This window comes from Microtus pennsylvanicus, chromosome 13, assembly GCF_037038515.1.
Source record: "Microtus pennsylvanicus isolate mMicPen1 chromosome 13, mMicPen1.hap1, whole genome shotgun sequence".
Taxonomy (NCBI): Eukaryota; Metazoa; Chordata; class Mammalia; order Rodentia; family Cricetidae; genus Microtus; species Microtus pennsylvanicus.
Window position 1 is genome coordinate 56,590,287 of NC_134591.1, and position 280,944 is coordinate 56,871,230.

General features: G+C 49.0%; 9 protein-coding genes and 1 long non-coding RNA gene across 19 annotated transcripts; 6 read left to right on the forward strand and 4 right to left on the reverse strand.

Annotated features, from left to right (window-relative positions):
* The first annotated feature begins 1,381 nt into the window (after positions 1-1,381).
* On the forward strand, positions 1,382-67,835 carry Inpp5b (inositol polyphosphate-5-phosphatase B). Of its 3 annotated transcripts, none has more exons than XM_075946833.1 (24): positions 1,382-1,476; positions 2,010-2,136; positions 2,471-2,565; positions 5,752-5,849; positions 5,995-6,024; positions 7,174-7,284; positions 12,265-12,642; positions 37,740-37,842; positions 41,492-41,659; positions 43,149-43,250; positions 45,106-45,220; positions 45,547-45,663; positions 46,911-47,098; positions 48,636-48,747; positions 49,506-49,615; positions 51,689-51,824; positions 56,909-57,019; positions 57,619-57,781; positions 59,687-59,922; positions 62,070-62,183; positions 64,045-64,129; positions 64,450-64,577; positions 65,968-66,079; positions 67,020-67,835. In XM_075946833.1, the coding sequence occupies exons 2-24, from the start codon at positions 2,080-2,082 to the stop codon at positions 67,133-67,135; spliced, it is 2,985 nt and encodes a 994-aa protein (XP_075802948.1). In that variant the 5' UTR covers positions 1,382-1,476; positions 2,010-2,079; the 3' UTR covers positions 67,136-67,835. The 3 variants fall into 3 exon arrangements, with proteins under 3 accessions (XP_075802948.1, XP_075802949.1, XP_075802950.1); XM_075946834.1 differs by having other exon boundaries at positions 12,265-12,405; XM_075946835.1 differs by lacking the exons at positions 1,382-1,476; positions 2,010-2,136; positions 2,471-2,565; ... (1 more) ...; positions 5,995-6,024; positions 7,174-7,284 and having other exon boundaries at positions 12,390-12,409.
* A 669-nt stretch (positions 67,836-68,504) lies between these two features.
* Mtf1 (metal regulatory transcription factor 1) lies at positions 68,505-116,778 on the forward strand. 2 transcript variants are annotated; one of them, XM_075945310.1, is made up of 11 exons: positions 68,505-69,018; positions 71,042-71,497; positions 88,702-88,940; positions 89,702-89,833; positions 92,391-92,464; positions 93,034-93,170; positions 99,272-99,349; positions 105,532-105,634; positions 106,038-106,633; positions 109,962-110,025; positions 111,882-116,778. In XM_075945310.1, the coding sequence occupies exons 2-11, from the start codon at positions 71,093-71,095 to the stop codon at positions 112,076-112,078; spliced, it is 2,025 nt and encodes a 674-aa protein (XP_075801425.1). In that variant the 5' UTR covers positions 68,505-69,018; positions 71,042-71,092; the 3' UTR covers positions 112,079-116,778. The 2 variants fall into 2 exon arrangements, with proteins under 2 accessions (XP_075801425.1, XP_075801427.1); XM_075945312.1 differs by having other exon boundaries at positions 68,916-69,018; positions 109,965-110,025.
* LOC142833669 (uncharacterized) lies at positions 104,964-111,943 on the reverse strand. Its single transcript, XR_012907430.1, has 3 exons — positions 111,871-111,943; positions 111,296-111,473; positions 104,964-105,253 (listed from the first exon to the last, which is right to left on the reverse strand). It is a non-coding gene; the product is annotated as an uncharacterized LOC142833669 (long non-coding RNA).
* A 108-nt stretch (positions 116,779-116,886) lies between the features above and the next one.
* C13H1orf122 (chromosome 13 C1orf122 homolog) lies at positions 116,887-118,024 on the reverse strand. The gene is made up of 3 exons (XM_075945315.1): positions 117,906-118,024; positions 117,617-117,818; positions 116,887-117,365 (listed from the first exon to the last, which is right to left on the reverse strand). Exons 1-3 carry the CDS (start codon positions 117,938-117,940, stop codon positions 117,270-117,272), a joined length of 333 nt encoding a protein of 110 aa, XP_075801430.1. The 5' UTR covers positions 117,941-118,024; the 3' UTR covers positions 116,887-117,269.
* Positions 118,025-118,045: 21 nt separating this feature from the next.
* On the forward strand, positions 118,046-122,544 carry Yrdc (yrdC N6-threonylcarbamoyltransferase domain containing). The gene is made up of 5 exons (XM_075945314.1): positions 118,046-118,547; positions 119,088-119,202; positions 119,291-119,410; positions 121,703-121,845; positions 122,114-122,544. Exons 1-5 carry the CDS (start codon positions 118,156-118,158, stop codon positions 122,184-122,186), a joined length of 843 nt encoding a protein of 280 aa, XP_075801429.1. The 5' UTR covers positions 118,046-118,155; the 3' UTR covers positions 122,187-122,544.
* A 300-nt stretch (positions 122,545-122,844) lies between these two features.
* Positions 122,845-130,474, reverse strand: Maneal (mannosidase endo-alpha like). The gene is made up of 4 exons (XM_075945313.1): positions 129,506-130,474; positions 128,207-128,316; positions 127,209-127,285; positions 122,845-125,040 (listed from the first exon to the last, which is right to left on the reverse strand). The coding sequence occupies exons 1-4, from the start codon at positions 130,044-130,046 to the stop codon at positions 124,404-124,406; spliced, it is 1,365 nt and encodes a 454-aa protein (XP_075801428.1). The 5' UTR covers positions 130,047-130,474; the 3' UTR covers positions 122,845-124,403.
* Positions 130,475-147,768: 17,294 nt separating this feature from the next.
* Epha10 (EPH receptor A10) lies at positions 147,769-184,959 on the forward strand. 5 transcript variants are annotated; one of them, XM_075945401.1, is made up of 17 exons: positions 147,769-148,464; positions 150,373-150,437; positions 152,459-153,137; positions 161,091-161,246; positions 161,659-162,009; positions 165,844-166,028; positions 169,725-169,896; positions 172,593-172,701; positions 178,885-178,943; positions 179,057-179,182; positions 180,029-180,214; positions 180,797-180,858; positions 181,068-181,271; positions 181,507-181,656; positions 181,814-182,007; positions 182,386-182,541; positions 182,732-184,959. In XM_075945401.1, the coding sequence occupies exons 1-17, from the start codon at positions 148,359-148,361 to the stop codon at positions 182,844-182,846; spliced, it is 3,075 nt and encodes a 1,024-aa protein (XP_075801516.1). In that variant the 5' UTR covers positions 147,769-148,358; the 3' UTR covers positions 182,847-184,959. The 5 variants fall into 5 exon arrangements, with proteins under 5 accessions (XP_075801516.1, XP_075801517.1, XP_075801518.1 ...); XM_075945402.1 differs by having other exon boundaries at positions 165,895-166,028; XM_075945403.1 differs by lacking the exons at positions 180,797-180,858; positions 181,068-181,271; positions 181,507-181,656; ... (1 more) ...; positions 182,386-182,541; positions 182,732-184,959 and adding an exon at positions 180,403-180,606.
* A 4,287-nt stretch (positions 184,960-189,246) lies between these two features.
* Positions 189,247-202,632, reverse strand: Cdca8 (cell division cycle associated 8). Its single transcript, XM_075946704.1, has 10 exons — positions 202,334-202,632; positions 202,094-202,222; positions 199,607-199,647; positions 195,862-195,934; positions 194,712-194,791; positions 193,159-193,223; positions 192,378-192,470; positions 191,215-191,341; positions 190,481-190,567; positions 189,247-189,794 (listed from the first exon to the last, which is right to left on the reverse strand). The coding sequence occupies exons 1-10, from the start codon at positions 202,425-202,427 to the stop codon at positions 189,750-189,752; spliced, it is 834 nt and encodes a 277-aa protein (XP_075802819.1). The 5' UTR covers positions 202,428-202,632; the 3' UTR covers positions 189,247-189,749.
* Positions 202,633-202,818: 186 nt separating this feature from the next.
* Airim (AFG2 interacting ribosome maturation factor) lies at positions 202,819-212,672 on the forward strand. 3 transcript variants are annotated; one of them, XM_075946709.1, is made up of 5 exons: positions 202,819-203,116; positions 204,180-204,457; positions 206,495-206,684; positions 208,402-208,510; positions 208,641-212,672. In XM_075946709.1, the coding sequence occupies exons 2-3, from the start codon at positions 204,183-204,185 to the stop codon at positions 206,682-206,684; spliced, it is 465 nt and encodes a 154-aa protein (XP_075802824.1). In that variant the 5' UTR covers positions 202,819-203,116; positions 204,180-204,182; the 3' UTR covers positions 208,402-208,510; positions 208,641-212,672. The 3 variants fall into 3 exon arrangements, with proteins under 3 accessions (XP_075802824.1, XP_075802823.1, XP_075802826.1); XM_075946708.1 differs by having other exon boundaries at positions 202,819-203,082; XM_075946711.1 differs by having other exon boundaries at positions 202,819-203,082; positions 204,183-204,457; positions 208,641-212,671.
* A 40,616-nt stretch (positions 212,673-253,288) lies between these two features.
* Positions 253,289-275,134, forward strand: Rspo1 (R-spondin 1). Its single transcript, XM_075945005.1, has 6 exons — positions 253,289-253,493; positions 257,717-258,070; positions 270,614-270,805; positions 273,161-273,310; positions 273,609-273,797; positions 274,435-275,134. The coding sequence occupies exons 2-6, from the start codon at positions 257,977-257,979 to the stop codon at positions 274,596-274,598; spliced, it is 789 nt and encodes a 262-aa protein (XP_075801120.1). The 5' UTR covers positions 253,289-253,493; positions 257,717-257,976; the 3' UTR covers positions 274,599-275,134.
* Positions 275,135-280,944: the final 5,810 nt, after the last annotated feature.

The following is a 280,944-nucleotide window of genomic DNA, read 5'->3' on the forward strand; positions in this document are numbered from 1 at the left end:
CAGCCTGGTCCCCAGAGAGCATCCAGCTTACTGAAGTAGCCAATAGTTGAGAGAGAACTATTCTAGAATCTTCCATTTGAGCTAGTTTTTTTTTTTGTCTTCTGTCTTGAACCATGTTCTTGTTTTTTAGTTTGTTTTGTTTTGTTGAGACAGGGTTTCTCTATGTACCTTTGGCTGTTCCTGAACTTGCTCTGTAGACCAGGCTGGCCTCAAACTCACAGAGGTCCACCTGCCTGGGATTAAAGGGGTATGCCACCACTGCCTGGCATTGAGTTACATTCTTAACCTAGGTGGGAACTATGAAGCCTGGAGGGAAATAGTCCCATAAATGGCCAATAGAATGTGGGGAAAGAGCTTGAAAACAAAACCTACCTAGGGCTGTCTAGAAGACCTGGGCAGGAGGGAGTGGGGGTGAGTTAGTGAGATGGCTCTGTAGTTAAGGACACCTAGTGCTCATTCTGAGGACCCTGGTACAATTCTCTACACACCTATCAGGCGGATCACAACCTCCTGTAACCAGCTGTAAGCTTCTGATGATCTCTGTCCTTGTTGGGTACCTGCATATACACGCGGTGCACAGAAACTCATGTAAGCACACACACATACACACAAATTTAAAAAACAACTGAACAGGGTTGGAGAGATGGCTCAGAGGTTAAGAGCACTGATTGCTCTTCCGGAGGTCCTGAGTTCAATTCCTAGCAACCACATGATGGCTCACACCCATCTGTAATGAGATCCGGTGCCCAGAACACTGTATATGTGATAAATTAATTAAAAAAAAATAACGTAACAAATCTTTAAAAAAATAAATAAAAGAGCCAAGAGGGCCACATCTTCCTTCATTCTAAGAATGGTATCCTCCATACACTTCATGTCCCATTGGCAGACAGGAAGAACTAGCTAGCTAGGCCTGAAGAACACTCGGCAGTTCCTAGCTGGGAAAAATGACCTAGGAATTGGAGTCAGGTTTTTCTCTGAGTTCCAGCACTTGCCGGCTGCAGCCTTTGTCAAACGGCTTTACTTCTCTGTCCGGTTGCTTCTCCACCTGGAAAATAGAAACGGTGGCTCGGAGTACGTCAGGGCGGGACAGTTATTTGGAAGAGTTTCAGGAGACTATAAAATATGTGAAAAGCTGAGGATGGGATTAACTCGAAAATAAAAGTTAATATTCTTTCCGTTAGGGTAACGCGACCATCTTCCTTCCGCCTTTGACTTGGTGGGCTGAGAAAGGCGTTCCTCAGACAGCCCGTCCAGAGCTGGGACGCCAGCGTGTGCTAGGATCCCATACCAGGCTCTAGATGGTAGATCCTCATTGGAGCGGGAGACCCACCCACTTGCTAATGATTGACTCGGGCATGCTGGGACTTGCAGGCAGGCTGACCATCCTGTGACGCCAGGGCCGTTGGGAAATGTAGTCCTTTGCCTGGTTCGGGACATCGGCGTCCCACCGGCTCAGCGGTGACAGCTCGGGAGGTAGGCGGCAATGACAAGGGTCTGAAATAGGTGCAGAGTGGGAGGGAGCTTGCAAGCTGGCTGTTGGGGCCTCTGTCCTGTGGGTACCAGAATGGACACCCCGGCCTGCAGCTGATGCAACGGGGCCTGCTGGGTGCGGTGGGGGCAAGGAGCACCGGGACACTTTTCTATGCTCCAAGGAAAAAGGAGCGGGACTGGGTTTTTCTCCTTTATAAGACTCTCCTAGCGGAGAATAAGTCTTGTCTCCTATGCCTATTTGGACACGTTACCAATCTTCCCCAGAGATGCGCCAGATGGACCACAACCGCTCCTTGCAGAGTGAGTCACAGCTATGCCCAGAAGCCAGGGGACCAGCAAGTATACTGGACCCCATTGGGAGCATCTGGTTGCCCTCCCAAAGGGAGATCCAGTCAGGGTCAAAGGAAAGAAAAGTCATTCCCTTGAAACGTAGGGGAAAAGTGTAGGAAAGAGAGAGAGGCCCCAGACTCTGCAAAGGAGACCCTCTGCAAAGGTCTCTCCTTCCACCCCCACAGCCCCCTGAAGCAGCTCTGTTGCAGCATGGGAGGGTCCCACCTGCCCTACACCGGAGTTTGACGGCTCAGCATGGACCAGTCTGTGGCGATCCAGGAGACGCTGGCTGAGGGGGAGTACTGCACCATCATATCCTTGGCCTTGGGAAGTGGGAGGGAAAGTGTGGAAATATCTGCCCGCTTTCTCTCAAAGCCATATGGAAATAGTTAAACCAGTATTTACTAAGCATTCACATGGCTCTGATTTCTCTACTAGGTGCTTTAAATGTGCAGATATCCTCCCAACAAGCTGTGAAGTTGGGGACTATTATACCCATTTACAGATGAGGAAAGCTCAGAAAAGTGAAGTAATTGGCCGAGGTCGCACAGTTAGCGGGAGGGAGAAACGTGGCAGTGGTGGGTGGAGTGGGCGGGATGGGGAGGCTTGTTCTTGGCTTTCAGTTTCCCTTCACCCAGAGCAGCAGGCTGTACAAGGTGTGCTATGTAAGGGAGACAGCAGGCAGAGCCGCCTGCTGGGGCTGGTGAGGTGCCGGCTGGAAAATGATGCCCAGGAGCATGCGTAAGTAGGGTCAGCTCGCCCGTGCAGGCTGAGGGTTGTTCTTTACTGTCCTCCAACTTGACTTCAGTCATCCCGTCTGAGCCTCTCAGAGTAATTAACATAATGATAGTATTCTTGGAACACCGTGTTCTAAGCCCTTTGTAATCAGCAAGAAGTAACGTGGAGGCTTCTAGAGAAGAGGCAGTTATCACACCTGGCTAGATTCTGAGCTGGCGGGAGTGCCTGAGTTCAGATCCAGACGCTGTGATCTTCATAGTGCGTTTACTCCTTTACTCCGAGCAAAGATCAGAAGGCTGAACTGGAAATGGGAGCTCTCGCCAGTAATCCCAGAAAGCTGAGGCAGGACTGTCACAAGTTCCAGACCATCCTGGGCTACATAGTGAGACTAAGCTAGCGTAGGCTAACAGAGTGAGAGCCTATCTCAGTAATTGCTCAGTGGTTAGAACATGTACTGCTCTCGCAGAGGATCTGAATTTGGTTCCTAGCACCCCCACACACATCCAGTGGCTCATAACCCCTGTGATTCTAATTTCAGGGGGATCTAAACCCTCTTCTGGACTCTGCGGGCACATTGTGCACTCACACGAGTGAGTTAAAAAAAATTAAATAAATATTTAAAGAGAGAGAGGGAGAGCTGGAGATGGTTCAGCTAGTGAAGTGCCGGCCACACAAGAATGAGGACTCAAGTTTGGATCTCCAGGACCCATGGAACAAGCTGGGGTGTGGGGTGTAGTGAGATGGCTAAATGGTTAAGAACACTTGTTTCGGGCTGGAGAGATGGCTCAGCGGTTAAGAGCATTGCCTGCTCTTACAAAGGTCCTGAGTTCAATTCCCAGCAACCACATGGTGGCTCACAACCACCTGTAATGAGGTCTGGTGCTCTCTTCGGGCCTGCAGATATACACAGACAGAATATCGTGTACATAATAAATAAATAAATAAATAAATATTTTTTAAAAAAAAGAACACTTGTTTCTGCAGAGGACCTAATTTGGTTTCCAGGCTCACAGCTACCTGTAACTCCAGCTCCATGGGTGCAGATGCCCTCTTCTGGTCTCTGTGGGCATCTGCACACTTGAGACATACAAACACACAAAACTAAATATAAATCCTAAAGAAGTTAGGGGAGGTAGAGAGACAGGTGGATCCCTGAAGCTCATTGGCTAGCTAGTCTAGCTGAATCAAGGTGTTTCAGGTTCCCTGAAACTGACTCTGTCTCAAAACATAGAAATGTAGGGCTTGGAGAGATGGCTTAGAGGTTAAGAGCACTTGTTGGTCTCTCAGAGAACCTGGGTTCGATTCCCTAGCACCTACATGGTGACTCACAACCATCAATCACTCCAGTTCCAGGGAGTCTGACACCTTCTTCTGATCTCTGCCAACAGCAGGCAGGCACACATATGGTACCAATACACATGGAAGCAAAATATCCATACACGTAACATTAAATGAATTAATCTAAAAAAAATTTTAAAAAGAGGAGAGTGGTTGAGGAAAGATACCTGAGGGTCACAAATGCCACACACAATAAAACTTTAAGTATTAAAAAAGAGATTAATGGCTGAGAGTGGTGGCACAGGCCTTTGATCCCAACACTTGGGAGGCAGAGGCTGACAGGCACCTGCGAATTCGAGGTCAGCCTCGTTGACATAATGAGTTCCAAGACAGCCACAGCTACGGAGAGAGCCTGTCTTGAAAAAGTGTTCATTCAGTGTTGCCTAGCAACACTGCAAATTCCACGGGAGCAGAGGGAGTAAATAAAACCTGTGAAGGTCTTATAGCTTGTAAGTGAACCGCAGGGTCTCAGAGCCAGGAGGAAGAGAGCTTTCGACATTTTCTGATCTGCCGCTCCAACTTGATAGGTGGGGAAACTGAAGTACAGGGAGCCGAATTGGCTTTGTAAGTCTACACTGTCCCTGTCACTGACGTGCTAGATGGCACCAAATCGGATTTTCTTCCAGCTGTGAGGAGTTATGCTTTAATGACCTCATCCACAAACTACAGCTTTTGTGGGCACCGTGGATGGAGAAGGCCTGAGGCACAAGTACGGCTAGGGCACTGCCAGCCACACACTACGGACCTACAGGTTATCACTAAAGGAGTATTGGCACAAGACACCCCTAGACCAAGTTCTCAGCACAAAGGAGACTTATTTGTCCCAGAGGGCCAAAGGGCAGGGAAAAAGAAACAAAGACAAAAGATAGAGGGTAGGGAAAAGGCAAAAGGCAAAGGAGAGGGGAAGGGATATTTTCCCAGAGGGATAAAGGATTGCATCTGGAGAGGCGACAGATGTGGCCCATAGGCAAACAGCAGTTTATAAGGGCAAAACGGGAAACCCCATATTAGGATGAGGTGTTTAATTTTGGTTGGGTATGTTAATTAGGAAGTCAAAAGGGGGCTTTTGTTTGCTAGACTTCAATACTTTGATAGCTGGACATTGGTGGTCAGCCTTGGGGAAAGGAAGCACCAGTAAGAGATTGGTGGCTTCAGGTTTAGCAAGTAGAGGGGATGGGGGAAGAGCAAGGCCTGCCAGAGTCATGCTTGCCAGGCCCAGGCCTTCTAGAGCCCTTCAACTACACGCACTGCAATGCTGCAGGCCTTTCTTTGGACTGCCAGCTCCCGGATAATGACACAGAGACTTCTGATTAAGTAGGAAAGCTTGACCTTAGCTTAGGCTGGTTACCAACTTGCTCTTAAAACTTAAATTAGGTTGGGCGGTGTGGCGCGCATCTTAAATCCCAGCACTCAGGAGGCAGAGGCAGGCGGATCTTTGTGAATTCAAGGCCAGCCTGATTTACTGAACTAGTTCCAGGACAGCCAGGGCTACACAGGGAAAACCTTTCTCGGAAAAACTAAAAACCAAAACCAAACAAGCAAACAAACAAAAAACCTTAAACTAACCCATTTATATTAAACCTACATTCTGCCACGTGGCTCATTGCTTCTCTTCAGCACCTCACACCCAACTTACTCCGAATCTGGCTGGTGAATCTGCCAATTTGCCATCTCATATTCTTTCCCAGAGTTCCTATCTCTGCCCAAAAGCCCTATCTGCCTAGCTATTGGCCATTCAGCTCTTTATTAAGCCAACCAGAAGGTAGCTTAGGCCAGTGAGGAAGGACATTTTTAATAGGAAAAGATTATCCCAAGACTTCAAAATGTACCTCTTCTGCTTCGTGCCCTCAGTCTCTTCCTGTATACACACCGGAGGATGGCCATCACAGGAGACGATGTATCTCTGGACCAGATAGTGCCGCTCTCAAGAGATTTTACGCTGGAAGAAGGTGCTAGTCGGGCTGGGTGGTATGAATGACTCCCCCCCCCCCATCTCCATCATCTCTGCCCTTACTGTAGGGGCGGGTAGGGATGGAGGAGGATGTGAGACAGGGGTGTTGAGTTGCTAAAGGCATTCTCATTTCCCTCCCTCAGTGTCCCCAGATGGTGAAGTCTACATCCTTGGTAAGTAGTCTTTTCAATCTGGGTTCCTGTTGGGGCACTGGGACAGGGTCTTAAGGCAGAGAGAAGGGTGGAAATGAGAACATTCCTCGGTGGGTGTGATGCTACGTGCCAGGAATCCTAGCATGTAGAAGGTTGAGGTAGGGGGATTGCCTTGCCTGGATGATGTAGTGAGTGTTAGGAATATTTCCTAACAGAGCCACTCCACCGATGCAAAATAATCCCAATCAAACCAAATCAGACCAATAAAAGATATCCAAGTTTAATTGACACCTGCGCTTCTGGGTGGCCCCAAGGGGAAACGGGAAGCAGCCAACACGACCACCGGAGAGGAAGAGGGAAAACCACGTGTTTATTTTCTGGGCAGTGGTTTAAATAGCCTGTGGGAGTGGTCTTGGCCTTTCCTGGGGAAGGGTCAGGGTTCAAGGGGCAGAGGGGAGGGGCCTCCAAAGACTGAGGCCTAGGCTGGGATTACAGTGAGTTCTAGACCAGCCAGAGCTATAGACTGAGACTCTGTTTCAAAATCCAACGACAAAAAAGAAAATGCTTGGTTTGGTGGGATGACTTAGTGGAGAAAGATGCCTGCTGCTAAGCAACTACCTGAGTTTGAGCCCCAGAATCCACATGGTAGGCCGAGAGAACTAGTTCCTGAAAGTTGTACTCTACTCTAGCTGTGTCACACGTGTGAGCACAAGCACGTGCATGCATACACACACACACAAATAAATGAATAAATGTAATAAAAAGGAGACTTTCCTGATACCCATACGGTGGTAACTGAGACCCTGAGTCAGACCGTGCCCCCACTGCCAGCTGTTTTCCATCCCTCACTCCCTTGTCATTGCATTTAAGTCCTCCCCGGTGCTTTCCATCACCTCAGACATCCCCGCTTGTCACCACAGAGCTCGCTCTTCCTTCTCTTCTTCTTCATTTTTGTTTTTCAAGACAGGGTTTCTCTGTGTAGCTCTGGCTGTCCTGGAACTCGCTCTGTAGACCAGGCTGGCCTTGAACTCACAGAGATCTGCCTGTCTCTGCCTCCTGAGTGCTGGGATTAAAGGTGTGCACCACCACTGCCCGGCTGAGATTCCACTCTTTAAAGTACATTTTAGTCCTTAGCTCCTGGTGGCCTCATTTCTTACCTCTTCTCTACAGGCTCTGATGTGACGGTACAACTGGACACAGCTGAGCTAAGGCTTGTATTCCAGCTACCCTTTGGCTCACACACCAGAATGTTCCTCCAGGAAGTTGCCAGAGCCTGTCCAGGTAGGGAAGAGCCAGATTTCCAGGGAAGACGGTGTTGGTTGGAGACACTACAGGCGTGTGTCACCACACCTGGCCAGCCTTTGTTTCACCGTTTTGGGTTCCTGAACCTGAGTGGTAACTGGGCCATGACTCTGAGGATATGGGACTTCTTCCAAGCTAGCTGGTAGTCCCAAATTCTCTATATCCATAGCTACAACTAAGAAAAGTCTGTCAAATGGTCTCTGCCCTTAAACTCTACTCTGTTCCCCACTGCAGCTGAAGAAAAAAAAAGTCTAGCTTTGTCCCAGCAGAGAGAAGCTAGTGGCCATTTGACAGAATTTGTTTAGTTGGGAGGTCAGCCAGGCAAGCGGAGGAGTGTTTGTATATAGAGCAGAGGACCAGGGTTACTATGCAAATTCATTCATATGCTAGGTGCTGGGGCTCAGGTGCTCACCCAGCGCCATTGCGGAGGAGTTCCATTAAAGCTAACATCTTGTCTCTGCAGGAATGTACGGAGGGTTTGTCTCCTATTGTAACTGCCCATATTACATTTTGGCTCCAAGCATCTCACGAGATGTGTGACTGGCTTTGGAGACAAATTGGCTTTGGGGGTGAAAGGAAATCAGGTCAAGAATGATAGAGCCTTGAATGGTTAAGGAGTTTAAGTGTTATCCTATAAGCAGGGGAACTTTACCTCTAAATCATAAAATAATAAAGATAATTAATTTATGATTGTTAGTAACGGTTGTAGGTAAGGATAATAATAATTCAGGTTGGGTAACCCTAACGTGGAAATATAAACTGGAAATCCTCCAAAATTCAACCTTAATTTTTGGTTTTGTTTTATTTTTTTGAGACAGGCTTTCTCTGTGTAGCCCTGTCTTTTCCAAAACTTGTTCTGTAGACCAGGCTGGTCTCGAACTCACATCTACCTGCCTCTGCCTTTGAGTGCTAGGACTAAAGGTGTGTGCCACTATAACTGGCTCAAACTTTTTTTTTTTTTGCCCAGGGCTGCCTCAAGCCTGCTAGATAGCTGAGAATGACATGGAATCCCTGATCTTCCTGCCTGCACCTCTCAAATGCTGGAAGTACAGGTCCAAATGTACTTTCTTAGTTTTCTTTAGGCAGGGTCTCCTATAGACCAGCTTTGAACTCCTGATCCTCGTGGCTCTATTTCTCCAGTGCTAGGGTTACAGGTGTGGGTCCTCATGACTAGGTTTTTATAGTGCTGGGATCAAAGCAGGCCTAATGCAGGCTAGAGCACTACCCTACTGAAATACAGTTCCATCCCTTTCATTCTTACTTCCTTGTTTTTCCAGACAGGGTTTCTCTGTGTAATATCCCTGACTGTCTTAGAACTCCTTCTGCAGACCAGGCTGGCCTTGAACTCACAGAGATCTGCCTACCTCTGTCTCCTGAATGCTGGGATTACAGGTGTGTGCCACCACCACACGGTTTAGACTCTTTCCCATACCATAACCTTACAAGGTAGGTATTAACAGCATCTCAGGCTTAGTGAGGGCAAGTGCCCTGCCTGCCTATATGACTAGCAAGCTAGTAAACAGCGGGTACATCCTAGGTGAGCCAGGACTTTCTAGATGTCCTCTGGATCCTGAGGCTTTTGCTCCAGGGCTTCCCTGGCTGGTGTCTTTCCATATAAACTGTTGAGAGACAGCTTCCTGAAGGAGGTGATGTTGAAGCCCAGACTATAAGGAAGAGCAAGCATTTTTTTCCCCCAGTCAGGCAAAAGGAGAGGAAAGGGCAGTGGGGCTTAGGGGAGGAGCAATTGGTGGGCCTGAACTTGGACAGGTGTGGAGAGAGCTGAGCCAGGAGAAGCTAGCAAAGGCAGCCCATGAAGAGTAACAAAGTACAGAGGGGCTTGGACTCTGCCCTGTAGCTTGTGCAGAGAGAGGCCTTACAAGAGTTTCCAAATGTTTCCAATTAGCTTTCCAAGTTTGAGAAGCTCTTCTGGCAACAAGTATGAGGGCAGTGAGAACCTGGAGCAGGGAAAGCAGTAGATAAGAAGGTATGTGCCATCATGGGTCAGGCATAAAGAATGAGGCTTAGGGGGCTGGAGAGGTGGCTCAGCAGTTAAGAGCACCGGTTGCTCTTGCAGAGGCCCTGTTGTGATTCCCAGTGCCTACATGGCAGCTCATAACTATCTGGACTTCTTAGGTAATGAGATTTTCAAGGTACACATGTATAGATGCTGGCAAAACATTCATTCACATAAAATAAATTGGTTTTTTAAAAATGAGGCTTAGACCAGGAATATGGCCGTGGGGCTGGGGAAGAAGGGTTAGAGAGATAGTGAGGAAATCATTCTGATGGGGTCAAAGGTACCATGAGTTTGGGTGGACAGCTTTATCCCAACTGATCAGAGCAGTGCCTGTACATACTAGCCATGAGATAAATACTTGCTGAGTGGATGAACAGAATGCAGTGTTGTTACCTGTGGTCAGGGTCTGGGCTTGGTGTTTCCAGGTTCTTGGCTTCTTGTCCAAAGAACTGAAAGAAGAGCTCACATGATTTGCAAAAGAAGCAAGCTAATTTCAGCAAAGCAAAGGTAGTGAAAGCTGTAGAGGGAGACATTGTAGAGACTGACAATAGGCTGCCTGAGTGGGGGCACTCAAGGGCCCTGTGCTACAGCCTAGTGTTACAAGGAAGTTGTTACTAAGGGGTGTAGTTTGGGCAGTTTTCTATTTGGATTGGTAGGTTTATATTCATTTATTCATATATTCATTTTTTCCTACTGTGCATACTCCTTCCCATAATGCCTCTTGATTTTAATCATACGTACTTCCAACTGTGCACAGGCATGAGATGGTAAGTAGAGACCTTTCTCTAAAGGATTGTAGACGACACGATGTCACCTTACTGCCAATGCACTCACACTAGTTCAGGCTTGGTCAGGCCTTCTATCCTTCACGTGTAGACAGACTGGGGGTAGGACTGAATAGAAAACTGTCTAAACGTGATTGATATCAGAGGGAAACTAACACTATTGTTCAGAGGTGGGAGCATGTGTAGCCCATCCAGGTAGGAGGCTGAGGTGGTTGTGAGGTTGCTAGGTGCACTGTACAGAGAGGGGTGTGTGTGTGCACAGTATGTGCAAGTGAAGGAATTAGGAAGCCAAATGAATTATTACAAGAGGTGTGTGTGTGTGTGTGGTGTGTGTGTGTGTGTATGAGAGAGCCAGGCAGAGACATAGAGAGTGAGAGATCGATTGATTAAGGATATGTTACTTTTTGGCTTAAGGGTCTGTCTTCCAGATCTCTTCCTCTCTTCCTTGTTCTTTCCTTGGGGGTCCACACCCTGCCTGGGGTAAGCAGGAGGGAAGGTATGTACTAACTCTTATTTCTCTGGCTATTACGACAAGGAATCTGGGTGGCAGGGACAGATCTTTGTCTATCCATCAGTCAACACTTATACTTTTCATGTGAAGGGATTAGGGTCCAGGATGAGGCTCCAGGTGAAGGAACAATCCTCTCTGAGTGCCTTGGCCAAGAAACAACACGTAAAGAAAGGAATGAGCTCACGTTAATGAGTACCTACTGTATACTAGACATTTTTCCTAGCTATCTAGGCAATGCAAAACAAACCATGGGGCTGGAGAGATGGCTCAGTGGTTAAGAGCATTGCCTGCTCTTCCAAAGGTTCTGAGTTCAATTCCCAGCAACCACATGGTGGCTCACAACTATCTGTAATGGGGTCTGGTGCCCTCTTCTGGCCTGCAGACAACAGACATACATACATACAAACAAAGTAAAATAAATCTTAAAAATATTTTTTTAAAAAGGAGAGGGGCTTTAAAGTGTTGTGTATAAGCTGACACAGAAAATGTAAGACATGTAACCCGAGACCATTCAGGAGCTGAAGTAACAAGATAGGTTTTGACACTAAAGCCCACAGAATGCAACCGTTTCAGCTGAGACCCCAGCTCAGCCACTTCCTGTATAAGAACATGGTGGTTCTTTTACTTTTTCAGGCCTTCATTTTATGATCTGTTTGATGGAAAAAAGGGAGAGATAAAGTTGCCTTACCTAATAATCTAGGGGTGTTGTGACAGTGGTTGAGGCTGGCTAGGAGTTGGTGGTACTAAGGAACACTGAAAACAATTTGAAAGCAGTGTCCAGTCATGCCACAGCCCAAGACTTGAGCTTTGGTCTCCTCAGTATGATGTCCTTACAAATCCAATTCAGTTGGGTCTGGTTCATGCAGTTCTACAAGCTGAGCAGGCAGGACAACAAGAAGGGTTTAGCAAGAAGGGTTAATGCCAGGGCTTGGGAGTCAGAGGCAAAGGTTGCTCAGAACTTCTGGAGAGGAGAGGTGCCAATCAAGTTAGGCATACCTATCCTGGAAACTAGCTGTTATAGACCAGGCTGGCCAACTTCTGATCCTCCCAATTCTACGTCCTGAGTTCTGGAATTACAGGTGTGTCCCCACCACCACCACCACACCACCACCACCACCGCCGCCACCAGTTTTATGTGGTACTGGGTATCGAACCCACAGCTTAGTGCATGCTAGGCAAGCTCTCTATCTATCTACATCCCGAGGTCCCCAGAGAGCTTGTCTTAATAGTATATTTCATTACATATGAAATATAGCTTATTTCTGGGTTATGTGGAGTGGCCAGGAAGTTGCAGGTGGAGGTTGGCCGTAGTTAGATCCCCCAAGCCCATTCTTCAGTGCCCCCATCCGTTTAAATCTCCTACTTATCACCCATTTTGTGACCTTGCATTTAGCTCTTCTGAACTTAGTTGCCTTCTCTATAAAATTAAGATGATAGTTCCCTACCTAATAAAAATTCGCTGGATAATGACGCAGTCCTGTTTTGGCAGAGCACTTTCATCTTCATTTCTGTTAAATGCACTTCCGATCCACGCTGAGCAAGAAGAAAGCGGGCTCGAAGAGTCTCCACCACACACAGTCTTACAGAAGTGCAGCCGGCTTTTCAAACCCATGGCTCAGTCTGTGCTCCATTGTCCCTGCCCACAGGTTTTGATCCAGAGACGCGGGATCCCGAGTTCCTGTGGTTGTCTAGATACAGGTGCGCAGAGCCAGAAGCCCAGTCGCTGAAACCGCGCGAGTGGAACTCGGACCCGGGTACCCCGAGCGGGTTCACGCCTATTGGAGGAGGCAGGTATCAGTCTCGAAATGCACGGCGAGGATTGGAGGATATCTTGCTTCAGGAGCTGCATTCTGCTAGGGGGGGCGGAACCACGGAGGAGTCTGGATTTCTATTGGCAGAGGAGGCGCACGGGGGCGGGCCCGTGGGAGGACGGAGAGCGCGCGGCGGGCGGCGGGATGAAGTGCTTGAGGAAGCAGACTGGGAAATGTCGGCGGGCGGCGGCTCTCGGGAGCGCGACTGTGCAGGTCGGGCGGTCGCTGCGGAGCGGGGCTGCGGTGTCGGGCTTTCGGGAGGACTGGCGGGTCGGCCGATGGCCTTGTGGGACGAAGGTCGAGCTCTTGGCCACGGGCGAGGCGGGGGATGCTGAGGCTCAAGTTCTGCCGGGAAGTTCCTCTCCGCCGGGCGTGAGGGCGACAGGCCGGTGGTCCGCGGGAATCCTGAGGCAGAGGGTTTAGGGAAGTCGCGTTGGTGGCCGAGTGCGTGACCTCGGGCTGCTTGGTACGCCTTTCGGTTTCCAGCCGAGGTAGTTCCTCCGCCCTGGCCTTGGCAAGGGTGGCGAGTGTCTGGGGGGGTGTGCGCGACGGTGACAAGAGTCGTCTTCGCAGGAGGTGCGGTGTGTGCTGGCGCTCCCTGTGCGCCACAGCCGCTGGGACAGAGTGGCTGGTCCGCGCACGTAGCCGGGGGAGCCCTGGCGACCGTGGGATCCTCAGGGGTGGCCCTCGGGGATGAGGTGACAGGTGAACCCAACTACGTTTTTTGCCACTTGTCCATTGATTGGATAATGTGCAGCACAGAGGCTGATTGTTGGACCCGATATTGTCCTTTGCAGAGGGAGAGAGAGGCTCGGGGCTGAAATTTGGGTCAGCCCTATGGTTTAGGGCTCGCTCGCTGGTGGTTGTTTTTCCCCAAGGTGTTGTCCACGAAGCATCAGGCTCCTGAGGGCTCTGGCGCAATCCCGAATCCCCATTTCTGCCACTCCTGTCCTCTGCTGGCGACGAAAGCCTGTCAAGTAGCCTTGTCAAGTATGGTATTATGGGCCAGGACGTTTGCAATGACAAGACTTGGAAAGTATGAGGATTGGGGCGAGGTGACACGTTGGGCAAGTGTTTGTAAAAAACGAGAGGAAGCTAGCTAGGTAGCGCCGAGGACTTCCTCGAAACTACCGCGATGGCACTGAAGCTCCCCCTCCACTCCCCCCCACCCACCCCGACACCCATGGCACAGATAGTGCGCCTCACAGGCTTATCTCAAGGCCCACTGCGCGCCTCTTGCTTCAGTTTCCATGACCCGCTGGCTTGTGGTACTGGCACTGGTGAGTGTTTAAGATGAACATCCTCTTCTTGTCCTTCACGCTGCCAGAAATGCCGTTCAGTGGCGAACAGGCCCAGCGGCAGCCCCAAGAGGTGGGTCCTGGCTTCTGCCCACATCCGGGAGCTGGGCTTTGGGGAGTTCTTGGGCTTCTGGTAGAGAGAGATAAACCATGAGAAATCAGGCCAGCCAGCTCTGGAAAGGGTTATCTGCCCCAGGGTGAGAAATGTGCCCTGGTCGCAGAAGCATTCATTTCGCTTCACAAAGGAAAAACTGGCCACATGGTGGATTTTGCTTTGATTTTTAATTCAAAAGATTCATCCCCATCATAATACCCAACAGTGTGTGAGATTACATGAGTAGCTGCTAGGTTGCTGCTGTTGAGATTGGAAAGAATGGTACCCAACCAAGGCCCTGTTTTGTTTGGGTCAGAGTTGCTCTGGCATCCACAGAGAGTTGCTTCCTCTGTAAGAGATGGAAGGAACCCTTTGGGCCACCTCTGGATGCACCAGTAGATTCAGCTTCAGTGGAAACAAATAGTGGATTTTGATTCTTGCCACGTGTAGACTGGCAAAATACCCACTTCCCCAAAACCTGGGGAACTAACCCGAGGCAGAATGCTGCCTCTCAGTGCTTTTGGTAGCCAGGTGTGGTAGCAGACGCGAAGAATCCAAGCACTTGGAAGGCGGAAGCAGCAGGACTGGGAATTTAGATTTATCTTTAGGCATACCTGTGAGCTCAAGGCCATTGGTCAGTTGGGCTACAGGAAATGAGACACCATCTTACTAAAACAACAACAAAACCCAAAACAGGCCAGGCCGAGGTGCACACTCCTTTAATCCCAGCACTTAGGGAGGCAGAGGCGGGTGGATCTCTGTGAGTTTGAGGCCAGCCTGGTCTAAAGAATGAGTTCCAGGACAGCCAGAGCTACACAGAGAAACCCTGTCTTAAAAAACAAACAAACAAAAGCCCCAAACAAGCTAAACTAACCACAGGTAAAGCTGCTGTTCTTCAGGAGCTGACATCCTGATGCAGAAAGGCCTCCTGTGTAAGTAGGGGTGAGGAGGCAAAGCTCCATCTAGCAGCAGGGTGGTCCTTGTAGGGTAAACAAGGGCGTCTGGAAGGTCTAGGTGTTTGGGGGGCAAGGTGAATCTAGTTTTCACTGCATCCTTTTTCCTTGTTGGAGGAAGATCTCACTTCAGTCTTTCTTTCTCCCAAGCTCCTTTCTTTGGTTTGTGTCAGCTGAATTCAAGAGGCGGGGGAGATGGCTTAATGAGTAAAGTGTTCACCTCGCATGTATGAGGACCTGAGTTCGTATCCCGGGATCCCGGGTAGAGCCAGGTGTAGAACCAGGTACCATCATGGCCTCTGTAATGGCAGGGTCCCTGTGGTGAGATGGGGAGGTGGCGTCTAGTGAACTCCAGAAGCTCGAAGGCCACCTACCCTGCTCTATTCGGGAATGAACAAGAGACTTTGTCTCAAACAAGGTGGGAGGTGAGGACTTCATAGATACATGCAGATTCATCAGGCCAAGATCTAAGTAAGAGAGCTCCAGAGTGACTTGATGTTGATGGGACTGTAGTGGGGAAAGAGACGGAGCTAGTTCTTTTTTTTTTTCTTTGTTTGTTTTGATTATTTTGGTACAGGGTTTCTCTGTAGCTTTGGAGCCTGTCCTGGAACTCGCTTTGTAGGCCAGGCTGGTCTCGAACTCACAGAGATCCAACAGTCTCTACCTCCCATGTGCTGGGATTAAAGGTATGTGCCGCCACCGCCCGGCACGGAGCTAGTTCCTAAGTCTGTGTCTTCAGTGTCACGGGTGTCTAGGTGTTGGGCCGTGGTGTGGAACCACAGTGGCTGCTGCTCTTGGTTTCTGGGGAACCATGGTCTTGTTTGGGCTTTGGGCAGGTCACTGTTTCAGACAGTAGCTGATCTGCTTCATTACTTTATCGTTCTTAACTTTGGGACGCTCTTTCCTTCCTTAATAAGAACAGAGTGTGGCTTGGGAGGAATGTCTCATTATTGTTCACTAGCAACCAAAGGGCCTCTTAACTCATTCAGCCCCACTGGGGACGCTGCATGGGGCTCAATGCCATCCGAGTCATTTTGTAAAAAGTTCGCTAGCATTTCCGTCTGGGTTCACGGCAGAGACCTGGAGTTGTGTTCCAGAGGATTCTGAGCAATACACGGGAAAGGAAACAGCAGAAGTCCCGTGGGGGTAATCTAACCAAGTGGCAGTAACAAGAGCAGGAGCTGGGGTCCTGTAAAATGCCTCGTTGGGTAAAGGCACTTGCCACCAAGCCTGATGGCCTGAGTTTGACCCCTGGCACTTACATGGTAGAAGGAGAGAACCGACACCTACAGATTGCCCTCTGACTGCCACACCCGCACCGTGGCATGCCTGTGCCCACTCACATCACGCACCTGTACTCACACACAGATTCATAACAAATAAAGGAATAAATGGAATTTTAAAAATCAACAATGTGGTAACAACCAATTTTGGTGTTTTGAAGCAAGTTCTTTTTCTTCTAGCTGATTCGAAGTTAGGCAGCTTTGTAATAGTGCGTGCGTGCATGCGTGCGTGCATGCGTGCGTGCGTGTGTTTGGAGGCTATAGGTCACCCCAGGTGTTGTTCCCCAAGAGCCATCCATCTTGTTTTTGGAGACAGGGTCTCTCATTGGTCTGGAGTTCTGATTAGTCTAGGCTGATTGGCTATAGATTTCTTTCTCTGCCTCCCCTGCCCTGGGATTACAGGTGAGAGCCATCTCATCTGGTGTTTTACGTGGCTGCTGGGGGTTGAACTCAGGTCCTTAGGCTTCTGCAGCAGACACCTTACTGCCTGAGCACTTGATCCAGCCCTGTATCCAAATTCTCATTGACGTATGTTATGAATATTTTCCCCCTGGGCCCAGGAAGCAAAGCATTAAACTCTGCCTGGCCTGTGAAAGGAAGTGACTGCTATTTATATCTCAGGGTAGCATAAAGGGCAACCTAGATTACCAGAGTCACAGAGAATGTTTAAAAAAATAGCCTGTGGCTGCTTTTCTGTTTCTTTCATCTGGCTTGGTCTGTATTAATAAGTAAAACCTGTGTGACTGATATATTCTTTCATTGTGGAGCAGATGAATTTGCCTTTTGTTTATCTCTGAGGTGGAAATACCGCCCATCATGTCCCTCGCTGTAGGAAGTTCTTCAGGCCCCTAAACAAATGGATTTATTTTGAGCCACTTGTTTCTTTAAACAAAACGGTACTAACTTTTCTTCCTTTTGTTGTTTCTGTCTCCATTTTTCTTCCTTGTCCCATTCAACCTCTTGTTTCTACAACGGGCACACATCCTTAATTGTTTTCTTGAGAAAACAGTTGGTTTTGGAATTCTACAATGCCTTTTCTGGAACAAGAGCCATGACCCACTCAATTAGGAGTGGGGCTTTATACAGAAACCCTCAGGGCCTGGCAGTTCAGGAAGAGGGAAGCATCAATATTTACTAGAGGAAGGACAGTATCGGGGCATAGAAACTGGTGTGTGTGTGTGTGTGTGTTTTGTTGCCTCAAATACACCGTAATAAAAACACGGACAACAACAACAAAATAGCCTGGTAGTTGCAGCATCAATGCACGCCTTTAATCCCAGCACTCAGGAGGCAGAGGCAGGTGGGTCTCTGGGAGTTCAAGGCCAGCCTGGTTTATAGGGTGAGTTTCAGGACAGAGAAACCCTGTCTTGATAAAAACCAAAAAAAATAAAAATAAAAATAAATAAATTAAAAAATAAAAAATTCCAATAAAAACAAAAAAGCTGGGTATGGTAGCACATGCGTGTAATCCCATTACTAGGGAGGCTATGTAGCTTGCTAGTATGTACAGGGTTCTGAGTCCCCAGCACTAGAAAAAGAGTGAAAAAGTACTTTTCATAATTTTGTGGACTTTACAGATGATCCATATATGAACTGAATCTAGTATATGTAAAGAGAAGAGATTTTCCTTCTTGGCATTCTGATAAGGTTTGGGCAAAGTATGTATCTAAATGGACTGGGTATTTCAAAAATGAAAAACCGTTGTTCTTGGTACGACATTCGTGACATCTTAACTGTCTTTTCTTACTTTCTTTTTCCTTGGTGTGTGTATGTGGTGTATGCCTGTGTGTATACGTGTTGGGGGGCATACAGATGCCTTTGTAGGTGTTGAGGCTGGAAGAGGGTGTAAGGTGTCCCCCTCCATTACTTCCTGCCTCATTTTGAGATAAGGGTTCTTTCTCATTGGACCTGAATCTTCACTGTTTTTTTGGTAGGCTGGTGATTATTGAGTTCCAGCAATTTTCTTGTGTCCTGGCTCCCTTCTAGTCAGTGCTGAACTTACAACCTACAGAGCCATGCCTGTCTTTTTCTGTGGGTGTGGGGATCTAAACTCTGGTCCTCATGTTTGTCCTCATGTGTGTACAGTAAGTGCTCTGCCCTACTGAGCCGTTTCCTCCCTAGCCTCTTGACTGCCATTCTTGCAGTTGTAAAATGGGAGTAAATGTTTGCTTTCTGAAAGGAGGAATGTGTACTTAGGAGTACTTTTGTTTGGGAAACAGAGGTTGTCTATGCCTACCCAGAAGAGCTTAGACTTCGGAGATGTCCTGAACCTATCCAGGAATGGTTTCACAGCGAGAACTGCAGATCCTTTCTGCCATAGTCTTCAAATCCTGGGATTACAAATGATGCAGTGTACTGCAGAAACCTCACATTATAACCCAGGCTGAGCATAGGCAGGCTTTGAACTCATGGTAAATCTGCCTCAGCTGCCAGCATGCTGGGATTAAAGGCATGTGCTACTGTGTCCCATAGCCTGTGTTCATCCTTGATTCATCTCACACCCGGTAAACAATTTTATTATTTTTATTATTATTATTATCATCATCATCATCATTATTATTATTGCAGGATTTCCAGTACTAGTACAAGATCATTCCTTTTCTTTTTCTTTTTTTGAGACAAGATTTCTCAGTGTAGTCAGTCTTGACTGTTCTGGAATTCCCTCCATAGACCAGGATGGCCTCCAACTCAGAGATCCGCCTGCCTCTGCTTCCCGAGTGTTGGGATTAAAGGCATGAGCCACACTGCCCACTGTTTGAGTTCATTCTTACCTAAACAATTGCAGTGGCCCCTTGGTAGTCTTCCCCCTAGCTCTTCTTCCCCACGCTCCAGTTCTGGGCATCAAACCTAGCACCTTGCTCATCTAGATGGTTGTTCTCCCACCAGCCTTTCTCTCTCCCTCTGGGGTCTCTTTAAAGCACACCTTGTATCACACACCACTCGTAGTGTCTGGCAGTGACTGTTGATCCACACCCCAGTGCCTTTGGAGTAAAGTTCAGGTCCCTTGGTGTGGCATTCAGGTCCCTTAGTGTGGCATTCAGGTCCTACATGGCTTCACCACAGCTGGCATCTCTAGTCTCATCCATACCACGACTCAACCTTTATTCACTTCAAATGTTCTTTTTTGTTCTTTTTTGGTTTTTTAAGACAGGGTTTCTCTGTAGCTTTGGAGCCTGTCCTGGAACTAGCTCTTGTAGACCAGGCTGACCTCGAACTCACGGAGATCCGCCTGCCTCTGCCTCCCGAGTGCTGGGATTAAAGGCGTGCGCCATCACTGCCTGGTGCTAGGCTGTGTTTTTGAAAAATTTATTTGCTTGTGTTTGTACATGCATGGAGCACGTGTGGAGGTCAGAGGACATTTGATTCTCTCCTTCCACCATATGGATCCTGGGGATTAGACTGTCAGCAACAAGAGTCATCTCTTCAGCCTTGGCTCCATTTTTATAAACTTGAACTTGTTGTTCTTGACATTTTGCATCAGTAGGTGCTCAAGGAAAGGTCTGTCTACGCCAGCCAGATGTGCGCATGTCTGTAATTGTAGCACATGGGAAGTGGGGCAGGAAGATCAGGAGTTTGAGGTCTGGGCTACTTGAGGCCCACTCTTAAAGGGGGGAAAAGTCTGCCTTTGGTTGAGCTGAGGAAACTACACATTGTAGTCTTCACAGGCAGCATGCCCTGCCCGCTCTGTGAACCACTCTGCACCCCGTTCCCCGCCTCCTGGCTTGTTCTTCCCACCTGTCTTTCAGCTTTATCACCAGACCACAGACAGTTCACAGAAAGCCTGCTGCAGAGAACCCGGGGGAACAGTCAGGTCACCTGTAATAGCACATCACCCCTGACCTGACGTTGGCTGGTGATTGCGCCGGAGTCTCTCTTTGAAAGCGTGGATGGTTGTTTTTAGTCCTTGTTTGCCTAATTAAATTTGTTCAGGGTACAAACCAGATTTTGAATTCAAGATTCAGAGTGCAAAATGTAGTTTTTAGACTTAAGTCCCTATTTCCCTGTCCCTGACTCCTTCAACATTTTAATCTTGATTTCCCTGTGTCCATCTCCCAAGTGCTGAGATTACAGGCATGTACCACCAGGCTTGGTTTTGTGGTCCTTTTTTTTTTTTTTTGGACACAAGATAATGGTAAATGTTAACAGAATAGACAAAACCAAATAATTAGAATATAGTTACTTGACTTAGGAGAGCACAGGAGAATTTGCAGGAAGGCTAATTGAAGACCCAGACACCTATCCCTGCCTAAGGAGAGCTGGAACACCTAAACCGCTCGTGGTGGCTCACACTTTTAATCCCAGCACTTGGGAGGCACAGGAAGGCTGATCTCTGTGAGTTCGAGACCAGTCTGATCTACACATGGAGTTCCAGGACCGCCAGGAGATCCATAGATCCTATCTCAAAAAGAGACCAAAAACCAAAACCAAGCAAACAAACCAAACCCATAACTATTTGGATTGGTGGGCAGGCTCAAAGGGTAGCAAAGGGTTCTTTTCATTCTTTTTAATGCTAGGTGCCCTATGTTATATAAAGTTCACTCAAGAACTCTTTACCTTGGGCTGGAGAGATGGCTCAGAGGTTGGGAGCATTGCCTGCTCTTCCGGGGGTCCTGAGTTCAGTTCCCAGCGACCACGTGGTGGCTCACAGCCATCTGTAATGGGGTCTGGTACCCTCTCTGGCCTGCAGGCATACACACAGACAGAATATTGTATACATAATAAATAAATAAATAAATATTTTTTAAAAAAAGAACTCTTTACCTTGTGTATTGGGTTCTATGTAAACACTTGACTTTCTTTTGTGTAAGAATAAGACTCAAAACCTAGCATGGTGGCAGAAGAATTGGGAGTTCAAGGCCAACCTGGAACTAGATATAATCACATTAAGAGGAAAGTATGCTGTTCTCAGGACAACAAATACTGGGGGCTGGGGCATAGCTTAGTACTTAAAGAGCTTGCTGCATAGGCACAAGTTTGATCTCTGGCACCCACATAGTCTGGGTTGGCGGTATGCCTCTGTAATCCCAGTCCTGGGGAAGCGGAGGCAGAAGGATCCCTGGGGCTCATTGGCCAATCCGGCCTAATCCACAAGCCCCAGGTCATTGAGAGGCCCTATCTCAAAAAGCACACACATGAGCATAAAACACACACGAAGTATTACATGTTCTTTCTCATTTGTACTTCCTAGATTTATATGAATTTATAAACTCATGTGTATAGGATATGCAAGTAAACGTGAAACCATCTTGGGGAGGGAAGGGGACAAATGGGAAGGGAAGGGGAAGGAATAGGAGGGGAGTGGGTATTGGGGTGCGTATGCTCAAAGTGTATCATATATTTTCATGGAGATGGCCTTATGTAACCAAGAATAATATAATAAAATAATTAATTAAAAATGTGTTCTTATCCTCTAAAGAAGAACAAAAAAGGGAAGTCCAAGGTTTATGTGAAGTTCAAAGTCTTAGCATTTGGCTCAATATGTCACAATTATTGTATGCAATTGTGATTTATTAAGCAAGTACTGTGATCTATGGACCCTAATACTGTGCTGTAAAAGTTCTAGGAGCCAGGTGTGGTGGTGCATACCTGTAAGGTGGAGGCTGGAGGATCAGGAAGTCAAGGCCATCCGCATCTACATAGTAAGTTCATGAGTTTGAGGCCAGTGTCCTGTCCACCATGAGACCCTATCTCAAACAAGAAGAAGAGTTCTGGAAGGGAATCTTCATTTTTCACTTTGGGAATATGTTAAGTCTTGTTTTTGTTTCTTTTTAATTAACATGACAGAATCTTAGAGAAAAATAATTTAAAGTGTGGTGGGAGATGGCTCAGTGGCTAAGAGCACTTGAGTCCAGTTTCCAGCACTAATGTTGGGCGGTTCACAACCACCCGTAACTCCAGTTCCAGGGAACTCAATTCCTTCTTCTGGCCACTAAGGATTCTCATACCTACACACACACACACACACACACACACACACACACACACACACACACACACACGGATTCATTTTGGCTTGGTTTCAGAGATTTCAGTTCACAGTAATCTATCTCCATTGCATTTTTTTTTAAAAAATATTTATTTATTTATTTATTATGTATACAATATTCTTTCTACATGTATGCCTGCAGGCCAGAAGAGGGCACCAGACCTCATTACAGATGGTTGTGAGCCACCATGTGGTTGCTGGGAATTGAACTCAGGACCTTTGGAAGAGCAGGCAATGCTCTTAACCGCTGAGCCATCTCTCCAGCCCCTGCATTTTTTTTAAAAAGATTTGTTTATCGTATGTAGGTGATTTGTCTGCATGTTTGCCTGCACACCAGAAAGGGTTCCTGTTATATTGTGAGCTACCATGTGGGTGCTTGGAATTGAACCCAGGACCCCTGGAAGAACAGTCAGTGCTCCAGCCCCCACCTTTTCTCCTCTCTGTTCTTTTTTTCATATTTCTATTTGCTTTAGTCTTCTGGTAAAGCAAAAGCACCCTACTGGAAGAACATGGTAAAAGAAGGCTGCTCACTCCTTGGCATCCAGGGAGCAGCGAGGGGGTGAGGAGAGAGGGAAAGGACCTGGGACAGGATGCACCCTTATGCCAGAGGAGGGTGTCTGATCTCTTGGAGCTAGCTAGAGTTGTAGGTGGTTGTGAGCTGCATCTTTACCTTGATTCTCTACAAGAGCCTGATGTAGGTACTGGTAGGTAAACTCAGGTTCTCTGCAAGAGCAAGGACTCTTAACCCATGAGCCGCCGTCTCCAGCCTATAAGGCATATTGTTATCAGATGTTTCACTTCCGCCCACCCACCATTTCCTGAATAACCACTCAGAGGCTTAATATTAATTATAATTGTTTGGCCGATGGCTCAGACTTATTACTAGCTAGCTCTTACATACAGATTAACCTATTTCCATTAATCTGTGTATTGCCACATGACCCATGGTTTACCAGTAGTGATGGTAATGATCTGGCATCTTACTCCTCCAGTGACTGCTGATATCTCCCTTGATTCTGCATTCTTCCTTCCTGTATCTCTGCTTGGATTTCCCACCTAGCTATATTCTGCCTTGCCATAGGCCAGAGCAGCTTTATTCATCAACCAATAGAAGCAACACATATTTGCAGCATACTGAAGGATATCCCACATCAACATATAACCCAATACTTCACCATGAAAGGACACTCCATCAAACAGTGTGGGGTTTAATAGTAACGAAGAAGGAGGAAAAGAGCAGAGCAAAATTTCTGAGTGTCTGCTGTATATCAGACGTTGTGCTCTTTCTTTTGAGACAGGGTCTTACTCTATAGCCTGTTCTGGTGTAGGACACGCTGTGACTCCAGGGCTGGCTTTGAAGAGTCCTGCCTCAGCCTCCTGTGTGCTGGAGTTACAAGTATGAGCCACCATGGCTGTGCATTTGCTGATCATCCGGTTTCTTTGTAAATATGACTGCTGTAGTACCATTTTACAAATGAGGAAACAAGTCTTTTGTTTGAGGTTTCATATGGTGTATTAGATGGAGTCAGGAAAATATACAGCTTTATTCATTACAAAACCTGAGGTTTTTCCTGAAGTCCTCTACCTCTTAAAGGTCCTCTGAATTCAGAGACACCCACTGAAGACTTGTGGGGTGAGTAGGACCTTGTGAAAGGCGAGGCAGGAGTTGAGGCTGGGTTCTACAGGCTGGGTTCTATGGGTGAGGTGGCCAGAAAGTAGGAGGAGCTTCACGGTAGGAGTAGGACTGAGGGTGACCTGTCCTCTTAGATCGAGATGTCTGGGTGGTGAATTAATGAGGGAGGATGAAGACAATATGCAAAGGGCCTTGGGTGCCAGTTGGACCAGTTTTGGCCTTAACCTGCAGGCATCTTCTAAGTTTTGGAGCAGAAAGATGAAATCAGTTTCATGTGGCCAAGACCAGAGACTACATTAGGCAAGGAGACGTGGGAGGACCTTTTAAGGTCTTGTGACAGCAAAGGAGGAGGCGATAGCTTGGGAATGAAGAGACACTTGGTTGACTCCCTCTGGAGGCCCCTATGAAGGGCGAGTGGACGGTAGGATGGCAGAGCTGAGGTCAGAATGATGGGGCTGCTGCTGACCACATTGCGAGCACAGAGTGGGACCAGTTTTACCGGGGACCCACCCAAGTAAAATACATCCTGTGGAGACTCTTAGGAGACAGAGGAGGGCTGAGCTGGATGGCTCCTGCTTACAGTGACCCGTGATGTCTGCCCATCTCCAGAGAAGGGACCAGGCCCAAATCTGCACTGGTACTTATGATAGCTACTAGCTGTCTGTGCTGTTAGCTTATATAAAGTGAAATTAAGAATTGAGTTTCTCAGTGGATAGTGGTGGCACACGCCTTTAATCCCAGCACTCGGGAGGCAGAGATAGGTGGATCTCTGTGAGTTTGAAGCCAGCCTGGTCTATAAGAGTTAGTTCCAGGACAGGCTCCAACCCCCCCTCCCCCAAGTTTCTCTTTTGCCGTAGTCACATTTTAGGTGTTAGTGTAGTTAATGGTCACACTATTGCATAAGGCACCTATAGAATATTCTGTCCTCAATTTTTTTTTCTCCATGAGACAGGATCTTATTGTATAATCCTGGCTGGCCTAGAGCTCACTATGTAAACCAGGCTAGCCTTAAAATCAGAGATCTACCTGCCTTTGCTTCCCAAGGGCTAGGATTAAAGGTATGTCTCAGCATGCTCGATTTGTTTCCTTTTTTTTTTTTTTTTTTTTGCTTTTTCGAGACAGGGTTTCTCTGTGGCTTTGTCCTGGAACTAGCTCTTGTAGACCAGGCTGGTCTCGAACTCACAGAGATCCGCCTGCCTCTGCCTCCCGAGTGCTGGGATTAAAGGCGTGCGCCACCACTGCCCGGCTGTTTCCTTTTTTTAATTTGTGTGTGTGTGTGTGTGTGTGTGTGTGTGTGTGTGTGTGTGTGTAGGGTGTGCCAGTGCTCCTGTGGAGGCCAGAGGAGAATGTTGTAGAGTCGCTTCTCTCCTACTAGTGTGTGGGTTCCAGGGATTGGGCTCAGGTCGTCACTCTTGCGTGGCTGGTACTTTATCCACTTGAGCCATCTTACAAGCGCAGAAATAGGATACCTTTATTTGAACTGAACTTTGCAGTTTTACTTTCTTTTTTTTTTTTAAAGATTTATTTATTTATGTATACAGTACCCTGCCTGCAGGCCAGAAGGGGGTACCAGATCTCATTACAGAGAGGTTATGAGCCACCATGTGGTTGCTGGGAATTGAACTCAGGACCTCTGGAAGAGCAGTCAGTGCTCTTAACCGCTGAGCCATCTCTCCAACACCATGCAGTTTTACTTTCAAGTGAAAGTCCAGACTCCACATGAGACATAGGCCTGGCATCAAGGACCTGAAACTGAGGCCAGAGACCTTGTCTACTGTCTTCATTTTGTAGTTCTGGGGCTTCTCTGGGCCTCATTTGACTTCTAGAGCACCTTGGCTACTGGGTGAAGGATGGCTTCAAGTTAACCGTGGAAAAAGACAGCAACTGTAGGAGGAAGATGCGGTTGATCTTCAGTCGAGGAAGCAGGGGCTTTAGGTTAGATAGCTTGTTCTAGGTCACGCTTGTAAGAGGCAACGGAACCTAAGTTCCTAACTCCAAAGCCTATGTCTTTTATGTAATAACGAAAACCACAGATTAGGGCTGGGGATGTGGCTCAATCGGTAGAGTGCTTGCCTCATGTGCACAAGGCCGGAGGTTTGACCCTTGGCCCTATAGTGACTGACTGGCCATGGGGCATAGCTGTAGTCACAGCTCTCAGTAGGCGAAGGCGGGGTGTCCGAAGTTCACAGTCATTCCCTTCTAGGTATTGAGTTTATGACTAGCCTAGACTACATGAGATCCACCTCAAAAATAAAACCAAAGCAAAATGAAAAAGAAAGCAAAAATAAGCAAAAAGAGAAACATCACCACAGTGAAATGACCATTATTAAATATTTGCTGTGTACCCTTGCAGATTTTCTTTATTTCTTAAAATTAATTTATTAATTATTTTATCTATTTATTTAATGTACATTGGTGTTTTGCCTGTATAAGGGTGTTGGGTCCCCTGGAACTGGAGTTGCAGACAGTTGTGAGCTATGTGGTTGCTGGGAATTGAACCCAGGCTTTCTGGAAGTGTTCTTCCAGTCAGTGCTCTTTACCATTGAGCCATCTCCCCAGCCCCTTCCTTTTTTTTAATTATTTTTTATTTATTTATTTATTTATTTTTAAAAAATATTTATTTATTTATTTATTATGTATACAGTATTGTCAGTATTCTGTTTGCATGTGTGCCTGCAGGCCAGAAGAGGGCACCAGATCTCCTTACGGATGATTGTGAGCCACCATGTGGTTGCTGGGAATTGAACTCAGGACCTTTGGAAGAGCAGTCAGTGCTCTTAACCTCTGAGCCATCTCTCCAGCCCCTATTTATTTTTTATGTACATTGGGGTTTGGCCTGTATTTATGCTTGTATGAGGATGTCAGATTGCCTGGAACTGGTGTGACAGACAGTTGCGAACTGCCATGTGGGTGCTGGGGATTGAATCTTGGTTCTTTGGAAGAATGGCCAACCGCTGAACCATCTTAATCACTGAGCCATCTCTCCATCCCCAGATTTTCTCTGTGTTTATAGATCTTTATTTTCTGACACTTTGAAAAAGTTCCTGGATGGCTGTGATGATGTACCTCTTTAATCCCAGCAGCACTCAGGAGGGAGAAGCAGGGAGATCTGTGAGTTTGAAAGAAGGAGAAGGGGAGGTCATGTGGGAGGGTTTGGAGGGAGAAAAGGGATAGGGGAAATGGTATAATTACAATTTTTTAATTAAAATTATTTTTTAGAAGATGTTTCTTTAGCTTACAGTTTTGGAGGCCAAAGGTCCAAGTTTGAGCAGCCCCATCTATTCACAGTGTGTGGCAGTGTGTGTAGAAGAGGCCACACTGTGAAGCCAGAAGGATTTATGGGCCAGTGCTGCTCTCTGAGACAGGGTTTCTCTGTGCAGCCCTGACTGTCCTGGAACTCTCTTTGTAGATCAGGATACCTTGAACTCACAGATATCCTCCTGCCACTGTGCGCCCCCCCACCCAATTGCTGGACGTGTGTCACCACTGCCCAGAGGGTTGTTCTTTCTGTTAGGACTTGCTGTTGAGGGGACTAACTAGTGTTCACCAGAAACATCCTTAATCCCTTCTGAGACTAGCATCACCAGTTGACCGGATCACCTCAGAGCCTCGGCTTTTGGAGTTTTACTACCACTTGCCCTTGCTAAATGAAGGTTAATCTTCCAGAGAAGCCTGTGGACAAGCTGCATCCAAGCCATGGCTCTATGTATGTGTTGTGTGTAGATGGGTGTTAGTTTATACCTCATATGTGGGCTTAGATTCCTAGTCCTTCTGAGCTCATGGCGATGTCGCTGGCTACAGTCATCACCACCGTCTTTAGTGTTTCATCGGCAGTTCTGAACTCCCAAAAGCTTTGAGGGCTCAAAAGGAGTTTTGTTTGGCTCAAGCTAGATTTGGCAGTGAATATTCCTTTTACTGATATGAGTCTATTTATAGACTTTATTTATCCAAGTATTGCTATTCGTAAGTTGTACTGCGTCTCAGCTTCTACTGGGATTTTTTTTACCACAAGGGTGTAGGTCTTATCATTTTAGAGTTACCAAATTTTGCGTTCCAATATACACTGGTCTTGGAGGTTTTGAAGCCAGGTTCTGTGAGTCTGTGTTTAGCAGTACTGCTATTCGGGCTAAGAAGAAGCCTTAAAAGGCAACATTATTTGTTAGGCAAGGTTCGTGTGGGTAGATTGTTGACTTTCTTTTTTTTTTAAGATGTGTATGCAGAGTCAGAATTAAAAAAAAAAAAAGAAATAAACATTCCATACTTTTCCACACCCAGATCAAGTGCATGCAGTTGTTAGGACTGACCGACTAGGTAGACTGTCAATGGGAAATGACTCCAAGTGTAGGCGTGACAGGTAGTCATCAGGAATGCATGCAGAGATCACCCCTGAGAAATGACCCCAGTGAGCAGAAAACTGAGACTGTTTTGTTCAGTATTCTTTACCGACTGCCAAGTATGCAGCACTTGTTATGGCTAGCCAAGGGCTGCAGGGAAAAGAATCCCGTGTCCTCTCCTGAGAAGCATGTGGTCCAGCTAAAGAGGTGAGACATCTAAGACCCCTGAGCCGGTTAGGACTCTGCTGTGTAAGCCCCTGCACAGATGGAAGCACCATGAGCTGGGTCTGCTGCAATCCCAAAAACTGGAAGGTAGAGGAGGCAGCAGGTTTATTCAGTAAGGGTGAGGCTAGCCTGGGCTGTACAGCAAAGTCCCTGTCTTAGAAGACACAAGGGTGCTGGAGAGGTAGCCAAGTTCAGTTCCTGGCATCCACAAGACAGCTCACTACCACCTATAACTCTGGCTCTAGGGGATCGATGCCCTTTTTCCGACCCCTCTGGTGCCTGCACTCACATGTATATATTCTCTCCCTCCCTCCTTCCCTCCCTCCCTCCCTCCCTCCCTCCCTCCCTCCCTCCCTCCCTCCCTCTCCCCCTCCCCCTCCCCCTCCCTCTCTCTCTCTCTCTCTCTCTCTCTCTCTCTCTCTCTCTCTCTCACACACACACACACACACACAATTAAAAATAAAATAAATCTTGGGGCTAGACAGATGGCTCAGTCATTAAGAGAACTGGGTGCTCTTGCAGAAGACCTGGCTTCATTTCCCAGCAACCACATGATGTCTTTCAGCCATTTGTACCCCAGTTCTAGGGGATCTGACACCGCTTTTGGCCTTTGTAGGCACCAGGCAAACACCCATATACATAAAATAAAATAATTTTTAAAAAGTAAAGAAGTAAATCTGGGTGTGGTGGCACATGCCTTTAATCTCAGCACTTGGGAGGTAGAGGCATATATATATCCCTCAAAGGGTTGGAGAGATGGCTTAGGGATTAAGAGCATTGGCTGTTCTTCCAGAGGTCCTGAGTTCAATTCCCAGCAACCACATGGTGGCTCACAACCATCTCTAATGAGATCTGTCGCCCTCTTCTGGTGTGCAGGCATACATGCAAGCAGAACACTGTATACATAATAAATATATCTTTTAAAGAAAATCCCTCAAAGTTGGACTGTAGAAATTGTAACTAGAGGTTTTTCTCCTGCCTATCAGTTCCTGAGGCTTCATATTAATTATAAATGTTTGGCCAATGGCTCAGGCTTACTACTAGCTAGCTCATACATTAAAATTAACCCATTTCTATTAATCTGTGTGGTGACCATGCCATTCCCTGTGTGCTGGCATGTTGTTCTTTAGGCAACGGGGTAGCATCTCCCAGACTCCACCCTTCACCTGCATCTCTGCTTGGATTTGCTGCCTGACCATCCTGCTTGCCATAGACAAAAGCAGCTTTATCAACCAATGAGAACAACACATATTCACAGCATACAGGATCCCACAACAAGAGATGGCTCAGCAGATAAAGGCACTTGCTGCCATGCCTGACAACCCGAGTTCAATTGCTGAGACCCAAGTGACAGAAGGCGAGAACCAGTTCCCACAAAGTTATCTTCTGAGGCCCCCCCCCCCAGACTTAAAGAACTGATTAAAGAGGGCTGACAAGCTGGCTCAGCAGATAAAGCACTCATTGTGCAAGCCCAGGAACCCACATAAAGGTGGGAGGAAAGAACCAACTTCACAGAGTTGTCCTGACTTCCTCCCAGTAATAAAGGGGAGGGAGAAAGACGTACGTACAGAAGGGATGTGTGGAGGAGAAGTAAGCAGAGTAAGAGGGTAGAAGGAGAGGACCAGAAGTAGCAATTCTGAGTTGGAGTTGAAGGGAGTGTGGCTTACCAGATGCTGATGCAATTGTCAGGTGGGCTGAGATACACACAGGGTCGGGGGTATGGCAAAAAGGTAAATAGTTTTGGTGTGAGTGGCTTGAGGGCTCAGAGCAGTGGGGGTGACGGTGGGAAGTGCGGCTGGAGAGTCAGCCTGGGTTATTTATAGAGGACTTTGTATGTTAAATACACAGATGCTCAGGTTTTATTGTTATTGAGGGACTTTATACATACATGACCAGAGAATGGTGCTTTCTTCTGACTGTTGGTTCAGTGGGTTGAAGGTGGTGAATACAAGCCCAGGCTTTGCAGAAATCAAGGTAAGGCATGGCCATGGGATAGAGAAGAGGGTTAAAATAAAAATATTTAAGAGAGCCTGATGTGATGTGGCACACGCCTTTAATCCTAGCACTCCAGAGGCAAAGGCTGGTGGAGCTCTGAGTTTGAGGCCAACCTGGTCTACATATGAAGTTCTAGGACAGCCAGGATTGCATAGTAAACTGCTATCTCTTAAACAAATAGGTCAATAAGGACAATATTCCTAGACCTGGTAACTTAACACAAGAAGGAAGGAAAAATCTTGTCACCCCTTGGACTGGGTGACAGGGTTGGAGGGCTGAGGCTGGAGAGGGGCAGAGAGGAACTAGGGAAGCTGTGGCAAGAGGGAATAGTGGTGCCATGGAGCTGGAAATGCAGTTGACAGCCAGCTTCCATGCCAGGTCCTAGGGAGAAAAGGTTCCGAGAACTGCTCATGGCTGGAAATCCCCCAAATGGTGCTTCATAGTCACGAATGAAGATGGTCTGTCCCACGGAGAGGACAGGCAAGATGGAGCGGTACACGGCAGCTTCCACAGCGTATGTATTACTCTCACCCGTGGGCCACACCCTCCGTAGATCACGCTAAGAGGCCTTTTTCATCACATAGTCATTGTCACAGCTCCTTAGGCTCTTACAGAGCTCCATCCGCACATTTCCCAGCTGGCGATGTTAATGTCCCTATGTTAAAAATAAGAAAGGAAGACCCAAATGAGGAAGTGACTTGCCATTTACACAGGAAGACGGTGGTAGAGTAGGCTATCTTCAGTTTCACTCTGAGACCATGGTGCAGGCCTCCTGTACCTTTTTACATTTGGGAGTAGCCCAGAGGGAGCCAGCCCTTCCTCCCCAGACTTACCTGTTAGTGGGATTGGCAGCCAGTGTGAGTGATTACGCGTCTTTCGTTGTGTTTATGAGTTGGAGTCTCCTTGTAGCATAGACTGACCTTGAACTTCTGATCCTACCCCCCCTCCACCCCCGCTAAGTGCTAGATTATAAGTGTGCACCACCACCAATTTTGTGCAGTGCTGGGGTGGGACCCAGAGCCCAGGCTCTCAACTGGGCTACATATCAGGCTTGATCATAAATACCGTCTGAGTAAAATTGACTTGATATCAAATGATGATAGCAATAATAGGCAAACCTTTTTATTTTTAAGTTTATGCACACACACATGCATATGGAAGTGCTGAGAATATAGGTAAGTCCCATGATGCTAGTTGGAGCCCTAAATTCTTTTGTTTTCTTATTTTGTACTATAGAAAAGCTTTTCCTATAACCTAGGCTGCTCTCAAACTTGAGGCAATTCTTCTGCCCTGGCCTCCTGAGTGCTGGGATTACAGGCATGTGCCACTATGCTCAGTGAGTATGAGGTTTATATTCTGCCCAGCTGGTTGAGTGCCGGTGCCATTTACTGGAATGCAAAGGATGAAGCCAGGGTGTGGGTGTAGGAACTGGAATCAGGTGGAAATGCAAATCTGAGAATTTGCTTAGTTTTTGGTTTATTTGAATGCCATGAGGCAAGTTTTATTTTCATTAATCATGCAGTTTTCCATAGTGTCCCAGGGTAAACTGGAGCAGCCTGACTGGGGGCTTCCTGAGGCCCAGAGGTCAGTGGCTTCATGCAGAGTACCTGGGTTCACAGTGAAGTTTATTATTCACAGATTTTCCTCCAAGGCTTTCAGACAATGTAGATGGAGATTCTTTTTTTTTTTTTTTTTTTTGCACATGGCAGAAGCCACTTTATTACAAAGGCAAACTTCAAAAAGTGTTTTTTTTTCATTTTTTTTATTGAGAAAAGGAAAAAAAAAACAAGTTTCTGCCTCCTCCCAGCCTCCCATTTCCCTCCCCCTCCTCCCACCCTTCTCCTCCTCCCACCCTTCTCCCCCACCCCCTACTCCTCTCCTCCTCCCTCTCCAGTCCAAAGAGCAGTCAGGGTTCCCTGCCCTGTGGTAAGTCCAACGTCCTCCCCGCTCTGTCCATATCTAGGAAGGTGAACATCCAAACTGGCTAGGCTCCCACAAAGCCAGCACATTAAGAAGGATCAAAACCCCATGCCATTGTCCTTGGCTTCTCATCAGCCCTCATTGTTCGCCATGTTCAGAGAGTCTGGTTTTATCCCATGCTTTTTCAGTCACAGTCCAGCTGACCTTGGTGAGCTCACAATAGATCAGCTCCACTGTCTCAGTGGGTGGGTGCACCCCTCGTGGTCCCGACTTCTTTGCTCATGTTCTCCCTCCTTCTGCTCCTCATTGGGACCTTGGGAGCTCAGTTCAGTGCTCCAGTGTGGGTCTCTGTCTCTATCTCCATCCATCACCAGGTAGATGGAGATTCTTAAGGGGTCTAGAAAATTCACTCTGCTTTTCCTGTTCAATAGTCTCCTTGATGGGCGGGGCATTCTCCCAAATCTTGGAGCACTTGGGAGATCACTGCTGTTCAAGGACAGCCTGAGCTTCTTAGAGAGAACTGACCTAATGCAAGCAAGCAAACACACCAAGGCCTTATCCTGAACTCTTCCTTTTCCACACTCACACATACATTCAATTCATTGGCAAGTGAAGCGAGTTCTGCCTTCAAACCAAGTCCAGGAGTGCTCGTCAAGACCACAGCAGCAGCTTCCTGTCCGTGCACCTCCTTACATAAGGCCTATTGTTAGTTTGCCCCAGCCAGCCACAGCAAACCTTAAAGTACACAAGTGTATTAGATGAGGTCATTTCTCTGCTTCAAATATTCAAATAACTTCCCTCTTTTATTTTTCTTCTTTATGGGTCTCTTACATAGTCATAACTCTGTCCTGGAACTCACTCTGTAGACCAGGCTGGTCTGGAACTCAGAGATCTGCCTGCCTCTGCCTCCAGTGCTGGGGTTAAAGGCATGTGCCACCACCACCTGCTTGGTGACAGGTTCTCTGTTTCTATCACTTGGGAGGCAGAGGCAAGTGGATCTTTATGAGTTCGAGGCCATTTGGAGGTCAGAGAATTGTTAGGGGGAGGTAGTTCACCACATGGGTCCCGGGGATTAAACTCAGATTGCCACGCTTGGTGTTAAGCGCCTTTGCCTACTGAGCCTTCTCACTGCATGGTGTATCTCCATTTTCCTTAGTGAGCTCTTAGCAAAGTTGACAGTCCCCCATGGTCAGCTTGTCTGCCATTTTCTCTAAGTGGTCAATGGAGCCCCACTCCTAACCTGCTCTCCTTGTGTTTGTTTGCATTTATGTAGCAAGAGACCCATGTGGAGGTGCTAGGGAGAAGACCTAGAGGTTAAGAGCACTGGCTGCTCTTGCAGAGCGCCCAGGTTCAGTTTCCAGCACCTGCATGGTGGCTCACGGTCATCTGTAACTGTTCCAGGAGATTCTATGCTGTCTTTTAACCTCCTTGGGCATCAGGCACATACATACATGTAGGCAAGACATTCACATGCATAAGATGAAAAAAATCTGAGAGAGAGAGAGCAAGCCATGTTCATAGTTTTTTAAATCCTGAAATTGGCTGGGGAGATGTCTCCGTGGGAAAAAAGTGTTAAAAATTTCCAGCACTACCATCAAAAACAAATGAAAAATTAAACCTCTAGTCCAAATGAGGTTAAAGTCCGAGGGCAAAGGTGCCTCGCTTAGGATCTTGCTAGGGTATGGGTAGAAAAGGGAGGAACCCCCAAGGACTAGTTCCCAAAGAAAGCAGTGACATCCATGAGGACTTACTTCAAAGGGGTGAACGTGGACAGAGCCACAGACTGGTGGACTGGTGGACTGGTGGGTCTAGCCACATGCTTATCACTTGCTGTAAACAGCAGGTAATGGGAGGGCTGAGACGAGGCTGGGCTACAGAGGTCGAGAAGACAGGAGAAGATGGCTCGTAGGAGCCCAGGCCTGTAGCAGGAGGGAACAGTGTATGTGTCAAGGGTATAGGTTATCAGCATGACTCGTCACAGGTGAGCCTGACCACTTGGCACATTTCTGCCTCACAAAGCTTTGATTTTCTTCCTTTGTATGCTTCATCATTTGGAAGGGAGTCTCTCTGCACACCCTAAGGATATGTATGGAGTTAGCTTCTTCTCTGAAGGAAGCCGCCATATGAGTGAGCTTCTTGGAATTCTGGGGAGAGTTATGTCTTCTCACTTGTTTTATTATCTCGGTGATTATTTGGTGTTTATTTACATATTTTTAGCGCTTTCCTACTTTCTAGTGTTGTTGGGTTTCAGGCCCACTTTGTGTGTTTCCTTCTCAGTCCCCAAATAACCATACTTCTCAGGGGCCCAGTGTTGGAAAATAGTATTAGAAGCTAAGGGCTCTCATCAAGTGTGCTAATTGCTCTTGGTATGTTCTTGCTTCTCAGATTGTCGGCAGAGGCTGCTAGTTAGTACCTGGCCGCTTAGCCCCAAAATAATCACACAGAAACTATATTATTTAAATCACTGCTTGGCCCATTTGCTCAAACTTCTTATTGGCTAACTCTTATATCTTAATTTAACCCATTTCTATTAGTCTGTGTATTGCCACGTGGCTGTGGTTTACCAGCTAAAGTTCCCTCTGCCTCTGGTGGGGCTACATGGCTTCTCTCTGACTCTGCCCTTCTTTCTCCCAGCATTCAGCTTAGTTTCCCTGCCTGACTAAGTTTTGCCCTGCTATAGGTCCGGAGCACTTTCTTTATTCATTAGTGGTAATCACAGCATACAGAGGGAAATCCCACATCATCAGATGACAGCAAAAGAATTGTGTTTGTGGAGGAGGTCACAGGTTTTTTTTTTTCATTTTCTTTGAGAAAGGATCTCATGAATCCTAGACTCAAATTCACTGTGTAGTTGAAGGTGATTTTGAACTTCTGACTTCCAGTCTCCACCTAGGATTGCTATAAATTCTGGAACTTGTTCTGTACACTAAGCTGGCCTTGAATTTACAGAGCTCCTCCTGTGTCTGCCTCCCAAATGCTGGGTTTGAGGGCGTGTACCACTGCTGCATGGCAAGATTTATTTATTAAATGAATTTTTTATGAGTATATGTGCCTTGCCTATATGTATGTATGTGCACCAGATGCATGCACCACATGCATGTCTGGTGGCTGCAGAGATAAGAAAAGGGCATTGGATCCCTGCGATTGGAGTTACAGGGGATTGTGAGCTGCCATGTGCATGCCTAGAATCTAACCTGGGTCTTCTGCAAGAACAAGAAGTACTCTTAACCACTCAGCCAGCTCTCCAGCCCCCTCCCTTTTTCTTGGTGTCTTTATAATCCATAGTGCATTCCTTGTTTGTTTGGGTCAAGGTTTCACATTGTAGCCCAGGCTGGCCTGGAACTTGTGGTAATCCTGTCTTAGTCTACCAAGGGCGAAGATTACTGTATGTATCATTGTACTTGTCTTGCATTCCTTTTGTGTGTATATGTGTAGTTCATGCATGTCTTAGCCAGAGTTTCATTGCTATGAAGAGATGTCGTGACCATAACTACTCTTAGAAAGGAAAGTATTTAATTGGTGCTGTATACAGTTTCAGAGGTTTAGTCCATTGTCACCATGGTGGGAAGCATGGCAGTGTGCAGACAGACATGGTGCTGGAGAGGCAACTGAGAGTTCTGCATCTGGATTGGCAGGCCGCAGAAAGAGAAAGTGAGCCACTGGGCCTTGCTTGAGCTTCTGAAACCTCAAAGTTCACCTACAGTGACACACTTCCACTAAACAAGGCCACACCTCCTAATCCCTGCCAAGTGGTGCCCCTCCATAATGACCAAGCACCCAAGTATATGAGCCTATGGGGGCCATTCTTATTCAAGCCACCACATGTTGAGTGTGCAGGTGTGCATGCTGTGCCAGGTGAACGTAGAGGATGGAGTGAGATGTTGAGTGTCTTCTGCTGTCACTGTCTGCCTCTTTGCCTTGAGTGAACCAGAAGAAAGCTCAACATTTCAGCTAGGCTGGCTGGCCAGTAAGTTCTTAGAATCCATCCACTTGTCTTCCCCTTACAATGCTGGAGTCACAGGCACGTGTTTGACTTTTTAAATGGGTTCTAGGGGTTTGAGCTGTTTTTCATGCTTGTAGAGCAAGTGTTGTGTAGCTGGTCTTTCTTTGGACCGCCAGTACCCGAATAATGACACAGAGACTTTTCATTAGTGATAAAAGCTTGGCCTTAGCTTAGGCTTGTTCCCAACTAGCTCTTAAAACTTAAATTAATCCATTTATATTAATCTATGTTCTGCCATGTGGCTTGTTACCTCTCCTTCATGTTGTATGTTTGACTTCCTTTGAGTCTCACTGGTGAATCCCTGCCTCTCTGATTCTTCCCTCTAGTTCCTCTCTCTTCCTGGAAGTCCTGCCTGTCCTCTCCTACCCAGCTATTGGCCATTCAGCTCTTTATTAAACCAACCAGAAGGTGCCTTGGCAGAGACATCTTCACAGCATACAAAAGGATTATCCTGGGCTGGAGAGATGGCTTAGAGGTTAAGAGAACTGACTGCTGTTCTGGAGGTCCTGAGTTCAATTCCCAGCAACCACATGAAGGCTCACACCCATTATAATGAGATCTGAGGTCTGGTGCCCAGAACACCATATACATAATAAATAAATTAAAAAAAAGATTATCCCACAACGGGTGTTGTTACCCACTGAGTCACCTTCCCAGTTCCTCCACCTTGTTTTTGGTTTATTTCCTTGTTTGTTTGAGATAAGTTTTGAGATAGATCTCACTACACACACACACACACACACACACACACACACACGTATGTATATATATTTGTTAGACCTAGAATTCTCTAAATACACTAGGCTGGCCTTGAACTCACAGAGATCCACCTGCCTCTGCATTCTGAATGCTGGGATTAAAGTTGTGCACTACTATGCCCAGCCAATTTTCTTTCTTTTTAAAGATTTGTCTTTAGTATTTTTAATTATGCATATTTGTGTGTGTTGAGGTTGGGGTAGTTGGTATGGATATGTGCAGGTGAGTGAGTGCCCTTGCCCTCTGAGGCTAGAGACATAGAATTCCCAGAGTGGGAGTTACAGTTACAGCTGGGATTTTGAGCCACCTATATGGGTGCTGGGAACCCAAGTCTGGCCCTGTGGTAGAGCAATATGTACTTTTAACTGCTGAGCCATCGCTTCAACCCCTAATTTTCTTTTCTCTTTTCTTTTCTTTCTTTTTCTTCTTTTGGTTTGGTTTGGTTGGTTGGTTTTTTTTTCTGTTTGTTTGTTTTTTGTTTTTTGAGACAGGGTTTCTCTGGGTAGCCCAGGCTGTCCTGGAAATCACTCTGTAGAGCAGGCTGACCTCAAGCTCAGAGATATACCCATCTCTGCCTCTCGAGTGCTGGGATTAAAGGTGTATGCCATCACCACCTGGCTAATTTTTCTTTCTACATTTATCTTGCTTTTAACAAATTTCTTCCAAACTGGGCAGTGGTGGCACATACTATCTGAGGGCCAGTGTGGGCTTTGCAGGGTTTCCAAGCAGGATGCAGACTGCTAGTGGTTCCTTGGCGAGCGTCTAGAAGCTGTGGTCTGTGTGTATACTTTATACTATCACACTAGTATACTTTAATTTCTTCTCCTCAGGTGGCTCCAACTTGGACAGCTCAAGGACAAATGGGAGAGGCCTGCTTATGGACCAAAGCTCCGGGGCCAGGTGTTCAGATAAGCCGGAAAACTGCCCCACAAGGTAACTCAACCTTCACTTCATTTGTATCTCTTAGGAGTGAGACTGTATTCATCAGAGAATCTCACAACTGTGTATAACATAAATTGTTCCAAGTGGCTGAAGCCTAAGAAATGTCCCTGATGTGTGTGACACAGCTCTCTTACTGTGTAAGCTGCATCCACTTACAGGGACTGTTGTTTACGTCAGAGTTCTGTACTTTACTGTTTTAGAGCTGAGGAGATTCAGGTGACGAAGTGATAAGTGGGTGGAGAGATGGCTCGGTAGTTAAGAGCACTGGTGCTTTTATGGGAGAACTCAGGTTTGATTCCCGGCAACCACATGGCTCCAGGGGTCTGATACTCTCTTCTGGGAATTGTGCTCACGTGTACATATCCTTAGGGAGACACGCACATACTTAAAAATAATAAAATAGATCTTAGAAAAAAAAAAGAGGAGCGAGATGCCAAGCAGTAGTGGCACATATCGTTAATCCCAGTACTTAGGAGACAGAAGCAGGAATAGCTCTGTGAGTTTGAGGCCAGCCTGGTCTACAAAGTGAGTTCCAAGACAGCCAGGGCAACACAGAGAAACCCTGTCTCAAAAAAAAAAAAAAATTAAAAGAAAGAAAGAAAGAAAGAATAGAGACTACACAGGTTGGCTAGAGGGGATGACTCAGTAGACAAAGCATTGTCTCACTAATCTGAGTTCAGATTCCCAGAACCTGTGTTAATTTTTTTTTTTTTTTGGTTTTTCGAGACAGGGTTTCTCTGTGGCTTTGGAGCCTATCCTGGAACTAGCTCTTGTAGACCAGGCTGGTCTCGAACTCACAGAGATCCGCCTGCCTCTGCCTCCCTAGTGCTGGGATTAAAGGCGTGCGCCACCATCGCCCGGCCTTTTTTTTTTTTTTTAAATAAGGCACTCGAACTTGAACTTGTAAGCACTCTAACACTCTTGCAGAGATTTAGAAAGTGTTTTGGAGAGATAGTTTGGCAGTGTAGAGCACTTACTGTGCTATTGTGAGAGCCAGAGTCCAGATCTCAAGACCTGAGTAACCAACCAGCTATTCAGTGAACACGTTTTTTTCTGAGACAGGGTTTCTCTGTAGCTTTGCTGCCTGTCCTGGAACTAGCTCTTGTAGACCAGGGTGGCCTCAAACTCACAGCAGTGAAAACATTTGTAATCCAGGTCCCAGGACAGGAGGATGGGGCACGGAAACAGGAGGATTACTGGAACTTGCTGTCTTCCACTCCAGCTTAGCAAACAGGAGCCGTAGGTTCAGGGAGAAAGCTATTCCAGCCTGCCTGAGGGCCTAGAGATGGAGAGGAAGAACAGTGCCCTCTTCTGGCCATGTGTGCATACAAACAGATAATTAAAAAAAATTTAAACCTGGCAAAGGTGGCTCACTCCTTTAATCCTGGGGTGGGCAGAGGCAGGTAGAGCTTTGTGAATTCAAGGCCAGCCTGGTCTATGCATGATTTACAGGCCACTCCTCCATACAGCAAAATTCTGTTTTAAAAAAACAAGAAAAAATATAAGAAACTGAAAATGTTTTATTCCCCCCTCACGTTCTTTTTACACTTTCCTGACTTGGAAAACACTTATTTTTTTCTTTACCTCTCTCCCATCATGTACATTGTATTTAGTGTGTTTTCTAAGTGCCTCCCACTGATGGTAGAATCATATTGTCAAGATAAAATACATTTTGGTCAGTATTTTAGTTACACCTTAAGCAACAATGAGAAACCCCCAAATTTGAATGTATTCAGAAATCCACCATTCTCAAAACATTTTGGTATCTATGTTATATATTCTTAAATTTTTTTTTGAGACACTGTTTCTCTATGTATCCCTGACTGACATTGAACTCACTCTGTGGACCAGGCTGGCCTTGAACTCACAGAGATCCACCTGCCTCTGCCTCCCAAGTGCTGGGATTAAAAGTGTGCACATCCATGCCCCACTTTAAGACTTTTTTTTTAAGGGTTTATTTTATGTGAATGAGTGTTTTGTCTGTGTATCTGTGTGTACGTGCCATACATGTATCTGATGCCCTCAGGTTAGAAGACAGCACCAATATCTGGAACTGGAGTTACAGACAGTTGTGAGCCATCAACTGAACTTGGTTTCTCTACAAGAGCAACAGGTGTTCTTAACCACTGAGCCATCTCCCCAGTCACACCCCCGTCCTTATTTTTCTTGAGACAGGGTCTCTATGTAGCCCTGGCTATTCTAGACTATCCTAGATGGCCTTGAACTCAGAGGTCTGCCTGCCTCTGGCTTCCCAGTGCTGAGATTAACATGTACCAACCACCATGTGCTGTATATATAACCGTAGTTGATATATAAATAACGGTGGTGCTATACTCATGTGTTATCTTAGTCAGTGTTCTGTTGTGAAGAGACACCGTGACCAAAGCAATTGTTAGAGAGGAAAGCATTTAATTGGGGCTTGCTTACAGTTTCAAAGGTTTAGTTCTCCATCATCATGGTGGGGAGCATGATGGCATGCAGGCTGGAGCAGTAGCTGAGACTTACATCCTGATCCATAGGCAGCAGGAAGAGAGCTTGGGCCTGGTGTGGGCTTTTGAAACCTCAAAGCCCACATCTAGTGTTATACTCCTCCATCAAGGCCACACCCACCCCAACAAAGCCACACCTCCTCCAACAAAGCCACACCTTCTAATCCTTCTAATCCTTTCACATAGTGCCATTCCCTGGTAAGTAATTAAACATTCAAATATACAAGCCTGTGGGGGCTGTTCTCATTCAAACTGCCACACTTGTCATTTAGTTAGTGCCGGGAATGGCTTCTAGAGCCTTGTATACTTTAGTTCATTAAGACATCTTCAACGAGTTTCTTTGGTTATAACATAGGATCCTGGTATATGAATATGTCTTGTTTTTCTTATGTTAACTCTTGAATTACATATATATATCTCCTGACTATAAATACTATATAATAGTGCAGTCTAAATTTTCATTGCCTTTTTTTAAGTGATGGTCTTATTTATACTTTTTTAAAAAGATTTATTTATTTATTTATTATGTATATAGTATTCTGCCTGCATGTGTCCTTGCAGGCCAGAAGAGGGCACCAGATTTCATTACATGTGATTGTGAGCCACCATGTGGTTGCTGAGAATTGAACTCAGGACCTCTGGAAGAACAGTTAGTGCCCTTAAACTGCTGAGCCATCTCTCCACCCTTCCATTGCCTTTTTATTTTGGCTTATTCCACGGGGTGCAGAGGACCTTACATTCTTGCTCTCTGAGGCACAAAGGTGCAGAAAGATTGCTGTCACATCTGAGTTCCAGTCCCTCCAACAGGAATTCTACGTTTGTAGTGCTAGGGCTTGAACTCAGGGCCTTGTGCATACAAGTTGAGTGCTCTGCCTACTGAGCTTTGTCCCTAGTCTTCCTTCATTCTTCATTTAAGGTCCCTTTGTGACCTAGGATTCTATGAATATATTATCAGAAAAAAATCTCTAGACCAATATACTGTGTAATTGACATATCAGTTTACTTAATCTCCCACTTGTTATTAACAATAAGTTTAACTTGAACTCCTTTATTCTTCTGTGATACAGGCACTAAAGTGTGGGAACATCTCGCTTTATATTTCTTTTCCATGCCAGACTCAAAATGTGATTAAAATGCTTTTATTTTTCCAGACAGAATAAATCTAAGTCTGAAATTACTGACATGGTTCGCTCCTCCACAATCACGGTATCAGACAAGGCTCACATTTTATCCATGCAGAAGTTTGGACTGCGAGACACAATCGTGAAATCACATCTGGTGCAGAAGGAAGAGGATTATACTTACATCCAGAACTTCAGGTAGCTAACTAGGTTCTCACAGTTTTCTTTGGAGACTGGTGTCACTGTATAGTCCTGACTGGCCTGGGACTTGTCCTGTAGACCAGGCTGGCTCCAAACTCACAGAAAGCCCCCTGCCTCTGTTTATAAAATGTTGAGGTTTTAAGATGTACATCAATGGTTTTTCAAGGCAAAATGACCATTCTGCTCTCTGGAATTTAAGCATCTGCCTCACAAACCTTAGATTTGGAAGGAAATTATTCTGTTTGATGTTTTTCCTTTTCAAAAAGTATCATTGCATTCCCTTTTTGAGGGGGAATCGGGGAGGGTATGTCTCCCTATGTTATCCAGCTTGCTTTAGAACTTAAAGAGTCAAGTCATCCTCCTGTTTCAGCTGTACAAATGCAGGGTTAGAGATACATGCCACTGTGCCCATTCTGGTTGCTCTTCATGGGCAGGTGTCTGAACATGCCGTGTCTCCTCTGGGCAGGCTCCGTGGTTGATGGGTTGAGTGGCACAGCTCTTGGTGGCTGCAGAGATATTTACAGGGATAAATGAGTCCAGAACAAAGAGCGGTACCCGAGTCTCGAGTACCTGCCTGAGGCTTTCTATTCCCGTGGTCACTCCAGGCCTTTGAAGAAAGCCATTGAAAATGAAACTTGTTGACGTTCAGTAATCCCATTAGCTGGGCTCTCTGAACACTAAATGAGGGAAGCTTTTAGAGTTCTGCTGGAGCTTTAAAAATCATTGCCCTGGGACCATTGTTTCTAGGTGAAGACACGACCTCTGGCCGCTCCTGCCACTTTCTTGTCATCTTACCATCTTTTTCCTTTCAGTGGCTCCCACAGAACCAAGCCATTTTATGGCTTATGAGTCCTCAATGGCTATTTAAGGAAAGGAGGGATGTTCAGAGAAGGCTGGACTGCGTGCTTATTTGTTTGTGTGTTTGAGATAGTGTCTCACCATGTAGCCATGACTGCCGTAAACTCAGTTTGTAGCCATGACTGCCGTAAACTCAGTTTGTAGCCATGACTGCCGTAAACTCAGTTTGTAGCCATGACTGCCGTAAACTCAGTTTGCAGCCCAGGCTGGTCTTGAACTCAAAGTTGTCTTCCTTCCTTGCTGTCTCAAGTGCTGGAATTACAAGCATGTGCCACCACACCTGGCTCGGAGAAGACCTATACTGTTTTCAGTTATCACAGAGGCAGACTGTTAGTCACCCATTGGTGCCATAATTATTGGAGATTAAATAGGACATTTCTTTATGTGTTTTCTTGTTTGTTTTTTTGAGACAAGGTTTCTCTGTATAGCCTTGGCCGTCCTCTAGCTCTGTACACCAGGCTGCCCTGACACTCACAGAGATCCGCCTTCATCTGCCTCACAAGCGCTGTGACTAAAGGTGTGTGCCACCACTGCCAGACCATCTCTTATGTCTTAAGATGCCATTTCACAGAGACTGAACCCCAGACTTACTGTTTCTAGATCACTGATTGAGTCTCTTTGGTGACAGGTTTTTTGTGGGTACATACAATGTGAACGGACAGTCTCCCAAAGAATGCCTCCGGCCCTGGCTGAGCCACAGCGCCCAGGCCCCAGATGTGTACTGTGTGGGGTGAGTGCTCCTCCTCTGTTGTTCCCAGTTCTTAAGAATAGAGAGGCACGCTGACGGAGCGGGGGCGTGAACTGAGCTGAGTGTTCATAGCAGGTGAAGGGATGGAAATGATGAGCTCAGCTCAGGGACAGCTGCTTCTCAGTTTGCTCTTCTTCCTGATAAACAGAGGTCTGGCTGTGTACTGTGCTTGGTATTTAAATGCTAATATTAATTTAGTATAACCTTCTGTTAAAAACTGGTGTGTCATTACTTGACATTCAACACATTTTTGGTCACAAAGCAAAAAATAATTTTGCCAGAAAAGGAAGATTCCCTGAAGTCTTATCAGTTAGTCAGTTTTGTGTATGTGTGTGCATGTGTGTGTGTGTGTGTGCATTTGTATGGGAGCCAGAGGACAATCTGTTATTCCTTAGCACGTGTGCACGCGCGTGCGTGTGTATGTATGTGTGCGTGTGTGTGTGTGTGTACACATATATGACAGACAGATAGACAAGGGTTCTCTCTAGTCTGGAGCATTAGGGCTAGACTGACTGACCAGCAAGCCCCACGAGTCTGCCTGCCCATTTCTGCCTCTCAGCCCTGGGTGTGGATCACCATGCCCTTCATTTTGTTTTTGTTTTTATTTTATTATTTTTTTTTTTTTGGTTTTTCGAGACAGGGTTTCTCTGCGGCTTTGGAGCCTGTCCTGGAACTAGCTCTGTAGACCAGGCTGGCCTCGAACTCACAGAGATCCACCTGCCTCTGCCTCCCGAGTGCTGGGATTAAAGGCGTGCGCCACCAACGCCCGGCTTTTTGTTTTTAATTTTTGAGATAGGGTTTCTCCGTAGTTTTTGGTTTCTGTCCTGGAACTAGCTCTTGTAAACCAGGCTGGCCTCGAACTCACAGAGATCCGCCTGCCTCTGCCTCCCGAGTACTGGTATTAAAGGCGTCTGCCACTACCGCCCGGCTGTTTGTTTTTCTTTTTGAGGCAGAATCTTATTCTGTAGCTTTGGCTGGCTGGAAGTTTCTCTGTAGATCAGGTTGGCCTAGATTTCACAGAGATCTGCATGCCACTGCCTTTGGAGTATTGGTAGTAATGGCATGAGCTACCATAGCTGACCCTATATTTGGCATTTTTTTTTAACATGAATTCTGGGGATCAAGTGCAGGCCCTGTGCTTTGTAGGGCAAACACTTTACTGACCGAGTCATCTCCCCAGCCCCTGGTTTTATAGTTTTGAGAAAAGGTTTTACTATGTAGACTGTTTTGAGCCTGCTGTGTGGACCAGGCTATCCTCAGACTTGTAGCACCTTTCCTGCCTTTGCTATTCACGTGCTGGCTTTACAGGTACGCACCATCATGCTTGGGTTGGTTTACGATGCAGTGGGTTGAATGCAGGGCACTAAAAGGTGTGAGGCAAGTGCTCTCTGACTGAGCCCCACACCCAGCTTAAGCGTTAATTTCCTCACTATCCTCTCATCGCAGTTCAGGGTACAGCTAGAGAGAGTGGGGCAGCTAGAGAAACCCGAAAGATGTATTGGAAAGAGCTAGAACTTGGGATTTCTATAGACCAAACAAAACCAAACCAAATGATAGATCTTAATTTGAGCTCCAATTTGCCACTTAATCCTTATTGACCTAATGATTCTGGATGTAAAACTGGGGGGCGGGTGCTTCCAACTATTTCAGTGGCTAGGTCATAGGGAGGAAGTGAGCTCATGTTCAGAGACGCACCTGGGAAATCCCACGACATTCCGTTCTCTGGATCTGTTTGTTTTTAGCCCCTCTGGAGGGTCTCCCCCAGTTCAGCTAGAAAGCTGAGCACCTGAGCAGACTTGGGGTGTGTTCTCTGGTTCAGTGTTGCCTCTCTGCATAGGTTCCAGGAGCTAGATCTGAGTAAAGAAGCCTTCTTCTTTCATGATACCCCAAAGGAGGAAGAGTGGTTTAAGGCTGTGTCAGAGAGCCTTCACCCAGGTGCCAAATACGCAAAGGTAAGGGGCAGCTGGGGACTTCGTCACTTTCCACATCCTCCAAGGGAAGCCTGACACAAACGCTCAGCTTTTTGGTGAACTTTCAGTGGGGACTGTTCCTAGTCAGCCTCATTTCCCCAGAGGGCCTGTCTGAGTAGAAAGACGCAGGGTCCTGGCATTTGTAAGTAGTTTAGGGATCGTGTAGCTTGCTCACCTTGTCTCCTGGCCTGGAGGAGGAGGTATGCTAGTGTTTCAGCCAGCTCCCACACCACATTTCCCTCGGGGTATTCTGGTTTCCAGCTTCTGTCTGCGGCGCCATCACTTGAGAATTGGGCTCTGTGTTCCAGGTGAAGCTTATCCGACTGGTTGGGATTATGCTGCTGTTGTACGTCAAACAGGAACACGCAGCATATATCTCAGAAGTGGAAGCCGAGACTGTGGGGACAGGAATCATGGGGAGAATGGTGAGTTGTAGCACGAGATTAATTGCTCTTAATAATAAAAATCCAGAGTTAGCCATCAGGGCTAAAGCTCAAGGATCAGAGAAGCAGAGCAGCCAGCCACTAGAGTTTTTACCTCTACCAATGCTCAGACTGAAGGGGCGATCCTGTCCTCAAACAGCACTGCTTTCCTGTCTCCCTCGCCTTATATTCCTCTCTCCCCGCCCAGCCATATCACTCCGGTCTCCACCTCTAGGATTAAAGGTGTGTGATCCCAAATGCCAAATCACCTTTGTGTGAACTGTTTCTCTTTTAAACTGGATTAATTTTGTGTAGCCCAGGGTGGCCTTGAACTAACAGAGCTCCATTCGCCCTACTCCCTAGTCCGGGGGTTAAAGGTGTGTGCCACCACTGCCTGCCCTCTAGTGGTTTAGCTCTGCACTCTGATCTTCAGGCAAGCTTTATTTGTTAAAATACAAACAAGATAGCACCACAGTGAGTCCTTGGTATGTATGTTTTTCACATTGAGGACCTTGACTCCTAATGCTTTGACTCAGCCTCTCAGGATGAGGAACAATACAAACCCACCTGAGATGCTGCTGCTGCAGAACAAGCTGTACACACGAACAGGACTGGACTGAGCAGACAGCTTAGAAATCCAGCTGATGCGGGCTGGAGAGATGGCTCAGAGGTTAAGAGCACTGCCTGTTCTTCCAAAGGTCCTGAGTTCAATTCCCAGCAACCACATGGTGGCTCACAACCATCTGTAATGAGGTCTGGTGCCCTCTTCTGGCCTGCAGGCATACACACAGAATAATGTATACTAACTAACTAACTAACTAACTAACTAAATATTAAAAAAAAAAAAAAAAGAAATCCAGCTGATGCATTTCTCTATCCTGGTAGTTACTCAGTGCCGGAGCCCCTGGTTGATCCGCCTATAGTGTTGTATGGTACAGAAACTGTTTTGGCCACCTAGGAAAACAGGGTCCTGTTCTTCTTGAGGCTCCTAGAGTCCTGCCCTAAGATCTCTCTGCAGAAGCTGAGCTGGACATTTGGCTGGCTCACTAGTGATACAGAGAAAAGAATAGAAGGTTGAGGGAGACAGACTCAGGCCTGAGCTTTCTGTAACGTCTAGTCATTTTGCTTGGGGAATTTGTATTCTTATCTGTAAGATATAGATAGTAACCCCATAAGGCCATTAGGAAAACAAAGACGAAATATGTGAAAGTCAGAAGGTTTAAATGACCGAGGAGGGGTCTTTCTTCTAGGGTAACAAAGGAGGAGTGGCAATCCGGTTCCAGCTGCACAACACGAGCATCTGCGTTGTAAATTCCCACTTGGCCGCCCACGTAGAAGAGTACGAGAGGAGGAACCAGGACTACAAAGATATTTGTTCTCGAATGCAGTTCTCTCAAGTGGACCCAAGCCTCCCCCCTCTTACCATTAGCAAGCATGAGTGAGTTCGAGTTTTTTCCTTCCTCAGTTTCCTTGTGACTGCTAGGCTCTGGGTTCTCCACCACGCTAGAGGTGAATACTAGAGACTGGGTATCTGCCAGCTCTTATTTGTCTCTTGGAAATTCTTGGCTTTCTAACTCACCATCTGGAAGACCCGTAAAAGCACTGTCAAGCATTCCCTGTCCCTGGAGGGACATGGGGTTTACTTGTCAGAAAGCTTGCATCTTGCACACAGCTTGGAGTACTGCTTGAAGTTTCCACGTCTGTTCTTCCAGAGCCAGTGCAGTTGAGAGTCTGGCCTGTGCTTGTTGCCTGCACTTGCTCATTCCTTCTTGATTCTACTTGTCAAAAGCATAGTTGCAGCTGCTCAGAGCATATTGTGCCAGTTTTTGTTCATTCTCTGAATTTCATTAATCTCCAAAACTTGCTATTTTGTTTGATTTCAAAGCCTTGGAATTTCAGACTTTGTGGTCACAATTGAAATTTATGAATCTTATTTATAAAGAAGAGGAAGCCACTGGGGTCCTGTCCAAATCTGTGGAACTGTCTCTGGCTGACTGGAGGCCGTTCTTCTCCAGGGTCCCTCGTAGGGAGCATGTCTCCTCCTTTGTGAGGCTGCAGCTGGAATGGCTTTTTGTCTGCTTTTAGCCTGAGGATGCATTTGTTGGGGGAGGGGGCACGCTGCTAGGCAGATTATATAGTGACATGGTTGTTGGCTTCAGGTAGAGCAGTACTTGACTTCATGGCATGTCTGAGACCATCAGGGAGCAGCAGCAGGTGTAATGAACCACGTGACACAGCTCTTCCCAGGAGTGCAGAGTAAGCCAGTGATGTGGTGGGCATTCCTGGCCTTGCTATTAAATGTGAGCTTCGCTTCAGGCAATTCTCCCTTGGAAAATGCCAAGAGTGTTTGTGGGCTGGAATGTAACAAGGGGTGCCTAAGTGACTGACTGGTGGGATTTATACTTCTTCTTGATCTTTTTAAAACTACTTCTTGCTATTCAATAAACAACTATCTTTCTTTTAGATTTTTTTGTTTTGTTTGTTTGAGTATTTTGTCCACTATATAACCAAACTAGTTTTTTTTTTTTTTTTCAAGACTATGGCTTTGGAGCCTGTCCTGGAACTAGCTCTGTAGACTAGGCTGGTCTCGAACTCACAGAGATCCGCCTACCTCTGCCTGGGATTAAAGGCGTGTGCCACCATCGCCCGGTTAACCAAACTAGTTTTTGACTGGCTATACTCCTGTATCAGCCTCCTGAGTGCTAGGATTACAGGCATGTGTCATGACACCAGCAAACAGGCTTATGAGTCTGTCTTTTCAATTGTACCTGAATAAAACAGTCGAGAACTCCAGGCCGTTTATGATGAGCGTGGACCTAGACAATAGAATCAGCAGTGCGTTAGACATGTTAGACATGGGCGGGAAGGAAAATTCTGCCGCAGCTAAGTTTTTGTCTCGCCCTGGGTCTTGTGTCTGATGCATTCTGGATAGGGAGGGGTAAGCCTCTCCTAAACCCTGTGCTCTGTCCTTACAGTGTGATCTTGTGGCTGGGGGATCTCAACTACAGAATAGAAGAGCTGGATGTGGAAAAGGTGAAAGCGCTCATTGAAGAGAAGGCATTTCAAACCCTGTATGCATATGATCAGGTACAGACGCTGCGCTGTGTCTTCCTCGGGCAGCTGCTCCACCACTGTGAGAGCGGCGAGCCCAGTTTCTCCTTCCCTAGCCTGGAGGCTTCCCTAAGGGCCCGATGTCCTCTGTTGCCTGCATTCCATCTGCATTCCTTTCTCTTGGCTTTGTCCGGGAAGCACTTTGTGTCCCTTAGAGTAAGAACACACTTTCCCATCCACTCAAGAGACCAGGAATTGGGGTCAAAGGGGCTTTATGTTATTGGTTTTGTTTCTTCCTTCAGTAAAGAAACTAGTTGGTATACGTCTGGTGGTTTACTAATTCTCTTTAGAATGAGTTCGCTGCCCCTGCCTCCTCCTTGTTACCAGTTTTCTCCAGTGGGCGCGAACTTGCTCGGCTCTTCTCTGTTTCCCACCGCCGCTCATGGTCCTGTCGTTGTAGGACGCCTTCCGGAGAGCAACAGCCACTTCACAGGCTGCTCCCCTCGGTAGACTTGTCCAGGGTGCTGGAGCCCTCTTTCTTTTCCACCTGAGCTCTGGGTCTGAATCCTTCAATTGTTCCCTTTCCCTGCACAGAATAGTGGAAGGAGAAGAATCTTAACTTAGCTGTTTCTCATCATGGAATCATTTCTTTGACTTGTGGAATAGAAATAGTTTTCTCATGGGTCCTTTCCCTTTGAGGTAGGGCTTGGGAAGTAGATTAATTTCATGGTTTCCACCAATCCCAGTTTTGACCTTTTATTCTGAGGGCTTTTCTCCCCTGTTCTTTTGCATAGCTGAAAATCCAGGTGGCTGCTAAGACCGTCTTTGAAGGTTTCACAGAGGGCGAGCTCACCTTCCAGCCTACTTATAAGTATGATACTGGCTCTGACGACTGGGATACCAGGTGAGTCAGAGGTCACTTCCGGGGGCTAAGGAGATAGAAACCCAGGAATTCTGGAAAGCACTGGCCCTTGTGGACCTGAAGAGGATAAGGTCCTTGTGACTCCATGGCCAAGCATTTCTTCTCGGTATCTGCTCTCTGTCCACATTATTTCTTCTGACCCAGGCATCATTCCACCATGCGTCTTGATACTGATTGACTTTCCTTTTCTCCCTGCCTTTTTTTTTTTTTTTTTTTTTTTGGTCTTTTTGAGACAGGGTTTCTCTGAGTAGCCTGGGCTGCCTATTGACCAGGCTGGCCTCAAACTCACAGAGATCTTCCTGCCTCTACCTCCTGAGTGCTGGGATTAAAGATGTGTACCACCACTGTCCAGCTTTTTTTTTTCCTTTTAAAAAGGTGTATTTATTTTTATTTTACATGTATGAGTGTTTTTGTCTGTATATATGTATGTACGCTGCATGCTGACCTGGTGCCTGCAGAAGCCAGAAGAGGAGGCCAGATATCATGGAACTGGAGTTATAACTCCAGCTGGTTGTAAACCACTATGGAGTCTTCTGCAAGAGCAGCAAGTGCTCTTAGCTGCTTAGTCATCTCTGCACCCACCAATTGACTTTGAGCTTTGTTTAAGATAATGTGATGATTCTAGCCAAAGTGCTTGCTTGGTCTTAACATACTAGTTAATACTTCTTAACAGTGCTTACAGTATGCCAAATACTCCTGGATAGATTGGATTTGTATATCTCACTTTAACCTGTTAAGAACCTGTTGAGGAGGCTGGAGAGATGGCTCAATGGTTAAGAGCACTGGCTGCTCTTCCTGAGGACCCAGTAATTCCTAGCACCCACATGGTAGCTCACACCTGTCTATAACTACAGTTTCGGGGGACCTAACACCCAGTGCTCATAAAAAATAAAAATATATGTTAAAAAAGAACATATTAAGGTAGATATGGTTTATTATGAGACTGGGAGAGTTCAAGAGCCTCCCAAACATGCAAGTGGTAGAAACAGAATTTGAACTCAGGCAGAGTTCCAATTCCCTTAACCTGTTCCCTTAACCACTTTCTTCTTTTTTTTTTAATTTTTTAAAATTTATTAGATTTTTAAAAAATAGCAATCCAACTTCCCACTCTCCTCCTCCCATTACCTCCACACACCCTTCCACCCCACTCCCAACCAATCCTCAGAGAGGGTAAGGCACATTGCTTTGTGGAAGGTCATAAGGCCCTCCCTACTATATCTAGGCTAATATATATATGATATATATATATGTATATATCATATCTATATATATATCCTATCTATCTATCTATCTATCTATCTATCTATCTATCTATCTATCTATCTATCTATCTATCTATCTATCTATCTATCGAGAATAGGTTCCCAAAAAGCCGGTACATGCAGTAGGGATAAATTCTGGTGCCACTGCCAGTGGCCCCTCAGTCTGCCCCAGCCTTTCAACTATTAACTGTCCCACACATTCAGAGGGACTAGTTTGGTCCTATGCTTGTTCCTTTCCAGTCCAGCTGGAGTTGGTGAGCTCCCATTAGCTCAGGTAGACTGTTTCAGTGGGTGTACCCATCATGTTCTTGACCTCCTTGCTCACACGCTCATTCCTCCCTCTCTTTAACTGAACTTTGGGAGCTCAGTTCAGTGCTCTGATGTGGGTCTCTGCCTCTGTTTCCATCAGTTGCTGGATGAAGGTTCTATGATGGTATTTAAGATATTCATTAGTCTGACTACAGGGCAAGTCAAGATCAGGCCATCCACTTTCTTTCAAGGACCATAAATTGTCTATTCTCCTGTTGCTGTTTCAGTTTTCTCTCCATCCCCACACAATGACATAGGGCAGGGACTCACTCTGGACAGTTTGCTGTTGGAGCTTTCATAGTTGCTGTGGATGATACCCACAGGGATACCTTGTTCCTCCATGGCCTGATCATCCGCCATCTTAGATCTTTTGGCTGCAGGGATACAGGGGTTCTGCCTCATCTTTCCCACCTGAGCCATGGCACACACTAAGCAGGGGGTCTGCTGTTTCTGTGAGCCTACCAGGGTGGACTTTGTATTTCAGTGAGAAGTGTCGTGCTCCTGCCTGGTGTGACCGAATCCTCTGGAAAGGAAAGAACATCTCTCAGCTGAGTTACCAGAGCCACATGGCCTTGAAGACCAGTGACCACAAGCCCGTCAGCTCGGTGTTTGACATTGGGGTAGGTGGGCAGCTTGTTTTTATATATATATACCAGGGCTGCTTTTTGTCTCTCTGACTCTCTGATCTTTTCCTCTTAGCCTTGAGGTGAGGAAGCTCTTTTTAAAATGTGTTTAAGGTCCTGGAGAGATGGCTCAGATATTAAAAGTCCTTGCAGCTCTTACAGAAGATTCAAGTTTGGTTCTTAGCACTCATATTGGGTTGCTAGGACCACCTGAGCAGGTGGATCCAGTTCCAGGGGGATCCAGTTGCCTCTGCAGGCATCATGTGAATATGGTACACAGACATACATACATACAGGCAAAACACCGTCTTATCAGGGTTACTCTTGCTGTGTGGAAAAAACAGGACCAAAGCAACTTGGGGAGCAACAAGGATTCATTTGGCTTATGTTCTTCACTAAAGGAAGTCAAGACAGTAACTCCAACAGGGCAGAGCTGATGCAGAGGCCATGGAGGGTGCTGCTTGCTGGTTTGCTTCTCATAACTTGCTCAGCCTGCTTTCTAGCAGCCTAGAGGTGTCCTAGCCCTATTGGGCTGGGTCTTCCCCCGTCAATCACTAGTTAAGAAAACATTCTACAGGCTTGCCTAGAGCTCCACAGTTTTTTTTTTTTGATCTTCCAACAAGCTTTATTTATTATAGTATACACAAAATAATACATTTCCCTTTTTTTGTCTAAAATATAAAAGGTTGTAATTAATGTAAGAAAAGCTATATACAATAAGTACAATAACTATACACAATATATATAGGCAGTAAGTACATCAACCCTGCCTACTTCATTAGCATTTGACAAATTCAGAGAAAATACACCATTATCTATCCTATCTTGGTGAGTTCAAAGTGTTGTACCTAATTCATATTCTATTCTAACATGTATTACTATACAAAACTATTTTTTGATATCTCTCAAACTTATATACTTTACATATCTTTACTGAGCTTCTTTTCGGCATCTACTAAACAAGGAAAACCATGACTATCTTGTCTACAACTCGCTCAGAGAACCAAGAAGGAAATAATGTTAACTGAGTAAGCAGGAAGTAGAAGCAAGTGACTTCCATAAAATATGAGAAAATACAGAAACCGCTGGCTGCCTGGACATCATCCAATTGTTCTTTGCAACATTGGAGCGTCTATCTTCAGCCTACAGGACTATAATACCTGATAGACTTCTGTGAAGCAGGGTATTCTGAAGGGCTATCCTGCCTAGTTTTGGCAAATGTTGGCAGTTTTTTCTTTTGTGTCCTGCTTGTCCAATTTGGACTCAGTAGCTGAGTCAAGGGCAGTGAGCAGTGACTTCTTATCTTGCCCAGTGGTTTACTTTTGCCACAAAGAAACTAAAGTCCATGTGGAGTTTCTTTGATGCCCATCATCTTCTCTGACATAGATTGGTGCTGCCAAGAGCAGACATGTCTCAACGTCATTTAAAAAAAAAACACACACAAAAACTATGCTATTAAAACATCTTAAATGCCACATTCTGTGGATCTATGACGTGTTTAAAGATGATCTGTCAATCTAAAATATCTGTTTGACCTTGAAAACATACCTAATATGACTACAAGTTTGCTTGCAATAGGTAAATAACTACTAACCTACATTTCTTCATTATCCTAAATAGTTTAATACCAATTTTCAAGGACTATAAATTTGCATTACATTGTTAAATGAGTTGTATAGGTATAATACCTTGAATAAGATTAAAATGTATATACAATATGTCCTAACAAAAGTAAACTAAAATTTGTATCAATATACACAACTTCCAAGCCAATGTAAAATATTTAAAACTAGTAGTTGCTTTTTTAGGCTTAAAAGCAGATTCAATAATTATCTTTTTATCCTATTTCTATATCACCCTTATTTCTCTTCAGAGTAGTTTCAATAATCTGCTCTTTTATACTATCATGTCTGTATTCCCATTTATCCTTTGAAAACAAGAACTCTGAATTTAATCACTATTTAGCTTTTTTCCTGACCATTAGCAATACCAACTTGTAACCAATCCTACAGCTCCATGTTATGGAGGAATTTTTTTAATGGAGGTTCCCTCCTCTTAGATGACATTGGCTTGTGTCAAGTTGACATAAAACTAGCCAGTACGCACTCATATACATAAAATAAAAATAAATACATTTTTAAAAAGTACAATAAGATTTATGTGTAAAGTTAATTACTACTGCATTTATATACATCTGAATACTTCCACATACAGGGCTGTTCCCTTTTGCCTCTTGGACTTTGTTTATGCATTTGCAGTTGAATGTGTCAGTATTCTGCATACAGCACACAGATATTCCCCCCTCCTTTTTTTTTCTTAAAAGAGCTCACATTATACACATTCTGTGATCATCTTTTGACTTCATTGAAAATGTTTTGGGGCAGGAGAATGTAGCTCATTTGGTGCAAAGCTTGCGTGGTGTGCATGAGCTGCTGTATTCGGTTCCCAGAACTACACAAACCGGATGTGGCGACACATTTTTGTGACCCAGCACACAGAAGGCGGAGATCGGAAGATCTGGGGTTCGGGGTCATCCTTGCTTACACCTGGTGCAGTAGAGACTATCCTTCATGGGCATTTTTTATTGTTCTTTTTTGTTTGTTTCTTTTTGTTTTTTGAGACAGTGTCTCTGTATAGCCCCGACTCCTGGTACTCACTCTGTAGACCAGGCTGGCTTAAACTCATAGAGTTCCGCCTGTCCTCTGCCTCCTAAATGCTAGGATTAAAGGCGTGTGCCACCACCGCCTGGCTCATGTGCATTTTTTTTATGTCTGTATTTGAGTATTTCTGTAGACTGAAATTCATTCTCTTTCTAGTTTTCTCTTTGTTTCTTTGTTGATACAGGGTTTCTCCTTGTAACCCTAACCCTGGCTGTCATGGAACTCCCTCTGTAGACCATGCTGGCCTCAAACTCACAGATCCACCGGCCTCTGCTTCCCCAGTGTGGGATTAGAGGTGTGCTCTACTACTGCCTGCCTTAGACTGAAGTTCTCAGTGGTGACATCAGTAGTTCAAGGAGAATTCTATTTTAGCAGGCAATAGTTTGAGCTATTCAGAGAGCTATAACAGGATTGCTGGAGCCCAGGGTTTTGAGACCAGTTTGGCAAACATAGCAAGACTCTCTCTATGTGTGTGTGTGTATGTACATGTTTTTTTTTTAATGTATTAGTTTATAAGAGGGGGTGCAGTAATGTATGTGAAGGGACACAGTAAAGAAACCCCCTACAGGACTGCTCCATTATTTTAATGTGAATAAGAGAGAGAAAATATCTAAAGGCATCTGGAGGAGTCCAGAGCAGAGGGAAAGAAGACAGCACTGCCTGGCCTAGGAAGTGGGAGAGAATAGTGGAGATAGACTGGAAGGGAGAGAGAGTAGAGCACAGCAGTCAAGAGGCTAGCACGAGCTAGAGACAGTGGGGGGGGGGAGAGAGAGAATAGTAGAGAAGAGTGGGTTATACTGGAAGGATGAGTAGCTGGGGAGGGAAAGACCAACAGACTGTTGTGGACTTTGCAAACCTAACTATACTTGTGACACTGAAGGAGCCTGGAGGTCAGTGTGGGTTTTGATCTGCTGATAGGTCCACAGATAGTCTTTGCACGCCCCTTCTGCCAGAGGCAAGGGAAATGGCTAATTTTGGTAGATGGGAACTGGTTTCATTAGTTCCTGAAGAATGCTTTTATCTAACAACTGGAATTCCTCTATGGTCCAGCTTGAGCTCATTTCTAGATACATGGACTGCCTAAGACCTACTAGTCAGTGCCCGCTCATTTATTAGTGTCTACTCCCAACAGCTTTTACCATTTCAAAAGGCATATTTATTTATTACTGCCTACATGCTTGGTGCTCCTAGAGACTACGAGAAGGCACATGTTTTGTCTGCATACATGTATATGTATGGCCTACATGCTTGGTGCTTCCAGAGGCCAGGACAAGGCAGGAACCCAGCCCCCTGGAACTAGAGTTACAGATGGTTGTGAGCCACTATACTAGTGTGGAAAATTGGGTCTTCTCTAAGAGCAGTCTGTGCTCTGAACCGCTGAGCCATTTTTCCAGTTCCAGTTCGTATTGTTTTATACTTCCACCAGCTACAGATGAGCTTACTTTCCCGTAACTTAGGCAATATATTTTTAATTTATTTTATGTACATTGGCGTTCTGCCTGCATGCATGTCTATCTGTGTGAGGTTGTCGGATTCCCTGGAATTGGAGTTACAGACAGTTGTGAGCTGCCATGTGGGTGCTGAGAACTGAACCTGGGTCTTCTGCAAGAGTAGCCAGTGCTCTTAACCGCTGAGCCATCTCTCCAGCCCCGCCAATAATATTTAAAAATCGTTTTAGTTAATACAATGAGGAGAGAGAGAGAGCATTGTTTTAGGTCACAGCTCCCTGACCCTACTGAAGTTAGACCTTCCAGTACTCATTATTTATTTGCATTTTGTCTCCAGAGGCTTCTGTGTTGCTTTGTGCTGCCTGTTCTTGCAGGTGTAGTAGAGTAGATACAGCTCAGAATCTGAAACTGGAGACCAGCCTAAGTCTGGGTGTGGTGACTCTGGCCTTTAAGCTGTGAGTTGGAGGCCACCCTATTCAGAGACACTCTCTGAGAAGGGGGGCACTAAGTAATATTGCAATTAATATTTTATTGTTGAAAAGTGAAAAAAAAAGTGTTTATAATTAAAATACAGACGGGAGAGCCTGACATACTTTTCCTTGCCAGTGAGTTTGGGTTAAAAAAGCAGAGAAGTACATCTTTCTATCAAAACCATAGAAAAAATAACCCATTGCTGGCCTTTGGGTGGCAGCAAGGAGGACAGAGATAGAAAGCGTCTTTTGGTCAAGACCTGATACCCAAGGAGGATCAGCTGGGGCATTCCAGTGTCCTCCTGCTGATCAAGAAGCAGGCAGCCTTTTAGTAGCTTGGGGATCCTTCTGTGAGTCTGTTGTTAATTAGGTTATTTGTTAATGTACTAAATCAGTATACTTAGCTGTTAGCTGCTGTTTCCTGATACCCCAAGCACTCTCAACACCAAGAAAGAAGAATGGGCTGAAGGTGTCACACTCAGTTTCTAATGTTTTCCTCCCAGGTGAGGGTTGTGAATGAAGAACTCTACCGGAAGACGCTGGAGGAAATTGTCCGCTCCCTGGATAAGATGGAAAATGCCAACATTCCTTCTGTATCACTCTCCAAGCGGGAGGTAGGAAAGACCCAGACTTTTTAAAAATATTAGCATCAGGGTTTGGGGAATTGGCACAGTTGGTAGGACCTGAATTCAAGCCCCAGAACCCATGTTGGGGTGGTGGTGGGCGTTGGACATTGTGTTGGGTGTTGTGACATGACCTTTATTCCCAGAATTTGGGAGGCAGAGGAAGGTGGATCTCTGAATTCAGGCTAGCCTGGTCTATAGCAAGTTCCAGGAATTCCAGGTCAACCAGGGCTACCTAGTAAGACTGTCTGAAAAAACAAGCAGAGTTCAAGGAAAGATAAGATACTTTATGCTGCAGCTGTCCAGCCCCTTGGCAGAGTGAGCTTGACCTTCAGGCTCGGGTCAACTAGAGCATGGTATTTTGAAAATGGTTTTGGATGTAGCAGATGGAAGCCTACGTATAGAAACAACTTGGGCTTTGGCTTGCGTAGGCCACTAGTCTTCAGCGGCAACTGTGCCATCCCAGCTAAATACATTTCAGAGAGATGGTCCTTTGTTTTCTTCCCTAGACAAATACTTTTCCCAGTCAGGGTGGGGGCACAACTTGAAAAGAGAACACTGGTTCTGACTGATCCCTTGTCTATTCCAAGTTCTGTTTTGAGAATGTGAAGTACATGCAGTTGCAAACACAATCCTTCACGATTCACAATGGCCAAGTACCCTGTCAGTTTGAGTTCATCAACAAGCCTGATGAAGAGTCTTACTGTAAGCAGTGGCTGACTGCCAAACCCAGCAGAGGCTTCCTCCTGCCAGGTAACAAGTTTCTTCCTCGGCTCTGGTTTTTGCATGTCCTGTCTGTCCTTTTCATTTTTCTACATAAGCTTTTTGCTTCTGAATAGCCAGAACTTTTCTTGTTTTGCTTTGTCTTGTTTTGTTTTTTGAGATAGAGTCTCTCCATTATATAGCCCTGGCTATCCTGGCGCTCACTATGTAGACCAGGGTGGAAATCTGCCTGCCTATGCTGGCTCTGCAACATTTTCTCCCAATCTCTATAGCTGAACTCAGCCATATAAAAATGGAAAGTGCTGAGGGGCATGCATTCAGTTTCAAGAACATTTTAGTCGCTTGTGTGCACCGTATTCTCACAGATTATGGGAAATGCTACTACTTTAGGGGTCACCTCCACTGCCTCAAGGTGTCTCGATGAAGAACATAAAGAAATAAAAAGGAGGTCTAGAAGAGCTAGTTCTAGGACAGGAACCAAAAGGCTATGGAGAAACCCTGTCTCAAAAAATCAAAAAAAAAAAAAAAAGAAATAAAAAGGAAAGGAGAGGACATGGCTACTCCTTGTTATGGTGGAGGAGAAAGTTTATTATAAATAAAAGGAAGAGCATAGGTGATGTAATGGTCTGTTCTGTCCCTTTAAGAGACAAGCCCCCCACCATGGCCTGATCTTCCTTCTGCTTCCAGTTTGAGCCCTCCCTTTCTCTCTCTCTCTCTCTCTCTCTCTCTCTCTCTCTCTCTCTCCCTCCCTTCCTCCCTCCCTCCCTCCATTTCTCTCTCTCTCTCTCTCTCTCTCTCTCTCTCTCTCTCTCTCTCTCCCCTCCTTCCCTGCCTTCCCCCCCCTCAGAGGCAGCTTCTGTCTTTCCCTTCTCCTCTTCCCCCTCCCTCCCTCCTTTCCTCTCTCTCTCTGCTCTTCCCCTTCTCCCCTTCCCTTCCATAACCCACTAAATAAATATCCAACTTAACTCTGCATGGTGTGCCTATCTGTCTTAGTCTCTCACCCGCCACACAGCTTCCTGCCTGAGACCCAGCTGCCTTTACGACCTGTCATGGTCTCGGGACCCACTGCCCACTGTAGCCACTTGGGGACCTGCAGCATTTTATTTAAACCATAACAGGTAGAGGTAGAGCTATCTGGGAGAGTCCAGAGTGGGCATGACCAACCTGAGCTCTGCCATGTGGGGAGAGAGGGAAGGGAAAAGGGAGAGAGGGGAATCAGGTACAGCAGCCACGAGGCCAAAGTTGCAAAAGCAGGTGGGTAATGTCTGAATTATATAGGGAAGAGCCTCTGGGGAAGGACAGCCCCAGCCCCTGGGCTAGAGAGTTCAGGGTAGAGAGTGGGGTATACATGCCATACCCTGTAACAAGTAGGGACTGAGGGATGTTGAGAGAATCTGGTGGTCAGGTCCACTTTGATTTGTTAAATAGGCACTTTAGCCATTTGTCCCAGGGTTTGAGACTTAATAGTATCCACTCAGGTGGAGAGAGACAATGGGTAGTAATCCAGAAATGTTAACAGCACCCCCAGAATGTAATATTCTTATTTTGCAAACTGGAGAATTAAGGGTGTTTCCTGGCTACTTCCCAGGTAATAACTCCCCTTGATCTGTGAAGGGGGTGTGTGTTTTCATCTTACCTGGTCCAGGGCTGGTCCTTTGATCCAGGCCTTCTTACTGGATCATTCTCCTGGTTTAAACTGTGCAGCTCAGTACTTGAGTTTCTGAGCATTTGTTTCCAGTTTGCATGTGCTGTCTTCACGTTTCCAGGCTGGGCTGTGCACATTTTGTGCTTCCCCAGGGCAAGCACACGGGTCCTTGCCAATCGCTGCCTTCTCTTTCCTTTCTTAAACCTTTCTGCCTTACTCCCTTCCCTCCTGCCTCTTCCTCCTCCTGCTGACTGCTCCCTAGCTCATGTGACTTTTAAACTTTTCTGCAGATTCTCACGTTGAGATTGAATTGGAGCTCTTTGTAAATAAGGCTACTGCCACAAAACTCAACTCAGGCAAAGACAAAATCGAAGACATTCTGGTTTTGCACTTGATCCGAGGAAAGGATTACTTTTTGTCTGTGTCTGGGAACTACCTGCCCAGCTGTTTCGGGTCTCCCATTCATTCACTGTGCTACATGAGGGAACCAATCTTAGACCTACCACTGGAAACCGTTAGCAGGCTGGTGAGTAACAGACTCGGAGAAAGCATCCAGTAGTGGGCAGCTTGGGCCAACACTGTCTTTCTCTATCAACCTTCCTGGGTGTAAGCTTCTTGTAGCCTCCTAGAGCTTGTTTAGGATCAGTATAACAAGCTACCCCCTCCTCACCAGGCAGCTTTTTCCTGCTGGTCCAGCCGAGGCTCATTTGTGCTAATGTAATCAAGCAGCAGCCGTGTTGGCCACCGTGTTGAAGGTGGCCTGGCCTCTCTTGCCTGCCTCAGTGGTGGTTGCCCTCTGGCTTCTGCACATGGGCCCTCAGTGTGCAAGAAATGAGCTCAAGCTTCTGCAGGTAGAGGCAAGAACAAGAGAAAAGCTAAGGCCTTACGTGGCATGGCTGACGAAGCCCACACAATATCACTTCTGCTTTGCTGTGTGGTTTGGAGCAAGTTGTGAAGCCATCCCTATTCCAGCGTAGAGAGTCTCCGCCTCCTCCTGTGCACAGCTGTGGAAGATGGTCACACTTTCTCGTCTTTCTTTTATACCCCTGCACGTGTTAGAGCAGCAGGCGACAGTAACAAAGCTCCATGGACTGGCACTTCACAGTTTGAGAGGCTGACGTATATGACAAAGATCCCTGATGACTTGTTTGATGACGGCCCACTTTCCTCAGTGTCCTCCTATGTCAGGAGTGGGAGACTCTTGGTTTTCTTACTGCACACCAGTCCCGTTTGTGACTACATAGCCCTTATGACCAAGCACCCCCAAAGGCCCCGTTTCCAGATACCATCACATTGGTGACTAAGATTCATTATGGTAATCCAGGCGGGATGGAGGAGACACATAGCATAACCATTCAGTGTCCAGCGAGCAGTGCAGTAGGGAAATTTAGCCACGATCCTAACTTCCTAGTGAAAGTTTTCTATTTTAAAAAAACTGTCATCTGGGGGACTGAGAGATAGCTCATTTGATAAAGTGTTTGCCATGCAAGCATTAGGACTTGAGTTCAGTTCCCCAGAACCCACACAAAAGGTACATGTCTGCCCGGTGGTAGTGGCGCACGCCTTTAATCACAGCTCTTGGGTGGCAGAGGCAAGCAGATCTCTGAGTTTGAGGCCAGCCTGGTCTACAGAGCGAGTTCCAAGATAGCCAAGGTTACACAGAGAAACCCAGTCTTGGAAAAAAAAAAAAAAGGAAAAAAAAGGTGCATGTCTGTGATTCCCAGCTCTGGGAGATGGGGACAGGTGCCATGGAACCCATTGTCTAGGCATTCTCGACAAATGGGAAAGCTCCAGGCTCAGTGAGAGACCCTGTCTCAAAGTAGAAACCAACTAAAGAAGACACTCAGTCTTGACCTCTGGTTACCACATGCATATGTACACGTACACACACACACACACACACAAAATGAATAGACAAATACATAATGATGATCTGGCAGGTTATCTTAAAACAAGTTTGCTAAGAACCACAAGGCTCCTATGGTGACCACCCTAGCACAAGGGGACAAATTTGGCACAGATTTGGGTAATTTGTACACCTTTTTCCCTAGAACTCTTATTTTCAATTAGGAACTCTTGAACTATTCACTTTTTTTCCTTTTTTTTCATTTTGATTTTCTGAGACAGGGTTTCTCTGTGTCATAGCCCTGACTGTCTTAGAATTCGCTCTGTAGACCAGACCAGCCTTGAACTCACAGAGATCTGCCTGCCCTGCCTCGAGTACTTGAATTAAAGGTGTGCACCACCACCGCCTGGGTTAACTGTTCTCTCTGTTATTTAATGTAGATGAAAACAAAGCCAGTCAAGGAGAGCCATTTGTCACAGGTCATGTGGTGAGTGGCAGTGGACCTGGAGTTTGAGTTCACAAGTGTGTGCTCTTTTCATGCACCGTCTCTGGTTCTAGCCGTGGGATGCTAGAGGAGCTTTCCTCTGTGGAGTTAGGCACATACTACCCCATTCACTGGAACTGCTTGCCACAGCTCTCCCCGTCCTTCAGAGTCGCCGTTTGTCACCCAGTCGTATCGCCTGGCCTCCTTTTTTATTTTTAATTTTTGGCCTCTGGAATGTTTGGTTTAGTGGCATTGAAAAGCTTCCCTTTGCTGTTTGCTGTCCCTGTATTGTGCATTCTCCTGAAGCTCCACCTTGTCATGACTTGTTTTTCTTTCTTTGGAGACTTTGATGCCAGTGCAGACTGCGGATGACAGGAGCCAGCTGGAGAACCCCCTGGAAATCCCCAAAGAACTCTGGATGATGGTTGATTACCTGTATAGAAATGCTATCCAGCAGGTAGGCTGGGACTAAGGCAGTCAGACTGCAGCCAGGCTGCCTTTGAAGACCAAGAACTTTTGTATGGAAGCTTTTGTCCCGAGGAATCTGTGGAGAATTGTGCCCCCAGGGAGTAGAGTGACTATTTCATACTTGACCCTGATTCCCCATAGGGAAGCAAAGCAGACTTCCCAGCTAAGTGTTTCTTCCCCAGGCCTCTTAGTCTCTCCAGAGAAGGACTTCTGAGTGGCTCCTGTGAGCTCATTTTGATGTCTTCTGCAGGAACTCTCACCTGCTTCCCAGAATGAGGACAGATGGAACCCCCAGGCCATGAGTCTGGACTGCTGATTTCTGGAGAGATACAGGCAGGCTTCCTGAGATTAGTGGTCAGTTTGACTGACTTGACCATAGACTTATGAGGTCCAGGCTCCGAAGCCAGGGATGGAAGAGGTCACAGGAGGCTGGCGGGTTAAGGAGAGTGTGAGGAATCACAGACTATTAAGAGATATTTTATCCAGCAGCACAGGCCACCAGTCAGGCTGACACTGACAGGCACCCAGACACAGGGCATCACACAGGCTGTGTAGAGGTAGACACAGGGGCAGGCTGCTAAAGACCAAGGTTCTTGCCTCTGATCTCAAAGCTACATTTATAGACATTTTAATATTGTAGCAAAATATATTCATATTCTTTTTCCCTCTCTCCATCCCTCTCCCATTACTCTTACCTCCTCCCTCTCTTCTCCCCCCTCTTACTGTCCCTTCATTCTCTCTCCCGACCCTCCCCCCAGTCACTGTCCTACACCTCCAGTGCTGGGGACTACACTTAGGCCTCCTGCATGTTAGGCAGCACAACTGAGCTGCATTCCCAGCTGTTTATTTTTTGAGTTAGTATCTCACTATGTAGCCCAGGCTAACGCCAAACTCCCTAGTCCTAGACTAGTTTTGAACTCATGATCCTTTTGCTTGAGCCTCCTATATGCTGGGACTGGGGCTCCACCATGCCTGGCTTTTCCTCATTTTTCCCTACTCACACTGGTGTTGCAGTATGCCAAATTGTGTTCATTTAATGCTCATAACAACTTTTGGAGGAAACATGCCCTGAAAGGTGAATAACTTACTCTCAAGCTGATGAACATACAATAGTGGCCTTTGTTTTTAAAAATTTTTTAAATTGAATTTTTAAATATACATGTCTTATGTATATGTATTATACTTATTATCTTGTTGTTCTTATAATTTTGGTCATGCTATTGTTAGAACCCTGGGCCTTAGCTTTCTACCACTGAGCTACACTCCTAGGCCCCAGAATTCACTTTTATGAGCGGTCCATCTTCTCTGTAGATCTTTCAAATGTACCTTGTGAGTAACATATGTAATATTTATTGATAGTTATAGTATGTTGAGTTGCTTTATGAAACAAATGAATCCAAAATACCTTGAGACTAATAGAATGATGTTTACTTCCATATTCTTATTTGCATAAGGTCAGAGGAGTCTTTCTGCCCCTTACCACTATTTCCTTTTTGTTGTTGTTTGTTTGTTTTGGGTAAGGATCACAGTAGCTTTCAGTCTTACACATGGCACGTCTCTCATAACACTGTAGGATGCGTGCTCTGTGTGGCTTTTCTCGTACCCTGGGTCCTGTTTTGTGTAGCATGGCCTCCCCACAGCTTTATAATGCACGCTTAATGACGTATGGTAAAGCCATGCGAGGCCTGAAGATGAGTCAGTCACAGCAGCCTGAGTCTCATTGACACTGCGGTGATTCAGAGGTCTCAGTACACGGCTGACGTTTGGACTCTGGTGATGTGGGTAAGTCAGAGAATCACTGCCAGTCCTCTGAGAAAATAATTGTTGTGTGGGTTTCTTCCCTCTTGCAGGAAGATCTGTTTCAGCAGCCAGGCCTGAGGCCAGAATTTGAACATATAAGAGACTGCTTGGATACCGGAATGATTGATAACCTCTGTATCCTTCAGAAATTTGTGTGTGCATGTGAGAATATGAGAGCTTTTAAAAGAGAGAGAAGCATATCTCAAAGCCTGGCGTCCGATAGTGTGACCTTGGCTAACAGGCTCTACTTACTCAGAACCTTTTCAGAGAGGACATTACGGCTTCACGCAGGCAGCGTGGCACCTGACAAACAGCATGGTGCCTTTGAGATGTGGACTGGCATCCTAGCACTGAGTAGAGCCTGACTGAGCAGGCAGCCCTTCTGGCACATGCTTGTCCCTGGGCCTTCTATCCCTGGGCATCACCGTCACCCGTTCCTTAACTGTGGGCCAAAGGTGCCAACAACCATTCCGTAGCTGAAGCCTTGCTGCTTTTCCTAGAGAGCCTGCCAGAGCCTGTCGTCTGTTACAGCGCCTACCATAAATGCCTGGAGTTTTCTGGCAACTGCGTAGCCAGCAAGCAGGTGAGGGGAGCACCGAGCATTAGCATGCGTAGTAGCTAGCCCTGGTCATGTGAAGCCTGGCACAGCCAAACAGAACAGGCCCTCAATCGCAGTGGCTTGGAAAATTAATATCTTACCTTCTCCTGCAGTGGCTTGGAAGATGAACTTCTTTCTTTCTCATGCCCGCTCTTCCTTTCATGTCCCCTTTGCTTTTAATAGCATCGCCCTTAATTCCAGTGACTCAGCCCTGAAACCTGAGTCATTTCTGATTCCTCCCTCTCCTCACCGCCCACGCACCCAGTCCCATTGATCCATCACTTTTCCACTCTCTCCCGTCGTCACTGTTTACGTGGTGCAGGGCTCTGTGTTACTGCGCTCCCTCTCTTCTTCATTCTGCGTGCTCCAATTAGATCGTGAACTTAAAGGTGCCATCCTATTAGACAAAACCATACTTACCTCTTTTTTAAAAAATTTATTTATTTTTTATGTACATTGGTGTTTTGACATGGGTGTCAAGTTCCCTGGAACTGGAGTTACAGACAGTTGTGAGCTGCCATGTGGTTCCTGGGAATTGGACTCATGTCCTCTGGAAGAGCAGTCAGTGTTCTTAACCCCTGAGCCATATTTCCAGTTCCATACTTACCTCTTTGTTCGCTGTTTTTAATGATACTTCTCATTTCTTTCTCTTTCTTTTCTTTTCCTTCCTTTCTTTTTTATTTTTATTTTTGTTTGTTTGGTTTTTTTGAAGCAGGTTCTTTCTGTGTGACTCTGGCCTAGAATTCAGTGTGGCCCAGGCTGACCTCAATTCATTATCCTTCCACCTCAGCTTTCCAAGTGCTGGGATCACAAGTGTGCATCACCACACCCCACTCGGTGATTGATATAATAATGAACAACAGTTGCCAACAGTACGTGTTCCAGAACCTTCGCTCGTATCCATTGAGTCTGGGTGTCTTCTGGAACCTGCCTTTTCCCAGCTCCCTAGCTGATTCTTCTGTGCAGATACGTGGGCTATTCACTGGATTCCAGCCTGGATTACCCTTCCAGGCTTAGTGCCTGTGCAGCCAGTGTATTCCTGCCAACACTGATATTTCCTGTTCTCACTGCTTATTAGTTTGCTTTCTCTTGCCTTCTATGCCCCCCCCCAGTACCTAATCCTTACTGTTACAAGTATAATTTTATCTTATATTCAAGACCCAACTAAAATGTCTTAATTCCCTCAAGTTGTCTGAGAACATGGAAGTTCTCAGAATTAGAAGTCTGACCTCTAAATCATGCAGTATTTGACCTTTATGTGTGTCTGATACTTATGCCAAGTGGTGCGTGATTATCTGTGTGCATTCTTACATTTGTAAGTTATAATCACAGTTCCTGATTGAGCGAAGCTGCAAACCCCACCTCTCTCTTTCAGGTCATTTCCACTCTCCCCACATTCCACAAAAATGTCTTCAACTACTTGATGGCGTTTTTGCAAGAACTGCTGAAAAATTCAGCAAAAAATCATTTGGATGAAAATATTCTAGGTAAGTAGCCAAGTGTCTAGGGCAAGCATCTCTACCGAGTCACTGAGGAAGGAAGCGGAATTAAAATGTGTTTTCTTTTCTACATTCACCTCCCCTTTTCCTAGCCTTTACTTCCTTTTCCCCCAAAGCTCAGAGGAAAGTATTTGCTTTTGCTTTTTTTTTTTTAAACTTTTGTTTGTTTTGTTTTGTTTTGTTTTATTTTGAGACAGGGTTTCTCTGTGTCTGCCCTGGCAATCTTGGAACTGCTTTGCAGACTAGGCTGGCCTTGACCTCAGAAGAGATCTGACTGCCTCTGCTTCCTGAGGCTTTTTTTTCTTTTAACTTTTTAAGAGATAGGGTCAAGTTATGTCTGTTGCCAAAGCTGGCCTCAAACTCATTGTGTACCCCATGCTGGCCTTGGTCCCCTGAATGCTGCAAATGTGCCGCTATGCCCTGTTCTGAATGAAGTTTATATGTAGATTGTTTGAGGCTGGAAGGATGGCTTAGTGGTAGAACGTTTGGCTCACGTGTGCAAAGCCCTGGAGCTGCCTGTTTCGGCTGGACTAGCTGGCTGGCCTGTCTGCAGGATCCACCTCTCCACCTGCACACCGCTGGGGTTTCAGGTGTGAGCCAGTGTGCCTGGCTCAGGGGTGGGTGCTGGGTCTGCACTCAGGTCCTCTCACTCCCTGAGCCATCTCCACAGCCCACTGTATAGCTCAGACTGGGCTGGAGCACATGTACCACCACACCCAACTATGGTTTTTCAAGGAGAAAATACCTGGGCATAGTGCACATCTTTAATCCCAGGACTCAGGAGGTAGAGGCAGGTGGGTCTCCTGAGTTTGAGGCAGCCAGGGTCTGCTTTTCCTTTAAAATTTTGCTTTTGGATAGTCCTTCCTCTCTCCTAGTCACCCTAGTAGTCTGGTTGCTAAATGGTGTTTTCTGTTTCTGTCATGCACAGCTAGTATATTTGGCAGCTTACTGCTCCGAAACCCAGCTCGTCCCCAAAAACTTGACATGATGGAGAAGAAGAAGGCCCAAGAGTTTATTCATCAATTCCTCAGCAGTCCAGTCTGAGCCTCAGTACTTCTCTCCTGTCTTACCCAAGCAGCCACAATGGTCAACCCCGCCTGTTTCAGCTCAAGAGCTGCCCTAAAGTACTCTGAGGCCAGCTGGAAGCAAGAACGGCAGCTACCTGTTTCTTGAGCCTACACCTGCTCCTTACCCATGTCATTGGCTAGTACACCCATCTTGACTTGTGAAAACATGGCGGAAATCCACAATTATAGAACTGACATTCAATGTTCACCTTTAGTTATTTAACACAAATAGAGGTCTATTTGTTTATTTTATTTTATTTTTTAAAGAAAGTTAAGTAACTGTATTTTGCCTTACTCAAACTGCCTCTGGGACATACAGTCAGTGAGTTCCTTGTATCCCTGACTGAGCATCTCATAATTAGGTATTTGGGCTAGCTGAAGTCCTTGAAGAACAAGTTGGACAGCAGGAATTTGGTTAGATGTTCCTGGATAAACAAATTTTAGCCATTCCAGATGCTCCCACTGTCCAATCTGAGGACCTGTATATACGCAGGGCAACACTGCCCCCTTTCTACTCAGCTCCAAGGCCTCTCAGTGGCTCCTAAAAGCACAGAAGAAAAGGGGGCTCTGGTGAAGCAAGTGAGCTTTTGTAGGTCAGACAGTCCTCCCAGCTGTATATAATGTATCCCCTCTCATATGTGTAATATATTTTGATGATAAATGTATTTTTAACAGTCGTGATTGTCTTTTTCTTTTTTTAAGTTACGTGTGTGTGTGTCTGTGTGTGGCGGTGGTGGTGATATTTGCATGTGTGAATGCTGGTGCCAAGAGAGGCGAGAGATTCTTGTGAAGCTGGAATTACAGCTGGTTGTGAGCCACCCAATGTGGGTTCTGTGAATCGAACTCAGGTCAAGCGCAGTAGATGGACTTAACCACTGAGTCTTCTCCCCTCATTCCCCCCTTTCAAAATATGGTAGTTCTTAGCAGATGGGTCTTTGTGGCTTAAGCACAGAAGCAGCTGGTCAGGGGCCAAAGAGACATGCGTGGCAGTCTAGCGTGTGAGAGTCACTATTCGGTATAACCCAAGCAGAGGGAATGGCACAGCAGTTTGGGGCTGAATCCTGATCTAGCCTATAAGGGCATTGCTCCAACCTAAACGTTCCAGAGAAGTCGCTCTTGGGGAAAATAAACAGTAGTTTATGTGAGGGTCTAGTAATTATATTTACTGGACTATAGTAGAAGTACGCGCAAAATCGCTTCTTTGGCTTTGGATACTGCTACCAGGTAGTGGTTTCAAGGGTCTGTAGGCTGAGTGTTAACAGCTGAAGAGGGGATCGGCCAGTAGGTGGCGCTGACCCTCCCGAGAACGAAAACCCTCCCTAGGACGGGAAAGTTGGGACTGCCACCTCTGGCAGGCGTCGGAACGGGAAGCGACTGAAACAGTCCGCTCTGCTTTCGGGTCCTAGGACCTCAGCCAGGAGAACTACGCTGCGTGACAAGGGCGCAGTGGAGGAAGAAGAGGGATGCCGAGGGCTGGCCTACGAGCCTGGAAAGCGGCGGCTCACTGCGCCCTTCCCGCTGCAGCTATGGGCGCAGCCCGGGCTGAGGACACCTCGGGCTCGTGGCTGGTGTCGCGTGGTCTCCAGAACCCGACACCCGCCGCTCCCTACGGTCGGCTTCCCCAGCCGCCCAGGAGCTCCTGACGCCGCTCACCCCGCCCACAGCCCGCCGGCTGGAGGCGCGGTCCCAACCCTGGACGGCAGAAGCCAATCAGAAGCAGCAGTGGTTGAAGGAACCCGCCGGCCTCTTCTTCCTCCGGAAAGAGGAAGCGGAAGTGACGCTAGGGACAGGTGGGGGCAATCATGGTGCCGCTGGGGAGGGGAGAAGCTGCTGCTGCCGCCGTTGCCGGGAGCCGCGGAGGTAAAAGCAGAAGCTGGACTGGCTGGGGCTGGGACTCCCCGGGGGGCGCGGGACATGGGCTCCCTGCCGAAGCCGTCCCGGGTAGAGACTTCATTCCACTCACCAGAGGGACCCCACCCCTCCTCCGTTTCCATGGGGATGGGTATCCAGCCCCCCTTCTCTGTTTCCATGGAGACCCGGACCCTGCCCCTCTTCGCCCAGCTCGTAGCCCCCAGCCTGCCTCGGGGTTTTTCTGTGTAGTCCTGGACTAGGGGTGCTTTTCCCGGTCAGGTTCCTCCTGCCAGTCTCTCAGGGGTGCTCGGTTCACACTCCTCGGCCACACTCGCACCTCCTGGTCTTGTTTGTTACGGAAAGTTGGTCTCTGCGTTGCCGCCGAAGGTGCCGGGGCAGCCCACCGGGAGCTCTCGGTATTCTTATCTCTCGTCTCAGAGACAGAGAAACGTGCCTTTCTAGGGTTGCGTAAGCAAAGGTTCGGGCTGGTTCCTCTCTGATTAGATCCCTTGACCTGTGTCTGGTAACTACCTCGCCTTCTTGTCGCTCTGGCTCGTGAAGAAGGCTCACTTGCTAACCCCCGAGCAGGAGAGAAAATGCAGAAGCAGGCTGAAAACCAAGTGATGTGCTGATTATTTTAAATTCTCCTTTTGTGTCTGCCGAACCCACATTTGTAGAACCTGTGTGTTTTCGGGTGCAGGAAGAATCACCATTCCAGACCATGAAAGCTTCAAATTTGGTAATTTCCTCAAGAGACTGTGTCTTCGAAAAGAGACGTTATCTGCTCATCTGTCATTCATTTTGTTGCTATTTCCTGCGTGCCTCGTGTCAGTACGGTGTGCGAGGGACAGCCTTTTGGGGCAGAAAGCCTAGTCACGCTGTTACAGGCATACTTTCTGGCCCATGTCATGTTTTAGGATACAAATAATTAAAATGATTTGCATTGACTATGATTTATTAGGGGTTAACCCCTCCACCCCACGTGTTCTAGCAACGACGGAAGGAGTCTATCCTCTTTCTACTGTTTGACAGGACTGTGTTTTACCTGCCATTTCTCTTTCACTCCTTATGAGACGGGGACTGTGAGTCCCACTGTAGAAAGACAAGGCACCGTTTGGCCAAGCAGTCAGGGGCAAACCAGGATTTGTAGGTGATTGTTTGTGTTCAAAGTGTTGTTTCTGCACCATCAACAACACGAGGCTGTGTACTGCCTCACGGTGTGACTGAGGGGGAGGGTGTTCGGATGGGAGTGCCTCACTTGAGGTTTATAGCTGCTGGTCCTTGAACTGCGTGCAGTTTGCTCTTTTCTCCTCACTAGGTGCATACCCATCTTTAAGGTGTGTGACAGTAAATCACAGTTAGGTCTTCTGAACTGCTAACTTTAAATTTTTTTTTTTTTTTTTTTTTTTTTTTTTTTTTTTTTTTTTGGTTTTTTCGAGACAAGGTTTCTCTGTGGTTTTTTTGGAGCCTGTCCTGGAACTAGCTCTTGAGGACCAGGCTGGTCTCGAACTCACAGAGATCCGCCTGCCTCTGCCTCCCGAGTGCTGGGATTACAGGCGTGCGCCACCACTGCCCGGCTAACTTTAAATTTTTGAAAAAGAAAAAAAGATATACTACTTTCCCTTAACAGTGACTGATTTTGCCAAATTTTAAATATTTCTAAGGAAGGTTTTTGTTTTTTTTTTTTGAGATTCTCACTGTGTATCCCTGGTTTACCTGGAATTTACAGAGATCTGCCTTCCTCTACCTGCCAGGTGCTGGGATTAAAGGCATGCACCACTATGCCTAGGCCTGAATTGCTGTCTTTTTTGATTGAGACAGGATCTTATTATCTAACTTTGGTTGACCTGGAGCTCACTATGAAGGCCAGACTGACCTTGAACTCCCAGAGGTCTGCCCGCCTCTGCCTCCCTCCCAAAGTCTGGGATTAAAGCCTTGGTTTGCTCTTTAAAGCGAGGGAGAATGATCCCTAAGGTGTTTAGGAGGTGGTTGAGTCTTGTGCCTGGCTCTAACTCTGTGTTGTCTGTTGCAGAAAGGCCATTACCGTTCTGTTTCTCACAACTGGGCTGAGCACAACTGAACCATGGGGGAGCACAGTCCAGACGACAACATCATCTTCTTTAAGGGAGAGGAAGATGACCTAACCCCGGATGACAAGATGCTCAGGTTTGTGGATGACAGCGGACTGGTGCCGTCCTCATCTGGAACTGTTTATGATAGGACCACTGTTCTCATAGAGCAGGACCCTGGCACTTTGGAGGATGACGACGACGACGGACAGTGCGGAGAACACTTGCCTTTTCTAGTGGAAGGTGAAGAGGGCTTCCTAATAGATCAGGAAGCAATGTCCCAGGGTTATGTACAACACATTATCTCACCCGATCAGATTCATTTGACTATAAACCCTGGTTCCACGCCCATGCCAAGAAACATCGAAGGTGCAACCCTTACTCTGCAGTCGGAATGTCCAGAAACGAAACGCAAAGAAGTAAGTAAAGCAGTGGATGCGGGCCCAGTGTGGCTGTGGGTCAGCTCCTTGTGCAGCGTGCTGGCAGTCTTAACTGGGGCTAAAGGAGCCCCCGGGCTTAGAGCCCGCAGTAGTCTTGCCTGTCAACAACACATCTGCTTCCTGTTTTGTTGTGACTGCTTTCTAGAACTGTTGGATTGTATGGCCACTTTGTATTAAGAAATACCACGCTGTAATATTATCAGATTTCCCTCATCACATTATAAATAAAGTAGAAATGTCACCGAAGTGAATGCATGATTACGCTGCGAAAGTCACAGTGTGGTTCCTCTGCTAGCTGAGTGACCAGGTTTGTGTCTGATAGCTAGAACTGGCTGTAAATGCTTTGTTTGGGAGATGCCTGCGGAAATGAGCTTTATTAATTTAGTGACTGTTTAATGGATAGTGACGGGTAGTTTTTATACTTCAGGCCAGAGACCACAAATGAGACCAGGTTAGCGGAAAGTTGCCACATTTGTGTTCAGATAATGTGGATAAAATAATGCCTTTCGGGATATCCTGGAAACTGTAAAGCATTTTTCAAATTATAGTGCTGAATTTGAATGAAATCAAGGATACGGCTTAAACGTTATTCAGGAACTAGTGCAAGTTCATTTGAAGAGAGGTCCCTGGCAGTTACTGTGTTGAGGACTCAATGTCAGGTACTACCGAGCAGAAATAGACCTCGTTTCTTTAGGAAATGTTTTTCCTTTTCTGATTTAGTGAAGGTCTGAAATTACATGCAACTTGTAGAAATGACTTATTCATGACATTTGGCTTTTCCTTTATAACCTTAGACTCTTTAGTTAGGGGTAGAATGCCTGCCTAACATACTTGAAGGCTTGACCTCTAGTTCTGCAAATAAATAAATAAATATTGTAGAGCTGTAAATGATTTTGAGAGACCCAGTAATCTTTGCAGCACCTCAGACGTCTGTTCTATGGTCTGTGCTTGAACTTTCCAGAATGGGAAGAGCACAGGTTCTTGGAGCTCAGTCCAGTCCAGTCCAGTCGGTCCAGTTCGTTTGTTGGTCCGCTCTGATTGCTAGGAAGCTTTTGCTTGTATAGGACCAAGGTCTGTCCTCATGTAGTGCTGCTCCCTGCCTCCAGGGCTGTCTTCCTGAGAACCCTTCTCCCATGGGGCAGCCGGCACATTTTTAAAGGTGCCGCCATGTCCTTTGGTACAAGCTAGCCACCTACACTCAGATATTTTTCTGATGGCATTGTCCCCAGTCTCTCCTCAATCTGGTTGCCTTGAACTGAAGGAATTGCAGTTTTCCGATGTCCTTTTAGAATCCAGAGTTGAGCATGGTCTCCCCAGAGTGAGTCAGCAGTGCCAGTTGTGTGGCTCGCATCCGTCTCCTCATCTGGACACTGTCCTACAGTCACTGTGTCATCTGTGTTTATTACCTGCATCTCACTGTTGGCTTGTGCTTGGAAACCTCTGGAATAGTGGTTCTTGGCCAGGGCATTTTTGCCCCCCAGGAGACAGTTGGTTGTCATACTGGGGATGGGCTCACTGGAATTGTGTAGGTAGGTGCTGATGATGCTGTTAGATGTTTTATAATGTACAGGCTAGCCTCCGACGGCGAGTACTTACCCTAGGTGTCTTCAGGACTGGGCTGGAAGAGCCTTGTTCTGCATTCTCGTAGGTGCAGCTGTCAGGTTCCGTGCTGGTGAAGGTAGACACTCTGGCAAGCCTCAGGAATTTTCTTGTTGGTCGGCCTATTGTGGGAGCTTGTACAGGGGTCCATCTGCCTTCAGCAGACCCAATTACTCGTTGCTGTGTTGTTGTTGAGATGGCTCCCGTAACCCAAGCTGGCCTCCAGCTTGCTGTGTAGTTAAGGTTGACCTTGAACTTTAGACGTCCTGCCTTCCCTTCCCAATGCTAGGGTGACAGGCATGTCCCTGGCCTCACAAACATTTCAAGCAAGGTGCTGTGATTGCAGATGGTTCTCTGCAACATGGAGGTAGAAATACCTGATGGCAGAGATGTGAGCACCAGGGAAAGAGGTAGCAGTGAAGGGAACCAGTGCTGTATTTGGGAACACAAGGAACTCAGCTGTGTGCTTAGGCGAGCCTTCAGGGTGGTCTTAAATATGTCTTCAGTTTATGAGAAATGTTTCTGAGAGATGGGGACAATGTGAACAGAGAGAGGCAGAAAACAAAGGCCCCTTCCCCTCTTTAGGGAGTGGCCAGCTATCCCCCTAAAACAAGGGTTCTTTCTTTTGTGTGTGTATGTGTGTTTTTCTTTTTTGAAACAGGCTCTAAGGGGAGGGGGACTCGAGACAGAGTTTCTCTGTGTAGCCCTGGCTGTCCTGAAACCGCTCTGTAGCCCAGACTGGCCTTACACTCTCAGAGATCCGCCTGCCTCTGCCTTCCAAGTGCTGGGCTTAAAGGCATGCGCCACTGTGTGCAGCCCAAGCTTTTCTCAAAGTGATCATCATCCTGCCTCCCTAGTGCTGGGATTACAGGCACATTGACCTCCACACATGTGCCTTGGCACATGCCTCCCCCCGACATGCATGTACGCACACACATGCACACAGAATTGGCTTGTGGTATTCAGTTGTAACAACAAAAATGAAACTATTCCTGTTCCTATTTAATTGGCTAAAACAAATCAAATAGCTGTTCCCACCTTGAGATCTACCAAGGAAGAGGGGATGAGACACTTAGTAAACATAGTAAAGCGAACTAAAGTCAGGGGTGCTACAAGCCACTTGGGGCTTCTGTGGGGCTACTTGCAGGCTGTGGACCCTACAGGATGCTTGTGTCTATTCACATACTTTACACTTCTGCGATACTTTTTGGCTGTCTCTTTTTAGTTTAACTACTTGTGGCCAGTGCATTTTTCTGTAAAGGGCTAGATAGTAAATGTTCTTGTCCTTACAGACTCTGTGGTCTCTGTTACAACCAGTCAACTCTTCGATTGTAACACAAAATCAGTCATAGACAATGTGCGGTGGGCTGAGGTGGAGCTCCGTCTGGATCACATACCACAAAGCCGTGGGTTCTATTCCTGGCACTGCAGTAAAGCAGAAAGAAATATGTAAATGAGCATGCTGGTCAGAACTGATTTACTAGTTGTAGTGATTGTGTCGACTGGACTAGAATCCAGGGAGTAGCAGGAGACAGGGATGGGAAGAGCAAAGATCCAAATCTAGGAAGCAGCGATTGCTTGCTGAGGTTGTTTTAGAAGCAGTGGGAGACTTTGGGATTTGGGAGCAGGAGTAATGTGACCAGAGGGTCATTTCAGAGCTAGCTACAGAGGCGCACACCTTTGATCCCAGCACTTAGGAGGCAGAGGCAGGCGGATCTCTGCGAGTTCGAGGCCAGTCTGGGCTACAGAGCGGGTTTCAGGACAGCCAGGGCTGCACCGAGAAACTCTGTGTCGGATCCCCCTCCCCCCAGAGAAAAGAAAGTAAAGATTCATCTAGGTCTGGACATGGTGGAGCACACCTTTAGTGTCAGCACTCAGGAGGCAGAGGCAAGCGGATCTCTTGAGTTCAAGGCCAGCTAGGGCTCCACAGTAAGATCCTTTCTCAAAGCAAAAGATATTTTTTTTTTCTCACTGTGTTGAGTTGCTGCTGGTTGATGAGTGGGTAAAGATTTTAGTAGCTGAGAGTCTGTCATGATGGGTAATTCAGTCATGTTCAGGCTGTGTGCTGAAGACAAAGTGTCTAGCTCTGCCTTCTACCCCGTGCCTTGCCACTCTAAATGGTGAGTCTGTTAACAAGAACTGGGGCAGCAGAAAAGTTTGGTGGGGAAATGAGCAAATCTGGTTGGTGTGGACTGAATGTATAGTCCTTGGAATAAGGAGCACAGGTTGAAACCCACTGGAAATGTCACGGAGATGACACGGATCCTAGGTCCCTTTGGGGTGGCAGTATGAACAAGGAAGAAGGTAGGGACTGGAGAGGGAAGGGGGAGCCAGGGAAGAAGCCAGTAGTCGGGAGAGGGTGGAATGTGCTCTTCTGAACTCTGAGTCAGGAAGGCTGACCTCCTGTGTGACCTGGAAGAGGGACCGAGGAGCTGCAGAAAACACTAGTTCTGTCTCTTGGTCAGCTGCTCCTCACATTTTGAAAAGGCCTTCAGCTGAGCCCGGGGCACAGAGCCTGCGTGAGGTAGAAGCTGGGATGACAGAACAGGAAGCAGGAAGTGTAAAGTTTTGTTTTGTTTTTAAAGTTTGGTACTTGGAAGAGAAAATCATTGAGTAGTGGCTCAGGGGCCTTGAAACTTTGAAGTTTAGGAAGTTTGAGCTGAGCACAGCACAGGGGAAGCAGAGGCAGATGGATTTCCAGACAGCTAGGGCTACGTAGTGAGACCCTGTTTCTAAATTAATTAGGGCCTCAAAAGTCTTGACATAGTTCGGGATCCAGCTTTAGGCCCCCGTCAGGTAATGATTACTCTCTAAGGGCTCAGAAGCAAACGTTTGAGAAGTGTGAGGTAAAACCAAACTCCTTCAGAACCTACCGGGCAGGACCTTTGGCTTGCTAATAGCTAACAAAGAAAATCAGAATCTTCTGAATGCTATAAGCTTATGCTATAAACCATTTTTCAAGGATTAGTAGGGCACATTTTGGTAAATGCTGACCTAGGCAGAAGAGAAGATGGGAGAGAGGAGGAGGGGAGGAGGAAGGGAGGAGGAGGGGAGGGGAGGGAGGGGCTATGCAATCTGGTGGTAGCTGTCACTTTCCTGTTTGTGCTCCTTAGCAATTAGTTGCTTCTGTTTGCAAGCCTGACTTGCCCCGTTGGTTTCTTCAGGCCATTTAACAGTGAACAGGACAGGATCAAGGATGCTGTGAGCTCTTTGTCCAGTGTACTATGGCTTTATCTCATTGTAGGGTCCTCCTTCCTATGCATAGTTTGTCCCTCCTATATATAGGCTCTATGTTGAAGATTCTATAAGCTAGACTTTTTTTTATTAGGTTTTAGCTGCAGCCCAGGCTGGCCTCAAGAGTCGCAGCAGTCTTTTGAGGTCCGAGATTAGAAACGGGAGCCACAGCCCTGGTCTCTCGAGGCCAGACATTCAGGAGGCTTGTCCTCCAGAAGCACACTCTTACCTCAGTCGTTGATTGACAGGGATTTTATTTTGGCTTCCAAACCCACTTAGAGGCCCGTGTTTACGGATGGTACCCGCTGCATGCTCTGTGACCACCCTTGTCCCCGGAACCTGTTTTAAGCATTGCTTTTTTTTTTTTTTTTCCTGCATGGCATTCACAGGTTCTGCTCTTGAGAAATGGAATCCTTTGATAACTACTCGGTCTTCTTGGCTTCCTAAGCTGCTTAGTTTCTGAGTCATATGTTAGCCTGATTTTCCTGTTTCCTCCCGATTGTACCTTTGTTTCCTTCAATGTGCAGTTGGCTTACTGGTTGCTTTATTAGAATTGTTTTCTTCATCATGCTTGTCTTACGCAAAAACAAGCCAACCAGAACCTTGCCACGCACGCGATCTCACCTTGCCACACTTTAATTCGCATTTCAGGTTCTCATCCTGGTTACTGCTTTCTCCCTGCAGATTGGTGGCCTTGAGAGCTCTGTCAAAACACCATCCCTCAGCATCCTTATACTCAAAGGCTTTCCCCTCCAGGGTGCTGAACAGCTGTTCCTCTGGTGGGTTCGTGTGGCCCATGGTTCCCCAAACTTTATTGCATCTATTCTTGCAGAGAACCTGCCAGGGAATGCTTACCTCCTGTGGTGGCACCACAATAATGCATCCTACCAGCCTGCCCACTGTTGTGCTAAATAGTTGGCAGATAGGAAGAAACCCGGGGCCTAAAAGCCAAAGATACTGTTCACGATGCCCTGCATATTCCGAGCATTGATGGCGAAGAGTGGCCTTTCTTGCACGAAGCAGGTGCAGTGTTCTCTGAGTCCTGGTCCTAGTGTGTTGCGCAGTAATTGGATTATTCTCAGTGGCATTCTAAAAGGAGGGGAGGAGTTCTTTCTCTTTCCTATTCCTCCTCCTCTTTTTCTTTCAGATTTAAAAAAAAAAATTCTTTTTCACTTTTTTGAGACAGGCTCTCTGTGTAGTCTTGGCTGTCCTGGAGCTTGCTCTGTACCCCAGGTTGGCCTCAAACTCCCAGAGATCCTCCTGCCTCTGTCTCCCTGTGCTATGATTAAAGGCATGTGCCACCACACCTGGCTGAGTATTGAGCCTGACAGATTTTAAGAATAAAGGGGTTAGAAGTGGGTCGGCTTGTGCCTATAGTGCCAGCAGCTCGGGAGGCTAAAACAGAAGCTTGCTGTGAGCCTGAGGCCACATGGTCCCTCCCAGGCCAGCCCGGGTTCCAGTGAGAAATCCCGTCTCCAGGAGACAAAAGAAAGAAACCACAAGTAAGGGGGTTTGACTCCGGTGTTGAGATCCTTCCTACAGTTTGTCCTCTATTTTAGGAAGACGGATTCTAGTCTTGTTCCTCAGCGGGAATCCTCAGTGCGCAGAGCCGTGCGCTCAGACACACGGGGTGTTTAGCCACCCACCTTGCACTCTGCACACCGCCATTGCATTCCTTCACAGATCACTGTGCAGCCCCCACGGGATTGCCATTCAGAGCGGCGACAGATGAGCCTGTCACTGCTCGCAAGTGTAGTGGTAAAGTTCCGCTCCTGCCCCTCCAGTGTCTGACTTAGTGTCCTTTGGTCAGATGTCACTTCTAAGAACCCTCTGGCGCTTGGAGAACATCAGGGCAAGCTGGTGGTTCTGAGCAGCTCTGCTGGAGGCCAGGGCAGAGCGCTTTCCCTGTGCCGCCAGGTGAAGCCGGTTAGTCAGTGTGTCTCCTCCATGACGGCACGTGGGCATGTGTGGTACTTGTGCCTGCCTCATTGCTGAGGTCCTCTGGCCTGGCAGAGGGACCGGCCTGGTTTTATGCACACACTGGTTTTTAAAGTTGGTACTGTAGGAGCTCTGGGTCTTGAGTTGATATTTCTTTGGACTGCATTAGGTTCTGCTGACATTTTGTTCTTTTAAGAGTGGGAGGGCTGGGGATATGGCTCAGTGGTTAAGAGCACTGACTGCTCCTCCAGAAGACCCGGGTTCAATTCCCAGCACCCACATGGCAGCTCACAACTGTCTGAAGATCCAGTTTCAGGGGATCTGACACCTTCACACCAATGCACATAAAATAAAGTTAAATAAGCCATAAAAATAAAAAAAAAAGAATGAAGAAAGTACTTGAATTTTAGTGTTCTCCCCTTATTTAAATCCAGCTTATTCCAAAAACTGTCTCTTCTTCGAAAGATGATTTTAACCTTGATCTCATCTTTTTGTTCTAGTGTGTACTAACTATGCGGCCCTGGCAAGCTGCTCTCGGTCCTCTTTTGTAAAATGGAAATAAAAATACCCCACTGCGTTGTGTGCAGATCCAGTCAGATTTATGTAATGGATGGTGTCCATCAGTGTGTGTCTCAGATACCGAGTCCCGCGTGTGATGGGCGGTGTCCATCAGTGTGTGTCTCAGATACTGAACACCGTGTGTGATGGGCGGTGTCCATCAGTGTGTGTCTCAGATACTGAACACCGTGTGTGATGGGCGGTGTCCATCAGTGTGTGTCTCAGATACCGAGCCCCATGTGTGATGGGCGGTGTCCATCAGTGTGTGTCTCAGATACCGAACACCGTGTGTGATGGGCGGTGTCCATCAGTGTGTGTCTCAGATACCGAACACCGTGTGTGATGGGCGGTGTCCATCAGTGTGTGTCTCAGATACCGAACACCGTGTGTGATGGGCGGTGTCCATCAGTGTGTGTCTCAGATACCGAACACCGTGTGTGATGGGCGGTGTCCATCAGTGTGTGTCTCAGATACCGAGTCCCGCATGTGATGGGCGGTGTCCATCAGTGTGTGTCTCAGATACCGAGCACCGTGTGTGATGGGCGGTGTCCATCAGTGTGTGTCTCAGATACCGAACACCGTGTGTGATGGGCGGTGTCCATCAGTGTGTGTCTCAGATACTGAGTCCCGTGTGTGATGGGCGGTGTCCATCAGTGTGTGTCTCAGATACCGAACACCGTGTGTGATGGGCGGTGTCCATCAGTGTGTGTCTCAGATACTGAGTCCCGTGTGTGATGGGCGGTGTCCATCAGTGTGTGTCTCAGATACTGAGTCCCGTGTGTGATGGGCGGTGTCCATCAGTGTGTGTCTCAGATACCGAACACCGTGTGTGATGGGCGGTGTCCATCAGTGTGTGTCTCAGATACCGAGCACCGTGTGTGATGGGCGGTGTCCATCAGTGTGTGTCTCAGATACCGAGCCCTGTGGCTGGCGCATCACTTGCTCAGTCACATGTCCTCTTACTGCCCCTTCCTCACAGAGGTCATCGCTAGCTTTTTTTTTTTTTTTGGTTTTTCGAGACAGGGTTTCTCTGTGGCTTTGGAACCTGTCCTGGAACTAGCTGTGTAGACCAGGCTGGTCTCGAACTCACAGAGATCCGCCTGCCTCTGCCTCCCGAGTGCTGGGATTAAAGGCGTGCGCCACCACCGCCCGGCCATCGCTAGCTTTAGAAAGGTTAAAATGTCAAGACTTCTTTGTTAGGAAGTGGTTTGGAAAACAAGGTCTCCTTGAGCCAGACTATAAGTTGAGGTTAGATGCAGAGTGTTAGTGCTTGCTGGGGAGGCTGAGGCAGGTGGCTCTATAAATTTCAAGGCCAGTCTGGTCTACGTAGTTCAAGGCCAGTTTGAGATTCAAGGTCTTAAAAAGGTGGGGAAATGTGGGTTGGAGAGGTGGCTTGGCAATTAAGAGCACTAGCTGCTCTTCAGAGGACCCACGTGGCAGCTCACGACTATCTGTAACTCCGGTTCCAGGGGATGTGACACCCTCACACCAATGTAAATTAAATAAACTTTTTAAAAAGTTAGGGAAATGTGATTGGGTTCCAAGAGACCCCACAGAAGTCTTGGTCTCAACCTCCTTAGCCGAACTTTCCTTGATGTCACTGTAACTGGGACTGGTGGTTGTGTATTGCTGGTTTGGTTTTGTTTTGGGGGGTCTGGGTAATTGAGCCTAGGGCCAGATGATGCTAGGCCAGGCCTCTACCACTGAGCTTTATCTCCTGTCATCTTGATTTTGAACTTATTAATATGTCTGAATAGTTTGCCTGCCTGTATGTCTGTGCCTGGCACCTGTGGAGGCAGGAGACACCTGATTCCTGCAGCAGGTACAGCCTGTTGAAAACCACTGTGTAGGTGCTGGGAATTGAACCTGGGGCCTCTGGAAGAGCAGTCAGTCCTCCTAGCCAATGAGCCATCTTTCTAGCTCCTCTTTAAAACAAAACAAAACCTTTTTATTTTGAAATAGGTTCTCCCTAAGTTGTTCAGGGTGGCTTTGAACTCAGTCTGTAGTGTAGGGAGCATTGTCCTGGAATTCCCTTTCCATATCTTCCTGAGTAGCTGAGATCATAGGCCTGAGCCATCAGACTACACTTTTTTTTTTTAAACATTTATTTGTTTATTATGTATACAGTGTTCTGTCTGTCTGTATGCTTTGCTGGCCAGAAGAGGGCACCAGATCTCATTCCAGATGGTTGTGAGCCACCATGTGGTTGCTGGGAATTGAACTCAAGACCTCTGGAAGAGCAGTCAGTGCTCTCAACCTCTGAGCCATCTCTCCAGCCCCAGACTACACTTTTAAGTGTATTACAAAAAGAAGACATTTGTGGTCCCCAAGCAGAGGTTGGTGAACACCAGTCCTTGCCACAGGTAATCCTTTGCCCTCATTCTTGGCGTTTGTAATTTCCCTGGTACCAGACCACTGAAAGTTACTTCCATGGTGAACATATGGGACACTAATATCCTATAGCTAAAAGTGAGATTTTAATATAATTTTGTATTTTACCTTTTTAACAATCATAAAATAGATACTGTTAGCCCCCATTTTACAGATGAGGAAAATTAAAGCGTAGGAACATCTAGCTGCTAAAATCCCATGCCAGGAGGCAGAGGTAGGAGGAGTCTAAGGGTTCTCTGGCTGTAGAATAATCTGAGAGCTCCAGATTCAGAGAGAGACCCTGTTTCAGAGAATAATGTGGGTGCCTGGTGTGGCGGCCCATGCCTTTAGTCCTAGCACCTGGGAGACAGAAATAAGGTAGAGCCAGAAAGAAGACAATATCCAGTGTCAGCCTCTGCCTTCTGCGTGCTCACACACAAGTGCACACACACATACCCTATGAGCATATGCCTGCAAATAGGAACATCCAGTTCTCAAGTGGAGAAATTGAGACTGGAACTGAGGATTGTCTGGATGCCAAAGTCAATGCTTTTATGATAGCGTACCAGTTTACAAAGGTTGTAGTCATGACACAGGCCTGTTGGCTGCTAACAGGACTGAGAAATGAAAGGGCAAGTGTGTGTCCTTAGTTCTGAATGTGTAGAGGGATGAGGTGTGCACACAGTGCTGGAGAGCGGTAGATTCCGCTCTGCCGGGCATTGGAGAAGTGGGACCAGTTCAGAGCGCTTAGATTTGTGACTCAAGAGTTTTGATTGTCCATTTGCAACAGAGTATGTATGCTAGAGTACAGTTTTGGTGTTGAGGAAAGGGACAGGAAGTCACTAGTGATGGGGAAGAAAGGGCAGAGTTCAGTTCTTCCCCCTAGGGTTTTTTGTTGTTGTTTGGTTTTCATTTTTTGAGACAATCTATGAAGAGCCGTTACTGCCCTGGAACTTGCTATCTAGATCAGTCTGGCTTCAAAATTGGGGCAATCCTCCTGGTTCTGCCTTCTGAGTGCTGGGATTAAAGACTGGGATGAAACCAGCACACACAGTTTGGAAAGTGGGTTCTATGGCTGCGACCACAGCCAATCATTTATTTATGATTATTCGCTCTGGGCTCAGCACCAGGGACTCCCAGTCTTTCCTGCAGTGTGTAGAGTTGAGTTCTCTCCATCTCCCTCTCCTTCCAGAAGAAGCTCAGGCATTTGTTTTTCTAACTTTTAAGAATTTGTCTCCTGAAGTTCCACTACTTCCTTTTCTGCTCAAGCTTATCTCCTGCACCTGTTCTCCGCTGCTGCCGCCTGAGTGTTGTGATCACCGTTGAGAACATTCTGGAAACCTTCTGGACATTCACAGCGTCACACTCCATGCTCCTTGAACTCACCCAGGTGTCTTGGGGCTCTTTAGCGGAGTCCCCTCCACTGTCACATGCCACGTGGGAAAATTAAAGTCAGGCTTAGACATCTTAAGGTTTCTTGAAAAACAAGTTTTCTACATGTCCAGTGGAGTCTCCAGTGACTTTATGTATCTATTACAGATACTGCCACATTTTGACAGGCAGGCTATGTATGTGTGACCCTTCACTGAAGTTTTTGGGTTCATCTGGTATCTCTACTCGGTAGCCCAAGTCTTAAGCCCTATTTCTGAATATTGCCCTAGTGTGCATTCTAGTGCAGCTTCTTAGACAGTGTTCTTGCCCGTCCTGTCTAATTCTCCTTTCTGTTTTGAACTTCTTGAGAGCAAGGAGAGTTGTTGTTCTTGGCACTGAGCACAGTATAATTCTAGAACACAATTCTTCAAATCCATAAATGCTAAATTTTAGTCTTATTTAAAGGTACGTGATGTTGTAATATCTCTTTGTGGCATGACACACTACATTTTTTTCAGCTTCCTGTTCTGATCCTGTTTGAGGCAGTTTAGGTTTCCCTTTCTTGTGAAATTTGTTGCTATTTTAAAATAATTCTGAAAGATACTCGACAATTATTTCCACTTACCGTCTCCAGATAAAATGAGTCGATCGTTTCTTCAGTTTATTGTTGGGAGAGAAGGCACCTAGTACTCGACACCACTTTTATTTCACTTTTTATCCCCCCCCCCGCCCCTTGAGACAGGGTTTCTCTGCATAACAACCCTTGTTGTCTCTGTTTGTAGACCAGGCTGGCCTCAACTCACAGAGATCCGCCTGCCTCTGCGTCCCCAGTGCTGGGTTTAAAGGCGTGCGCCCCCACTAGCTGGGATAGGATCTTTATTACGACTGTGTAGCCCAGCCTGACTTCAGTCCTGAATGCCTCCATAACCGACTTCTGTCCTACCTTTCCGTCCCTTTCCTGATCTCAGTGCTTCCCCACTTTTCTGTTCTCGTGGCCAAGAGGCTTTTATGTGGGTTCTAATCATTAAGTCTTGCTGGGTCTGTTTCATTTATTCAAAATATAAATGGAGTGAGTACCACTTCTGCACAAGTCTGGTCTCTGAAGTTGTTGTTAGTGAGCAAGATAGCTCTAGTCCCTGCTCTCCTGCAGATTACAGTGGAGATGAGGAGCAGCTGTTCATGCATTTAATTCAGTAAATACTTACTGAGTGCCTGTTTTCCGGGTCCTGCTTGCCTAGCAACTAAAGGGAATAATGGAAATTGTTTAATTATATTATTGTTTACTCCTAATCTTGAGCTTTAAGGAAAAGGTGGTATCTCTCCACTGGGGGTTATTTCCGGAAGCACTACTTCTTCTCAAGCACATATGGATACTTCTTGTAGAAAAGGGATCGCATTGCCTGCAGGCAGCCCGTGTACAGTCTCCTGTCTGTTTAAATAGTTAAAGCATTTATTTGTGGGCAGGCGCATGTGGAGGTCAGAGGACGACTTTGGGGAGTTTGTTCTCCATCCACCTTCACTTGTGTCCCAAGGACTGGTCTTGACAGCAAGCACCTCGCCGCTGGTGGCCTCTCCTGTGTACTTTAGCTTACGTATGACACACTTTATACAGTGTAGGTGTTTAGGGAATCATGGTGGTTCTGTATATGTTCAGCACAAGTACATTTTTTTTCTGAGCATTTTCAGTTCATAATTGGCTGAATCTATGACTGCAGATCCCTCAGATTCCAAGGGTGGTGACCCCAGAAGCTGTGAGAGGCTAGAGTAATTGTGCTGTCACACTCAGAACCGGGGCGAACGCCAGTCAGGGAGACACCTTGAGGAAGAACCATCCAATAGTGGAGTGAGTTGGCCAAGTACAAGAATTCAGATGGAACAGGGCAGGGAGAGAGAGGGCTTGCTCACTGCAGTCACTTACAAAGTTGTTGGCTGCTATGGCAACTCAGGGATGAGATTCTGTTCTGATCTCTCACTCAGTGATGGACCTGGACCTTATGATGGAGACTGTGCAGTGCTTCCCCTTCAGCGTTAGTTTTGAAGTTTCCATTTGTAAAGTTAGCACGTGTACATGAGAGGACAGTTACCCATGTAAATGAAGTGTCGGATGAGTGGTGAACTCACAGAATTCTGGCCTTTAGAGGAGGTCACTGTTGGGATGAGTGTAGAGGATTGTGGAGGACCTTGGAGGGAGTGAGACTTGAATTAAAGAAGAGAGAGGCTCGGGAGAGCAAAGAACGGAACTAGACATTTCCAGTAAAGGGAGAAAAAGGCACAGGAAAGGGGCAGGAACTGGAGCCACTGAGGCTGAGCGTGCTGTGCCTGTGGGCCTCGGCTGGCCCTCCTGCTTGCCTGGGCACTGACTGGGGCTTTCCAGTGAGGGGCCTCACAGAGCACCAAGGTGCACGTCTGAGTGACTAGTTCAGGGGATACAGAGCACAGCCTGTGTGGCAATGGCGGCGGGGGGGAGGGGGATTATCCATGATGTGAGTGAGCACTTGTGCGAGGCCCTCTTAGAAGTTGGAGAGAAGAAAGCTGGGGAGCGTCAGTGCCCCTCCCTTCCCTATCTAGTAAACTAGCTGACAGGCCAGACCCCTTCTAAACCTTCTTATTTGTTTTGTGTAGCTCTAGAGTATTGGTTCTCAACATACGGGTCGAAAACCCCTTCAAAGGGGTCGCATAAGACCATTGGAAAACACAGATATTTATGTTATGATCATAACAGCAAAATTACAGTTATGAAGTAGCAATAAAAATAGTTTTATGGTTGGGGATCACTGAACATGAGGAAATGTGTTAAAGGGTCGCAGCGTTAGGAAGGCTGAGATCACTGATCTAGAGCTAAGTAGGAATGCGGGGTTTTTGCTTTGCTTTGTTTTTTAGTTTTTATGTGCATGTGGAGGGCAGAGACTTGAGAGTCTGTGAGTGTTAGAACTGAGCTCAGGTTCTCTGCAGGAGCAGTGTGTACTCTCAAGCGCGGAGCAGCTCCTCACAGTGGTTCTCATTTGTTTTCTGTGTGTGGATTGAGCCCAGAACCTCAGGCGTGGTAGACAAACACTGACTGAGCCACAATTGTGGCCTCATTTTTTGTTTGTTTATTTATTTTTTCTTTTTCTTTTTTCCTTTTTTTTCTTAGTAAAGCTCTCAAGTAGCCCAGACTGGCCTCAGGTTTTATGTATAGCTAAGAGTGACTGAATGACCTCGAATTTATTATTTTATATTTGAGGCAGAATTTCACTGTATAGCCCTGACTGTCCTGGAACTCTCTATGTAAATAAATGTAAACCAGACCGATACCAGACTTAGAGAAACTGAACTGCCTCTGCCTCCCAAGCCCTGAGATCAAGGCTCAAGGCCACCACCCCTGGGTCAACCTTGAATTTTTGATCCAGGCATTAAGATTACTGGCACACCGGTTCTTATCCTTTTGGGAATAGAAACCAGGGCTTCATGCCTGCTGGGAAAACCCTACCCACTGAGCTGTGTGTTCCCTGTTCCAGTTCTTAGGCTTTTAATTGATCTTTTTCAAATCAAAATATTTCATAATGCATGAAAATAAGGTGAAATTTAAACTTGAGTGTCCATAAATGTTTTTGGAAAATGGCAGTGTTCAGTTATTTGTCTGTGGCTACTTTGAACGTGCAGGGCAAGGGTTGTGTAGTAACAGAGACCTTAAAGTCCAAAATATGTTCTCTTTGACTCTTGACAGAAAACTGTCCATCCTTGACTTACACCCATCCGTGGCTCAACCAATCTCCTTTTCTGAAACAGAATGGCTGCTGTCTCCTCTCTGAGCTCGGTCCTTCTACCCAGGCTTTATTTTGTAATCTTTGTGCCAAGATCCAACCAGGGTTCCCACCATGTCTTCTGTCTTTTTTTTTTTTCCAAACTAGTACAGGACTCTGTGTAGTCCTAGCTGTCCCAGAACTTGCTTTGTAGACTGTTCAAGACTGGCCTACCTTTGCTTTTCAAATGCTGGGATTAAAGTTTTGTGTACTGTAGATAGCTCCCACCATGTTTTAAGCAAACACTCTATCACTAAACTGCCCCCCCCCCGAATTCGATGGGGCTTTTCAATACTGTCTGTCTCTTCCGGGTGCTCCTTTTTAATACTGTCTCTCTCTTCCGTGTGCTCCTTTTGAGGCCTTCGTTTACTTTCCTCCAGGAAGTTTTCTTTTGTTGGGTGCTAGGCGTGTAATAGCTCAGACACTGAGATGGAATCTTGTAATACAGCCTTGGCTAGCCTCAAACTCACAGAATTCCTTCTGCTTCAGCCTCTTGGGCGCTAGAATTACAGGTGCGCATCACCCCCTAGCTCTCCTGGGACTGTTTCCCTCTAAAAGTAAGCCCTCAGCTCAGTCCAGAAGTACTGGTCCTGGCTCTGCCCACTCTGCTTCTCCTTTCATTTCACCACCACCCAGACACCAGCCCCAGCACTGCAGGGTCTCGCTGAATCATCAGAGAATTAGAGAATCCGTGTGTGTGTGTGCGTGTGTGTGTGTGTGTGTGGTGTGTGTGTGTGTGTGTCCAGCACTGCAGGGTCTCGCTGAATCATCAGAGAATCCGTGTGTGTGTCCGTGTGTCCGTGTGTGTGTGTGTGTGTCCAGCACTGCAGGGTCTCTCTGAATCATTAGAGAATCCGTGTGTGTGTGTGTGTGTGTGTGTGTGTGTGTGTGTGTGTGTGTGGTGTGTATGTGTGTCCAGCAATGCAGGGTCTCGCTGAATCATCAGAGAATCTGTGTATGTGTGTCCAGCAATGCAGGGTCTCGCTGAATCATCAGAGAATCTGTGTGTGTGTCCGTCCAGCACTGCAGGGTCTCTCGGAATCATTAGAGAATCCGTGTATGTGTGTGTGTGTGGTGTGTGTGTGTGTGTCCAGCACTGCAGGGTCTCTCTGAATCATTAGAGAATCCGTGTGTGTGTGTGTGGTGTGTGTGTGTGTGGTGTGTGTGTGTGGTGTGTGTGTGTGTCCAGCACTGCAGGGTCTCTCTGAATCATTAGAGAATCCGTGTGTGTGTGTGTGTGTGTGTGTGTGTGTGTGTGTGTGTGTGTGTATGGGGGGGAGGGGGGATGACAGTGGTTTTTCCCTGGCTTTTACTTTGTTTACTCTGACCTTTGTTGTTTGATTGTTTTGCTTTTCATGAGACCTTTTTTTCTTTTAGCTGCTGTGACTTTCTTTGCTCTAGCTCTTTCCCGCACTGGCCTACCAAGTCTTACTAGTTAGTGCTTTAGATGCTGCTTGCTCTTTTTGTCTCTCCTTTGTCCTGGGAGCTATTTTATAGGATACTTTATGTATCAGTTGCTGTATTAAAATACTTTACACAAATTATTCTTAATCCTTTTTTTTGTTGTTTTGCTTTTGTTTTTTCAAGACAGGGTTTCCTCTATAGATCAGGCTTTCCTTGAACTTAGAGAGATCTGCCTCCTAGGTTCTAAAGTCAAAGGTGTGTGCCCCCCCTCCAGCAAATTTTTCTTAAACAGCTTTTATTTTATATATTTTTAAAAGTTCATGCCAGGTGGTGGTGGTGCAATCCTTTAATCCCAGCATTGGAAGGCAAAGGTAGGCAGATCTCTGTGAGTTTGGGGACAGACAGGGCTACTCACAGAGAAACCCTATCTTGAACAAAAATATGTATGTATGTATGTATAGGTATATATAATTTTTAGCTACACATGTGTTTATGACTGTGTGAGGATATTTGCAGGGGAAGTGCAGGTGCCCATGGAGGCCATCGATGACAGAACCTCCCGTGAGCTGCCTGATGTGGATTCAGAGAGAGCTCAGGTCCTCTGTGAAGCAGTGCATGCTCTTAACTGCTAGGCCATCTCTCCAGCTGCCAACAGCAGCTTTTCAAAAGATAGACTCGGGGTAGCTCAGTTGGTCAAGCGCTTGCCGTCCTACACAAAACCCAAGGTTTGCTCCTCAGCATGGCATACAAACCTAGGTGTAGTGATACATACATGTATGTATTCAGAAGGCAGAAACGGGAGGATCAAAAGTTTAAGGGCTACAAGTTTACAGTCAGCTTATGCTTCATGAGCTCCTGTCCCAGGGTGGAGAGGTGAGATCTGGACAGCTGTTTCCCCACTGATAAGGTATCCATGTCCTCCATCAGGTCAAGCGGTACCAGTGCACCTTTGAGGGATGCCCCCGCACCTACAGCACAGCAGGCAACCTGCGCACCCACCAGAAGACTCACCGCGGAGAGTACACCTTCGTCTGTAACCAGGAGGGCTGCGGCAAGGCCTTCCTCACCTCCTACAGCCTCAGGATCCACGTGCGAGTGCACACAAAGGAGAAGCCATTTGAGTGTGACGTGCAGGGCTGTGAGAAGGCATTCAACACACTGTACAGGTCAGCCAGCGTCCTGACGCTGAGCTTGGGACTACAGAACACCTTTTCCATGCATATGAAAGAAAGCTTTTGGGACTGAAAAGCATAGCTGTGCTTACCTATTTAAAATGCATTATCAAAACCTGCTACTTACAAATAGGTGTGCCACGGGCTGGGTGGAAATGTTGGCACATCTGCGTATAAGCTTGCATCGCAGGGAGCGACATCGTGCCCTTGGGATTTTAGTAGTTGGCTTAGAGTAGTCCTCCCATTGGCACAAAGCCTTTGAGATAACTTTCTTCTATCCTGAGAGATGGAGTTGCCACTTGATCTCTATTTCTTTTTCCATGTTTGTGTCAGGAGACTTACACCAATCTTCAGTATTAGGCATAAAATAACAGACATACCATTCTGAAAGTGCCTGATCTTGTTTGATCCCAGAAGCCAAGCAGGGTTGGGCCTGGTTAATATTAGGTGGGAGAAATAATAATGGCTAACGCTGATGTGTGCAAGGCACAGTTCTACGTGCTGGTCCCCAGAACAGCTGCTAAGTGAAAAGAAGTAGAGAGGAGTTGTGTAGGGTCAGGGCCAGGACTTGAACCCAAAGGAGTCTGTCTCTAATTAATGCTCACGGCCACTCTGCCATCCTCTCTGGGTAGTTTCAGGTGCTAATGTGCACTGGTACAGCGTTCTGGTGCACTTGGTCCTACGGTGCAGTAGGCTGGTACTGGGAGGCTTTGTGCTACATTCAGCATGGGACATTACTCTGGGATATTTTGCAGGTTGAAAGCACATCAGAGGCTTCACACAGGGAAAACGTTTAACTGTGAATCTCAAGGCTGCAGCAAGTACTTCACCACACTCAGTGATCTGCGGAAGCACATTCGAACCCACACAGGAGAAAAGCCATTTCGGTAGGTCCTGCTTTCTTCTGTTTGTCACTGACCAGGTCTCAGCTGGGATTCTTGGTAGACTCTAGGAAGTTTCAAACTAGGAAGAAAATCCCTGACCCATTTCCTTACTTGGTAGTGCTAGCTTTCCACAGGGTATCAGTGACCACCTACTGCGGGTTGGAGGCATGCCAGAGGACTCAAAAGCATCTCTCCCTGGGTGATGGCTGCCCATTCTGCCTCATTTTTTCCCTGTATTCTTAAAAAGGTGTTTGTTGAAGTTGACTTATATGGCAGACTCTTTTCTTTGTACTAAGGAAGTACTGAGATCCTTAGTCAAGGGCTGGGGTTTGTAGCCTGGGCTGCAGAGTAAGACCCAGTATCAACACCCCTTCCCCTTAGACAACACAGAACATCCTTAGTTGAGTGGGACAGAGCCACAAAGTTGTAGACAGTGTCTGATGCTATCAGCCTAAGTGGCTGGAGCGTGGAGAGGGGAGACCTCTCTAAGAAAGGGGACTTCAGTTGTTTCTGAGCGTGTTCACAAGGGACGGTGAGGGAGGAAGCTCAGGGCCCTGCATGCTCTACTCCATTACCTATTTGCTCTTGCTTTTAATATCTCATGTTTGTGTACATATAGAACCACTTTTGTGTAAATTTTAAATGTTATTTCTTTATATTTCATGTCTGAGTGCTTTGCATGTATGCCTTGCTTGCCAGAAGAGGGCGTCAGATCCTATTACAGATGGTTGTGAGTCACCATATGGGTGCTGGGGACTGAGCTCTTGAAGAACAGCCAGTGCTCTTAATCGCCAAGCTATCTCTCTAGTCCCCAAAATCCATATTTATAAGTATGTATCTGTGTGAGTACATGTTATATGTGTGCTGACACTCATAGAGGCCAGAAGAGAGTATCAGCTCCCCTGGAGCTGGAACTAAATTTGCCTCCTTGATGAGGGCAGTAAATGCTCTTGACTCCTGAGCCATCTCCCCAACCACATCCTCCACGGTAGATAAGTCTGTACCATCCTCTTTTTCCTCTCATTGCATGTAACATGTGGCATGGTTCCAGGCCTACAGTAAGTGTTGAGAAGCAGCCTCAGATGATTATATGACATTTTCATAAGGTAATCATTTTGAAAGGATCCCCATAACTGTGTTTTAAGTATTGCTGAAGATTTCCCATAAACAGTGTCCTTGACTCCTGATAAGGGACACTGCTTAAAGTTATAGCATAAATATGCTACCCTTCCATTTTCAAGTTACTTGTCCTCCTTAGCACACATGGAGACAGTTGAAAAGTCTCCAGGGGCAGCTAGCTCTTAGACACCAATGAAATGAAATTGAGGTTTCAGTACCATTTAATACCATACTCAGATACATTTTGAGTCTCAGCTCCTTTAAGAACAGGAGGTTACAGTCCAGTTGGTCACTCTCTGCAGATGCTTATTTACCCCCACCAGATTGCTAGGGGGACTCTTACTTCTATACAAATGCGCGCATTTATTTTTGTGATGATTAAAACAGTTTTGTCTTGAATATTAGAGGAGACCTAGATAGATACAGTGATGATTATTTGTGATTAAAAATCAAAAGGCTTTAAAGAAATGTTCTATTTAAATAAATAAGATGTTTAGATATAAGAAAATCTATTTGGTCATGTATGTAAGTGTTAAGTTCTTGCTATGCAACAGCTAAAGAACTACCCAGACCCTGCCCTTGAGAAAGCAGATAAAAATCTGCACACATCTGGCATGGTGGTACACACCTTTAATCTCTGTGGATGCAGAGGCAGGCAGACCTCTGTGAGGTCCAAACTAACCAGAGCTACGTAGTGACACCGTCTCAGATCAACACCCTCGTCCCAGATGCACACAGAGATGAAGGAATATTGGAAATGAGAGGTGCCTTAAAGGAAGCATGTGATAAATGCATTAGTAGTCCTGAGGAGGTGGAGATTATTCCTGACTTCGATTATCAAGGAAGCATCCGGGTGCTAAGAGTGCAGCTCACCCAGCATTCTGGATTCCCTGGTATTGCATTTTAGTACTCTGTGAGCCAGGAATAATGGTGCATGTCTGTAATCCTAGCTACAGAGTGAGTTCAAAGCCAGCCTGAGATGGGGAGGGGTCAGCTAAGTACCGAGAATTATGGCTGCTTCTTAATTACAGCCATATCAGTGCTTTGTGGTTTTTTGCTGTTTTTCCAGTTCCATACATACCATTTTTTTTCTTGTTTTGAGACAAGGTTAACTCTAGCCCAGCTATCCATGAATTTGTGAGCCTCCTCTTGCCTCAGCCTCTTGGGCACTAGGATTACAGATAAGTATCTATAGTCAGAGGACAACTTGATAGAATTGTTTTTCTCATCTTGTGGGTTCCAGGGATCCAAGCTGGTCTACCTGGCCTAGCCATCTTGCCAACCCACCCCCATGTTTTTGTTTCCCTGTCTCTAAGACCTCTATGACTGATCTGATCTTAGCGTTCCAAACATTTGCTCTAGTGTACACGCACAAGGTCTTCAGGATAAAGCTCTCCTATTGAATGACTTTTGTTTGTCTTTACCTAAACAACTTACTTAGGTGTGATCACGATGGCTGTGGAAAAGCCTTTGCAGCAAGCCACCATCTTAAGACTCACGTCCGTACGCACACTGGTAAGTGAAGGCTGAGTTCCGGTTTCCTTTCCTTTTCTTTCTTGTTTTGCTTTTCAAGCCAAGGCTCTGTATAGCCCGGCTGCCCTGGAACTATCTCAGTAGAATGGGTTAGCCTAGAACTGGAGAGATGGACCTGCCGCTCCCTCCTCAGCGCTGAGATTAAAGGTGTGTGCCACCCTGCCTGCCATAGTTTCTGCTTTCCCTTCAGACCTCCACCTGACCTCTCCAGGTTTCTCTTGAGACCTGTAAGGCTAGGAAGAAGGCGAGCACAGTCGGCCTGGCCTTCACCTACAGTGCCTGCGTTTCTTTCATGAAGGATCTAAGGACTAATCCACCCTGAAGCCATGAAGCCAGGCAACCTTTCGGGAGAGCTGTGAGGCAGCGGCAGCCCTGTCCTCAGGCCTCCAGGCCCAGGCCACGGCTGCTGCGTTCCTCAGCACTGGGATCTCAGACTGAGGAAGCCTGTGCTAGTTGGTTCATTTGTGAACAGCTCGTGCTCAGACCTTCCCTGGGTTAGAAGGGAGAGCTTGCCTGCTGAGGAAACTAACATGGCTTCTTCCCTCCTGCAGGTGAAAGACCCTTCTTCTGCCCCAGTAACGGCTGTGAGAAGACCTTTAGCACTCAGTACAGCCTCAAAAGTCACATGAAAGGTCACGATAACAAAGGAACCGTGTACAGTGCACTTCCACAACACAATGGATCAGAGGTGCGTTCTGGTCTCCTGTCCCGATCTGGGCACTGCAGGGCAGCCGTTTGCAGCTGTTGAGTCCTCTGTTACCTGGTGAGGGAGAAAATGGGTCAGGACCTGTGTGCCTCTGCCATGGGAGGGTGGAAGCCAAGAACGTCACCAGCATGGGGAAGAAGGTGCCACTGACTGGCTTTTCAAGGCCTAGGCCTAGTCCCCATGTCATCCCCGCCCCCGCTTCCATGTGTGTTCACGTATGTAAGAATACATATTGGGCAGTACGCTCTCGTGTGTACCGGCTTGAGCTCAGAGGAATACCTCAAGTGCTGCCTCTCGGCTGCTGCCTGTCCCTCTCCTTTTATTCTTTCGAGACAGTCTCTCACATTGGCCTCCCCAGTGTATAGATCACGAGTGTGCACCGTACTCCCAGCTTTAAAAAAAAAAGAAAGCATAAGTTTAGGGATTTGAAATCTATGGACTGAGTTGTCATCCCCCCTCCTCCCAAGTCTGGCGGTTTGGAGTTTTGTTCTGAGAGAAAAATCTCATCCCATGGTAATTGTCCTACCTCAGTCTCTCACGTGCTGGTATTGTGGGCATGAAACCTCATGCCTGGCTTGGAACTCTTAGGTTAATGCCACTTTCCCATTCATGACTGCAGTAGGGATAAGTCTAAACCACATTTGGAATGAAAACCAAAGTTGCCTCGCACCTCTGTCAACACCGGAGAGCCAGGCTTAGTCTGGAGGGTTCCCTGCCCCCTGGTTGTCTGAAGAATAAAAGGTTTGAGAGGGCCTGCCTCGCTCACTGAGCACAGAGGAGGCCCCTGTAAGCTCTAGGAGAGTTGCTTTTTTTTTTTTTTAAAGATATTTTTATTTTATGTAGATGGGTGTTTACCTCCATGAACTTGTGTCTATATACCACCTGTGTGCCTGGTTCTCTTGTAAGTCAGAAGAGGGCATTAGAGTCCCTGCAACTGGAGGTACAGCTGATTGAGAGCCACTGTGTGGGTGCTGGGAACTGAACCTGGGTCCTCTGCAAGAACAGTCAGTGCTCTTAACCACTGAGCCATTTTTCTAGCCCCAGGCTGGCCTGGAACTGCAGGCCGAGGGAGGGACCTGAGGCTGGAGGAATATCTTGAGTGCTTTTAGTCCTGCAGCCTGGATTTCTCCCCAGCTCCAGGCTAACTTATTCATTGGTCCCCTTTGCAATAATGAAATTCAGAAACTATGAAATAAGATTTCTATTTTTGGCGAGACAACATACTCAGAAGCCTGTGGTTCCTAGTTTTTAAACAAGCATCCTTTTAAAGCACTCTCAGTGCTGGGTAGAAGGCTCAGTGGGTAATGGTGCTTGCCCATGGCCTGAGCTTGATTCCCTGAACCATGGTGGAGAGAACCAACTCATGCAAGTTGTTCTCTGGCCTTCACGTGTGTGCTGTGGCAGCCCCCCACCAAACACACATAGTAAATAATGGGGAACTCATATCTGTTGAATGGTAAATACGTGCAAAATCTGTTGTAGGTGCTGCCTCACTCACAGCTCTGTGCCGTCACCATTCCCACGTTACTGATTAAGAGCCTTGGAGCAAGGAGAAATTAAATAGCTTGCCAAGGTCTGCATAGCTTGTCATGAGTGTGACTTAGGCAGGCAGTGTGACTCCAGAGCCAACCTCTTAAGGTTTGCCTTGTTAGAGACAAGGTGATGTTAGTTGTGAAGAGGGTGGCCTCTGGTGCTCACCAGCCCCAGTTGAAACCATTCTTCTGTCACTAACCACATGGCCTTTGGCAGATTGCTTCTGGACACCTCAGTTTCTTCATCTGAGAAAACCAGGCAAGAACTGCTCTCCTTAGGTCAGAATCAGTTTCTTGTTTTGTAGCAGCGCATGGAGACTTGAACTGCAAACCCTTTGTGTATTGGCCAGGGTTCTGTAGAGAATAACAGAACTTACAGAGTGAATCTCAATCTCTCTCTCTCTCTCTCTCTCTCTCTCTCTCTCTCTCTCTCTCTCTCTCTCTCTCTCTCTCTCTCTCCCCCTTCCACACACACACACACACACACACTCTCTCACATATACCTTGGAAAGTGCGAGACACCAATAAGTGTTCAGTCCACGAGGCTGGATGTCTCAGCTGGTCTTAGTATACACAAGAATCCTAAAGAAGTAGGCTCTAATACCAGCGAAGAAATGGACTTGGTAGCTGTTGTGGGAGGAAGCAGGCAAAGGAGAGCTTCCATCTTCCATGTCCTTTATATAGGCTTCCAACAGCAGGGGTGGCCCAGCTTAGAGGTGCATCTTCCTACCTCAAAAGATCAGTGGTTCTCAATCTTCCTAACGTTGTGACCCTTTAATACAATTCCTCCTCATGTTGTGGTGATCCCCCAACCATAAAGTTATTTTTGTTGCTACTTCATAACTATAATTTTGCTACTGTTAAGAATTGTAATGTAAGTTATCTGTGTTTTTCAATGGTCCATATGGAAGGTTTGGTTGACCCTACAAGGGGGCTGAGCGCCACTATTCTAGATTAAAGGTGTGTCTTTCCACCAAGAAGACCTCACTAGAAGTGGATCTTCCCACTTCAAATGATCCAGTTATATAAAAAAAAATCCCTCACAGCTGTGTCCAACCTTTTTTTTTCTTTTGGTTTTAATTAATTCCAGGTGTGGTCAGTTTACAACCAAGAATAGCTATCACACTGAGCCTTGGGTGTACCAGTGTTCAGTCTTGTAAGGGCAAATCTCTGCATCTCCGTTCAGCAGGGGGATGACTCCTGGCCTGAGGCTTAGGGACCATCTGCAGTGCCCTGAGTTTAATTGACAGTGCCAGCCTAGGCCCGTCCAGCCTCCCACTGACATCGTTATCAGATAATAATCATCTTCCACAACCTGACTGTCCGGACCTGCTTCTCTTGCAGCATTCATGTAGTTCACAGGCAGTTAGGCTTCCTGAGTGGTGGGGCTCCAAGTCTTGGTGACCTGTTCCTTATCATCTTACATAGCCACTAAGACCACCTGTCATCTCTACCAGAATATGTCCAAGTCTAGCTGAGTGTGTCGGCTGTGCCTGTAATCCTAACGCTTTATGGCTGTAAAAGCAGGAGGATCAAGAGCTCAAGGCCTAACTGGGCTCTGAGAGACAACGAAACAGACAAAAGCCCTGTCTAGAATCCAGTCATTTTCCTGGTATCTTCGGTCAGCCTGCTTGTGTGTGCCTGGATTGCCTGGCTTGTGGTATTCTCTGCGTAGTCCCACTGTGTCGGCCCAGGTTTCCACAGGCTGTCCTGCCTACATCAACCAGAGACCTTTCTGTCTGAACCACATTGCAGATAAGTTCTGTTCTCATGGCTGCTTGGCAGCTTCCTGTGTCATCTAGAGTAAAGGTCACAATCCTGTCAGTAACCGTCAAGGCCCTGGTGACTTATCTGACATCATCCACGTCTTGTCCTCCCCCTTCCATCATGTCACCCTCTTTGTAAGCCAGGAGACACCCGCTCTTCCCTCAGGTGTTTTACCTCGCTGCAGGCTCTGCCAGACACTTGCTCCAATGCCTACTTTCGTTTCTACTCAGACACCTTCTATATGAAAAGTTTTCCCTAACCATCCAAACTCCTGTGTTGGTGAGATAGCTCAGTGGGTACAGGTGATTGCTGCCAAACCTGTTATCCCGAGTTCAACTCCCGGAGCCCCACATGATGGAAATAGAGAACCAGTTTCTGAAAGTTGCACTGCAGATGGCCCCTGAAGCTGAGACTAGGAAGCAAGAAAATAAACACTCTTACTTTTTGACCCCAGAGCACTCCTCTCCTGCGCTGTCATTAGTGGCCGTCACTAGAATGGAAGCCTGCTAAGTACAGAGGTTTGTTTCTTACTGTGTTCCTGGCCTGGATCAGTACCTGATACTCAGGCACTATGGCACTCTTGTGCTTTGGAGCCATTGTTAAAGACAATAAATGTTGCTAAGGATTGAGTTGTGGCTCAGCAGGTAAGAACACTTGCTCCCTTTGCAGAGGACCCAGGTTAGAGTCCCTGCACCTGAATGGCAGCTCACAATACTAGTTCCAAGGGATCTGACACTCTTCTGGCTTCTGAATGCAACCAGGACTTACATACATACAACAAAATACTCAGAAACATAAAAGTAAATCTTTTTTGAAGAGAAAAAGAAGGATTTCTTGAACATAAGCCTACAACACTCAGACAAGTGATCTGATTCCCTGGACAGCTCTGAGTGCCTGGTGTGGGAAGGGGCTGTAGCTTAAAGGGAGATAGGGGGTAGGCGGCCCAAGATTGCATCAGACGCCTCATTGGTATGCAGTTGGAAGCCCAGGGGTGGTTTAGTCTGGTTTAGTTTTGACTCATCGTTTACTAGGGATTGCTGGAACTGAAAAGCAGGCTTGTATGTGTTGAATGTATACATGGTGGGAGAGTCTTTCCCACTTGGATAGAAGCAGGAACCCACAAAGGGCCAGGACTGTGCTACATGTTCGGGAATCCAGAGTTCAGAGTTGCCTAAGCAGCAGGATTTGAATAGTTAACCCTCACCACCATTCCGAGGAGGAACCTGGGGAGCCCATATGGAGAGACACTACTGGAAGGAGAATTGACTGTTCAGCCAGGACATTTGTCGTCTGTTAACTAGCTGTGTATCTGTGCAGCACTCCCTTGTCATAACATAGATTTTTCTCCTAATTTAAATGAGAGTATTAGATAATATTTCTCCAGTTTACTTGACTAGCAAATTAGTAATATGAAATCACTTAATAAAAGATGAAAGAAATTAGACAAATATTAGTAATTTCATGCTGTGTTTTTTGGCAGCTTGATTCATAAGGTAATTTAAAAATAATTTAGCCACTGTCTAGAGAGATGGCTCAGAGGTTTAGAGCATTGGCTGCTCTTCCAGAGGACCTGGGTTTGGTTCCCAGCACCCTTATGGAAGTTCACTGCAGTCAGTAGCTCAAGTCGCAAGTGATCCAAAGCTCTTTTTTTCCTTGACCACCAAACACACACATAGTATGCAGATATACATGCAGGCAAAACACACATAAAGTTAAATTAAACTTGAAATGACAACTACTAGTCACTTTAAGAAACAATTGATCATGCTGTCTCATACCTGCAATCCCAGCACTTGGGAGGTGGAGGCAGGATGGTCATAAATTCAAGGGCATGGCTGCCTAGAGAATTGGAAGCCATGCTGGGTTATGTGACATCCTACCTCAGAAGAACTGGGGATGGAGTGGAGGTATTCTAGTAAGAATACGGAGGTGGGCTGGAGAGGTGGCCGAGGTTAAGAGCACCAGCTGTTCTTCCAGAGGTCCTTATTTCGGTTCCAAGCAACCTCGTGGTGGCTCACACCCAGCTATGATGAGATCTGTTGCTCACAACCAGCTGTGATGAGATCTGGTGCCCACAACCAGCTATGATGAGATCTGGTGCCCACAACCAGCTATGATGAGATCTGGTGCCCACAACCAGCTATGATGAGATCTGGTGCCCACAACCAGCTATGATGAGATCTGGTGCCCACAACCAGCTATGATGAGATCTGTTGCTCACAACCACTGTGATGAGATCTGGTGCTCACAATCAGCTATTATGAGAGCTGTTTGTTACTCTCAACCAGCTGTGATGAGATCTGTTGCCCTCTTCTGGTGTGCGGTCACACATGTATCCATAATAAATAAATAAATCTTTTTAAAAAAGAATACCAAGGGGGTTTTCTCTGTAAGTTTGTTTTTGTTTTCTTTTTAATGAATTATCTACTTAGCCCCCGCTTTGGATGTGTCTGACCTTTTTTTTTTTTAATTTTTAGTTATTATGTATACAACATTCTGCCTCCATATATGCCCGCACACCAGAGGAGGGTGCCAGATCTCACTACAGATGGTTGTGAGCCACCATGTGGTTGCTGGGAATTGAACTCAGGACCTCTGGAAGAGCAGCCAGTGCTCTTAACCACTGAACCATCTCTCCAGCCCCGTGTCTGACCTTTCTTAAGTGACATGTACATTTAGAACCTTAAGGACTTGGAAATCAAGTATTTTATTGTGTATTGTGCTGCTATAATTTTTACTTATTTTATATATTTTTTTACATTATGGTTTTTTTTTCTTTCACAGGATACAAATCACTCACTTTATCTGAGTGAGCTGGGCCTTCTGTCCACGGATTCTGAACTGCAAGAAAATTCCAGTGCAGTAAGTAGGAGGGGCGCTAGAGGAATTCCTGTGAAAATGGGGAAGGCTACGCTGAAGGTTCCTAGATTTGGTCGTGTTCTATTGCTACTCTGGAAATGCCTTTGGCGTAGATCATTCCTTTGATGGCCTTTTGATCCGAGAAGATTTCTTATTTTAATAACTTAGGCAAATATTCACTGAATAATGTTCCGGCAGCCACTGTGCAGCCTCTGGCACAATTAGGAAGGTGTGATTTGGCCTCAAGGAACTTGAGGTCTAGTTAGAAGAGTCAGAATCGGAGTTCCTGGACTTGTGTCCACCACATGTCAACCCCGCGCGTCTCACCTGCCTTAGGCCGCTTCCTTCTTCGAGCTCACCTTAGTGGGCTTGCTGTACAGGTCTCCACTCGGGGACAAGCCCACTCATCTTTGTCACTGTGGTTCCACAGTGTGCTAGCAGACCATTACGTGGGGCCTGAGCATGTTCAATCCAGCTGATACTATGTTTCTCTACACTAATTTTGAGGTTTATGCTCAGACTAGATTTTCTTCAGCCATCCAGATACGGGACCACTGGGGTGAGCCAGCATGCTGAACTAGAATAACCTTATCTTACTGTGTGGGAGTTGATACTGTAAGTGGTAGCCCCTGTAAGAACATAGGTTCTTATCTTGGTGTCACGGTGCACCTGGAGTGCCATGGGGGTGACTGAGGCAGGAGATCACTGGAGCCTAGCAGTTGGAGACCATTCTGAGAGCAGTGAGACCTGTCTCTAAACAAGAAATATCATTAAAGTGTATGTGCTCTCCGTACAACCACACAGTCAGCATAGCTACAGTGATATTAAAAAGTGTACTTGGAGATTTAGGCAAGTGCAGTGCCCTGAGTTCTACCTCACTTGGGGTGTGTGTGTGTGTGTGTGTGTGTGTGTGTGTGTGTGTGTGTGTTGTGCTGGGAACTTTCATGTAGGGCCTCAATGCTTGCTAGGCAAGTATTCTACCCCTGATCTAAATCCTCATCCCAGATAGAAAATTTTCATAGCTAGCATTTGCTCATGGACATAAATGAATATGTTTATGCAAATAGGAAATCTTGGTGGAGAAGTAGAAACTATATAAAAATCAAACCAGGTATGGAGGAGTACATGTTTCTAATCCTAGTGCTTTGGAAGCTGAGCCAGTAATTTGTGGTCGACCTATACTAAGTAAGTGAACCTCCCAATAAATAAAATAATCCAAGTCAAGCTTGATATATGGGCATTAAAGTGATTATCTGTAATCCTAACGTGTGAGGTACAGGCAGCAAGATTGTAGATTCAAGGAGCTATGCTATTTAAAAAAAAGTTCATTTAGAACTGAAAATTAAGTCAGGTAATTCAAAACCAGGGGCTGTCAAGATAGTTCAGTGGAGAAAGTGCTTGCCACTCGAGCCTGGTGAGCTGAGTTCAGTTTCTGGAATCTCCAGGCAATAGAGAATTGGCCTCACAGGGTTGTCCTCCGCTCTCCATAGTATACCGTGCTCCTGTGCATGTGTGCACTTGAACACAAACCACATGGAAAGATTCGTAGGTCAGACGTAACAGCGAAGAAACAGAAGGGAATCATTGTTAAGTTGGAGATAGCTTAGTCTGGAGTAACAAAGGTGAAAAACATTGACTATTCCATATGATTGTCATTCATATTACAGAACAGTTTTCTAAAGTTTATACTCTAGATGTCTTAGGATGCCCTCTGAGTTACCTAACCTAAGACTTCTGGGTAGAGTATCCTTTTAACATTTTTTTTAGTCCATGTGTGTGTACTAATATTGACTTGTGTGTACAAATACATACCACAGTACACACACAGAGGGTAGAAGACAACTTTTGGGTCCTGGGGATTGAACTAAGGACATCAGACTGGCGAGGGCAGTCTCCTTTACCAATAGAGACATCTGGAAGCTCAGCATTTAACTGTATTACATACCTGAGAAGTCCGTGCTGGCCAGAACTATGACAAAAGACTTGCAAGCTTTGGGGAACTCTGAGGCCACTGGGGAAGACGCCTGACAAATGGGAACCATTAAGACGCTTGTGAAAAGTGAAGCCATCTCCAGCATAGTTACCTGTGTCGAGAGGAATCCTATCCCCTAGTCTAACTATTATGCTCCTGGTACCCTGTGTGTAGCCCAGATTTGGAAAGAGTTTTTTCAGTCTTTCAAACCAAGGTCACAGTTCCTTAAAACAGTCAGACTAATGTGATCTTAATAATTGGGGCGTGGTGTGATCAAATGGTAAATTGTACGGCGTTATCATCTTGAGAGTGTCTGTGTGCATGTGTCCTAGAAAGGAACTTGTTTGCTCAGCCTTCTGAGAAGGGGCTGGATGGAGCAGGGTGTGGCCTCTGGGCCTTTTGGTTGCTGAGCTCTGAGGTCATCTGGACCTGGACAGCTCCTGCTGTTTTTCCTGCTCTGAGCCAGAGCTCAGCCTGTCCTCACCTCTCTCTGCTTTGGAGAGTCATTCCCACTAATTCTCCAGCCAGGGGTTTTGCTTTGAAGCCTGGTGGGGGCTTCAGCACCTACCCTTCCTCCCTCTCCTTGGCTCTTTCTCTCCCTGCCTCCCTCTTCTTGTTCTGTGATTTAGAACCTTCATTGAGGAGCATTGTACATGCTCAGAGGGACACAACCATGCATAAGCTGCCTGATGAGTCATTGCACCATGGCACCAGCACAGATAGATGACGTTCTCATGGCTTGGTCTTTATGCTTGCTTCTGTTTGTCTTTTCTCTCAAAACACTCAGCTTAAGAAATTAATTGTAGCTGAGCAGTGGTGGTGGCACACGCCTTTAATCCCAACACTTGGGAGGCAGAGGCAAGCAGATCTCTGTGAGTTCCTGGACAGCCAGAGCTATTATATACAACTCTGACTCGAAAAGCCAAAGAGAGAGAGAAGAAAAGAAATTAAAAGAATTAATTGTAGCCCTGTGTGGTGTTGCACACCTGTAATCCTAGCTCTTGGGAGGTAGAGGCAGGAGAATTGCTATAAGTTGATTTATATAATGGCCAGCTGGAGCTGCGCAGTGAAGGCCTCTCTAGAAATAAGTATAGAAAAAAATTATAACATTAGGTTTCATAACCAATATTTCTATTCCTTCCTGTTTTTGTATGTGTGATGTGTGCATATCTGTATACAGATGAGGTCAAAGGGCAATGTCAGGCATCTTGTTCTGGAACTAGGGCTGACGGGATTCTTTTGTCTTGGCCTCCGTCAACACTAGGATTGTATGTGCTCAGGCAGCAATGCCATCCTTTTCCCTCCCTCCCTCCCTCCCTCTCTCCCTCCCTCCCTCCCTCCCTCCCTTCCTTTTTCTTTTTTTGGTGTATGTGCGAGCTCGTGTGCGCATGTATGCGCGTGTACTGGGAACTTCTACTCAAGTCCTCATGCTTGAATAGCAATGGCACCTTCTCCCCAGCTCATCAGCAACGTTTCTAAGACATCAGCAGAATAGAAGATGGGGTGCTAGGGAGATGGCATAGTGAGTGAAGTGGATGTCCAGACTCGTGTTTGGATCTCCATCGCCTACATAAAAGTCATACATGGCAGTGCACACCTGTAAGCCCCAGTCTGGGCAAATGGGCAAGCTCTGTCTGGTGAACTGTCTGAAAAATGAATAAAAGTAGAGCATAGTAAAGTTCAGTCAACTTCAGCCTCTGCTGTCTACACACACTCATGCTGAGGACACTGTCGGTCGACATCCAAAAGTGTTCCGTAGACTTGTGTCTGCCACACATCTAGATATACACGCGAAGTGTATATGTGCATATGTGATAGATAGAATTGTTCTTTCTTTCTCTCTCTCTCTCCGTGTGTGTGTGTGTGTGTGTGTGTGTGTGTGTGTGTGTGTTTGGTTGTTCAAGTCACAGTGCAGAATCTGAAAGTCACAGCAGCCTTGGCCTGAGTCCTAACTCAGCTGGGCAGGGCACTAGAGTTGCTGCACAGGTTGCTGCCATTCTCCCCATACTGCCAAGTCAGTGACTGTACTCTCCCCCCTCCGCCCTTATTCTTTTTGGTTGTCTGGTTGACTTTGCTTTGGCTTTGAACTCACAGAGACTCTCCTGTCTCTGCTTCCCGACGCTGGCAGGGATTAAAGGCCTGTAGCACCACACCCGACCCCCAACTGGTTCTTGCAGCAGAGGGAATCAGAGTAAAATAATAGAATAGTAGTAATAATAGTAGAATAATCAGAGTAGAATAACTGCCTTGGAGCAGTTCTGAACTAAGGACTTTCTTGCTGGGGGACAGCCCCAGGCGCCACGGCTGTGAGCAGCAAGGCAGCCCTTGAGCTCTCTGTCCAGGAGGGAGGGAGGGAGGAGGAGGGAAGGAAGAGACCTTGCAGAATGCATGGAAGACTGGAAGATAAGCTGGCAGCTGGGACAAAGCCCCCCCCCCCCAAAGACAGGCTTTACTTTGATTTATAATATAGTGTCTTCTTTTGAAATAGGATCTGACTGTATAGTGGGTCCATGCTGTCCTCAAACTCACAGCAGTCCTCCTGTCTCTGAGTGCTGGAATTAGATGCATGAGCCATGAGACCCTTCTTACACAGTGCACCCCCCCCATGTGTTGTTGAGAACATGCAAGGGCCACTGTGCACAAGTCAGAGAAGAGCCTCAGGTGTTGGTTCTTGCCTACCCTGTTGTTTTGAGGCTGCAGAGTTTGTAGTTTTCCCATCAGGCTCACTGGATTCTGACCTGGGGATTCTGTCTCCTGCTTCTCTGGCTGTCGAATGCTGGATTGCACAGGCTCATGATGCTCTGTCTAGCTTTTTTTGTGTCTTTTGGGGATTCAAACTCAGGTCTTCACACTTGTGTGGCAAGCACTTTTACCCTTTATCCCCTGACCCATCCCAAGTTCCCTCTTTGTCTTTCTCCTTCCCACCCCCACCCCCCATCCCCCCGCTTTTTCCTCATTTTAAAATTTGTTCTTTTGAGATAGTACCTCACCCTGGGGCCCAGACCTGCTTATCTTCAGCCACCAGGACTCTGGTTATAGGCAAGAGCCACCATGCCCGGGTATATTGCTTTCAGTTACTTTTATTTGCAGTGCACATAAAATCCGTGTTTTAAACTTAAACTGTGGCCGGGCAGTGGTGGCGCACGCCTTTAATCCCAGCACTCGGGAGGCAGAGGCAGGCGGATCTCTGTGAGTTCGAGACCAGCCTGGTCTACAGAGCTAGTTCCAGGACAGGCTCCAAAGCCACAGAGAAACCCTGTCTCGAAAAACCAAAAAAAAATAAAAAATAAAAAAATAAACTTAAACTGTGGAGGTCCCTGGCTTGCTCTCCCTAAGCTTTATGGGGATTAAGCCCTAGCATGAGTTTCTTTCTCTTTTTAAAGATGGAATCATTTTGGTTCAATTAACATGAGTTTCCATGTGGCAAATTATGCAGTAATAGTCAGATAACAATCTCATTTGTATGCAGAATTTGGTCTTTTAAAATAGGGTTTATAAGATTTAGGTTTATTTTTATGTACATGAGTGTTTTGCTTGTACACTGCATGACTATTGCCCGTGGAAGCCAGAAAAGGGTGTTGAAACCCCTTGAACTAGAGTTATAGATGATTGTTAGCACCGTGTGGGTCCAGGTTCACCCCCAGGCCCTGGCCCATCCCCAAGCCCCCCCCCCATAAACATGGTAGAGTAAATATTGCAGGCTTTGCAGCGCCCGTAGTCTCTGTCACAGCTACTTCCTGTGCTGATGCATGATGCAGACAGCATCCCTGAACGTGTGCCTGCATTCTGGTGAATCTTTATACGAGAAGAACTGGTCGTTGACTTGCAAGCCAGAGCTGCTGATTCCTCATGGCTCAGTTTCAGGGAAATACATGTCCATTTGCAGGAGATGGAGATGCTGCTGCCCATGATGGTTTACACCTGTGATCCCAGTCCTATAAGACAAAGACAGGAGGATCAGTTCAGGACCAGCTTGAACAATTTAATGAGACTCGGTCTCAAAGTAAAAAAAAAAAAAATTGAGTACTGGGGATGAAGCTTGGGAGTGGGATGCTTGCCCGAGGTGTGCAGGGCCCCGGGTTCAGTCTCCAGTACCTACAGAAGGGAGAAAGGAAGAGGAATCCTATCAGGGGGTTGTCCCCCCTGCTTTTTGTGGATGCTTGTCAAGGGGAGACTTCCTCAGGATGATGCATCTCACCTTTATCCCTTTCAGACACAGGACCAGGACCTCAGCACAATTTCACCAGCAATCATCTTTGAATCAATGTTCCAGAACTCAGATGACCCTGCGGTTCAGGATGACCCTCTGCAGACAGGTGTGCTTTCACCTTCGCCCTTGACCAACTCCCCGGGTGCACGGGGAAGGTCTCCTTTTCAGTCTCTTGTTGGATTTCTGTGGACATTTTTCCTTCTAGTGTACTGCTCTGTTCATGAGTGGGTGGGATCCGCAAATCTGACGTGTAGGTAACACCGCTGGAATGGAATGTCTGTACAATACAGCTCTCCAGGACCAGATGTCTTCTGACTAATCATGCCAGAAAGCTTGCCTCTTCTCTTTGCAGAAGAACCACAGGGTACTTTTGTTCTGGTTACATTTACTTAGTCTTTATAAAGTGTGCTTGATCAGGAAGCCAGGCCAGCTAGCCCATAAAGACTGTGTTTGTGGTGCCTATGAAGCTTGGGGCGTGGATACATGTTTCTTCTTCTTTTCCTTGCCAGCTGCCTTGATCGAGAGTTTTAATGGTGATGCAGAGTCAGTCAGTGACGTCCCACCGCCTGCAGGAAACTCGGCGTCTTTATCTCTTCCGCTTGTCCTGCAGCCTGGCATCTCTGAGCCACCCCAGCCTTTGCTGCCAGCCTCAGCTCCGTCCGCTCCCCCACCTGCTCCCTCCCTAGGACCTGGTTCCCAGCCGGCTGCGTTTGGCAGCCCCCCTGCTCTCTTGCAACCTCCAGAAGTGCCTGTTCCCCACAGCACACAGTTTGCTGCTAATCATCAAGAGTTTCTTCCGCACCCCCAGGCGCCACCCCAGACCATCGTACCAGGACTTTCTGTTGTTGCCGGGGCTCCTGCATCAGCAGCAGTGGCATCAGCTGTGGCAGCACCAGCCCCACCACAAAGTACTACTGAGCCCTTGCCTGCTATGGTCCGGACTCTGCCCCTGGGTGCCAACTCTGTCCTAACTAACAATCCTACCATAACCATCACCCCAACTCCCAACACGGCAATCCTGCAGTCCAGCCTAGTCATGGGAGAGCAGAACTTACAGTGGATATTGAATGGTGCCACCAGTTCACCACAAAACCAAGAACAAATTGTAAGTATCACCCATAAGCACACCCAGTGGGATGAAGTGTGTGTAGCAGACACAGCCCTTCCCTCCTTTCTTTTCTCTAGTAGTAATGGGGATTGAACCTTCACATGCGCAAGGCAAGTGCTCTACCATTGAGAGATCCTCAGCCTTCAGTCTTTTATTTCAAAGGGGAAATGGCTAGCTTGTCTGTCTTGAAACATGTATCCATGTAGCTATTCCCCCCAGTAAAGTGTTGCAGATCCCGGGGAATGGATCAGTATGTAAGATAAAGATGAAGGGGCTGGAGAGATGGCTCAGAGGTTAAGAGCAGTAGCTGTTCTCCCAGAGGTCCTGAGTTCAATTCCCAGCAACCACATGGTGGCTCACAACCATCTGTAATGGGGTCTGGTGCCCTCTTCTGGCCTGCAGGCATACACACAGACAGAATATTGTATACATAATAATAAATATTTAAAAAAAAAGATAAAGATGAAGAAAAATAATTTCAAAGTTGACCTAGTGAAGACATCTGAATAAATATTCCCTCTAAAGCTAATCACATCATCTGTGCCATCAGGCACGCCCAGCCTGTGGCCTGTGGGCTGCTTGTGTCCCAGGATAGCAGTGAGTTTGGCTCAGCATTAGCGACCACATCATTACCCTGTAATGACCCCAAAGGCCCAGGAAGTGTCCAGGCAGCAGATCTGTTTATTTCCTTCTTTTCTTTTTGCAATACAAGGGATCAGACTCATTGCCATACACATGCTGGGCTAATGCCCACCACCAAGCACACCCCAGGTCCCAGGGTACTTTTCTAAGAATGCATTTGTCTTGACTCTGGAAGTCACTTGACCATCATGTCAGTGTGCTGTGAGAGCCTAGTATTTGCCAGATTCTGTGCAGGAGGATACAGAGAAATGAAAGGCGTGCTTTATTTAAGATGTACATTCAAGTAAAGAGACTAAAATATTAATATTACCAACAGGCAAAGAGCCCAATAATACCAGCAGTGAAGCAAAACAAAACAAAGCCCTTTCGCTGAGCTCTTACTGTATGTGAAAGGAGTGACCATACACTCTGATAGGGTCTTTGTTTCTTGTTGAGAGGGGCACGTGTGTGCCATGGCACATGTGGAGCTCAGAGGACAACTTATGGGAGATATTTCTTGGTAGCAGATGTTTCTACCTACTAAGGTTTTTTGTTTATTTGTTTTTAGATAGGGTCTCTCTACAGAGCCCTGGCTGTCCAGGAACTCACTCTGTAGACCAGGCTGGTGTTGAACCTACAGAGCTCTGCCTGCCTCTGCCTCCTGAGTGCTGGGATTAAAGGTATGGGCCACCACACCAGGGTCCACTAAACTCTCTTACCAGCCCTCTTTTAGTCTTTTCCAGTTTCATTTTTAGTTTTTGTGTATGAATGTGTTGTCTGTATGTCTGTCCACCTCGTGCTAGCCTGGTGCCCTCAGAAGCCATAATAGAGTGACTAGCCCATACAAGGCAAGGTGGAGCCTGTCCCCAGAGCTGTGCTACCTCTGGAGCGTTCAGACACTCAGAGGCTGGCATGGTCACACAGGTCAAGTGGGCCTTGAGCCATGGCTAGGAATTGGGTGGGAAGTGGGAGGAACTAGAGAGGGAAATTTGTGCGTGGGTTTAAACAAACTGAAGAGTAAGTTTAGAAATGGCGTGGCGACACCCGTGGATGAGATGATCAGGGTCACTGGAATGGCTTTCCAGTGTTCTCTCCCATCTGCCGGCTTAGAGTCTGCACTGTTTTTCTGGATCTGCCCTTGGGAGCTGTTAAAGCAAATGTCATTCTTTGCCCATGTGAATCGTTTACATATATTTCACTATGGGCCTCATACCTATAATCCCTTTGCTCAGGAGGTATAGGCAAGAGAACTAAGTTTAAGGCCAACCTGGGCTATAAAGCCAGATCCTATGTCTGCACCCTCCCCAACTAAAAAGTAAAGAAAAAAGGGGTGGTGGGGGAGGACCGGACACTTGTGTCTCCCATCTCTTCTTTTTTGCCCCCTGTGCTGGGTCTAGACTGTGCCCGTGCCCTGCTACTGGGCCGCCTTCCTCTGCCATCCATCATTCTGTCTCATGGTTCTGTTTACATCTTAGCTAGAAGTCAGGTTCTTCCCAGACTCTTAGTGGAGCACGGATGGTGTGTCTTAAAGTAGGATTAAAACAAAGCCCCTTTAAGACAAGAATACAAAAATACTTTTGAAAATTGTTTTTATGTGTGGGGGTATTTTGCTTGCATGTATGTGTGTGTACCACCTGTGTGCAGTGCCTGTGGAGGCCAGAAGAGGGCACCTGGAACTAGAAATAGAGACTGCCATGTGCTGGATATTGAACTCTGGTCTCTAGAAGAGCAACCAATGCTCTCAAATGCTGAGCTCCAACCCCCAGCAACCCTTAATATATTAGGAAGTAAAATGAGATTCTAGTACAAGATTTTTTTGTTTGTTTCACTTTTTGAGATGAGGAATATTACATTAGGTCTGGTCTCAAACTGACTATGAACCAAGGCTGGCCTTGAACTCCTGAGTTCTGTGTACCTCTGCACAGTTTGTGGTCTTTATAGGAACACCACAAAAGCTGATGTGTACTGTCTGCTCCAAGCTGCGTGTTCTCATTCATCTTCAGCAGCCTTTGAGACTCTTCAGTTAGCTTCCCAGCCTTTATAGGAAACCGGGGCTCTAATGACTCAAGTCATGTGGCTGCAGTCCCAGCATGGGAGGTAGAGGCAGGTGGATTGCAGATTTGTGGCAGCCCGGGCTACACAGTGAGAGCTTGTTCCATAAGACAAAACAAAAACAAATGAAAAAGTCCATTCATTTGCCTGGACATGAATCTGGTTTAGCCAAGTCCAAGACCCACAGCGGAACTCTCCTGAGCCTTCGGAGTCCTGTGTGTTTATTATAGACAGCCTTAACCTGCCCTGGGTGGTCAGCCTAGACCCCGAGGGGTCAAAAGGAACTTTCCAACTTTCACAACAGAATTGGGATGGGCAAAGCTAGCCCAGAACTCCCTCTAAGAAGGCCATCACTCGAGAAAAGCAACCTCGGAGGAGTCTTTGGACAAATACAATCCACTGGACTAGGCAGCTGGGAGACAGCCAAGTAATGGGGACAAAGCTGGCCTATAATGCCAGCATGGAATGTCAAACAGTACAGTGACCTCATCTCAGTGCACAAACAAAACACCCTTCAGTACAGAAATGCCTCAACACTGAGGGTTTTATATCTTCCTGGGGGACCACTGCATCTGGGGAGGCTTGGGAGCCTTGGGTGGCCGCCATATTGGAGTGGCCATAGTGTGATTTTGTTGTATTGTGTTTTCCTCAGCAGCAAGCATCGAAAGTCGAGCAGGTGTATTTCACCACTGCAGTGCCAGTAGCCAGTAGCACAGGTATGTCATGCCACAGCGTTAAAGCCACGATCTACGGACTCTTTGTCCTTGCTTCAGTTTTTAAGGGTTTTTAAATCGTGAAACAGCCTTAAGTTGACATTACTTTGTTTACTGAGTAAACATGTTCTCATGGTGACCAGAAGCCAGTGTGCTGCTGGTGAGAATGTGGGCTCCGTTCCATTTCCCCAGTCCAAGTGCGTTCCCTGTGATGGAGCTTGAGCTTGTAAGTGGAACCATGGGAAAACGGCTAAATCACAGCTAATGCTAAAGAGGGCAGTTGTTAATTCACGGGGCTCTTTTTTAATTACAGTAAGCAGCAGCAGCAGCAGCATCTGGGTCAGGGACTTAGCAGAGCTGAAAGGTCTTTCATTTGAGTACAGTTTCCTTTTTCTCTTTTGCTGGTACTGGGGCCTGAACCCAGCAGCTTATGCCTGCCCGTCAAACTTTCTACTGCTGAGCTGTATCCCTCGGCTAGATCTTTCATTTGGAACTTTTTCATGTATTAAACCCAGAACCAGGCATGGTGGTGCATGCCTGTCCTGCCAGCACTGTGGGGCTAAGGCAGGAGGATTGAGAGAATTCAGCTCCAGGGTAGCCTGAGCCGTGTAGTGAATTCTAGTCCACTCTGGTAAAAACCTGCTGTGGCAGGTACACTGACATAATTAAGGGGGTAAAATAAAGGTAAAAGGAAGGAAAGATAAAAATTGGTACCTAACCAGGCCTTGGTGGCACACATCTTTAATCCCAGCACTCAGGAGGCAGAGGCAGGCGGATCTCTGTGAGTTCGAGGCCAGCCAGGGCTACAAAGAGAAACGGTTTCAAAAACAAAAACGTTGGGGCCCAAAGAGATTCATTGACTCTCCCAGGATTGTAAGTGAACTTACAAGAGAGATCTCTGAGCACCTTGTTCCCACCCTATGTCTTCTTAATAGCCTTCAGCTCTGTTGTACACAGAACCTGGCTAAATACAGAGCCTATGTGTGCATAGTACACATGAAAGTGAATTGAGAATGGATATAGAGCACATGTGTGCACAGTTCACATGAGCCAGGCGGTGGTAGCACACGCCTTTAATCCCAGCACTCGGGAAACAGAGACAGGAGAGGATCTCTGAGTTCCAGGACAGGCTCCAAAGCTACAGAGAAACCCTGTCTCGAAAAACCAAAACAAACAAAAAATACACGACCGTGAAATGAGAATGGATACAGAGCACATGTGTGCGTCATACACATGAACGTGAACCGAGAACAGATGGGAATGTTGCACATACCAGGCTGGCTGTGGAAGAAAGCAGTTGACACCTCCCGTATGTCAGCCATGGTCCTAAGGAGCTGAGCAGGTCCTGTTCAGTGTGGAGAGGGTGCAGAAGGCAAGCAGCAATGCCGTGCGTTTGCCTGGCGCTCAGCACTGGCTGTCGCTGATCTGTCACAGCCTTCAGGGAACACCACCTGGGGCAGGAAGAAAGCAGAGAGTCAGCTGGACCTTGAAAGATGAGAATAATTCTTCCAAAGAACAGCACTGTCTGCCCCGCCAGTTTAGGCAAAGGGACGAGCTCAGAGTATGCCAACAAGAAGAGACGCATTTGCTATGGCCTACACAGATGGGCACCAGAGAGGGACAGGGTGCATCCTAGATTGTGTGGGTGGCTCTTCTAAGAAAGGAGCATCATAAAGGGATGGGGGAGCACCTGACAGGCTTTTTCCCTGAGGAAGAACCTGATCCAATTTAAAGCATAGCAAAACCCAAAGTATGGCATCTTGCCTGTCTATCCTGCCTGGTCTCGGTAGCATTCAGTTCTTCCCAGTCCATACTCCCCCTCCCATCTTGCCTCTGCTCCTCTCTCACCTCTCCCACAGGGAGCTCTGTCCAGCAGATCGGCCTCAGTGTTCCTGTGATCATCATCAAGCAAGAGGAGGCCTGTCAGTGTCAGTGTGCCTGCAGGGACTCTGCCAAGGAGCGGGCAGCCGGCCGGAGAAAGGGCTGTTCTTCCCCACCCCCTCCAGAGCTGAGCCCCCAGACTCCTGATGGGCCCAACCTGCAGCTGCCACCCTAGACTTCCTCCCTCACCCTTGCTCCCCTCATCCTCCTCCACTGGACCCTCTTCCTGTGAGCAAAGCAGACAGGCTGAGGCTCCTCAGACCCTCCGAAGTGTTAAGTGCCATGGACGTGTCAGAGTTCCTGTCCCTCACAGCCTGGACGCCCCGTCCAATCCGTTCCGAGCGAAGCACTACTGCAGGGTAGAGGAGACGGCCTGACCAGCAGCTGCTCGGGGGACGGGCCTGTGCGCGCCCCTTCAGGAACAGGGTGAGCAGGAAGTAGCGGGTGTGATGCTGCCATCATGGGGTCAGAAATTGGAAGGATGAAGAAATCTGCCATCTGAAAGCCTCACCTTTCAGACATATTTTCTTTACTCATATCCCAGGAACATCCATTTTAAGGAACTGATCTTTGGAGGAAAACAAAAACAAAAAGAAAAAAAGAAAAAAAAAGCTAAGTTATAAGTGGACTGTCTGGCTGCACTGTGTGTCACTTTTGCTTATTGTTCTGTGAACTTGGAAACTAAGGTTACGTGTGCATAAAAGTTGTAAATGAACGGGTGTGGTTTCCATCAATTTGGTGCTGCCCATCACTGCACTGGGGTCCTTGTGGATGGGCAGGAAGTGCAGTGTGCTGCGTGTTGCTCCTCCCTCTCTGTCTTTTTGAATCTGAGGTGACATCTCTCTGGAGGGCCAGACCACTGTTCTGTGGAAGCGGTCAGTGGCAAGGGCAGGTGAGAGTTGTGAGCTAGACAGGGTGAGATTGTTGTGTTGTTGGCGCTTTGTTTCTGTGGAGCTTGGAGGAGATGCAGAGGGACCTGTCCTGTATCCTGCTCAGTCCAAGCGAGCAGCATCAGGCCCCTGGCCATGGTGATGTGGTGGTTCTGCAGGGCCCTGAGGCAATTTGACAGCTCTGTTGATCCTGGCTAGAGCTGGCTCTAGCAAAGCCAAGTCCTTGCCTTCTGGGCTCTTCCCATTTCTCCATGCTTGTCAGGGCTAGAAGTTTGGACTGCATCGCTCCTAAGGAAGCGCCCGATTTTATCCATAGTGAACGCAGGGCTGATGGCCAGTGGCTGTCAGGGTCTGCCGCCTCAGAGCAGGAGGGCCGCTTCTCCCGAGAAGGTACAGAGCAAAGGGGGTTGGATGAAGTAGTAGGTGGTACCCAGGTCTAGCCAGGCTTTTGTTTATCCCCTCCCATCTCCATCCTCACATCTCTAGATTTTGCATACAGCCTCACACAGTGCAAACAAGGATGTGATTTCTAAACAAAAAGGGATAAAAACAAAAACGATGATCTTCTACTCAGGGTAAAACAAAAATTCCCCTTCCACCAAAAAGCCTGAAGCTTGCAGTCAGTTACCTCATTTGGAATGTTTCATTAAGTTGTGTTCTAGGATTTTTTTATTAGTGTATAGAATTGTGTCCATCTACCTGCCTTTGGCTCCAGGTTCCTGCCTCTTCAAATATAGTACAATCCATAGGAAAACGGGAGCATCTGTCCTTCAGCTTGGAAAGCTCAGTGGCTGGGCTGGGGTCTGGAGGTCTCGGCCTCCTTCTCGGAGCAAGGTCCAGAGCTCAGACAAGATGAGAGCTGTGTAGCTTGCCCTCCTGCAGCCCGTCAGGATGGTGTCCTTTCAGAAGGCCCTTGTCTAGAGGCAAGATATTTCAGGACAACTGACCAAGGGAGTCACGGCAGCGGTAAGGGGAAGACGGGTGCAGCCAACCAGGAAGCTTTGCGTCAGGCCCTTGATGTTTCTGACTTCTTAGGAGAGCAGTGAGAGGGAAGCCATGGGGTTCTGGTTCGCTGGGAGCTGACATAGGAAAGGAGCCCAGGGAGGATGTGTGGAAGGTTGTAATGGTTTAAATATGGCTTCTTGGTTAGCTCAGGCTGTACTCTTAATGATCCCTTCCTGGGTCACTGGCTTTTCGCTCTCCACAGTTGCGGGTATGGAAGAAGCAGTGTTAAGGCTGACATGTTTCCAGCTGCAAGAGTTAAGTATTTGTCTTTGTGGGTGGCTGTAGAACATAAGAGACCCTCAGCTCCAAATAGCTTTTGGAAATTGAGGAATGTGCTTAAAAACCAGTAGTTGTGCAGGGCCAGGTGTATTCTGCGGGCTAGCCAGCCTTCCCTGCCAGGCCGTGCCAGCTCTCCTCCCATAAGCCCAGCTTCTAATGCCAAGAACCCTGGCTAGACTAGAGCCAGAAAGCCCCTTCCTGGAGAGTGGTTTCTCAGGGGAATGAACTTAGGGTAAGGCCAAACAGAGTGGATTCTGGCAGGTGGAGGTAAGCCTTTTTTTCCCTCTCATGGCAGCCTTCACCATTCTCACCCTACAGAGCACACCTGGGCTACCACTAGCATCTCCAGTTTACCCCTTCCAAGACACTAGTCCACAAGGGTGGAGAGTGGACCTGGTGGATTTAAGAGGTAGTCAGGTAATCTTGGTCCCGCCAAACTGCCTTATAAATGTGGTCCTTCCCAGACAGGAGGGCAAGGCTGAGCGAAGGTGGCTCAGTCTCCTTGACAGGGTCTGGCCAACCTCCTGGGGCAGCACTAGTTTGGTGACTGAAGTTGTGCCATTTATTGGCTTACTCCAGTTTAGAAGATCATTGGTACAGCGCTAAGGAGAGGCCTTGAGATGTGGGGACCTCTCTAGGTAGAAGGCAAGGGGGCTTCCCTTCGCTTCCAGAGAGTCAATACACGGGAAAAGGTGGTTTTCTAAGTCAGGGCAGTGGACTGATGGGGTAATGGAGGTAGATGAGGTTTTCCTGAGGCTTTGTATGATGCTGAATGTGTCCAGAGGGACAAATTTGCAGAACCTCATATTGGTATATTAAAGAAATAATAAAATAAAAAGCACTTTAGGTTACTTTATCTTTAACCCAATTGCTGCAATTTCTGTTGTGTATGTATATATATATACATATATATACTTCCCACAAAGTTTTATTTTTTGCTCATAATAAAAAGTTGAGGTGTGAAAAGAAAAGCACTTACTTCGGTGCAATATATGCGTAGCTTGAGAGTTGTTATCCCATGTGGCCCTGGCCCAGCCTGTTTTTCCGTCAGCCCTGTGCTGAAGCTGTCCATAGGGAAACACTTCTGCATCTCAGCAGCTGCTCAATCTATGCAAGCCTATGTGAGTCCCGGGCGCCCCCCTCAGGCCCTCCGCGGAACTGCTGCATCTGTTTTCTTCTGACTGTTGAGCCCCCTTTCTACCACTTCTTGGTCCCCCTGCTGTCTTTCCCCTCTTCACCATGACAAAATGATTCCTGAAAGGGACAGGTTGTTCCCAGATAAAGACCCGGCACCTTCTAGACTTTCATATCTGTAATCACATCCATTGAAGGTAACGGCTTCTCCAGTGTCACTGAAACTATTGATTGTGGAACTGCATCGCTATTGCTCGTTTACAGCTTCTTTTTCTACACCCCCAATCAGAAATATGTTGGAAGAAAGGAATGGGCAATACAAGCCACTACCTGAGTTGGCTCAAAGCAGACTGCGGGCTTCCTCAAATTCCGTCATAAGGCCGCTGCTAGTCTCCCTCACGGGTCCCACCTCATCTTAAATCCCAGCTGAAGATGAGAGGCATTTTAAAACCCTTCAGCCAGAGCAAGATTTCCCTGCAGTCAGCAAGCGGGTCTGCTGTGACATAGCTGGGAAATCGTCCGTCTCCTATTTGGGGTGGAAGGCGTTCAATCATAAAGCCAGATAATACATATTTCTGATTGGTCAATCTGTTTGGCCTGTTTCTGGAATATTCTTGGGGCAAAGATAAAAGGGTCTTGTTTCTTATGCCCCTGCTCTTGGGAGGTTGATGATAAGCCTGGGCATTTCTCACTGTTACTCCTGGTGGCGAGAGGGCTTCTCGGTCTGCACTGAAAACATGAGTTATTGCATCTGTCAAGGGATATTATAGTACAAGTGGGGTTTAAAAACCATGCATTGTTCCTTTGGTGGTGGCCTACTGGGCCAAAAATAAGTGATAATGTCACGTCGCTTTCTCAACAATGCAGTTTCTACTTTTTTTACAGGAAATTTTTTCGTAAAACTTTTTTCCACCAAAACCTAGGGTGTTTTTGCAATATCCGTATTGCCCTCGTGGTGCCAAGTCAGAGGCTTGTCTGTCCTGGCCTCGTGTGTTCTCAGGCCTCCCAAGGGCTGTTAGATTCAACAGTCCATCTTTTGTTGTGCTTTGGAGAAAATGTCACTGAGGTTGGAGTTGCAGGCAACTATTCCCTGTTCCTGTGAACTCACCCTAGTTCCAGTTCGGGGAGGGTGGCTGGAAACAGGCTTTTCTGGCTCAGACCTAGCCCGAAAAGGCCACAAATTCTCTTTTCTAACACACACTAAATCATTGGCCAGTGGTCTTGGTGACAAGTTTTTAAGTCCCAAATAGTTTTATTTGGATTATGTAAAAGTATCAAATTTATTTTAAATGTAAAACATGGGAACAATGGACTTCCACTGAGCGATATGAAAACGTTACAGGTTCAGTACTTCCAAAGGAAGAAACTTCCAAACCCAAAAAAGAAATACGAATTTGTATTTTTGAAGAATGTGAAATAATGGTGTTTGCTTAATTGCTCATTTTGTATAAACTTAATATTGTACTTTAAAATATCTGCTATGAAGTGAAAATTTAACTTTTTGGAATTGAAAAAGCAATATTAAATACTAATGAAATCTTAATTAAATGCTTATTTAAATCTGGTAGTACCTGTGGCATTACTTTCCATCCCTGTCCCTGGGTGACATTCTCAACCTCACTTCCCACTGCCCAGCCATCAAGTCTTGGAGGGGGACAGAAAGGAAAGGCCGGTCACCAGGAGTCTGCAGGTTTCCTTTTAATCAATACTCTGCTGAAGTGTTTTATGGGGCCGGGAGCCCCCAAAGCATGAAATGAACATGTAATACCACCTGGAACCCCCAAAGCAGGCCAGACCACTCTGGCCAGCACTGCTGGCCTGCCGGAGTCCGAGTACTCCAGACTGGATATTCGCTGGCTACATTTCAAAACACAGTCCTGCCTTCAGCCAGGACGACAAGGAGTGAACCCAGCTGCTAGTAGAGTTGCCATCCCAGGCTGAGGGCCAAGTACCAGCAACTGCCAGTTAAGACTGACCCTTTTAGTGAAGGGAGTTTGTCAGAGTCCAGCCACCGGCCCTGGAAAGGGACAGAAGTCAGGGTGCCCGGCTAGGAAATGGTCAAGGCTCCGCAGCTCCATCGCCAGCATCCTTTGGAAGGCCACCTCTGGCGGATACAGCTGACTGGGGCGACGCTCCGGACTTGGCTGAACCGTTCTAGTTGAGACAGAAAAGGGGGGAAATGAGCCTGGGAGGAAAGGCCTTAGGTTAGGCCCCGCAAGGATAAGGCCACTTGGCATCTCGACAATACCGTACTTTTTCAAAACCTCACCCAGATCAAAGGAGGTTAAGTGTGGAGCGGTGGGGATGCGCTTCCACCCTCCTCCTCTGGGACGGGGACGAGCTTGGCCGGTGTAGTCAGTGAGGAGACCCCACCTCCCCAGGCCCAGCCCGGAATGAGCACTGACCCCGCCACCAGCCGGCTCCGGACGCCGGCGGCCCAGCTGCCGCAGCATCTCCTCGCAGGCGGCGATGGTGTCCAGGAGCTGCCGCTGCCGCTGCTCCACGGCGTCCAGCAGCTGCTGGGCGCGCTCATCCCGGGGCGGCTGCGGGGGTGGCCTCCCGCCGAGCCCCAGCCCCGCCTTCCCGCGGTCCACGCCGGCAGCCTCCCTGCCCGGGAGAGAGACGGCGTCAGGGCCGGCGCAGGGCGGCGCGAGGTCGCGGCCCCAGCCCCCCGCCCCGCGGGCCCGCTCTCACCCCCGTGACCAGCCTGCGCCCGGGCCCCACTCCATCGCAGCCCGACCACCCCCCCGCCTGCCGACCGCCCCCGCCCCGGCGCCGCGCGAGGGCTCAGCTAAGCTGCGCCCCGCCCCGTCCCCACCGGTCTCCTTCAAGTCGTCTGGGGGTCGCGGTCCCTTTAAGCTGCCCGGCGCGAAGGCGGGGCCGAGCCTCGGGGGCCGGAAGTTGGGCGCGTGCGTCACTTCCTCCCGGAAGCGGGTCTGGGCGGATGTCTACTGCGCGTCCGTGTGCGGGGCTGAGGGCCGCGGTGGCGGCCGGCATGGGGCTGAGCGACGGGCCAGCAGGCTCTGGCCGCAGCTGCCGCCTTCTACGCCCGCCCGCGCCGGCTCCGGCGGTGCCGGGGGCCCGGCTGTTGCGGCTTCCGGAGAGCGGGGCCGTGCAGGCCGCAAGCCCCGAGCGCTCCGGTTGGACCGAGGCGCTGCGGGCCGCCGTGGCCGAGCTGCGCGCCGGCGCCGTGGTGGCGGTCCCAACTGACACGCTGTATGGTCTGGCCTGCTCGGCGAGCTGCTCGGCGGCCCTGGGCTGCGTCTATCGCCTCAAGGGCCGCAGCGAGGCCAAGCCGCTGGCCGTGTGCCTGGGCCGCGTGGCCGACGTCTACAGGTGAGGCCGCCCCGACCCGGCCCCACTGGAGGCGGCACCGCGGGAGGGGTTTCCGGTGACAGGCTTGGGAGACTGAGGCGCCGAGCGCGGGAGGGGCTTGTCCTGGCTCACCGAGGAATCCGGAACTGGAAATGTGTTGGGAGCGCTTAACGCGTGCCAGGCTCCGCAGTCGACAGCGCGCTAATCGCGGCGCTGAACTGGGCGAGCATGGCACTGTTCCCTCTGTGCCCTTGTGATGTACGGAGGGGGAGTCCCGCGGGAAGAAGGAATCGCCGCCACAGTTTGTGATAATGACGATAAAATAGTTCGAGGTTCTGTTCATGGTGTCACGGCGCTGTGGGCATTGTCGCCGAGACAGGCGTGTGGACTTCAAGCCGGGGATACTTCTCTGGCGTTCTGCCTTGTGCCAGAGCTCTAAGGAAGTAGGGGGGCAGGCAGATCTCATTGTACACCCCCAGGAGCCCTTTCCCGCATCTGCCTTCAGTCCAGGAGAGGTCCATCCGGGTGATCTGGAGTGGGTTTGTGCTCTTTTGCCTCCAGGTACTGCCAGGTGAGGGTACCCAAGGAGCTCCTGGAGGACCTGTTGCCAGGACCAGTGACCCTGGTGATGCAGCGCTCCGGGGAGCTCAACAAAGACCTGAACCCCTTTACTCCTGTGAGTCACAGTCGCTTTTCCTGTGATCTGACTCAGATGCGTGCAGGCCCCTGAAGCCTTCCTCATGCTCCCTTCTCTTGCTTCACAGCTGGTTGGCATCCGGATCCCTAACCACGCCTTCATGCAGGACTTGGCCCAAATGTTTGGGGGACCAATTGCACTCACCAGTGCCAACCTCAGCTCCCACGCCAGTTCTCTGAGTGTTGAGGTGAGAATTGGCCCCAGTGGGCTAAACTGCTGTTTCCTCAGAACCAGTAAGACTGCACTCGGATTGCATGGCCGAAATTGGGCCTTTGGTGCAACAGTAAGAAGGCTACCCATGTGGTATGGTTTAGGGAGGACATCCAGATGAAAGAATATTGGAAGGGCCAGGTGGTGCATACTTGTAGTGCCAGCACTAAGGCCAAGGCAAGAAAATCTTTTTGTTTTTGTTGTGTTTCATGATAGGAGCTGTCCTTGAACCCGAGCTCTGCCTGCTTCTGCTGGTATTACAGGCATGCACCACCACTACCTGTGTAGATGAAGACTACTTTTGTTTCATGACCACCCAGACCCGGATAATCACACAGAAACTATATTAATTATAACACTGTTCGGCCAACGGCTCAGGTGTAATCCTAGTTAGCTCTTGCATCGTAAAATTAACCTTGTATTACCACGTGGCTGTGATGTTACCTCATTTTCTACGTCTTGTTTCCCCCGGGACTAGTCGGCATCTCCCTGACTCAGCCTTCTTTCTCCCTGCATTCAGTTTAGTTTTTCTACCCAGCTATATTATGCCCTGCCATAGGCCAAAGCAGCTTCTTTATTAATCATTGGTAATAAAACACATTCACAGCATACAGAGGGGAATCCCATGTCACTTTTTGAATTTTTAATGATTTCTTTTATATGCATTGGTGTTTTGCCTGCATGTATGTCTGTGTGAAGATGTCAGATTGGAACTGGAGTTACAGACAGTTGTGAACTGCCTTGTGGGTGCTGGGAAGTGAACCGTGGTCCTCTGGAAGAACAGCCAGTGCTCTTAACTGCTGAGCCATCTCCAGCCCCCCAAAACCTTTTGTTTTTTTAAAGGCATTGAAACATTTTATCTTGAGAGGCCAGGGAAGAACAGATGTACTCCTGTATCTATAATAATAAAAAAGATGCTGGGGGGTGGTAACTCACACCTTTAATCCCAGCACTTGGGAGACAGAGGCAGGTAGGTGGATTTCTTTGAGTTCAAGCCCAACCTGGTCTACAGAGCAAGTTCTAGAACTTCATAGAGAAACCCTGTCTCAAAAAACAAAAGTAAAAAAGGTTATAGGAAGTAAAGACAGCCTTGTGAGGGGAGGAGTTGTCAGACACTCGACAGCAGTGCTGAGGGCTCTGCAACATTTGTTCTCTGTCACAGCCATTAAATGACAGTCTTTTTGCCAGTTCTTTTCAGAGTGGGACAGTGTTTTTAAGACAGGGTCTTACTATGTAGCCCTTGAACTCCTTATATAGAACCGCTGGCTTTGAACTGCCTTTGCTTCCCAAGTGTTGGAATTAAAGGCTTAGGGCAGGGTCTTACGACTGTGGCTCGTGCTGCCATTGAACTCAGGACCCTTAGGCCTCCTCATTTTGGAATCTATGCCAGCACACCTGGACTCACCTAATACCTACAGTCCTATCTCTACTTGCCAGGTAGGCCTAAGATAAGATCATCTTAATCCTGTCTTGGCTATGTGGTTTAGAACAAATGAGCATAAAGAAACTTTGCTCTGTTTTTACAGCCTCTAAGTTAGGTGCAGTTAAGTGATGGGGGACTTGGAAATGCAGTTCTACTTTATTTGCTCTTGGTATCTGTACAGTTAGGGAGCCAGATGGGGATGCTTCCAGAGGAGAGGGTGGTTCTTACCTTTCACCAACCCTGGGCTAGCACAGTCATTGTTTATTTATAACTGGTATTTATGATTGCCCTATCATCAAGACCCAGGCCTAACTGCAGTAGAGACTCTTCACTGGGGGCAGAAAGACTCCAGCTCATTTAATAGCACGGCCCAAGAACTGAGTGCTGGTGACATGGGTTTGCAGAGTCCACCCTGTTTTCTTCTTCATGCTCTGAGCTGATTGACTTCTGTTGAGGTCCAGGATCTGGCTGCTAGAGCTGGAAAGACCGTTGATAGTCACCTCGGCTGGCTCTCACTTTAGGAATCTAATGAAATGATTTCATGTATCATACAGATATGATGGAAAGTCCAAGGTTAAAGCCTACATCTCTAGGCTCAAACCCAGCATACCACTTATTGGACCTAAGCCTCTATAGCCTCTGTAGTACTGGGATTTCCTTTTGGTACATTAAGATTCTTTTTATGTAAGGTGTAACTTATAAGGGGGTTGCAGACTGGATGCTAATTGTGCCCTTGACATAGCTAAGCATAATTAAGAGCTTTCTCCTCTGATTAGAGAAAGATGCCTGAATTTAAATGTGAGCCATGTGTGCAGGATGACAATATGGCCATGCCCTTCTTTTCAGGAGTTCCAAGACCTCTGGCCTCATTTGTCCCTGGTCATTGATGGGGGACCAATTGGAGATAGTCAGAGCCCTGAGTGCCGCCTCGGCTCTACTGTGGTTGACTTATCTGTGCCTGGAAAGTTTACCATTATTCGCCCGGGCTGGTAAGGCTCTTTCCTGTGCCACGGGGGTTTGTGAAGGAAGTTGGAGAAAGAGGAGCTTTAATGTACCGAGTTGATTCCCAGCTTGCATTGTTTGAGGGCGGGGAGGCAATGAGTAGGCTGGGACTAAATTTGCTGCTATGGCGGGCTTTTTAGGGTTCAAGTTTGATGAACAGGGCATAGGACAGAAATCTTTATTGGCTACTCTTCAGACTGGTGGGCTCAATGCCGTGAGAAGTCAGACTGTAACTGCCTTCTGTGTCTTCCTCAGTGCTCTGGAAAACACTACAACCATCCTCCAACAGAAATATGGGCTGCTCCCTTCACAGGGGTCCTGCTCATGAAGATTGGGAAGATCCGAGGATCATGCTGGATACTATGTGTCTGCTAACTGGTTAGCAAGGCCTCATTGGCAGAGGCTCCTGGAGCTACACATGTAGCCTGGCTATTTAGGGAACATCTCTCTCTCTGAACACTGTAGGCCAGAAGCTGCAGGTTGAGCCTTATAGGTTCTTATATCAACCAAAAATTGAACAAAGGTAAGAACATTCTTAGAAGCCTGGCAGTGGTGGCACATGCCTTTAATCCCAGCACTTGGGAGGCAGAGGCAGGCGGATCTCTGTGAGTTCGAGGCCAGCCTAGTCTACAAGAGCTAGTTCCAGGACAGGCTCCAAAGGTACAGAGAAACCCTGTCTCCGGGGGGGGGGGGGGGGGGGGGGAGAAGAACATTCTTAGATCGGCCTTACTATTTTGAGACCTTTAAAAGTCAAAAGTAAATTGAGTACAGAATTAGAATGTATTAAGAGCTTGTTTCTGGTGACAGTGGCACTTCATGTCGAGCCAGCTAGAAGCACTAGTGTGTTCTAGAAGTCTCAGGACCAATATAGAAAAGTCCAAGAGCCCAAGACAGCTTTCCTGGGTACCAGGGAGATCATTTTAGGGAAACTATCTTGGGGGGGTCCCAAGTGAAATAATACTGGAAAATAAAATCTTGACTGTTCAGCCAGTGACTTTCTTATTTATTGATAAAATAAGTTATATAGTTCTGTGTATAATTTATTTAACTTCATTTTTACTCAGAAGTTTTATCTTTGTTCACATATGTGCCAAGTATTCTGCATACATAATTATTTTTGAGTATTTAAGCTGTATTTTTCTTTATTAAAAAATGCTGCTACAAACAGTTGTAAATGGTTTATTTTTCTTTTGAGCTATTTCCTTTGGGGTAGGATTTCTAGGTCAAGGTGTATGTGCATTATGGCTGTTGATGTAGATTAGCCTTCAGAAGATCTGTGTCAACTTTCATTGAAGATGCCTGCCCCTTCCTGCTGGCCTTACTGTGTCCAAGCTGTGTATGTATGAAATGAAATTAGCACTGGTAAAAATCCAGCCCTCTCAACTAAGCTACAGTCCAGGTGACCAGCCCTGCTCATCTCTCAGTAAATGGACTGGTTGTCCTTGAAGTGACCTGTATTCTACTTCATATCCTCTGCTGCTTCCTCTTCCCAGAGTCACGGCTCAGCCTTAGCCTCTAAACCAGTACAGTAGTTTCCAGTGAACACCTCAAGTGTATTTGAGAACCTTCCTGAAAAATATTCCATTGGATGTACTTTAACAAGGATCCTTGCAATTAACATTAGTTTGTTTATAAATAAGTACTGGCTTGCTAACTTCCTTCTAGAAATCATGAACTAGTCATTTAAGCAAGCCCATCTCCATTGTGCTAAAACTAGCCAGCCCAGACATACACTAATTTGTCACAGTCTGACCTAGAGGGCAGCAAGAGGAACGTGGACTGGCAAACACTACTTCGTGTTTAATACAAATCGTAGTAGCACTGAGTGGCACTAATGTGTGGCCTCCCCAGCCTAGATAGCCAGAGGGAGGGACTGACCTAGTCCTCTGCAGCTTTATGTTCATCAGGAGAGGCTCTGAAGCAGAACTATTTTCTTGGAGGAAAATGGTTGAACTTCCAGGCCTGGGTGTAGCTGCAAAGAAGAGCAAAACAGCCAAGGTGCTAGCTGCATAGCTACACCAAAAGCGAGCTCCTGGAAGCTCCAGAAGGGAGCGCTGACCAAATTTCCCAGCACCTGACCATAAGATGCTTAGTAATGAGTGGGTGCTCAGTGTTTCCTGGTAAAGGGGCACAGAAATGAACTGGAAAGACCTTAAACAAAGTCCCTTTCTGAAGTCAAATACCGTTCCCTGTATTTAGCAGAAAAAGGAAGGTGCCTGAGGAGGTGTAGGCTGTCCAAAGGAAGCAGGGGCATGCTAGCTCAGAACCCTGAGACCCTTTTAAGCACAGTGGCTGGCAACTACACTACAACCTGCCACAGCCGAAATGACGTGGAGCTGCCCTGAGCCATGTGCGGCTTCCTGCCAGCCTCCTTCATCAAGCCTTGTTTCCCTTTGCCCCAGCACCACCAGTCCAAGGGCCGGGCTTTGTTCTACATGAGCTAGCTGGCCCATCCACAAGCACCCACTGGCTACTTGGGACTAGCATGTGCCTATTTCTCATCTGAACCAGCTTAGTGACCTAATGAGGTTTGAGTAGTAGCCCCTCACATCAGCCACTGCTCCTTTTCCTTGATGAAGTGCTCTGCCCAGCGGCGGGTCAGCTCCAGGTACAGGCTGGGCTGGTGGGGCAGGTAGTCCAAATACAGACGAGTTGGCGTCTTCTTGGGAACAGCCTTCTCGATCTGTGTGCCCTCGTGCCACTCATTGAAAGAGGTGATGGAGACAATCTCGGGCCTCACTGTCAGGGCCGCCTGCAGGGCTGTCTCGTAGTACTTGCCATTGACCCTATTGCGAGTATTGTGGTTGTTCCAGGGCCGGATGCTGGTGTCGATGTACCCAGGCCCCACGCTAGGAATGAACATCAGGTTGTTGGTATCACAGAAGTTCTTCACAGCTTTCCAGTTCTGATGGGAGGAGCCGAAGGAGAAGCCATTGGAGGCAAAGTAGGTGTACATCCCATCAAATCCCGCGGCAAGGATGTCATGGGTGTGGCCCTCCTCCACCAGCAGCGCTATAAAGACCCCATCATAGGGGGTGTTGCGGATCGAGTGGGGCCCGTTTTGTGTCAGGAGGTGGGCCCAGGCCTCAGGGGATGTCAGGTAGGAGTCGTAGATATAAAAGAGTGGGAGGCTCTTGCCCATACTGGTCTTGTAACGGTAAAATGCACCATGGGAGCCATACCTGAGGAGCAGGAGGGAGAGGCTTGAGTTGGTGGTGAGAAGCCAGCACAGCTGAGAGATCAGCCACAGGGTTGATCTCTTCTGTGCTCACAGCAGTCTAGGATTCAGGTTACACATTCAGCATATGCCTCCAAGGATTAACCTGCTTCTCTTCCTGCCCTCCCTGCCTGTCATCCCTCAGCCTCTTCTTCCAAGCCAGGCCTCCACATCTTCATCTGGGTGTGGCAGCAATGGTTTCTAGACTTCCATTCCTGCCCCCCCTATAGGATCTGATCTGATCTGATCGCTCCTTCCTGTACCTGTAAGGATTCCCCTGTGTGATCTGAACTTGCCTATTTTCAGACTTCACTCCCTAACTGGCCTTTCTATCATCAATCTTTATGTGACCTTGTCCCATCTTAGAACGTTCCATCTGTGTTGTAGGAGGCCACTTGTTCATCCTAGCTGCCCAGACTCAAAATAACCACACAGAAACTATTAATTAAATCACTGCTTGGCCCATTAACTCTAGCTTTTTATTGACTAACTCTTACATCTTAATTTAACCCATTTCTAGTAATCTGTGTATTGCCACATGGCTGTGGCTTACCAGGTAAAGTTCCCTCTGGCGTCTATTTCTCCAGTGGGGCTACATGGCTTCTCCCTGACTCTTGACTTCTTTCTCCCAGCATTCAGTTTAGTTTTCCCCACCTACCTAAGTTCTGCCTTGTGCAGGCCTAAGACAGTTCCTTTATTAACGAATGGTATTCACAGCATGCAGAGGGAATCCCACATCACATCTGCCAGTTCTCGCTCTGCCTTGACTCTTCCCCTTTCTCCAGATTTTTGCAGAGCTACTTACTATTATTCTTCTATTATTTGAGACAGGGTCTCACTATATGGCCTGAAGCTCAGTAAGTAGACCAGGTTAGCCTTGAATTAAAGGTATGCACCAGCATGTCCAGCCAGAGCTGACTTACTTTAAAAAACATTGTGTAGGCAGGGATTGGTGATGGGTCTGAGAAGAGTTAGGAAGAGGAGTAGGAACAGTGAATATGATTTTTTAAATACACTTTTTTAAAAGAATGATTTGCTGGAGAGATGGCTCAGACGTTAAAAGCAATTGCTGTTCTTCCAGAGGACCTGAGTTCTGTTCCTAGCACCTACATTAGGCAACTTACAACATGCCTGTAACTCCAGCTTCCTCTTCTGGCCTCTGGGCACACACAGACACACACATACATATAAATAAACAAAATCTTTAAAAAAAAAAAACTTGTCTTGAACCCAGGGTCTCAGGCATAATGGTGCACGTGTGTAGTCCCAGCACTTGAGAGACTAAGGTCACCAGACTAGGAGTTCAGGTTCACGCTCAGTTACTTTTAAAGAGCTCAAGGAGCCTAAACTATATGAGAACCTGTCATAAAAACAACAGAATTCTAAGCTCACTCATTCCTTTTAGCTTAACAACTGTATTTATGGCTCAGTTCTGGAGGCTGCAGAGTCCATGCTCAAAGTGCCTATCAAGTTTGGTTCTCAGTGAGAGCTCTCTGGGTTCACAGATGGCCACTAACTTGCTGTGCTCACAGGGAAAGTGAGAGTCAGCCTCTTCGGTGTCAGCACCCAGGCCAAGTCCTCTCAGAGAAGCACCTTTCACCACCCCTTCTAGAGTAAATTCCTTGAGGGCTGGGACGTAACATACACTCATGCTCATGCTTAGCATGCAAAGGACCCTGGGTTTCATCTCCAGAACCATAAAAGGAGGAGGAAAAACAAAACAGAAACAAACAAAAAACAACTTCTTGGGCACATTCTTAACACAAAACTCTGCTTAGCTTTTTATTGTTTTTTTTTCATACTACAGATTGCTGTGGTTTCCCACTTCTTGGTTGAGGAGCTCTGCTGCACCCCCAGCCGCTAGACTATAAGTGTCAAGTCAAAAACTTTGCTAAAGATAATAGCTGTATGTGAGGGCACTAAACAGTTTTTCAGTGAATACATATAAGCATGTCTGAAGCACCTCTGTACTAAAACAGGACTCAATTAGGGCTCCAGAGCTGAACCTGAAACTCAGTTGCCTGACTCCAAGCCCAGCACCCGGAATAACTGCTAGGAACACATGCACTCCACCCTTGCATTGCCTGACCTCCAGCCCTTCTAGCCCTGCTTCTGTCTCGATTCCCATCTTACGTGTCAATGATGTACTTGATGTTGTCATGAACAGTGACGTCGTCCCGGCCCTTGTAGGGTTGGATATGGAAGGCCACCTGCCACAAATGGAGTTTCAGATCAGGTGAATAGTCAGGAGCACTACACATACAGACATACAGATTAACATACCCCCCCCCCCGTCATGGCTTATAGGGAGGGGCTGAATTCAGGAAAGCTTGGCAAGGATGGGCACAATGAAGGCTGCCACTGCCCATCAGGTCAGAATAAAGGATGTGAGTTTTGTCCATGTCCCACATCAGGACATCTAGGAATCATTCTGAGGTCACTGCAGGATGGCACTCAGGTTTCTACCACTGTCAGCTCCAAACATGAGCACCAGGCGACATGTGCCTGCTCTCTGCCAGCAGAAAATGTGCCACGATCTGTTCAACCTTCCAGCGGTGACCTCAGGAAGGCAAGGGGGCTTCTCTGACATTTTTTCTTCCTTCATTGCAGATGTAGGACCTGACTTCCTCTACTGATGTGTAGAAGGGGAAGCTGCTTATGGAGGTCCAGCACTGTCCTCCACTGTGGAGTGGAGTGGAGAATTCTGTCTGCAGATCGCTTGGGCTCTGGCCTGCCCGGTATCCAGGATCAAGGGTCTTCCACTTAACCTATATGATTTAATAAAAGTGAAGGGACTGGAGTTATGGCTCTCTTCCGAAGGACCTGGGTAGCCAGCACCGTGTCAAGTTACCCACAACGAGTCCACGGAGATCCAATGCCTCTGGCCTCTGCAGGCATCCAAACACATAAACACACACACAAAATTTTAAAAATATGAATAAATATATTTATAGTCTTCCATTTGTCCCCTATTTTCTCAAAATTAAAAATGGTAACAGCTGACATGGTGCAGCCTGCTATACCCTCTCCCAGTACCATACTTACATTTCTGTCGTCATCAGCCATCCAGCACTAACTCTGGCAGCAAAGGGGCATTCTCCATGACAGTGTGTGAAACCTTCTGAACTCACCTGGATGTTGTACTGATGGGCAGTGTCCAGAATGGCAGGTACCAGATCATCTGAGGGCTCTCCGTTATCATCAGCCATGCCAGGTGGATACCAGGAAAGAACCAAGACTCCTAAACAATACAAAAGCCCCTTCAATGGTCCACAGTGTGCCCACCCACCCCGCCCCCAGCAGCAGAAAGCATCTCTAACTACACGGTTCCTGAAAACCTCAAATCTGGAGCTAGGATCCTGCTAGGTTCCTGGGGCAGACCTGGGGCCCAGAGCTTAGCAGGTCTAGGAGCTGTCCATGCCAGCAGTGCTGAAGTCCTGCAGCCAAGGGAGCCGGCTGAGGAGAGCATCATCAAGTAGGAGGAAGGGGAAAGGGTGGCAATGCCACACTCACCTGGAAACCACAACCGTACCTCTGGTAGCCTACCTAAAGAAAATCCCTGTGAAGAAATCCTATTCTCCTGCTTCCCATGGGAGAGAGCACTTGCCTTGAGTGACTGCCCATCTAGAAAGCAAGCAAGCCTAGACAGAATAGCCCACATCCCCACATCTTTGTGTATCCCCTTCTCATTCATTCATTCATTGATTCATTATTTTTAAGATACTGCCCCACTATGTAACCCTGACTGACTTCAAACTGGGAGGCCTTTTGTCTGGTCTTCTCAAGTGCAAGGCTTGCACCAGCTACTAAGCCTGGATCCAAACCTTGTAGCTCTCCCTCAACCTGTCTCGAGGTATAACCAAATGTATCATTAAAAGCTAGTGGTAAATTCAGTGGCAAAATCTAACCAAGGTGCGTCTCCCCACCCCAACGTAATGCAGAAGGTTCTCCAGGACCTCTGGCTGGGTGCTTGATGAAACCTGTGGTTGTCATGTGTTGTGCCCTCCCTCAGCCCTGATAGATCAACCATCTAGCTGCTGGACTCCCCTAAACCTGCTGTGAAAGCAGACCCTCCCCAAACTCTCCTTTCCAGACTTGAGGGGCCAGGATCCCCACTTTCCTGAAACCTGGAGGTGCAACAATACTTAGGACTGTTCTTACTGTCCCTACTCAGGATAGCTCTAACACAGACGCACACACACCAACTCACCTACGGAAGGCCCCTGGGGTTGTTGAGGGTAGAAAGGCCCAGAAGGTACGGCAGAAATTAGAGGAAGGGGCGGTGGTGTGTAGTAGGCCCGGGATAAAAATGAGAGGAAAAGGCTACGAGGTCAGGTTGGCGGGAGAATGGGCCCTGCGGCCGGGCAGCAAAAGCTGAGGTGCAGGAAGGAAGGGCGAGGCTGGGGGGCAGACTGGCTAGGGGGACTCACCGATGGCGGCTTCTTTGAGCTGGGTCATGTGCTCTCGTAGCACATCGGGGTCCCGTGAGCTGTAGGGCCCCAACTCTGGGTAGAAGCTGGAACCCAAGTCTTCTGGAGGGCTGTGGCGGCCACGCGGGTAGCTGGCCGAGATCTTGGGGTCCCAGTGCGGCACCATGACATGGTCCCAGTGAATGTAGTGGCCCTCGCGCCGCGGACTCCCGTACCACGAGTAATAGAAGGCGTGCAGATCGGAGTAAACGCGCAGGCTCTGCCGGGGCGCGGGATCGGCCTCGGCGGGGCCCAGCGAGGCTCGGGGGGCGGCGGAGCGCGGCGGCGGCGGCGGGGGCGGCGGAGCGGCGGGGGCGGCCGGGGCGCGGGCGGGCGCGGGATTCCCCTCCGGACGCCGCTCGAAGGGCGCTAGCTCCGGGCCCGGGCCCAGCGCGGGCAGCCCGTCCGGGGCCTTGAGCGTGCGCAGCCCCATGAGCGTGCCGAAGGCGAAAAGCAGCACCAGGAAGAGGGCGATGCAGGCGCGGCGCCGCCGCCGGGCCATGTCTTTGCCGCGGTGCGGGCCGCCGCGCTACCGGCCCCGGAGCCGCGCCATCTCTCCCGCCTGCCCGCCCGCCCGCCCGCGCGTCCCAGGCCGCGGCCCGCAAGCGCCGCACGCCCAGGGCGGCTCCGCGCCTGTTCCCCGCAGTGCGGGCGGGCCCGGCATACACAGGATGCAGTGGCACCGACCAAATGAGAGCGAGTGGAGGGGGGACCAGGCAGAGGAACCCGAATTCAGCCCGGCGCCGGCGCAGAGTCCCGGGACGGGTGGACCTGGGGTGCGGGTGGGGTGCAGGACCGGATCTTCCCGGTAGAAGGCTGGGGCCGAGAGTGGGAAGCCAGGGTCTCTCAGCCTCCTTCTCGAGCCTTCCTTCCACTGAACTCTGTCACCATCACCGCATTTGGCTCCAGATCCCCGGTACTAGAAGAGGGACGTTGGGCCACCTTGCAAACTCTGGCTGGAGCCAGAAGCCTAAGCGGGGGCCGCCGCTTGCATTGGGGCCTATCTCCTGGGCCAGGCCTGGCTTTCCTGGGCTTCCTGCGCAATAGTACCGTCTATAGTCTGGGCCATCTGTGCACGGTCCCCTATTCTTCCTCAACTCTGCTTTCCAGTAGGCAGGCAGCGCCTCTTCCCTCCCGCACTGAGATTGAAGCCAGGGCCTTACACCCATGCTGGGCAAGAATCCCACAGCAGTGAGTTCAGTCCTCTTTGCGGTCCTGTGTTTTGAGACTAAGTTGCCCAGGCTGACCTTGAACTCAGTCCACAGTCCAAGCAGACCTTGAGTTTGAACCATTGATCCTTCTACCTCAGCTTCCCAGTACTGAGGTGACAAGTGTGAGCCTGTCTTGTATTGTTTATTTTTTTCTGAGACAATGTAGCTGATGATGGCCTGAAATTTTCCGTATGGCCTTGGCTAGTCTTGAACTCAGGATATTTTTGTCTCCAGACTGCTGGTATTAGAGGCCTGAATCACCACGCCTGGCTTTTCCATGGCCATAAAATAAACATCCGGAAGCTTTCTGTACACTTCCTACCACTTCTCATTGGCATAAGTTGTATCATGTTTATGTTGAAGTCAATCCATTGCTAAGGCCAGTCATAAATGTGAACAAAAGCCAAAGGCCTCGAGAATATAACCTTGAGCGTATCTGTGGTATCTCCTTCTTGCCTTTGCAGAGCTGGGGTTCGTAAGAACCCCAGCAGAGCAGGTGGATTTACTGTGGAGAAAGAAGGAACAAGTCAACAGCAGAGGCAGGGGTGGCCTACTTACTGTGCTGACATACTATAAATATACATATATAATCAGCCACAAGTCCGGGTCTAGGTCACCCTAGAGAGCTGGTGGTCAGAGGTTTACCTTCCAGGTCCAAAGAAGTCCAAATGACTCCCAGGAAGGAGAAAAGGTTTATACAGGGCTAGAGAGATAGCTTAGTGGTTAAGAGCACTGACTGCTTTTTTTTTTCAAAGATTTATTTATTTGTTATGTATACAACATTCTGCCTTGATGTATGCCCACATGCCAGAGGAGGACACCAGATCTCCGTACAGGTGATTGTAAGCCACCATGTGGTTGCTGGGAATTGAACTCAGGACCTTTGGAAGAACAGCCAGTGCTCTTAGCCTCTGAGCCATCTCCCCAGCCCCCCCCCCCCCCCCCCGACTGCTTTTTTTAGAGGACCTGGGTTCAATTCCCAGAACCCACATGGCAGCTCACAACTGTCTATAACTCCCATTCCAGGGAACCCGACACCCATGGAAAAACATCAATGCATATAAAATAAAAAAAGGCTTGTACGTTCTGACATCACATTGAGGTCCTTGGAGGAAGCCCGTGTTTCCTGCAAGTCTGCTCCCTCCGCCGGAAAACAGGAGTTATCAAAGCAGTCCTTGACTTTCAGATAATCAGGTGAAAGTGAAAACAGCAAGACCGGGCAATTGAGATGCTTCAGTGGGTAGTGGTGTTTCCTGCCAAAGCCTGATGATCTGAGTTTGAACTCGGGGATGCACAAGGTAGAGGAAGAGAGCCGATTCTACAAGTTACCCTTTACTCCACAGTCATGTGTCTGTCCCTGCACACACTACCCCTACCCCTGCCACACACATAAGTAGACAAATATATTTTTTTTTAAATTCAGCAAACAAGAGGCTGGAGAGATGGCTCAGAGGTTAAGAGCACTGACTGCTCTTCCAGAGGTCCTGAACTCTGGAAGTTCAGGTCCCAGCAACCATATGGTGGCTCACAACCATCTGTAGTGGGATCTGGTGCCCGCTTCTGGAATGCAGAAAGAACATTGTATTCATAATAAATAAATAAAATTTTTAAAAATTCAGCAAACCAAAGAGAGTAGCTAAAAGGACATGGAAACACTGTAGCCACTTACAGATAAAATGCTGGTTAGACATGGTAGTATGCAGCACACAGGAGGCTGAGACCGGAAGTTTAAGTTTGAGGCCAGCTAGGTTTTATTGTTTGGTTTGGTTTTTTGTTTTTGTTTTTGTTTTTTTTTTGCTTTTTTTGTTTATTGAGACAAGGTTTCTCTGTATAACAGCCCTAGCTGTCCTGGAACTAGCTCTTGTAGACCAGGCTGGCCTCAAACTCACATAGATCCACCAGCCTCTGCCTCCCCAGTGCTGGGCTTCCGGCACCGCCACTGCCTGGCTGAAAGAGCTAGTTTTAAAGATCAAAACAAAACAAACAATCAAATGTTACTGTCTGCACAGTGGTTCTCAACCCTTTGAGGACTGCCTAGCAGACATTTACAATACAATTCATAACAGTAGCAAAATTACAGTGAAGTAGTAATGAAATAATTTTTGTTTGGGGGGGGGGGTCACCACAACACGAGGAACTGTATTAAAGAATCACAGCATTAGGAAGGCTGAGAACCACTGGACGACAGGCTGGAGAGAAGGCCAGTTAGGAGCACTGGTTGCTCTTCCAGAGGACCTGGGTTTACATGACAGCTCACAGTGTCTGTATTTCCAGTTCTAAGAGATCTAACTTCCTCTTCTGGTCTTCTCAGACACCAAGCATGTATGTTGTGCACAGACACACATGCAGTCAAAACACCTCTATGCATGAATGTTTTTGAAAATGTTGTCTAATGCCCCAAAGGTTTTATATTTTTAAAACAAGAACAGGTGACTATATAAGTGAGGGGAAATGTTTATAGACTGTATGAAATGGCTCTTGGAAAATAAAAACAAGAAAACCCAATTTAAAGATTTATTTATTTTATATGTGTTTTGCTTCCATTTTATGTGTGTGCAATGCTCAATAAGCCCAGAAGAGGGCGTTGGATCCCCTGGAACTGGAGTTGGATTTTTTTCTATATTATGTTACAGTATCAATTGCATAATGTTGAAAATTACAGATCAGAGCTTGTAAGATAGTAAAACTCTTGCTGCCAATTCTAAAGACATGAATTCAATCCCTAGAACCCATTGAGGACAGAAAGAAAGAACACTCAAAGCTGTTCTCTTACCTCCATATACAAGTGCGTGCTTGTGGCACACACACACCCAACACACACACACAACACACATACACACACACAACACACATACACACACACCCAACACACATACACACACAATACACACACAACACACATACACACACAACACACATACACACACCCAACACACACACACACAAACCCAACACACACATACACACAGCACACACACAACACACACATACACACATTTTTTTGGATTTACTTATTTAACATAATTTCTTTATCAATTCTTTGAGAATTTCACATCATGCACCCCAATTCCATTCATCTCCCAATTCCCCCATATCTGTCCCTCACCCTCTGCAGAGTCCTCCCAAAAGAAAAATTTTTACAAAGTTAAAAAAAAAATTCAAACCGCCGGGCAGTGGTGGCGCACGCCTTTAATCCCAGCACTCGGGAGACAAAGGCAGGTGGATCTCTGTAAATTTGAGGCCAGACTAGTCTACAGAGTGAGTTCTAGGACAGGATCCAGAACTACAGAGAAACCCTGTCTTGAAAATCCAAAAACAAACAAACAAATAAATAAATAAAACCAAACTCTTTGCTCCTCCATCTTTTCCACCTCTCTCGCCCTCGTGGCGTTGGGAGCGCCGTGTGTCCAATCAGTTTTACTGGCGGATGCTCATTGCAATGAGTCATGGGTCTGGTTCAAGGCCTCGGGCTTCTGGTCCACCATCATCACTGGGTCCTCACTGAAACTCCTCTCAAATATTCCCTTCAGCTGCCCCAGTCCTGGAGATCCTGTAGGTGTTGTTCCACAGGACCAGTCCCTGCATGAGCTCCAGCTGGTCCTATATGGGGTCAATATTAGGATGGGCCAATCCAAGGTCTGGCTGTGAGCCTAGGTGAGCTGAGCTGGTCAGTCCTGGCTATTGGGACCACCCCCTCAGGCAAGAGGCAGAGCCAGCTTTTCTACAGCTCTCCCTTGAGAGTCAGGGCCAGGACCCTTGCTGCACTGTCCAGTGGCGGACAAGGCCAGCTTTCAGAGGGCTGGCTTGGCATGGCCCTCTGATTTCACCACACCTGGTCCCTGTGGCCCCCAGCCAACACACACATCTTAAAATAAAAGTTTAAAAAAGAAGTTACAGGGCCAGAAGAGATGGCTCAACAGTTAGATCACTTCCTGCTCCTGCACAGTACCTGAGTTGGGTCCCCAGCATCCCCGGGATGCCTCGTGCCCATCCATTGCTAATTTCAGTGTCAATGGATCCAACACCCTCTTTTGCACGCCATGGGCAACAGGCACAAATGTGGTGTACATACGTCAATGCAGACAAAACACTCATAAATATAAATAAATCTAAAAGAACTTACTTTTTCATTTGCAGAACACCAGGACTGAAAGATTGTAGAGACCACCTGTAACCTTGTGCTGGTCTTATTGGGGTCACATTCTGTTATATTCCCCCGAGGCTTCTCAGCTGGGTTTGCAGAACACCAAACAAAACCTGGTTACAATAGGCACTTCCCATCCTCTAACCCTGTCCCGCCTTCTGTGCAACTCCCAAGGGCTGACCCACTGCTGTCTGCTCGGGGTATTCTTTCTTTCACTGCTGACCCAACATCTCCACCTAAAACAAACCTAGAGAGGGAGATGTAACCCTGTGGTTAGAGAGCGTGCCTCATGCATGCGTGCACACACAGAGGCCCTGAGTTCCATCCCCGGTACGGAGAAAACCAGACATGGGTAGCACTTGCATGTAATCTCACTATTATCCCAGGGCTGGAGTGGAGGATCAGGAGTTCTGGGTACAGTGGAGGATCAGGAGTCCTCTGCTACATATCAAGTCTGAAGTCGACCTGGACACAAGACAAAAAAAATAAATATTATTATCATTTATAATAATAATAATAAAGAAAAAAAGGATATTTATAATTATTTATAATAATAATAATAAAGATAAAAAGAAAGGCTAAAAAGATGGCTTGGTAGTCGAGAGCACATACTGCTCTTGCAGGGAAAGTTTAATTCTCAGTACCCACAACACTGGAAACACCAGTTTTAGGGGACCCAAAGCCATCTTCTGGACTATGTACATGTCTGTGTTCACACATGTACAAGACTATAGCCAGAGATACATATGTACACATAATTTAAAATCAAGTACATTTTTTTTAGATAGGGTCTCACTTTGTAGCCCTAGCTGACCTGGAACTCACTGTGTAGATCAGGCTGACCTTGAACTCAAAGAGATGCACCTGCCTAAGTCTCCTGAGTGGTGGACCTAAAGGCTTGCACCACCATACTGGTATTAAAATAAATATTTGTTTATTTGTAAGGTGTGCACTTTTATTAAACTAGTCTCACGTTTAAGGCAAGCTTCCAGGCAGATCAAAGCTTACATACATCAAGTTGAGGGGGAAAATAAAAGGAGGCCAATGATGGCTGGCCATTCAAAAATAAAATAAAATAAAACAAATTTTAAAAAAGTATTAAAGTATCAAGGTGGAAGATTTTGTTTGTTTGTTTTTATTTCTTGGTTGTTTTTTTTTTTTTTGAGACAAGACAGGGTTTCTCTATGTGACAGTTCTGGTTGTCCTACAACTCACTTTGTAGACCAGGCTGGCCTCGAACTCAAAGAGATTTGCCTGCCTGTCCCTCACCGCCTGGCTCTTTAATTGTTTCTTAAATATACTGTGCTGATTCTACCTTTAAATCTATGCTTCTTGCTCACATTTTGTCCTGGTTCAAACCATCTTCCCTTCACGGCCTCTGTTTGAATCTCACCTCCAAGGATGCCTGCTTGCCGACACCTTAACCTCTTCTTCGCATCCCTCTGCTACCATTTTATAGAGGACATAGCAAAGACGTGGACCTTTGGGAAGAGGCTTAGCTGAACTGGAGCCACATCTGCCCCGACTTTTCCCACAAGTGTCTCCCGTCTCTAGACATAGCCCATGAAAACCCCAACTGAGCTGCTCTTGACTGGCTTCGGATGTGGACGATCTGGTCCGCTCCTACCCTGAGGTTTACAGAGCAGTGTTGGAACAGAAAGGGCTCCTCTTAAGAAGCGTTAGTTCTGTCCAGATTCAGAATCATACTCAGAAAGTGTGAACAGACACGGAAGAGGCAACCCAGAGCGGGTGGCCCTAGGGATTGAAATTCGGGGATGGAAGAGGACGATGGGGGATTACATCTTTATTACAGGACTTGCAGTACAGTTTGACTTTCAATGCAATGTACAATATTTGATGAACAAGGAGAGTGAATTTAAACAAACTGAACAGTGAATCTTCTAAGATTGAGATTGTCTCACAGGCTTGTCATAAGGATTGCGCAGAATAAGGCTGTTCATACACGTTTACATTGGACGAGACTCAAGAATTATTTTTACATTCATTTGTGTGTGTGCGCGCATGTGTGTGTGTGCGCACGCGCACGTGTACACATCTGTACATATAGTACATGGAGAAGTCAGAGGACCACTGTGAGAGTCAAGTCTCACCTTTCACCGTGTGGGACTTGGGGACTGAACTCAGGCTTAGTGGCAAGCATCTTTACCTGCTTAGCTTTCTCTCAAAGTTATAACTTTGGCTTTTGGGAGCATGGTCTCACTATGTAGTCCAAGCTGGCCTTGAACTCACAACCCTCCTGCCTCAACCTCCTGAATTCCACTGATGGATGCATATCACCACACACACAGCTGGTGTTAGGAAGAAATTGGATTATTGAAGTCCCGCTCCTGAAGTCAGTTAACACGTGTGTATTTATTTACACTGCAGGGATTGAAGCCAGAACCTCGCTCATGCGGGGCAAGTGCCCTTTCTTTAAGTTACACCTTCATCTGAGACACGTATTGAGCATGGTACATTGGAGCTGGTTCTAGCTGCCACTGACACAGTAGTGAACTATGTTGTGGAATATTATTTTAACTGGGCAAAGATGTGTTACGTTTATTTATGCTGTGGACTATAACTGTGTAAGCATGTGTTACGTTTGTTTATGCTGTGGACTATTACTTTAACTGTGTAAGGATGTGTTAAATTTGTTTATGTTGTGAACTATTACTTTAACTGTGTAAGCATGTGTTACATTTGTTTATGTTGTGAACTATTACTTTAACTGTGTAAGCATGTGTTAAATTTGTTTATGTTGTGGACTATTACTTTAACTGTGTAAGCATGTGTTACATTTGTTTATGTTGTGGACTATTACTTTAACTGTGTAAGCATGTGTTACATTTGTTTATGTTGTGGACTATTACTTTAACTGTGTAAGCATGTGTTAAATTTGTTTATGTTGTGGACTATTACTTTAACTGTGTAAGCATGTGTTAAATTTGTTTATGTTGTGGACTATTACTTTAACTGTGTAAGGGTGTGTTACATTTGTTTATGTTGTGGACTATTACTTTAACTGTGTAAGGGTGTGTTACATTTGTTTATGTTGTGGACTATTACTTTAACTGTGTAAGCATGTGTTACATTTGTTTATGTTGTGGACTATTACTTTAACTGTGTAAGGGTGTGTTACATTTGTTTATGTTGTGGACTATTACTTTAACTGTGTAAGGGTGTGTTACATTTGTTTATGTTGTGGACTATTACTTTAACTGTGTAAGGGTGTGTTACATTTGTTTATGTTGTGGACTATTACTTTAACTGTGTAAGCATGTGTTACATTTGTTTATGTTGTGGACTATTACTTTAACTGTGTAAGCATGTGTTACATTTGTTTATGTTGTGGACTATTACTTTAACTGTGTAAGCATGTGTTACATTTGTTTATGTTGTGGACTATTACTTTAACTGTGTAAGCATGTGTTACATTTGTTTATGTTGTGGACTATTACTTTAACTGTGTAAGGGTGTGTTACATTTGTTTATGTTGTGGACTATTACTTTAACTGTGTAAGGGTGTGTTACATTTGTTTATGTTGTGGACTATTACTTTAACTGTGTAAGGGTGTGTTACATTTGTTTATGTTGTGGACTATTACTTTAACTGTGTAAGGGTGTGTTACATTTGTTTATGTTGTGGACTATCACTTTAACTGTGTAAGGGTGTGTTACATTTGTTTATGTTGTGGACTATTACTTTAACTGTGTAAGGGTGTGTTACATTTGTTTATGTTGTGGACTATTTAACTGTGTAAGCATGTGTTACATTTGTTTCTGTTGCATTTGTTTTATTATGAAAAGATGTATTACTGTTTCACCTTGCATGCCTAAGGCACCTGATTGGTCTAATAAAATGCTGAACAGCCAATAGCTAGGGAGGGGAGGGATAAATGGGGCTAGTGGGCAGAAAGAATAAGTAGGAGGAGACATCTAGGAGAGAGGAGGAGGAGGAGAGAAGAACAGAGACAGAGGGACATGATCAGGGTCAGGCAGTCACCAGACAGACAGACATGAAGGAAGCAAGAAAAGTAGGACGTACAGAAAGAAAGGTAAAAGACCTTGAGGCAAAAGGTAGATAAAGAGAAACAGGTTAATTTAACTTAGAAGAGCTAGCCAGAAATGCACCTAAATTAGGCCAAGCATTCAAAACTAACGTCTCAGCCAGGCGGTGCTGGCACACGCCTTTAATCCCAGCATTCGGGAGGCAGAGGCGGGCGAATCTTTGTGAGTTCGAGGCCAGCCTGGTCTACAAGAGCTAGTTCCAGGACAGGCTCCAAAGCTACAGAGAAACCCTGTCTTGAAAAACCAAAAAAACCCCTAATGTCTCCCTTTCATGGTTTGGGAGCTGGTTGGCTGCCGAGAAGAAAATGCCTGGTGTAGAACTAAATAAGCATGCTTCAGATGTCCATGGAGATCACATATGATTTCACAGGATAGTGCAGCTTCTTGGACAGACTAAGGTCTCTGAACAAGGCCAGCCATTCCCTTTGTAGCTGCCCTGTGTGATACACTGGAACAAAGGAGAGGATGTGGTTGGGCACTAACTGGCTAGTGCCCATGCTTGTACCAAGTGACATGTCTTGGCTACTAATCCCAGGTAGCCTGCCTAAAAATTAGGGGCTGGAGATGTAAACTGTGCTTAGCACACATGAGACCCTAGGAGCCATAGGTTTCACCCCAGGATGGGGTTGGGGGAGAGGAAGAGAGAATATCTCACTATGTTCAGCAACTTCCAGACCACTTTCAAACCATCTTTGCCTAATGAGCTATCCAGTTCCTTCTTTTAAAATATTTTATTTTTATTTCAGGGTGTGGCAGCACCCACATTTAATCCCAGCACTTGGGAAGCAGAGGCAGGCAGATCTCTGTGAGCTACAGGCTGGCCTGGACTACACAGTGAGTTCCAGTACAGTCAGGGTTACATGGAAAGACACTGGTTTGGATATTTCTGTTTGTGGTAAACAGACCTGAGTGATCCCCACGGTTCCCATTCCCTGACATTCCTGACAGTCTACAGTCCTCTTCCTTGAGCATGGGCGGGATCTGGGACAAGCTTCTAGCCAGTAGAGTCTGGCTGTGATGAGGATGTTGGAGACATAATTAGGTTCTTAAATCAGGTCAGTCCAAGTTAATTAAGATAGAGATGGTCCTGACTTAATAAAAAAAAATCCTGAAAAGAGACTAGGAAAGAGAGTCTACAATGGGCTTGATGAAATAAGCATTCTCAACTGGGCACAGTGGAATGTTCCTGAAAGTCCAGCATTTCGGAGCTGGAGGTGGAGGACCGGAGCTCAAGGTCATCCTTGGTGACAGAATGAGATTCAGGGAAAGAAAAGAAGGCAAGTAGGCAGGCAGGAAAAAAGGAAGGGAGGAAGGAAGAATGGGTGGATGGATGGAAGGAAGGAAGGATGGAAGAAGGGATGGATGGATGGAAGAAAAGATGGATGATGGAAAGAAGGAAGGAGCAGCCTTGTTGGGATGCTAGCTGGCAGGGACTTGCAGGTATCTGTGCGCAGTCTGAAGGAGCATGGAAGCAAGTTAAGTTCTGAAAGTGAGTTTCCAGTCAAGAATGCAGCCTAGGGGGTTGGAGAGATGGCCGTGGTTAAGAGCACATATTATTCTTGCAGAAGATCAGTTCTATTCCCAGTGTCCACATCAAGCAGCTCACAACTGCCTGTACCTCTAGTACTCCAGGAGATCTAACACCCCTTTTTTTCTCCACACTCATATGCAGATATATACACAAACACAACAATAATAACAACAATAATAAATAGAATGCTACTTTGATGCGTCAGAGTAGAGTATGGCAGTAAAATACTGGCTCAGCATGTACAGGGCCTTACTGAGATGAAAAAGAGGAGAGGCAAAAAGGAGAAAGAAAGGAAGAGAGAGGAAGACAGAGGAAAAGGAGAAAGGAAGGAGAGAGAAAGAATACGTATGACACAGGTATATTCTCTCCTCATTCAAGAGGCTGACAGGAGGATCCTGCATTCAAGTCTATTCTAAGAAGAACAAATGGGGAAAGGGGCTGGAAATGTAAATAGCTCTGTTGGTAGGAATTGAACTTAGGACCCCTTCAGGTGTGTTTTTTTAAAGGAAGGTCTCGTTAACTGCTACAAGTTGACCTTGAACTCCTAATCCTGCTGTTTCAGTGTCTCACGCACTGGAGTTACAGGTATTTCTCCCCACTCCTGACTGTGCATCTCATTTCACATGGGAACTTTTCTTGGACCCTTAATTCAGAAGGTCAGGGATGTAGCACGTGCCAGGATGAAAACGATTAGCCAATCATAATCCTTATTGATCTTGGAAATTGCAGAGAAGTCATTTTCTCTAAGCAGAGGATTTAGAGGAAGAACAACCAAATAAGCCCGGGGCTGCATCAGCACCACGTGCTAGTGGAGGTGAGGTGAGGGAGGGAGGGCGACAGATGGGTGTTGTCACTTGAATAAAAGTTTTGAGACAAAGGTTCACATAGTCGAGGTGACCTCAGCTCACTGCGTCGCTAAGAATGACTTGAACTACCGATGCTCACACCTCCATCTCTGAGCCCTGCCATTATAAGTGTACATCACTACAGTTGGTTTATGAGGGGCTAGGAATCGAATCTAGGGCTTTATGCATGTTAGGCAAGCACTCTACCAATGGAGCTACATCCCCAGCCCTGACTGAACATTCATTATTCATTCATTCATTCATGCATTCATTTTCTTATCTACAACATAACAGAGAAACGTTATTTAGAGAGGAGCAGTAGTAGAGATTAGACAGGAATACACTGTTGTGATCGACAGGAACACAGAGGAGAGTCACTCAAGGCCTTAAACTGTTTTTGGTATATATTTGTGTGTGTGTGTGTGTGTGTGTGTGTGGTGGTTTGAATGAGAATGGCCTCCATAGTCTCATATAGAGTGACACTAGTAGGTGGTGTGGCCTTGTTGGAGTGGGTGTGGCCTTGGAGTGGGTGTGGCCTTGTTGGAGTGGGTGTGGCCTTGTTGGAGTGGGTGTGTCAATGGGGACAGGTTTTAAGGTTTCAGATGCTCATGCCTGGCCCAGTGTCACTCTCTCTTCCTGCTGCCTGAGGATATAGATGTAGAACTCTAGGCTCCTTCTCCCATACCATGTCTGTCTGCATGCCACCGTGCGTCCCACCCAGTGATGGACTGAACCTCTGAAGTGTAAGCCAGCCCCAATCAGATGTTTCCTTATAAGAGTTGCTGTGGCCGTAGTGTCTTATCACAGCCAGAGAAACTCCAGCTAAGACAGTGTGTGTGCATGTATGATGTATGGATATATGTGTGAGAGGTGGCACAGGCATGTCATGGTTTATGTGTGGAGGCCAGAGGACGTCTAATGGGAGTTGGTTCTCTCCTTCTACTATGTGGGTTCCTGAGATCAGAATCAGGTCATCGGGATCAACATCAAGGGCCTTAACTGTTTGAGCCACCTTGTTGGTCCAGGGATTACAATTTTTATTAATTGATATTACTTTGGGTTTTTGTTTGTTTGCTTGCTTTGTTTGATTGGTTGGTTGTTTGTTGTTTGTTTTTTGTTTTGACTTGAGTCAGGGTTTCTCTGTGTATTTCTGGCTGTCCTGTAACTCATTTTATAGACCAGGATGACATTGAACTCAGAGATCTGCCTGCCTTTGCCTCCCAAGTGCTAGGATTGAAGGTATACATCACCACACCCAGAAATATTACTTTATTAATTTAACTCTGTTTAAAAGGGGCACTGTAGAAAAGAGTTTGAATTAAAACAAACAGGGACTAGAGAGTTGGCTCAGTGGTTAAGAACACTGACTGTAGCCAGGCAGTGGTGGTGCACGCCTTTGATCCCAGCACTCAGGAGGCAGAGGCAGGCAGATCTCTACAAGTTTGAGGTAAGCCTGGTCAACAAGAACTAGTTCCAGGACAGCTAGGACTGTTACACAGAGAAACCCTATCTCGAAAAACAAAAACCAAAGCAAAACAACAACAAAAAAAGAGCTCTGCTCTTCCAGAGGACCCAGGTTCAATTCCCAGGACCCACAGGGCAGCTCACAACTGTGTAATTCCAGTTCCAGGGGATCTGGCAACGTCACACATACATGCAGGCAAAACACAAATGAATATAAAATAAAAAGATAATGTTTTAAACAGACAAACAAACACAACTATTCCAAGGAGCAGACATTGTTGCATCCTATTCATTGTACTAGGGGCCAGCCAAGGAATCTGGAGCTTGAGGCTCTCAGGATCAAATGTCGTCCAATCCTGGAGGCCTCCAGCCCCTTCCTCATATTCACACAGCTGCTTCTACCTAGAGCAGTTCCCTGTGCACTTCTTCCTCTAGGACAGCACGTGACAGGCTTACGATTACACAGCTCTGACCCCTTGGCAGTTTCATTCCTCACCAAAAATTAATGTACAGGATAGATGCTGATCGAGTGTGGCTGTCACCCAGCTTCCCAGCGCACAGATTCCTTCTTAATGCTGTGGTATCAAGTTTATAAGCCTGGACCATGATGAATTCACGAAGGTAAATGTCACTTCTGATACCACTTGGCAGCTGGCCAGGTATCGAGTCCCGATGACACTTCCGCCTCTTCAAGCCATTTCTTTCTTTCAGACTTCTTTGCTTTCCAGACACTCCTCTCAGCCAGCTGTGGCTTTGTCCCCCCAAGTCCTCTACAAACCTTACCTAATTCTGTCCTTCTTCCTTTCTGACCACTCAATCTTCCTTTGTCCTTTCTTTCCTCCCCTATTTTGACTTTAATTAACGATGGTGTTGAGTAGCTGTGTTGAACCATCTACTAACCTTAGACCCTAAAGCTGAGAGTGATCGCACACATATGTGCTCTGTACCTGGGAGATAGAAACAGGGCTATCCGGAGCTTAGGGTTGTCCTCAGCTACATAGGGAACTGGGCTAGCCTGGTCTAAACGAGACCCTGTCTTAAGTTTCCTTTTGTTTACAACTCCATTTCATTTTTACTTGTGGGTCAATTACCTCAGAAAAGAACCATCTTGGGGGGCTGGAGAGATGGCTAAGAGGTTAAGAGCATTGCCTGCTCTTCCAAAGGTCCTGAGTTCAATTCCCAGCAACCACATGGTGGCTCACAACCATTTGTAGTGGGGTCTGGTGCCCTCTTCTGGCCTGCAGGCATACACACAGACAGAATATTGTATACATAATGAATAAATAAATATTAAAAAAAGAACCATCTTGGGAATGCGAATCTCTTTGTTATGCTAGTAAAGGAGATCTGGGGTGGGCAAGGAAAGAAGCGAATGAAGATGTCCCTTTGTGGACTAAAGCTCCTTGCTGCTCTGCACCCCACATCCTTCCTGAGAGCAGGGCTTGGTTCTGAGTCTGCGTGTGCTGTGTTAGTGTTCTCTGTGGAGGCGATGACCTTCTCTGTCCAGTGAGCTATGCCCACATCTGTGACGCCAGAATTTTCACACTTGGAAATTCGTTCAGTAGTGTGGAGATGGAAGTTATGGCAATGTTTGGATCCGCAGCCCTGAAGAGATGGCTCAGCAGTTAAGAGCGCTGGCTGCTCCTGCAGAGGGGGCTCAGGCTCAATTCCCAGTACCTACGTGGCAGCTCACAACTGTTTGTAACTCCAGCCCCAGGGAATCCAACATCCTCTTGTTACCTCCAAGGGCACCAGGGATACACATGATGCACAGACATATAAACAGCAAAAACACTCATGCACATTAAAAAAGTAATAATAAAATAATTCAAAATAAATAAACTGAGGTCCTAATACTGACTTTTTTTTTTTTGGACAGTGTTTTTCTGTAGCTTTGGAGACTGCCCTGGAAATCACTCTGTAGACCATGGTCTTGAGCTCTGCCTCCTGAGTGCTGTGATTAAAGATGTGCACCACCACTGCCTGGCCATAATACTGACCTCTTAAGAAAAAAAAGTTTGGGCCTGGTGGTGATGGTGCACGCTTTTAATCCCAGCACTTGGGAGGCAGAGACAGGTGGATCTCTGTGAGTTCTGAGGCTAGCCTGGTTTACAAGAGCTAGTTCCAGGATAGGCTCCAAAGCTACAGAGAAACCCTGTCTCAAAAAAAAGCTAAAACAAACAAACGTTTGGATCTGCATCCTGGAAGACCACTTGAAATCGTTGTTGGACTTGAGTTGGGTCTCACAGTCCATACAGATTTAGTACTGCTCTGGTCTTAGAGGAGAGTGAAATAATGGAAGCCTCCCTCCCTTCCTTCGCCTTTTAAGGAGCCTGAGAAAATGAAAAAGGAAACAGTTGTTTCCAGGTGAGTCCTGGGCCCCTCATTTCTTATCCTAGGAAATGAAGGCTGCTTGGCTCCTGAAGACACCTGTCACAGAGTCTTGACTCCAAAGACACCTGCCACAGAGTCTTGCTTAGACAGAAGGGGTAGAACATGACTTCCGACCTGAGTATGAATATGCAGCCACAGAGAAGTCCCAGGGCAGGTAAAGTTGAAGGGTGCCGACTGAGTGGGTTCAGAACCATGGACAGAAATACCCCCCCCCCCCCCCCCCCCCCCGCTGAGAAGAACCGGCCTCTCCTTCCCTTTTTGAGCCCCTCTCACCTTTCAGGGCTATTTCAGAGAAGCACCTAACCTTGGCTGTAGGTTGACTGGCTCCTAACACCTGAGAACTATGATAAACAATGACTTGGTTAATAGGAATCTCATCCTGAAGTATGAATTGGGGGAGAGGCCTTCCTCCAAGGCCACAGCACGAAACCTTGACGGACTGTGAGACCCGACTCAACACCGAAAATAATTCCGAGTGGTCGTCCAGATGCAGATCCACCTTTAGTATAACTTCCATCTCCACATTACTGAACAAATTTCCAAATGTGGAAATTCTGGTTTCACAAATGCAGGGAGTATCTCACTGGACAGAGAAGGTTGTCTGCTCCATGGAGAACACTAACACAGCGCAAGGAAACTCAGGACCAAGCCCTGCTCTCAGGGAGGACATGGGGTGCAGAGTGATAGGGAACTCTGCAGAACCTCCTCGCCAGAGGTTACCTGCTCCGCAACCTCCTGGAAAAGTGGGGTCTACCTTGGAGCAAGTGCTATTAAGATCTGGCTGATTTGCATAAATCTGCAAACACAAGGGTTTCTCTGCTCTGATTGCATTGTATATAAAAATTGCTCACAGGAAGAATGAGAAGGATTAATTCGCTCTCCTTACTCCCCACCCACCCCCATGCCTAAGATCTCTGTCTGGCAACTTCTCCCATGTGCGAGCAACGGAGTCTCCCAATAGCCACGGTGTCTTGTGGGCATCCTATGTAGCTTTATCTAGCTAATCCCTTCCATCTGTTTGACTCCTGAAAGATTCCTGTGTGGCTCAGAGGGAGTAGTGTTTCATTTTTGTATCCAGGGTCAAAAGTCTCTGGAGCTGCGGCAAGAAGCCATGCCTGACGCCTTACTGACTGCCAAGGGGACAGGACCTGACTTTGAAGGGGGGTGGGTTGAGAGTGGTGGAGTGAGGGACTCATTCTGAAATGAAAGGAGTCCTGGGTCTCTAAGCAGCTTCTAAAAATACCATCTCCCAGCACTGGGGGAGGGGGAGGGGCAACTGAGCGTGAGGAGAATGAAGAGAGGAGGGGAGGTGGGGGGGGGATACAAGAGCCTTTCTTCAGGAAGGTCTGATTTCAGGGATTCCACCTACCTCTTGGAACTAGACAGAGGCCACACCTCCTCTTGCTTCCACAGAGGGCTTCAGTTTCCCACAGTGTCTCAGCCCAGCCCTTCCCGATAATCTTTCTTCCCAGAAGCAAAAGAAACCAACCCTCCACCCACTTCTCCATTACTACTGTCCAGCAACTGTGTTTGTAGTGAGCAAGTTCTTTTGCACACACACACACACACACACACACACACACACACACACACGAGAGGCGACAGAGGGAGGCAGGGAAGGAGAAAGGAAGGAAAGGAGGGAAAGAAATAGAATATGAGAATAGCTTTTGAATGAATGACCAGTAATCTATGATGCCATGGATTCCTATCCATTCAGTGCCCAGGGGTATGGGATATGGCAGAGATGAGTTCCTCCGCACAGAGTATGGTGCCCAGGAAGGGTTAGCTGGAGAGGTGAGGAGTATGTGTCTAAGCAAAATGTACAGGTGCTCGGACCCCCCCAGTCAAGTGCATAGGAGGATCGCACTCACACTTCAGGCTTCTCTGGCTGTTGTAGCACTTAAAGAGAGAGGGGCTCTGGCCTCCCCTGAAAAGCCCCAAGGTGGATGGCGCTTCATCCCCTCAAGTTCATTTCAAATGGTGACACTCAATATCTGCTTCCTCCATTCTATGGGCCCCCAGCCCTCCCCTTCCCCCCCCAAAATGGTTAAACCTTCAGCTAGCACAAAAGTGACCTTCATTAAATAGAGGTCGTGTCCCACGTTTCCTTGCGGCTTCTTCAGCTCCGGCTGAACTCTTCCGGGACTGCTCCGCCTCTTTCTCAGGGATTCCCGGGGCTGCATTTCTCCTCATTCTCCTGGGGTGGGAGGAGTGGGGTGCTCATAGGGGACCCACACCTTGAACAGACTGTGGGATAGAGGTTGTGGGTGTGCTGCTATGTGTATCAACAGCAGAAGCAAGAACCCGGAAAGCGGATTGTTCGTGCAAAATCTGCCACTGTCCCCATCTCAGCGTCCACATGGTTTCCCAGCCTCGGAAGCGGTGCGGGTAGGGTGGGACTCTGTCTCTGGCTTGACTCTCTTTTTCCAAGCAGCTCCTAGGATCGGGATCCGTCTCTCTCTCTCTCTCTCTCTCTCTCTCTCTCTCTCTCTCTCTCTCTCTCTGTGTGTGTGTGTGTGTGTGTGTGTGTGTGTGTGTGTGTGTGTGTGATGAGGGCGGGAGAAAAAAGAGGAAGGATTGAACCATGAAACACTGGGAGCCGCAGACCCAGGAAGAGGCCAAGGACTGGGAGACACCAGAGCTCCCTAGAGCTTCAGGTCAGGCTATCAGACTCGGAAACCCCCTGCAAGTCCTGGGAACAAGGGTGCTCCCAAGAATAGCTAAGAGACTGCAAGTGTCGCTGCTTCCCCCGCGGACCGCCTCTCTATAAACCACGCCCACAGAGCCTACTTCTCAGGATTCAGAGAGCTAAGGTTTAAGGGTCGCTGGTCCACCGACGCCAGCTTGTCTCGCTCTTCAGCATCCCCGCTAGCTCTCAGGGCTGCCCTACCCCCACGGTTTGGAGATCTGCGGGACCCCTTGGTTTCCCCCTCCAGCTGGGCGATCCGCCCCTGGCCTATGAAACTCCACCTCCTCATTCTCTGCTGGCCGGGATTGGTGGTCCTCCCGCGGCGAGGCCTAGCGATTGGTCCCCATGGATGATGGTGACCAGCGAGACTCCGCCCCCAGCCGGCCTTGGGGTCTGGGGGCGCTGCTCAGCGGTGCTGGGCTGGCAAGGCTTGAGCCGCCGCCGCACTGACAGCTCCGTCTGTGGACCATGGAGACTGGCGCCGGTCCACACCCGCTACGCCTGTTCGTCTGCCTGATGCCACTCTGCCTCGCTCTGCTTCTGGGACCCGGGCGGCCCGGGACCGCCGAGGAAGGTAAGGTGGGTTGTGCCTGGGAGCCTGCGATGCCAAAAAAAAAAAGAAAAGAAAAAAAAATAGGGAGTTGGGGGGCTAGGTAACTGGAGGAAGGAGTGAGTGGTTGGAGAGACTACTCTGTTTGGGGGCTTGAAGCAAGCAAACAGCAGGGCGGGAAAGAACTGGAGAAAGAGGGGAGGCTGGTTCAGCGATAGAGAAGAGAGGGGTATTGAGGAGCTTAGGTCTGGAGGGAGACCTAGAAGGTTGGGGAAGAAAGACTGGGGACCACAGGAGCCCAAGGCAGTTCAGGGGCCGTTGAGACGGACAGGCAGAATGATTGGAGGTGGGAGGTGTAAGGGCGGGGAGATGAAGGGAGCAGGGAAACCGAGGGGATGCGGCAAGACCCGAGCATGAGGCGGGATGAAGACAAATAGAGGGGGCCTAGGGGACCGTGGTGTGAACAGCTGGAGTCTGGCTGCTAGTCATCCGTGCCGAGTCCGGGCGCTGCCCGAAGTGCTGATTGTGGAGCTGTCCGCAGTGCTGAATTGGGATCGAGTCCACCACGCGCGGTCCGCGTTGCGGAGGATTTGGGGCTGTCATTAGCGCCGGAGTCTTGCCTCTGCTCCCACATCTCTGGGGGCTGTACGCTCAGTTGACTCCAGAGGCGTCACAACCAGGTGCAGAACCCTGAGATGCTGGAGCAGACTCTGCCCGCAGGGTCTGTCCTGGCGCGGGATGGCAGATGCCTGCCACCAGTACGCAATTCCTAAGCACTATTGGTGATGGAAACCCAGCGCCCTGTCGGCGGCCCTGCCCACCGTCGCGACTACCCCTAGAACCAGTCCCTTTTGGAGGACCCCACATTGGAAACCCACTCCCTTTCTTAGCAATCTAGGGAAGTAATTTTTCTGAGGTTTGGGGATGGCCTGGCTTCCTGTGTTTAAGCAGAGGGTTCTGCTATCCAGACCTGGGTTTCTCTGAGCCCAACCCATGAAAGGATGCAGGCTGCCAACCTGTCACATCCTGAGGGAATAAAGTGACTCCAAGCTTTTCTGGTGAGGAGGGGGTAGAGAGGGCCATGGACGATATGTGAAAGGACCCATGACGTTCTTTCAAACGCTGTAGAGGTGGCAGCCCCTGGGGAACGGTTTGGGTAGAGAAGCAAAGATTTCGAATGTTTCCTCTTGCTAAGTGGTCTCTCCACTTCATTTTCACCCGAGGCCCCGGAAGGCAAATGAAAAAGATTTTGGTCTCTTCCATGACTGGTGAACTGACCTTGGATCTGAGTGGATTTGGGGTGCACCCAAGAAATCCAAGACCCACAGCTAGTTGACAGCTTCCTCCTGCTGGTTAACAGTTAAATATAATTTGGGGGGAACTTGGGGAGGGTGAAGAGGGTCACTGACTTCTGTTCCTAATGTAAAAGCTGACCTTAGAGTATTTGCCATGGACTCTGTGGAAGGCTGAGAATGACACTCACTCCAACAACAACAACAAAAGGCCAGGCCCTAATCCCCAGAACTTGTTAATGTCACTTTAAGTGGTTAAAAAAAAAAAAGACTGGCGATGGGAGTGGGAATTTTGACATGAAGAGATCACAATGGCCCTCATATGAGCACAACGAGACTTGGAGCCAGAGGAGAAGGCAGCATGGTCATAGAAACAGAGGCCGGGGTCAGACACTGAAGAGGGGAGCGAGGGCATAAGCCATTGGGTTTGTGGTCATTTGTCATAAGCCTCAGGGAATGAATACAGGTGCCTTCGTTAATCACAGCGGCTGCCCTCCCTAGCCTCGAGCTACTCGGGTCTTCTGGAGCTGTGCTCTGCTCCCCATCCCCTCCTGTGGAGATCTGTGGTGGACCCAGCAATCACTCCCACCCTCCTCCCCTAACAGTGTGGCTTCTGACATCCGTTCTCCCCTCTCCTTAGTCATCCTCCTGGACTCCAAAGCTTCCCAGGCTGAGCTGGGTTGGACTGCACTGCCGAGTAATGGGGTAGGTGTTGAACCGTCGCTCCATCCCAAGGGTCCTCCAGTAGGCCAAGACTCAGCCAGTCCCGTTAGCACCCTGCGTTCACCTAGGATTAAAATGTACCACAGAAACTCCCACCCACGCTCAGGCAGGCAACCTTAGCTAAATGCAGTGGGCCACACACACAAAGATAGGTGAGTAGGAGGGTGGCTTGCTGGGAAGAAGTGGTTTGGTGTGGGGGGAGAAGATAAGAGAGAATAATAGGGGAGATACAGCTAAAGTACATTATATATTAGGAAAATGTGAAGGAATTTAAAAATTGTCATTTATTTATCTATTTATCTATTTATTTATTTATTGTGTTTATGTATGTGTGTATATGCATTGGTGCCACCGTGTGTGCACATGGAGATCAAAACCACCAGTTGGAATCCATTCTCTCCACGCACCATGTAGGTCCTGGGGATCAAACTCAGGTCAGACTTGATGGCAAGTGCCTTTACCCATTGAGGTATCTCAGCTCAATGTTTCATTTTGGTTTTCAACACAGGGTTTCTCTGTGTAGCACTGTCTGTTCTGGAACTCCCTCTGTAGACCAGGCTGGCCTTGAACTCCTAGAGATCCTCTTGCCTCTGCCTCCTGAGTGCTGGGACTAAAGATGTGTGCTACCACTGCCTGGCCCCATGAAAGAAGTTTTCAAGATGTGCCACAGAGTTCATATTCTCCGGAAGCCTTGGTATCGAGCCAGAGCGGCTCTGCTAGAGAACACCAGGGCTTCAGCTGGTCAGTGAGCTAAATAAATGAGAGAATTGACTGTGTCTAGGGAGAGCAGTGTGAGCTGGATGGGAAACTGCTGGGCATTGTCACACACAGTAGGCTCCTGGTAGTCGTCGATTATTGACAGATTAAGCAAGGTGGGGGTGGAGTGAGGTAGAAAGGTCACTGAGCACAGTTTAGTGACTTCAGGTACCATCCCTAGCTCTGTCATTAACTCTCAGTGCCCATGCAGTCAAGTGGCTCTTCCTCTGCAACCTCAGTTTCCCCATGCAAAAAAATAAATAAATAAAGATTGTAGCGGGGCGCACACCTTTAGGTGTGATCACAGGCAGATCTCTGTGAGTTCGAGGCCAACTAGGGCCTCTCTGGTTTACAGAGTAAGTTCCAGGACAGCTAGGGCCATTACACAGAGAAACCCTGTCTCAAAAAACCAAAAAGCCCAACCAAACAAAAAATAAATGAATAAAGATTTTGGCCAGGTGCTGGAGGCACATACCTTTAATCCCAGCATTTGGAAGGTAGAGGCAGGCAGATCTCTATGATCTACATAGTGAGTTCCAGCATAGCCAGGAAGACACAGAGAAACCCTGTCTCAAAAACAAAACAAAATAAATATATAAATAAAAGAAAGATCATGCTGTTTTTCAGCACACGTGTTAAATTAGGATGATGTAGGGAAGATCAGTGCGGTCTGCAAGGACAACACGTAAATCCACAAAGTGCTGCATATTTTAAAAGGAAAAGAGAAAGTTGGGTGTGATAGTCTAGGTCGGTAATCCTAGCACTCTGGGGCTGAGGGAGAAAAACTGATGTGAGTTTGAGGCCAGTATAATGAGATTAAGGCTAGCCTAGGCTATGGAATGATATCCTGCAAAAAAGAAAGAAAGAAAGAAAGAAAGAAAGAAAGAAAGAAAGAAAAGAAAGAAAGGAAATGACTTCATGCCACAGGCCTGTAAGCCTAGCTAGCTACGTGACAGAGTGAGTTCAAAGCCAACTTGGACTACTTAGATGCAATGTCAAAACAAAAAGGGGAAAGAGGTCTGTGGTAGAGCTCTTGCCCAGCAAGCCCAAGACCTAGGTTCAATCCCCAGTACTGGAAAGAAAATGGATTTGACTTGTTCCTTTCCAAAGTGTCTCCTCTTTCCGCGTTTTGTCATATTTAGGGGCTTGTGTGGTAGGGGGTGGGAAGGCAGAAGTGAAAAAGACAAAGACGGGCCAGTGCTTAAGCTCCGGGTTCTAAGATGTCCACCTCTGTGCTGTTGCCTCAGTGGGAGGAGATTAGTGGCGTGGACGAACATGACCGTCCCATCCGGACATACCAAGTATGCAACGTGCTGGAGCCCAACCAGGACAACTGGCTGCAGACGGGTTGGATTAGCCGCGGCCGTGGGCAGCGCATCTTCGTGGAACTGCAGTTCACGCTGCGGGATTGCAGCAGCATCCCTGGCGCCGCAGGCACCTGCAAAGAGACTTTCAACGCTTACTACCTGGAAACCGAGGCCGACCTGGGACGTGGGCGTCCCCGCCTAGGAGGCAACCGGCCCCGCAAGATAGACACTATCGCCGCTGATGAGAGCTTCACGCAAGGCGACCTGGGGGAACGCAAGATGAAGCTGAACACAGAGGTGCGTGAGATTGGCCCCCTCAGCCGGCAGGGTTTCCACCTAGCCTTCCAGGATGTCGGTGCGTGTGTGGCGCTGGTCTCGGTGCGTGTCTACTACAAGCAGTGCCGTGCCACAGTGCGGGGCCTGGCGGCCTTCCCCGCCACAGCAGCTGAGAGTGCCTTCTCCACCCTGGTGGAAGTGACTGGAACGTGTGTGTCCCACTCAGAAGGGGAGCCTGGCAGCCCTCCCCGCATGCACTGTGGCGCCGACGGCGAGTGGCTGGTGCCCGTGGGTCGTTGCAGCTGCAGTGCAGGATTCCAGGAACGCGGTGACATCTGTGAAGGTATCCAGGGCACCTGGAGGGATGGGATGGGGACATAGCATGCAGGTGGCAGGAAAGAGTGTGCCCTCTGTGAAGAGGCAGGAGTGGAAGTGGACAAGCCATAAGAGGAGCTGGGAGTCAAGACCTTTTGTGCGGTTTCTAGTGGGCTTAGCCAAGACCGACTGGAAGAAGAGAATCTGACCCCCATATAAGGATATATTAGGAACCAGGTAGTGGCTTAGGCCTGTAAAGCCCAGCTCTCAGATGCTGAGTCAGGAAGAGCATGAATTCAAGGCCAGACTAGACACATAGTAAGATGCTGTCTTAAACTAAATAAAACAAAAAAACAGGCAAACAAAAAATAAAAACGCAGAACTCTGTATTCCAGGCAATATGATAGGTTCCAGCCGGGCGGTGGTGGCGCACGCCTTTAATCCCAGCACTTGGGAGGCAGAGGCAGGCGGATCTCTGTGAGTTCGAGACCAGCCTGGTCTACAAGAGCTAGTTCCAGGACAGGCTCCAAAACCACAGAGAAACCCTGTCTCGAAAAATCAAAAAAAAAAAATGATAGGTTCCCTTTACCAAAGAGATGAGTACCTGCCTCAGTTGTAAAGTTGGGGAATGGGTAGTCAGGATTGGAATTCAGGTTTGCCCAGCTCTGGGAACCTATTGCTCTACCATGCCTCCTTCATGTATAAGGAAAAAACTCCACAGCAGTTCAAACCTCAGGCTAGCATTATAGAGATTTCACCTTTGACCATATTCAAGCCAGGTTGTCGGGGGTATCTCAGGGATCAAGGGTGGCAACTTGCACAAGATGGCTCCTAGGATCCCACTCAGTTTTCTGAAATAGATTTGTCGTGACACTGGGGGTGTTTTCTGGGCCTCTGGGTCTGTGGGTTCGAAGCAGCAGAATAGGGTGGGATCTGGAATGTGTGCGTTTAGTCAGAAAGTTCAAAGGAACCTGTGTGTGTGTGTGTGTGTGTGTGTGTGTGAGAGAGAGAGAGAGAGAGAGAGAGAGAGAGAGAGAGAGAGAGAGAGCGCGTGTGCATGCATGAAGTACAAGTAGAAGCCAGAGGGAAACCCAATAGAATCAGCTCTATCCTTCCAGCATGGGTTCTGGTATTGAACGCCAGTGGTCAAGCTGGACAGCAGTCGCCCTTTCACGCTGAGCCATCTCCTCACCAAAGGATGAACTTCCTAAAGCAGGCAATAGAAACGGGTCAGACACGAGCTCACATCTAGATGCAAAGGGGCAAAGATTTATTTTTTAAGTCATAAGGAAGATATATGTGGGGCTGGAAAGGTGGCTCAGGGGTTAAGAGCACTTGCTGTTCTTGCAGAGGACCCAACTTCAATTCCCAGCACCCACATGGTAGTTCACAACCACCTGAAACTCCAGTGCCAGGGGATCTGACACCCTCTTCTTCCAGGCACACATGTGGTATGCAGACAAAAACCCATACATATAAGTTAAAATAACATTGAAAAAGAAAGTAATATGTACTACGCAGGCCTACAGAATGGTAGGTGACAGAGGAGGTGACTGAGCTTGGTGTTGCCATTTCACCTGTTGCACTGACCAAAAATGACCCAAGGGAAGAAAGCTTTTAGTTTACAGGTTAGAGTCCATCACTGAGGAATGTCAGGGAAAGAACGCAAACAAAGCAAAAGCCAAGGAGGAAGATTGCTTTCTGGTTCAAATGTTTAGCTAGCTTTTTATATACAGCCCAGGACAGTCTGACCAGGGAAGGGTGCATCCCACAGCGGACTGGGTCCTCCTACTTCAAGACAGTCCCTTACAGACATCCCGCAGGCCAACCCGATCTGAGAAATCCTCAGTTGAGACGCACGTGATGCTCGGCTCTGACAGTTACAGCTAACCAGGACACGTGTTCTCCTACTCACTCCACCATCCACTCAGGTCTTACGTGTGTGGATGAACGCAGCCTCCCATTCTCTGGGAAACTGCGGTTAACATGAAAGAGGCAAGAACCCGAGCTCTCCCAAGCATCCTGTTCTCACGGAGTCCTCTGTGCCTATGCTCCAGTGGTGTGCTGACATGATGTGTATATGCATGCGTTTCTGAGCTCAGCAGTCGTCTCGGCAGCCCCAGCGTCCATCGTAGGACAGGTTGTGGTAGGTGCTCAGTGGAGATGCGTTGGGGGAATCGTGTGTCTTAGCTTCCTTTCTGCGCTATGACAGAATTGCCTGACAGAAATAACTTAACGGAGAAAGAGTTTGTTTGCTTATGAGTCTATGTGACACAGTCTATCATGGAGAGGAGGCCAGAGAAGCAGGGTCCTGAGAGAACTGGCCTCTTTCTGTACACAGGCAAGAGCAGAGCCCAGTGAATTGATGCATGCCTGTTGGGGCTTTGCTGTGTCTCTCCATCCTATGCAATCCAGACACCTGCTCGGGAAATGCTGCCACCCACAGCTCCAATGGGCCTTTAATACTTGAGAGGCCGAGGCAGGAAGATCTCTGTGAGTTCAAGGTCAGCCTGGTCTACTTAGTGAGTTCTAGGATAGCCAGGGCTTTGTAAACAGACCCTGTCTCAAAAACAAACAAAGATGGTTTTTTTTTCTTTCTACTTCAATTAACTCAGTCAAGACAACCCCTCACAGACATTCTCAGAGGCTAACCTTCTGCTAGTCAAGACAACCCCTCACAGACATTCTCAGAGGCTAACCTTCTGCTAGTCAAGACAATCCCTCACAGACATTCTCTGAGGCTAACCTTATGCAAGAGACGTGCCTAGAAATCTGTCTCCTGGGTGTCAAGTTGACAGTCAGTGCTAAGCCATCAGACTGTAGTTGTGACGTGTCCACAGAGAGCCGGGTTCTGAGGACGGGGAGAGTTTTCCAAAGGAAGGGAGGTTTCTCTTCCTGGTGGCTGAGACATTCTGCAGAGGCATGGTGACAGGAAGGAACAAAGTGGTTGGTACTAAGTAAGTAATCCAGTGTGGTTACCGCAGAGGGCATGTGGGCGTGCGAGGCGTGAGTGATGAGCTGGGAGAGGGGCGGGGCCTGAGTGAAGGGTGAGATAGACTTTATGCTTTAAGCCAAGGAGGAGGGAAGCCAACACCTTCAGATTTATTTTTTCAAAGGACCACTCAAGCTGCCAATAGCAAAGGAAGGATCGGGGTGGGAAGCGTTGGAGGACGGAGGGAGGAAGGAAGGCAACACAATGGTCCGGGAGAGAGACCGCGAGTCCTGAACTGAAGTGGATGCAGCTGTCCTTGAGTGATGAAGATGGAAGTGATGGGAGGCGGGGTGGTTGCTGACAGCCTGTTATCTCAGAACCCGGAGGCAGGAAGAACAGGGTTTAAGGCCATTCTCACCTACATAGTGAATCTGATGCTAGCCTAGGCTACATGAGGCCCAATCTCAAAAAGAAACAAAGAAAAAAACCCTAAGAGGCAAGGTGACTCAACAGGCAAGAACTCTCGTTATGTAACCTATACCCAGCAAAAACGAATTTTCTAGAAGTGATTTTGGCTCATGCCTTTAGGCCAGTGGCTCTCAACCTTCCTAATGCTGTGACCCTTTAATACAGTTCCTCATATTGTGGTGACCCCAACCATAAAATTATTCCCATTACTTCACAACTGTAATCTTGAAACTGTTATGAATCATAATGTAAATATGTTTAGAGATGGAGGGTTGCCAAGTGGTTCGTGACCTACAGGTTGAGAACCACTGCTTTAATCCCAGCAATTGGGTGGCAGAGGAAAGCAGGTATCTGTGAGTTCCAGGACAGCCTGGTCTACATAGTGAGTTCTAGGACAGTCAGGGCTACATAACAAACCCTGTCTAAAAATAAAGCAATTAAAGGAGGTATGCTGAGGGGTAAAGGGTACAGAGGAGAAGGAGATAGCGCGGTGGTTCAGGGAGCTGAATAAGACAGCAGCCTATAGTACGGCGAGCACTCAGACATGTCAAGGGTTGGATAGAGTTCACTCGGTCTTGGCAAGAACAGTTTTAGTGGAGCAATGGAGAGAACAGGCTGCAGTCAGCTGAAGAACAAAGAACCCCGAGGAGTCAGATTGGTTCATGATCCAGCTTAGGGATGTGACTGAGTTAGCATCCATGAAGCCCTGGGTTCCAGCCTGGTATCACAGAAACCAGACATGGTGGTACATGCCTATAATCCCAACACTCAAGAGGTAGAGACAAGAGGATCAGATGTTCAGTCATCCTTAGCTGCACAGTAAGTGTGAGGCCAGTCTGAGTTATGTAAGACTCCCTTACACACACGCATGAACACACGTGTGCACAGTCACTAGGAAAGACTAGCAGCCTGGATTTGAAGGGAGAAGAGACAGCATCTTCAGCAGGATGTTGAGTGGAAAGGATCTTTGTGTATGAACATGTTGTTTGAACAAAGAGAGAACTTTTATTGCAGACCAGAGACACTGTATATATACTGGGTGGGGTGTGCAGGGGGGGGCAGTGGCATACCAAATATGTGTGGGGAGCAATCTGTTCAAGAGGAAGGAGTGTTTTATTACTGACACGGGTTGAAATTGCTGACGCATGTTGCTAATAAAAAGCAGGACAACTTTTAGTCGGTTTTAGGATTGTTTTAAAATAGTCTATAGTCAGAGCCCTTATGCCTGCATGGAAATGGGCTGCTTTTCTGCTCCGCCCACTAGTGACATCACTGGAAAGAGGCAGTAGAGAGGGGGTTGCAAAGACCAGTAGGGGAGGTGACAGATGGAATGTTGACTTTGGGCGGAGGGAGGTGAAAGGCAGGGGTCCAGAGCAGAGATGACGAATTATCCTAAAACAGAGGGTGGCTCATCCCCACCTTTCAGACTGCAGGAGAGGAGATGTGGATCAGAATGGGGGGTGTTTGCAGTTTCCATAGCCAGATGTTGGAGGGAATTACCAACTCACAACCTCTGTCTGTGCTCTGCCAGGTGTGGAGGTGACGGGGCAGGGACAGTCGGATTCCTGTGTACTTTTTGGTACGTCTTTAGAGCCTAGAACACCTGGCTTATACAGACAATAAAACTGTGGGTGTTCAAGGACTAGAGATCTCTGGTTTGTGACATGCTCCCCGCCCCCAGGCTGAGACCAAATAAAAGTCACTTGTAATGGTGTCACCCCTGCCCAGGGCAGTGGGGGAGTGGGGGGAAATCTAGGACAAACTTCCCAAGGGAGGTGCTGCTGGAAGCAGACTCAGGAGAACTCAAAGAGCCAGGAGGTAGAGGGTGTGGGACATCACAGGTCAGGATAAGAAGCTCTCTGTGATGTTCAGAGTGGACATAGTGGGGGGCTGCTGGAGAGGCTAGAAAGGGAACAGAAGAGGTCGGGTTTGCACTGGTACCCAGGTCATGTTCCAGCTACCACAGGAATCAATGAGATTCAGCTTCCCTCTAGGGAACACATTAGGGTTACAAAAGTAACTTATCACCAAGTCTCTTGTGGGTCTGCCTGCTCCCTGAGACTATACAGATCACTTGGGACCCTTGGTGGGATGCCAGAGGTGACTCTACACAGGGCACCCAACTTGGGCTCTTCCTATGAGTATCTGTCTATCTGGGAGCAAAGGGGTAGGAAGAGGGAGACTTCCCCATCATGAGGTATATGAGCTAAGCTGTTGAAAATGGTACAGGGGCAAGGCTGTGGGAGTTTAACTATCTGATCTCTGAATTTCTGACTTTGACATTGAAAAGAGGAAGGTGCTGGTTGTCTGTCTTACAACACAACACTCTTCTAGACAATGCCTCTCCAAGTAGGGAGGACCACAGTTGCCTGTGATGGGGCCATGATGACCACAGCTATGCCGTTAACCCTCTTCCACCGAGAGCAAGGCACCTCTACATTCCTCCCAACACCGAGCCTTGGGGTGGGCACTTGTCCAGGCCCTCACCTCTCTGTTTCAGCACACAGTCAACAGGCTACAGTCACAATTCCCATCTGACTGCTGGTTTTCTCAACTCAGTGCAGCAAAGCTAATAACTGCAGCAGACTTGCAAGTCTTGGTTTTGACCATGACCACACCCAAAGGCCCACAGGGGTAGTTGCCCTGGATTTTGCACTAAAGCAGTGGTTCTCAACCTTCCTACTGCTGCAGTTCCTCATGTTGTGACGACCCAACTACAAAATTATTTTCGTCGCGAATTCATAACTGTAACCTTGCTATGGCTATGAATTGTAATGTAAATATCTGTGTTTTCCAATAGTCTTCGGCAGCCCATGTGAAAGGGTAGTTTGAACCCCCAGGGGCCATGATCCACAGGTTGAGAACCACTGTGCCAAAGGAAAGGGACTGCCAAGCCCCGTCTCCCCAGCTATGCCACAGGGGACTCTGGGCAAAATGGGACTCTCCTGAGTCTAAGCCTTTCAAAGAATACGATGGTTCAGCTCTTAATAGAGTACTTCCCAAGGGCTAGTCTTCCTCCCTGCTGTTGTTCTGTCTTCTCGGGTCCAGTCTTCCACCCTCAGCTAGACTGGAGGGAAGCAGCGGAGAGTCATGTGAGGACCAACCACAGCAGAGAGCGGGGGCCAGGAGCTACTGCCCCAACGCTGATGGAAACATTTTTAAAATGGGCATTTGGGATGGGGAGAAGTATCGGTGGGTAAAAGTGCTTGCTGTGGCAGCCTGAAGAGCAGAGCTGAGATGCCCAGCATCCACATAATAGCTAGGCATGGCAGAGCTTGTCTGTGACCCCAGCACAGGAAGGGGGCAGCAAATCCCAACGGCGGTCTGGACAGCTAGACTAGCTGAGGCGGTGAACTTCTGATTCCCAGAGACCCTGTCTCAAAAAAAAAGCTACCCAGAGGCAGAGAAAGACAGTTGACACGGACCTCTGGCCTCTACATGTTCACGAAGGGCCACGTACACCCTCCCACTACACACAAACAAAATAGGACTTTAGAGTGTGGTCTTGCCTGTAACTCCAGCATTTAGGAAAGGCAGGAAGAACAATTCAAGGTCAATCCTCAGCTACACCGTCAGTTGGAGGCTAGCCTGGGCTGCAGGAGATTCTGCCTCAATCAGTCAGCCAGTTTGTGTTCATTGTTCCCTCCAGGGGCCCGGAAAGGGAGAAGCACTATCACTGTTAATATCACTATGATAACAATCCATACAGAAGTGGATCATACCAGGGTTTTATCTCAGTCAGTCCTCCAATAATCTTGCTGAAGTCGCAGTCTATGCAAAACTCAGAAATATTAACCAATGCGTCCGAGACCAAAAGCAAATCAGAGGTGAACTCGGCTACAGACCCATTCAGGCTGCAGTCTGTTCTTAGGAGCTGTTAGGTGAGCGAAGGCCAGAGCAGCAAGGCTCCTGAGTAGTGTCACATAGAACTAGTCTAAGAAGCCACTGGAGCATTCTGACGGCTCCACCCCTCCACCTGCCCAGCTCTGCTTCCACACTGGCATCCACCGTGTGAGCTGGAAAATGTTTATGCTCTTACTGGGCACAGCGGATGGTAGTAGGAGAACGAACTTTTGGCGCGCGCGTGCGTGCGTGAGTGTGTGCGTGTGTGTGTGTGTGTGTGTGTGTGAACACGTGTGCGCACGCGCGTGTGTTAGTGCCCCCCTGCCTGCCTGCCTGCCTGTCTAAATGGGAGTGTGTGTCTGTCTCTGAGTAACGGGGACCTGTCCTTGAAGGCCGCACCCTTCTTTTCTCTTGCTCACTTTAGGCTGCTCCTCAGGGCCGTGTTGTCAGGGCTTTGAAAGGGGGCAGGCTGGGGTGGGAAACCCACTAACCGCGGGGCATTGGGCATCTTAACCTCTCCCAGCCTCGCTTTTCTCTTTTTAACCATGGAGATGAAGTCAAATGTATTACCAGAAGTCAATTATGTCACCGTCCCCTGAACACACAGCATTTCTCAAGGGCCAGGTGAGATTGGGCTAAGAGCTGTCACCCCACTCTCCCCTCGTTAATCCAGGAAAAGCAGGAATGCAGGGTGGGGCGTGGTCAGGGAGGAGACTCCTCACCAGCCCTTTCCCACAGCCTGTCCCCCAGGGTTTTTCAAAGTGTCCCCAAGGCGGCCCCTCTGCTCACCATGCCCGGAGCACAGCCTGGCTCTGGAGAAGGCCTCTACATTCTGCGTGTGCCAGGACACCTACGCTCGTTCACCCACTGACCCGCCCTCAGCTTCCTGCACCCGTGAGTGCCCCTCCTGACTGGCGGTGGGGAGGGCTGAAACGGAGCCTTGGGAATTGGACTGGCAGGGCAAAAAGGAAGTCTGGGTTGGGTCTGGGCACCCGGGCCTGGGGGAACCCAGAAGGATGGAGATGGCTCTGTGGGTGGCCATCTTTCCACACCCCTAACCTCTCTCTGGGCCTGGCTGGGATGTCCCTCCTCTTTTTCATGCCCTCTGTGCCGGTGACCATGTTTCCATCCCAGTCCCCTCGATGGTCCCATGTCCTCGTCTCAGTTCCTGGATGCTCCCTCACATCCCCATCAAGGGCTACCGGCGCCCATACCGCTACCTATGAGGATACCCACGTCCCGAGTCCCCATGCCCCGCGCGCTCGCGTCCCCTCCCGGCCGCACTCAGCGCCACCCCATGTCGCAGGGCCGCCGTCCGCTCCACGGGACCTGCAGTACAGCCTGAGCCGCTCCCCCCTGGCGCTGCGGCTGCGCTGGCTGCCGCCTGCGGACTCCGGCGGCCGTTCCGACGTCACCTACTCGCTGCTGTGCCTGCTCTGCGGCCGCGACGGCCCGGCGGGCGCATGCCAACCCTGCGGGCCACGTGTGGCCTTCGTTCCGCGCCAGGCCGGGCTGCGGGAACGAGCCGCCACGCTGCTGCACCTGCGGCCGGGCGCGCGCTACACCGTGCGCGTGGCCGCGCTCAACGGCGTCTCAGGCCCCGCGGCCGCCGCGGGAGCCACCTACGCGCAGGTCACAGTGTCCACCGGACCCGGGGGTAAGGCGGCGCGCCCCAGTGAAGACCGTCCCCCACTACCTCCCAGCAGGAGTTCCTTGCATGCATTCCCAAGGCTTTTGGGAACCCACGTGACCGCACCCCCTGACCCAGGAGGCGCCTCTCTGTGTCCCCCTTCTCCCCGCCATCCCTTTGCTGACTCCACCCGCATTCCCGGCCCTTGAAGGAGCAGGGACTCAGGCCAGGTCACAAGGCGGCAGAGTGGTCGCCTTACCCATTTCTGAGACTCGACTGGGTTGAAAATCACCTTTGATACCACACCCTCCGCATCCTTGACATTTACTTCTGATTTGTTTCTCCTCTGGTGCACACTTTCAAGTAATCCCTCGAGTGCCCTCTGCAAGATGGATAAGCTCGCGCGGTGGCTTCCCAGTCTTTCCTGTCTGATTGCAGTGTGACCCTTCTTCCCTGTTTTCTGTGACCCTACTCTGTCACTTGAGTTTCTAGCAAGGCTCGGGATGATTTTCGTTCTTTTGTAATTACCTTGGGGGAATAGATGTGCACACACAGGGGTGTTTGAATAATTTCTTAGCCTGCTGATGAAAATGAAAACATAACCAATATGGATTTCTTCCCATTCAGTCTGACTGGAGCACAGTAGGCCCTTTGATTCGCTCGTTCTTTTTTCATTCCTGAGAAACTTCTCTTCGCTGCTGCTTTGAGTAGAGAGCCCACTGTATCTCTTAAAACGATCTCTAAGCCTTAGGTTGTACATCCCTTTTCTGATTCTCACATCTTGTCACTTCCTTTATCATTTTTAGCTCTTAATCCTTTTCCTAGGACTTTTGAGAGAGATTTTCCAATCTACCTGGTTTTCTGGGACACTTCTGTTCTTTATTATCTCTATTGAGATTTAACCCTTGCTAGTGCCTTCACTTTTTTTTTTTTTTAACAATTCATGGCCTGGAAAAGTAGCTCCATGATATATTTGCCTAGCATGCCTGAAGCATTGGGTTTGATCACCAGTACCAAAGAAGGAAAGAAGGAGGGAGGGAGAAAAGGAAAGAGGAAAGGGAGGAAGGGAGGAAGAACGAAAAAAAGCAGGCATTTCTGCAATCCCAGCACTTGGGAAATGGAAGCAAGAGGACCAGGAGTTGAAGGTCATCCTCAGCTACAAAGTGAATCTGAGCACAGCCTGGGCTACACGACAGACTTTGTCTCAAAGAATGAGACATGATCAGGCATGGTGGTACATGCCTCTAATCTGCACGTGAGAGGCAGAGACCAGCAGATCTCTGTGAGTTTGAGTCCAGCCTGGGCTACACAGCAAGTTCCAGGACAGCCAGGGCTACATAAACAAACTTTGTCTCAAAAAGCCAAAAAAAAAGCATGTATTGTCATAATTTTTCTACTAATGACTATTTCTATAAAACACTATATATATATGTGTGTGTGTATATATATATATATATATATATTTGCAGGGTCTTTATTTTTTTATTATTTCATGTTTAGGGTGTTTTGCCTGTGTACCATGTTCATGCTGGTAACAGCAGAGGCCAGAAGAGGGCGACAGATCTCCTGGAACTGGAGTTAGAGACAGCTGTAAGCTGCCATGTGGCTGCTGGGAATGGAATCCAGGCTCTCTGGAAGAGCAACCAGTGCTCTTAACTGCTCCAGCCCAGCCCAGGCTTGTCTTAAATTCATAGCAATCCTCCTGTTTCAGGTGCTGAGATATTATAGGTGTGATTACAAGTCAGTTGCCATGACTCTGATACTTTTTTGTTTTTGTTTTTCAAGACTAGGTTTTTCTGTGTAGCCCTGGCTGTCCTGGAACTTGCCCTGTAGACAGGGTGACATCAAACTCAGAGACCCACCTGCCTGGGATTAAAGGTGTGCGCCACCACACTCAGCCATAGGTATCTTTTTAAAGGCAAGAAACCTCTCTTAGAACCTCTTCTCTTAGCTAACATCTTTTATGGGCTAGAACAAAAGCAAACCCAACCCTAAACCAACAGACAGTAAAGGGAATGAATACACACAAATATCTCAGAGCAGCCATGACTGACCTGAGTATCCCCCACTCAGAATCAACAGGGCAAGGCAACAGGTTGCTGTTAGGGTGCCCTAGAAGCTCTTCTCCTCAGCCTGATGGGTCTTGGCCAAGCTGAGGTTTTAGTTTGATTTTTAGGATTCTTTTTGAGTGTGTATATATATATGACTGAGCGGTATGTGTGTGTGTGTGTGTGTGTGTGTGTGTACATGACCTGTGGAGGTTAGAGGTTACCCTCTAATCCAGCCTCATGTTTGAGAAAGGCTACCTCTGTAAACCAGGCTAACTGTCCCAAGGGCTTTTAGTACCAAAGCACTACATGGTTTCTGGGGATTTGAACTCAGATTCTCACGCTTGTAAAGCAAGCACTCTACCCACTGAGCCATCTTACCAGCCCTTCATTGTCAGGGTCTGTCAACCTTTCATCTTCTATATCTCTGAGGGCCAAAATGGGACCACGTCCTACTGTGGATCCCCTGGCCATCTGATGCTCTTGACTAACAAAGCTCAAACACGACGCCTCTCGTCTCCCCCGTGGCTTTTCCACCTCCTAGGAAGCGTCCTCACTTCTTTCCCTTTCATGCCAGGTCCAAGTGAATTCAGCCCGAGGCGCTGCTGGGGGCAGGGGAGAGTACTCGCCTCAGAAGCAACTGTGCACTGGAGTGGCAGGTTGCTATTGTCCGGCTCACAAAGACATGGCTTTTTTCAAAGGGTCAGGCACTGGGGAAAGATGAAAGGGTTTTTCAAGTTATTTTTAGGATGGGGGCAGTACTGCACTGTGGGTCATGTAGCCTGGGGTTCACTACAGCCACGCGGGTCCATTCAGTCCCACTGACTTTACAGAGGTTAAAAATATAATACCTCTCCCCCGCCCCCTATTCTAGCAATCAGCTGTCAACTGTGGATTTTCGGCTCCTTCTGAATCCATAGTCACTCTGGAATTTAAGAGAGAAGGCCAGCTGGACCCACGTGTACTGCAGGAGACCGGAAGCTCAAAGGGCAGGCCGCGTTTGTGCTGTCCCCACTGCTCCCCTATTATCCCCGACTACCTAGTGCTCCGGAACCATCTTACAGTTTGCACCGTTTCCCGAACCTCTTGCCAGCACAGGACATTGCTGGTCATGGGCCGCTCTGACTGGTGAACTTGACCAAGCCCCTGACTGTGTTTCTTGAGTCTCATCCCAAGCCCTTCATATACAAGTCTTCGTGTTGTGAGGCTGTTTCTCTGAGTCCTTTGTGAACTCTTCATAGGGTTTTCCATGTTAAGATCTTGTCACCCTAGAGCAAAGACACCTTTGCATCGGCCCAGTATGGGCGTCTTTTACATTTTTCTTCTTGGCTGGTTGCTCTAGCTAGAGCTTTAGGTACTATATTGGCAGGCGGGCTTCCCGGTCTTTCTCCAGACAGAAAAAGTTTACAGTCTTTCACTCTTAAGTGTAACATTCTCTGGAAGCTTCACGCGTTTTTCTCTTTATCATGTTGGGGTGATTTCCTTCTAATACTCGCTTGCCTGCGGCCGTACCACCATGAACAAGCCAATCTCGCTATACACGCTTATTATGTCTTCAAACCACAGAAAGACTGACGGACTAGAACCAAGCCGGATGAGGGAAACTGGGTGGAGGGAAGGCAAGCAGGGCTTTCCCTCCCACTAGACAATGAAGAAGAGAGAAGCCTTGGCCAGAGATTCTCTCCTCAAGCCTCTGGTCCCACAAGTCTCTGTCCCTCAGGCCCGCTCAACAGTCCGCATCTCCACCCACAGGCCACGCCCCCATCTAACATTGCGCCCAAGTGCATGCCCCGCCCCTCCTGCCTTCACCCAGATCTTGTGGGCAGTGGGTCCAGGAGGAGCGTCCCACTCTGCTTACCTTCAGCACCCTGGGAGGAGGATGAGATCCGCAGGGACCGCGTGGAGCCTCAGAGCGTGTCCCTGTCATGGCGGGAGCCTGTTCCTGCTGGAGCTCCCGGAGCCAACGGCACCGAGTATGAGATCCGCTACTACGAGAAGGTGAGTCTCGGCTGGAAGCCCCCTGGATCCGGACCTGCCTGCCTCCCTCCCTCAGTCTTAGTCCTCTGCCATTCCAAACACAGCTGCGGCCTCCCGAGGTCTTTCTCTATCCCTTCTGTTCTCCTCTCCTCACTTGACCATGAACAGCTCCATTTGCCTTTTTGGTTTAGGGCTTAGCGGAGATGAAGAGCTTGGGGGTGTCTGGTTGAATTTACAGATACCATCTGCAGACCCCTTTGTAAAGGAAAGGCACATAGAGATAGCCACGTGACCACAGGAGTACTTTGCCAGGCTGGAGGGGTATGTTCCAGAATAGAGAACTGCACTCCTGTGGCCACATGCTTACGCATGTTAAAATATGCACCTACTTGGCTGTCATGGAGGCACAAGCCTTTAATCACAGCAGAGGCAGAGGCCAGCAGATCTCTGAGTTCAAGGCCAGTCTGGTCTACAAAGCGAGTTCCAGGCCAGTCAGGAATGCATTAGCGAGACCCTGTCTCAAGAAACCAAACCGACGAAACAAATAGAGCATACTCCTTGTGAACTCCATAGAGATATTTTTACTTTTGAGATGGGGTCTTGCTACGTAGCTCTGACTGACTTTGAATTCACAGCAGTTCTCTTGCCTCAGACTCTTGAGTATGAGGGTTGGACCACCATCCCCAGCTTTCCATGTAGCAAACAGTCCCGCAGAAGATCCTCGTTTGTTTGTTTTGGGACAGGTTCTCTCTGCTGAGCCTTAGTTGGTCTGGAATTCACTAAGTAGCCCAGGCTGGCCTTGAATTTACACCTTGACCCTCCAACCTCTGTGTCCCTGAGCTGGGATTGTATTGTATGCACCACACTGTCTGATTTTGATGTTTGAAAGATACTATTGCTGATTTTGTTTGTTTGTTTGTTTTTGAGACAGTCTCACCAAGTCACCTTGGCCTCCAATTCTGTGGCTTCTCCTTCTTCTGTCTCCTGAGTGCTGGGGTTGAAGGTGTGTGCTACCACACACAGCCTTGTGCCGAGTGTCTTGGCTTTTCTCCCTCACCCCAGGCTGGCTCAAGTGCCCCTCCTCTTTTCTCCATGTCTATCCCCTCTTTTATATTTTATTTATCTTTATTTTGAGATCAGGTCTCATGTAGCTCACCACCTCCCAATGCTGGGATCCCAGGCATGCGCCTCCTGCCTTTCTCCTCTCATAAGCATTTTAAATCTGTGGTAACAGCTCAGCCACGTTGTGATGTGTGCTGCTGTCTCCCAGCCCTTGCTGTTCCCCTGCAATCTGATGTCTTTAACTCTGAGATGTGATCTTCGGTGAAACAGTGCCTCCCTTTTATGCAAATTAATTCATTAAAGAGAGACTTCTTTCTGAGTATGACAGAATTCTACTCCTTCTCAGCTTGCAGGGCTTTGCTGAATCAGATAATGGCTTTTGCTTACTAGAAGTCTGTTGAGAGCTGTGATAGTTGGGGTGCCTAGGAAAAAAATAGGGTCACTGAGGCACATTCAAATGCATGGGCCTGGGTGACCAAGTGATGGGGAGCTGCTGGCTGAGGGGGAGAACCACAGGGGAGGAGGAGCTGCTGGTTGAGGGGGAGAACTTCAGAGGGGGAGCAGGTGGGGCTGCAGAATGAGTATGGTCTTGCTCTCCATGAAGCATGTCAGTCACCCAGGTGGACGTCCTGTGTATCTGAAGCTCAGATCAATGCTGTGGGCTGGAGAGATGGGGTTGGGGGGAGAACTTTGAACACAGAGATGGCAGCTGAAGGAGAGGTATCTGTGAGAAGGACGGCCAGGTCAGGAGGAGCCCTGGCGCTGAGATGACAGTAGTGAGGGCCTCTGGGAGAGAGCAGTGTATGCAGTAGGTGCTCAGAAAAGACACTTAGCTGTCTGAGCACAGGCAAGAGTCTCAAGGTTGAGCTGCTGTACGTCCCAGGCCCTTGACCAATGACTGTGAATGAATACGCTGGGGACAAAGGTCCCTGAAAGAAGAGCAAGTACAGAGGGGATTGTATTTGAAGTGATTCTGGGTCACCAGGTAGAGACAGGTGTCTGAGGCCTTTTCTCTGGGACCAAAGCGCCTTCCACACCAACCTCCTCTATGTTTCAGCGCAGCCCCCCTCATAACTCATGTGGCACCCACCCCACTTTTCTACCTCCAGCCATGGCCTGTCTTCTCTCCAGGTGAATTAGTGACATTCATATGACGAAATGCCAGAGATAAACAGCCTAAGAAAGGCAGGGCTTGTTTTCGCCCACAGTGTGGAGGCAAGGTGGCGGGAGTGTGTGAGGCTCCTGGTCGCACGCTGTCTGCAGTCAGGAAGCAGAGAGATGAGGGCTGATATTCAGTTCACTTTTTCCTTTCTACTGGTTCCACGCCCTTGGAGAGGATGCTGCACGCATTCAGGGTGGGTCTTCCCTCCTCAGTTGAACATCTGTGGAGAAACATCTTCACAGACACCCCCAGAGACTCCATGCCCCGTCAGGCTGACAGCAACTATTAACTGTGATGAGACTCAGAAGCTGGCTCAGAGACTAAAACACTTGCAGAGCGTGGGTTGAATTCCCACACATCTGGAACCCTAATGCTGGGGAGGTAGCAACAGAACGATCCTTAGAGCTTGCAGACCAGCCAGTCTAGCCTACTCAGCAAGCTCCAGGTTCAGTGAGAAACCCTGCCTCAAAAAATAAGTGGAGGGGGCTGGAGAAATGGCTCAGTGGTTAAGAGCACTGACTGCTCTTCTAGAGGACCCAGGTTCAATTCCCAGCACCCACATGACAGCTCACAACTGTCTGAAGATCCAGTTGCAGGGGATCTGACAACTTCACATCAATGCACATAAAAATAAATAAATAAATAAATAAATAAATAAATAAATAAATAAATAAATAAAAGTGGAGGGCAATAGAAGAAGACACCTAGCATATACCTTTGACCTCCAAGGTCAAATGAACCATCACACTAAAGATTATTTGACCATTCAGATGTTCAGAGGAATTCCTGTTGAGTCAAAGTCTGCCCTGTGGCCATTAATGTCACTGTCAAAGAAAAGGAGGATCGCAGGCCATAGGTGGGCATTTACTTTCCAATCTGTGGGTGTGGTAAGAACCCTAATAAGGTGTGGGCAGAATCAAATGACACAAGGAGCCTTCTGAAGACTTTTGGGTGCCAGGTGTACTGGGGTACAGCAAAGGGCAGACCTGAAAGATTTAGAGGTACCCTCCTGGCCTTTGCTTAACAAGGAGAGAGAAATGTTGACTCTGGGGAGCTGCATAAGGGCTGTACCGGGTGTGTGGCCCAGCACAGTGGGTGGCCTCCAGTAGGTCCTCACCAGTCACAGCCAGAATTCTGCCTCAGCTCTAGCTAAGCAAGTCTTTATGGGGGGGGGGGGGTATGAAAAAGCCTCCTGAGTATCAAGGACAGGGCAGGTGGCAGTGTGTGGCTTGCTTGGGCTCAGGCCTACCTCACCCCTGGACTGCCAAGCCCTGGTAGTCACCACCTGGGCACCCCTGCAAAGGAAGCTCTGGCCTGTTATGGGATGAGTCTTGAAAGAGGCGCTGGGCATCCTATGGGAGAAATCTCTTCTGTCTCCCAAGATGATCTGGGTCAGCTTCCCCCACCCAAATGAAGGGAAGTTCCTTGTCTTCCTGCTCCCCTCCTCCCTCTCATTCTCATGGGTCTGGGCCTCACTGCTCTGTCCTCTCCAGGGTCAGAGTGAGCAGACGTACTCCACAGTGAAGACAGGGGCACCGGCTGTCACTGTCACCAACCTGAAGCCTGCTACCAGATACGTTTTTCAGATCCGGGCAGCCTCCCCAGGGCCTTCATGGGAAGCCCAGAGCTTCAACCCAAGCATCGAAGTGCAGACCCCAGGGGAAGGTAAGTGGTGTGCACCAGGAGGGTGCTGAGTATCAGGAAGGGAGCCACAGAACCGCCACTCTGCATCTACTTAGTTAAACAATTTGAGATCCATCTGCAGCCACCCACGGGGAATCTTCCCTGCACACTGCAGAGGCCTCGGGGACAGCTGGTGAGTCCCTCTTTGGAGGCTACATCTTCAGTGACAGAGCCTCTTTCCCAGGCTTCTCAAAATCACCTTTCTGGACCTTGCTGGATCCTTCCTGCTGCTCTTCTTTTTGCCATGACAAAGATCCATCTTTGGGCACTGTCCCGTCGTCCCACTCCCCCCACCCCCCGCCGCCCTCAGGCTTTGCCTGTGAAGCCAGCTTCCCTGAAGGAAAGGGGACCTGGAAGGGAGCAATGAAAGTGAGCCCTGCACATTTTAAACAGAGCGAATAAAAGCTGGGCAAGGTGGCGCAGGCCAGTAATCCAGGTGGTTTGTAAGGTTTGGGATAGGAAGATCAAAAGGTGTTCAAGTCCAAGTGCCTCTACACAGAGTTCAAGGTCGGCCTGAGCAGCGTAAACAGCTGAGCTGGTGGTGCTGACCTCTAATCCCAGCACTCAGGAGGGAAGGGAAGGGAAACCGAGAGTTTGAGGCCAGCCTGGGCTTATGAAATCCTGGCTCAAGAAACAAGAAAGAAGGAAGGGAGGGAGCGAGAGGAAGGAAGAGGGAGAGAAGTAGTGGTGTATAAATTGCATCTCAAAGTTCTAACACCAAAAGAAAAGCTGAACTTTAGAATTCCTGATCTAGAACTACGGTCCCCCGCCCCCCTGCCCCCTCTGCTTCCTGATCCTCTTCTCTTCAGTCCTGCCTTCCCTTCCTTGTCCATCCCCTTTTCAGTGTGAGTGCCAGCAGCTTCCTCTGGTTGCTCAGCCTTTTGTGGCCCCAGCCCTCAGGATCTCACCACTATCGAGCCAGCGCAGTTCAGGGAAGTACCCCCTCCCTTTGCACCCACCCCACAAAGTCAATTCCCCCTAAGAGGCGTTCTGGCACCAGCTGTCAAGATAAGACTTCTTCCCAACCTGCTACACAACTCTAATCCAAGATAGGAAATGCTGGGGGCCCAAAGGGAGGTGAAGATAACATGTGGAGAGAGAAGGGTTCTGGGAGGCTAGAACACGCGTCTTGCTGCCTCGGGGCAGGTGCTGGCAAGAAGAGATTAGAGCTGCGTCTTAAGGCTGGGGTCTATTTGAACGAGTGGAAGTGAGTGAGTAGGGAAGGCAGTTGCGTGGACGAAGCCATCTGAGCCAAAGCCCACCTCAGCACACCCTGTATGTCTGGCCACATCGCCGTGGTCCCCAGGTGTGAGCCATTCTCCTCCTCCTTCCTCTCCCTGAAGCTGCTACAGTTAGCGTCCGGTACTTCCCCTCCCTAACAGTTATTCCGAATCTTTCCCTTCTCAAACCCCTGCTATCCATCCTCACTCGCACCACCACTGGCTGTCCCTGTCCTCTCCTCTCCAGCCAGGCAGGAATCTGTCCCCCACTCCTCGTGAGCCTCAGGGTGCTTCTTTCTCCTGAGCCTGCATCCAAGATTCTCTAGTTGTGCCTCTCCAAGCTCCCCTGTCCCATCCCGACTCAGCTTTCACCCCATCATCCTCTGCCTCTGGACAGTGTAGCCTCCAGTTTTGTGGGCTGCTTACCGTCTTCCAGGCCCCACCTGTGCATCAGGGCCTGGGATGCAACCACAGTCTATCAGTCTTCCAGGCCTGGCTTCCTCAGGGACCTCAAGAAGGAAGCATTGGCCTCTGCTCTACGCTCTGCTCGCCTCTTCCCCGCCCACCCTCCCTCTCTCTCTCTCTCTCTCTCTCTCTCTCTCTCTCTCTCTCTCTCTCTCTCTCTCATTCTCTTTCTATAGTTAAGTATTGTCTGTCAACTTACTTAGTTTTGTCTCTCAACCTGTGCACTTCTTTAGACTGGGGTCCTGGGCATGTCTGTCCAGTTTCAGAGCTGCTTTGGCATCAGGCAGAGGTTGTCGGGGACAGGTTCCAGTCTTGGGCTCACCTAGATACCGTGGCACATGACCGTAATCTCAGCACTTGGGAGGTGGAGGCAGAAGGGTCAAGGAGTTCAAAGTTATCTTTGGCTACAGGAGTTAAAGGCCAGCCAAGGCTATGTGATACTCCATTTCAAAGACAAAACAAAACTCCACAAAATCCTGTGTTTATCACTTGGAGCTAGCTGTGTGATTTTGGACACCTTAGGTAGATTTCTTCAACCAGTTTCCTCAACTCAAACTGGAGACAGTAACCCTTGTGGGTCTGTTGTGTGAGACAGGGCAATATAGTTCAGGCACACGCAGCCTGTCTTAGACACCTGTGTGCTCAAAGTTAACGTACTGCTGCTGGCGGATACTCTTTTGGAAAAGGAACTCTAAACAGAGGTTGTGACCCTGCAGAGCTTCTGAAGTCTCTGCCCCCTTGAAAGGCATAATCAGAGATCAGCCCCAGCTGCTTGATCTCTTGCCTCCTCTCAGAGCTGGGCTGCGGTAGAGCAGCCCTGCCTACAAGCAGAGGTGTTTGGCATTCCAAAGACCACTGTGGGCATTGGTGCTACTGTGTGCCTAGGGGCTAAGGGATCTCCCAAGTGTCTGAGACAAAAGTCTCTCTTGGCGCTTGCCCAGTAGCCTAGTCCTCTGCCTGCCTCAGCCCCCTGCTCTGTTTTGTTTTTCCTAGTTGCCTCGGGGTCCAGAGACCAGAGTCCTGCTGTCGTTGTCACAGTTGTGACCGTCTCAGCCCTCCTGGTCCTGGGCTCTGTGATGAGTGTGCTGGCTATCTGGAGGAGGTAGGTAGTTGGTTTCATCCTGGTGACCTCTGGTGGGTTCTGTCCCCACGTGTATAAAATATGTACACACAAGTACCTGTAAGTGCACCTGCCATACACACACACACACACACACACAAAGACTCAAACACACTGCTACATAGATCCCAGTGCTGCCTGGGACCCTAAGAGCCGCCAACCCCAGCACTTAGGAGGTGGAGGCAGGAGGGCCAGGGGTTCAAGCCCTATACTTCAGCTCCATATAGCACTTGAGGCCAGCCTGGCCTGCACCAGACCCTTGTCTTACTTTCCCTCCCTTCAAAAGAGATACTAGCGGGGCCAGCAAGGCCCCTCCCCCACATGCCGCCTCTCATGCACCAGCTGCAGGCACTGCAGCTAGCTCAGCCACGCTGGGATGAAGGGGATTTAGCTCCTTAACTCATTAAATGTCAGAAGGCGGCTCTGAGGATGGAATCGCGCTCCAGCTGCTCCGGTGTGATTAGGATTCTCCCGAGGCACTCGGAGACGTCCAGCTCTGGCCCCCAACGGATCTGGAGCCCCTTGAACACAAGCAAAGAGAGAAAGTCAGTACGTGGATGGGAGAGAGGGGGACAGGGAGGGAAACCCATCAGGCTGAGCCGTGTCCTTCCCCACAAAGAAGCTTGCAGGCAGAGGAAGGGTGGGGGAGACAGGGCTGGAGCCTGGTTGGGTCTGGCTGAAAGAAAATTCCATTTCCTTTGGACAAAGCAGAGGCTTCAGCCCTGTGTATTCCCCACCCTTCTGAGGACCATCCTGCGATGCCCAGAGGCCCCTTGGCATTCGCAGTCTGGAGCTGCGGTAGGCAGACCCAGTGGGTTGGAATTGAGTGTAGAGAAAAAGTGGGCTGACTGGGGAGCCAGAGGGACGGGTGAGTGTTTCTTTGACACTGGCTATTGGCATGGCCTTGACCAAAGCACTGGTAGTGAGTGATGGAGGAGAGGTGTCTGTCCTGAAGATCTGGGAGCCATTTGTGCCTGGGCAAGGTGGGTCAAGGAGACAGGACAGTCTGGGCATAGTGGCGCACACCTTTAATCCCAGCATTCAAGAGGCAGAGGCAGGTGGAGCTCTGTGAGATTAAGGTCAATCTGGGTCTACACAGAGAGTTCCAGGACAGCCTTAGCCAGGGCACAATAGAGAGACCCTGTCGCAAAAGAAAAAAAAAAGGGAGGAGAGCCGGACAAGGGTAGAGAGCTCCTTCTTCATGGAGCTTAACTTTAGGTCCATGCTCGGGGCCTGTTGGAAAAGCAGGAACGGGCACCGGTAGGGAGCATCTCATCCTGGCTTTAACTCCCTGAGCTGTGGCAGCAAGCAGAGACAGGTGCACTGGAGCAGGCTGGGAAGACAGCTGCTGACTCCAAGTCAAACTGCCCTTCGGTGGGGGAACCAGGGAGCTAATTATCATACTAAGTCAGGATTTCATTACAGAATTTTCTCTTTAAAGGGTTATTTAAATTTATGTGTACGTGTGAGAGTGATGGCCTCTGTGTGTGTGTGTGTGTGTGTGTGTGTGTGTGTAGATCAGCTCCTTTGGCGCTATACTACTGAGCCATCTTCCCAGCCCTTATCATAACATTTTCATATAGACTTTATTTCATAGTTGAAATGAGTACTTACATTATTCTATTATTAAATAAAACTTGGAAGTCGATATCAGATATTGGGCTAAAAACCTGATAGCTCCAAAGAGCAACGGAGAAACGGTCAGCTGATCCTGCACTTCCACACTCCTAGATGGGAAAGACTATGCATCCTTCTAAGCCCTTCCCTATGACTTCCTTTGCCCCCCATCTCAGGTCTCCAAAACCTCTATGGCTAATTCTGGTCAGCCAAATGTCGACTCCGCCCTCTGATTCAAGGTTTAACTTTATTGGCAGTCTCGGAATGTCAGTGCAAACAAATCTCCCACCGTACAGTTTGCTGTTAGTTCTGGTTCGCCTGCCACTCACTCTTGCCCCCCACTCAGCCTTCCCTCATCTCTACTCCTCTGATCTGGATGGTCCCTGCCATGTGTGAGAGTTCCATGATTCATCTAGGTGACTTCAGCAGCCACTGGGTGGCCAGCCTGGCCTCTTGGTTTCTCAAGGTTTTATTCCTAAGTCCCCATCTTCTGCCTCTCCTAGCCCTCCGGCCATCCCCTTTGGGAGTGCTCTACCATTGGGTACATAAGGCAGTTCTTCTTGTGGCTCCTGAGGCCCTGTCCTTGTCCCTTACTCTGTCAGCTACGTCTGCAGCCCTGCTCTCCAGCATCAGTGATGGTCCCTCAGTGTCCCCCGAACAAGGCTGGAGACCCACCTGCTTCACAGGCATGCTCATTGCTTTGCTCTAGAGAAGGAGCCTTCTTGTTAGGCAGCATGAGTCTTTCCACTTGGAATGGAGCCCCATCCCCTCTTACCGCTTCTGGAACATGTTGCTGCTCACAATGCCCCTCGCTTACCCCCATACAAGAGAACTGTGTCTTAGTTACTTTTCTAGCTCCATGTCAAGATGCCATGACCAAGGGGCCTTAGGAGTTTAGTGCTGTGAAGAGACACCATGGCCACAAACAACACTTTATAAAGGAAAACATTTAATTGGGGCTGGCTTGCCATTCAGAGATCTAGTCCATTACTGTCATGGTGGGGAGCATGGTGACATGCAGGCAGACATGGCACTGGAGAGGGAGCTGAGAGTTCTACATCTGGATCTGCAGGCAACAGAAAGTGACCGTGAGCCACTATAGGCAGGCTTGAGCTTCTGAGACCTCAAAGCCCACCCCACTAGTGACACTCTTTCTCCAACAAAGTCACACCTCCTCCAGCAAGCCACACCTCCTAATAGTGCCACTCTCTGAGGCTATGGGGGTCCTTTTCTTTCAAATAGTCAGACCAGGCAGCTTAGAAGAAAGAGTCCATGACTTCACAGTGATGAGCATGGCAGCAGGTAGGCGTGCCAGGGGGGCAGAAGCTAAGAGATTACATTTGATCCACAAGCACAAGGCCTGGAGAGGGAGCTAACTGGGAATAGCATGACTTTTGAAATCTCAACCCTCCCCTCGTGACACACCTCCTCCAACGAGGCCACACCCACTCTAACGAGGCCACACCTCCTCAATCCTTCCCAAACAGTTCCACCAACTGGGGACAAAGCATCCAAGCATATGAGACTATGGAGGTCATTCTCATTCAAACCATGACACTCTGGGGCTTAGAAAGTGTGTTAGTGGCCGGGCAATGGTGGCACACGCCTTTAATCCCAGCACTCGGGAGGCAGAGGCAGGCGGATCTCTGTGAGTTCAAGACCAGCCTGGTCTACAGAGCTAGTTCCAGGACAGGCTCCAAAGCCACAGAGAAACCCTGTCTCAAAAAACCAAAAAAAGAAAGTGTGTTAGCCATCTGTTGCCGCGACAAAATATACAAGATGATCAACTTATAAGAAGTTTTTGGGGGCTCGCAATTTCAAAAGTTTGGTCCGCAGCCACTTGTCTTTGGTCCTGTGGGTAGCAAGTCATCATGGTTGGAGCTTGCACAGGGGCAGCTGATCACTTCCCTGGCATCCAGGAAGCAGTGAGTCAGGAAAGAACTGGGGTGACAATATTCTCCCAAAGGGCGTGCTGCCAGCGACCCAACTTCTTTCTCCAAGACCACACCACTTCTTTTTATCACCCCAGGCTGTGGACCGAGTCATTTGTCACTAAAGCCTTTGAGAGGCAGTCCAGATCCACACTATAAACCAGACAAGATGGCACACACCTTTGAGGACAGCCTGGTCTGCATAGCGAGATGCAAGGCTGCAGGGACTAAAAGTGAAACCCTGTCTCAAAACAATGAAAAAGAACAGAAATTTAAAAATCCGCATTATAACAGTAAGCTCTTTATTACCCGGATGCTGTTAAGCAGGGCTATCATTATCATGATTTTATTGAAGAGAAAATCCGAGCCACCCAGTCCCACAGCCACGGCGTGGGAGATGCTTGGATGTAAGAGCACATGGTTAGATGGCAAAGGGCATGTGTCAGAGTCCCTTCATGCCACTATCTCCTGTGACATGCCTTTCTTTGCAAACTGTTCCCCAGCCCTCTCCCTGTCTTCAGAAGACCCCGTCTCCGTCCCTGCTTTCTCCTCCCTTTGTTCCTGGAGCATCATCTCCTCTTCCCTTCTATTTCTCATCCTTGTCTGCAGCTTTCTTCTCCCCAGTCCAGCCTAATTATTCCCAATGCCTCCATTCTGGCTCCCTCGTCTCCCTGGACAGAATTCACAGTCCCTGTGTTTGTATTTTCAGAGCAGATCTACTACCTTCCAAGTTCCAGAAACATCCATCAGACTCCCTACCGGTAGATTTCACCACCACCACCACCCTCCACCCCCACCCTGCATCTCCCATCCTCGCAGGAGCTCAAATGTCTGAGCCTGAACTTTCCCTTGCTCTGCTCTGCAGTCGCTCTCCATGAACTCTCTGGGCAACTCTTCAGTCTTCCTCCAGCTCCCTGAAATCTTCAAGTCTTACAGCCCTGTCATATTCTTGTTCCTCCACACTTCTCTCCCCTCTGCCCAGGATGGGCCACCCCATAGCTCAAGCTACTGCCATCTCCTGAGGGGACCAGAGAGTGGCAGCCAGCATCTTCTTTCTTAAATGCAAGTTGGGAAAAAACTCATATGAAATGTAAATTGAATGAGGGCATTTCCCTGCTCAAGGTCCCCCAGCGCCTTCCTTTGCTCCCAGAACAAAAGGCAGAGTCTTCATGGAACCAGGAAAGCCCTGCCTTAGAATGCCAGATCCAGCCTGCTATGGGCTTTTCCTCTGGGTCAGGACAGATCAGCCTGTTATTCCTCACAGGGTAGAGTGGGGCTTTATATCAGGAGTGTAGGCTTGCTTGCACACCTCTGGAGTCTGTCTCCCAGCAGAAACACCAGGAGCGGTGATGGAACTGAAAGCCTAGAGATCTGGGTTTGTGTGCTGAAGGGAGAAGGTTGTTGGACTGCAAACCACAGAGAAGCAACTGAGGCAGCAAAAGTGAAGGAAGACGGGGAGGGAAAAGAGAACCGTTTAGTAGAGGTGGTTCAGTGGGTGAAAGTGCTTGTCATGGAGTCTGCTGACCGAGTTCCGTCCCTGGGACCCACAGGGTGGAAGGAGAGAAGCTATCCCCTCAAGTTGTCCTCTGACCTCCACAGGAGTCACACCACACACACACACACACACACACACACACAGAGAGAGAGAGAGAGAGAGAGAGAGAGAGAGAGAGAGAGAGACAGAGAGAGAGAGAGAGAATGAAAGAGATGTATTTTTTTATTTTATTTATTTATTTATTGGATTTTTTGAGACAGGGTTTCTCCGTAGCTTTATTGGCTCCTGTCCTGGAACTAGCTCTTGTAGACCATGCTGGCCTCGAACTCACAGAGATCCACCTGCCTCTGCCTCCCGAGTACTGGGATTAAAGGCGTGCGCCACCACCGCCCGGCGAGATGTAATTTTTTAAAAAATACTTATTTATTATGTATACAATATTCTGTCTGTGTGTATGCCTGCAGGCCAGAAGAGGGCACTAGACCTCATTACAGATGGTTGTGAGCCACCATGTGGTTGCTGGGAATTGAACTCAGGACCTTTGGAAGAGCAGACAATGCTCTTAACCTCTGAGCCATCTCTCCAGCCCAAGAGATGTAATTTTTAAAAGATTACAATGCTTTTTTAAAATGGAAGACAAAATGGGGGGTTGTGAGCTGGACATGGCCGTGCACACCTTTAATCTCAGCACGTGGGAAGTAGGGGCAGTGAATCTCTAGGCCAGCCTGGTCTACAGAGGAAGTTCCAGGAAGACAGTAGAAACTACCCAGAGAAATCTTGTCTTGAAAAACCAAAGTGGGGGGTGGCGGGGGAGAGATGGCTTAGTGGATAAGGGCATTTGCCATGTGGCTGATGGCAAGAAGCCACAAACAGGAGGGAGAACCAGCTTTGTCACTCGTCCTCTGAGTGACACACACACACTGTATAAATAAATGAATAAATCTGAAAATAAATTAAAACTGGAATGAAAAGAAGCCTTTCAGCCAGCAGGACAAGAAAGTCCCTCCTCAGAAGGGGCACAGAGCTTTTCTTTCTGAGGGGACCAAGAGGTGCTGTCCTGGGCCTGGTGAAGTGGGAAGGGCTGGGATCCCCTAATGAAAGGACATCTCTGCACCCCCACAGGCCCTGCAATGGCAAAGGAAGTGGAGACGCCCACGATGAAGAGGAACTGTATTTCCACTGTGAGTTGTCTGTGCCGCACAGACCCCCGTCTTCGACCCCATCCCAACTGTCACTTCCTGTTACCCCAGCAATGAGACCCCTTTCCTCAGGTGCTCTCTCTCTGTGTTCTCAGTCAAAGTCCCGACACGCCGCACGTTTCTAGATCCCCAGAGCTGCGGGGACCCGTTGCAGGCTGTGCATCTATTCGCCAAGGAGCTAGATGCCAAAAGCGTCACCCTGGAGAAGAGCTTGGGAGCAGGCAAGCCCTGGACCCTAGAAGTCTGGATTCATCAGGGAGCTCCGCCCACTGAATAAACCCCACCCACCAGGCAACACCCACTGGGGAAAGCCCTGCCTCTCTGCTATCCCCACCTCTTTTCAGCCAGCTTCCTCCTCCAATTCCCACCCCTTGGCCAGAAGTCCCGCCTCTGCAAGAGATTACCCCTTCCCAGAAAAAGACGCCCCTGCCCCGCCCACCACACTCACCAAAGGTGTTTGTGGCTCTGTCCTTGCTCCTCTGTTACCCAGGTCACTGTGGGACACCTGCCTATCTTCCCCAGATAACCTCCGGAGAGGCTTTCAGTTTAGTCCCAGGCTTTTATGGGACAGTGGGGAGGAGTCTTTACAGTAAGCGACGTCATTCTCCGTTCCCGAGCCTGTTTCCCACCCCCATAAGGGGCGTGGCATCCGTCACCCTGAGGGCTGAGGGTAGGGCCCTGCTGGTTTTGAGCGTCAATCTCTTTTTGGCGGTTCACAACCCTCAGTCAACTTTGCACCAAGAAACAGGCCTCGCCCTGAAACCTTCACAACAGAAGTCAGGAAGAAGCTGTTGGGCAGAGTAGATCTCATTGCCATCTGCCCTTGGCTTCGCAGGGTTCAAGGACCTTTGATGGGTAGGCACGGGCAAAGTTACTGTCTCTTTGTCACAGAGAAGGAAGCCTAGGCCAAGAGGAAAGAAAGAGATGAAACCCGAGGCGTCATTGCTGGTACTCAGGAGGCTAGGATTCGAACTCTGGAACTTCTCACAGCAAGCTGGAAATGACCCATGACCCAGAGTCTCCTCCTCCATTTGCTGGCGGGAGTCTGAGCTGCTCTTTCTTCTCAGGTCGGTTTGGGGACCTGTGCTGTGGCTGCCTGCAGCTGCCTGGTCGCCAGGAACTGCCCGTGGCTGTTCACACCCTGAGGGATGGTTGCTCTGACTCGCAGAGGCTCAGCTTCCTGGCTGAGGCCCTCACCCTGGGGCAGTTTGACCACAGCCACATTGTCCGGCTGGAAGGTGTTGTCACCCGAGGTAGGCCTGGCGCTGGGCATCTTGTAATCGGCTGGGTACTGAATGGGCTCAGGCACAACCTTAGTGCACTAGTTCACTTTCTTTCCTGTGACTCAGGGTGACCCCCATCTCTTGGGGAGTGGGTCACTTTCCCCTTGAATCATCTTTCTTTTCTTTTTCTTTTAAATTTATTTATTTTACGTATATAGTGTTCTGGGCACCAGATCTCATTATAGATGGGTGTGAGCCATCATGTGGTTGCTGGGAATTGAACTCAGGACCTCTGGAACAGCAGTCAGTTCTCTTAACCTCTGAGCCATCTCTCCAGCCCTTGAATCATCTTTCTTAGCTGACCCCTTGCAGCTCTGACTTGGGCCTCTGTCCCACTATGGACAGTTGACTTTTTCATACCTCAGCACCAGGGTGGATGGTAGGTGGGGGGTGGGGATGGGTGGGGTGGGGCTGAGTGGGTGGGATCTATGGGCTAGCTGGCTGGTGGCAAGATTAGAAAACTTGGCTCTGCGTCTGGCTGTTTTGGCTGAGGTGGAGTTGGTGGGGGAAGGATAGAGGCAGCAACGCAGTGTGTCTCCATCCCCGACACAGGAAACCCCTTGATGATTGTCACTGAGTATATGGACCTCGGGGCCCTTGATGACTTCCTCAGGGTGAGTGGCTGGAGTCCTGGGTTGGAGAGGGGCACCGATGTCATATTTTTCTCGTCTCTTCCCTTTTCTCTTGGGGCTCAGGATTGGGCATTGTTCCCACTGGGCAGGCTGACCTGCCGCTCGTGGTACACTGAATCCCAGAGGGACTTAGTGGCTTCCTGGGTGATCTGAGTGTACAGCCCTGGCCTCAGTCTTCACCCATTCCACAGCATCACGAGGGGGAGCTGATGACCGCACAGTTGATGGGTCTGCTGCCTGGGCTGGCATCAGCCATGAAGTATCTGTCAGAGATGGGCTATGTGCACCGGGGCCTGGCAGCCCGCCGGGTGCTTGTCAGCAGTGGCCTCATCTGTAAGATCTCTGGCTTTGGGCGGGGTCCCCGGGACCGAGCTGAAGCTGTCTACACCACCATGGTAAGGAGCTCCCTTCTCTGGTTCTACCTGCTACTTCTCCTGCCTTCTGGTCTCCATACCTCTACTCTGCCTCCTCCCCTGCTGGTGGTGGTCCTTCCCTACCTAGTCCCTCCCCTGTGATGGTACCATCCCTGTCAGCTGGACTGCTTCCTCAGATGTGAAGGGGTGGAGGAGGACGCGCAGGACTGCTGGTGACTCCGTGCTTTCCTGCTCTGCCTTGCTCATCCACCTCTAGAGTGGCCGGAGCCCAGCACTCTGGGCAGCTCCCGAGACGCTTCAGTTTGGTCACTTCAGTTCTGCTAGTGATGTGTGGAGCTTTGGCATTGTCATGTGGGAGGTGATGGCCTTTGGGGAGCGGCCCTACTGGGACATGTCCGGACAAGATGTAAGTGACCTATGGCTCCAGCTTCCTGACCTCTCTTCTACTCCCGTCCTGCCTAGAGTCGTCCTTGGGATGGTGGTAGTGATGGTGGTGGTGGTGGTGGTGGTGTGTGTATGCTGGGCAATCTGTATCCTGTCTGCTCCCCGTCTCTGGAGCCCAGGTGATCAAAGCTGTGGAGGATGGCTTCCGGCTGCCACCCCCCAGGAACTGCCCCTCCCCGCTGCACCGACTAATGCTTGACTGCTGGCAGAAAGACCCGGGGGAGCGGCCCAGGTTCTCCCAGATCCACAGCATCCTGAGCAAGATGGGGCAGGAGCCGGAGCCCTCCAAGTGTGCTGCGAACGCCTGTCTCAGGTACATCCTCACCAGCCCCTGAGCCAGGCCAGTCAGCCACACTCGCTTGTCCCAAGTGCAGCCAGCTGCCCCATGGCACCCGTCAGGTGTGAAGCTCCGCCCATTGTCCAGACAATCCGACATCCCCACCTGCTTCAGGCACATGTCACCTCATGGCAGTCATGTCCAGGATTTTTTGCCCTTTAATTTATTCAGCTCTCCACTTTTGAGTGCCCTGGTCCACTTCTTCAGGGCCTTTTGTGTGCCCATGGGAGGCACATTAATCCCTAGGTGTGGTCACCTTATTTTCCCCCTTGTCCCTTCTTGCTTCTCAAGAGAGTGACTGGGTCTGGGGCTACACCCTGGTTGTCGACTGACTGTGGTTTCTCTGCTCCCCAGGCCTCCCACCCCCCTGGCGGACCGTGCCTTCTCTACCTTCCCCTCCTTTGGCTCTGTGGGTGCCTGGCTGGAGGCTCTGGACCTGTGCCGCTACAAGGACAACTTCTCTGCAGCTGGCTACGGGAGCCTGGAGGCTGTAGCCGAGATGACCGCCCAGTGAGTCTAAGGAGCCAAGGGCAAGGCCAGGGTTCAGGGAACCCAAGAGAGCCCCTACCCTAGATGGGAAGGCCCCACCTGTCCTGGTTCTGGGCCCTTCCTTGTCCAGAGAAGGGGAGGGAGGGGGTTGACTTCCATGGGAGGAGAGGAGAGGAACTGGGTCTCTGAATGTGACTGTCACCCATTGCAGAGACCTGGGGAGCCTGGGCATCTCTTCCGCTGAGCATCGAGAAGCCCTTCTGAGTGGGATCAACGCCTTGCAGACTCGAGTGCTACAGCTACAGGGTCAGGGGGTGCAGGTGTGAGCAGCTCAATCCTGCCCAAGGACCTGTAAGCTACACCCCCCTTGGGTGGGAGGAGTGAGTGCTCTTTTACTCTTAGTGGGCCCTGAGCTGGTTGGTACCACGTTGTCCCCCTCCATTTCATATTTCCTCTCAACACCTTGCTGACCTAGTGGTCCTAAAAAAAGAGGTTCAGATCCCTGGAGAGGACCGCAGAGATAACGTCAGGAAGAATTTTAGGGTGTCAAGGGCAAAGCTGGTTGGGGAAGACAGTCAATTTCATTTTCCCGCTTGAGGTCCCTCGGTCTTCCACGCTCACTGGGGACTGGGCCTAATCAGTGGGCATCTCATTTCCCCAGAGAGTTTTTGGCCTGCCAGGTAGTAAGGGTCACTAAGAGAGACCCATTGGTTGTGGCAGAGGCCACAGCTGCCTGGGTGTAGAACCCTGGGCCAGTGAGTGGTGTTTCTTACTTCCTATGCCTTGGCTAGGTCTGTCTGAACCCCAGTGCCAAGGCCCAAGCGGGAAAGCCGTGCTGAGCTCAGGGACTGGATCCCCAGGCGGAGACTCCAGAGCTGCTTCCTGCCTTGGGTTGGGAGGGCAGGATGAGGGCCAGGCTCCTAGTAGATCACACAGGTCCTGATGCTCCCCCTGGGCCTGCCTGTCTCATATCTTTTGGAACTGATTCAGAAGAGCACGGACTTGGGGTGGGGGTTGCTCTGCATTCTGGAGGGTGGAGAGAAGGAGGAAGAGACTGAGGAGGGAGTGGTTTGGACAGGCAGGTCCAACCCCACCGTGTAGATGAAAAAGTCAGAACCTATAATCTCAGACAGGGTTGATGCCAGACCAAAATCCAGGGAGAAGGCTGGCTCTGGAGAGAAGATTGGTTGCCATTCCCCATGGCACCAGCGCTCTTCCCTGGGCAGCCCAGTGAACCCTGGCCGAGTGAGCCCCTTCAGGCTGCTCTGCCCCGCATGCCATGCTTCCTTGGTAGAGTGCCTGCCTTCCTGTGTGCTGCACAGAGCCCGGGAAGGAGTGTGGTGCTGAGCTGACCAATCTGCAAGGGCCCTGGCAGCTGGGAGAGTTTGACACCAAGCCGTCCTGGGAGGGCGGGAAGACTGCTGGGTGTGGACAGGACTTCTGGGGCCAAGGTTCTCTACATCACTCCTGATGGACACCCCTGCTCTGTTTTTGCTGTGGCTGGAAAGAGCAGTGGGGAGTGGAGAGGCAGGAGGGGACTTCCCCTGGGGGACAGGGAGAATGGGCAGGTGGACCGTTGACCTGTATGTGTTGAGGGATGTCCAGAAGGCTTCTTAGCTAAAGTCAGAATTGAATAAGGCCTTGAGGGGTAGAGCGTTCTCTCCATAGAGTGGATGGAGTTATCAGCAGGTTCAGAAACCAAGCAGGGATCTCTAACAGAGAGTGTGGGGGCTGGAAGCCACAGCATCTTTGGGGAGTACCCCATGGTTGGGGGCAGTGACTCAGCAGTGCCTTCGGCCTTGCCCTGCCAGCAGCAGCTCCTCCCTCATCAGAGCCTGCCCTGTTGTTGGCTCTTTGCTCCCTGGGCAGCTGAACTCAGTGACTGCAGGAATGCTGGAATAGACTGGGATACTGCGCCCCCCCACTGACAGAACTGGGGAAACTGAGACCCCACCACCACAGGCGCTTCCTTCATTCTCCCTCCAGGGAAATCTGGCCCATCATCCAGGGTTCATGGGACCAGTACCTCACCCCCATCTCAGCCACATCAGCCACTATCAGGGTCAAACTCCTCCCCTCCCCAGCTGTCTGCAGAGGGCTCCCTGGCTATGTTGGCAGGACTTCGGTGTCCAGGGTAGACCTCCCCTCTAATGAGGAGTGAGGTCCTAGAATCCTGAGGGGTCCGAGGCCTCAGGCCTGCTCAGGCACCAGCATGACACAGGGTGCTGGGTCGCCGGGGACCCTCCACGGATCTATTTTTATACATGGAACTTGTTCGCTGGACGGAGAGAGGTGGCCATATTGCCCTGTCTGCACCCACCCAGGGACAGAGGGGCTGGTTGTGGGTGGAGGCTCCTTTGAGGAACTCCGGAGATGTTTTTATATTTCTTGGGTTCTATATGCAGTGCAAAGTAATAAAAGCCTGTCTGCGTTACAGTCCTTTTGTGTGGCATTGTTAAAACACTGGGCAGTTGTGGGTGGAAGTTCTGCCAGCACACAGACCCTGGGTATGCATGCGTCTGAGAGCCTTCTGCTATGAAGAATGCCACAGTCTAGTGGAGACACAGGAAATGGGCCTGAACAAGGGCCAGCGGCACATGGGACACACTGGGTGTCATGAGGCTGCTTCTTCATAAAACCAGTTAAGCCAGGAAGTTATATGTGCCGGAGGAAGTGGTGCCTGAGCAGACATGGAGCTGGGGATGGGAAATGACCAGGTGGATTTGGGATGTGCGATGTTTGAAGACTGCTTAGGACATGGGTAGATATCTAGATCTGGGCCTTGAAGACTGCTTAGGACATGGGTAGATGTCTAGGTCTGGACCTTGAAGACTGCTTAGGACATGGGTAGATATCTAGATCTGGATCTTGAAGACTGCCTAGGACATGGGTAGATAACTAGATCTGGACCTTGAAGACTGCTTAGGACATGGGTAGATAGCTAGATCTGGACCTTGAAGACTGCTTAGGACATGGGTAGATAGCTAGATCTGGACCTTGAAGACTGCTTAGGACATGGGTAGATAGCTAGATCTGGGCCTTGGAGCAGAGATGTGAGCTGGAGACTGACCTCTGGGGTCATGGGAGGAAGGCCAGCACAGGAGCACAGAGAATAGAGGGGAGTACTAGGGAAGCTCCAGCATGACAGGGCAGCTTGGATGGAAGGGCAAGGAGAAGCAGAAAGATGGCTCAGCGGTTAAGAGCACTAACACTGGCCGCTCTTCCAGAGGACTCAGGTTCAATCCCTAGCACCTACAGGCAGCCCACAGCTGTCTCTAACTCCAGCTCCAGAGAATCTGACTCTCTCACACAGACATCCACGCAGGCAAAACCCCAATGCACATTTAAAAAAATATTTAAAAAATCTCAGCATAGGAAGGGAGAGGCCCAAGTGTGAGTTCCTGTGGCAGCTGCAGGAGGATGGCATTGGTGACTACATGCTTCTTCCAGGCCACCATAGCAAGGTGCTACACAATGCATGCTTATCATCCATCATACAGACCTGGGCTGAAAGGTCAAGGTCAAGGTATTGCTTCCTTCTGCAGGCTGAGGGGAGCATTCCTGGGTTTGACCATGGCCATCTTCTGCTTCTCTGCATCTGGTCCATACCAGCCCAGCCTCATTTAAACTTAATTGTTTCTTCAAAAATGCCATCTACAAATACAGTCATGTTCAGTTATTGGGGTTAGGATTTCCACACAGGATTTTGAGGGGGGAATTACACAACTCCCAACAATGACCTTAATTTTAGGGATGCAGAAGTCACGAGAAGGATGGGGGAGTGTAGGGAGGGTTATCACTAGCAGGGCGAGACCTCAGGAAGATGCAGCATATGAAATGGGCTCTGGGCAGGGAGCCTTATCTGATTTAGTCAGTGTGTACAAGACACCTACTAGTGGCCAGCACTGGAAGCTGAGATCTAATTGCTTACTGCACAGCAATTATAAAAAGAATGAGGCATGATTCAAGGCACTGGATTCGGGAGGCTGTGTTGTCTAGTTTCTGCCCCCCCTGAGGGGGGGTCTTCCCAGGGGAAACCGAGCTCATCACCCTTGTTAAGTAGGGGCTGACCTTTGCATTTCTGCAGACTGCATCTCCCTCCTGACCTCACCCCCGCTGCACTGCCCACCAGTGCATACTCCTTCGCCAGTTAAGCTGAAGTCATGAGGCAACAGAGAAATCAGAAACCGTTTGGGGTCACAGTTGAACTCAAGATGCCTACAGCACGATAAGTGTGGGCAGGGGAAATATTTTGACTGGCAGCTTTATTTAAGAAAAACCTATCCCAGCACTCGGGAGGCAGAGGCAGGCGGATCTCTGTGAGTTCGAGACCAGCCTGGTCTACAGAGCTAGTTCCAGGACAGGCTCCAAAACCACAGAGAAACCCTGTCTCGAAAAACCAAAAAAAAAAAAAAAAAAAACAAACCTAGCTGGGCCGTGGTGGCATACGCCTTTAATCTCAGTACTTGGGAGGCAGAGGCAGGAGGATCTCTGTGAGTTGGAGGCCAGTCTGGTTTACAAGAGCTAGTTTCAGGACAGGCACCAAAACCTACAGAGAAACCGTCTCGAAAATAAAAAAAAAACCCTAATAAAGGGGGCTAGAGAGATGGCTCAGTGGTTACGAGCATTGGCTGCTCTTCCAGACAACCTGGGTGATTCCCAGCACCCACATGGTGGCTCACAACTGTCTATAACTCCAGCTCTAGAGAATTCAACACCCTCACACAGACACACATGCAGGCAAACACCAATGCACACAATGCACATAAAATAAATAAATCTTTTTTTTTTTTAAAGAAAAACCTAGAGACCAGACCAAGCTTGCTCCTGGATTGTGAATATCCTCCCCAACCCCCAGGTGGGTCTTGTAATCCACAGTTTGAATTCTCTGCAGTCAGGATGAGGTTTGCCCAAACGACCTTTGCAGTTCATTTGGGGTGTGTCCATAGTGAGTCTATGCCTCCATTCTGACGGGTCTTGGCATTACAATGTCACACGAGGAATTGTAGGCATTGAGCGTGGGCTGCACACATTTGATAAGATAGTGCAGGGGTTGACCCCCCGGCCTTCAACCCTCACATTCTGGAATTATAGGTGGGTACCGCCACGCCTAGTAAATTGTTTTACTTACTTATATTCCTTGAGTGTGTGTTACACTGACTTTTAGGTGAACAACCATCACAGTGTGTGAAAAGGTGGGCAGACTTAGAAGGTGGACACTGTGACAGAAATTTGCTTTGTTTTTCACTGGGGAACACCCTGAAGCTGGAAGACCTGTGTGGAATAGGATTCCCTACTTATTCAAGATGGGCCTTTAATTACCTTGAGAGGACATTTGCTTCTGGTTTTCAAAGAACAATGCTTTGATGCCCTCTCTCACTAATGAACTACTTCACAGGGTGACCTAGTCTCAAGGCAAGACATGCAGATCTGTCCAGCAAGGGGCTCCTCAAAATCCCAGGGCCTCCGAGGAGTCAGAGGAACCTTCTCTTTATTAGTTCTCTGGGGTCTTGAGGGAGGACACCACGGTGCACCTGCCCTTTCACCCCGAGCAGCTCTGGTACAAACTATCCAGAGGGAGGAAGTAGGTCAGGGGAAAATGTCACCTCTGGGGCTGCTTTGAACTAGAAAGCCATGTCTCACCTCTGATCTACGGGTCTAGGCTGCCATGCCTTGTTTCTGGAGGCTAGCAGTCTTTGTGGTATCTTCCTATTTTTAAAAATATGTCATTCAAGGGACTGGAGAGATGACTTAGGAATTAAGAGCACTGGTTGCTCTCCCAAAGGACCAGGATTCAATTTCCAGCACCCACACGGTGGCTCACAACTGTCTGTAATCCCGGTCTCATGGGATCTGAGGGCACTGCACACATGTGGTGCACAGACATATAACATAGGCAAAGCACTCATATGCATAAAAATAAAATCAGAAAAGCAAAAATTACTGCTAAACTAAGCCAACACCGAGGATGCAATTTGTTTCACATCATCCAGCCGTTTTTTGAAACACTGTGATGGGGGAACTGTCTTCCTTAGGAGGAGGACTAGTGTGGCTGAAACACCTACTGTGTACTCTGCATTTTGTTCAACTGAGTCTATTCTGCCAGGGCTGGAAATGGAGGCCACCACAGGAGAGCTGGCTCTGGCCAGTGTGGGATTCCACTCAATCCCTGAGGGTAGGCTCAACACTGAGAGATGGAAGGGCCAGCTGGAAGCCTCAGGTGTGGTTAATCTAGGCTGTTACTTCTCTCTTCCAAATTCTACCACTGACCAGAGGCGGCTTCTCTTATAAAGTACACACCCAGCAAGCCCAGCGATGACTCCGGTTCTTTCCCAGAGTCCTCTGCCACCAGCATCCATGCAGCATCGCTGTGGAGAGCTGGAGGAAGGCAGAGCTCTGCTTGAGCCCAGGACCATGGAGTGAGCAAGAAGAATGACAATGGGTGCCCTGTCCCTCTTGGCCAAGCCCCACACTGGTTTACTGTGCTGTCTTTCAGCTCATACTCCTTAGCTCCTGAGACACAGAGGGGGGAACACAGCTGGCCTGAGCTACCACAGCCCTGGATCTTGGAGTCCCTTTTGGAGGTCAGTGCTTTTTGCCCATAGGAAAGGTTTCCACACTCCTGAGAAGGCAGCTGTCCAGGGCTGCCCACTCCAGGAGCCGCAGCTCCCAAACCACCCGAGTGAGTGCGGCACAGCTGGAGACAACAGTCAGGCTGAGGACTGATTTAAAAACCAAAGCAAACCAACGTTTATTGAAAAAATCAGCTAAAATGCCACTGCTCAGAAACAACATGTATGAGAGCCCCAGCAGTAGAAAAGAAAACTTGAAACACCTCCGCCTATAGACGGCTGAAATAGCAACAGACTAACAGAGAGCACTGTGTACCTGCACTGGCAAGGAGCACAAGACCGCTGCTCTGCATGGTCTGCCCCACCCTGGGCACAAGTCATACAGGCCCTCTGGTAAGCGCTCCAAGACAATGCTCCAAGCAGTCTACAGACTTGGTGGGACCATGAACCACAGACGGCTCAGCCACTCTGCACCAGACACACGGAGCTGTCAAACCAACACATGGCCTTTGATAAACAGAGATAGACAGAAAGCACCACTCCATGGTCAGCAGGTGAAACCCGACATCCAGCACCCCATAGGAAGAGGGGAAGAGGACAGATGTGCGTGTTCTGCCACCACAGTCCCGCTGCCACCTGTGCTGCTCTGGCGTCTTCTCATTTGCCGGTCCGTATGCTGCTGCAGATCTGGGCAAGGCGGGTCTAAAGAGGAGAGAGGTATTTCAAGACGTGCCTCACATGCCAGTCCAGTCAGCTCTTAGTCTACCCAAGCAAGGATTGCTTTTAAAGACTGATTTATTTTTCTGTGTGTGAATGTGTCTAGTGTCTACAGAGGCCAGCAGAGAGCACTAGATCCCCAGGAACTGGAGTTGCAGGTGGCTGTGAACTGCAATGTTTGCTGGGAGGCAACTTGGGCCCTTTGCAGGAGCGAGCGCTCCTCATCACTGAGCCGGCCCTCCAGCTTCCCAGGCCTAGATCTGAGTGACTCTTCCTTCTGTTCTTTATTTGTACTGTAAACGAATCAGAGACTAATGGGAGACTCATTTCTTAAGAGAGACAGTGAAGAACACTGATGCTGGGGAATGGCTGTCACAGGCGTCTATGACACCTTAGTACTTATTTAGGATCTTAGCTCATTCTTGTTCCATTCCTGATGTACACAAGATGGGCCTCCAGCAGACATGCCTGCACTCCAAGCTCCCGCCCACAGCCAACCATGGCTGACTGGGCTGTAGGCGGGCTAGTCCTCTGAGAATTTAAACCAAGACAGAAAATGGAACAGTGTCGACAGTGGAACAATCAAGAGAGCTGGGTTGTGCTCTGCCAAGTCCCACAGAGGCCAGTGTCAAGGGCAAGCTCCTCCACATGCAGACAAACCCAGGACTCACCGAGAGCTTCTTAATGTTCCCTAGGGCCTCTGGATTCAGCTGAGCAATATCAACCCTTTGCAAGTCACTGGCCAATAACCGCAAGCTCTGTACGGAGGGAGAAAGGGTCAGATGGCATATTCTAGACTGGAAGCTCTACCAGCAGCCAGGGTACTCAAGGTCCCCTTAATATTCTGCATGTGGTGACAGAAGACAGCTCGGATGGAGAGATGACAGTGTAGGTGGGTGGTACCAGTGTGTTAAAGACTCAGGGACTATGGCACAGTTAATGCTATCAGCGGACCACTGGCTGGGTTACACAACTACAATGCCACACAGATCAAATCTGCAGTCAGTTGCCCTCCCCTCATGCAGGCTGGCAACCGCTCCCTGCAGCACTGAGAAGCCGGGCCAGCCTGTTTCATGATGTCTCCAGACCCCTGCTGTGCCTTCTTCTGTGCCCTCTCTAATAGCCCTTACTGTCCACACCATAGACGGCAGCATTCCATACCCACTGCACCACTGAGGTGCTTCTCAAGGGTAGCAGAAGACAGCTGAGGGACAGATGGAACCCAGGGCTGGGCACGGGTCCTCCCAGCTGGGCCCTGCCCCTGGAAGAGAGCACCAGGTTCTGAGTGCTGAGGCGGTGTGGTGACTAGGACCCACCCACTGAGGGGAGTCTTCAGGGAAACAACTAGGGAAAGACGCTTCGCTGTGCAGCATGCTGGGGCCTGGCTTCCCAGGGCGCTACTTACTGCACCACCCCCCACAGGCACGGTGAGGGAGATCTCTTTGCTGTCAGCGAGAGGGCTGCCGTTGATGGAGATGTTGTAAATCTGCTCCCTGGCTGCTGGAGTGCGCAGGCCTGGGGTCTTGAAAACCCTAAAAGTTGAAAAACTCTGTGAATGTGGCTTGGCAGACTGAATAATGACAGCCTCACAAGCTCTTCCAACCCCATCTGGTCTCAGGCTGTAGTTTCTAAGAAGGCAAATTCTAAATTTAGGGAAAACATTTCTCAAGCTGTAATGACTAAACACAGCTGGAGAAAGGAGGCTGCAATTATCAAACATACATCCAGCAAAAGTCAACTTGTACCCATGCAAACTAAAAGCCAAAGCTCCGTACGGGTGCCCATCACCCACCCATCCACAGAACCAGAACCACACTGGTTCCTGTGCTTCTAGGGGTAGCTAAGTGCTTCCAGCCCAAGGCACTCTCCAAGGTCAAAGGATGGTGATTCCAGGACATCACACTAATCCCTAAGACCATCCTCCTCTACCCAGAACTCTGATATATATTTCTTCTTCCAAAATGACGTTAAATAGATGTTACTGGAAACAGTGGAGTAGGAATTAAAATGGAAAGTTGGCAGGCGGTGGTGGCACACGCCTTTAATCCCAGCAGAAGCAGGCAGATCTCTATGAGTTCAACGTCAGTCTGGTCTACAGAGCTAGTTCCAGGACAGACAGGGCTACACAGAAACCTTGCCTTGAACAATCAAAATTAATAAAAAAGTGAAAAGTCTTCCTTGTTCTATTCCCTGAGGTTACTGCTCTGCTCCCTTATTTCTGTCTACATGACAGCAGCAGGAGCACGCAGTACACACAAGCAGCCTGGAACACGCTCTGACCGTCAGCATCCTCCCTAAGAGCTGGGATTAGCAGCGCCTGCTACCATCCCTACCATCCTACCACCTCTTGGCCTTCACAGTAACTTTCCAAGAATACAGGGATAAGCAACTACTCAGCTTCCAAAACCATCCGACCAGAGTCAGAAGGCTAAAAGCACAGGCCTTCTAGTTAAGACAGACCAGTGCTCGCTCCCCCTCATCAGGGTCAGGGGAGGGGCCGCTGGTGGGAAGTTCAGCCCAAAGATTCAGGAGCATCACTTATACGCCAGGGCTGCTCTCGGTACTCACCTGGAATCAAACCTAGGTGTTATGCCTGGAGTTGGTTTCACCAAAGATGGCTCCAGCCTGCTCATAGCTGGCGTCACAAAATCATGGCTTAACCTGCAGGGAAGAAACAGCCATGGGGGGTGGTGTCAAGTCAAGGTGCAAGGATGGCAGCAGCCACAGAGGCAAGTGGTCATGTCAGATGCTGCCCCGCACCCACCACGCTATGGGACCCTCTGAGTTGCCTGGGAGGGGAGCACTATTCCTATCTATTTACAGCCACAGAAGCTCATCATAGTAAAGAACTTCCACAAGACCACACAGAGAGGTGCAGACAGACTGAATCCAACAGCCTGTGGCAGCATGGGACTTCCCAGCCGGATGGAAGAGCCTGTGGACCATGAAAGTAACTCGTTCTCTCTGGGCAGTTGGCTAATGTCTTTGCCAGGACATGGCCTGCCCTCCTTTAGAGACAGGCAGTACAGGGCCCAATCCCTTAAGTTCTTTCCCCCTTCCCCACAAAGGGTTTACAGTGGAGTCTGCAAGATCTGTTTGAGCCCATGGAGATTCTTAACTAAGCAGGACCAGGAGGGTATATCAAGAAACTAATTTTGGGGTTGGGTAGGCAATTCTATGGTTAAGAGCACTTCCTGCTGTTCAGAGGACCCAAATTCCCAGTGCCCACATCAGGTAGCTCCAGCTGCTATCCCCTCATTCCCCAGAGTCCTCTCTGTGTCTACTTCTGCCACACTAAATGGAGTTCTCCAACAAAAACAACCAGCACATCTGTCTCGGGAATCATCACCTTTTGCTCCTGCTCCTCCTTTGTGTGGACTGGGTTCTCTTCTTGGATGGAGGACATCTTTTGACCTGAAGGGACAATCAAACAAACCTGAAGTCACACAGAGTCTTGCAAAGGAGAGAAGAAAGATAAAAACAGAGGGGAAGGAGAACTGGCTTTTGAAAGGAAAACTCCACATAGGAAGAACCATTGCAGTTGAGCACAGAGGCACAATGCTGGGAATCCCAGCACCGAAGGCTGAGGCAGAAGGGCAGTGAGTTCAAGGCCAACCTGGGCTACACAGTAAGACTGTCTCAAAACCCAGACTAAATTCACAAGGGCCACTGTAGAGAATTCAGTAATTACAATATGCACAATTTAAGGACTTTGAAATAGAAGATGTGGGCTAAGATTAAAGGGAAATCTTGTATGTATACACACACACACACACTCAGACATGAGTGTACATGTGAAGGTGAGATGGATGCTGGGTGTTTTCCTCTAATGCTCCTCCCCTTATTGTTTGAGAAAGGCTCGCTCATTGAACCTGGAGCTCACCAATTGGCTGGTCAGGTGGGCTTACTCCCATTACTTTCCTTAAAGTACCATTATGGCCATTACTCAGGGCACCTCATATGCCCAATCCAGGGACTCCTCTGTGTCCTCACCTTCTAGAGTCCTGGGAGTGCCTGACATAGAGTCCCATTCTCTCCATGGCCTCTCATACCTGACCCCGCTATCTCTCTTCCTGGCTATCCGTGGGAGTTTTCCCCTCTAGTGCACATCAGCAGCCTTCCCGCCTGGATGATCCCGGGTCTAAAGACCCAGGAGTCACAGTGTCTCTGCCTCATCTCTCAAGCAGGCTGGGCTCTAGGCTGAGATCCCACCTAGCCTTGACAGCCTGAAAACTACTTAACTCAGCAGGGCAGGCAGTTGACGGTGCTCCTGAGAACCTTAACCAGCGGCTCTGCCTTCTCAAGGCTCCTCCAGTCACTGGACAGCGGTCTAGTCTAGAAAGCATTTACCACCTCTGGCTTCTTAGGCCAACCAAGCTCACTTTTTCTTTATCAACTCACCCTAGAATCATCCCCACTTTTTTGTTAATAGGCATTTACTTCAGGCTGTCCTGACTATGTCCCTTCCTTCCTTTTCCCTCTTCCATTTATTCTGAATCGTTTTGAAATGTTGACAGCTCTTACTATTGCCTAACTGACAGAATGGAAACTCAAGCTTGGTATATTGGGGCACTCATTATCTGGTCTCTTCCTGATCCACAAACTTTACACTTGTATCTCCAGTGATGAGCTCTCTGACATGTCAAGTGCAGTCTTCCAGTTGTAAACTCTGCCAGAGTAACAATGTATTCCACATTAAAAAAAAAATTAATCTGTACAGGTGTTGTGCCTGAATGTATGCATGTGTGCTACAAGCGTGCCAGAAGATGTCAGCTCCCTTGAAATTGGAGTTACACACAGAAGTGCGCCACGACCCGTATTAGGGCCCTCTGCAAGAGCAGCCAAACCATCCCTCCAGCCTGTCCCACATCCTTCTGCACTGTGTGATCCCTGTCAGCTTACTCTTGCAGACCGAAGATTCCTATGGCTTTCTTCTTCTTCTTCTTCCACTATCACTTCATCCACCTGGATCGCCTTCCGCTCTGTAACAAATAGTTTTAGGGTTACTTCTGCCAGAACCTGTCTGGCTCAGGGGATTCCATAGCTCTGCCTTCCACGTAAGAGCCCCTTAAGTATGAGACTTTGCTATTTCCACTGGAATCATCCATTTTAAACATCCCTAGTGCCAGGTGGTGGCGGTGCACGCCTTTAATCCCAGCACTTGGGAGGCAGAGGCAGGCGGATCTCCGTGAATTCAAACCAGCCTGGTCTATAGAGTGAGTTCCAGGACAGCTAGGGCTGTTACACAGAGAAACCTTGTCTCCAAAAACAAAAAAACAAACATCCCTGTACTTCTTGTTCTAAGATAATTACAAATACCAATGTAATAACTAGTAGCTTTTGTTTTTATGGGGAGGCGGGTTGTGTTTTTGCGACAGGGTTTCTCTGTAGCCTTGGCTGTCCTGGAACTCACTCTGTAGAGCAGGTTGGCCTCGAACTCACAGAGATCCATCTGCCTCTGTGCCCTGAGTGCTGGGATTAAAGGCGTGTGCTGCCACCGCCTGGCTATAACTAGTAGTTTTTATAACTTGTGTTTCCTACTGTCCAGTTGGCCACCTGTTCATTCATTTCACAAATAACAACTACAGGCACAATTCTAGGGTTCAAGGACACAGAAGCAACAATCCTCCACACCATTCCTATAGAGTGCGTGTTCCACGAGGGCTTGGGAATGCACTCACACCAGGCATGCCGGCACATGCCTCTAATTCGAGCACTGAGGTAAGAGGCCAGCCAGTTCCAGGCCCTTTTGTGGTCCGCAAAGGCTCAGACCACCAAAGGTCTTAGGAGATGATCAGTGGATAACGGGCTTGCCATGCACATGTGAGGAAGGGAGTTTAGACACCCAGAACCCAGGGAAAAGGCCACCTGAAACCCCAGCCCTCTGGGGTGGAGACCGAGCATGTGGCAAGCTGGCCAGCTAGACTCACTGAAGAGGCAAGCTCCAAGTTCACTAAAGTGACAAACACCCAATGTCAGCCTCTGCCTCCACACATTCACACACATACCATAAACATATACAAATAAAATTATACAAAAGAAAAGTACTCACTTTTGACAGATTTCAAAGGTGTCTTAATAGCTTCAGCTGTTAACTTGTTTATTTCTGTGATGTCTACATCAGTCTGTGACAAAGAGCCAGAAACAATCAATTAAGGTACAAACTAATTATAAACCTACCACACAACTCAAGACCCAAGCCAAGACCTTGCCAAAAACTTGCTTTTGGCTATGTGTTCTTTCCTTGTTCTGTTTTCTTGTCTCTTGAGGAATGACAGGGTTAATTTATTGTTTCTGATTAGGATTAGGGTTATTTACAGGAAGTTTATAGATTTGGTTGTGTTCATATGTATGTATGTATGTTTATGTGTGTGCGCACATACATACACTTTTTCAGTTTTACTTGCATATTGGTGGTGTTGGTTTGTTTAAGACAGGGTCTTCCTACAGCCAAGAGACTGGGTTCATAGTGAGTCCTTCCTTCAGGGGACACTAAAGTCCCGTGAAGCATGACTGACACGGGATGGATAGACTGGTAGGGAGCGCGGAAGTCATCAGGAGAATTCTGAGGTTGTCTATGCTCAGCAGGAAACAGTTCTCTAACAGATTAGTGATGTCTAGAATTCCTGTCAAATTTCTACCATCTCTAGTAACGGCTGGCAGACTCTGAACTCACTACTAGTGGCAGACCATGGACACAGTGCAAGAGTTACCACTGCAGGCCTGACTGTGAGGTTGGACCTTGCTGGCTTCTGAGAACAAGGAATTTAGGATTCTTCATTCCTGCTAACAATAGCTCTCTGTGCTTAAACTTAGAGCGCCTAAATATAGTTTACATGTTATTACCTGCATTTCTCTGCTAGGCAGAGGATGCCCAAATGACTAGCTCTTGTAAAAATCTATATGGAGCCTTGAGTGACCGTTTCTGCTTAGAAAACAATTCACCTACATTGAATTTAGCTCGTTCTGTATCTCCACTGGAAAGGGACTCCTGGTCACTTATACCTGGCTTCCTCTGGTTTGGTTTTGTTAAGTTGGGGTCACTCTATGTAGCCCCGACTTTCCTAGAACTCAATATGTAGGCCAGGCCAGCCCTTATCTCCAGAGATCCACCTACTTCTGCGTCCTGAGTGCTTGGGTTAAAAGCGTGTGCCACCATGCCTGCTTGGCTCCTCGTGAACCTTGACATTTGTATATTTTACCCTGCTCATTCTGCTTGGTGTTCTTGTGATAAGTCATTGTCACAAGTCTTCTTAGGGAATCACCAAATCTGTAACTGCAGTGTTTGAAATGCTGAAGCAGGAGGATCAACATGTTCAAAGTAAGCCTGGACACATAGTGGTTTTGAGAGCCCCAATAAACCTAGCTAGGAACTTTGGGGCCAAACTATCATTTCTCCCCTGGATTTCAAATCAAAGCTAAATCGGAATTCCTTCAATTTGGTGTGGTAGTGTTGGATCTCCCACACTGCAGTAGAAGGTTTATTTGCAGCTCTGCGCATCTGACTAATTTAAAATGAGAGAGACATATTAGCTAATGAGCACAATTCAGCTGGAATGTTTTGAAACATTAAATCTGGGTCTCTGCAGGGGCTAAGTAAGATGAGTCATGGGACTTATTATAACAAGAGAACGTGGACTAAGGCTGCTGTACGGCTTCTGGCTCGATTCGCTTGTCTCCACCCTTCTATAGCACATATCCCCGAACACTTCAACAACCGGCTCCTTTATCTTTAACTTCTGAAGCTAATGGACACCCGCTACTCAGTGGAGACTGAACCCTTTAGTCACTGTATCCTTTCAGTCCAAGATTACAATTTTGATGAACTCATACAAACTATGATAAACTTTCTTACGAGAACACAGTCAAGTGTGTGTACGTACTGCTTATATATGATTTTATCATGCCTAGAGACTCTGTGAAGGCCAGTGCTGGACTAGTTCCCAACTCTGTCCAATAGAACTTTCTGGAAGGACAGAAACATTCTACTGCTGTGCTGTCAACATGGTGGCTAAGAGTAACCTGGCTGCTGGCCATCAGATGTGGCTGGTGTCTGAAGAAGAAAATCACTTTTGGTAGGAGAAGATAAGGAAAGGGCTGTGCCTGGAAGTGACTGAATCTTCAACAGTGTGGCCTGAAAACAATCTGTTTCCCGGTCTCCTAGGCTAGGGCACAGCATAATACATTTTTTTCCCGGAGAAAGGATTTTTCTGTGTAGTCCTGGCTGTCCTGGAACTTGCTTTGTAGACCAGGCTGGCTTCGAAGTCAGAGATTCCCCTGTCACTGCCTCTCAAATACTGGGATTGAGGACGCGCATCACCACACTCAGCTGAGTCTAAAAGAGTTAAAGAAACTTAAGATCTAATGCTCTCCACTTCCCCTACAAACTTCAAGGTAAAGGACCACAAGGAAGCTGTCAAAATGGACCAGATTCCTCTGATGATTTAGGATTGACAAATCCATCCTCACTGCTTGTGTAACAGGAGAATCTTTGCTCTCCTTGGGATGTTTTCTCAGCCCCTCACAGTTTGCATCACCTTTCCTTCCAACGATCCCTATTTTTAAGTCCTTACTCTAAGCCATACCCTCCCCACTGCCCACAAACTCCATGTTAATCTGTTTATCCATATGTTTATAAACTAATCTGTTAACAGTTTATTTCATAAACTAACATTATTCATCTTTCAGAAGGAAAAGAAAAACACAAACTTTCCTACCAGATGTCATAGCAAGGTGTTGGGGACAGGCCATGACTCCTATGCCCTTCTGCTGTGCCCCCCCCCCCCCCCCCCGTAGCTCTCAAACCCTGAGTGAGCTGGGCGATGGTGGTGCAGGTGGAGGCAGAGGCAGAGGCAGGCGGATCTCTGTGAGTTTGAGACCAGCCTGGTCTACAAGAGCTAGTTCCAGGACAGGCTCCAAAGCCACAGAGAAACCCTGTCTCGAAAAAAAAAAAAAAACCCTGAGTGAGGATGTACGGAGGTAGAAAGGTATGACTGACCGACTGTTTGCCATTGGCCATCAGCTGACTTTTAGCCCTTCCTTCCACAGGAGGAGCTCTGAGCTCCAATCTGAGGCAAACAGAACCCCACTCAGTGCTATCTGAGGATTTTCTGTATATCACTTCATTGACATAAACTCGGGAAGGTTGAACGGTGCTTGTGACTAGCAAAGGAATCTCACCATTGTAACCACGGGGCTGCACAGCTTAAAAGGCCAAATATTCCGATATAACAGTCTTATTTCTGTAGCTTTATGACATTTTAAGGGGTCAGGGAGAAGGGACTGGAGAGGTCGGCAAGAGGATCACAAGTCCTAGGCCAGTCTGGGTGAGACTGTTTCAGGAAATCAAAATGCAAAGAAAATGGAATAGTATTCACATATAATGTAAACAAGTGCTATATATTTCAAACTCTCTCTAAACAAATCAAAACACTTAACACCAGGTAAATATTATATAGACAGTTGCTATGCTGTGGACTTAGAGTGAGTATGTACATATTCTGTGTGGATGCAATCTATTTTTTTTTTTAATATTTCTGACCCATGGTTGGTTGCAACCCAAGATGAGGAAGTCAAAGATGCAGGGGGCAAGGGTGGCACACACAGCACACTCATTTTTAAGGAATGATATCTATTTGGACTTCACGTATGCAGTATCTTGGCACAACTATATTTTTTCAGTTGACACAAACGATGTCCTGAGGAAACCTTTTCTACAGTACACATCCAGTAGCTGGATTCTTATGACAGGTTAAACTTACAAACTAACCAACTCAAAAACAAAATGGTTCACTTACTGTTGCTGCCTCCTCCAGGGCCTGTTTGTTTCCTCCAAGGGCTTGAAAAAGAACATCATATTTAGTTACTATTAGGTCTGAAGGATGAATTGTCTTTCCCAGTACTACCCATTATCTTTCTCAAACTGATGCTGATGGGTGAAGCCTTGGGGCTAGCACTGCCTTTCACAATCTTTCTTCCAGTTTGACCCTCACTGCTGTAGTTCTCCATCTGTGTCCTCAGAGTTCCTGTTGTCCCCAAATGTGCAGCTGTCCCCACGACCCAGTGCTTTGATACAAAGCCCTTCTTCTGCTCAGTACTTCTCTGTACCCTACAAATTTCTACTCATTCTTTAAAGCTCAGCTCAAATGCCGCACTCAAACCGTTCATGTTTCTACTATAATAGACTGCTTCAAAGTGTAAACACACGCGTATACAGCACAGCAAGCTACTCAAAAGCTACTAAAGCTATTTAGTTGTCTACTCCTGCCTGAACTGGATTCCAGAGATGATATCCTTTGGTCCTGGTAAGAACCTGGCATAGTAAATGTCAGACTAAAAAGATCTTTGTTAGATCCAGATGTAGAATGAGAACTTAGGTTAGCTCCTCTTATTAGAAATCCTCCTGGCCTGGCCGGGCGGTGGTGGCGCACGCCTTTAATCCCAGCACTCGGGAGGCAGAGGCAGGAGGATCTCTGTGAGTTCGAGGCCAGCCTGGTCTACAAGAGCTAGTTCCAGGAACCAAAAGCTATGGAGAAACCCTGTCTCGAAAAAGAAAAAAAAAAGAAAGAAAGAAAAAGAAATCCTTCCGAATCCTTCCTATGTATAAAGTGAAGATCTTGGGCCTTATAAACAGAATGTGCCAGGGGTCCAAACAGACTCTGCCTCTAAATATGTGAGCCTGAGTAAAGTCTCTCTCTGTATCCTAACCTTATCATGCTAAAACTAGTCTACTGTCTGGCATGGTGGCACACGCCTTGAACACCAGAACTCGGAGTCAGAGGCAGGTAGATCAAGTGTGTTCAAGGCCACTTTGGTCTATCTAAGAGAGGTCCGTGACAGCCAGGGCCACAAAGGGACCCTGTCTCAAAAACAAAACCCAAACTGGTTTACTATTATTAATTTGCACTTACTGGTTACTACTCCCATCTTTTTTGTAGTATTTAAAATTCTAATTCTATATAATCCCCCCCCCCCCCAGGTTTCTGTGTAGCCCTGGCTGTCCCGGAGCTCACTCTGTAGACCAGGCATATGCCACCATCACCTAGCTCGAATTTTTAAAAGACCCTTCTCCACTACCTATAAGCTTCTAGTGTGGAGACAGTGTCTGCTTTATTCCTTACTGCATCTTTAGTACCCAGTATAGTGACTAATATTTAACTTTGTAGAAATGAATGAGCATGTGGGTTAATATGGCATATCAGAAGAATCACGGCTCCTGTGAGTAAAAAAAAAAAAACCACGCACTTCCACCCAGGAAGAAAGAGACACACTGGCAGCTATCAGTGGTGAGGAAAAGGGAGCGAGTGACAGCCACCTAATGGATGAGAGGGAACATCGCCTCCACGTAGCACAGAAGTCTAACAGTGGTGGGAATGGGGTGAGATTTTTCTCTGGTCAGAAAAACACCCCTGTCTTTGCAGTTCACAAGTGACTTGCTCATTTTTAAACTGGCGATTTCCATACGAAAGAGCTGTTTGAGGATACCGTCCTAATTGAGCTTTGACAAAACTGAATCATTTTTTTCACAATTTATTCATTCATCTTCAAAAGTCTGAGTATACACAAGTATTTCCTGATGTGTGAAAATTATGTGAAATTGACATTCCGTGTGCCCAGAAATAAAATTCATCATGACTCCTTTGGAACTATAACGGAAATCCAGTTCCAGAAATCTACAATATTTGTTACCTGGCCTATTAAGAGAAAAGGTTTGCCCACCCATGGGCTGGATGACAGTCCTGGGTGAGACTGAGCAATAGGGTGGATTTAGATCACAACCCCCCCTCCCCTAAATATGGGTGTGTCTCCCCAACCCTCTCCTTGGACAGAGAGAGAGAGAGAGAGAGAGAGAGAGAGAGAGAGAGAGAGAGAGAGATATCCTCTGTAAGGTCTAGTGCCCCTTGTCCTTGCCTATTGGCAGGTAGGCTAGCTTAGACTAGGCCAGTGTGCAATACCCTCCCTCAACCCCTGAGAGCCTCCGGACTTGAAGGCGCTGTCTCTTCTCTCCCTTAAGGCCCCCATCATCCCTACCTACCTCTGACATATGTCTGCTAATGCTTTCCCACTCGGCTGGGAACGTGAGGCGCGCTATCCTAATAAGAATGCTCATCTGAGGGGTACTTCAAGTCAGCTCCCTTTCTAGGGCCCTGCCATTCGATTATACGTCATGACAGCCGGCAATTTCCCACGGGTGGTTATGGTAGGCTTCATTAAGAACGAGTCGCTGCAGAAGGCTTTCAAGAGAAGCACTAGTCGGCCACCGGGAAGATGCTAGCTGCTCTTACCAAAGTAATCAAGCCAGTTCATCTCGCGCAGAGCCTTGGGGAGCCGAAGGATCTCGATGTTGTATAGGTTTTCCACCTCCTTGAGGAGGTTCTGTCTGTCGGACTCGATCTGCTTGGTTCGAACTAGCACTGCAAAGAGGTCAAAGCCGACGGATTCCCGTTGTCAACAAGAGGGCAAAGCCGTCGCCACCGCGCCCCAACCCGCCAGAAATTCGCGAGGGCCGCGAATCCGCTCCTTACCCTCGCGATCGAAGTCCTTCAGGAAGGAGGCGAGCTTGCGGCTCCGCAGCGCGTTGGTCTTGGAGCGGCGGCTGCAGCCCTTCCTGGGAGCCATGGCGCCGGGGTGAGGGCTGCGTCGAGGGAAGGACCGAGCAGCCGGGTTCGGCGGCTGAGACGGGGAAAGGAGACGTGCGCGGAGCGGCGGGAGTTCAGTCGTTGGAGGCTGGGAACCCAGAAGTCTGCGGACGCGTACCTGCGGGACCCGAAACACAGACGCAGGAAACCTCGCAGCTCCTCCGCTAACCGCCACCCAATTTAAACTCAACGAATACAGGACGGCCAATAACAAGTCACCGTCTTGGAACGCTTCTCACAACGCCCAATCACAACAAAGCTCCTTCTCCGTCCCTCCACCAATTCTCATAGCGGACTTCAATGCCCAGAAGTCATTGCGGCCTACGCCTTCTTTTCGCGACTTCCGAATTGCACTAAGTGGAATTAGACTGTAGGGTTTGCGTTTTTGAGCATGTGCAGACAGTGCTAAGCGCAGTGTGGCTCTTTGCGTCCACTCAGTTTTGACTAGCCAGGATTTAGGTTTTCCTGCTGGTTTAGGGACACGGCTGGCAAGCTCAAAGAGAGGCGACGAGACTCTGGCTCCAGACGCACGGCTTCGAGGAGAGCCAGGCTCCAGGGGACTCGCAGTCTAAGGCAGAAGATTTCCCGGTCCTGAAGAAACCTCTTCTGAAGACTTCCAGGACCCTCTTCCTGAGGTGAGAAGCAAGAGTTCTTCCACAGAGAGAGCTGGTAAGAGGACCGCCAGACCCTCCACTCTTGAGTGGCAGCGGTGACAAGACGGAGACACAGCTTCACCCTCCCACCCTTAGCAGCATGAGGTGCTCCCCAAAACTTTTAGGGACTGCAGCTCAGTCGGTGACTTTGACAGTAAAAAGGATTCAGGTCTAGCCAGTTCATTTATGAAGCAGAATCAGTCTCTCTCTCTCTCTCTCTCTCTCTCTCTCTCTCTCTCTCTCTCTCTCTCTCTCTCTCTCTGCTGAGAAGGTAATGTAAGCCCTTGCCCCCCCCCCCCCCACTTGAGTAGGGACTCACCGTGTAACACTGGCTGGCCTGGAACTCTCTTTGTAGCCCAGGTTGCCTCGAACTCAGAGATCTGCCTATCTCTTGTCTCCTCAGGTCTAGGATTAAAGGTGCCTGCCACAATGTCCAGCCTAAAGTTCTTTTTAATACAGGCTTAAGCACAAGGGTTAAGAAAGAGGTACCTAGAGAGAAAATAAAAGACACTTGCCAGCTGCTCAAAGAATCTCAGAAAGCAAGACATAGCCAAGTGGGTGTGGGCTTCTAAGGGAGAGTCAGTAATTGATTGTTTTTTAACATTAATCATGTATACTACTTTGGTGGCTTTCAAGATGCATCTCAGGAAGGTTTCTTTAAAAAAAAAACAACACCAAACACCTGTTATTCCCTTCTCTGTCTTCTCTTTGATAAGAGAAGGAAGTGAGGTGACTTCTAAGATGCCTTGGACGATATTATAAGCTAAAAGGTGAAATCAGGAGCTGCTATGGTTGTACCAGGGGGACCTTCCTTTCCCTGGAGTGGGATTTTAGAAGATTGAAGGGTTGGTAATTGTACTGCTGCAATTCTCACTTTGTTGTTGACCAGAGCCATCAACCTGCTTCCAGGATGGGAGCCCATGTTCTTTGTCACGTCCCCCAACACCTCCCTACCTTTCTGCATTGCCTTAGGACTATTTGAAGACCAAAAGCTGACCTTCTCATGAGGTCAGATGTGACTCACCCTTGACCCAGGCCCTCCCCTTCTGGTACCCTGACTCTTGGTTTTGTTTTCCCAGAAGATGGCTCAAGACCAGCCTTTGCTGGCCGTGCAGGAGGTGCTGAGGAAGTGTTTCCCCGTGGTGGAGCAGCAGCAGGGCCTATGGCAGAGCACTCTGCAGGACTGCTCTCCCCTCCTCTCCTCTCTCAGCAACCTGGCAGAGCAGCTCCAGGCTGCACAGAATGTGCGCTTCGAGGATGTGCCTGCCCTTCGTCCCTTCCCAGACTTACAGGAGCGGCTGAGGCGCAAGCAACTGGAGGCTGGCGACATCGCCCTGGACAAGATAACTGACAGGCTGTAAGAGACTCCATCCGTGGCCCCCTTTTCTTGGCGGAAAGATCTTAATGCTTCGTGGCATCCCAGACCCAGTAAGGTCTGGGCGTACAAAAGTTACAGAAGCAAGGTGGGAGTGGTCATTCAGGGGACTAAGGTTGAAGGATCGTTGAGTTTAAGGCCAGCCTAGGCTACATTATAGACCTTGTCTAAAAAAAAAAAGAAAGAAAGAAAGAAAGAAAGAAAGAAAGAAAGAGAAAACCAGGTCAGGTACATGTCTTTAATCTGAGCAGTCAGGAGGCATAGGCGGGCCAGATCTCTGAGTTCGAGATCAGGGCTCACAGAGATACCCTGTCTTAAAAATAAATTTAAAAAATAATAAAAATAAATGAATAAGCCGGGCGGTGGTGGCGCACGCCTTTAATCCCAGCACTCGGGAGGCAGAGGCAGGTGGATCTCTGTGAGTTTGAGGCTAGCCTGGTCTACAAGAGCTAGTTCCAGGACAGGAACCAAAAGCTACAGAGAAACCCTGTCTCAAAAATCCTAAATAAATAAATAAAATAAAATAAAAATAAGTAATCCTAAACCAACTAAAGAAATTAGAAAAGCAGAAAGGAAGGGGACTGGAGAGAGTGTAGCCTTCTGTAGTTGTCTTTGGTCTATTTTAGGGCTAGTAAGTGCCAGAACTAAGGGTTTTCTGTGCATTACCTTATACACCTCTGGGCTAACCCTGTTTGTACTTTCCGTCAAACCAATCGTCCTGATCACATACCCAGTGAGAAACAGAGCTGGGATTCTTTTTTTTTTTTTTTTTTTGAGACAGGGCTGTAGCTTTTGGTTCCTGTCTTGGAACTAGCTCTTGTAGACCAGGCTGGCCTCAAACTCACAGAGATCCGCCTGCCTCTGCCTTCCGAGTGCTGGGATTAAAGGCGTGTGCCTCCACTGGCTGGCTCAGAGCTGGGATTCTGAAGTGTGCCTGCCACTCTAGCTGGGGCTCTTCAGCACCACCCATTCTGCACAGGTGTAGCTGACAGAGATGGATACATGTATAGCTGAAATAGCTCCTGAAGCATAGCACAAGTGTTAACATTGATACTTTGTTTTCTGTTTATTGCTGTTGGTCACCGACTATAAACTAGGCTCATAGACTTGTGGGTTTTGGATTGTTTCTTGTTTTTTTTTTTACACTGCAAATCTGTCGGGCTTTTTAGAGTCGGAAATCTGGGCTAGGGAATCCTTTGAGAAGTTACAGCCTTTGTTTTGGTGATGGATCCTGGGAGTCTGCATTAGCATAGTAAACTAAGCAGCTGGTGGTACAGAATTTTCATCCCAGCACCCTTTCTTTTTTCCCTCTTTTTGGGTCCTTGTGTCCTGTCTACCCCCACCTCCCAAACCCACCTAGACCTAGACGGAAAGTAGTCCTGACTGTCCTGGAACTTGCTCTGTAGACCAGGCTGGCCTCAAACTCACAGAGATCCGCCTGCTTCTGCCTCCCGAGTGCTGGGATTAAAGGCGTTTGATGCCACCACCACTGCCTCCTTGTACACACATGGTCGAATTTACCTTTCTAATGACCATTCACTGATACACTGACTCTGTGTTTGCTGTATATGTCGTCCTGTTCTGTGGAGACACGGTGAGCAAAGGGGAAAGATCTCACTTTCCACAGCAGTCTGTGCACCCCGAGCCCACATTGTCATTCAGGAAGTGTCCAAATGAGGGCAGTCAAGATGGCTCACTGGGTGAAGGTACTTGCTATGCTAACCTGATGACCTGCGTTCAATCCCTTGAGTCCACAGAAAGGTGAGAGGACAGAATGGACGCCACACAGTAGTTCCCGGCCCTCCACACATGTGCTGTGGCATGTGTGCACCCTTCCCCATACTTAATTAAAAAGAATTTGCAAAGTGGCTCTGGGGTGTACTTCAGTGGTAGCCCGCTTCCCCAGCGTGTCTGAGGGTTTGGGCGCTCTCTAAAGTCCTCCAGATGGCAGTAGTGGGTAGATAAGCCTTATCTCCTCCCTCTTCTGTGACACTGCCTGACCTCCCATTTTCCCCACAGAGCCACCCTCCTCAGGGTTCGGGACACCGTCAGCAGCCATGTGGAGCGGGTGTTCCAGACCTACGAGCAGCACTCGGCTGCGCTTGACATGGACGCTATCCTGCGGCCCTCGGTTGTGAGCCCCTCTGTGGCTGACATGTTGGAGTGGCTGCAAGACATCGACAGACATTATCGAAGCTCATATCCTTGAGTGTGGTCCAGGCCGCCCGGAGCTGCTCCTAGAAGCCTTTGCTGGCTTGGGTTGCACAAGGTCAGCAGGCTGTACAGTTTGCTGCAGTTTTCTGTCAGTGCTCAGACCTGGCTGCTTCCTGCATTTGGGTTTTTATAGGCATTCCTTACAGTTCACCTGCTAGGACCTGCTGTGAGTGTTGAGGGGCAGGCGTGAGAGAGGGCAAGTATATCGTGTCCGATGGTGAGTGCTAAGATTAGAGCAGGAACGGCTGGTAGGAAGGTGTGGCTGGGACTGGTTTGTTTGCTTTAGTTTTTAAGACAGGGTTTCTCTGTGTAGTCCTGGCCTCTGTCTTCAGAGATCTGCCTGCTTCTGCTTCCCGAGTGCTAGGATTAAAGGTGTGTTTAGCCCAGCTTGGGGTTGTGATTTTAACAGTGTCAGGGCAGGCACCCAGGAGGCAGTGATGGTTATGACATTTAAGCCAAAATTTGAAAGAGTGAAGGAATGAGCCGTGTGGGTATGTGCGAGTAGAATAGCCCAGGCAGAGGGTGCATCAAGTGGAAAGGGCTGGGTGGGAGCATGCCTGGTATTTTAGGAAATAGCCGTGAAGCCTGTGTGGTGAGGGCGGGGCATGAGGATAGTAATGGGGGGGGCTTGGTTTTTCAGAAGGATCTTGAAGGTTTTGGCTGTTATTCTGAGATGAACATTCTGAGAAGGTTTTAAGCAGAATAGTGTGGCTAAGGCCATGCTGACCAGCATTCATGTAGAGGTCAGAGGATAACTTGGCAGAATTGGTTCTCTCCTTCCACCATGTGACTCCCCGGATGAAGTTCTGGTCATCAGATTTCAGCAAACACTTTTACCCAGTGAGCCATCTTGCCAGCCCCAGGACACAGACTCTTAATCCTGTATCCTCTTCCGACAGATTCTCTCTTTGAGCTGCCTGTGGTTAAGGACCAGACTGTCATCTTTAGGAGATCTAGTTGTGTTCATCCGGAGGTTGTCAGCTCTTCTGTTAATCCCTGCCTTGTCCTCCATCACTCTAGCCAAGTGTGCCAGGACACCATACTTCCTCTGCCCCGTGCCTTTGTTTCTCTGTTTCTGCCCATGGTGTGTCCATCTGAACTGCCACTGAGGTGTTTTTGTTTTCACTACATTTTGGTTTCTCTGTTTGGCCCTGACTGTGCTGGAACTAGCTCTGTAGACCAGGCTGGCCTTGAACTTACAAGGTCCTTCTGCCTCTGTTCCTGAGTGCTAGAATTAAGGCATGGGCCACTACAGCTGACCAGAACTGCCAGTGAGTTCTATCTTTCAGGTCACTTTGCTTTTCTGTCTGGTCCATCCTCAGCCTGTGAGGTCTGGGTCCTCTTAGTAGCATCAGGTTGTGCTAGTACGGGTGCTCAGCAGTCTCTCGGCACGGTAAGCTCCGCCCACCTGGGAAGGTGTACTGCTACTCGAGCTTCTGCCACTGAGCTTCCTACACTTCTCCCCAGCAGGTCCCCTTTCCTTTTTTTTTTTTTTTTTTTTTTTTTGACTTTTCTAGACAGGGTTTCTCCCTGGCTTTTGGTTCCTGTCCTGGAACTAGCTCTTGTAGACCAGGCTGGCCTTGAACTCACAGAGATCCTCCTGCCTCTGCCTCCCGAGTGCTGGGATTAAAGGCTTGTGCCACCACTGCCCGGCCCCTTTCCTATTTTTTTATTTTTTGAGCCATCCTTAACTTCTGGGAAGGTACCTGAAGAGAAAGTACCTCCTCTCCTCCATCCACTGGGGAGACTTGGCCGGCATCCAAGCACTGCCTAAGGCCTGGGAACAAATTTCAGAAGACGAATGCCAAAGCTTTGTGCCAGGTACTGGTTTCCATTAGCTCCCATGCTGCCTTCCTTTCCCTGCGGCTTGCCTCTGTGGGGATGTTAGAGACACCCCTGCTGTGCTTCGGGGCCTTAAACCTGATTTTGTGTACCCCGTTTCCTGTTCTAGATATCTTGGTGAGCGTCTCCTTCTTCCTGGAGGAGCCAGGAAGCTGCACAGTGACCGGAGATGTGGAGCCCCGCAGCTGAGTGCTGCTGTTGCCACCTCGGCTATCTCGAAGTGAGCATCAGCACTGCAGCCCCACGCTCCGAAATACCAGTGCCAACGGTTAGAGGTGCCTACGGCTTCTCCGTGCTAGGCCATGGCCAAGGGCCCATGGCCACTCTACTGCAGCTCTGAGAAGTGGTTAGGGGCAGAGGGAAAAGGAAGGCAGCACTGATAAACAGTGTCCATCTCCATCGTTAGGCTTGAAGCGGCAAGGAAGGAAAGAACCAGGAGCTGAAGATCCATGGCTGTCCCTGCCTCTGTGTCAGCTGAAGTACTTTAGTTGGCTCAGGTCCTGGTTATGTGTATCTGAGTCCTTAGTGGTTTAAATCTGAGTGGGTCTGGGAGTGCAGGGCAGTAGCAGTGTGTGTGTGGCACATGAAGACCTGGATTCAATCTCTTGCACACCCAAAGGGAGGAACTGAAGGAAAGGGAACATTTAAAATGTTTACCATTTCCAGAACTAGCCACCAGGGGGAGACGGTGCAACATGAGCGGTTCTGAATGCTTTGTCCTTGAGAGGTCCCTGTTGCTATTAAAAGTAGCTGAGGGCCAGGACTATCCCACCTGCCCCTAGAGAGGCGATCTCTGTGATTTTTGATCATCCTGGAGTACATATAGCTCCAGACCAACCAAGGCTACATACCGAGACTCTTGTCTCAGAAAAGGAAAAGAAATACGTTAGCTGAGAATAGTGACTCCCCAGATGCCAGGCTGGAGGCTCAGGTGACCTTTTATTGGCTACATTCTTCTGGGTTTGGAGTGACTGGCCAGGTAGGAGAATACACCAGCTGTGATTGTTAGTTTTAATTGTTCGTTTGGAAGGGAGTCTCAATGAGGAATGTTCTAGATTTGGTTGGCCTGCAGGCAGGCCTGCGGGATTTTCTTAATTGAGGTGAGAAGAGCCATCCTGATGTGGGTGGCATCGTTTCATGGGCTGGGCCCTAGATCACATGAGGGAGAGCAGGCTGAGCACCAGCAGGCACGCACTACGCCATTGCTCTTGACCGTGGGTATCATGTGACCAGCTGCTTCAGGTGCTTGCCACCTTGACTTCCCCACAGCGATGTACTGTCCCCTCAGATTACGAGCCTAATAAACCTTTCTCCTTTCAGTTGCATATGTCAGTGTGTTTATCGCGGTGTTCTAGGGCTCCCTAAAGGAACAGCTGGTGGAATGGAAGACTATATGGAGAGACTGGGGCTAGAGTGAGGGCAGTAAGCCTAAAGCAAAAGCTGCTGCTTCCCTATGCGTTTCTGTGGACAGAAAGTGTGGTTCAGCCTTGGGATGGGTCTCCCCGCCTCAAATGATCCAGATTTAGGGTGGGTCTCCCCCCCCCCATGATACAGTCAAGAAAACCCCTCCCAGGCATGCCCAGTTGCTTGGGTGTTAGTTGATTCCAGCTGTGGCCAAGATTAGCCATCACACACAGTGACAGGAAATAATCTTAGAGGCAGCCTTGAGTCATAGGTCAGAGCCTCAGTCACCGTCTGTGCAGTGGCCTCTTGCCTTGGGGTCCCAGCTTCCCTCTTGTAGAAGGCAAGGCTGGCATGCACAGGACCGGACACAGAGCGTGGGAACATATAAAAAAAGTGGCTTTGTTCTTACTACATGGTTTTGTATTTAATTAAAGGGAAAATAGGAAAAAAATTAAACAACACAAAAGTATAATGCAAAACCCACCCTAGATATTTTGATCTATATCCCTTCACTGTTCTTAGCAAATTTAAAAACAAAAACCCTGATACAAACTCATTCTTGTTGCCTTTGTGGATAGTGGAACATCTGCAAATAAGCCAGCAAATCTGTACCAGACAGACTATCCGACGTTTGTGAATGTGTTACTACCTTTTTTTCCCCCCCACTGGGAATTATTTTTTTCTTTTTTTTTTTTTTAATTTATTTATTTATTAAGGATTTCTGTCTCTTCCTTGCCACCGCCTCCCTTTTCCCTCCCCCTCCCCCAATCAAGTCCCCTTCCCTCGTCAGCCCAAAGAGCAATCAGGGTTCCCTGCCCTGTGAGAAGTCCAAGGAACCCCCACCTCCATCCAGGTCTAGTAAGGTGAGCATCCAAACTGCCTAGGCTCCCACAAAGCCAATACGTGCAGTTGTTACTACCTTTTTTATGCATGTTTGTGTCTATGCATGCATGTTTGTGTATGGGTGTGTGTATATAGACTTTAGGTGTCATCCTCAGGAACACCATCCTCCCGCTTTGAGACAGTCTCTCATTGGTCTTGAGCTTACCAACTAAATGGTGTGGCCTGGCCAGTGAGCCAGGGATCCTCCTCTCTCTGTTTCCCCTGGACTGGGATTACAAACTAGCCACAATGCCTAATGATCTCCTCAGCCTCTCAAATGTCAGGGCTACAGTTGTGTGCCACCATGCCCACCATTAGCATGGAGTCTTGTGCTGGGCCCTGGGCATAGAGCTGGAAGAAAGTTACAGGAAGTATTACAGTTCAGGCAGGCCTGGGGCCAGCTGAGGCCAGAAGAGGGCAGCAGGTCCCTGGAGTCGTAGATGGTTTGTCAGCCACCGTGTGAAGTGGATGTGCTGCAGTATAATGCTCCTGTACACTGTAAAGATTTGCTGCTCGTAGTGGTTTGGTAAAACACTTATTAGCCGGTAGCCAGGCAGGAAGTATAGGCAGGGAGACCAGACTAAGAGAATTCTGGGAAGAGGAAAGGCAGAGAATCAGTCACCAGCCAGACATAGGAAGTAAGATGAGAATGCCTTACTGAGAAAAAGTACCAAGCCACAGGACTAAACGTAGATAAGAATTATGGGTTAATTTAAGTTGTATGAGCTAGTTAATAATAAGCCTGAGCTAATATATCAAACAGTTTATAATTAACATATGCCTCTGTGTTTCTTTGGGACTGGGCAGGACAGAAATTTCCATCTACATGAATGTGGTTCTTTAAGAGCAGCTAGGGCTGTCAGTCACTGATCTCTGCAGCCCCAGGCCTGACAGTTTTGAATCAGTGTTTCTCAAACTTAAATGTGCATATAAATGACCAGTATCTTGTTAACATTTAGACTCTTGCTCTTTACTGTCTGATGAGGGCTCAGGTGATGTTAGTGCTGGTGGTTCAGGGGTTATAGAGAGTTGGATTCAGATGGCAATAAAGTGACAGAAGGGTTACAGTTGACTTCAACTGGGAGAAAAGAGGCACTGGCTGCTGTGGGGACTACTTCATGGTGACAGTGACATCCGAGTTAGCCTTGGAGGGAATTTGACTTGGAGCTGCATGAGGGAGAGGGGAGCAGGGCAACCCATGGGGGCAATTCAGACAAAAGCAGCCTTGGCCTGAGGGTGGAGTTTGGTGAAAGTCTGTTGTGTGCCTGGCACCATGCTTGTTACATTTACCTCCAGAGCCTGGCATGTTAATAAAATTCAGAACATCGGCTATGTAGATAGAGTTCATGGGATGGGATGACAAGACCGCATCTGTGAGGGACCAGGCTGTGAAGACTCTTGAGTTTGTATTTGTGCCGGCTGAACAGAGACCCGAGTCTTCTTAGCACTCACGTTAAAGCCAGGTACAGTGAGATGTGCTTATAATCTCAGTTCTGGAGAGCAAGACTGACCTTCTGGGGCGTGTTTGACACCATGAGCTTCAGGTTCATGGAGAGATCCTGTCTTAAAAGACAAAGGGAGTATGGAACAATAGAAGTAGACACTTGACAGCTCTCTCTGGCCTCCATGTGCATCTGAGTTTGTGTTTTGTGCTATCGACAGGAACTGTAGTATGTGTGTGTAGTTGTGTGCTGTATAGCCTTTAAAGGACCCCATTCTATCTATGAGGGTGGCCCCATAACATGGTATTGCTAGTGACTTCCCAGGCGTCTTTGCTGAAATACACAGAACCACTAAAGCACATCTCTCAGAATGTACCTGTATTATTAAGTAACAGTTATAAATGTTTTATGTTTGCATAATAAAGCTCTCTTTCCTTGAAACAGATATTTATGGTATTTGATAATAACTTATTTAAATAGAATTGTTTTCATTTTTTTCGCTTTTAGCTTTCCTATTAAAAATGTTACTCTCTCTCTCTCTAACTAAAAATGCATTTTAAAGTTCCTGATGCCTGTGGAGGCCAGAGGAGGGCTTTGGATCTCATAGAACTAGGGTTATGGATTGAGCAATGGTGGCGCACACCTTTAATCCCAACACTTGGAAGACAGAGGCTGGCAAATCTCTGAGTTCGAAGCCAGCCTGGTCTACAGAACAAGTTTCAGGACAGCTAGGACTGTTACGCAGAGAAACCCCATCTCAAAAAACAACAAACAAACAAAAGTAAAAGAACTAGGGTTATGGATGGTTATGAGTTGCCATGTGGGTGCTTGGAACTGACGTTGAGTCCTCTGCTAGAACAGCAAATGCTCTAAACCACTGAGACAGATGCTCTCCAGCCCCTATAATGCCAACCTTTTCATTATCGTTTTAGATTTTAAATCTAAAGTAAATGTGATGTACCTGTTAAGTAAGGTACACATCACCTGAGGTGTAAAACGTATACACGTATATTCAGTGAAAAAGTGTTCCTCTTCTGTCCACTTCTCTTCATTGCAGACAGCCCATGCTAAGTGCTTCTGGTGTCTCTGGAATGGTGGGTGTTTTCCGAGGTGGTCCCTGATGACCCCATCTCTAATATTCATGGCCTTGTGTACTCCTTGACCTGTGATGCAGCCGCTGTGTGGTTCAGCTGCTCATGAGCAGACCAGGAATGTCACTTCTGGGGATGCATCAGAAAGAGCACTGCTTCTGTCTTGGCTGCTGCCCCTTGCTCTGTCTTAAATCTCCCACCTTTTGGGATGTCAGCTGAGACTCCGTGAGGCCACCCTGGAGAGAGACACACGAGAGGTCTGTACTGGACAACACCCACCCTGCACTGGCTGACCCTTCAGATGGGTCCACAGCCTGACTGCATAAGGACCTGAGCTAAAGATGCCAGCCGGGCTGTGCTTGGATTCCTGGCACATGCAAATGGAAAAATTATTTCAATCACTTATGCTTAAGGGGGAACTTTCCTCCCACAGCAGCAGATAGCTGACATAGGAAACAATGGTTTTCAGCGTCGTTTTGTTTTTTTCCATGGCTTTAATGAATATAGTGACTTATTACATACCCACTTTTATATCTGTTTTTTTCCACTGTACCTTGGAATTCGTTCTGTGTAAATATATAACTTCCTTAAAAATTTCAAAACCGTTGCAGAGTCCGGGAGATGGCTCAACTGGTAAAAGTGCCACTGCGTAAGCGTGAGGGCCTGGGATCGGATCCTCGGCACCCACGTAAGAGCCAGGTGTGATGGCACGTATCAGTGTAGTGAATTGGCAAGCTCCAGGGTCAGAGTAAGACCCTGACTCAAAAACACAAGGTGGAAAACAATGGAGGAGAGCATCCGAGCGAGATCTCTGGCCTCCCCAGGCCCATGCACGGGCACACATCCGAACGTATGTGCATAGAATGCCATCACACAGTTTGGTGTTGGCTCTTTAACCATTTATTACTTCCCATTTAACTGACGGTCATTCAGGCTGATCCCCAAATCCCCTTCCTCTGAGCTTCCTTATTCATTGTGCTATACGTTCCCCGATACTTTGTATGGGAAGCAAAGCCATGGCTGGGTGCATGTTAGGCAAGCCCTCTGCCCTGAGCTACACATCCCCAGTCCCCAATTTTTCATTTAACTAATCTTATGCCTTACAACAAAAACAAAAAAATCTGTTAATATTTTTACTGGGATTTAAAGTGATTTAGAGAAAACCACCATGCGGGAGCCCCAGTAAAGCTCTTTGTTTAGGGCCACAGCTGGGTGATGCTATGAGTTCTTTTCCACTTCTCTCAGATGGCCACACCCTTCCCTGCAACTCTGAGCCATAGTCTGTTCCAATAAAGTAAAGTTGGCTTTCCTGTCCCTACTCCATCCATGGTCAGAAGTTGGCCTGAAGATTCTTTCGGGGCTGGAGAGATGGCTCCAGGGGTAAAGTGCTTGCCTGAGGGCCTGTGTTCTCGTCCCCAGCTGGACAGGCCCATCTATGACCCCATCTCTGGGAGGGGGACACAGGAGGGCCTTGGAGTCATAGTGGCCAGGCAATCTAGAGCCAATCACTGGACTCTAGACTCAAAGTAGAAAGCCAGGCGGTGGTGATGCTTACCTTTTATCTTAGCATTTGGGAGGCAGAGGCAGGCAGATCTCTGTGAGTTCAAAGCCAGCCTGGTCTACAGAGTTAGTTCCAGGACAGCTGAGGCTACACACAGAAACCCTGTCTAGAAAAAAAAAAGTGGAGCCAGGTGTGGTGGTATGTGGCTTTCTTTTTCTTTTTAATTTTTTATATTTTTCAAAACAGGGTTTCTCTGTGTAACAGTCCTAGCTGTCCTGGAACTTGCTTTGTAGACCAGGATGGCCTTGAACTCACAGAGACCCTGTGTGCCCCTGCCCCTCAAGTGCTGGGATTAAAGGCGTGTGCTGCCACTAACCAGCTATGATCCCAGTACTCCAGAGGCAGAGGCAGGCAGATGTCTCTAAGTTCATGGCCAGTCTGCTCTACAAATAAAATTCCAGGGCTACGTAAAGAGACCATCTAAACAAACAAAACAACCTCTGGTCTTCACATATGCATGCCGTGCTTACACATGTACCTCCTAATACCTTACCTCACATGCACTCAAAGATTCTTTCTTGGCTGGAGACGTGGCTCAGTGGTAAAGAGCTTCCTAGCATGTATGAGACTCATCCCTAACACTGAAAAACAAGGAAGAGGGTTCTGCTCTCAGACAAAGTAAGTGTTGTCCGAAGCCTGGGCTCTCAGGAGAAGCTCTACCTGCCTGGGGGAGTTCAGGCTTAATGATGCCTGCTGTGTCTGCCAGTCACTGGGAGGAAGGAAGCCAGGTACTTTCCCAACCAGCCTGAGCACTGGGTCCTTTAGAATTCCTTTTCCCTGTGAGGAGGGGGATTGCCACACATTCATGGGAGCAGCTTTGTGCAGGAAGGTCACAGTGTCCTGCATAGCTATGAGGTCTTGTCCTGTGATTTCCCTTGGATAAGTCTTAGTTTCCCCATTTGCATAATGGAGAGGATGCTGTGTCCTTGTGGGGGTCATAAGGTTCATTTAAGAAAAGATATTGCCAGGCAGTGGTGGCACATGCTCTTAATCACAGCACTAGGGAGGCAGAGGCAGGAGGATCTCTGTGAGTTCTAGGCTAGCCTGGTCTACAAAGCTAGTTCCAGGATAGCCAGGGCTACACAGAGAAACCCTGTCTTGAAAACCTTGCTGCTGCTGCTTCTGCTTCTGCTTCTGCTTCTGCTTCTGCTTCTGCTTCTGCTTCTGCTTCTGCTTCTGCTTCTGCTTCTGCTTCTGCTTCTGCTTCTGCTTCTGCTTCTGCTTCTGCTTCTGCTTCTGCTTCTGCTTCTGCTTCTGCTTCTGCTTCTGCTTCTGCTTCTGCTTCTGCTTCTGCTTCTGCTTCTGCTTCTGCTTCTGCTTCTGCTTCTGCTTCTGCTTCTGCTTCTGCTTCTGCTTCTGCTTCTGCTTCTTCTTCTTCTTCTTCTTCTTCTTCTTCTTCTTCTTCTTCTTCTTCTTCTTCTTCTTCTTCTTCTTCTTCTTCCTTCCTTCTTTTTTTTACTTTTTTTTGGGGGGGTGAGGGGTTTTCAAGACAGGGGTTTTCTCTGTAGCTCTGACTATCCTAACTTGATTTGTAGACCAGGCTGGCCCTGAATTTAGAGATCTGCCTGCCTCTGCTTCCCAAGTGCTGGGATTAAAGTCATGAGCCACTACTGCCCAGCTACATATCTTTTTGTTTTGTTTTGTTTTGTTTTTTTGAGACAGGGTTTCTCTATGTAGCCCTGGCTGTCCTGGGACTAGCTCTGTAGACCAGGCTGCCTTGAACTCACAAAGATCTTGCTGCTTCTGACTCCTAGGTGCTGGGATTAAAGGTGTGGGCCACAACTGCCTGGTTTGCTATACTTTTGAGCATCAGTGGGTTTTGATTTTAGACAAGGTCTCCCTCTATAGCTCAGTCCGGCCTCAAACTCATTGCAGTCGCCTTGCTGGGATTTATAGGTGGCACCGTCACGGATGACTTACTTTACATTTTAAAATATCCTTCAAGCTATTGCAAGCATTGACGAAGGTGCTTGTCTCCACTGGACAGATGAAGAGGCTGAGCTGCAGAGACAGTTTCCTCACATGTCCACAGAATCTTGGCTCTGGTGAAAGGGTCTTTCCTACAGTTCATTGTTCCTTTCCTGTCCCAGAGAGAGCATACCTAATGCCTATTCTCTGAGTGCCCTGCCCTGGGCAGAGCCAACAGAACAGACCTGGCAGCAGCAATGGAGTGTCCTGGCCCCTTTCGGGGCAACTTAAACCTTGCCAACTGCCCTCCTTTCTGAATTCATAGCCAAGAGGGTTGGAGGGGCTCCCAGAGCTGTCTGCCAGAGCCTTATATTTGCCCTATATGCCAGAGTCTGGGGGAAGAATGCCAGTTCTTCTTAAAGAATGATGGGTTGACCCAGACACTCACCCTCCTCCCCATCATTCCTGGAAGGCCCCTTCTGAGTTTCTGCAAAGGGCAGAGGAAAGTTTTCCTGAGGCTGGTGCTGGTGGGGTGGACTAGAGCCTCAAAGCCAGAGGTCCGAACCCACATGGTGTGGGGGGAGCGGGGGGTTGTTCTGTGTATCTAATGGTAACCCTCATTATGGTTTTGGTTTTTTTTTTGGTTTTTCGAGACAGGGTTTCTCTGTGGTTTTGGAGCCTGTCCTGGAACTAGCTCTTGTAGACCAGGCTGGTCTCGAACTCACAGAGATCCGCCTGCCTCTGCCTCCCAAGTGCTGGGATTAAAGGCGTGTGCCACCACCGCCCGGCCCCTCATTATGTTGTATAGCCACCCCACACCCACCTCCATCTCAGACATGGTCTCACTATGTAGGTCTGGCTAGCATGGAACTCAGAATATAGACCCTGTTGGTCTCAAACTCACAGAGGTCTGCCTGCCTCTGCCTCCCAAGTGCTGGGATTAAAGGCGTATGCTGCTGTGCCCAGTTCTTTTTCTCTCCTTGATCCACATAGGAAAAGCAGCAATGCAGACAGGGATGGCAGAGGAGAGCCACATTCCAGCGTTCACACTGCACTTCTCTCCATGAGGCTCCCAGGCCCCAGGTAGTCCTCCATTCCAACAGACAGCTCACAGAGCTCCTGCATGCATGCTGCTAGAAGTGGGGCGGTCATCACAACAGGTGACCCTCATCCCCATGCGCCCACTCTAAGACCTCCCCATGGGCCCAGCCCCGCACGGTTCACCCCCAGTACAAAGGTAGGAGAAATCCGTGCAAGTCCGGCGTAAGCAGGGTCGCTACAAAGAATGTGCGGGAGCGCAAGGGTTGGAGATAGTGGCCGATTCTTTCTGTGGGAGGTGAGTACCAGGAATGCAAAACGAGACCCTGAGTGAGTGTTGCCCTCTGGTCTCCAGTGGAGTGAGCCGTGGGGTCGGGGGAAGTGTGGTCTATCCGCCATGCTGTGCGCAGGCAGTGACCCTCTGCGGTCCGGCTCTCCTGACTCAAGCGTGCGGAGTAGTTCATTTTCAGAGAGCCCAGACTAATAAATCCACTACTCAATTGCAATCCCCACTGCGCGTTTATAGGCAGCAGCTGACTTTTATCAGCTAGTTTGTCCTTTCATATAAGCAGAGTTTTATGAGGGTCTCCTGAGCTGGCTCGTAATGTGATGAAATTGTCTTCAAAACTCACCCATAAATCCCCGGCACCTGCCAAGCAGGGGATGCCGTTTCCCCGGCACATTTTGTCCAGCTGGAGGCCCTGTCCTCTTGCCCAGTTTGCATTTTTTGCACTTGTCTCTTTAAACTCGGATTTGTTTTTCAGCTCTCTGCGGCCTCTTTAAAGGCAACTGAAAAAATTAGGGGCAGGAAAAAGAAGAAACTAGAAAAAGTTACATCTGTGCTAAAAATTTCCTCTGGCTTGCGTCGCTCTGAGAGCTGGTTTGGATCTCACTTCTGAAAAAGAGACATCAGGCTTCCCAGCCCCACGAAGCCAGGGCGGGGCTGGCGGAGCTCATCCTGATGACTTGGATACTTTTCTGGGCCGTCACTCTGTGTACTTGCCAGAGGCCCCTACCCTTGCCTGTCAGTTCTGTGAAAGAAAGGAACGGCTCCAAAGGCCTCCGCTCCAGATGGTCTCCAAGTGTGACATCTTTTCCCAGCAGTCAGAGTTCCCTCAGTGCAGAGAGGAAGTTCACAGGGCCCTTTCCTAAACCAGGTGAGACCCTGGCTGCTCAGAGGAAGCCAGGCATCCGTGCAAGTGACCCTGTGGAGCACACCTCCACCTAGGAAATGCGGGCTGGGGCTCCAGCCTCTACCTCTGAGTTATAGGCCTTCCTGTTTGGGGGTTCTCTTTCTTTTAGTTTAAAGACTCCTAGTCCAGTTGCTGCCTCATCTCAAAGGCCCCATTATCTTCTTCTCTGGTCACAGCCGTCTCTACGCCCAGGAAGACCCCATGAACGCTAGAGGCCCTAAAGAGGCGCCTGCCAGTCCCAACTCACTAATCCATCAGCGTCTCCTTCTTAACCACCTTCTGGGAAAGTCTTCCAGTCCAAGTACTTTGCTTGGAAGACGCTGCCAGTTCCTATGAGAGAGCTGGGGTCTCTGCTACAGAAAACAGCCCTTACCTCCCCTACTTTGTAACATTGTTACCTGGAAGGAAAACCGATTTCTTATTTGTGAAAGCCCAGCTCAGACAGCACCTGAACCACGATGACCTTTCTTACTCTCGTGGTCAGAGTAACTCTTTTCTGCCCATCACTTCCAGTCCTCTGCCGCTTTATTTTTCTCTCCTGTATCCTGACTTCCTGAGCAGCTCACTGAAGAGCTGGGCCCGTCTTTGAATTGGACCAAGTGAGGGAACGGCACAGAGACCCTTGTGTGACCTGGTGTGGGGAGGCCCTGCTCTACTGGTCAGGGATGGTGGTGGGCCTTGGCAAAGCTGGCTAGCTCCTGTGGCCTCCAGGAATGCAATAATGTCCGGGAAGGGCCGTGAACTTCCTCATTGGTCTCTGCTCTTCCACCCGTGACTGCAGCCTTGAGCTTCGCTGTAAACCAGGATAGCGACACCTGACACACTAGGTTACTATTATGGGAACTCAAACCTCCTGGCACAGGTTACTGTGAAAACCAGATGAGCCAATGCATTCAAAGGAGGAGTGTGAAGCCCAGCACGCAATTGGTTCTTAACTAATTAGAAATTTCATCCTTCCGTAGAGGGGGCCTTGAGGCTGAGACCTACTTCTTCGTATCAGGAACCTGCTGAGCCTTGGACACAGTCCCTGGCTACCTATGACTTAGAGGCTGGATGGCTGACAGACATGAAACAGATGGCAGGAGAGCTCCACCCCATTCGTCTTAATCGCCAAGAGCCTCTGGCCAGGCTTTGCGAGACATCCTTCCACGCCAACCCCACACACTGGCAGGCCCAGATCCACCCAGCATTGCCACAAGAAGTGGTGGCTGCTGTCCCAGGCAAGACCCAGCAGTGTGGCGACAGCCCTGACTGGGCCCAGCTACCACATCAAGGACTAGCTCTACCCCCCTCTGAGCACCCCTCCTACCCCAGGCTTCCTGGCTCCCTTCTTCCTAGGGAAGTGAGGTGGAAGTCATCTTGAGGCCGGCTAGACCAGAGCCCTCTGTGGTTGCTGCTGTGTGCTAGAGAAAGTCCTGGGATCCTGACCCAGTTCTGCCAGTCAGCCTTGTGGGACCTCGAGCTTGGGTCTTGGCCTTCTCAGACCTGGGTTCTTCATCAAAAGACAAGCAAATCCTAAGGGACTGGCTGGGAGGCGCAAGTATTGACATGCCGGGCCGCTGCCAAGGGGGAAATGAGCCAACACACTCAAGAACTTCAGTCCTCGGTGGTTTCTTCTGAGGCGCAGTAGGCTGAGCTGGGGGGGAAGATCTGGGAACTGCGCAGAAGACCACATCTGCCGTCTATCATGTCTTCTTCATGCTTCATGCTTCATGCCTAGTGACTTTCTGTCTAATACAACAACTTCGCAAGCGCTGTGATTCCTGCCGGCTTGTAGATATGGATGCTGGTGGAGAGGGTCAGCCATGCTTTCATCGTTCCCCGAGGCAAGGAGGACCCAGCTCTGAGAACCACAGGGATGAAGTAAGTGCCCGGTACATTCCTTTGCCCAGCGCCAACAGCCTCTGTTAGGTGGTGCCCAGCCTCAGAAGCAGCTCTAAGCTGAACAGTGGCTTGCTCCGACCTTCTCAGTTCCCTGACCAGAAGAGTCCTGTAGCATATGGAACTGCTCGTTCAGGAAGTACAGCCCCTGCAGCATATGGAACTGCTCGTTCAGGAAGTACAGCCCCTGCAGCATATGGAACTGCTCGTTCAGGAAGTACAGCCCCTGCAGCATATGGAACTGCTCGTTCAGGAAGTACAGCCCCTGCAGCATATGGAACTGCTCGTTCAGGAAGTACAGCCCCTGCAGCATATGGAACTGCTCGTTTAGGAAGTACAGCCCCTGCAGCATATGGAACTGCTCGTTTAGGAAGTACAGCCCCTGCAGCATATGGAACTGCTCGTTCAGGAAGTACAGCCCAAGCAAGATGACAGGTGTGCCATTTTCTGCCTACACGTCAGCGGTGAGGCTGACAGTGCAAGCTGCCCCTTGCCTAGGGTCACTCAGAGATGGCCTAGAGTTTCTCTCTGTACACTAAGATCATTGTCATTCTTCAGTAGTTGCCAGGGCACCCAGATTGGGCATCACAGTACAGAGAAGTGTCCCCAGGGCAGTGAGGCCTGGGACAAGTCTGTGATCGTAACCATTGTCATTCATGCCAGCTGCCCAGTCCTGACCTCTGAACTCTGCCTGGGGCTCCAGAGGGTTGTTCCCACCCGGGCTAGCCTGACATCTTCCTGGGCCCAGCTGCCCTCCAGCCTTGCTGTCTTGTCTAGAAGGAGGCAGGAGAAACTCAGCAAAGGCGCCGTCCGTATCCTGTGGACCTCTAGCCCAGTGAAACACAAACAGTCTGTCCATCAGGAAGAATGGAACAACCCTGATGGGTGGTTCTGGCTCTTGGCTGTACATTGGACTCGTCTGGGAGGCTTCATAAAGCTGACACTGAGTAGATTCAGCTTCACCTTACAGATTCTGGTGGAGTAGACTGGGGTACAGGAACTTCACCACCCCCACCCCCACCCCAGCAACCTGAAACGCAGTCGTGGCTGAAAACAGCTGCCTCAACTGGATACACTCACTAGCCATTCCTTCTGAGCATCTGCTGGCTCAGTCAGGGAATCCAGGCCGGGCTCTGAGTCTGAGTTCTTGCCTGTAGGGAGCTTTTGTTATAGTAGCAAAATAAAATCAATTAAAAAAGAACCAATCAGGCCAGAGGGCAATAAGCAAGATACAAAACGTGGAAGGAGCTGGATGTGGGAGCACACATCGGGGACCCCAACACAGTGAAAACAGGAGGATCAGAAGTTCAAGGCCTTCGTCCCCTACACAGCAACTTTGAGGCCAGCCTGGACTACAAAAGACAAACAAATAAATAAACAAAATAAAATCCTATCTAGTGGCTCAGAAGTTAAGAGCACTGACTGCTCTTCCAGAGGACCAGGGTTCAAATCTCAGCACCTACATGGCAGTTCACAACTGTCTGTAACTCCAAGATCTGACAACCTCACACAGGCATACATGCAGGCAAAACATCAATGCACTGTGTGTGTGTGTGTGTGTGTGTGTGTGTGTGTGTGTATTTCTATCAAGAAAGAAAAGAAGGAAGGGAGGAGGGAAGGAAGGAAGAAAGAGGAAAGAAAGAAAAGGCCATGGAAGTAGCCATGGTAGAATGGCTTAGGGAGGGCGTCAGAAGCTCTCCGAGGGGCTGCATTTTTACTGCAGTCTGAATGAAGAGCATGAATAGGATGCGCAGCTGTCTGCAGCAGAGGTGTCCAAGTGTTGCCTGTGCTCTCCAAGATGCTGTCAGGGGACATGCAAGGGGAAACTTCTGGTAACACAGAGACCACGCTTGCCTTTTCCACTCCCGTTGTCTCATGAGTATACGAGAGTTTTCCGATGTCTTGTGGTATGTGATGACATCATTGTGGGATATGCCCTTGTGTATTTTACAGAACCTTGGTAAACAGGAATGGAGATTTCCACAGGAACACACACAAACTCTTTGGGCGTTCAGCTTTTAAGAGTGTAATCAGGTCAAGGTTAAAAGAGCTTCTCTGAGAGGAGAGTCTTCTAGGATGTTCTCCCATCAGCGTGGTGGGTTCATCGGTGTAGGAAGGAACAGATCCAGAGGGAAGATGAAGAGCACAGAGGTGACAGTCAGGTGTGCAGAGAGTAGACACACAGGAGCACAGAGGTGACAGTCAGGTGGGCAGAGAGTAGACACACAGGAGCACAGAGGTGACAGTCAGGTGCAGAGAGTAGACACACAGGAGCAGAGAGGTGACAGTCAGGTGCAGAGAGTAGACACACAGGAGCACAGAGGTGACAGTCAGGTGCAGAGAGTAGACACACAGGAGCACAGAGGTGACAGTCAGGTGCAGAGAGTAGACACACAGGAGCAGAGAGGTGACAGTCAGGTGCAGAGAGTAGACACACAGGAGCACAGAGGTGACAGTCAGGTGCAGAGAGTAGACACACAGGAGCACAGAGGTGACAGTCAGGTGCAGAGAGTAGACACACAGGAGCACAGAGGTAACGACAGGTGGGCAGAGAGTAGACACACAGGAGCACAGAGGTGACAGTCAGGTGCAGAGTAGACACCTGATTGAGTGCTTAAGAGAATTTGTTGTTCTGTTTTTGTTTTGTTTTGTTTCTTTGAGACAAGATTTTTCTGTAGCGTTGGAGTCTGTCCTGGGACTATCTCTTGTAGACCAGGCTGGCCTCAAACTCACAGAGATCCTTCTGTCTCTGCCCCCCCCCCCCGAGTGCTGGGATTAAAGGCTTCATCACTGTCCGGCTTCCAGAATTTGTTGTTCTTACAGAGGACCAAAGTTCAATTCCCAGCACCCACATGGTAGTGCACAACCATCCATAACTCCAGTTCCAATGGATCTGAGACCTTCTTCTGATCTCTGTGGTTGCCAGGCACAAAGGGCATGCATATATACAGGTAGGCAAAATATTGATGCATATACGGTACATTTTCAAGAAAGAACAAGAAGGAAGACTTGGACAATAACAAGAGCATGTAAGAGTAGTAATGAGTTAAAATCACTTAGAGAGGGGATAAGAGGGAAGGAGAGGCTCATTTTATAGCTGGACAGCCTATAGGACGAGACGACCCAAGATAGGGACAGTAAAGAATTGTGATGTCTGATTCTCTAGAAGGTCCACTGCATGGAACCCAATGATGCAGTAAATGAAGGGCTGGTAGAAAAAATGGCTCTGGATCTATGGTCAAGGTCAGAAGCACAGGAGGTAACGAAATTGAGGGTAGGTTGGAGGAGATGGCGTGAGTGTGAGTCATGGCCATGCCCCAGCTGGAAGACATCCAGCTGGCTTCTGAATGTGTGGGTTTGGAGGTCACGAGGGAAGTCAGGGCTAGAATGACAAGGAACTTGGAGAGAGATTGTACAGATAGAAAAAAAAAAACCAGCCATGGAGCTTGATGGGGTACCTGAGCTTCAGATGTGGTTCAAAGTCAGGGGAAGATCCTAAGAGAGAAGAAGGCAATGGGGGTCCAGGGTAGGGGGGGTACAGGAAGGAGGTGAGGGTCTGGAGTCCAGGTGTGATGGCCACAGGGAAGTGCAGGCTGCTCTGCAGTGGGCTGAGGGTGGACCGAGATGAAGAACTGGAAGAGATGAGCGCGGAAAGTCACTGAGAGCAAAAGGAAGGTGACAGATGAAGCAGATGCAAGTGGCGTTTCAGGATGGAGACGTCAGGGGCATGTTCCGGAGGCAGAGGGGCCGGAGATTTCTGGTGGGAGACAGGATGGTTGGTGGCGCAGACTCAGAGCACAGGTGGTGAGGTTGGCTGAGGAAGAGAGGGCTCACACAGCTACAGTGAGTTCTCGGGAGGGCAGGCTGGAGGCAAGGCCATTTGCTCAGGGAGACCAGGATAGCATGGAAGCTTGAGGAATGACTACAAGAAACAAAAATGGCCAACTGGATGACAGGGGCGCCATTAGGAAGCCTGGGCTTGGGGCTTTTCTAGTCTCTCTCCATTGTGAATGCAGAAAAGACCAAATATAGCAAGTTCAGTGGTGTTTCCTCTCACGAGCTCTCCTCCCCATCCCGTGTTCTTGGCTGTCTTCCTCAGAGTGGGAGGATACACATGGAAGAATGGGAGAGTTGAGCATCCCACCGTCATGTGGGGAAACACATATGGATAGAAGACTTTCTGGAAATTTCTTAAGGCAGCCAGAAGCCCAGCCTGACCACTGGATGGCCATTGCTACATAGGCCGTCGCCTTCCTTGCCCACACAGGCTGCCTCTCTCTCACTGTCTACTCAGGCTTATTGCTTTGGTCCTGTCTGAGCTGCAGTTTCTTCTCCTAAGCACACTTGTCCCCCAGAGGACAGTACTTCCAAACCTCTCCAGTGTGTCCTTTTATTCCACACTCGCTGTCTGGCAGCGGCTGGGCTTTGGCTCCAGTCCCCGTCTTCTCAACTCTTGGCCAAGAAGATGGCTCTACTCCAGAGTCCCAAAGTGCTCTTATCTCTGGAGCCTCCCAAAGGTCCCTGGGACCGCAAAAAGTCCTTGGCATGGCACTCCAGGTCTCTCCTAGGCCACTGATGCTACTTCATCTCCTGACATGTCTCAGGTCCTCTCTGGACAGGCACAAATGTCTCTCTTCTGTCCCTACACCTTTGTCTCAGGGAACATCTGCCAGGATGTCTGTGAAACATCCAGGGAGGTTGTGGTCAGTGTGTGTGGGATGCGTCTGTCTGTGCTGGGTGTGTGTGCACATCTGTATGTGGGTGTGAACACGCCTGTGGAAGTAAGAGGCCCACTTTGGGTTTTGTTTCTTGGAATGCCATTTACCTTGTCTTTGTTTTCTTTTTCTTTTTTTCTTTTTTTTTTTGACACAGGATTTCTCACTGGTCTGAACTCCACCAAATGGGCTAATCTAGCTGGCCAGCAAGCCCCAAAGATCCCCCTTTGTTTCCCCTGTACTGAATGTATGTCCCCATGCCCAGAGTGGTTTTTTTTTCTTCTGTATGTTCTGGGTATCAAACCACGGTCCTCAAGCTTACAAGGCAAGCACTTTATAGACTGGTCACCTATCATGGATCATGGATCAGTCTCTACATTGCCTTCTCCGTGTAGTCTTCCATGACCCCTCAAGCCGGGTCATTGCCCTCATCTGTTTCCCCTTCTACCATGTGCTCCAGTATAACAGCCTGTCCAGCTGCGGCAGCTGGCTACCTGCTCATCCATCTCCTCTCCCTAGTGTACACTTCTTCAGGACAGGGTCCAGGTTTGAGTCTCTGTGCATCTCTGCCAACAACAGTTTGGTGACTTTTAGACACGGGAGTGGATAGCTAATGAGCAGAGACGAGTAAATTAGTGAATCCACCCATTGACATCCATCCGTCTAGCATCCATACCTTCCTTCCTCACTAGCCACAAGGGTCCCTTCTTTTTCTTTTTCATGTTTATTTTATTTTATATGTTTTGCTTGAACATACATCTGGGTACCACTTTCTTTTTTCTTTCTTTCTTTCTTTTTTTTTTTTTTTGGTTTTTTGAGACAGGGTTTCTTTGCAGCTTTGGAGCCTGTCCTGGAACTAGCCTCGAACTCACAGAGATCCGCCTGCCTCTGTCTCCCGAGTGCTGGGATTAAAGGCGTGCGCCACCACCGCCCGGCTCATCTGGGTACCACTTTCGTGCCTGGTGCTTGCAGAGGCCAGAAGAGGGTGTCCAGTCCCCTGGAACTGGAGTTACAGATGCCTGTGAGCCACCATGTGGATTCTGGAATAGAACGCTGGTCCTCTGGAAGAACATCCAGAGCTGTTAACGACTGAGCCATCTCTTCAACCTGGTCCCTTATTTTCAATGTGTGAACCACTGCTGTAACTGTCAACTTTAAAGAGCATGCTGTTTTATACAGCCCACAATATGCCCAGAAAGGAAGGCTCTATGACACTCCTGGAGGACTTGGCCTCTGCGTAGCATGTACCCAGAGGACCCCTGATAGCTTGCTTCCTAGGTGCCCCTGCAGAATCCCTTTCCGAGGCCATAAGCCAGAACCCCTACAGACTCATTCCTCAATTGACTTCTGGGCAAACCAGGCTCAATCACCCTTTGGCCCAGGCAGCTATAAGCCTGTGTATCCTGGAGGTTTGTGTGGAGTGCTGTGCGGAATGAGGCCTTCTCTAAGGGGCCCTGGCTCCCCGGCCTTCGTGACAACCCTGCGAGTCACAATGGTGATGCCTAGGCACATCTGCAGGTAATTTCTTGCTCCATCTGCACTGGAGTGGCTCTTATTCCGATCAGAACAACACCCTCTGTCTCTGAGCCATCTCTCAGGCGGGAGGGGTCCCTGCGTCCCCTGCAGTGCATGTTGCTCTAGCTCTTCGCTGGAACCTTCTGTCTCCTAGCAAGCTCTGATGGCATTTGGAGTAGCCATGAGGTCAGCGGGTATTCTCGCTATGGAGGCCTGGCCTCAGCAGCCGGGTGCGTGCGCAAAGAGCTCCGGGCTGTGCTGCCTGACATTTGAAGTCGTTTATAGGGAATAAGTTCCATCCTTGCGCCCTGTTCAGCCTTTCGTAACAGCAGCCAAACTGTCCGCCCTGGACAGGACATAAATCCTGCTGCCGAGTCGCTGGGCCAGCTCTCCTGGAACTACTTCCTTCCCAGGGCTTGCCAGGGGGGCAGCTGTCTGAGCCCCAGCCCGGGAAAAGTTGCAGGGAGCTGATGGGGTGTGGGGGAGAGCAAGCACAGTATTAGGAGTTAAAGTGCAGGGGGCAGCTTCTAGGCCAGGCAAGTGCATTAGCTCTGAGTGGTGAATCTTCTCACTTCTGAGAGATCCGTGGCACCTGCTTCTGTGTCTGTTGATCGTAGGGACAGAAGGCCCCAGCTGTGCTTGGCGCCGCACAGGTGCACAGAAGAAACCCCTTCCCGTGCACCCTTGGGCGAGGAATGCAGCTTCTCTCTGCTTCAGTTTCTTGCCAAATGGGATCAGGGCCGTCCCCATCGCATGTGGCCAAGGGGCAGGCTAAGTGAAGTACCGCGTGCTGCCAGAGCACAGGCCCCCGCTGACTAGCCAAAGGTGTCCTCCTTTTCTCTGTCCCTACACTGAGATGCTGAGGTCCTGAGGCCCTGCTGTGTGCTGGGAGTTAGGCTAAAAATGTAGAGCTGTTAGGGATACCTATTACATTCCCGGTCATCCATGTGGCCTGCTGGCTTTTTCTCTTCACTGGCTCATCATCGTGTGTGTGTGTGTGTGTGTGTGTGTGTGTGTGTGTGTGTGTGTGTATGTGTGTGTGTTACTGGGAATTGAACTAAGGACATGCTAAGCAGTTGCTCTATCACTAAATTGACCCGGTCAACTTTAAAAGAAAAACTCAAAACAAAAATTTGAGACAAGGTCTAACTAAGTTACTTAGGCTGACCTTGAATTTGCCATTTTCCTTCTTAGCCCCAGGAGTAGCTGGGATGAAAGGCAGGTACCACCATGCCTAGCTAGCCTACCAGTTTATTTATTTATTTATTTTTTAAAGAATTTGCCAATGGCCAAGTGTTGTGGAACATTAGTTTAAAATGTGTTTCATTTGTTTATGCTGTGGAACATTTGTTTAATGATGCAAAGATGTGTCGGGTTCTTTTATGTTGTATTTGTTTAACTCTGTGAAGCTGGGTTACTTTGCCTGTTGAAAACACCTGATTGGTCTAATAAAGAGCTGAATGGCCAATAGCAAAGCAGGAGAAGGATAGGTGGGGCTACCAGGCAGAGAGAATAAATAAGAGGCAAAATCTAGGGAAGAGAGGGAGGAGTAAGAGAAGAGGATGCCAGGAGCCAACCACCCAGCCAGCCACTGAGTAAGACAGGAAAAAAAAAAAGATGCATAGCCGGGCGGTGGTGGCGCAGGCCTTTAATCCCAGCACTCGGGAGGCAGAGGCAGGCGGATCTCTGTGAGTTCGAGACCAGCCTGGTCTACAAGAGCTAGTTCCAGGACGGGCTCCAAAACCACAGAGAAACCCTGTCTCGAAAAACCAAAAAAAAAAAAAAAAAAAAAAAAAAAAAAAAAAAAAAAAGATGCATAGAATAAAGAAATGTAAAAGTCCCAGAGGCAAAATATAGTACAGGAAAAACAGGATAATTTAAGTTAGAAAAGCTGTCTAGAAACAAGCCAAGCTAAGACCGGGCATTCATAAGTAAAAATATGTTTCCTTGTGTGTATTTGGGAGCTGATGGTGGACCCCTGAAGGGTAAAAAGAACAAATACAGCCAGGCATGGTGGTGAACACCTTTAATCTTAACCTTGGAAGGCAGAGGCAGGCGGATTCCTGTTTTAATGCCAGCCTGGTCTACATAGAAAGTTCCAGGACAGCCAGAGTGACGTGGTAGAGAGACCCTGTCTCAAAAAAGAAAAAAATGCCAACAGAGGCTTGTTGATGCCACCTGGTTGAGCTTCTGGGTGTATATAGATGGGCCAAAAATCCCGGGGGATGTTTTTGTTCTAGAGCCTCAGAGTCCAGTTCCTTGGTCACAACCTCCTTGCTTTTTCCAGGGTGAGCTGACAGGTCTCTACCTCTGAGAAGTCCCCTCTGTTCTGGGTCAGGTGGCCTGATGAGATTCTTCTTATGGCCATGAAGGTTGGGCTTTCCTTTAGTGACCTAGAATGGGCAGGCAGTGGTCTATATGGCTCCCTGCTGTCCCACAGAACCTATAGGGCACTGGGCACAGAAGAGAACCCTATATTTATGTCTCAAACAGGTGAAACATAGACTTTGGGCCTGTAACCAGGCTATTAAAGGACTACTAAAAAAGTCCCTAACTCCTCCTTGGACCTCACCCCATGGGGAAGAACTTTCTGACCAATGGTTCAAACAATGGAACCAAGAGGTTTGTGTTTGTGGGTTGGGGCATGGGGGTAGATGGCTTTGGAGTCAGTTTATGGAAGTTGGGCATGGGGCAAGAACCAAGGAGTGAGGACAGGCATCCCAGAGGCAGGCAGAGTGACCAGAACAGGGGAGTGCAGAGGGGAGGTGGGAACGGAACTGATGAATGTCAGGCTCATGTTCCTCAGGAAATGGAATGTCGTTGTGGTGAGCCCGACTTGGCAAGGCAGACTTGCATCTGACCTGAATCATGGAGTCCTCCAGCCGCAGGCAGCCAGGCCTCCCCAGCGTGGCAGCTGCCAGGTGCAGGTGCAAGACATCCAGGATCCTGGCATAGCGGCTGGGCATGGTAGAAGAAGCATGGGGAGGGGGTGTCATTGAATCATCACCTTCCTGGCTTTGAGAGGAGATGCTGGCCAGCTTGGATAGATTAGATCCTGGAATGTGGGCTAGGACTGGCCCCTGGGCAGGGCAGAAAGCAGGGCTGTCCCCGCTACCCCACCCCAATCTAGTGTCATTTATCTCTTCCATGTGGCTCTCATACTGGTTCCAAAGAGACAAAACACCTCCCAAGTGACCAGAGGACACCAATCCAAACCCTTCTTTTTACCTCTTTACCCCTTTGAGAGGCACTGTGGTCCCTCTGGTTGCTCTGAAGGTGACAGAAGTCTGAAGTCAAACTCTAGCTGGCGTCATGTAACCGGAAAAGTCCCCTCTGAATACTGAGTTAGGTCACCTTCGTAGAGGAAGAAAGAACTGGGAATTTTAATGCTTAGTAGCATGGTTGTTTGAGGCGTGTAGTGCAGCCAAAATTATGTAGATAAGGTCAGCCTTGAACTCCTGATCTTTCTGCCTCTACCTCCTGAGAACTGGGATTACAAGCATGCACCATCGCACCCAGTTTAGATGGTGCTGGGAATCAACCCCAGTGCTTCCTGGTAGGCAAGCAGTCTGCCAACAGATCTACACCCCTCCCCTCACTATTTTATCATCATTATTATTTATTAACTTGTTACTTATTTTATACCATGTATTTTGGAGGGAAATCTGAGGTTAAAGGAACATATAAGCTCCCTTCCCCAAAAAGAAAGCTGAGCTACTCTGGAGTGAGGGACCTGGGGTCCCCTACCTGCTCTGCTTCCCTCTGAGCAGTCCTCCCCCCCCCATATAAACACAGCCCAGAAGCCAGGCCACATGGCCTCTAAGGAACTTCTTGTCCTTGACCAACAAGGGCTCCCAAGTGGCCTTGAACTGGGAAATCTAAGAGCATTGCCGTCACCTGGATAGAATACGGGGGACATGTTCTGAAGCAGAGATCACAATGGAAAGTCCCATAACACCTTGCCCAGGAATGGCGTCTTTAGAAGCATAGGAGGGAGATTGCCTAGAGGGCAATGGCAGCTTGTGCTCAGAGAGCCAAAGGCCAATGTGGATAGATGCTTCAAGAAGGAGTCCCCTACCTGGAGGTGACGCAAATCTCCAAGCCCAGCCTGGCTTTCTCTATGGGGGAACAAATGTGGGGGGTTCCAGACCCCACCAGCCTGACCTCCAGCCTCTGCTCCGGAAACCCCCTCATTCCACTCTGGTACCTAATCCCTGCTAACAGCAAGCTGACCTCCAGCCTCCCCCAGATCCTCACAGGCCGCCTTTGAAAAATAAATAAATACTTTCTCCATTATCCCATTAGCAGCCTCACAGGTTTTTCTGCTATTAGTGCTCAGCTCAATGAAAGTGGAAACACGTGTCCCGAGGAGCCCCCTCTTGCCACCACAGGGCTGGGCTGCACCCAAGGCAGGAGTGGCTTTTCCCTTTGCAGCTGCTCACTGGTGGGAGGGGGGCTTAGAACCAGCTCAGATCCCGGCGTTTGTCAACTGGGGCAGGATCTGGGGGGTCTCCGCATGCTGAACAAAATGCTGGGGAAAGTGCCTTTCTTTGGGCTGCTTCTGTCTGGCTGTGTGTCTTCAGGCAAGATCCTTTGCCATGCTGGGCCATGAGTGCTGTTAATAATAATAATGCAATAACAATACTAATGGACATGATCATTCTTGACGAGTTTAGAGATTTGAAGTAATCTATAGGAACAAGAAATGGCACAGAGTATTTTGCCAGTGGGATGAGGAGTGGGGGCCTCACTTTGCTGGTCACTGTATCCATCTCTCCTGCAGATCTAGAAAAGGAAGTAGCTAGCTAGGCCTTCCTCCACCGTGCTGTTCTACAGCCAGAAGTGGCGGGCCTGCCTCCTCTCGAGTGGAGTGACAAACGTCTTCCTCTTCGCTTAGTCACCAGTGTCTGAGAAGGTCCTAGATGTCAGCCCATTGGCTCTAGGTTTGTCTGGCTGTAGAGTGTGGCAGTGCCCAGTGCTGGCCCTGGCATCGGGAAAGATTGTGGTAGAAAGCTGAGAAGGCGTTTGCCTTCCTGTTGCATCTTTCGGTCCCCTCTTTTTTCTTCTGCCTGTAGCTCTAGGGGCCCAAAGAAGGGTGGACCCAGGTGTGCAGAGGGGGGGGGGTGCGTCTCTAGTTGCTCAACAGGCAGCACTGACTGGGGTGGGCAGGTAGATAGGCCTCTGTGTTAGGGAGTAGAGCAGAGCCTTGGCCATGCTGGGGTCAGTCAGCCTGTCTGTGAGGTCACCCTTTGAGGCCCCCCCTCTGCATTCCCATTTCTCATGAAGGAGTGTTAAATCCCATCTCAGGTCATGGCTGACACCCTTGGTCCCTAGCTCCCATTTTTCTTCCAAGACCTCAACCTGCCTTCATTTATTTATCTTGTCTGTGAGTTTCTCCCCAAATCTTGGGGCCAGTGACACTCCATCCAGTACCACTAAACTGTGCCATCTCAGATTGTCTGTGTGACCTCAGACAACCGGCCTAACTTCTCTGGGCTTCTAGGTGCCGTATCTTTTAATAGGAAGCACATCCTATCGTTCCAAGAGCTTAGCGGATAATACATTAGCACGGAATTTGGCATGTGGTAAGCTCTGCAAACAATGAGTTGTTATAATTACTCTCCCTTAATCCCTGGAACTCAGCACCAAGGGCTCCAGAGCCTGTATGTGCATGCTTGGTCCTGGACCCGGCTCTCAGGCCCTCCTCCTGCTCCTCAACAGGTGGGAGAGCTATGGGCTTTGTCAGCATAGAGTTTCCAGACAGCTGAAAGTAATGGATGACTGTACCCAGGCTGCCTTGGGGCCCACAGCCTCCCTGGGCAGACAGGAGCCCGGAACACATTCCCGGGTTGGGAGCCTGTCTTGACTACCTGCACAGTAGGTAGACTTGGCCTTGAGGCTCTGTCTATAATAATGAGTCAGAAGCCTCTTTCCCAACCTGCTGCTTCTGCCTCAGTTCCAAACCAGCTATCCTATAGTAGCTGGACTCCTTTTGCTCTGACCCCGGGGGAGCGCCATCTCTCACTAGTGACTCTTCTTCTTGGTTTCCCCAAAAGTCACACGAGGGGGTTGGACCAGAGCAGTCTTCCACTCTGACCTACCTCACTCTCTGAGGAGCCTCCTTTGGAAGCTGAAACTGAAGACTATCTAGAGAGGCTGTGTGACCTGTAGTCTCCATCTTGAAGGCTAATGCTGGCCTTCAAGGGCCAGTGTCGGGATCAGTCAAGCTCTGTATAGGATCTGGGGTTCTCTTATGCTAGGGATCAACGGAGCACCTCAGCAACAGGTGCTTTGAGGGCTGGGATGGGGGTGGTTGGGGCCTAGCCTTCTCCATGAATGGCCTCCTGGGGGACTGTCTTGGACACAGCCAGGCAGGGGGCAGCACTGCCTGACCTCTTGTGAGTCCAGAGGCTGCAGCCCTGTGATTGATTCTCCCCTTGAGTTGCTCTCCTGGGAAAGCCTCAGGTTTGGGTAAGGGGAGGGGTTTGCAGGGCCCATATTCAGGGGCGGATTAGCCAGGGGAATTGCTCCCACCAGCAGGGAGGGGAGAGATAAAGGCTGGAAGCTGGAGAAGGGGGGCCCAACACCGAGACATTCCCTCCCCTGACCTTAGGACCCACACAGAGCCCTGTCTGTGGTGGGGGAGGGGGCTGCCCCCTTTCCCAGGGCACTGGCTGGCCGGCCTTGGAGCCCAGCACTTTCTCAGGCCCTTTATTAAATTTCTCAGGAGCTAGAGGGGAGGTTATCCCACCCCCTTGTCCCTGAGCTCCCCTCCTTTTGTCTCCCTCCCCAGGAGGGTCTGGAAGGAGCTTTTCTCATTATTGTGGTTATTAAAAATAAATGAGAGAGACAGAGACACACAGGGAGAGAGACCAAGGGAGAGAGACAGGCAAGCAAGGATACAAAGAAAGACAGAAGAGGGAGCTGGGAAGAAGGAGACCGAGGAGGCAGATATGGAAACAAGAAGGAACCAGAGGGCCTCAGGATAGAGCTGGGGTTTTGAAACTTGCCTTGAAAGCCATACCTGGTAAGGAGTATGGCCTTGGGCATCCCACATCATCAGTGTGAGCATCAGTTACCTACTAAATAGAATTGCCTTATTCTCTCGTGGTACCACCGGGAAGCACAGTAGGTAGTGACGTGGGACTGATGCTGGGTGCAACATTGAAACAGAATGGATGTTGAAGATTTGTTTATGTTGTGTGTAAAACACCTCCATATTATACAAATAAGAGTCAGGCAGGCACAGAGAGACAGGAAACATGATGGGCAAGAGAATTCGGGGTCCCTGGTGATGCCCCCTTGCCTGTGAGTAGGGGCTAGAGAAGGTGTTAGGGCTCTGTCTCGTCTCGTGGGATAACTATTTCTAAGGTCCAGCCCCCTCTTCCTTGCTCACCACCTCGCTTTTGTGGACCAGTTCTTAACAACTGAACAGGGAAATGCAAACAATAAAACCGACCAGCCACAGAGAGACCACTTCTGTGCATGTCTCTACTGTTGTTTCTTACCTTTAAAGTATGGGCAGGCTGGGCATGATGGTGGCTTATGCCTGTAATCTCAGCACTTGAGATGCTGAGACAGGAGGACCACCTTGAGTTCCAGGCCAGCTTGGATTACAAAGTGAGACTCTATCTCAAAAAACAGAGCGAGTGAGGGGAAGAAAGAGAGAGAGAACAGAGGAAGAGAAAATGGGCTATCCTAGCTTGGCTCTGAGGCCGCGGGTGATACACATCTTTTTGTTTGTTTGGTTGGTTTTTTGAGACAGGGTTTTTCTGTGTAACAGTCCTGGCTGTCCTGGAACTCCCTCTGTGTAACAGGCTGGCCTTAAACTCACAGAGATCTGCCTGCCTCTGCCTCCCGAAAGCTGGGATTAACGGTGTGTGTCATCACCGCCTGGCTGGGGAATACACATCTTAACATGTTACTACCCAGGTCTTACCTGTTGCAGCTCCAGGCCACCTGAATTCCATCAGTTTAGTTATTTATTTTTGAGACGGGATCTCTATTATGTGGGTCTGGCTGTCCTAGAACTCACTATGTTGACCAGGGTACCCTCAAACTATTTATTTTGAGACAGGGTCTTACTATGTAGCTCTGGGACTCACTATGTCTTAATCAACCTATTTTTTTTTACTTTTATTTATTTTGTTTGTTTGTTTATCATGTCAGGGTTTCTCTGTATAGTCCTGGCTGTCCTAAAGCTCACTCTGTAGACCAGGCTGGCCTCAAACTAAGAGATCTGCTTGCCTGTGCCTCCCAAGCACTGGGATTAAAGGTATGAGTGATCACTGCCCAGCCTTCTATGAACCTATTTTTATATTTCACCTTGAAGAATTTGAGTGTGAGCTTTAGACGCAAACCAACCTGGCACCAAAATTGCTGGGAATTTTTTCAGGGCAAAAGGGATAATACAGGCTGCCTTAGTTTTCATTTTGTTGGTTTTTCTTGAATAGCTTTTTTTTTAAAATTATTTATTTATTGTGTATACAATATTCTGTCTGTGTGCATGTCTGCAGGCCAGAAGAGGGCACCAGACCTCTTTAAAGATGGTTGTGAGCCACCATGTGGTTGCTGGGAATTGAACTCAGGACCTTTGGAAGAGCAGGCAATGCTCTTAACCACTGAGCCATCTCTCCAGCCCTTGAATAGCTTTTTAAAAAAAGATTTCTATTTGATGTGTCTGAGTGTTTTGCCTACATGTTTGTCTATGCACCACATGCGTAGCTGGTACCAAAGGAGGGCGTCGGATCCCCTAGAGCTGGAGTTCTGCATGGCTGCGATTCACCATGTGGATGATGAGAACAAACCCAGCTCCTCAGAAAAAGCAACAAGTTCTCTTGACTGCCAAACCATTTCTCCAGCACCCCCCCCCCCACTTTTTGAGTCAGGGTCTCACTGTGTAGTCCTAGCTGTTCTGAAACACTATGTAGACAAAGCTGTCATCAAATTCACTAAGATCCCCCTGCCTCTGCCTTGCGAGTGCTGAGATTAAAGATGTGCACTATCATGCTTGACTTGAATAGCTTTTTTAAAAAAATAAATAAATAAAATAAAATTCACTCATGAAGCCTCTGGATCTGCATATGAGTCAGAGGTTTTCAGTGAATTCACAGGTATACAACCATTGTCATGGTATGCTTTGAAACATCCCTGTTGGTGCCAAAATATGTCCTTCATCCTTTGCCAATCGGTCCCCACTCCTACTGTGATCCCAGGTAGCGCCGACCTACTGTAGGTCTGGCTTCTCTCCCCAGACGTGATGTCTGGAATGTCAGCAAGCCTCAGCCCTTGGCACCGTAGTCTTACTCCAATTGATGCACCCTGTGAGGCTGTTTACCAACCGGGGGCTCTCTGGGTTCTGGAGGGTGCTTAAAGGTTTAACAAAGGGGATGAAGGCGTGGCTCGGTGTGGTGTCACTCCTGCCTAGCATGTGCAAGGCCCTGAGTTCGGGTTCCTCAAATTGAGGAAGACAATAAAAGGATTAAATACAAGGCAAAGTGAAAGTGAGAAGATCAGTGAGTATCAGATCATCTTAAATAGATTTAGGAGAGAGAATGCCTTTGTGGGCATACACATGCCTGGCATAGTTGGAAGTATTTTGCAGCCACAGGCTGCTCACACCACAACTGTGCAGTGGGCAGCATCATTTTCTGCCCCAAGGATCCTGCAGAGAAGGGCATGCAAGAGGACGGGCTGGTGGAGCTCATACCCAGTGAGGGTAGCTCAGGAGGGAAGTCCGTACCTTGGTCTCAGCCCTGCAGCTTCCCCACTGTTCTCCACTCAGAGGAGGAGAGAAGGGTGTGATTTTTTACAATGGCCTGTCCTGAATTTTCGGGAGTGTGAAGGGAAAACTGAGAGTCTCATAGACTTCCTTCTCCCAGCACCACCTCTGACCGGGGCTATAGGCAAATGCTGGCTGCATCTGCTGTCCCACCTTGACATTAGCTCAGGAACTCCAGTGTTTTCTCCTTTCATGACATTCCACGGAGCCTCCTCAGGTGGAGTTCTTACTACATACAGAGCTGGCATGAGGACCCTACTATACTTCTCTGGGAACCTTAGGGTGTGTGGATGATGCCACGAAGGCCCAAGATCACAAGGTTCATATGCAAATGGCAGAGCCCACATTCCTGCGTTGTCCCCATCTGTTGGATTCCAAAGGCCACTCTTCCTCTTTCTCCCTCAGCTCCCCTCCCTTCCAGAGGCTAGAGTTCCACATCTGGCTCCCAAATGACCCCCCCCCCCGCCCCAGGAGGGAAGGCAAAGCCTGGGGACCCTGTTGTAGGGAAGGGAGCTGGGAGGCTGGGGGTGGGGTGGGCAGAGGGGCCGCTGGCCTTCTTCCCCAGGCTCCAGTGGGCTCAGAGGCCCTCCCTAGGGAGGCGTGGTGCCCTCTGCTCCCCTCCAGCTTCTCCTGGGAGACAATATGCTTCTCATTAAGCTGGCGTTGGATTTTGCAAACCACAAGTCTAATTGTGAAGTTGGGGTGGGGGGTGTGAGTAACTACGCATCTCACGCTGCGGGGAGACCAGTCAGCCCCTCCCCAGGGTGGCTCTTGGCACACTGCAGGCAGCTGTGCCCCCAGCTCTCACTCACTGCCAGCTTGGAACAGAGCTTTAGTTAGCAGGCTTCCAGAGAGTGCTCAGCAGAGGAAAGGGCAGGGCAGTGTGCCCCAGGCCCTGCTGTCTTTACCTGCTTCCTGGGACAGACCAGCTATCTATTCTTTAGACCCCCTTGGGTGCCTCTGCAGGGTGAGTCTTTGCTCACACTGAGGCTCCTGGGGGTTGGAGGGCCTCGGGATGGGGCACACCCAATAGGAGAAAACCACAGGCACTGAGGGGCACATGCTGCACCCCGCCCAACCCAGCAGCCACAGGCTCCCGGCAGAAAAACTGCATAATGAGCATGTAACTGAGTTAGGTCCACAGGAGCCTCGGAAAGCTCCAGTTTCCTCCCCACCCAGTGGGTCTGTCTGGGTGACTGCGAAGAGCCCGGCTGGGATGCCGCCTTCTCAGATCCTCTCTGAGAGTCAGCCAGGCCCCCATGAGCCAGAGGCAGCCCAGGCTGGTCAGGGTGTGAATGTCAGGTCTCCAGAGCTCCCCATCACTTCCTACTTCCCACAAGTATGCCTGCCATAGCCCTGTGGCCACACAGAGAGCCACGTGAGCCTCTTGCATCAGTTCCCCGCCCCCCCCTCTCTCTCACACACAAACACACACACACACACACACACACACACACACACACACACACACACACACATCTGGGTGCGCTGGTACAAGCCTGCAATCCCTGCACTCAGGGTCTGTGGAGTAAAGAGGAACGGTAGTGCAAGGCCAGCCTGGCTTACATCATACCTTGTCTCTAAGCAAACAAACTCCCCCAGACCGCAGATGAGGAGCACACATCCACAGATACCAGGCACAGCCACCCTCTGCAAGTCAGTCTGTGGATTCATACACACGGATACCTGTCTGTGTGACCAGCCACGATGCTGCAGACAGTCTTGGGCTGCTCTCATTCCAGAGCAGGGGTCACATGTAGAGAACCTTGGAGTCCACTCCCTAAAAGGGGACCTTAAAGGTTCTGTCCCATCCCATCCTGCTGTCGTCATCCTCCTTGCCCGCCAGCTGCCGTGACATTGCCCATCACCCGGGACAGAGGGAGTCAGACCTGTTCTCTAGTACTACATACAACCCCCCACGCCATCAGGCTCCGTCAGCAGAACCGTGTGGTTCTGCTCTCTGGGCATCACCGCTGGTGACACCGAAGTGCCAGTGCTGGAGCCTGAGGCTGTGAACGAGCTGGCCTATGGAGAGAGCGAGTCAGGAGAGCCACTGGGGGCTCTGCCAAAGAGACACATTGGTTTGGATTAGGGAGGACACCTCATCCTGTCCAAGCTGGGAACATTTGGTCTGTTTGTTTGCTTAAACAAAAGAAGGCAGGGCAAGGGGCCCAAGTGCTTTTGTCCCCATGGTGCCCTCAGCTGAAAGAGGGGTCCAAAGAAACCCCAGAAAGGTTGAGCTGAGTCGCTAGGCTAGAGTGGCATCTGCATGGGGCCTGTCCTGGAATCTGGAGGACAGAAGAGAGGAATCAAGGGACTGGAGGCCAGAGCAAGGCTTGGGCCTGAGGCTCTGATCTGGAACCCGTGGTGCAGAGGCGTCAACTGGAAATGAAGAGAAAAGGCCCCATCTTTACAGGAGTCTGAGGCCTGGCTTTAGGTTCCAAGGGCCCCATTAACCTGTCCTTCATTCCTTCCAAGGAAGAGCTTTCTCCCGGCTCCCGGGGCAGCTGAGGAGCAGCTTGTCTCTATAGTTACAAAGACCTGTCATCACCTCCCCTAGGCAGGGAGAGTCAGTCATCCATCCATTCACTGCGCCATTGTTTATCTTTCTTCAAATATGGCTGACAGGCTCCTCCTTGAACGGTGGTTAGGGCTAATTGAGTTATGAAGTGTAAAGCTCACAGAACACACCTTGCACAAACAAATGCCACATGTGAGCTTAAAAGAGTACGAGGCCCACACCAGACACACACAGGTGTGGCAGTCCTAGCCAGAGAAGAGGAAGATGGGTCTGCCCTCAATGAGTTCAGTCTTAGAAGCCTCCAAGGAGAGGGTGTTATCTGTGATGGGGAGGCCTCGCCTCCAATGGAGTGGGTGTTATCCATGATGGGGTGGCCATGCCTCCAATGGAGCGGGTGTTATCCGTGATGGGGTGGCCTCCAAAGCGAATGATGACCTTTGTAAGGGGGAAAGGTAGGGTTTGCGGTGTTTAGGGGAGCACAAGCAGGGGATCCCGGCCTGGGCAGTGGCTTAGGGAAGGGCCTGAGGGTGTGCCGGAATAGCCAGGTAAGGATGGGGAAGGGAACATTCCAGTCAGAGGGACAGCAAGTACAGAGGCCTGGGGGGGGGGGGTCCCTGTGTTGGACTCAGGGTCAGGCCCGGGTGAGGCTGACTGAGGTCTCGGCTACATCTGTAGCATCCAGTCTTGGTTACTTAGTAGTCTCTATAGTTCAACTTGAATTCCCTCCGAGGCGTGGCATTGCTGTGTGTGCATGGGTGTGAGTGTGTACATGTGCATGTGAATGTATGTGTAAGTGAATGTGCATGCGGAGGCTGACACTGATTATCTCCCTCAGTTACTAGTTCTTATTTTTTGTACCAGGGTCTCTCACTGACCCTGGAGCTAACTGCTGTTTCAGCTAGACTAGCTGGCCATCAGCTCCCAAGGATCCTCCATCTCTACCCTCCCAGCACCGCAGTTATAGACCTGGGCTCCTAACCCTAGCTTTTATATGGGTTCTGGAAGACAGACCCAGGTCTGCATGCTTGCATGGCGGGTGCTTTACTGACAGCTGTTCACGCACACACGCATGCACACATGCACACACACACACGACATCTTTGAAGCAATGTTGGGAGGCAGGGTTAACCTACACCTGTTTCTCAGAGCTGCTAAACTACAGCAGCTTACTTAGGAGACCCAGGTCACATAGCTATCGGTCAGTGGCAAACAGAAAACTTTGTCGCTTCTCAGGCTTCAGGGGCATTAAAGACCCAGGCAAAGCCAGCAGGCTGGGGAAGACCCTCAAACTCCAACCCTTTGAGGTGAAGCTCTTGTATTCTAGAAGGTAAAGATCTCTGCACCCCAAATTTATCAAAGACCCTTGGCCCTCCTGAGCCTTGTGGAGGCGGGGCTCTCACATCTAGCCTAGGGAGAGCTTGGCATGGAAGCCCCAGCTTCCTGGGTTCTCTGCTCCACATCCCCTCCTTTCTGGGGCTCCTGGGTGCCAGTTCTCTGGATGCCCGCTCCCCAGGGAGTTCTTTGGTTTATGTGTTGGGAGCTGCTGTGGGTCTGGGTTAGGCAGAGATGAAGTGTTGGGGCAAACTCCCAGCACACCCATGTCCACACTGGTGAAGTCAGGTCTCCAGGTCCCTGCCAGCTCCTACCTACCCAGCATCCTAGCTGCAAGGACAGCGTGCCTATCTTCTGAGAACCTGATGCGTGTAAACTCCAGGGGCTAAGGCCTTTGGAGACCAGGAGGAGGTATGGCCAATGGGCAGGGGCATGGTTTATTCTGAGTCCCATGGGCTGGTGAACCATTAGCCTATGTCAGGTGAAAAGCTGCCTCTTCCTTGGGTGTTCAGCCTCAGACCTAGGATGAATGCCAAGCCCACTGCACAGATAGGAAAACCGAAGCCTGTGTCTGCTGGGAGAAGCCAGGAACCACTCTGTCTTCCTCCCTTCAGAGGCCAGTCTGTCTGTCTTTCCACTCACCCATCCTCAGGCCACTATCCACAGCCAAACCCTCTCAGTGCTCCCCTGAGCCTGTCCCCAGCGACCCCCTCACAGGGAATGTGATGAAAGGCCTATTTATTACACTTCAGCTCGGACAGTTGTTACAGATGTTTCCAATTCGTCAGCCCCCTCGCACATCTGTTCCTGGTTGAAGTCAGAAGAGAAAGAAACAAGGAAAAAGTCTCTGCACTTCACACAGCCTCTCTCACATGTACCGGCTCCCATAGCCCCTCCTCCCCTTTCCCATGGACTATGGGGATGGTGCCCTCAGGTTCCAGTCCACACACCCACCTTCCGCTGTTCTTCGAGCCCACCACCCTAGGGCATCTAACCCATATTCAGCTTGCCCACACCCAGAGTCCATGTGCCCCTACACCTGTCCCCTCCCCGAGCCTCATGCACAATCTCCCCAGGTCACAGTGTGAGGTTACAGTGCCTGAGGGTATTGCATAGAATTCTAAGTCCAGCCTGGACACTACCACCCGGGTCATCCCCTCTCCTACTTCATGGAGCTGCTGGACCTTGTGTGTTGGCGCCTGGCCTGATAGTGAGCTGGTCTCTGGGTAGATGAACAATGGTTCTTGTGCTGTGTCCATTTTCACTGTTGCACAGATGCACACCATTGCACAAATTTGCTCCTGTGGAGGGGACTGGAATGGCTCCAGGGTCCCTGGGGCCACTGATCTCCTGTGATTCTTCACCCTCACACACGGCACGCCGACACAGCTGCATGATATCATGTGCTCAGAGGCACACACTCACACAGAGAGGCAAGGCAGTGCACACAGGCTCGCTGGCGTGCACACACGTCCTCATGCTTGCACCTGCACACCTTGCCACAGCGCACACTGGTGCTCACCCCTCTGCTGGTTCACACCTCTGCGCTGGAAGACCTGGCTGAAGCCTGGAGAGGAGCGGGACACCTGGAATGCAAGGCGCCACAGCCTGACGCAGGCAGCCAGTGACCCTCAACGTCTAGGCAAGCGAGGGCTTTGCCGCAGGTGGGGAAGCACCTGGCTGTGTCTATTATTGTCACCCTGGATCTGAAGGGACTTACGGTGGCTCTAAAGAAAAGCTCTGGGAGAAAGGGGAGGCTTCCGGGGGAGCAGAGGGATGACTCCTCTGTTCAGAGAGGTTCTTCTTGATTGGCACCTCTTGTCCACCAATCCCAGCCTTTAGATCTGGACATGGATTGGAAGGAGCTTGGATTTCATGGCCTCCCACCTCCCTGCCTCTCATCAAGGACAGGTGGTCTCCACAGTGGCTCGGCCAGCCCACCTCAGGACATTTACAGCATGGGGTGCTTCCGGCGGGCTCAGCTAACTCTCTGCTCGGTCGCCTGGACCACAGAAGGATGATCATCAAAGAGATAGCTCTGCTGCCAAGTTCTGAGAACTGGAGAACAAGAAGGACTTCCCATGCCTTTCTGTTTCTCCTCACCTGTCTGGGAGCCCCTGCTGTGCAACTCAGAGCCTACAGCAGTGGGGAGAGCTGGTGATTTGTCCCCTTGCCAGGGCAGGCTGGATCTGGAGAATCTGCACGCTCAGCAATCCCTGCCCTTTGGCTTTTATCTCTGAAGAGGCCCGAGCCTGAGCTGCTGGCGGCTCACCTGCTCCTGCCTCCCAACTCCACTCCTCCAGGCTAGAGAGGTGGTGTTCAGACCACAAACCTCTCTCCTCCCCCCACTCCTGGAGGCCAGAGATAGCTCTTCCTACTGCTAACCTTCTCCATGTTATACAGCTGCAAGTGTTCCCAGCTGGGCACCCACCCGCTTCCTGCCAAGCCCAGAAGGACGTATCTGAGAGTCCTGTAAGGTGCTGGAGCTACAGCGGAGACATTCGAGGGGAAGAAAGGGGAGGAACACCTTCCTGGCTTCTCACCTGGGAAGAGGCTATCAGGAAGGAGGGGTAGCAGTAAACTTTTACTGAGTACCTCCCGTGTGTGTGTGTGTGTGTGTGTGTGTGTGTGTGTGTGTGTGTGTGTGTGCACATGCGCACGCTCTTATTAGACGGTTCAGAAAGGTTAAGTGATTGGTGCAAGGGCACAAAGCCAGAGCTAGGCCTGTCCTCTGTAGAGCTCTTTGTCCCCTGTGCTCCTGAGCAGGCCCAGATGACCACCATATCTTGTGTGTGTGTGTGTGTGTGTGTGTGTGTGTGTGTGTGTGTGTGTGTGTGTGTGCATGCACGTGCATAAAAGAGAGAGGGGGGTATATTTAGTGCCCTGCCATGGAAGTATCACACAATGGCTCAAGGTCACACATAGTCTGCTGTGTTCTTGTGCCTCAGTGTTACCCATGAGGGCTCCTGTGTGCACCTTCCATATGAAAACCTGCCTCTCCATCAGACCCAGAATTTATGTATCCCGACAGTCCCAAAGATGGACTGGACATGGGGTACATGGTCCAAGTCACAGGGCAAGCACAGGTGTTTTGGGGATCCAGAGTACCCTAGCTGGATCTCTACTGCCAGTGTGCAGGAGCATGAGTGTGTGTGTTTACACTCAGGCCTGGCATGCATATGTGTGCACACATCATAGCTAGTGCACATGTTGAGTTTGCGTGTGTTTGTGTGTGAACCTAAGTTGCTGCTGCTTCTGCAACCCTCATCTGCCTCTTCCCAAACAAGTCCAGGGCCCTGGGAAGGCAGCTGGAAGAGGTCAGCTTTCAGTATGGCGCAGAGAGACAGTTGGGGGTGGGGACAGGCTGGGTGAGCCCAGGGGTGGGTTGGAGTTAAGTGTGCCTTCGAGGTCCGTCAGAAATCCTAACTCATGAGGGATACAGCACACTTAGAGTTAAATGAGAAGACAGACTCCTTCAGAAAACGTGCATGCACTGATTAGGCAAACACATACACACACTCAAACACACACATTCAAACACACACAAGCCAACACATAGCAGCACAGGCTCTCTTATGGATATCAATAAACACAAACACATATATAAGGATAGACTGTGGCCTCTCCTCCTAGGAGTCCCATCTGATTCCTGCCTCTGCAGTCTACCCTGGCCCTCCCCCACACCCTGTCTTTGAACCTGAGTTCCCTTCCTGAACTGCACTGGAGAAGACTGACCTCGACAGCCATGGGGTTTGCTCCACCCGGTGGGGGTGGGGATCATCCCTTCTGGTCCCTTCCCCGGAGTCAAGGACTAGGAGCACCTGAACCTCATTAACCATCCAGCCAGCCCCTGTGTAACTCTCATCTGGGGCAGGCTGGCAGGAGAAGGGGCTGAATTGAAGGCACAGGGACTCTGACTCAGCCACCCCAGGTCAGATCAGTTCTTAGCTGCTGTCTCTAGAAGACTAGGGACCAAGCCTTGTCTCTTGGCCTCATGGCAACTGTGTCTCACTTGTCCCCTGGCCTGCATGCTACCCCATGACCTCTGCAGTAAGGGTGACCTGCCTCTCACAGAGACCCACCCATGCAACATCCCCACTGCTGGATCAGAACTGAGCCCCTAAGGCTACTCCAGGCCCCATGACTACCCTACTCTCTCTCTCTCTCTCTCTCTCTCTCTCTCTCTCTCTCTCTCTCTCTCTCTCTCCCAGATGCCATGGGTAAGAACAGTTGGGTCAAGGCTGTGAGACTAACCCAGTGAGGAAGAGTTCCTGATGGAGCTTTCCAGTACTGCCAGACTGAGGAAATACCAGATGCATAACTCGGATAAGGAGGCGCAGCAGGTAACTCTCTGGGCAAGCCTGCCAATTTGAGTTTCAAACTCCTAACCCAGGTAAAAGTAGGAGAGGACCCTCTGCACAGAGTTATTTCTGACTCTGTGGCACCTGCATGCAGATCCATACACGATAATACTAAATGAAATAAATATACTTTCAGAAGGAAGAAGAGATGTACGCATGAAGCACGCTCTCTGATATGCGACCCTAAAGGAATGAACTGGGAAGCTGTGTGTGCTCAAGTCTGTCAGGCATCTGAAAGACAGCAAAATAATCTGATTTGGGTGCTGCCTGCTCTGAGACTCATGGTTACCCAGGGCAACGAATGGGCAAATAATGTGGGCTGGAGACACAGAAAGTAACAGGTGGGAGGGACCAGGAGAAATGAATATGCTCAAGAAATAATTAACATTCTTACCCGGTAACACTCGTACACCACTTAAGTCGGGAGGACCTCACGGAGCCCGAAAGGTTAATTACAAAATCCACAGGAAACAAAAGACGACTGGGTAGCATCAGACTTCTATAAAGCCTTGTGTCTGCTCCATAGTCAGAGACATGCAAATTAAAGCCAGGACCGCAGCTCTGCCAATCTAGTAAGCAAAGCCTTTTTTTTTCCTCTAGTGAGGATACCCCGTGTGGGTAATACAGAGAAGAAGGCAACCCTGTCCCTCTCCATCCATCCATCCATCTATCCTGACCAGGCCACTGTGGCACACCCCTCATGTTCTCAGGATCTGAGATAATCCAGGAGCCTTAAAAAGCGTGGCTGCAATGCAAGAAGTCCCCCAAAACTGTAATTGGTAAGCACGCTACCTCAGGGAGCTGCTGGACTCATCAGCCAGGTCTCCTTGTCTGCAGAAGGAGAATAACAACCAGGACACAATGTCAGCGTGAACAGAAGGAAAAGGGCAGATACCAAAGGCCAGGACTGAAGCAGGTGCCACACAGCCCGCTCTGAATGACCGTGTTCTCCAGGCATTGCCACACAGCCCGCTCTGAATGACCGTGTTCTCCAGGCATTGTTCCTCCCTGGGGGACAAGTCACACGGACACCTCTGTCAGTGGGGAGCCTGGAAAAGAGTGTCAACACAGCCACCTTCCAGCGCCTCACCCAGGAAAGCCATTAGTACAGCAAGTCAAGGATCTGAAATGGCACACTTGGGACAGACCGCACCGTGATGTGTGACAGTCGCTGCCAAGAAGTCTGCCTAGGAGAGACGGTTCTTCCGCAGTAGGAAGCTAAAGGGGGTTCTAACTCTCCTGCACGTTTGCTAAAGACTCATAAATTGCTCTTGTAATTGAAACTAGTTACAGATAATTACATAATTGTATAGAATGTAATTAATGTTACAAGATATAATTAACCATTAATTATAATTATGTATTGCTAGAGGGGAGTTACCAGGCAAGAGATTTTTTTAAGTTATTGAGATCATTACCTATTTTATATATGTACCAAATAATCACAGTGGATCCTATAAATGTACAATCACAATATCGTCTCCTAGCTGTTTCCTCGAGATTGCAACATTCGTCATGGGAGAGGGAGACACGGGAGACTCAAAGATCCAGAACTGCCCTCACCCAAGCTCTAGAAGCAGCAGACACAGCCCAAGGAGAGGAGGCTTCTTTGGTGGTGGTGCCTACAAGCTGTGCAGAGAGCTCCAGGAACGTGTGCAGCCTTTGTGGATGGTCACCATGTAGGGGTGGGTCTTTCCTGTGATGCAGCCCGAGTAACCCACACCCCCGCAAGGGAGTTGGGTGGAATTTTCTTTGGCTTGCTGCTGTCTTCTCTATCTAGAGTGAATAGAAATAGACTCCTCTGAGCCCACTGTGATAGTACACGCCTTTAATTCCAGTACCCTGGAGGCAGAAGCAAGTGAATCTCTGAGTTCAATCTGGTCTATATAGCAAGTTACAGGCCAGCCAGAACTACATAATGAGATCCTGTCTAGAAAAGAAAAAAGGAAGAGACGCTTTAGAAAATCCACTCAATAAATAATAATTATTAAGTTTATGTGCACATATGTGTATATGGCATAAGTGTGTGATGTATGCGCATGTGTGTGATATATGCAGATGTATGTGCGGGTGGCCACACCCCTGTGCCTGTGGAGGCCAGAGGGATGTCAATGTCCTGCTCCATCACTAGCCCTGCCTTATTCCCTTGAGACAGGGTCTCTCGGTGAACCCGGAACTCACCATTTTTCAGCTGACTAGTGCCAGCAAACCCTCCTGTCTGCACCCTCACAGTGTGAGGGTTACAGGTGGACAGTCATGCCTTTTTATATGGGTACTGAGATCCAAAGTCAGGCCTGTGTGCTTGCTCGGCAAGTGTCCTTACCCACCAAACCATCTCTCCATTCCCAGCACCATTTCTCAATGTATCTGGAAGTCTGTTACAATGAGTGACCCCGGCCTGTCAAGGAAACTCGGGTCCTTAAAACAGGAGCTATGTCTCACTCATCTAATTTCCCTGGCACACTGTGGGAGCCTAATCACCCATAGAGACTGATCACAAAGGAATAGGTCTGTGTGCTTTTCACTCTGTCAGCTCTAAAGAAATCCCTCCACCTGGCTGTGCACCCCTCCAGGGGACAAATGGAGAGTGAGCAGCTTGATGATCCAGGGAAGCAAATGCCACCCCACACTGCACCCCCCAAACAGCACCCCTTATACTGCCCTCATGCTGCACCCCCTATACTGTACCCCTATACTGCACCCCCTATACTTCCCCATACTGTACCCCATACTGTACCCCATAATGTACCCCCACACTGCACCCCCCAAACAGCACCCCCTATACTGCACCCCATACTGGACTTCCATACTGGACCCCCTATACTGCACCTCTCTGTACTGCACCTCTCTGTACTGCACCCCCATACTGTACCCCCATGTTATGTCCCCATACTGCACCCCTCCCCCCATATTCCACCTGCCTATTCTCTACCCTCCTCGGTGCTTTTTTTTTTTTTTTTTGCAAGACAGGGTTTATCTGTGTGTAGTGCTGGCTGTCCTGGAGCTCTCTTTGTAGACCAGGCTGGCCTTGAACTCACAGAGATCCACCTGCTTCAGCCTCCCAAGTGCTGGGACTAAAGGCACACACCACCACTGCCCCAGCAGCCCCTTGGGTACTTTACCCACCATCATCTTCACCTTGCCCTCCTTCACCTTGCCTTAGCTTTAGAGCCCTGATGTCCTTTGCTACACAAGGACCTTGAACCAAAGCGCTAGCAACACGTCTTAAGAATAAAAGTCCTGGTACAATAGTAGTCTCTCATTGTTCTCAAAGTAGCCTTATGAGACAGAGGGTATCTTCACAACCACTGAACAAAGGCGAAAGTAAGGCTCACTGATACATTGGCATAAAGAGCAAACCCCGAGTTCCAGCGCTGCATTCTCGGGCCAACTCCACTATGAAGATGCTCACATTCTTAAAGGGGAGGCAGACAACTAACAAAACATGTGAATGCCAGAGCTGTCCATCAGTGGCCAAGTGCTTGCTTAACGTGTCCCAAAGCTCTGGGGTCCCCGCTGTTGCCAAACTAAACAAAACACACAGAGGATCAGGTGGAGATGAAGTGCTTTTGAGAAAGGAACACAAAGCAATCTGCTAAAGCTACCCTAGATGGAAGGAAGACCCTCTGAGGAGATGGTGGGTGTCATGGACCCAAACGTCAAGGAGTGGGCTAGGTACAAACCTGGGAGAAAAATCGGAGGAAGAAAGCCTTTAGTAGCTGGGATAGGACTCAGCTGATAGAGTGGTGTTGAGTACACATGAATGTCCATTCCCAGCAGACAGAAGCAGGGCTCTTGGGAGGTGGAGGCAGGAGGATCAGAGACTCGAGATTATCTTTGGCTTCATAGAGTTCCAGGCCAGCCTGGGCTACATTTTAAAGAGATGGGGAGAGGAAGGAAGAGGTAGAGAGAGGAGGGGGGCAGAAAGAAGAGGAAGAGGAAAAGGAGGAGGAAGAGGGAGGAATAGAAGGAGGAAGAGAAGGCAGAAAAGGGGGAAGAGGAGGAAGAGAAGCATGAAGGGGGAAGAGGAGGAGAAGCAGGAAGAGAGGGGAAGAGGAAGATCAGGAAAAGAAGCAGGAAGAGGAGGACCAGGAAGAGAAGGGGGAGCAGCAAGAGAAGGGTAGTAGGAAGAGGAGAGGGAGGGAGAGGAGGAGGAGAACCTCTGTCAGGCAGCATTGGCTCTGGTGTGGTCAAGGTATAGCTAGGGAGAACAGGGAGGCAAGCAGGGGCAGGCTCCAAAGGGTGTATGAGTCAGGTGGGAAGTTTGGCTTCAATTCTGAGTGCAGCCAAATCAGCTGGAAGGATCTGAGCATGCAATGGGAGGCAGCGCTGCACAGACGTCTCAGTCCTAATCCCCAAAGTCTGCGAGCACGTTCCGTCACATGGCAAGAGAATTTCACAGCTGTTGTTAAGGATCTCGCTGATGGGAAGTTTGTCTTAAATCTTCCCGTTGGGCCCCGCGTCATCATCATCGTAGGCGTCCTTACAAAAGCAAGGCTTGAGGGTCCAGCTCAGAAAAGCAGTCATGATGACAGCACTGAGGACAGAAGTGATGCAAGGAAGGGACCACGAGCCAAGGAATGCAGGCAGCCTCCAGTGAGCAGCAAACAGCAGGAAAGCAGAGCTACCCAGGCTGAGCGAGAAGGCTTGTGCCAGGACTCTGGAGACTGAGGCAGGAGGATTCCAAATGGGATGGAAAATCACTGGCAGTTTGGATGGTAGATGGATACTGTGGTGGAGCCCTAAATGATATTGCGTCATCCCCTGAGCCTCTGACCTGTCTCTGTTGTCCCCAGGAGCCCCAAGTGTTGAGAGGCCCAAGAGGAGAAACCTCTAGTGGATCCTTCCACCCCTCAGCACCGTGAGCACCGCTGCAGCAGCTGAGGTAAGACCAGCATAGAATTCAGCACCCAAGAGTAAAGAGCATCAGGCAGGTGCAACTCTGCACTCCTGTCATCCCAGCACTTGAGAAGCTGAGGCAGAAGGATAGCCATGAGTTCAAGGCCAGCCTGAGATAGATAGTGAGTTTCTGCCTCAAAAAGAAACCAAAAGAAGACCTGGGCAGTAGGCAAGGTGCTTTCTTGACCTGACCTGGGTCCACAGCACCCATTAAAAAGCTGGGTGTGACAGCAGGTGCCTGTAACCCCAGCTCTGGGAGAGTGGAGACTGCAGGTCTTAGGTGCTCACTGGTCAGACAGTCTAGCCAACTGGTGACTTCCAGGTCAGTGAGTAATCCAGTCCCCAAAACTAAGGTAGAGAGTCATCCATCAAGGGCAATGTGAGGGACTAGGAATAGAGGAGGGGGCAAGAGTACCTGATAGTCTGTGAGTCAAGGAAGGAACTTTTTGAGTGAGGCCAAGAGGGGGCTAGCCATCGCTGTGGGAAGGGAGGCAGAAAGGTGTGGTCAAGTATGTCCACATTGTCTAGAATGTCCCAGAAGAGTCAGGGGGTAGAGAGTGGAGGATGGGTACTTGAGCCTGCCACAAAGAAGTCTTTCAGAAAAGTGTCTCCATGTTCCCTGAGCAGGACAGGGGATGTGGGACAGTGCAGGAATGTCACCAAAGAGAGGGAGGCAGGAAGGAGAGCTGAGGTTCACCCTTGAGCAGGAAGGTGAATAAGTTTTCCAGGCTCTGCTGGCAAAGGTGAAGACTCTGAGGAGAGGTGTTTATGGGAGGCACAGAGCCTCTAGGGGAGGCCACAGTGGCTTTTGGCAAGAAAGGCTGAGGGAGAGAGAAAAGGACAGACAGCATTGCTGAGCTTCTAGGCCATTCTCACATCAACTTGACAGGAGAGATAAGAAATCGCTCTATTCCTTAGCCGCCCTGAGTCAGTGAAGGTGCTGAGGTAGTCCCTGCTAGGGAGAGAGAGACACGAAGCAGGGGGACATTTGCTGATCTGCAGCAGCTGCATGGGCTCTGAAGAGAATGGCTGGACTTGGAGTGGGAGCCATACAGCCCAAGCATCACCTGAGTACGCATCCAGAACCACAGAGGCGTGGACCATCCTGGCCCATGACAACCCTGGCCATCAATCACTGAGTCTGTGTGTGGTGCTGGGGTCTGAAGGATGAGTTAAGTTATAAGCTCTCTCCACTTGGAGCTCAGGTACAACCAAGGGCAGGCCAAGATGGGTTCCTCACACGTGACCCTTTGAAGCTGAGGAGTATAGGGAAGATGTGTCTAGAAGAATCCACAACCACAAGTTTTGAGGCAGCACAACCTTGTTGGGGAAACCTCAATCCTTTTATAGGCCAGTTGCTTTATAGGCTGTGCATGTCTCTCTAAGCAGTTTACCTTATACCCCAGAGACTGCATTCACACAGGTAAGCAAGGGGCAGAAGGAGCCGGAAAGATGGCTCAGCAGGTAAAGGAGCTTGCCGCCCAAGCCTGACCACCTAAGTTCATCCTCAGGACCCACATGAAAACTGACTTGCACAAATCGTCCCCTGACCTCCATGTGCCTGTGTGCACCCCTCCACACATTAAATTAATTGATTGAAGAAAATAAATGTAAAGAAGGGGGCAAGGGGAGGAAAAAAGAATGAGTCACGTAATTGGGAAATTGGGCCACAGACTGTACATTTGTAAAAGTGCTTGGAATAAATTAACCGTACAGGAAAAGCTCTTCCCGATGGCTCTAACCCCCTATCTCCAGCCAGGGGCCTTCTTCCCTTTCCCACCCATTCCTGAGCCACAGAGCCGCTCAACTCCTAGACTTCCTCAGGCGAGAAACCTGAGTCCATGCCCGGCACTGACAGCTTCGCCTTCTAGGGCTGCATGGTTTTCGTGTTCTCTCTCTCTCTCTCTCTCTCTCTCTCTCTCTCTCTCTCTCTCTCTCTCTCTTCTCTCTCTCTCTGTCTGTCTCTGCAACAAAATAAAACCAAACAAAAGCCTAACGCCTGGCGTGGCTGGTCAGGGAGTTATGCAAGTGTGTAAAAAAATAAAATAAAATAAACAGTGCGCTTTCGGCATTTAGGGCTGTTTGATTAGGTGCAGAGCGTGGCCAAGGGCTGATCGGACCCAGAGGAGGCTGGGGCAGCGGAGCAAGGAGGGCCTCTGGAGGGGGCTTGAGGGCCCTGGACCAGCTTCTACAGACTTGGGAGGCTTCTGAGTGTGAGCCCAGACACTGGGCACTGGAGAGCCAGCAGCTTCACTTCCTCTGGCTAGCCACCCTGCTGCTCCCTGGCCATCGGAACCCCCCAGGGGCCTTTCCACCCTTGCCACCACCACCACCACCACTTCCCATCACTACCAGCGACCCTATGCTCTTGGCTCAACAGTCAGGACTCCCTCCTCTTCTAAGGAGATCCCACAGTCTGTCTTCATTACTCACCCCGCCCCCCCCCCCGCCCCCATCAGCCCATTCTCTGCTGGAACTGAACACACTGCAAACGCAGTTTGAGCTTCTCTCCATCCAGTCTGAAGTGAGGGTGGGCGACGCTATTTGCCACCCTCAGGCGTGTGGCTACCACCATCTTTCTCTAGGTTTGACTTCAACCTTCCTCTAGGTCATTGCAGGTGTCTGTAACCCTTTCTTGTTCATTTTCTCATCTTACATTTTTCGAGTTCCTGCCCGGAACTGGGCATCGGCATCCTTCATTTCATGGAACCCTCAAAGCAAATGAGAACCGGGAGGCTCGGAGAAGTTAAGTAACTTAGTCCTGGTCACACAGACGATGAATGAAGGAGCAGGGACGGGACTGGTGACTGTATTGTGGGATGGCCCATATTGATTCCAGTAGGAAACTTTCCTCACCCCGGTCTCCTCAACTGGTCAGAGGCACTGAAGGTCTGACCCTGAAGAGAAGGAGGATTTGGCCAGACCACTAAGCCCTGCTCATTTTGTACCTGCCCCCTTTCCAAGATTCTGATGGAGGGCACGGGCCTTGGCAAGCGTCCTGGGCCCCTGCTTCTGACCCAAGAAGAGCTGGCGCGGGGCGGGGAGAGGCAACGTGAGCTCGCAGCGTTCGACACCGTGCAGACGGCGTGTCCCTAGTCCGGGTGTGCGGGAGGGGGCTACGGAGTCCCGGGCCCGGCGCTCCAGTCCGTTTTTTCTTGCGGATCGGGCAGGGGGGCCGGCCGGGGGTGGCGCCGGGGGATTCCCTCCCTCGTGCGAGCCGGGGACCGGCCCCTCTCCGGGCGCGGGGCGCAGAGCCCGGGCGGCGGACTGCGGGGCCCGCGCGGGCCGCCCCAGCACCAATGCGCCGGGCGGGGCGCTGGCGACCGAGAGGGCATTGAGCAACTGGGCGGCGGGCGGAGCGCGGGGCCGACGGCAGCGCGGGACCCAGTGGCCGCGCCCTCGCCCCTTCGGGCTGCCCCGCCGCGGCCACTGCGCCAGGTGAGTCCCGCGGCCCGCGTCTTCCGCCCCGGGTCCCGGGTCCCCGTCGGGGTGCAGCCGGAGCCTGGGAGGCAGCGCAGATCCCTACCCCATCCTGTCGTCCCGCCACACATCAGCTCGGGACACCCCTCCCGGATTCCCCAGCCGCGACCCTCCAGCTCCAGCCGTGCCCCCACGCACCCCAGCTGTAACCCAACCTCGACCCACGCGACCCAGCCCCGCCTCGAGTCCCCAGCCCCTACCCACCCATCCCAGCCGTGCCCCAAGGACCCCAGCTGCAACCCAGCTGCGACCCAGACCCAACCGGAGTCCCTAGCCCCGACCCACACTACCCAACCACGACCCACGCACCCTAGCGGCGACGCAGCTGCGACCTAGCCCCTACCCACGCGACCCAGCCCGATTCGCGTCGACCGGGTCCCTCCTCCAAGCCCGACGTGGTAAAAGGCCCATGAGCTGTGCGGTGGCCTGACTGAGAAAGGTGTGCTGCGGCCACTCAGGGACGTCAGGGTGAGCCTGGCTCTGGAGACCCAATCCTGCACATTTGCAGTGCTCGCGGGGAGATCAGACAGATGCTGGGAACATGTGGGTGGGGGCAGCAGGTCCGCTCCCCGGGCACCTGTCAAGGCCCTCTCTTAAAGAGAGAGAAGGGAGGATGAATGGACGTAAGCGCTGCAGGCGCTCGCAGGGAGTGGAGCCTCTCTCCGCTTCCAGGGTTTGGGGGCGACAGGGTGGTAACAGTCTCTGCACCGCGCGCCTGATGTTTCTCTGAGATACCCGCAGGTCCCACTGGCACGCACTCTGCTCCACCCCCGCCCCGAAATACTTCGGCTTCTTCCTGGCAAATGGTTGTTCCTCTGCCGCTGGAAGATCTTAGGGATGGGAGTGTTGGGCTAATGAGAAGGCATCAACATGGTTTACATTTTTGGGTCTGCATCCGACATCTGACGGAATACCAATTTATCCAAACAGTGTTGCTGCAGGCAAGGAGGTGAAAGTTACCCCAGCCCCCTACTCAGACCGAGTTCCCGCCTTCAGCTCCACCGCAGCTGAGTCCCCTTTCCCCAGCGTGAGTCCTCCCTTTAGGTCCTCCCCTCCCTGACCCATGTGACCTCGGTTTGTGATCTCTGGCCAGCTCAGCTTCTGGCCCCCAGACGCTTCACCTGCCCTGGTCCATCCTCCCCACCCCCCCAGCCGTAGTGGCCCACAAGCCTCAGCTCTTTGTAAAGGCCAGCCTCGAGATACTCTGCCCAGTAGCGAAGCATATTTAAAATCGTCTGTCCTTAACTTCACAGGACCATGTTTCCCTGTAATCCAACCTTGCCCCTTCATTTGTGATGGAGCAAATGAAGGTCTAGCCCCTGCCAGGTGGGAGGAGACGCCCAGTAAGTGGAATTCTGTCCCGGCCAGCAAACCTGTTCTAGCTCCCACCAAATGCCTTGAACGCTGTCCACGGCTCTTGTAACAGGGTGTAAGGAAACCTCCAAAATGAACATGGGAGCTAGAACGATTCAACACCCAAAGTCAATCAGACACTATTAGAAACAAGGAGGGGTATTTAAAAGTCGGTCCTCTGCTCCTAGCTCCTCTCCCTGTCCTTCTCCACAGTATTGGTGTCCCCTGAGTACCCAGGTAGGACCAAGAGGAGCTGGAGGGAAAGGGAACCTCCGAGGTGGGGAATGTGTGGTACCACAAAGTCTCTGATCTAATTCACTCCCGCAAAATGTCAGATAGCCTGGCAATATTAGGTCATTGTTTCCTGCCTGAGATCAGCTATGGCTGTAGCTACACCTTCATAGGGAGTACCGCTCTGCTCTTTACCCACACTGCTTTGCTCCTGTCTGTTGCTTATACTCCCTGGTGCGGGTGAACTATTAGCTCATTTGCCTGGTTGGAGATAAAGATACACAGTGCCCGAAAGTATTTAAAATTCTTTCCACCCCAGGGGGAAGCCGGCGCCCCCTACCTATGCCACTGAAATTCACACCTGCCCCCCCCCAATCCCAAGCAAAGACAGGTTTCCAGGAGATGGCAGGGGGTTCTCAGTGGCAGGGATTCCAGGGACCTGGTGAGTATGGCAGGCCAGAGGGGAAGCTGGGAGGATGGAGTGGAGAGTAAGGAGGGCCAGGAAGGAGTTGCCATTGCCTGGGCTGCTCAGCCCTTGCCTTTGAAGTACGAGGCATCATTGTGTGGACACCAAGAGCACAGTGACATCCAGGTGATCTCATCTGACTGATGGACCCCACACAGTGACACCAAAGTCAGACTCAGGCTTGACCCTAGACTTATTTGAGGCAGTGTTTGCAGGCTCAAGGACTGGCAGGTCAGAGCTGCCCAGTACGAACACACTGTCTGACACAGGCTTTCCTGAAAGGTGACAGCTTCAGGACCAGGGCCACCAACCAGAGAGACATGCAAATGTGACAGTTTCATGCTGGGGCTCTGCATTTAACCTGGTACCCAGATGATTCAGAAGATGTTAATTAAATTCCTTTATCCAGGACCATAGGAACATTGACACACAATGAAACCTCATTCACACACACACACACACACACACACACACAAATATTACTACATTAACCGGGACCCCACTATTGCCCACCCTGTTCTAAGCAAGTTATGGATGAGCTCGCTAAGCTATTCCTAAACCAGACTCTTGCAGATTAGAAAGTAGACTCGGGGCTTTTAGGCTCAAAGTAAAGCTGTGTTACTTTGTTAACTCAAAGTAACACAGCTAATACACCAGCAGGGTTGACCTTGCAAGCCAGGCAGCCTGACTCTGAAGTCTGTACCGAGGACCTTCAGGGTCCACATCCAGCCCCTTGGCTGGATATCCATGGCTGTGGGGGCTGGAGTGTGACGTAAGGGCTGGGAAGTTTTGGCACGGGGTACTTGGCAGGGGAAGGGAGTGGGTATAGGCGGTGGCAGCCCACAGGGCACCAGGGGTGGTGGGGGGCATCTTTGCTGGCTCCAGCACCAGCACCAGGTGGGATCCATCAGGTTCATGTAAACACTTCTCACGGGCAGCTTAACCACTTGAGTGTGTCTGGCCTTCAAAGCCAGCGGGAGAGGCCTCCGAGGGAGGAGGGAGGAGGGAGGTACCGAACTCCCTCAGGGGGTAATGATTTATCTCCAGTGCAGGTGGGCTCTGCTGGGGCCTCTCTGGGAGGCCAGGGGTAGACTGGGCACAGAGGAGCTGGAGGGGAGAGGAGAGAGGGCTGGAGGCCCTATGCTAGTATCTCAGATTTCTCATTAGTAAGTCAAAACAGCTTAGAGCTAGGGCAGAGCCGATCCCCATTTCAGAGATGAAGAGCCCGAGGCTCAAGGAGACAAAATGACTGGTCCAAAGACAGCTAGCCCCTGGGCAGAGCCTCCTGGGTGAACTGGTCAAAAGCTCACCGGGTGAACCTAAGTGGGTGTGCCCTTTGCACTTTCTAGGCAGCGTGTGGGCGAGCCTCTATTGTGAGTGGGAATGGACCTCTCACCGTTGCTCCTTCATTAACTCTGAAGCTCAGATGTGTCAGGCAGGGACGGGTGCCCCTGCCCCCATCACCCTGGCCACTGGGTCCAGAGCCCTGGCTCTCTCTGCGCTGGGGATTATCGTCATTCTCTGTGTTTCTGGCCAGGGCGGGCATTGCTGCTGTTTTTATCCCCTCACAAAAGCCAGGCCCGCCAGGCCTGCTGTGTCAGAGTTTCTGTGGCTTGGGGGGGGGGGTGTGCTGAGGGGGGAACCCTCACTTCCTTTTCTCCCTCCAACCCCAGAGGGCCATGCAGAGTCTGCCTGCTTGCCAGAGGCCACTACTCTGACTTCTGCATTGGGACAGGTGAAAAGCACATGAGCACCAGGAAGAGAAAGCTGAGGAGTCACTCTTAGGAGGACAAAGAGGGCTCCTTTTCAAATATCAGATATTCTTGCAGCACAAGGTCTATAGGGTAGACTTATAGAAGGACTTCCACTTAGAACTAGCCAATATTAATCAGAGAGGACGCCATCTGGTTTGATGTGGCTGTCTTTATGTTCCAGTAATCCCCAGTGTTGGGATAAAGGATGCTTGGAAGTAGGAGAATGAGATTCCTTCTTCAGGGATGCGTGGTATAGAGTGTGCAGTGCCCAGACCTCCTGAGTTCTACAAAGTCCAGGGCAAGAAAACCCACAGGAAGGGAAGAGGTGTAAATCAGGGGCTCCCGTGGACCTAACCCTTCTCTCTCCTTACCCACAGGTCTATCTTGGGGGTAACGCTCTGCTGAAGTGACAAGACTTCCCATGTGACCCCCCCGAGGTGACTTTCAAACAGGATAGGACCTCACTTTCCCTCCCCCGATGGAGAACGCGGTTCCATAACCGCTCAGTTCACGGCTGAGATTATGGAGGGTCTGGGCTGTTGCCCAGGTCTGCGCCTCCTGCCACTGACCCAGCCTCAGAGCCTTTAGCAAGAGACCACCCCTCCCGCCGGGGACCCGGGGCTGACCAGTGACGACTATGCGGCTTGGGCTGTGTGTGGTGGCCCTGGTTCTGAGCTGGACGCACCTCGCTGTAGGCAGCCGCGGGATCAAGGGCAAGAGGCAGAGGCGGAGTGAGTACCTGCTGGGCTGAGCCACCGAGGGCCTCGGTGTGGGCGGGGCTTTGTGAGGACTGTGGATTATCCGGTGGGTGGTTTCATTTGTTGAGATGTACTGGCCTGTAAACCCCTTACTATTGACCTCTTCCTTCCTCTTTGAGACTCTACTTTCTGGCTCAACGCCTCTCCAGGAGGCCCTTTGACCCAACACCAGCTTTGTAGGGTATCCATGGTGATGCGAGTCCCTGCCCGAGATGCCCCCGTTTCCCCCAGCCAGGCTCAGGCGGACAGGGTACCTCTCTGAAGAGCAGTCCTTTGGACAGGGGCGCTGCACATCTGGGCAGCAGGCACCCAGCTTCCCTCGCTAGATGACAGAGAAGGGTAGGTGAGTTTCTCCAGTCACTAAAACCTGTGGGATTCCCAGAACCGAAGCCAGCACGCCCTTCAGAGAAGGCAGTTTACAGTGGCAATGACCTTGCTGTGTGGGGCGCCCTGCAAGAATTCTGAACATAAGAAAAGCCCATAATCCCGGCTCTGGGGAGGGTGGGACAGGATGGCCATGACTCCAATGCCAGAGTTTGATGAAATACAGTGAGAGAGACTCCTGCTTTAAAAATCACAGCTAACACAGAAAGAGTTAGGTGGATAGATGGCTCAGTGGTTAAAAGTGCTGACTGCTCTTGCAGAGGACCCGGGTTCAGTTTCCCAGAGCTCCTAATGGGCAATTTACAACCTGTAAATCCAGGGGTATGACACCTCTGAGTTCTGTGGGCACCTGCACTCGTGTGGTGTGCACATACCATCCACATGCCTATGCTTAATTAAAAATAATTTTGGGGGGGTTGGGAGACAGGGTTTCTCTGTGTAGCTTTGGAGCCTGTCCTGGAACTCACTCTGTAGACCAGGCTGGCCTCGAACTCACAGAGATCCACCTGCTGGGATTAAAGGCATGCACCACCACTGCCCGGCAAAAAAATAAATATTTTATGAAAGAAAGGAAAGAATGGCAAGTCCAGTTTTCTTTTCTTTCCTTCTCCTTCTTGCTATGTAGCCTTGGTTGGCCCAGAACTCTCTATGTAGGCCTCTCATTTGCATTCATCCTCCTGCCTCAGTTTCCTTAATGCTTGGTTTGTAGTTATTCATCATGGAGCCCAATGAGCCCAGTGCCTTTTAAAACAGAGTTTCCTAAAGTTCCGCATTAACTTGAACTCCTTGCCTGACCTAGACATCCCTAATCCTCTGCTCAATAGCTGCGGGGGGGGGGGGCATCGTGTACCGGGAGTGGCCAGTGTGTGCTTGTGACCCTGCCAGAGAGTTGGGTGGGGGCCTCTTGCTCCCAAGGCTTTGTCCCTCTTTCGACATCCCCCCATCAAGGACGGTTGGTCGTGTCACGCAGGAAGGAAGTCTTTCCGAAGGCTCTCCCAATTCCCCTTGCCTCACTTTCCTCATGGGATTGATGCCTGCGAGCCAGAGAAGACTGAGGGCCAAGGCTCTCCACAGCCCGGGGAGGGAGGCTCAGGGAATTGGTGAAGCCTCCGCCAGCTTAGCAAACAATTAGGGACAGTGAGGCTCCAGCGGCTGTGGCGAGGCCTTTCGCGGTCCTCCCCATGGCTCTGTTGTGGCCGGTGTTTTGGACTCCGCGGGTCAGATATGGTTTAATAGTTTATAATCAGTTCTCCTTTGTTTCCGAAATGGGGGGGGGGCAGGGAGACAGAGAGACGTGGAGAAAATGTCACTAACAGGCACAGCGCTCCTGTTCACCAGTGGGTGCCACATGCCCACCGACACAGGTAGCCATCACGCCCAGGATCAAGGCAGTGGCACTCACACAAGCTCAGAGGTGGGTTCAGTAGGACAGGTTTCCAGCTGTAGCTGTCAAACCTAGCCATTTCCGTCCGCTTGACTTTGACCCAGCCACACCCGGTGCCTGGGCCGCCTGTGCATCAGCTTGGATTGCTGCACACGTTAGGGCATCGGGCAGGGAAGGGAGCACTCCAGCGCTGTGAGGGTCAGCGGGCATGAGGGTAGGTGCTGTCAGCAGGTACCTGTTGCTTGGTGATACTGAAACACTCTCTGTGAGGCTGCGATGCTGCTGCTCAGGAGCACAGCCAGACATCTGGGGAGCACAGATAGGGACATGAGTACGCTGCTGGCTTGTTTGTGACGCTGGCGGTAGGGCCCGGGCCTCAGGCACGCATACCCTAACCTTAGATAGATGTGTAAATGTTATATGTATTTGTGTATTTAGAAATTGTGTGTGTGTGCGTGCGTGTGTTCGTGGGGGAGGGTTCTTACAGCACAGCTTGGAGTGTGGCAGTCAGAGGGCAGCTTCGGCTGTCAGTCCTTGTCTTCCCTCCTTGCCTGACACGGGATCTCTTCACTGCTCTGAGTCAGACTAGCTGGCCCGTCTACACAGCGGTGCCCGGACTATAGATGTTTTTGATACAGGGTCGCGCTTTTACATGGCTCCTGGGGAATCCAAAATCAGGTCATCAGACTTGTGTGACGAGTACTTTTATCTGATGCACCATCTCCTCAGCCTATTTTCTTTCTTTTTCTTTTTCTTTTTTTTTTTTAAAGCAATTTTGTACAATGTAAAGTCCCATTCAGACTTCAGTTCTCCAGGACCATTTTGTGCTATGGTTTCTGGGCATGGGGGAGGAAGAAGGAAGGCTAGGGCGTGTGTGGAAGGGTGCTGGACAACAGCCAGCTGAGGAGATGGCTTGACGTGCAGAAGAGCCCTCCGGCTCTTGCCCCACTGCCATCCCTCTTGGGTGTGTCAGTCAGTCACTAGCAGCCACTGGTGAGATCTGATTGGTCCTCTGGTGGTTTGAAGCTGGAAATGTGTGATCTTGAGGTCTGAGAGCCCAGGGAAGCCCGGGGAAGCCCCCTCCCACTCACCAAGGGCCCTCTCCTTCCCTCTCTCTTACCTCACCTGCTCTAGGGTCCCTAAATCTCACTAAGCCCTCTTTCAACCCAGCATACCTTCCCTTAGCTCCCTATCTGATTCCAGGACCCTCTACTCAGTCCTGTCCTGAGTCCTCCCTGTATCTTCCCACTGCCTGCTCCCACTTGGGTGCTTACATCCCCCACTGCCCATGCTCCAGTTCTGCCCCTCTTGTCTCCCTCCATAGAAACTACACTGGAAACCAGTGGATACAGCCATGATGGTGAAAATCTGTAATCCTAGCTCTTGGGAGGGTTGAGGCAGGAGCAGTGATTGTTGATTATTATGAGTTAAAAGCTAGCCTGGGCTATATAGTGAGCCTAACCTGGGCTACATAGTAAAACCCTGTCTAAAAAGAAAGGAGGAAGAGAGAGCTCTCCACCTATGGCAGATGGAGCTTGAAAAGGGCCTGGGATGGAGAGCACACCAGTTAGCCAGTGTTGTGAAACTAGGGAGCACAGCAGCTGAGAGAGTCCCGGGAGCTGGGGAGGACTTCAGTGTCTGCTCGGGAAGTGGATGCAGGCAGGAGGAGCTGAGAGCTGGCTAACCACGAACTTCAGGGAGTTTTTTTTACCTCCCCCCAGTCCCTCGCAGTGGGCTCTGTCCCATAGGAAGGCGGCACCCATCAGAATGGAATTCCCACTGGTTGGGATGAAGCCCCCCCACTGTTGGCAAGGAGTCCCTGCACCCCGTTGCCTAGAGCTGCACCCAGGCTGCCGTCACTGTTGCAGGGAGGAGCAGAGGCCAAGTGGCGATGCTCTTCCTCCCTGCCTTAAGGAGTCTGGACTTGCCCTCTCTTGAGCTGCAGCTGGGGAGAGGCCACCAAGAGACTTCCAGTGCAGATCTGGGCCAGCCTCAGAGAGAAGACAGGGAGCTGGCGCCTGTGAGAAACAGTGAAGGTCTACAAGCACGCTCCCTTTGACTTAGACTCCCAACCCCCGTGGGTTCAGTGAATGTGCCACAATAGCCTCTGGTCCAGGGAATCCAGAATCAGACCCACTCCCAAGAAGGCCCTGTGTGGGCCTTTCCTGCTCTCCTTCCCCAGGCCTCATTCCTCATCCTCTACTCACCAACACCTCTTGGGCCTCTCTCACCGAATCCCTCCTTGACCTAGCCCACCTGAGTCCCCACATGTGCCAAGCACCACTCCCTACACAGCAATGGATGCTTGCCACCGTCTATGCCCACACCACACCCTCCTTGAGACCCTCCACCACACACTACCCTCGGCCCAACTCTAGATAGCTCCAGCCCTCGCTAGTCTCCATCCTTCCCTGGGCTCCCATTCAGAAACAAGACAGATTCTGTCCACCGGAGCCCTTTCTAGTGACAGGAGGAGACATCTCAGCAGAAAGAGCAACAAGAGGTTAAACCTACCGTGATGGATTCAAATGGTGGGGAAAGGCGACCACAGGAAAAGACTCCATCCAGACTTGCAGGGAGGTGGTCAGGGAGGACTTCCTGGAGGAGAAAGGTAGTTCTGAGGCCCTGAAAGCTGCAGAGTGGTACATAGAAGAAGGAAAGAGTGGTATGTTTGGGGGAGTGGTTACTGTTTGGGATTGGGTCGAGGAAGGAAGTGGGTGGGATTACCAAGGGGAAACCTTTTGACCCCCTGGAAAGTAGGTCTTACTTTTAGAAGTGATTCAGTGTTTCAGGTAGAGGTGGGAGGTCACCATGTGTTTGGTTATAGAGGATGCCTGGTGAGGAGGCTGTTGGGAGTTGGAGGATGAGCTGGGGAGGAGGGACCATGAACAGGAAGCTGTGTTTCACAGAAGGGCTGGTTGAGCCACCAGGCCAGGCAACAGCAGCCTCCTCACCTCTGTCCTGAAGCTTGAACCTAGGGCGTCATACGTGCGAGGTGAACCTCTACCACTGAGCCACACCCCCAGCCTGCAACTGAAGCTTGAATGGGTTTTACACGGGGTTGACAGAGGCCGGAGGCAGGGGCGGCACCATGGCAGCACAGCCTTGCCTGTCTGACCAGAAAAGGGCCCATGAGGACCTGGAGAGATGGCTTAGTGGTTGAGAGCACTGGCTGGCCTTGCAGAGGACATATTCGTTTCCCAGGTTCACGACCTTCTATAATTCAAGTTCCAGGAGACCCAACACCCTCTTCTGGCTTCTAGCACCAGGCACGCATGTGGCACACAGACATACATGCAGGCAAAACATCCATGCACAGAATTTTGTTTTAAATACGTTTTTAGATATGACTGGGAAGCCAAGGGTTCCAGAGCAGAGGCAGTAGAGGGGCAAGTGGGAAAGGCCGATGTCCTCTCCAAGCGCCTCCCCCTCCCTGAGCCTGAGTAGCCTCCTCAGCTAGGCTGGCAGCGCAGGGCCCAGTCTTCACAGAAAGCAGCAGGAGGGAGTTCTGTCTGGCCCTTTCCTGGCCAGTGGGACCAAGCCTTGTCTTCCTTCTGGGGATGCTCCTGGACACTCAGCACCTTAGGGCCCTTGCACCTTAGGGCTATTGCTCCTGGGAGGCGTGTGGCCGTCCCCTCACCAGCTGGCTCAGAGAGTGAGTGCCCACTCCTCCTCTGCAGCTATCTGTCACAGTGCCAATCCTGCATCCCTGGTGCTGGCTAGACCCTTGTCACCATACCCTAGCATTCAGCTCCCAGAAGTCCCAGGATCCTGTTCGCTGTGCAGTGAATGGTGGGGAATGACAGAGCCTCAGTTTCCCCTTTGCATTTTTTTTATTATTATTGAAAAAAAATTCCGCCTCCCATTTCCGTTCCCCTCCGCCCACTCCTCTCCCCCTCCCCCCCTTTGCATTTTTTTAACTTGAGACTTTGTCTCAAATAACCCAGGCTACTGAGAGAGATCTTCAGCTTCTGATCCTCCTGCCTCCACCTCCTGAATATTGGGGTTACAGACTTGCACTACCATACCTGACTGATGTCATGCTGGAGTTGGAGCCTAGACTTTATGCCCCCTAGGCAAGCAAGCACTCTACCCACCAGCTCCAGCCCCAACCCCTCCCCTCTTGTGTCCTCTATGCATCTCTCAGACACACGTCATTTCCCATGGGTTCTCCATTCAAGATCATATTCCCCATGTGAGCACCTGGCCAGCCTCCATGGAACCCCTCCTCCAGCCATTGGTTTCTCTCCCGTGACTCCCTAAGCTAAGAGTGTCACAGGGCTCCTGTTCTGCCCTGGTAAACAGTCCTTGGTTCACCAAGCTGACCCCTACCCATCGCTGGGTCCCCACATGTGAGCTTCCAAACCTTTATGCAGGTTTCTGGATCTTCTTCTAACCCAGTCAGTCCTGTAACCTCATCTCTGTACCCTGACCCTTCCATCTCTGCAGGTCTTCATCACTGTCTCTGCCTCTGAGTCTTGGCATCCTATCCCTCCTCCCCCAGCCCCGCCCTCCCTCTCTTCCCTTCTCCTACTTTCTTGCTCTTCCTCCTCCTTCTCTTTCTCTTACTCCTCTCACCCACTTTCTTCGAGACAGGATCTCACTCTGTACCCTGTGGTCCGGAGCTCACAGCAACCTTCCTGCTTTGGTCTCCGGAGTGCTAGCGTTGCTCTCCGTCTATTGCTTTGTTCTGCTTTATTCCAGGAGCCTTCCCTTCCATCCACTGCCCAGATCGCTGAAGTTTGGCTGCTTTGCCCTTCTCAAAGGCACACTGTCAGTGACCACTAATGGTCCAGCCTTGTAGGCATGTTTCAAAGCTACATGTCTTGGCCCCCTCCCAGTGCCGTCCCTTAGGAAACCTGGTTCCTCTCCCACTCTGCCAGCTCCCACCTCCCCAAGATCCCCAGGCTACCTCTTTCTAAGCCCTTCTTCCTCTGCTTCTCTGTGCAGCACAGGGGCTGTGGGGGCATGGCCTGAGAGCTTTGCCCCTCTACCCCTACACTCCCTACCTCTTGAGGATTCTGCCAGCACTGACCCCACCTTGCTGCTCCACCGCCGTCACTCTTCCCAAAAGCAATAACATTGCTTCGTCTTTAGATTACTCTGTCCCTTTTATGCCCTGCTCCTGCCCTCTGGCCCTCCTGTATTGACTCCCAGTGTGGTTGTCAACTGTATCTGCTGTAGATTCCTTATGGGACTGGGGCATTCAGCCTATTGGTGCCTCCCTCTTCGATGAGCACCCTCTTCCTGTGGCTTCCCTGGCTCAGGATGTTTTTTAGGATCCTTAACCAGGCTCTCGTTGGGATTATCAAGGCTAACCTCACCCTCTCCAGTCACTCTTTGCCTCCCACTCTCTAGGCCTATTTGCCATCTCTTTTGTCCTTTGTGTGTGTGTGGGGGGGGAGTGGCTGGTTTTGTTTTGTATGGGTTTTTTTTTTAAAGGCAGAGTGCCGTGTAGCCTAGTCAAGGCTAGCTTAGAACTTGCTGTGTAGCCAACACTGGCTTTGAACTCCAGATCCTCCTGCTTCTACTTCCCAAGGGTTGGGATCATAGTCCTGCAACAGCATGCCTGGTGCCCCTTGCCCTGAATGGATGTTTCTACTGTTTGTCTACTGACAAACTTCATCTCTTGAGCCCCACTTGTGGGATCACCGCTTTCAGATCCCAGGTCTGTTTGCCCCTTCCCCAGTCTTGGTCCTGCCCCAGCTCACCGCTATTAGAAGCTGGTTCTCACTACGTATCATAGGCCAGCCTCAGAGTGGAAACCCTCCTGCCTGGGCTTCCAGAGAGGACCACAGGTGAGTGATACTGCTCACCTTCCCATTCTGAGAGTTTTAACCCAGCGATCTTCCTGCTTCCTCCTTTGCCACCTCTTCAGCCCTCTGTCCACCGTACTGAGGGGGCCTTCTAGAGTGAAATCCTGACCAAGGCTCCCGTCAGCCTCCCTTGCTGCCTTTGGGTAGTGTCTTTGTTTCTTTTATTGGTGTGAGGTTCTCCCTGGCTCAGCCTTGAATCTCTTTCAGCTTCCCACATTCCCATTCTCGCCATGCTCCCCCTATGCTAACCCTGGGTGTAGCACACTTTCTTAGCCAATACCAGCGTCAACTGAGAAAAATGCAGTGTGATTGGTTGAGTGGACTGTGGGGTAATGAGGGGGCCTGTGCAAATTTGTTCTTTTGATTGTTTGCTTTTCTAGACAGGGTTTCTCTCTGTAGCCTTGGCTGGCCTAGAAGGCCTGCTCTGTAGACCAGGCTGGTCTTGAACTCGATCTGCCTGTTTCTGCCTCCCGAGTGCTGGGATTAGAGGTGTGCGCCTCCACCGCCAGGGACAAATCTGTTCTTAACAGGGAGACTAAGAAGAGAGAATGAATGTTGAAATCTTGCTATCAAGAGTCAAGCCTCATTGTGCAGGCCCAGAGTCCCAGTACTTGGAGCTTGAGGGAGGAGGCTTGAAAAGTTCAAGGCTAGCCTGGATCGATAAAGCAAGTTCAAGGCTAACCTGGGCAAATAGTGAATCCCTATCTCAAAGTAAAAAGAGGGCCGGGGATGTGGCTCAGTGGTAAACTGTTTCCTAGCACTGGATGGCTTTGTATCATCCCCCGCTGCTGAAAACAAAATCAAAGCCATAAAACCCCCCTGTAAAGACTGGGGGACACTCGGGTCATCTCAACCACTCATGCAAAGGCAAGCAGCCAGTGAGTGTTCCTTTCCGTAGCAAACAGGACAGTGACTCAAAGGACCTTGCATGGCATGGAAGCAGTCTCTAAACTCCACAGTGACCCACACCCTCGGTGCACGGCTGAACGAGGGCCGAAAGACTCTGCAGAGTTGCAGTGCCGTTATGTATCTGCCCCTGCAGTGAGCACGCCAGACAAAACGAAAGTGATACTTGATTTTCACCAGCTTAGTAGCACTGACTCCAGGCAAACAAGTTTCACCTGAAGGAACTCATTGAGCTAGACGCTCTTGCTTTCCGCGCTCTCGCCAACAGCCTCCATCTGCCTTTCGTATGCTGTGTTCTCGGTGCCTACACGGGACACACACACTGGCTAATGAATCATGGCTCAGTAATTTAACCTCTTCATCTCCTTGTCTGCAAGAAAGGAGGCTTGATCATAATAATGGGATGGGTGTGGTGGCTCACACCTGTCCTCCCAGCCCTCGGCAGACAGACAATTGTTTCAAGTTCAAGGAAGGCTGAGCTACGTAGCAGTTCCAGGATAGCTTGGGCTACACTGTAAGACTCTGTCTTGAAAGCCGAAGCTTGGTAGAGGTCTCGCCTGGTGTGCACAAAGCACTGTGTTTAATCCCTAGAGCGTCATAAAGCCGGATGTGGTGGCACAAACCCGGCATCCCAGCACTCAGAAGTAGAAGAAGGAAGAGCTGGAGCTCAAGGCTAGCCTTGGCTACATAGGGAGTTTGAGGGCAGCCTGGGCTACATGAGTAAAAGTTTCAAAAGTAAACAATGAAACCAAGTGGTCTGCAGCCAAAATGTCTGGGAAGGGCCTCTTTTCTCTGTCCCCTCCCAGAGAGTCACTGCACACATAGGTCTGTCATCAGGGTTGTGAAAGGCCCTGCAGAAAAGGGTTCTGGCAGTGTCTGCCATCCCAGGCTGCTGGAGCCTGAGGCAGAGGACCATGAGTTTGTGGCCAGCCTGTGCTACATAGTGGACCTTTTCTCAAAATACAAATAAATGCTGGGCATGGTGATACATACTTTTAATTCCAGCACTTGGGAAACAGGTAGACAGATCTCTATGAGCTCAAGGCTAGCCTGTTCTGTAGAGTAAAGCCCAGGACAGCCAGGTTTCATAGTATAGACCCTGTCCCAAAAGACAAAAGCAAAGCCGGGTGGTGGTGGCGCATGTCTTTAATCCCAGCACTCGGGAGGCAGAGGAGGGCAGATCTCTGTGAGTTCGAGGCCAGCCTGCTCTACAAGAGCTAGTTCCAGGACAGACCCCAAAGCCACAGAGAAACCCTGTCTCAAGAAACCAAAAAAAAGGGGGGGGGGACAAAAACAAGATGGAGGTTAATCCCAGAGAAACCCTGTCTCAAAAACAAACAAACAAAAAACTCTTCCCCCAAAAATAAAGACTTAAAAAATATTTTATAATTTAAAAGCAGAGCTAGCAAGATGGCACTGCCAAGCCTGACCTGGGACCTACACGGCAGAAGGAGAGAACTAGAAAGTGTTCTCTGACCTCTTCACATACACGGTGACACACACTCACACACACACACACACACACACACACATGCACGCACACATGCACACACACACGTATGCCCATACATATACACACAATAAGTAAATGTTAAAACAAAACAAAACAAAAATAAATAGGGACAACAAAAGGGACTTGCTGCAGAGTCTGATGACTGGAGTTTGGTCCCTAGATTTCATATAAAGGCGGAAGGGTGTGTCTGACCTCCACACAACTGCAGTCACACACACAGGCACACCAACCTCCTCACCAACCTTGCCCTAGCCCCACCCACCCACAACAACTACTACTACTCATAGAAATAAAGCCCCAAATCCCGATGGACGGAGAAGTTGGCTCAGTGGGTAGGAGCACTTGCTCTGCAAGCAGGAGGACCTAAGTTTGCATGAGCAGCTCCCCATTACAGAAAAACAAAAACCAGGCATGGCTGTGCCCGCCCATAACCCCGCCTTGCGGGGTGGATGACAGGCCGGTCATGAGCACTCACGGGTCAGCGAGCCTAGCCAAAATAACCAGCTTCAGGGCAAGTAAAAGAGCCTGTCTCATGGCAGTGGAACAGAGGGTGGTGGAGGAAAAAGCTCAGTGTCTTTCTCTGGCCTCCATACGCATGCGCGTGGGGGTGCATGCTTGCACACTCACTTGCTTGCATCATAGCACACTTAAAACAGATAGGCCGGGCGGTGATGGTGCACACCCTTAATCCCAGCACTCGGGAGGCAGAGGCAGGTGGATCTCTGTGAGTTCGAGGCCAGTCTGGTTTACAAGAGCTAGTTCCAGACAAACAAAAAAACAGATAGACAGACAGTCCTCTTGAGATTCATTCCATGCACTGGTTCCACGGCTCACCTGCAGCAGGGCTCTCCTCCACATCCTCCTGTTAACATCTCGAAGAATCCTATGCAAAGGGCTCTTGAAGGGAAACACTGCCCACAGGACTGAAGTTCCTTAGTGCAAGATAGAGAGAAGACACCTTATCTCCCACCATTCCCTCCCCCAAATAATCTGCATGTTCCTTTGTCCTCTCCAGTCCTGTTCCTTCCAGCACCCTTGTTTCTGTGCTCTACAGGACAAATTTTCTACTGGTCCCTCAAAAAAGGCAACATGGCACCTCCTTTGAGAGTCCTTTCTTCTCTCTCTTCTCTTTCTTTCTCCTTCTTTCTCCTCCTCCTTCTTCAACAGCCTCTTACTATATTGCTCTAACCTTGGCCTCAAATTCATAACCTTCTGCCCAGAATGCTGGGATTACATGCAAGAACCACCATACATGGTGGCTGTCCTGGACTCTTGAGTCTGCTGTTGCTGGCTTAGGGCCGCCGGCACTCACATATGGATGGGTGCCTGCTCAGCTGAAGGCCAGTCCCTCTGCAAAGAGGCTCAGTTTAACACCTGACCCCTGAGCTCACTCCACATGTGGCACATGGAAGGTGACAGGTGAGTGTGAGCTGAACAGTTAGTGAAGGACAGGATGAAACCTAAGTCTCAGAGCTGCTGTGGAAGGTCGCGCTGCCTTCAAAGAGAACACTAAACCGGGATGTCAGCATCACAGACATTTTGGACCACACGATTCTTTTTGTCCAGGGAGGGTCCACACATTGGCTTCTTTTATCTTTACTCCCTTGATACCAGTAGCAACTCACTGGTCGTCATGATCAGTAAAGTCCCCAGGGGCCGGGGAGATGGCTCAGCAGTTAATAGCACCAGAGTTCAGTTCCCAGCACCCACATGATGACCCACAATCATCTGAGGCCCTTCTCTGACTTCTGAGGGCAACAGGCATGCACATGGTGTGTGTGTGTGTGTGTGTGTGTGTGTGTGTGAGATACATGAACAATTAAAATAAATCTGTTTTTTAAAGTCTTTAGGGTTGGGGATTTAGCTCTGTGGAGTGCTTATCTCAAATGTTCAAGGCCCTAGGTTTGGTTCCCAGTATCACAAAAACCAAGCATCTACTTGGGATCCCAGCATTCTGAAGGCAGGAGGACAGAAGTTCAAGGTCATCTTCTGACTACCTGAGACTCGTCATAAAAAAAAAAAAGTTGGTCAAATGCCTCCTAGGAAGCAAAATCTCTCAGGTTGAGATCATTAGTCTAGGTGTCAGTTACTCTAGTTATCTTTCAGTCTTTCTCCTTGTAACTTTTAATCCAGGATCCCTCTCGATCTTAAATCTTTACCAACAATGGAAAAGCTTCATTGGGTACCTGAGGCTGAAGTCTCCTCTCTTGGAAAGAGTTAGGGTAAGGTTCCAGGAAGGTACCGGTTGAGTTTCAAATCTGGGGATAAAGAGCAGGCGTCCAGACTTGGATGTGCTGGAGCCAGTAAGAAGTTAGGGGTGCAGATCCAGGCATGAACACTCACTACTTAGGGGCTCTGGGCTTGCTGAGAGCTGTTCACCCAGCCCTGTCTCTCGAGATACACATCCCCTTTGTGCTACGAAGCCCCCAAAGGATCACCTCCCATTTCTGTGGGAGCCCAGAAATATGGAGGCTCCTCTACAGCCACCTTCTCATGCTTTCTTTACCCTGCAGTCAGTGCCGAGGGGAGCCAAGCTTGTGCCAAGGGCTGTGAGCTCTGTTCAGAAGTCAACGGCTGCCTCAAGTGCTCGCCCAAGCTGTTCATTCTGCTGGAGAGGAACGACATCCGCCAGGTGGGCGTCTGCCTGCCGTCCTGCCCGCCTGGATACTTTGATGCCCGAAACCCCGACATGAACAAATGCATCAGTGAGTGTGTGGGTGGCGGGGTGGGGATGGAGAGGCCCTGGGCCCTGGAGGACTATGCTTTGAACTAGTTAGTAATGGCCAATGAGGAGTGCAGAGGGGTCACAGAACAATGAGGCGCACTCTTGTTTCAGATATACAGGCACACATCCTCCTAGAGGCTCTACCCATAATCCCACTGTGTAGAAACCAGTAACGCCACCCTACCCTTCTCTCTCCATAGCTGCACCTACCTCTGTTCCCACAGGTCACTCTGACTGTCCCCACTCATCTTGTCAAGCCGTAGACCCCAAAGCTAGTCCCTCACTGTGCTGCCCAGCCCACTCATTAACCCCGGCCCAGCTACTGCCCCTCCTTCCCCTTGTCCTGTCTAGACTCCCAACACCTGTCTCCTGCACCGTTTCCATAGCCTGTCCATCCAGCCAACCCTCTGCGCCCCAGCCACCGAGATGCTTCTGAGACTTACAACCTAGTGCGCATGCCTGCTTCTAGTCACTACCCTGGCTCCAGGGAACCCCGTCTGGCCGTTCTGCTCTTTCACAAGTCCCCATGGTTTCTGGCTCTGCTTTTTCACCCCAGCCACAGTTCCATGTGTTACAAGGCACGTGCTGCCCTGTCTCCATCCCATTCCTGTAATTACACCTGGGACATTCTGGGGGGGGGCACCCTGTGAACCATACCAATGTTTCCTCCTTCCTTCGGTGCCTTGAACTCATTTCCAGATCTCAGATCGCAAAAGCCTTTGGAGGGAGGCTGGATAGACGGGGCCAGAGGTTCTGAAAGCTGGTAGATTCGAGGCGTGGAGGGGAAAAGCCTTCTGAATTCTGCTCTGGGCTTGGCTCCTAGCTCTTTGTATGACCTTGGGAGTAGCTCAGTCCCCTGACAGCTCTCCTTAAATTGGGAGTGCTCGTCTTTCCTCCCTGGGCTGTTGAGGGACACACCTATAAGCCTCTTGGTGTCTGGCACTCAATAAATGGTAGCTACTATTGTTATTTGATTCTTATTGTACTGGCAACCAAACCCAGGAGTCTAAGCAAATGGTGGGAGTGGGGTGGGGGGGGGTTGGGCAAGGAAGAGGTGGCAGGAGGAAGGGAGGCAAAGTTGAAAATAAGTCACCGGGACAAAGGTACAGAAGAAGGTGGGTGAGTAGCTCAGTGAGATGAAGTGGGCTCTGGGAGCTGCCCTCTTGGTCTTCAGGGCACTGAGGAAGAGGGGGCGTTCTTGGATGTGCCAGAGTCTGGTAGGCTGGCAGCTGTTGCCTCAGGTGCCAGAGACTGGGAGGAGCCAGTACCTTGAGGAAGCCAATACCTCCCAGTCTGGGGAGGGGAGACGGTGGAAGGCCTGTCTGTTCTCAGTCAAGCCCTGTTCTGCCCACCTCCCGCAAAGGAGGGAGCTGGCAAGAGGAGGAAGGGAGGGACCCAGAAGTCCAACCCAGGGGTTCCTGGCACATGGTTTTGCACAGGGAGAGGAATTTGCCCTGGGATTGCTCCCACTCCTTTGAGCAGATTCCTTCTGCTCGGGGCAGGAGGAGACCGAGTGCTGGGGTGCTGTGGGTGCCCAGCAGTGTGAGAAGGGGTACCACACAGGTGCTGCCTGCGAGCTCGTTCTCCCGTTCTGTCCTACTCTTGTTTTCTTTAGTTTCCTTTTGTTTTTGGTTTTTTGTTTTGTTTCTTTTTTTCTTTTTTTTTTTGGTTTTTTTCGAGACAGGGTTTCTCTGTGGTTTTAGAGCCTGTCCTGGAACTAGCTCTTGTAGACCAGGCTGGTCTCGAACTCACAGAGATCCGCCTGCCTCTGCCTCCTGAGTGCTGGGATTAAAGGCGTGCGCCACCACTGCCGGGCTCCTTTTGTTTTTTGAAAGTGTTTCTTTGTGTAGCTTTGTAGCCTGTCCCAGATCTCACTCTGTAGACCAGGCTGGCTTTGAACTCACAGAAATCCGCCTGCCTCTGCCTCCCAAGTACTAGGATTAAAGGCATGTGCCACCACCACCCAGCCAGCCCTATTTTAAGAGGGTCTCTGGGATTCCTTGGGATGCTGAACCAGTCTTCTCTGTCTCCACCAAGCCCAGAAGGCCCCTCCTCCTCTGAAACCCTTGGGCCTCAGCCTGGGTTCTAGGCTCTGAGACTTTGTTTTGGGTTCTGGTTAACTTGTTGGCAAGCATCCCAGTCAGTGCTCAGGAATGACTACTTCAGTGTCCTCTCTTTGTCCCCTCCCTTTTGAAAGACTCCTCTGTAGCAATCCCACTTCTAGACCAAGATCCTGACCTCTATGACTGGATGTGAGTGGTAGGCTTTGAGGCCAGGGATAAAAGAACTTGCCCATCCTGACCGGGGCCAAACTCCATTCTGCTTCTGTCTGCAGAATGCAAGATTGAGCACTGTGAGGCCTGCTTCAGCCACAACTTCTGCACCAAGTGTCAGGAGGGCCTGTACTTGCACAAGGGCCGCTGCTATCCAGCCTGTCCCGAGGGCTCCACAGCAGCCAACAGCACCATGGAGTGCAGCAGCCCTGGTAAGGAGCGGATGCCAGAGGCAGAGGGCCCACAGCCGAGAGCAGAGAGCTGGATGGAAGTCACAGAGGCTGATGGCACAGGGTGAGGGGGCGGAGCAAGACAGGGTGAGAGGACGGGGCAAGAGAAAGCTCTCCTTCAGCAACCGCCTTTTGGGTATTCTTTCTCTGTGGCCCGAGGTTTGAACTGGGATTGGGTGGGTGGATGAGAGTTCCCCAGGGGCACTCAGACGGACCAGAGGGGCGAGGGGGCGGCCCCTTTGCCTCTTCCTTCCCTCCCTCCTACCTCACCTCCCGTCAGCACAATGTGAAATGAGTGAGTGGTCTCCGTGGGGTCCCTGCTCCAAGAAGAGGAAGCTGTGCGGTTTCCGGAAGGGATCGGAAGAGCGGACACGCAGGGTGCTCCATGCTCCTGGGGGAGACCACACCACCTGCACTGACACCAAAGAGACCCGGAAGTGTACAGTGCGCAAGACGCCATGTCCTGAGGGTGAGCTGCAGCCTCTGCCTCCAGGGACCAGTTATATCTACATCATGCCCGGTGTCCCAAGTTGTGCAAAGTGGGGACATATCCTGGCTGAGGACAGTGCCCTGAGATGCTCTGTGGCAGAAAGTTGAAACTTCTGTGGGCATGATTCCTGTTCCATTTCTTCTGGGTGTTCATTTTAGAAGGACCCTCGAAGAACAAGCAGGTTGGGGTGGGTCCAGAGACTTGGACCCATTCAGACAAGGCCACAGAGCCTGAAGTTAGCAACGAGGTAGATACTGTCCGCCCACCCTGGCTGGTCTCAGAGGTGGGTGTTGGGGAGTAGGGACTGTCCCACTTGTCCCGATACCTTCAGTGAACAGTCAGGAAATGTTCTAGGGTCTTTGGGGTCCAAGGGCTGAGGCGAAGGGGGGTACCTGGTATGCATTGGGAAGTGATGGCAGAGACAAGTCCCTAGGGACTGTTTCTTGACCTCATGCTATACGGTCAACTGAAGAGGCTATAGCCATAAGAGGCTTTGAGGCCATCTCCTTTTGCCTTCCTACCTAACTTCCTTGCCATGACCTCCTGAGAACCCTTTGGGCACCCAGGGTATCTGAGCATCCTTCATTGATTTTTATCCACTATCCGATTGTTGCAGGGCAGAAGAGGAGGAAGGGGGGCCAAGGCCGGAGGGAGAATGGTAACAGGCATACGGCTAGGAAGAACAGCAAAGAGCCAGGCGCCAACTCTCGGAGACACAAAGGGCAGCAGCAGCCACAGCCAGGGACAGCAGGACCACTTACATCAGTAGGACCCGCCTAGGCACGGTGACCAGTCTCCAGATCTGTGTGGAAGAGTCTTGTGCTGTACTGCATCATAGGAACTTTCCAGAACTGGAGCATCTGGGACAGCAAGTCCACACATCCTCCACTCGCCCACCCACCCATCTATCCATCCATCTGTCCATCCGTGCATATCCAGGCGCACATATGGCCACATCAGAAAACGTCAACACACACACACATTCTTGATTTTTGAAGTCATCGAGGATACTTCCCTCCTGTGGCCCAGCTGTACACACTCAGTTTATGATGCTCTTGGAAGACATGTCTGAGAGAACGTTTCCCAGCATCTGAACCTAAACTTTAAGGAGTGGAACCTTCTGGAGGAGTTGCTGGGGCAGCCCAGAGCCAAAGCTGGAGCAGCTGCCAAGGGGGAGAGTGCTTTCTCCTGGCCTGTGTGGCACTCCCAGCTATGTGACTTGACTGTTGGAGATGAGAGTCCTTACACAACTGGGATCCATGTCAGGGCTGAGCTGACTTGGAGACGGCTTAAAGTTTATTTCAAATTAAAAAACAAACAAAGAAAACAAGCTCTCCATTCATCTTCAGGGTTTGAGGTTTGGTGGGTACACATAGAAGCAAGGAAGGGTAAGGCCCGATTTTACAAGCCCCCTAATAGCCTAATGGCAAACTTTAGGGATATCTAGAGGATGGTCACCAGGTTTCTCTGCATTTTTTTTAAAGATTTTAAAACATTTATCGGAACGTTTGTGCGCCTGTGTGAGTTTCTGTGCACCACATGCATGCAGGTACTCACAGAAACCAGTTACAGGAGGCTGTGACCTGCTGGTGTGGATGCTGGGAACTGAACCCCGGTCCTCAGCAAAAGCAGCAAGTGCTCTTAATCACTGAGCCATCTCTCCAGCCCCATCAGTACTCTTGTTAATCGGAATATGGCCTTGTTGGCAAGCAGCTTATGGGGAATGAGTCTCCAGTGCCATTCCAGACCTAGGGTCTCACACACGTGTGTTAGCCGGGCTCCGGGTGGTCGGCGCACGCATCCTCATTAAGAAGTACTTGTGACACTTCCCTGAAGAAGTATAGGCCTGTTGTGTGGGAGGATTTCCGTCTGGGAGGTCAGGGTCTGACTACCAAAGGATACTCCTAAGTAGGGGGAGAGAGCAGGCTCTCTGACCATGTTTAGGGACTGTCGTGGTCAAAGGTACAGGGTGGGTGGAATGAGTTCAGGTGGCATTCTGGTATCTGCTGGCGGCAGTGCAAACCAGCTCTGGACCGAGTAGTTGATTTCCTCAGAGGGCTAGTCTCAGCCTTCTCTCACAAAGCTCAGAGGATGATGGGAGAGACAGATGTTCACCAAGTGAAAGTGCAAGCAAAACCCCAGGCGCAAACAGAGGGAGTCAAGGGCAGGCACATTCATAGAGTGTGTGACAGTAGGGGGGAAAAAGTATGAGACAAGCCGGGCGGTGGTGGCGCACGCCTTTAATCCCAGCACTCGGGAGGCAGAGGCAGGCGGATCTCTGTGAGTTCAAGACCAGCCTGGTCTACAAGAGCTAGTTCCAGGACAGGCTCCAAAACCACAGAGAAACCCTGTCTCGAAAAAAAAAAAAAAAAAAAAGTATGAGACAAAACTCAAAGACTGCCCGTCTAAAATACTTCTTAGTATGTCACCAACATAAACAATTACTAGAGAAACTGTTCACATTATTAACTAAGTCTCCCACATTCCGTACATATATTTTCACATATAGTATAATATTCTGTCGTGAAAATTTTTGCCAGAAACTTAAATTAATTAATTGTATTTAGACTTCATGAAAACTAAGATTGAGCCGGGCAGTGGTGGCGCACGCTTTTAATCCCAGCACTCAGGGAGGCAGAGGCAGGCAGATCTCTGTGAGTTTAAGGCCAGCCTGGTCTACAGAGCGAGTTTCAGGACAGTCAGAGCTATGTAGAGAAACCATGTCACAAAACAAACAGAAAACACGATTGAACGAAGCAAGAGATTTGCCTACTCAAGTTGTTTTCAAAATAATTCTCTAATAATTAAATTGAAAATTTTTAAGTTTCACCAATTAGTTAGCACTGTGAATTCAGTTCTTTTCAGTTGCCCAGTGGCCATATTTGAAATGCTCAGTAGTCACTTGTGGCCAGCCAGCGATCATTGCCATAACCAACACAGTTCACTGTGTAGATCAGGCTGGCCTCGAACTCACAAAGATCTGTCTGCCTCTGCTTCCAAGTACTGGGATTAAAGACATGTCCCCCCATACCTGGTATCAACAACAGAGTTCTATACAGAGGGAACAGTGTGCTCAAATGTCCTGTGGCAGAAAGGGGGCTAGTGTTCAAGGGCCTGGAAGAAAGCCAGATGGCTAGAAAGCACGGGGCACAAGCAAAGTGATTCTGGGGAGAGTCTCTGAGCTGGGCTTGCTTTCATTCTGCAAACCCAAGTCACAAGCAGCGGATTCTGGGACTGTATTTGCAGTTTGCAGAGCTCCTGATGTCTACTGTGTGACTGAAGAGGATGCTCAGGAGGCTGACTCAGTCATCCAGGAGAGAGGGAGAGGGAGAGGGAGAGGAGGAGTAGGAGGGGGAGGGGAGGGGGAGAGGGAGAGGAGAGAGAGCACTCAGAGGGGCTTGGACCAGGAAAATGGTGTTGCAAATGGAGAGAAATGAGAAAATGAGCAAAGACAAAGGCATTTTGAGAATAAAGGGTTCGGTGATGCTGTAGAGAGTGTGGTCAATGTTTGGTTCAGACACCAGAGAGACATGGGACAGCATGCTGAGACGGAAGCCTGGGAGGGAGACCAGTGTGAGAGGAGGAGGAGGAGGAATATACCTCTGACTTTAGCTGTGCTGAGTTTGAAGTGGAAGCAGACACTGCCTGACCTAAACATGGGTCCCATGAGATTCTGGCTAGAGAAGACCATCAAGGCTGTGGGTTTGGAAGAAGCTAAGTAAAAGTGGCATACAGGGTGAAGAGGGGGCTCGGGACGCAGCTGTGATGATCTGAGGTCAGATGCGGAGGACCAGCTGACAAAGAAGCTGGAACGGGGCAGGTGGGAGAAAGCCAGAGGGATAGCTGCTGCCGGAAGACAAAGAATAACAATAGGACCGGGAATGGTCAGGGGCTTGATGCCCACCACTGACCTCCTAGCCAGGGCTGTTTGAAGTGTGGGCAGATCTTCAGCTAGGAAAGGGAAGGAGGGTAATACCACAGGGGTGTGACATGGGTCCAAAAGGTCTTTTTTGCTTGTTTGTTTTTGAGATAGGGTCTTACTATATAGCCCTGACTGCCCTGGAATTTACAGAGATCTGCCTGCCTCTGCCTTCTGAGGACTGGGATTAAAGGTGTGCGCCACCACCCCAGTCTTAAAAAAAAAAAAACAACGGAATAGACTAGAACATTATTAAGGCCTTCTGGAAGAGTCCAGGAGAGGGAAAGGTTGGATGCACAGGAAAAAGGAGGGTGGGTAATAGGTTTGGGAGAGAGGCGTATTCTCTGGGACTGGATGTGGGAAGGCTAGGGCCCAGGTTCATGCTCTGGCTCCTCGCTGTCTCATTTCGCTCAGGCCTGCCATCCCTTTACTGCTGGCTGAGACTGGGAGCCTGTGTCAGCACAGGGCTGGTCCCCAGCTGCCCATAGCAAGCTGTCGCTTCTCCCATCTTATATCTTGCCTCTTTTCCCAGTCTTTCTGGACTGATCAGTTTTCCATGTTGTCTCCCGGCTTCTCTTAACTGTCTCGTTAGGTCTTTTTGTTTCATTTTTGTTTTGTTTTGCTTTTATTACCCTGTCTTTCTGTATTTCCATCCTGGTCTCTGACTCCATTTATGCATCATCGGTTAGTTTCCCTTGGTTTAGCTCTCTTCTAGATCGATGCCTTGGCTGCTTCTACTTGGCACTAGTCAGTCTCCCAGATCCTCAGGTAAATCCATGTGTGGCCATTAGCCTGCAATTGTGGCCTCACCTGGGAACTTAATAAAAACACAGAGTCTCAGACCATACATAGATGTAAGGAACTCAAATTTGCTTTATAGCAAGGAGCCCCTGGGGAACTTCGGCACATATCCCAAGCTTACATTAATTCTCTCTCTCTCTCTCTCTCTCTCTCTCTCTCTCTCTCTCTCTCTCTCCACAAGACAGGGTTTCTCTGTACTTTGGAGTCCTATAGACCAGGCTGGCCTCAAACTCACAGAGATCTGCCTACTTCTGCCTCCTGAGTGCTGGAATTAAAAGCATGCACCACCACTGCATGGCCATTAGCTTTCTTCTGAAACTACATCCAAACAAGTCCCAGAATAAGAGGGGGAGTCTCCTGTTGCCTGTGTCACCCTGATGATGCTCTGGAGAGGGGCTCGGCTTCTTTTTATCACCTCATCCATCCCCTCTCATTCCCAGAAGCTGCTCCTGGAGTCTGAACAGCTCAGGGAAGGAGTCTGTGGCTCCCGGAAGTCCTGAGTACACAGATGCATAACTCAAGCCTCAGCTCCCACAACTACAGGATGACTGGTCGGGGGACGTTCTCATTGTGACACCTCGTGAACTTCTAGATTCAACCCTAGTACAATGTGAATGCAGTGAGCCCTGGGCCTGCTCTTGTCTGTTTCCCAACTGGATGGTGAAGTCGGTTTAAAAGTGACGACCGGTTATCCTAAAACACCCACCTGAGGCCGAAACCCAAGGGCTGCCAACAACCATGGGTGGTCCCGGAATGGTCCTTGGTGCTTTGGAGGCTGATAGGTGCTGAAGGGACCATCTATCTGTGTCAAGATGCCTTTCCCTGCTCCAGGTTTATATAATGAAAACACATAGTTCTATGTGGTTATTCGCCCACGTGGGTTGGAAAATGTTAGCTCTCTCCTCTACGGGGTCACGCACTCACTCAGACCAACACATTTCTGGCCGTCTTTCCCACCTCCAGCTCTGGTGTGTTTCCCATCCAATTGTTTGGGGTGATTGTTGGGGTGAAGTTGTATGTTTTCTGGATTTTTCAAAGTGGGGATTTCCCCCTCTTCTCTGGTTTGTTTGATTTGGTGTGAGAGGACTGGGAGAGAGCTCGGGGTCAGGGCCAGCTCTAAAGCCCTGCTCCATGTCCCTGACTCCAGGCCAGGCCCCTGGGTGCCGGCTTTCTGCCTCCGATCCCTCCAGCTAGGGGTCTGCTCTGCATTCAGTGGGTAGCTGGTGGAAACCCTCACGGTGGTGGGAAAGGGGAAACAGGCTGCAAGAACAGGTTCTATCTGGCAGGACTGAGTGGGCTCACTGAAAAGGAGGCCTGGTCTGTACCGCAGGTGGAAGAGCTCCAGAACAAAAGCCTTATTATAGGAGAAGGTGGTGATCTGGAGATTGATCACCTCAGGGGATGCTAAGATGCAAGCATACCAGGGCTGGGTGCACCTGCTTTGGTGTGGCCTACCTCCCTGCTCTTCCAGAGAAAGAACCAACAGAGTGAAGAATAAACACCTGGCAAGGTGTGGGGTAGAATCCCCCACTGTGGAGTCAGTGACCTGCTCTGACTGGAATGGATTTTCATTGGTGGGGTAAGGGAGAACTAGCATAGTGAGCCCCTTCCTACCTCCAGCGGGCATTGCCTACCAGGTTGGTGCCTGGCCAGTGGCTGGAGAAGGTAGCTTGGGTCAATGCCCTAAAGCCTTCCAGAACTTGAGTAGGAAATTGCGAAACAGGGCTGCATTTTGAAAGAGAAAGTATGTAAAAAATGGTTCCTCCCTCGCCTGCCCTCCCCGGGGCTCGGTGCAGGGAGGTGGGTGAGATGGATTCCTGGCTGCGCCTACTCATGTGGGAAAGAGGGCAGGGGCAGACTCCCAGCAGCTGCCAGCCTCCGATTATTGATTATTGATGGCATGGTGCACTTTCCCCAGCTGTTGAGCCTGGTCTAAGGACAAGGCCAGCTGCTTCCTCCAGCTGAGTTCTGTGTCTTCAAAGGGATGGCTTCTAAGGATTCCCTTTCCGACCTCATATGGACCATGGCTGTTGACTGAGTATTTGGAATGTCTTCAGCTTGAGCCAGACCTGTCCATAAAATGGGAGGCATTTGGCGGTTCCATTGCCTCTGGCTCCCAGTCTTGGCCCTGGCCTGGCTGTCTTCTTCAAGGAGCTGTGTGGGCCTCCTGCCAGCATGCTTCCCTGGGAAACATTGAAGTGAGTTAAAGTCAACAATGAGTTCATCTCCAAAAAGAATAAGCCAACAGCCCCAGGGCATGGAGACAGGAGAAGGCCGACTGGAGACTGGGGACCGAGAGGGGCTAGGTGATGCTAGGGCAGCCAGACCCAATCCAAGTCTGGCAAGGGAGGCGGTGGCGCAAGGGACAGCAGAAGCACTTTCTGACCCCAGCCCTGGAAGGCAAAC

Coding starts and splice junctions, on each gene's coding strand:
- Inpp5b (XM_075946833.1), top strand. CDS start 2,080: ATGGACCAGTCTGTGGCGATCCAGGAGACGCTGGCTGAGGGGGAGTAC. Junction 43,251..45,105: donor CCAGATGTGTACTGTGTGGG/GTGAGTGCTCCT, acceptor CTCTCTGCATAG/GTTCCAGGAGCTAGATCTGA. Junction 48,748..49,505: donor CCCTGTATGCATATGATCAG/GTACAGACGCTG, acceptor TCTTTTGCATAG/CTGAAAATCCAGGTGGCTGC.
- Mtf1 (XM_075945310.1), top strand. CDS start 71,093: ATGGGGGAGCACAGTCCAGACGACAACATCATCTTCTTTAAGGGAGAG. Junction 89,834..92,390: donor ACAGGAGAAAAGCCATTTCG/GTAGGTCCTGCT, acceptor CAACTTACTTAG/GTGTGATCACGATGGCTGTG. Junction 93,171..99,271: donor CACAACACAATGGATCAGAG/GTGCGTTCTGGT, acceptor TTTCTTTCACAG/GATACAAATCACTCACTTTA.
- C13H1orf122 (XM_075945315.1), bottom strand. CDS start 117,940: ATGGAGTGGGGCCCGGGCGCAGGCTGGTCACGGGG. Junction 117,819..117,905: donor GGCGCAGGCTGGTCACGGGG/GTGAGAGCGGGC, acceptor TCTCCCGGGCAG/GGAGGCTGCCGGCGTGGACC. Junction 117,366..117,616: donor CGGAGCCGGCTGGTGGCGGG/GTCAGTGCTCAT, acceptor TGTCTCAACTAG/AACGGTTCAGCCAAGTCCGG.
- Yrdc (XM_075945314.1), top strand. CDS start 118,156: ATGTCTACTGCGCGTCCGTGTGCGGGGCTGAGGGCCGCGGTGGCGGCC. Junction 118,548..119,087: donor CGCGTGGCCGACGTCTACAG/GTGAGGCCGCCC, acceptor TTTTGCCTCCAG/GTACTGCCAGGTGAGGGTAC. Junction 119,203..119,290: donor ACCTGAACCCCTTTACTCCT/GTGAGTCACAGT, acceptor CTTGCTTCACAG/CTGGTTGGCATCCGGATCCC.
- Maneal (XM_075945313.1), bottom strand. CDS start 130,046: ATGGCCCGGCGGCGGCGCCGCGCCTGCATCGCCCTCTTCCTGGTGCTG. Junction 127,286..128,206: donor CCCATCAGTACAACATCCAG/GTGAGTTCAGAA, acceptor CATTTGTGGCAG/GTGGCCTTCCATATCCAACC. Junction 125,041..127,208: donor ATCAAGTACATCATTGACAC/GTAAGATGGGAA, acceptor CCTGCTCCTCAG/GTATGGCTCCCATGGTGCAT.
- Epha10 (XM_075945401.1), top strand. CDS start 148,359: ATGGAGACTGGCGCCGGTCCACACCCGCTACGCCTGTTCGTCTGCCTG. Junction 162,010..165,843: donor AGTGTCCACCGGACCCGGGG/GTAAGGCGGCGC, acceptor GCCTTCACCCAG/ATCTTGTGGGCAGTGGGTCC. Junction 166,029..169,724: donor AGATCCGCTACTACGAGAAG/GTGAGTCTCGGC, acceptor TGTCCTCTCCAG/GGTCAGAGTGAGCAGACGTA.
- Cdca8 (XM_075946704.1), bottom strand. CDS start 202,427: ATGGCTCCCAGGAAGGGCTGCAGCCGCCGCTCCAAGACCAACGCGCTG. Junction 199,648..202,093: donor GAACTGGCTTGATTACTTTG/GTAAGAGCAGCT, acceptor TTCTTTTTCAAG/CCCTTGGAGGAAACAAACAG. Junction 190,568..191,214: donor TGCCTGTGGGGGGTGGTGCA/GTAAGTAGCGCC, acceptor CCCTCCGTACAG/AGCTTGCGGTTATTGGCCAG.
- Airim (XM_075946709.1), top strand. CDS start 204,183: ATGGCTCAAGACCAGCCTTTGCTGGCCGTGCAGGAGGTGCTGAGGAAG. Junction 204,458..206,494: donor GACAAGATAACTGACAGGCT/GTAAGAGACTCC, acceptor TTTTCCCCACAG/AGCCACCCTCCTCAGGGTTC.
- Rspo1 (XM_075945005.1), top strand. CDS start 257,977: ATGCGGCTTGGGCTGTGTGTGGTGGCCCTGGTTCTGAGCTGGACGCAC. Junction 258,071..270,613: donor GGGCAAGAGGCAGAGGCGGA/GTGAGTACCTGC, acceptor TTTACCCTGCAG/TCAGTGCCGAGGGGAGCCAA. Junction 273,311..273,608: donor CATGGAGTGCAGCAGCCCTG/GTAAGGAGCGGA, acceptor ACCTCCCGTCAG/CACAATGTGAAATGAGTGAG.